General features: G+C 48.8%; 8 protein-coding genes across 11 annotated transcripts in view; 6 read left to right on the top strand and 2 right to left on the bottom strand.

Annotated features, from left to right (window-relative positions):
- The window catches only part of LOC144738333 (uncharacterized), an 8,432-nt gene extending 1,748 nt beyond the window's left edge, over positions 1-6,684 (top strand). The window contains exons 2-3 of the mRNA XM_078621377.1: positions 2,448-2,563; positions 4,341-6,684. Coding sequence (XP_078477503.1) covers positions 4,415-5,494 — 1,080 coding nt within the window. The 5' untranslated portion in view covers positions 2,448-2,563; positions 4,341-4,414 and the 3' untranslated portion in view covers positions 5,495-6,684. The remainder of the gene's footprint in view (positions 1-2,447; positions 2,564-4,340) is intronic.
- Positions 6,685-16,880: 10,196 nt separating this feature from the next.
- On the top strand, positions 16,881-23,342 carry LOC144738315 (interferon-induced very large GTPase 1-like). The gene is made up of 2 exons (XM_078621325.1): positions 16,881-16,977; positions 18,462-23,342. The coding sequence occupies exon 2, from the start codon at positions 18,465-18,467 to the stop codon at positions 22,110-22,112; it is 3,648 nt and encodes a 1,215-aa protein (XP_078477451.1). The 5' UTR covers positions 16,881-16,977; positions 18,462-18,464; the 3' UTR covers positions 22,113-23,342.
- Positions 23,343-82,718: 59,376 nt separating this feature from the next.
- LOC144738297 (uncharacterized) lies at positions 82,719-95,876 on the top strand. Its single transcript, XM_078621303.1, has 5 exons — positions 82,719-85,228; positions 88,289-88,339; positions 90,523-90,612; positions 92,206-92,303; positions 92,670-95,876. Exons 1-5 carry the CDS (start codon positions 83,747-83,749, stop codon positions 93,856-93,858), a joined length of 2,910 nt encoding a protein of 969 aa, XP_078477429.1. The 5' UTR covers positions 82,719-83,746; the 3' UTR covers positions 93,859-95,876.
- A 10,555-nt stretch (positions 95,877-106,431) lies between these two features.
- LOC144738336 (calcium homeostasis modulator protein 6-like) lies at positions 106,432-118,324 on the top strand. Of its 2 annotated transcripts, XM_078621380.1 has the most exons (3): positions 106,432-107,244; positions 114,234-114,353; positions 115,795-118,324. In XM_078621380.1, the coding sequence occupies exons 1-3, from the start codon at positions 106,660-106,662 to the stop codon at positions 116,020-116,022; spliced, it is 933 nt and encodes a 310-aa protein (XP_078477506.1). In that variant the 5' UTR covers positions 106,432-106,659; the 3' UTR covers positions 116,023-118,324. The 2 variants fall into 2 exon arrangements, with proteins under 2 accessions (XP_078477506.1, XP_078477507.1); XM_078621381.1 differs by lacking the exon at positions 114,234-114,353.
- A 12,134-nt stretch (positions 118,325-130,458) lies between these two features.
- Positions 130,459-257,799, bottom strand: LOC144738312 (interferon-induced very large GTPase 1-like). 3 transcript variants are annotated; one of them, XM_078621319.1, is made up of 3 exons: positions 257,552-257,794; positions 257,166-257,207; positions 130,459-137,993 (listed from the first exon to the last, which is right to left on the bottom strand). In XM_078621319.1, the coding sequence occupies exon 3, from the start codon at positions 137,988-137,990 to the stop codon at positions 132,372-132,374; it is 5,619 nt and encodes a 1,872-aa protein (XP_078477445.1). In that variant the 5' UTR covers positions 137,991-137,993; positions 257,166-257,207; positions 257,552-257,794; the 3' UTR covers positions 130,459-132,371. The 3 variants fall into 3 exon arrangements, 2 of the variants coding, with proteins under 2 accessions (XP_078477445.1, XP_078477446.1); XM_078621320.1 differs by lacking the exons at positions 257,166-257,207; positions 257,552-257,794 and adding exons at positions 148,834-148,875; positions 149,590-149,844; XR_013589217.1 differs by lacking the exon at positions 130,459-137,993 and adding an exon at positions 251,291-255,084 and having other exon boundaries at positions 257,552-257,799.
- On the top strand, positions 198,914-204,133 carry LOC144738316 (interferon-induced very large GTPase 1-like). The gene is made up of 3 exons (XM_078621326.1): positions 198,914-199,255; positions 199,594-199,635; positions 200,797-204,133. The coding sequence occupies exon 3, from the start codon at positions 200,800-200,802 to the stop codon at positions 203,416-203,418; it is 2,619 nt and encodes an 872-aa protein (XP_078477452.1). The 5' UTR covers positions 198,914-199,255; positions 199,594-199,635; positions 200,797-200,799; the 3' UTR covers positions 203,419-204,133.
- LOC144738317 (interferon-induced very large GTPase 1-like) lies at positions 210,658-213,675 on the top strand (the record flags this gene model as incomplete). Its single annotated transcript, XM_078621327.1, is given in 2 exon segments — positions 210,658-213,435; positions 213,437-213,675. Coding segments are annotated over 2 exon segments (2,880 nt in total), but the record flags the coding sequence as incomplete, so codon positions are not given.
- Positions 221,245-226,993, bottom strand: LOC144738326 (uncharacterized). Its single transcript, XM_078621353.1, has 2 exons — positions 225,176-226,993; positions 221,245-221,358 (listed from the first exon to the last, which is right to left on the bottom strand). The coding sequence occupies exons 1-2, from the start codon at positions 226,472-226,474 to the stop codon at positions 221,344-221,346; spliced, it is 1,314 nt and encodes a 437-aa protein (XP_078477479.1). The 5' UTR covers positions 226,475-226,993; the 3' UTR covers positions 221,245-221,343.
- Positions 257,800-288,358: the final 30,559 nt, after the last annotated feature.

Below are 288,358 nucleotides of genomic sequence, written 5' to 3'. Positions count from 1 at the left end.
GGGGGGGGTTATTGTAATTATATACTTGATTAGTAATAAGGCTATTGTTACATGCGAGTTGTAGATTAGTAATCATTTGGAATGTGTTCTATTGTGGTTATGCTACATTAATAATCAGTTAGTGCTTGTTTCCCTTATAAGGAATTGTAATGCATCTTATTTAATAATACGCTTCCAGGCCGCACTAAGCCTGTAGCTGTCTGAGCGATTAAAGTTATTTCTGTTTCTCTCAATCTCAATGGATTCTCTAATTAGTCTTTGCCAGTAGTAACTAGTTTTACACAACACTTCAACGTTGTCAAAATCAATTGAGTGTCCCTGTTGGCAAGCATATTCTGCCACTGCCGACAGTTGTGTTTGCGATAGTTCCTTTATCTCCTGCTATAGCAAATTTGTACATGGAAAACTTTGAAACCAGAGCACTTGCCTCGAGCACATTAAAACCATCCTTTTGGTTTAGATATGTGGATGACACTTTGGTTGTCTGGCCACATGGTAAAGATACACTTAACGATTTTCTAAATCATCTCAATGCACAAAACCCGGCCATTCAGTTCACCATGGAAATGGAGGTGAATAACACACTCCCGTTCCTGGATATTTTACTTGGGCATGGCCTAAATGGTAAAATAACACAGCGTTTACAGAAAGCAAACGCACACTGATGCCTATCTGAATGCGAAATCGCATCATCACCCAGCTCAGAAATCCTCTCTAATCAAGACGCTCATACATCGGGCTAAAACAGTGTCAGATGATGAAAGTCTAGTGAGAGAGATTAAACATGTTAAAGAAGCACTAAGACAGAATGGCTACAATAATGCTCAAATTAACAGAGCACTAAATGCCAAATCACGATCGCAAAGCAACACTGCTGAAAGCGATCAGATTATTAAAACAATAAAAATACCATTTATCTCAGGAGTAACTGACAAATTAGCCCGTGTTTTGCAAAAGCAAAACATTACAGTAAGATTTGGTACAGTACACACAATTCAACAACTAGTAACGTGCACTAAAGACGAATTACCTAAATTATCAACAGAAGGTGTATATCGGATTAATTGTGTATGTGGCAGATGCTATATTGGACAGACAGGGCGTAACGTTAGTGTAAGACTAAAAGAACACCAGAGAAATATTAAACTATCGCAAACACAACTGTCGGCAGTGGCAGAACATGCTTGCCAACAGGGACACTCAATTGATTTTGACAACGTTGAAGTGTTGTGTAAAACTAGTTACTACTGGCAAAGACTAATTAGAGAATCCATTGAGATTGAGAGAAACAGAAATAACTTTAATCGCTCAGACAGCTACAGGCTTAGTGCGGCCTGGAAGCGTATTATTAAATAAGATGCATTACAATTCCTTATAAGGGAAACAAGCACTAACTGATTATTAATGTAGCATAACCACAATAGAACACATTCCAAATGATTACTAATCTACAACTCGCATCGTAACAATAGCCTTATTACTAATCAAGTATATAATTACAATAACCCCCCCCTCAAATCTTTGCACCTGATGAGTTAATGAGTTAATGATGACGTCACCCTGCTGCTGCTCTATATAAGAACGGGAGACACAGCAGAGCCTCACCATTCTGGCGAATTGCCCGATGATGCTGGATGCAATTACCAGCGAAACGTCGTACTCAAATTGTAAATGTTGTGGTTTCACGCTTCAACACACCGGTGGGCTAAAGCAGTGAACTATTTGTCTTTTGTCAACGTGACACTTTTTTTACTGATTGGCCGTGTCGGGTGGTGGAGGGTTACGACACATTTATAAATAACGCGATCTAAACCCAAAAATCGTTGATTATGCTTAAAATCACTTTAAACTATTGTCACTGTAGTGCGTATTTAATGTGGCGCTGCACTCTGATGTTGTAGGAGAAAACACGTATTAAATTGGAGCTGTTGGAAAGCTGATATTTAGCATAAATTCACTTGAAAATATTCAACGCTTAACTAAAACTGCAAATGTTCAGAATATTATATTGAAATTCTATTATTATTTAAAATATTAAAAGTAATTATAAGTATAAAAAAATACTTGAAACTTTGTAGTAGAACGAAGCAAAATGAAGAGTACAATTATAACAATCACATATTCATTCCACAGAATGAAAAGCCCTGGTAGAATCATTACAAATATTTTTTTTAATAACAATCATTCAAAAATTTTACAAAATGTATGCTTTTCCATTCTACCATGGAGAAGCAAAATGCTCCTTCATGGAATAAATAAAAGGTGACCTTAGTAAATTTAAATAATCAAATAATTAATGAAAAATTTTCAAAATTAGTGTTATAACAATTCTTATGTTTATATTTATTTAAAGTTGTGCATTTTGATGTGACGTCACATTTCTCAACCCCCCCCTCCCCCTCTCGTCACACATCGTCACAAATTTCTGACCCCCCTCCCCCCCCTAGGTGTGTGACGTCATTTATGGACGGCCCCTTATGTTTGCTGATGATCTGGTGATTGCTGCTCACTCAGAGGAGGAGTTGGAGGCGCTGCTGCTGATCCTGGAGTGTGTCACAAAGAGGTGGGGTCTTACCATCAGCCCTACCAAAACTAAGCACCTGCCTGGGTATTTTGTGTCATCAAAGACTCCACCCCCTCAGCTCCCCATTGGTGGTGTAGCAGTTGATGAGAGGTTGGAGAGTTTCCCATACCTGGGCAGTGTGCTTATGTCCAGCACCGGTTTGACGACAGAGGTCTCACTCTGAATCAGTCGGACAGCATTTTCATTTAATCGACTGCATAATTCTGCGTGGCAGCTACCTCGCCTGTCGCTCCACACGAAGCTTCAGGTCTTCTCGGATACAGTCATGCCTTCCCTTGCAAAATGTGGAGCCCCCTCTAACTGAACATCTGCACCAGCTTGTGATATTCAGGCTAGCCTGTCTACGATCCATCCTGGGTTTAACCATACTGGTTTGTGTAAGTTGTTCAGGGATCATTGCAAGATCTGGACAAAGTCCCATCAGTGGTGCCACAATGGTGAGATGTTAACTACATCGCCTGGTATACAGGAGGTCATAGGTTCAATCCGGACCCTGACATTTAGAAACATACTTTTAGAATATTTGGCTGCTAAAAATGTCCACGTGATGATAAGCCACTTCGTTGAGCTATCATTTGTGGCCAGGTCATTTCTGCAAAAGAGATATATTGCTCAGTGCGCTTTACCTGGTGTGATAAAAATATTTAATCGTTTAAAAAAAAATCTGTGAGCTCTCCTGGCAAGTGAGTCTGCATTGGCTGGGTTATGTCGCCCGCATTCCCAGCCACCGCATGCCTAAGTGTCTGTTCGGCTGGGTGTTTCATTCAGTTTAGTTTCGTTTATTAGGTATAACTCTGTGAGCCATGGGTGCAACCGCAACAAAACAAAAACATCAACAAGAAACATCTTAAAGTGACTACATGCAACAGAAAAATCCTGGAAAAAACAGCAAAGTCTTCAAGAAAAAACACCGTATTTCAACGCTGTGTGCAAAAATCCCAGTGGGATGCAAGTCAAACAATGACCATATAAAGTTATCAGCCTAACTCTGTGCTACAACAAACAAACATGGCTAAACCAAAACGTTTTCAAAAGCACCAAAATAAAGCTACAAAAACAATCATAGGAACTGATTCAATTTTAACAATAAACGATATAGATAACATGTACGACCAAACTTTGCAACCATAGTTGGCTGCATGAGTCATTCCATAACAGCAGGAGTATCAGTAGCAGAATCAAAAATGTTCAATACACCTTTAAAGATCAGCACACTATAATCAAAACTCAAGATCATACTTTGTAGCGGTTATCCGGAATGATACATTTGATTTCAGGCCATTTTGAATAGCAGTGGCAGCTAGGGGTGTACAACTCCTCTAGAGCAGTTTTGAGTGAAGATCTCACAGGTAGTGATCCAAGTTGCAGTTTATTGGCAATAGCATTCCAGACCCTGGGGGCATCAATAGCGAAGGTCCTTCCTTCAGTATTTGTACGGCAATAAGGAATGTGAAGCTGGTAAATGAGCAAAGACTTTAGGTCACATTTGTTCTTCGAAACAGTGTGGAGATCCAGCAGGTAGTCTGCTGATTTTTTTGTAAGTACATCGTGAATAATACTACGTGTGCGTGTATAATCTGTGTATATTGTGTGTAATGTGTGCATCTCATGTCCCCTGGGTACTGTGTCAGTATGTAACGCGTTTGTATATTGTGTAAGGTGTAGATGTGTAAAATGTGGAGGTGTTGTATAATGTGTATGTATTGTGTATATTGTGTGTAATTGTGTGTGTATATATTTTGTGTGTAATGTGTAGGTTGAATGACATGAAGCAGAGACTCAAGACAGCCCAGTGGTAGAAAGAATCAATGCGAGCAGTGTCCATACCACATGAGCCACACTGGACACATTCATTTCAACCACAAATTACACATGGCCAAGAAGGCCTTCAAGTGTACTGTATGCGATAAGGTATTTCGACGTTCATCACAACTTAGAACTCACCAGAGACAACACACAGGAGAGAAGCCCTTTAAGTGCACTCTCTGTGGTAAAGCGTATACACGTTCAGCATCTCTTAACGCTCACCAGAAAACACACACGGGCGAAAAACCTTTCAAATGCACTGTGTGTGGAAAGGCATTTGCAGGTTCAGGAAATTTTTTGCAACATCAGAGAACACACACAAGCGATAAGCCCTTCAAGTGCACTTTGTGTGAGAAGACATTTAGACAGTCATCCCATCTCCAAATTCACCAGATAACACACACTGGTGCCAAACCCTTCAAGTGCACTGTTTGTGGTAAATCGTTTACACGGTCAGGATCTCTTAACATTCACCAGAGAACACACACAGGTGAGAAGCCCTTCAAGTGCATTGTTTGTGGTAAAGCGTTTACACGGTCAGGATATCTTAACATTCACCAGAGAACACACACAGGCGAGAAGCCCTTCAAGTGCACTGTATGTGGTAAAGCATTTACTAAGTCAAGATATCTTAAGAATCATCACCAGAGAAAACACACAGGCAAGAAGCCCTTCAAGTGCACTGTGTGTGGGAAGTTATTCACACGGTTAGATGACCGAAATAGGCATGAGAAGATCCATGTGGAGAAGGAGGTGGAATCGAGCCCATCTCGCATGCAACAAGACCCAAAAGACAACCCGAGTTTAGCAACGTGGCCAACAGTGAAGGTTGAACAGGAAGAAGTGAAGGGGGAATGTGAAAAGGTGAAGATGGAATGTGAAGAGGTGAAGGTGGAATGTGACAAGGTGAAGATGGAATGTGAAGAAGTGAAGGTAGAATGTGAAGATGAAGACTCAACTCCAGGCCCCGACCTCCAGGTGAATGGAGGCAGTGTCAAGCAGGAGGAGCATTCGGACTCTGAGGCAGGGCAAGGTGACCCCCAGAAGGTTGTGGATGTTGAGGTGTGGGTGGAGTTTTTGGCGGAGGGATCGTGCAGTGGTTAGTGTGCTGTCTTACGAGCGCGGGAAGCCGAGTTTGATTCCCGTTCACGGTCGACATCGGTGACAATTATCTGAATTGGTCCTGGGCCTCCCCTAGGTCAGCTCAGCCTCAATTGAGTACCTGGTGTACCTAAACACCACTGAGAAGACAAAGGCGGACGGGCATGGTCCTGGCCACCCACCCCCTCGTGTACCGTGCCGGCCTTCATCGGTGCTCGCTGCCACACTTGTCTTAAAAGTCTGTTCAGGCTCTCAAGGGGCAAATTTAGCTTAGAAGTTTTTGGACAAAGCAGAGTAAGAGGGCCCAGCACGTTTGAAGTGGGGTCTGGAAAGATCTGAAAGAATTCCCAATGAGGTCACCTTATTTACAGGCATCTCTCATTACAACAATACGTGCAGCTCTCCGCGTCATCCACTCAGAGATTACCTTTCATTTGTAGTGCCTGAAATACGCGGCACACGCAGGAGTGGGTGTACGTGTGCACAGAGTACAGTGGGAGAAAACTAGGTCGAGGTTGTTATTGTCTTTAGGCGTGAGGAGGAGGCCAGAGACGGGTAGGACACAGGGCGCTGATTGGCTGAGAGGTTGTTATTGTCAAACGGGGTACCACACTGTCTGGAGAAGGTAACAGGTGGTAGGGGGCGATTAAGGATACAGGGCGCTGATTGGCCGGGAGGTTGTTATTGTCGCCAAGTGGCACCTTGTTGTCTGGAACACGTTGCAGGTGCCAGCGGGGACTGGGGGCGACGGGCGTCGCGGGGGATGCCACCTGATTAATTCGATTTTAATTGGCTTGGGGATAAAGAGAGGGGGTTTTGAAGCAGACGGGAGTTCGCGCCTGGGAGGAGGAGAAGAATGTTGGAGCTGAAGCAGCGGAGCCAGAAGCATTGGAGAAGTATAGGGTAGCAGCGGAGAAGTATAGGGTAGCAGCGAAGTATAAGGTAGGAGCGGGGAAGTATAAGGCAGCAGTGGAGAAGCCAGCAGAAGCGGCTGGGGTGTGGTGGCGAAGCCAGCAGAAAGCGGCTGGAGTGTGACGGAGAAGCCGATAAAGAGCGGCTGAACTGTGACGAGGAGAGAGCGAGGCTGGGGGAACGCGGCGAGCGAACGGAGAGCGCGCTGGAGGAATGTTGATTGGTGTTAGCTGAAGGAATGTTGATCGGTATTAGCGAAATAAAGTGAGAGAGAAAAGCAAGAAGCTGTCGTGTCAAGTTCAGCACTACACATTTAACGTAGCTACCCCAAAGCCTTGGGAACCACCTAAGAAGTTGCGTCTCTTGGAATCTCCATCCGGCCATCTTCTGTCCTCATTCAAACTGACTCTTATTAAAATCACCAACGTTTAGGTGTGAATGCTATTTTACATCATAATTACTATTATTACATTTCTTTGTTTTATCTGTAATTGGGTGGAATGCTTTGATGTTACTTACTGGCCTTAAAACAGATCTCTGCTCAATGGGGTTTGCTCGGAAAATATACTTCTGGTTCTTCGGATTCTGTAAATCTGATGGCATTGAAAACATTCTTTAGCATTATGAACGAATGATTACGCATCAACCGATTGTGAGTCTCGATGTAACAAGTTGCGTGTATCGGGGTCACGTATAGAATATGGGATGTCTGAACAGATCGATTGTGTGGTATGAATATGAGCAATGTCCTTGTATTCATGTGACTGCAGATGTTTGTGCGACACGAACTGTCAGCTTAGAAGTGTAGGTACCATCTTCCTCTCGAGAACAATTCGTAGTTGTCTTTAAAATAAGGAACCTAATGGGACCTGACTCGGCCTCGCTGTGCATTTCTTTGCACCACTTCGTCTAATAACACACAGAGCAAAGATAAACGTCAAAACTCCGATGCGTTTAATTGAAAACGAAAGAAAAATGGTGGATAAAAAACAGATACAACTTTTTTTTTAAACACGCTTTTATGAAATATACTAAAAAGTAAAATGTTTATATTTTCTGTTCAAGTACTTTGCATTATATATGTTTCATATACTCTTGTTGTAACTGACTAAATAAAAGCGTGGGGCACGCGTACTATTTTTGAGCAAATATGTCTATTCACAATGGGAAGTAAGTGTTCATATCTTGTTAATATGTTGTAATTTGAACGTAAAGGTTTTAAGCCGTTTATTTTTGGGAATGTCTGCATTGAGAATGTAAAGTAACTGTTGATATGTAGTGAATATCTTATTATTGTAACGTACAGCTTTTCACGTGTTGATGATTGAATATGTCTCGATTGACAATCGCAAGTAACTGGTGATATGTTGGTCATATGTTGTCATGTAAACGTGTAAGTTTTTAAGCCGTTTATGTTTGTGAATATGTCTGCATTGACAATGGAAAGTAACTGCTCATATGTTCTTAATATGTTGTCATTGAAACGTAAAGTTTTGATGCCGTTTATTTGTGTAAAATGTGTGCATTGACAATGGAAAGTAACTAGTCATATGTTGTTTGTATATGTTCTAATGTAAAGGTAACGTTTTGAAGCCCTTTATTTTAGTGCATATATCTATTTTCAATAGAAAGTTACTGCTCATGTTGGTTATATGTTTTAATTTAAACCTCAAATTTGTATAGCGTTGATTTATGTGAATACATTGGCATTGGAAAGTAACTGTCATATGTTAATGTGTTATCATTTGAAAGTTTAGTATTTCAGCCGTTTATTTTAGTGAATGTCTGCATTGCAAATGGAAAGTAACCGCTCATATTTTGGTAATATGTTCAAATGTAAACGTTAAGTATTTATGCCGTTTATTTGTGTTAATATGTCTGCATTGGCAATGCAAAGTAACTGTCCATGTTGTTAATATGTTTTAATTACAAGGTTAAGTTTTTAATGCGGTTTGATTAGTAAATATGCGTGGATTAACAATGGGAAGAAACTGCCGTATAATTGTTACCGAAAGTTTTAAAGGTGTTAATATGAGCGCCCCACGCTTTTATTTAGTCAGTTACAACAAAAGTATATGAAACATATAATGCAAAGTACTTGAATAGAAAATATTTATTTGTAACTTTTTAGTACATTTCATAAAAGCGTGTTTAAAAAAATATTTTTTAAATATATTTTATTTAGTACTTTTTGGCGGGAACAAGTATTGTTCCTAATTATATTTGATGAATTATGTACAAAAGTTAAAACATTTAGAAGTATTAACGCATTTTGATGAAGGTTAATTGTTCTCTTGATCGGTGTTGTACTTTCTCATTCGTCCCATTTCTTCTAGGGCAGCAGTGTTTCAGGTCTTCTTACGCGTGAGCAACACAATGATACCGTACATATACATTGTAGAACAACAACTACAAGATGCATGTGCATATGACATCAGTACAGACACACACCCCAGTGTTGATCAATTTAAAGACACACCACTGTTGATACATGTTTATCAATATTATCAGCTATGATCGAATGCAACGCTGGATGAAGGCCACATTCGAGCCCTGTGTGCTAACCATTGCACCGTGGCAGAATGCCACGTCGCAGGTAATCGGTATGGAATTCATGATACGTTGGAACCGGTGAGACTGCTTAACCAATGGAAAGTTTCACATGTCTATCCGGGTGGGTCCCACGTGACCTCTACCCAGCAGTTTAAGTCGCTACAACACTGTTAGACGATAGGCAGATCCGGTGTGGTGTGGTAACGTGCGGGTAACCCCCACCCCTTCTAAGACATCTGACCAGCGTGAAAGAGTAGACCAAGTACCCTCCCTCTCGAGATGGGCTCTCTGGAGCGCCCTCTGGTGGAGGTCTCTTTCACTAGAGGGAGGTCTGCATCCTTTTCTTCAGGAGAGGAGAGTTAGGTAAAGGCACTACCACCACTACCACCATCATCACCCATACTGCCACGATCATAATTATTTCCAACACCATGATCCTCGAGTTCGGAGGGTTCAGGGTTAATCGCCGAGGTTCATGGAAACAGATGAATGTTCCCATAGGGTTCTGTGCGAATCACTGAGGCTCGTAGAGCCAGACTAAGGCTCCCATAGGGTTCAGAGTGAATCACGGGGTAAGGCTTGACTAAAATTCCCAGGTTATCGACAAGACAAAGACTACCTCGAAAGTTTGTCTCATGTTGACTACGTGAACACTGCTGACAAGTAATCCATGTGTAGTGGTGGAATTGACGTGCGCCGACTGTGACAGTGATGGATCACGGGGCGGCGCGGGGTGCGGGGTTGGGCACGCGTTGTGGGCGTGGTGTGGACGCGCGCGCCGGGAGTGACAGATGACGGGGCGGCGCGGCGTGGGTGGTGAGGCACGATGAGATGTGGGAAAAGAGGATCGTAGCCAGCGCCCAGCGATTGGTCGAATAAGTGGGTGCTCGCAGCGACGTCCGCAGGTGGGGTATAAAGGGGGACGCGCGAGAGCACTCGGGGAGAGTTACCCAGTTGAAGACCCGAAGACGGAGCTGAAGACCTAGTGCCCCGAGACCCCTAGTCCCGCCGTCCTTGTGGGGACCGGGGCCCTGTGTGGCTCGGAGGCGAGGCTGTGGGACCCGGGGTCCGACGCCCCCGTGGGTCGGGCTGGGGACCCACAGTCGAGACGGATACCCCGGGCAGGGAGTGTCCCGAGTAGCTCAGTGGCGTTAGTCGCCGAGTAGCTAAGTGGATGTTGGTCATCCGAGTAGCTCAGTGGCGTTAGTCGCCGAGTAGCTAAGTGGGTGTTTGTCACCCGAGATACTAAGTGGATGTTGGTCATCCGAGTAGCTCAGTGGGCGTTAGTCGCCAAGTAGCTAAGTGGGTGTTTGTCACCCGAGATACTAAGTGGGTGTTTGTCACCCGAGATACTAAGTGGGTGTTTGTCACCCGAGATACAAAGTAGGTGTTAGTCACCTGTGAACGAGTTTGATAAAATAAAGAGTGTGTTACCCGTGAAGTCGTCTCCCGCCGAGTTACTACATTACAACTGGCGTCAGAAGTAAACCTGTCTTCAAGAAGTATGGACACAAGGAAGACTACCCGTACCCACGAGCGAGGTCGGGACGACGACGGCGTACCGGGGACACCAACCTCGGGAGTAGAGGACGAGGAGTTGCCGCCGATGCAGCACTTCGCGGTGATGGCCGACGCTCCGCTTGCCTCCGACACCAGCCTCCAGGACGCGCACTCCCAGTTGGCGGAGTTGCTACTCGCCGCCGCCGCTGTCTTGGCCGACATCTCCGTTCCGGCGAGCGGAAAAACGGCTGCGGGGTTGGTGGAGGAAGCGACGTTGGAGGATTCCCGCCAAAAGGCGCTTCGCGCCAAAAGTCTGGAAGTTGCCGCCGTTTTTGGGGGGCCGCCACCGATTGGCGGGAAAGACGGACGCCACGTGGCCGGACACCTCCGCGCAGCGCAGCCCACGTCATCAGCGCGCGCCGGAGCTCTCCATTTTGCGCCTGACAACCGAGCCGACATTTTACACAACTACAGCGGAGCGCGGGAAAATCTCTCCGACGTCGACGACGATCGGGTCCTCCAGCAAAGATTGCCCGCGCTGTCGGCGTTCAAGGCGGATGGGGGCGACTGGGGAGCCTTCCAACGAAGGTTCCTCGCTCATCAGGAGATGTCGGGGTGGTCCGACACCACTGCCCTGCGTGCGTTGCCAGCGATGCTTGACGACGACGCGCTTGCAGCCTTCACATCTGCTGCAAGGTCGTCCCGCTCTACGCTCCAGGCCGCACTACACCTGATGGCGAAGGTGTTCGGGCCGCCCTCCACGTGTCGCCACCAGTTCTACGATCGGCGGAAGGTGGCTGGAGAAACGACGCTCGCCTATCGCACGGCACTACTCGCCTTGGCGGACGCAGCTTTTCCCCGCATGGATAAGGAGGGGAAGGACGCCATGGTGACGGAGCAGCTGCTGGTGTTGGCCCACGAGTTGGGGGTCCCCATCAACGTGGCGGACGAGATGGATATCTGCTCCCTGGCGATCGTCACGAGCATTCACGCGTACGAGGTCCTCAAACGCAAGCCGGGGGTCGTCTGCAAATGGCCGGGGAACGCGGCACTGGCCGCCACGATCGCCGAACCTCAGCCAGCTGCGGAGCAGGAGCAGGCCTTCGCTGCATCGCGTCCGGGGGAGTGGAGAACGGGAGGTCGTTCGCCCACACGTTCACCCCGCAAGCTGGAGCAACCGAAACCTACGACGTCCGTCGTCTGCTACAACTGCGGCCTTCGGGGTCACGTCGCAGCCGGGTGCCGGGCCCCGCGTCAGCGCGCCACAGGACCACGTCGGGACGACGACCAGGGCCACAAGTCATCCCAACAAAACCCGGCAAGTCGCGGCACCTCACACGTTCGGTCCACAAACGCGGCACAGTCGGGTCGCCGCTTCGCGGTGGGGGGTTCGCGGCTGGGTGCCGGGGGTTCATTTCGGCGAGGGGGGTCCGTACGCGGCCCGCAAGCAGTCGAGTGGTCCGAATTGGCCCACAGGATCGTGGCTGCATCGGCCGGGTCGTCCGTGGTAACGGGGTTCATTGACGGGGTTGAGGTCCGGGTGCTTGTTGACACGGGTGCGTCGGCCACCATCATCTCGGACCTTATTTATAACATTCTTCCCGTCCAAAGTAGACCCCTTCTGCCAGTAGACGTGCCATTTTATGCGGCGAATGGGGGATCCCTGGGGATCATCGGCCAGATTCGGGCGACTATTTGCATTGGTGACATTAAATTGGCGGGCCCTATTTTTGTATCATCATCGCTGGCCGTTCCCTGTTTGCTAGGTACGGACTTTTTGTCCAAAATGCCCATCAAAATTCTTATAGATCAGGCCTGCATAGAGCTTCCATCAGGTCGGCGGGTTGCGTTCTTGTCGAGCCCTACCAAAATGCGCACGGTTTGTGCGACGGTGCAGGCGCTGGCAACTCACACTGTACGGGTGCCCCCGGGATCGCAAATGTTAGTACCCCTTCGGTTCAGGAAGCCACTCGAGGTGGGTGCGGAGGCACAGGGGGTGCTGTTGGGGCCGTCTAACAGAGCCAGTAGGGGCCTCGACTTAGCGGTTGCTCAAACCATGGTGAGAGGGGACAGTGAGCCGTTCGTAATGGTCCTGAATACGGGGTCGCGGCCGGCCGTAATTGCGCAGGGAACGGTGCTGGCTCACGCCGTGCCGCTACCCGTTGAGGAACGGCTCGTGGCTCAAGCGGATTTCACTGTCGAGTCGCATCCTCCAAGTGATGAGGGGACTGAGTGGTTGGACTCGTTGTGTGCCGGTTCTGCTAACTTGTCCGAGGTGCAATTGGGAGCATTGAGGGGTTTGCTAATCGAGTTTGCTGACGTGTTCAGCAAACATAAGTACGATATCGGCTGCACTGACCTGTTGCGCCACCACATAGCTACAGGGGACGCGGCCCCTATTCGTCAGAATCCCTTCCGGCTCAGCCCAGCCGAGAAGGAACATGTGCAATCGGCGGTTAGTGATATGTTGGCGGCCGATATCATTTCGCCCTCTTCTAGTCCGTGGGGTGCTCCTATTGTCCTAGTAAAGAAACAGGACGGGTCCTTGCGGTTTTGTGTCGATTTCCGCCGCTTAAACAAAATCTCGATGGCGGATGCGTATCCGCTCCCCAGGATGGATGAGTCGCTGGATGCCTTGGCGGGAGCGCAGTTTTTTTCCACACTCGATCTGCTTTCTGGATTTTGGCAATTGCCACTCGATAACGAGTCTAAACCTAAAACTGCTTTCCGGACACCTGGGGGCCTATTTGAATTCAACCGTTTGCCCATGGGCTTACATTCCGCTCCCGCCACGTTCCAGAGACTCATGGAATTGGTTTTGTCGGGCCTCCAATGGGATACCTGTTTGATTTATCTCGACGATATCATCGTCTTTAGTCGGACTTTCGAGGAGCACCTCCAGCGACTGAGAGCGGTGTTCCTCAGGATGCGTTCCGCTAAGCTTAAATTTAAACCGGCTAAATGTTTTCTGCTTCGGGAATCGGTCAGGTATTTGGGCCATATCGTGAGTCGTTCAGGGATCTCGACGGACCCTGCTAAGACGCATTGCGTCAGCTCATGGCCAACGCCAACCTCGGTCACGGAGGTTCGTAGTTTCATTGGTTTCGCCTCCTATTACCGTCGTTTTGTCAAGCAATTTGCCACCATAGCCAGGCCCCTGCACGCTTTGACGGCTAAGGGTGTGAGGTTTCACTGGGGGGCGGAAGAGGAGGCTGCGTTCTGCTCCCTCCGTGACGCCTTGGTGCAGGCTCCCCCCTTGTGTTACCCCGATTTCACACAACCGTTTTTGCTTGACACGGACGCCAGCAATACGGGTATCGGGGGGGTGCTCTCACAGGTGGTCGGGGGGGTTGAACGGGTGGTCGCCTACGGTAGTAGAGTTCTTTCACCCGCCGAACAACGCTATTGCGTAACTCGTCGTGAATTGTTAGCCATTGTGTTTTTTACACAGCAATTCAGGCCGTATCTTTACGGCCGTCATTTTACGGTCCGTACGGACCATGCGGCTCTACAATACGCTATGCGCGTGGCACAGCCGTCGGGCCAATTGTCCCGATGGTTGGAGGTCCTTCAAGACTACCAATTCACGACGATTTACCGCAAGGGGTTGCGACACTCAAATGCGGACGCCTTGTCGCGGTTGCCTCCGTGCACGGACTGCACATGTTTGTTGGGATCGGCGCGGTGCAAACCCCCGGTCGCCGGCACCCCGGGAGTTGCGCTCGCCGCCACTGACACCCCGGGAGAGGACGCCCCCACGGGGAGGGATTCGCTGTTGTCGTTGCCCCTCATTGAGTGGGGCCGTCTCCAGATGTCCGACAGCTCCCTACTTACGCTACGTCGGAAAGTTGGCGCTCCCGAGGTAGGGGAGGCGCGGGTCGGTTCCTGGGTGTGCAGACAGGGCCTTTTGATGAAGTGGGACAACATGTCCCGGCGTCACGTGCTCGTTGTGCCTGTTGCTATGCGGGGTAGGGTTGTTCTGGCAGCTCATGAACGGCTCATGCATCTGGGTTTTCACAAAACGCTGGCCCTAATCCAGCGAGACTATTATTGGCCGGGGATGGGTAACGACGTGGCGAATATTCTTAAGGGATGCGTAGGGTGCGCCAAAAGGAAACCGCCACCATTGGCAGCTAATCCACCGCTGCAATCCATTCAGGTTTCGCGTATAAACGAATTGGTAGCGTTGGACATCTTGGGGCCCTTTCCGGCTACACCAAGGGGAAATAGGTTCCTGCTGGTTGGCGTGGAATACTTCACCCGATGGCCTATGGCATGGCCGCTCGCCAACCAGTCGGCTGCGGCGGTGGCGGACGCCTTTGTCCAGGGTTATGTTTTGGACAAGGGCGCCCCCGAACGCTTGCTGACGGATCAAGGAAAGAATTTTTCGAGCGTTTTGTTGCGCGAGGTGTGCGACCTGTTGGGTACAAAGAAAGTGCGTACTTCCCCCTACCACCCGCAGACTGACGGGATGGTTGAGCGTCTGAACAGGACGATTACGTCTATGTTGTGCCAACAGGTCTGCGACGATCAGGTTGATTGGGACTTACAGGTGCCGGGGGTACTCGCGGCCTATCGAATGGCCCCTCATGCGGCGACGGGGTTTTCCCCATTTTTTCTTATGTATGGGCGGGAGGCCGATCCGGCCATGGACGTCCAACTGGGGATTTCCCAGCCACGTGCAAAATCTAAATTGGCAGACCACATCAAATTTAATATCGCCAAATTGACTGAAGCGCGGGAGGCGGCGAGGTTGAATTCGCGGTCGCGGCAAATTGCGAACGAGAAATTGCATGAGCGGAGGGTGCATACGCATGATTGGAAACCAGGCGATAAGGCCTGGCTGCATTGTCCACATGCACCGTTGGCTACGTCCCCCAAGTTGTTGAGACCTTGGAGGGGACCGGTGGAAATTGTGCGGGTTGCACGACCCCAGAGTATACAGATTAAATGGGGGAAACGCCGTTGGTACGTGCACCCCTCCCGACTGAAGCCCTATGCGGCACCGTGTGACCCCGTTCTGTGCCGTGACGACCGGGCGTGTGATGTGACCGTCGACTCGGGGAGGGAGGTGTCGCAGGCTGATCCTCACGTGTCTCCACCTGACCCACCCCCAGGTGCCTCGGGCTTGACGGCTGCTGACCGTCGGGAACCTGAACCCCGGGGCACGCACGGGTCCTCGATGCCTGGCCGATGTCTTCCTGAACCGCCGGCACCACCGGACGTTCAACCGCGTCTGGTGCCGTACGACGGACCGGCAAGGCGGACTCGGGCTAGGGCTCAACAATTTTCATGAAGACGTTTTTTTCTCTACACCGAGCTCGCCCGGTGTTCCCCTCTGCCGGGGTATTGTCCCGTTGTAGGGACGCTCGGAAAGGAGGGGACACCGCACGAGTCGAAAGAAAAAAAAAAAATTTTTGTCCATTTATTTTCCTTTCTGCATACACATTGCTATTGTCACTCGCCGGTTTGTATATATTGTTCTATTGTCGCGGTGGCATTGGTTGATGGTTGCGGATGGTAGTGTTCGCGTCGTGTTGTGTTGTTACGTTAGTTGTTGTTGTGTTGTGTTACGGGGCACACAGGGCGGTTTGTATATTTTTATAGCAGCCGGGTCGGCTGCGAGCTATGTGGTAGGGGGTGATGTAGTGGTGGTATTGACGTGCGCCGACTGTGACAGTGATGGATCACGGGGCGGCGCGGGGTGCGGGGTTGGGCACGCGTTGTGGGCGTGGTGTGGACGCGCGCGCCGGGAGTGACAGATGACGGGGCGGCGCGGCGTGGGTGGTGAGGCACGATGAGATGTGGGAAAAGAGGATCGTAGCCAGCGCCCAGCGATTGGTCGAATAAGTGGGTGCTCGCAGCGACGTCCGCAGGTGGGGTATAAAGGGGGACGCGCGAGAGCACTCGGGGAGAGTTACCCAGTTGAAGACCCGAAGACGGAGCTGAAGACCTAGTGCCCCGAGACCCCTAGTCCCGCCGTCCTTGTGGGGACCGGGGCCCTGTGTGGCTCGGAGGCGAGGCTGTGGGACCCGGGGTCCGACGCCCCCGTGGGTCGGGCTGGGGACCCACAGTCGAGACGGATACCCCGGGCAGGGAGTGTCCCGAGTAGCTCAGTGGCGTTAGTCGCCGAGTAGCTAAGTGGATGTTGGTCATCCGAGTAGCTCAGTGGCGTTAGTCGCCGAGTAGCTAAGTGGGTGTTTGTCACCCGAGATACTAAGTGGATGTTGGTCATCCGAGTAGCTCAGTGGGCGTTAGTCGCCAAGTAGCTAAGTGGGTGTTTGTCACCCGAGATACTAAGTGGGTGTTTGTCACCCGAGATACTAAGTGGGTGTTTGTCACCCGAGATACAAAGTAGGTGTTAGTCACCTGTGAACGAGTTTGATAAAATAAAGAGTGTGTTACCCGTGAAGTCGTCTCCCGCCGAGTTACTACATTACACATGCAGTGCATAACGCGTTGTGTTCACCTCCTTACAGGCGCTGCAAAGAGCTGCTGACATCGCCCAGTCTCCACTCCCAGTGAGTAACGACGCTGCGTGTCTATCCACTGCTGGATCACTCTCCTCACATTCAGAATTAAACACAAAGCTCGAGAGAGGTAGGCGCTTGTAGGAGTCTGTCATCCAGCAGCGAATTAACCATGGCTCTAGATGATGATGGGTGCACAATTACCCGACCCCACCTCCCACAATACGATCAGTCAGCCACTGCAATCTCAGTAAATCTCTTCATGTCTAACGTAACGAACGCAAAAATAAATGTCAAACAGTGTATGGGTGAAAGGGCTCCTCTGTTACACCTCAACGTGAACATGAAATCGTGAAGGTACTTAACGATTGTAATCAGAGGTGTTGTGACAAAATTACGAGGTTGAAATTATGATGAGGACGATGATGATAATTGGCATGTGGACAGAAGGGAGATATGGCTCTGTGTAAGAAGGCGTGCTTGTTCACCACTGCCATCGCAGTTCAACTAAAATATTTGTTTATAAGAAGATGCCAGTTTCTTATGCACAAGTGGAGAATACAACCCTTTCTTGTCTGGGACTTCGATATGGGAGCGTGATGGGGGATGGGTGGTGGGGGAGTAGAGGTCTTACTCGGAATCATTCGGGCAGAATTATGTTGTTTCTTGTTATCAGCCTCGTAACGCTGTGCGGAAGCTACGTTGATCTTCTCGGCCAGAGTCATGCGCTCAGTCAATCCATGACACCTGGGTCAGTCACGGTATCTGCCAGCGAGCTCTCGACACTTCACTTCGCCTAATAGTGCACCTAGCCTGGCACAAGCACCGTCGTGATGTCACCAACACTGTGGCAAATTAAGGTTGCATTAAGCACTACACTTATATTTACGTGGTAGGTGATGTTTTTTAGTAATTCTAATTTAAATTGTGGCTCCGAGACCTTTCAGTGAGTTGGCCCAGGGCTCCCTTATTAGTCCAGCTAGCAAAGGTTATCAATATACACGTACTTTGTTTTTTTAATTCAATATTCGAGCGGGAGTGGTGGCATAGGGGTTATCACACCGTGCTTTAAACCCATGAGCACATCATATATGAGGCTAGCGTTTGTAGGCTTGTCTTCCCTGCCCTCTGCTGGTAATGATGAAGGACATTCATGATGGGGGGGTAGGCCAGGGTAGAGCTGTGGCCAACATGCAGAGCCATCCCTCTGTTCACCGCAGGGTGCAACCAGGATATCCTCTGGCCTCTGCATTATGTAACATATTCTATGACCACGAAGTATGTGCAGGTGTCCATGGCTGTAGCCGAGGAACTTCCATCTGGTACACATTCTGACTGATGTCTGGGTCTGGTCATGCACACACTTTATGCGTTTGTGGGCAAAGGGGAGCACAGCATCGCCTTGCCTTGATGTGCCTGCACTGGCAGCTGTGCTCGTAGAACACACTTCTCTCTCTCTGACGAGTTTTTTTTATTTGATAAAGGAAGTGGTATTGTTGTAAACATGATAATTATAATAACGCGCCTTTCCCTAGGCAATGTCTGGAGAGGAAGAAGAGGAACGCTCAAGCCAGGCTTACGATGAACTTGCACGAAAGCTCAGAGACGTGGGTCTTGACGAGGTTTACTGGAAACAGAAACTGGGCGAGGTTCTGCTAATTTCTAGTGCACAGGCGCTGCTTCACCTCGACCGGCAGGAATGCAAAGAACTGGACTCGCATTTCCGTAAATCGTGGGAAAAGAAGGCGTTTTATAAAATTATTGGAATTGATGCTGATGATGTTGTCCGTGATAAAGAGGAGATGAGCTTGGCTCGTATACAAAATAATCCGTTACCTCCTGTCGTGTCTGAGAGAAGGAATGAACCAACCCAAATGAGCAATTCTGTTTCAAGACATTGTAGGTCAGATGAGGAGATTTTACGGAATGCATCTGGGGGCCTTGCTCTAGAGGGAGTGTACATGAGTGGGAAGTTGGAGGATAAATTAGAGAAGAGAGGGAAACTTTTGACAATCCCACAAACAATCCAGTTCGTGGATCCGGTCCACACGCCCATGACACAACAACACGAGTTTATTTCTTTCAGTGAAGAATCTGTGTTCGAGAAGGGAATGAAAGTCATGGGCTTTAGCAGCACTGTCTCAGAGCAAGGTTGCGTCTCTACCTTGAGTAGAGAACCAATCTCAATGCCAAACAAGTCATTGAATCTTAAGAAAATGCAAAATGTTCAGACTGATCATTCCCATATTTCCAGGACAGAGTACACGTACCTGCCATTAGCCTCGGCGCATCTTCAAATGGCACAAATCAGGTTGTCTGATGCAGCCCTGAAGGAACTACAAAATATTGAGAACACCTTGGAAAACACGAAAGCAGATTTCAAAAGCGCCGTGTTAACCAGCATGATCAGAAACTTCTTCCACTTATTCGGCTCTCACGCAAATGAGGGACCTCTCGAATTTGGAGGAATATTTTGGAGGAAGGCGTCGGCTCAAGGTTTCGGTTCAGATCAGCAAGATGAAATGAAACGGCTCTTGTCCGAGTTATTGGGATCCACCATTGGTGCTGACTGTGACAGTCGTACGACTACTGATGCGGGCGCTGCAATGATCACTGAGCCAGCTTCAAGTAGTTCTGGCCAGCACGGCCCGGTGCTCACTGATATGGTGAAGATGACTGTGACCACAATAGGCGGTGACCCTGGCGTTCATGATCTTCCTCAGTGGAAAGCTGCTGTTGTTTCCAACAATAGGACATGGTCTCTCATTGAAAGAGGCAGCAGGTTTATACCAGTATGGGACATCGTTCTGTCCAATCATAAATGTGATTTTAAAGATGTCCTGAAGGTAGCCAGTGATCTCATAACAGCTTACGCCATCTTAACAAACAAACATGCAAATAATTATCAAGATGATGCATTGGCTGCCACTATTGTCGAAGCCCAATCCATCATGCAAGATGTAAGGCAATGGATGATATCAGACGATATAACTCATCTGGATAAACTGGGGAATCTAAAACAGAAATTCTATGAATGCACACAAACTAACAGGAGTTGGATCGACGCCTGTCTCTCCCATCCATCCCTTAATGAATACTTGAATCTGACTGTATTGACATGCAAGCATTCATCTCGTGACGAACCAAAACAATTAAAAATGAAAATACAGCGCCTTTTAGAGCCGAATATCTATGCAGTGGAGAACTTCCCCCAGCGCTCCTCGATAACGCAGTGGGTGTATGGGACTGATACAGTCAAGATTCGTGATGCTGAGCTAAAGGCCCTCGCCAACACATTTACAGAAACAAAGAAACGATTAAAGCAAGTCATGGATTCACCGACTTCTGAAACTGCGATGAATGTCGCAAAAGTGAAGGGAACCAATGACGTCACATTTTCCCTCAATTCCCTGTTCCGATGCCTCCGAGAAATGCAACAGTTGCAGGAGGAGGAGCTGTTCATTGCAGCTGCTGCTGCTTCAGGGTTCAGTGCAACGGAGCGATTGTTCCACCGCGTCCTGGACTATGAGGACGTTGACTGCATTCAGCACGAAGTGGGCAGGGCATACAGCAAATACTCGGCTCTCGGATCTCAAAGCGATCACGTGTTTGCTATTTTGCAGACTGAAAGGTTTATGAATCTGCTTGAAAGGCTGGACCTACACAAATACTACCCAAAGAAAATGCGCACAGGGGATGTGTGTGTTGTTAAGTCAGCAATGTGTACAAAACACCCAAACACAGAACAAGAACTTGCCTCTTATTATTTGCAGAAACTGATCATGGGTGACTATGAAGCACGGTATGTTCGTGTTCAGAGTGAAAATAAAAGCAATGAGACCATGATTAATAATGCAAACTCTAATTACGAAGACTTTTTTAAGCATGATGATACATTGGTTCGTAGAGAGGGGCTTGCAACAAACACTAACACCCACATTCACCCCATGGATTTGCAAATGACAATTTACCATTGTGGAGACAATTTCGTGAGGCAGTACCTTTACACCAAACTCTCACTTTGCCAGTTTGCACTGCCGCTTTTAGTTCCAAATCCTTGTAGCTCAGAAATAGAATTCCCTCTTTGGGCATTCCGACAGATTAACAAGAACTGGAAATGCCGTGACACATCTACTAACACCCTGCAAACCAAAAGCTGTGCAATTGTTAACGCAGATACTCCTCTAGTGTCCTTCATCAGATTTGGTGAATCGCCCACATCGAAATCTCAGATGTTGAACTCTCTGCTCGGTAAGCAAAGACATGGCGTTTTCTTTCATCGGCACTGCAAAGGCAGCAGCAGGAATGGGCTCCTAATGGAAGGAGTCACAGAGGTCGCCTGGTACTTTCCAGGTGGGAGGGATGACGACGTCTTCAATGACTGCATCGCGTTCACAAATCTGCACGGAGATGCGAGACGGCACAGAAAACAGGTGCAGTTTTTGCACGAGATATCCTCTATCAATGTGATACTGATGTCAGATCGTGATCACAATGATGAAGCTAAACTCATTTTGCAAGAATGTCTGACTTCTCCAAAGCCTCTTGTTTCCCTTTGTGCTGACCAAGAGAGAATCGAGGGTGGACATTCAAGTTCAAAAGTGAAAATTGCTGTTAAGAACAGAAATGAGGCAGATTTAATGGATGAATTGGAGGCAACTCTAAACTCTCTGTTGGCAAATTCAACACAAACGATCAACCTCGATGATTGCTCAAACATCGCTAGGTGGCACAGCTTCACAGTTGATGAAGACGATGAGAATTGTAAAGAAGGCAAGTCTAAGGCAGGCGTCTTACTGAGTCTTTTCAAGGACAAGCCACTGTCTTCCTTGAAGGAGACTTTTCTGCCTCTTCAAGGTGAATTGTGGCACGAGTGGTGCAAGAAAGACAAAGAATTCAGTCGCTTGAGATTAAAAGGGGACCAAAGCATTGAGCAATACAGGGACACAATTTTAATCGCAAAACGATCCATAAGGAGAAAACAGCTTCTCAGAGCATTTCCTCTCAAGGATGTAATGAAAAGCGTGATTGAAGTTCAGCAGCATCAGCCAGACACAATAAAAAAATACTTCCTGCATTGGATAAAAACATATTTAGATAGGCTGTCTGCAGAGTGCTTACCACAACTTCATCAGGAGTATCACAAGGCTCGGAGAGAAATTGTAAAGTCCAAGAAAAAAAGGTGAAAGTAATTTACTGGTTATAAAACAAGCAAAGCTGCAAAAAATATCACGAAAACGTGATGCCTCTTCCTTTGGAATCGATCACCTTTTCAGGGAAGTTGGCCAGATCTACGAAGCGTCAAAGACACTAGATGGCGCTGACAACCCCTCAGCTGCTTTGCCAGGCATCGTAGCTGATTTGATGCTCTCTGGGTTCCCTCTTGAACTCATGGACAGTGATGCCTCGCATGTCCCTCTCTCTTGGATCAGCTCAGTTTTGGACAAAGTGATTGAGAAAATTGGGAACAAAACTCTGTTTGTCCTCTCCATCCTGGGCTTACAGGGCAGTGGCAAGTCCACGCTGCTGAATGCCATGTTCGGTCTCCAGTTCCCTGTGGCTCCAGGGAGATGCACCCGAGGCGTCTACATGCAGTTGGTGAGGGTGGAGGAAGAGTTAACCACAGAGCTGGGATTTGACTTTGTGTTGATAGTCGACACAGAAGGGCTCCGAGCGCCAGAGCTATCAAATGCGACACCCACTCATGACAATGAGCTGGCTACGTTTGTGATCGGCCTTGGCAACGCGACTGTGATCAACATTTTTGGAGAGAATCCATCAGAGATGCAAGACATTCTACAGATCGCTGTGCAGGCGTTTCTGCGAATGAAGCGGGTGAAGTTGTCACCGAGCTGTGTGTTTGTCCATCAAAACGTAGGAGATGTGACCGCTCAAGACAATAACGAAGATGGCAGGAGACGCCTTCAGGAGAAACTCGATGAGATGACGCGCTTGGCCGCGCAGCAGGAGCAGTGCGATGTTGATTCTTTTGACGAGGTGATCAGGTTTGACGTGGACTCCCACATCCATTACTTCGCTCATCTTTGGGAGGGAAATCCTCCAATGGCTCTGACGAATCCAAGCTACTGCCAAAATGTTCAAGATATTAAAAAAATGTTACTCAACATTGCTAAACGAGAACGCAACGTCGTAAAGATATCAGCGTTCAAAGCACGAATTCAGGATCTATGGACGGCTTTGCTCTCAGAAAACTTCGTGTTTAGCTTCAAGAACACTCTAGAGTTCGCAACTTATAGCAAACTGGAAGAAATGTATGGGAAATGGACTTGGAGTCTGAGGAGTTATCTTATTCAAGAGGAGAATAATATGTATAAAAGAATTAACAACCGTCCAGACGTAACTTCTAATTTTAATTGCTCATATATTGAGCAAAGCATTTTGCCACAATACAACGAGATCAGGAAAGAAATTGAAACATATTTCAATGGAGATGATGCTGAATTGCTGAGTCAATGGAAAGCTAACTTCGTAAAAAGATTTGAAGCAATTAAGATGAGCTTGTGACTGATACTTACAAAAAATGTACTGATCTGATGAAGCAAAAGAGTGCTCTGAACAAACTAGATCAAAATAGATCACGCTATGATGATCAGCTGATGAAGAAGAGTAAGGATTTGGCTTCAGAACTGAAAACTACTGCACATAAAGATATCCAATTGGAGAAAGAGTTCGATAAAATGTGGGAAGAATGGACCAATGAAGTAAGAAAAAGCATTATCCCACCTGGAAAAGTAGATTTTAGAATTCAAGTACAAAAATCACTGCAGGAGAAGTTTAAAAGTGAAACTGTATCCATGTTTACAACAAGTTATGAAGATACATCATTCGTGTTTTCTCATGAAGAGCATGTCGTGATTAAACGAAAACAATATTGGAAACCGGTAACCCTAGTAACTCAATATTTACAAACCAGTTATCCACAGGAGAAGAATATGGTCAAAAGAATAACAGAAAATGCAGAACATGCTGGCAGGAAAATGATTGAATTTCTTGAAAATCGGCAGCTTGGTTACAATGAAACCAATATACATGAAGTAATACAAGCTGTGCTGACAGCTGTAGATGCTGGTGTAAATGATACAGCTTCTAGTTACAATGTAACATTGAAGCTCACAAATAGGTATAAGCTAGATTTAGTAATGCACATTTTGGCAAAGGCTGAAGGGAGGTTTCATAAATTACAGAATGATTTCCACAAGGCAAATGATCCTCTAATATACATCAGCAGCAAGAAAGAAGATTACTTTAACAGCTTTAAAATTCGATACGAAGGAGCAACAAACACCACAATCTTTGCTGACACTTTGTGCAGCAAACTTAAAACAGCCATGCACCAGGCAGTCTGTGACAAAGCCAGAATTAACATTGCAAGCAAAATTAAGTCTGAATGTCCGGAATTCAATGGCAATCGATCAAATTTAGAAAAGTACATCATGATACATTTAGCAGAGAAGGAACAATTTCGGGAATATAATTTATACATTGATACACCAAACATATATTTTGAAAAATACATTTCAGAATATGTTGAAGAATATTGCTCAGCAGATCAAAATAAGATAATTGGTACAATATTACGATCATGTCTTGAGTTTTACGAAAACAATGTTTATTATGCAATTATTTACGCAACAACAGCTGTCCAAAGAACCAACGGCGATGCATCATCGTGGCTGGAAGAATTTCATAAACAGCTTGACAACAGAATCCATTTACCAAGGCAGAGTCTGGTTAGAGCTCACTACAAAGACATTGATGACATCGCCTACTTTGGAGATGAACTTACCAAAGCATTGAGAACCATGGTGGCACAGTTGAACGACCAATATTCTAAAGCATCCTTACAAGATTTAGAAGACGGAAGGAACACACCTCATGACATGCTATGTGAACAAATGAGTGGGTGCTGGGTGCAGTGCCCATTCTGTAAAGCCATCTGCACAAACATGATACCAAATCATAAAGACCACAGCGTTCAGATTCATCGGCCACAGGGAGTGAATGGTATACATTGGTGTAACACAAGTTATTTTGTCATTGATAGTTGTACTAGTTTAGTTGACAGTAACTCCCTGTTAACGCTTTCAGAAGACAAACAAATACCCTATAAGGAGTATCGTGCAGCAGGGCCAAAATATGAAAGTTGGAGCATCACGCCAGTTTTATCTGAGCAGCCATATTGGAAATGGTTTGTCTGCAAATTTAAGTCGGACCTGGAGAAGCTTCACAGTTTGCAATTCGAAGGCAGTGGCGCCATTCCAGAGGGCTGGAAAAAAATTACAAAGGAAGAGGCGATTGCAGACTTGCGGAAAATGTAATTTTGAACACTACTGATACGTTAACAAATGGGAACAATTGCTGAATTTAAACTCAGTTTGTCCTTTCCCTTTTTTGTATTTTACATAAACTTTTACGTACAGTAGCCCATTGAATCTCTATCATTAGACAAAAGTTCCTTTAAGTTTATATTCACAATTAATGGGAATGGTATATCTGTTGTAGTTCTCTCATAGTAAATATCATAATTAACAATGGCATAAGACTGAATTGCAGTAACTTTATCATTGGGTAGCACCATTCAGCCAATACATTGTCATAGATAATATCAGTTAGTCGATAGAGATGATGTTGATGAATGTTTAGATTAGTCAACATAGGGATGGGACTTTAGATCTTGGATTGCTTCGTGCTTCGAAAGGAAACCACCTCCTCGTTTGCCAAATTGGAAGAAAACGCTCGGGAATTTCACTGAGTTGCTTGGACTTGTCGTGTTTCACATCCATTCATAATTCTCGTAAATGGCACCCCTTGCATTCACAAATAACCTAACTTACTTAGTTATCTTAATATACACTATGGGAACCTCATTTGCCAGTAAAAAATATGATAATTGATTCTTTACCCTTCTATCTGGCAACAAAACTGACACCTTTTTACAAGGAGTCATGTTTGCATAGACCGCAATACCTGCAGTCATAATACAAACAAAGAACATAACTCTGATAATGTGCACTGTCCTTAAAGTTGATTGATCCACACCCGAGACAGCTTTCGTTAGAGCCTAGTCTCATTTGGGTTGGACCAGATGACGCCAAAAGGCGCACAACTCAAAGACAATGCACCATCAGAGTATGAGAGCTCGGGGCAAGCATCTACACTATGGGAACCTCATTTGCCAGTAAAAAATATGATAATTGATTCTTTACCCTTCTATCTGGCAACAAAACTGACACCTTTTTACAAGGAGTCATGTTTGCATAGACCGCAATACCTGCAGTCATAATACAAACAAAGAACATAACTCTGATAATGTGCACTGTCCTTAAAGTTGATTGATCCACACCCGAGACAGCTTTCCTTAGAGCCTAGTCTCATTTGGGTTGGACCAGATGACGCCAAAAGGCGCACAACTCAAAGACAATGCACCATCAGAGTATGAGAGCTCGGGGCAAGCATCTACACTATGGGAACCTCATTTGCCAGTAAAAATATGATAATTGATTCTTTACCCTTCTATCTGGCAACAATACTCTGATGGTGCATTGTCTTTGAGTTGTGCGCCTTTTGGCGCCTTTTGGCGTCATCTGGTCCAACCCAAATGAGACTAGGCTCTAAGGAAAGCTGTCTCGGGTGTGGATCAATCAACTTTAAGGACAGTGCACATTATCAGAGTTATGTTCTTTGTTTGTATTATGACTGCAGGTATTGCGGTCTATGCAAACATTACTCCTTGTAAAAAGGTGTCAGTTTTGTTGCCAGATAGAAGGGTAAAGAATCAATTATCATATTTTTACTGGCAAATGAGGTTCCCATAGTGTAGATGCTTGCCCCGAGCTCTCATACTCTGATGGTGCATTGTCTTTGAGTTGTGCGCCTTTTGGCGTCATCTGGTCCAACCCAAATGAGACTAGGCTCTAAGGAAAGCTGTCTCGGGTGTGGATCAATCAACTTTAAGGACAGTGCACATTATCAGAGTTATGTTCTTTGTTTGTATTATGACTGCAGGTATTGCGGTCTATGCAAACATGACTCCTTGTAAAAAGGTGTCAGTTTTGTTGCCAGATAGAAGGGTAAAGAATCAATTATCATATTTTTTACTGGCAAATGAGGTTCCCATAGTGTAGATGCTTGCCCCGAGCTCTCATACTCTGATGGTGCATTGTCTTTGAGTTGTGCGCCTTTTGGCGTCATCTGGTCCAACCCAAATGAGACTAGGCTCTAAGGAAAGCTGTCTCGGGTGTGGATCAATCAACTTTAAGGACAGTGCACATTATCAGAGTTATGTTCTTTGTTTGTATTATGACTGCAGGTATTGCGGTCTATGCAAGCATGACTCCTTGTAAAAAGGTGTCAGTTTTGTTGCCAGATAGAAGGGTAAAGAATCAATTATCACATTTTTTACTGGCAAATGAGGTTCCCATAGTGTAGATGCTTGCCCCGAGCTCTCATACTCTGATGGTGCATTGTCTTTGAGTTGTGCGCCTTTTGGCGTCATCTGGTCCAACCCAAATGAGACTAGGCTCTAAGGAAAGCTGTCTCGGGTGTGGATCAATCAACTTTAAGGACAGTGCACATTATCAGAGTTATGTTCTTTGTTTGTATTATGACTGCAGGTATTGCGGTCTATGCAAACATGACTCCTTGTAAAAAGGTGTCAGTTTTGTTGCCAGATAGAAGGGTAAAGAATCAATTATCATATTTTTTACTGGCAAATGAGGTTCCCATAGTGTAGATGCTTGCCCCGAGCTCTCATACTCTGATGGTGCATTGTCTTTGAGTTGTGCGCCTTTTGGCGTCATCTGGTCCAACCCAAATGAGACTAGGCTCTAAGGAAAGCTGTCTCGGGTGTGGATCAATCAACTTTAAGGACAGTGCACATTATCAGAGTTATGTTCTTTGTTTGTATTATGACTGCAGGTATTGCGGTCTATGCAAACATGACTCCTTGTAAAAAGGTGTCAGTTTTGTTGCCAGATAGAAGGGTAAAGAATCAATTATCTTATCTTAATATGTTATGTGAACACACTGCTCTCGGCTGACCACAATATACCGACAGACCTCAAACATTGTGATTGATCATTTAAGCGCTATCCAGGCTCAACCTACTCATTGTCTTAGATATGTTCTAAATATATAAACGTAGTTTCACAAGATGCGAAGTGAAAACACAGGAGCCTGCATTGTAAAGATAACTTTACTGTAGGGCATTACGTAGTTTAGCAATTATGCAAACGTGCCATTGTAAAAAAAAATTCACTTCTTCTTGGTTCTTTCTTTCGGTGAAGTAACTTGACTTTACCAAAAGAACCAAGAAGATGAATCCCTACAGTCACGAAAGCTTTAAATCGAAATTTAATTTGTAACTTGTTTATATAAAAATCGTAAGGTTCCCATTGTTGACTGTCCCGTTCATAATGACACAAACAAGGCGAGTAAATACTCACACCTTCCTTTCCCCCCATGATGCACATGTACCATTGTGTTGTACTACGTCTTGAGATGCAGTGGCATTTAGACGCTGTATAAATACAAACTCCATTGTTATAAAATAAAAACATTTCAAAATGAGGAATTACGGTTACAGTCAAGGACTTTGAACTTTGAACCCGACCAATCTCCTTAATTTTCCACATTGCATAAAATTCGCACTTTGCCACATTCAGTTACAAGCTTCTGCCATTGGAATGTAAGAGGTTACACTGCTGGCTTAAGGTTGTAAAATAGATATGAGGCGATGATTAGATGTTATTATCACCCTGCTCTTGTTTGAAAGAGAAAACTTTGCCACTGTTTTTGAAAACAATCTAAATGAGTTTCCATGAACGTGGCCCTGTCACCGTGCGAGATTACGATAATTATCGACAAATCTTAAACCGTTTCAAATTGCATCGTGAAAAAAACATCATGGCAAACCGATTCGTATTTGTCAGTGTTGGGCCTCGAAAGCCAATCACTTGTAATTAAGTTAGTCCTCGCGGTGAATACAAACATTATGTAAGCGTGGTGAATTGTAATTGTGCATAATCACATGACTCTCAAGACTAGTTTGATTGACTTCGAATGTTTTTGATGATTTAACGTAATGTTTAGATATTTGTCTTAACATTAATTAACGATAACATGCATCTAATTGTGTTTCTCATGATGCTAATGATTAAATGTATCTTGAAATGTAGTTAATGTCGTCTGTGGGGTATTGCTGATGCATGTAACTTGGGTAATTGTAATCATGGAGTTGTTTGTTCAATCGCAATGAACTTTGAAATATATCTGAAATATGTCTTGTATGTGTAGTGTAGTAACTCGGCGGGAGACGACTTCACGGGTAACACACTCTTTATTTTATCAAACTCGTTCACAGGTGACTAACACCTACTTTGTATCTCGGGTGACAAACACCCACTTAGTATCTCGGGTGACAAACACCCACTTAGTATCTCGGGTGACAACCACCCACTTAGCTACTTGGCGACTAACGCCCACTGAGCTACTCGGATGACCAACATCCACTTAGTACTTCGGGTGACAAACACCCACTTAGCTACTCGGCGACTAACGCCACTGAGCTACTCGGATGACCAACATCCACTTAGCTACTCGGCGACTAACGCCACTGAGCTACTCGGGACACTCCCTGCCCGGGGTATCCGTCTCGACTGTGGGTCCCCAGCCCGACCCACGGGGCGTCGGACCCCGGGTCCCACAGCCTCGCCTCCGAGCCACACAGGGCCCCGGTCCCCACAAGGACGGCGGGACTAGGGGTCTCGGGGCACTAGGTCTTCAGCTCCGTCTTCGGGTCTTCAACTGGGTAACTCTCCCCGAGTGCTCCCGCGCGTCCCCCTTTATACCCCACCTGCGGACGTCGCTGCGAGCACCCACTTATTCGACCAATCGCCGGGCGCTGGCTACGATCCTCTTTTCCCACATCTCATCGTGCCTCACCACCCACGCCGCGCCGCCCCGTCATCTGTCACTCCCGGCGCGCGCGTCCACACCACGCCCACAACGCGTGCCCAACCCCGCACCCCGCGCCGCCCCGTGATCCATCACTGTCACAGTCGGCGCACGTCAATACCACCACTACATCACCCCCTACCACATAGCTCGCAGCCGACCCGGCTGCTATAAAAATATACCAACCGCCCTGTGTGCCCCGTAACACAACACAACAACAAGAACAACAACTAACTTAACAACACAACACGACGCGAACACTACCATCCGCAACCCTCAACCAATGCCACCGCGACAATAGAACAATATATACAAACCGGCGAGTGACAATAGCAATGTATATGCAAAAAGGAAAATAAATGGAATTTTTTTTTTTTTCTTTCGACTCGTGCAGTGTCCCCTTCTTCTTCCGAGCGTCCCTACAACGGGACAGTACCCCGGCAGAGGGGAACACCGGGCGAGCTCGGTGTAGAGAAAAAACGTCTTCATGAAAATTGTTGAGACCTAGCCCGAGTCCGCCTTGCCGGTCCGTCGTACGGCACCAGACGCGGTTGAACGTCCGGTGGTGCCGGCGGTTCAGGAAGACATCGGCCAGGCAACGAGGACCCGTGCGTGCCCCGGGGTTCAGGCTCTCGACGGTCAGCAGCCGTCAAGCCCGAGGCACCTGGGGGTGGGTCAGGTGGAGACACGTGAGGATCAGCCTGCGACACCTCCCTCCCCGAGTCGACGGTCACATCACACGCCCGGTCGTCACGGCACAGAACGGGGTCACACGGTGCCGCATAGGGCTTCAGTCGGGAGGGGTGCACGTACCAACGGCGTTTCCCCCATTTAATCTGTATACTCTGGGGTCGTGCAACCCGCACAATTTCCACCGGTCCCCTCCAAGGTCTCAACAACTTGGGGGACGTAGCCAACGGTGCATGTGGACAATGCAGCCAGGCCTTATCGCCTGGTTTCCAATCATGCGTATGCACCCTCCGCTCATGCAATTTCTCGTTTGCAATTTGCCGCGACCGCGAATTCAACCTTGCCGCCTCCCGCGCTTCAGTCAATTTGGCGATATTAAATTTGATGTGGTCTGCCAATTTAGATTTTGCACGTGGCTGGGAAATCCCCAGTTGGACGTCCATGGCCGGATCGGCCTCCCGCCCATACATAAGAAAAAATGGGGAAAACCCCGTCGCCGCATGAGGGGCCATTCGATAGGCCGCGAGTACCCCCGGCACCTGTAAGTCCCAATCAACCTGATCGTCGCAGACCTGTTGGCACAACATAGACGTAATCGTCCTGTTCAGACGCTCAACCATCCCGTCAGTCTGCGGGTGGTAGGGGGAAGTACGCACTTTCTTTGTACCCAACAGGTCGCACACCTCGCGCAACAAAACGCTCGAAAAATTCTTTCCTTGATCCGTCAGCAAGCGTTCGGGGGCGCCCTTGTCCAACACATAACCCTGGACAAAGGCATCCGCCACCGCCGCAGCCGACTGGTTGGCGAGCGGCCATGCCATAGGCCATCGGGTTAAGTATTCCACGCCAACCAGCAGGAACCTATTTCCCCTTGGTGTAGCCGGAAAGGGCCCCAAGATGTCCAACGCTACCAATTCGTTTATACGCGAAACCTGAATGGATTGCAGCGGTGGATTAGCTGCCAATGGTGGCGGTTTCCTTTTGGCGCACCCTACGCATCCCTTAAGAATATTCGCCACGTCGTTACCCATCCCCGGCCAATAATAGTCTCGCTGGATTAGGGCGAGCGTTTTGTGAAAACCCAGATGCATGAGCCGTTCATGAGCTGCCAGAACAACCCTACCCCGCATAGCAACAGGCACAACGAGCACGTGACGCCGGGACATGTTGTCCCACTTCATCAAAAGGCCCTGTCTGCACACCCAGGAACCGACCCGCGCCTCCCCTTCTTCGGGAGCGCCGACTTTCCGACGTAGCGTAAGTAGGGAGCTGTCGGACATCTGGAGGCGGCCCCACTCAATGAGGGGCAACGACAACAGCGAATCCCTCCCCGTGGGGGCGTCCTCTCCCGGGGTGTCAGTGGCGGCGAGCGCAACTCCCGGGGTGCCGGCGACCGGGGGTTTGCACCGCGCCGATCCCAACAAACATGTGCAGTCCGTGCACGGCGGCAACCGCGACAAGGCGTCCGCATTTGAGTGTCGCAACCCCTTGCGGTAAATCGTCGTGAATTGGTAGTCTTGAAGGACCTCCAACCATCGGGACAATTGGCCCGATGGCTGTGCCACGCGCATAGCGTATTGTAGAGCCGCATGGTCCGTCCGGACCGTAAAATGACGGCCGTAAAGATACGGCCTGAATTGCTGTGTAAAAAACACAATGGCTAACAATTCACGACGAGTTACGCAATAGCGTTGTTCGGCGGGGGAAAGAACCCTACTACCGTAGGCGACCACCCGTTCAACCCCCCCGACCACCTGTGAGAGCACCCCCCCGATACCCGTATTGCTGGCGTCCGTGTCAAGCAAAAACGGTTGTGTGAAATCGGGGTAACACAAGGGGGGAGCCTGCACCAAGGCGTCACGGAGGGAGCAGAACGCAGCCTCCTCTTCCGCCCCCCAGTGAAACCTCACACCCTTAGCCGTCAAAGCGTGCAGGGGCCTGGCTATGGTGGCAAATTGCTTGACAAAACGACGGTAATAGGAGGCGAAACCAATGAAACTACGAACCTCTGTGACCGAGGTTGGCGTTGGCCATGAGCTGACGCAATGCGTCTTAGCAGGGTCCGTCGAGATCCCTGAACGACTCACGATATGGCCCAAATACCTGACCGATTCCCGAAGCAGAAAACATTTAGCCGGTTTAAATTTAAGCTTAGCGGAACGCATCCTGAGGAACACCGCTCTCAGTCGCTGGAGGTGCTCCTCGAAAGTCCGACTAAAGACGATGATATCGTCGAGATAAATCAAACAGGTATCCCATTGGAGGCCTGACAAAACCAATTCCATGAGTCTCTGGAACGTGGCGGGAGCGGAATGTAAGCCCATGGGCAAACGGTTGAATTCAAATAGGCCCCCAGGTGTCCGGAAAGCAGTTTTAGGTTTTGACTCGTTATCGAGTGGCAATTGCCAAAATCCAGAAAGCAGATCGAGTGTGGAAAAAAACTGCGCTCCCGCCAAGGCATCCAGCGACTCATCCATCCTGGGGAGCGGATACGCATCCGCCATCGAGATTTTGTTTAAGCGGCGGAAATCGACACAAAACCGCAAGGACCCGTCCTGTTTCTTTACTAGGACAATAGGAGCACCCCACGGACTAGAAGAGGGCGAAATGATATCGGCCGCCAACATATCATTAACCGCCGATTGCACATGTTCCTTCTCGGCTGGGCTGAGCCGGAAGGGATTCTGACGAATAGGGGCCGCGTCCCCTGTAGCTATGTGGTGGCGCAACAGGTCAGTGCAGCCGATATCGTACTTATGTTTGCTGAACACGTCAGCAAACTCGATTAGCAAACCCCTCAATGCTCCCAATTGCACCCCGGACAAGTTAGCAGAACCGGCACACAGCGAGTCCAACCACTCAGTCCCCTCATCACTTTGAGGATGCGACTTAACAGTGAAATCTGCTTGAGCCACGAGCCGTTCCTCAACGGGTAGCGGCGCGGCGTGAGCCAGCACCGTTCCCTGCGCAATTACGGCCGGCCGCGACCCCGTATTCAGGACCATTACGAACGGCTCACTGTCCCCTCTCACCATGGTTTGAGCAACCGCTAAGTCGAGGCCCTTACTGGCTCTGTTTGACGGCCCCAACAGCACCCCCTGTGCCTCCGCACCCACCTCGAGTGGCTTCCTGAACCGAAGGGGTACTAACATTTGCGATCCCGGGGGCACCCGTACAGTGTGAGTCGCCAGCGCCTGCACCGTCGCACAAACCGTGCGCACTTTGGTAGGGCTCGACAAGAACGCAACCCTCCGACCTGACGGAAGCTCTATGCAGGCCTGATCTATGAGAATTTTGATGGGCATTTTGGACAAAAAGTCCGTACCTAGCAAACAGGGAACGGCCAGCGATGATGATACAAAAATAGGGCCCGCCAATTTAATGTCACCAATGCAAATAGTCGCCCGAATCTGGCCGATGATCCCCAGGGATCCCCCATTCGCCGCATAAAATGGCACGTCTACTGGCAGAAGGGGTCTACTTTGGACGGGAAGAATGTTATAAATAAGGTCCGAGATGATGGTGGCCGACGCACCCGTGTCAACAAGCACCCGGACCTCAACCCCGTCAATGAACCCCGTTACCACGGACGACCCGGCCGACGCAGCCACGATCCTGTGGGCCAATTCGGACCACTCGACTGCTTGCGGGCCGCGTACGGACCCCCCTCGCCGAATTGAACCCCCGGCACCCAGCCGCGAACCCCCCACCGCGAAGCGGCGACCCGAATGTGCCGTGTTTGTGGACCGAACGTGTGAGGTGCCGCGACTTGCCGGGTTTTGTTGGGATGACTTGTGGCCCTGGTCGTCGTCCCGACGTGGTCCTGTGGCGCGCTGACGCGGGGCCCGGCACCCGGCTGCGACGTGACCCCGAAGGCCGCAGTTGTAGCAGACGACGGACGTCGTAGGTTTCGGTTGCTCCAGCTTGCGGGGCGAACGTGTGGGCGAACGACCTCCCGTTCTCCACTCCCCCGGACGCGATGCAGCGAAGGCCTGCTCCTGCACCGCAGCTGGCTGAGGTTCGGCGATCGTGGCGGCCAGTGCCGCGTTCCCCGCCCATTTGCAGACGACCCCCGGCTTGCGTTTGAGGACCTCGTACGCGTGAATGCTCGTGGCGATCGCCAGGGAGCAGATATCCATCTCGTCCGCCACGTTGATGGGGACCCCCAACTCGTGGGCCAACACCAGCAGCTGCTCCGTCACCATGGCGTCCTTCCCCTCCTTATCCATGCGGGGAAAAGCTGCGTCCGCCAAGGCGAGTAGTGCCGTGCGGTAGGCGAGCGTCGTTTCTCCAGCCACCTTCCGCCGATCGTAGAACTGGTGGCGACACGTGGAGGGCGGCCCGAACACCTTCGCCATCAGGTGTAGTGCGGCCTGGAGCGTAGAGCGGGACGACCTTGCAGCAGATGTGAAGGCTGCAAGCGCGTCGTCGTCAAGCATCGCTGGCAACGCACGCAGGGCAGTGGTGTCGGACCACCCCGACATCTCCTGATGAGCGAGGAACCTTCGTTGGAAGGCTCCCCAGTCGCCCCCATCCGCCTTGAACGCCGACAGCGCGGGCAATCTTTGCTGGAGGACCCGATCGTCGTCGACGTCGGAGAGATTTTCCCGCGCTCCGCTGTAGTTGTGTAAAATGTCGGCTCGGTTGTCAGGCGCAAAATGGAGGGCTCCGGCGCGCGCTGATGACGTGGGCTGCGCTGCGCGGAGGTGTCCGGCCACGTGGCGTCCGTCTTTCCCGCCAATCGGTGGCGGCCCCCCAAAAACGGCGGCAACTTCCAGACTTTTGGCGCGAAGCGCCTTTTGGCGGGAATCCTCCACCGTCGCTTCCTCCACGACCCCCGCAGCCGTTTTTCCGCTCGCCGGAACGGAGATGTCGGCCAAGACAGCGGCGGCGGCGAGTAGCAACTCCGCCAACCGGGCGTGCGCGTCCTGGAGGCTGGTGTCGGAGGCAAGCGGAGCGTCGGCCATCACCGCGAAGTGCTGCATCGGCGGCAACTCCTCGTCCTCTACTCCCGAGGTCGGTGTCCCCGGTACGCCGTCGTCGTCCCGACCTCGCTCGTGGGTACGGGTAGTCTTCCTCGTGTCCATACTCCTTGAAGACAGGTTTACTTCTGACGCCAGTTGTAGTGTAGTAACTCGGCGGGAGACGACTTCACGGGTAACACACTCTTTATTTTATCAAACTCGTTCACAGGTGACTAACACCTACTTTGTATCTCGGGTGACAAACACCCACTTAGTATCTCGGGTGACAAACACCCACTTAGTATCTCGGGTGACAACCACCCACTTAGCTACTTGGCGACTAACGCCCACTGAGCTACTCGGATGACCAACATCCACTTAGTACTTCGGGTGACAAACACCCACTTAGCTACTCGGCGACTAACGCCACTGAGCTACTCGGATGACCAACATCCACTTAGCTACTCGGCGACTAACGCCACTGAGCTACTCGGGACACTCCCTGCCCGGGGTATCCGTCTCGACTGTGGGTCCCCAGCCCGACCCACGGGGCGTCGGACCCCGGGTCCCACAGCCTCGCCTCCGAGCCACACAGGGCCCCGGTCCCCACAAGGACGGCGGGACTAGGGGTCTCGGGGCACTAGGTCTTCAGCTCCGTCTTCGGGTCTTCAACTGGGTAACTCTCCCCGAGTGCTCCCGCGCGTCCCCCTTTATACCCCACCTGCGGACGTCGCTGCGAGCACCCACTTATTCGACCAATCGCCGGGCGCTGGCTACGATCCTCTTTTCCCACATCTCATCGTGCCTCACCACCCACGCCGCGCCGCCCCGTCATCTGTCACTCCCGGCGCGCGCGTCCACACCACGCCCACAACGCGTGCCCAACCCCGCACCCCGCGCCGCCCCGTGATCCATCACTGTCACAGTCGGCGCACGTCAATACCACCACTACATATGAATAAACGCAAATCCTATGATATTAAACATGACTCATTTGAGTGAGCGTGTGTGAGTCTGTGTATGTGGAGGAGATCGGTGGCGCCATGGTCTGTACAGCGCGACTCGAGTTTGCCTCCCTGTCACAGCCAACGTGAGTGGCGAGTGCTGTGGGGGCTGGCGCCCCCCTCCTCCTCTCCCCCCTCCTCCTCGGCCACTTCTCGCCGGGCCGCCGCCGATCGGGTGATCGCCCCCCCCCCCGCACCAGCGCCCTCTCTGAGGGACGTGGCTAAGCGGCTGGCTCACTACCGCCCGGAGTTATCCCACACACTCCCCACGTACACCACCACTAATGCGGAGGTGGCTGCGTGCACGCGCGTGCCCGCGTAGGCGCACCTTCGCTCACCATGGCTCGCGCTAAAAATATCCGTATAAATATTCACGCGCATATCCCCCTCCTGTTGGGTCGGCCTTAATCCGCTGTGCAAACACGCATGCTAGCGCAAACACGCGGGCACAACGACGGCCGTATTGATGGTAATCTACGTGCGCTCCACCGCTAAATGCTATCGTCGCTACCTGAACACATTGTGTTAAACGCGCTGTGTAAACACGCACGCGAACGGATTTAAATTCACCCCTCCCTCGCCCTATTAATCGTGCGGCGCCGCTACACTGACGCGGGAGCCGTTAATGAATTACTGCCCGCGTGCCTCCCACACACCCGCTCGAATTACGCACCACGCTGACACTCTCCCACACACACAGACATCACGCGGCGTCGGTGCTCTGTGCTAAAGTTGATTAACGGCGCGTCTATAGCAAGCCTTGTTGCAGCCCAGGGTAAATACTCAACGAGCAGCACCGAGCCTATCCCTATTCAATCCCTGCGTGTACTCTCCCTCTACTTCTCCCCTCGCAGACAGACTCACGGGGTCATATGGACGCGGTGGGAGTCGGAGGGACGAGGGTACGAGAGGGGTCGAGTCGTAGCGGCACTCGCCAGCGTCGCTCGGACGCTGCGAGCGGCTGGGAGTCGGACCGGGCAGCTCAACGGCTAGAGGAAAACTGCTCCCTCTCCCTCCTTTTATGCCCTCGGAATCCAAAGATTCAGGGTCACGTGGTGTTATCCTGCGCGGCCAATCGGGTGCCTACCTTTTGATTTTAAACCGATGCCCCGCCCCCTACCTGGAGCGTTGCTTCCCATTATGCCTCAATCCATTGTCTACTCCCCCGTCCTCCCACCCCATCCTGCAGCTTTCGCAGCTGCAGTCAGTCCAGGAATTTCCCTTCCACCTCCTCTCATGCGCTGCTCGCTGAGGGCTTGCCCTAGAAGCCCTATCCCTCTGTGCTGTGAGTGTTCTCATTGCGGTTCGCTCGGTGAGCTTCGTCGTGCCCATTCAATTCTAAGCTAATTCACGGGGGCCGCAATGCAATTCGGCCTGAGGGGTTCGGCCAATCTCCTGGCACTGGGAAACCCTCGGGTAAAAACCCATGGTACCAGGTGACCCCCCCACGAGACCCTATATGGGTGCGTGTGTGTATTTAGTGGGGGTGTGCGTGTGTTCATGTGGAGGGGTTGCTACCTGGGCCTCCTGTAGGGTGCTATTCAGCCGTAATTTGATACCTGCTATGGTGGAAAAACTTCAACTCAAATAAAACCAAGGTGGCCAGGCATAGTTCTGGTCACAGCACCCATCCCGTATTGTAACGGCTTTAATAGAGTCTCACTAAAAGCATTGCAAAACGGGGGACAATTATGAATTGGTGTGTGGAGGGTGGGGGTATTAGGGGATCGGTAGTGCTGCGGTTAACGCGCTCTGCTACGAATCCAGCCACTCGAGTTCGATTTACATTCACAGCCAACACCAGTGACGATTATCTGAATCGGTCCTGGGCCTCCCCTAGGTCGACTCTGCCTCAAATGAGTGCCTGGTGCGATGTGGAAACATTGCCGTTGGGGAGACCGGGCGGCCGGGCGTGGTGCCGGCTACCCACCCCCTCGTGTGTGGAGAGGAGTTGTGGAGCTCTAAGAGATGTTCCCACCGAGCTACATGATAATAATTATTTATACTCGTAAGGAATCGCACAGTTATACTCCATTTCACCAAGTGAAAGAACGGCTCAGAGGCTCGAGGAGGAACCACAGACGAGCGGGAAGGCAGCAGCCAAGCAGAGAAGCAGCACCAAATTTACCCCCCAGAAATTCCTTGGCAAAAGCACACTTTCTGGATTCAACGTGAATGTTGAGGTAACAAACATTTTAATACTCTCAGGTTTTTTCGGTAAAGTCACGTAGGTAAAACATTAAAATTAATAAAAGTAAAATAAAATAAAAATCACGACGTTTCGGAGGCAACACAAGCCTCCGTCTTCAAGTGGAACCGTCACAGCCATGACAGCTGTATCAAGTAAATGAGAGATTACAAGAGCTACCACTCCGTTTATATAATGGTTGGAGAGGGGAAAAGGGGCAAGTGCAGCACACTTTTTATTCATATGGTAAGGTGAGGCTTAAGAGGGTGAGCCTTTGTTATGGAGAGGTACGGTTTGTGACTCAACCTGGCCTAACTAACAATAGTGTGCAAAGGAGAAACATGGTAAACCTGTAATAGTTGTCTGTCAAATAAGATTGGCCAAATAAGTGTAGTTCAATCTTTTTTGCATGGTTGATCACATCTTTCCAATGATTACTCAGTTTGTAACCATCACCACGGTTGAAATTATGTCTGTGTTTGTATATTTGTATGGCTTCGTGTACAAACCTTTGATGATAGCCAGGAGGTTTGCAGAGAACCTTGGTCTCAGAAAAGACAATTTCATGAGAGCCCACCGAGTTGTAGCAATGATCGGCAACGGCCGAAGAATCAGTTCTGCCGTGTTTCAGATCTGACTTGTGCTCGCGGACACGATCAGAAACATGACGTGTCGTTTCTCCAATGTAGCAATCACCACAAATACAACTCAATTTGTAGACTCCAGGATACTGTAAGTCAAGAACGACATCCTTCACAGATGAGGAGGCCTGACGGATCCTTGGGACATTCTGCTGCAAATAATGAAGTTACTGCATTAACCACACGTAATTGTGGCGAATATGCAAACAAAACACGCTCTGATAATGTGCGGCATTGTATTTGTAACTGATTTGGCCGACACCAAAGACAGCTTTCCGTAGGGTCTAGTCTCACCAGTGGCAGACCAGAGAACGCCAAAAGGCGAACGGTATAAAGACAGACTTGATTATTATTTGTTTCTTTCGGTTAAGTCACGTCTAAAGATAAAATAATAAATTAAATTAAATAATAGAATACGACGTTTCGATTGCAACACAAGCAATCATCATCAGGTATAATGAAATAGCGACATAAAATCTAACCAGAAAACTATAGACAGACATATTAGCAGACAGATATCACCAAGATACATAGCGAGAGCAACACAGGTAACAGAGAGGGGTGATCGTCTCTGTGTGGTGGCCTTAAATAGACAGAGGGGGGGCGGAGGCAGAGAGAGGGAGGAGGGTTAGAGAAAAAATTAGCATATCAATGAGTGGTCAACAGACGTGGTGCTGCGAATGCGATGGCACGGCAAGCAAGCCTGAAAATCAGGAGAAGGACACACTAAAATTAAATAACCTAGTAAAATATCGAAATGTAATGTAATACAACACAGAGGGTCGGTCAACACACAATTAACGCATAGCCTGGTTGATTACGTATTTCAAAGATTGCTAAGTTAGAATTTAAGTGTGAACAATCTAAAGAGAGGACACAGGCAGAGAAAACAAGTCGCCAGAGAGAGAGAAAAAAGATAAGCTTAAAACTTCCCCGTAGAAGTGGTTCAATCTTAATTTTAGAACTTTCGTGACTGCAGGAATTATTATTTGTTTCTTTCGGTTAAGTCACGTCTAAAGATAAAATAATAAATTAAATTAAATAATAGAATACGACGTTTCGATTGCAACACAAGCAATCATCATCAGGTATAATGAAATAGCGACATAAAATCTAACCAGAAAACTATAGACAGACATATTAGCAGACAGATATCACCAAGATACATAGCGAGAGCAACACAGGTAACAGAGAGGGGTGATCGTCTCTGTGTGGTGGCCTTAAATAGACAGAGGGGGGGGCGGAGGCAGAGAGAAGGAGGAGGGTTAGAGAAAAAATTAGCATATCAATGAGTGGTCAACAGACGTGGTGCTGCGAATGCGATGGCACGGCAAGCAAGCCTGAAAATCAGGAGAAGGACACACTAAAATTAAATAACCTAGTAAAATATCGAAATGTAATGTAATACAACACAGAGGGTCGGTCAACACACAATTAACGCATAGCCTGGTTGATTACGTATTTCAAAGATTGCTAAGTTAGAATTTAAGTGTGAACAATCTAAAGAGAGGACACAGGCAGAGAAAACAAGTCGCCAGAGAGAGACAAAAAAGATAAGCTAAAAACTTCCCTGTAGAAGTGGTTCAATCTTAATTTTAGAACTTTCGTGACTGCAGGAATTATTATTTGTTTCTTTCGGTTAAGTCACGTCTAAAGATAAAATAATAAATTAAATTAAATAATAGAATACGACGTTTCGATTGCAACACAAGCAATCATCATCAGGTATAATGAAATAGCGACATAAAATCTAACCAGAAAACTATAGACAGACATATTAGCAGACAGATATCACCAAGATACATAGCGAGAGCAACACAGGTAACAGAGAGGGGTGATCGTCTCTGTGTGGTGGCCTTAAAGGCCACCACACGAAACGTCGTATTCTATTATTTAATTTAATTTATTATTTTATCTTTAGACGTGACTTAACCGAAAGAAACAAATAATAATTCCTGCAGTCACGAAAGTTCTAAAATTAAGATTGAATCACTTCTACGGGGAAGTTTTAAGCTTATCTTTTTTCTCTCTCTCTGGCGACTTGTTTTCTCTGCCTGTGTCCTCTCTTTAGATTGTTCACACTTAAATTCTAACTTAGCAATCTTTGAAATACGTAATCAACCAGGCTATGCGTTAATTGTGTGTTGACCGACCCTCTGTGTTGTATTACATTACATTTCGATATTTTACTAGGTTATTTAATTTTAGTGTGTCCTTCTCCTGATTTTCAGGCTTGCTTGCCGTGCCATCGCATTCGCAGCACCACGTCTGTTGACCACTCATTGATATGCTAATTTTTTCTCTAACCCTCCTCCCTCTCTCTGCCTCCGCCCCCCCCTCTGTCTATTTAAGGCCACCACACAGAGACGATCACCCCTCTCTGTTACCTGTGTTGCTCTCGCTATGTATCTTGGTGATATCTGTCTGCTAATATGTCTGTCTATAGTTTTCTGGTTAGATTTTATGTCGCTATTTCATTATACCTGATGATGATTGCTTGTGTTGCAATCGAAACGTCGTATTCTATTATTTAATTTAATTTATTATTTTATCTTTAGACGTGACTTAACCGAAAGAAACAAATAATAATTCCTGCAGTCACGAAAGTTCTAAAATTAAGATTGAACCACTTCTACGGGGAAGTTTTAAGCTTATCTTTTTTCTCTCTCTCTGGCGACTTGTTTTCTCTGCCTGTGTCCTCTCTTTAGATTGTTCACACTTAAATTCTAACTTAGCAATCTTTGAAATACGTAATCAACCAGGCTATGCGTTAATTGTGTGTTGACCGACCCTCTGTGTTGTATTACATTACATTTCGATATTTTACTAGGTTATTTAATTTTAGTGTGTCCTTCTCCTGATTTTCAGGCTTGCTTGCCGTGCCATCGCATTCGCAGCACCACGTCTGTTGACCACTCATTGATATGCTAATTTTTTCTCTAACCCTCCTCCCTCTCTCTGCCTCCGCCCCCCCCTCTGTCTATTTAAGGCCACCACACAGAGACGATCACCCCTCTCTGTTACCTGTGTTGCTCTCGCTATGTATCTTGGTGATATCTGTCTGCTAATATGTCTGTCTATAGTTTTCTGGTTAGATTTTATGTCGCTATTTCATTATACCTGATGATGATTGCTTGTGTTGCAATCGAAACGTCGTATTCTATTATTTAATTTAATTTATTATTTTATCTTTAGACGTGACTTAACCGAAAGAAACAAATAATAATTCCTGCAGTCACGAAAGTTCTAAAATTAAGATTGAACCACTTCTACGGGGAAGTTTTAAGCTTATCTTTTTTTCTCTCTCTCTGGCGACTTGTTTTCTCTGCCTGTGTCCTCTCTTTAGATTGTTCACACTTAAATTCTAACTTAGCAATCTTTGAAATACGTAATCAACCAGGCTATGCGTTAATTGTGTGTTGACCGACCCTCTGTGTTGTATTACATTACATTTCGATATTTTACTAGGTTATTTAATTTTAGTGTGTCCTTCTCCTGATTTTCAGGCTTGCTTGCCGTGCCATCGCATTCGCAGCACCACGTCTGTTGACCACTCATTGATATGCTAATTTTTTCTCTAACCCTCCTCCCTCTCTCTGCCTCCGCCCCCCCCCCTCTGTCTATTTAAGGCCACCACACAGAGACGATCACCCCTCTCTGTTACCTGTGTTGCTCTCGCTATGTATCTTGGTGATATCTGTCTGCTAATATGTCTGTCTATAGTTTTCTGGTTAGATTTTATGTCGCTATTTCATTATACCTGATGATGATTGCTTGTGTTGCAATCGAAACGTCGTATTCTATTATTTAATTTAATTTATTATTTTATCTTTAGACGTGACTTAACCGAAAGAAACAAATAATAATTCATGCAGTCACGAAAGTTCTAAAATTAAGATTGAACCACTTCTACGGGGAAGTTTTAAGCTTATCTTTTTTCTCTCTCTCTGGCGACTTGTTTTCTCTGCCTGTGTCCTCTCTTTAGATTGTTCACACTTAAATTCTAACTTAGCAATCTTTGAAATACGTAATCAACCAGGCTATGCGTTAATTGTGTGTTGACCGACCCTCTGTGTTGTATTACATTACATTTCGATATTTTACTAGGTTATTTAATTTTAGTGTGTCCTTCTCCTGATTTTCAGGCTTGCTTGCCGTGCCATCGCATTCGCAGCACCACGTCTGTTGACCACTCATTGATATGCTAATTTTTTCTCTAACCCTCCTCCCTCTCTCTGCCTCCGCCCCCCCTCTGTCTATTTAAGGCCACCACACAGAGACGATCACCCCTCTCTGTTACCTGTGTTGCTCTCGCTATGTATCTTGGTGATATCTGTCTGCTAATATGTCTGTCTATAGTTTTCTGGTTAGATTTTATGTCGCTATTTCATTATACCTGATGATGATTGCTTGTGTTGCAATCGAAACGTCGTATTCTATTATTTAATGTAATTTATTATTTTATCTTTAGACGTGACTTAACCGAAAGAAACAAATAATAATTCCTGCAGTCACGAAAGTTCCAAAATTAAGATTGAACCACTTCTACGGGGAAGTTTTAAGCTTATCTTTTTTCTCTCTCTCTGGCGACTTGTTTTCTCTGCCTGTGTCCTCTCTTTAGATTGTTCACACTTAAATTCTAACTTAGCAATCTTTGAAATACATAATCAACCAGGCTATGCGTTAATTGTGTGTTGACCGACCCTCTGTGTTGTATTACATTACATTTCGATATTTTACTAGGTTATTTAATTTTAGTGTGTCCTTCTCCTGATTTTCAGGCTTGCTTGCCGTGCCATCGCATTCGCAGCACCACGTCTGTTGACCACTCATTGATATGCTAATTTTTTCTCTAACCCTCCTCCCTCTCTCTGCCTCCGCCCCCCCCCCTCTGTCTATTTAAGGCCACCACACAGAGACGATCACCCCTCTCTGTTACCTGTGTTGCTCTCGCTATGTATCTTGGTGATATCTGTCTGCTAATATGTCTGTCTATAGTTTTCTGGTTAGATTTTATGTCGCTATTTCATTATACCTGATGATGATTGCTTGTGTTGCAATCGAAACGTCGTATTCTATTATTTAATTTAATTTATTATTTTATCTTTAGACGTGACTTAACCGAAAGAAACAAATAATAATTCCTGCAGTCACGAAAGTTCTAAAATTAAGACAGACTTGATTCCTTGCAATAGGTTTCTATTTGATGTTTGAACATCTTAACATCTTCTTAAAGATGAATCCCTGCAGTCACGAAAGCTTTAAATCAAAATATTAACATCTGTTTTATTGCCAGAAAGGGTAAAACCTATTTTTTTACGTTTTCATACTTTAATACTGAAAAAAAAAGTCCAACGATATCACGAGTGGGTTTGGAGGTGTCAATTTTCAAAGTAAGCAATCAACCTTTTAAATGAGAGGTTTGTAGCAAAGTTGTGGTGAACTCGCGATAACGAATCACCAGCCCTGCCAGAAGAATGGGGCATTGTCAACAAAACCAAAACCTGAAGCAGCTACCTGGTTCAGGAAGAAACACTCACCCTGACAGTGCCCCATCTCAGTCAAGCAACGGAGCTAATTTCTCTGTGTGATGCCGCCGCCACGAAGCCGCTCGACGGGCGCCCCATCCCCGACCTCGCCACCACCAAGTGACGGAGCCGACCCCCGCTTCCCCCCACCTCACCTCACATGAACACACCCGCACGCATTTCCCCCCCCCCATAGAGCTCTGAGGGGAAGTCACCTGGCCGACCGGTTTTAATCCGAGAAGCCCTTATCGGGATGACTTTCACGGTTTCCGGTGACCAGGGAATTGGACAACCTCCCACGATGCTACTTCACGGCGCTGCGACCGGCATTAAGATTGCAAGGTCGCGGCGAGGGGCCACTCAGCCACCGCGGGTGAAACGCACCCCACGCATGCACGTATCGACGGAGCAGGCAGAGGGGCATGAGTATAGGACTAATTTGAATACACGCCGCGCATAAGCATTGCTCGTCGCAGAGTAGCAAGGGGTCGGCAAAACGGCGGAGCCCCAGCCATCGGCACGCAGCAGGGAGGGACCTGAGGGACCAGCGGCCCCAACATCTGCACGTCTCAAGTGTTGGGCCACGCTGGCCAGCATTGGACAAAGACATTGACCGCTTTTCATCCAGCAACTTGAGAACACGGACGTAGGCATTTGTTTTTACTTATGTAGTGTTCAGACCGACACGGCAGCTTCTTGTCTTTCCTCGGTTCTTTATTTAATTATATAGTTCCACATCTCTCCCGTCAACACCGCTCAATGCTCCTTCGTACACTCCAACCCACAACTCTCCGTCAACATCACTCCATGTTCCTCCGCTCGCTCGCTGCGCCCTGCTGGCCTCGCTCGCTCCCTTCTGCTCCTCCGTCGATTCTCCTCTCCGCTTTCTCTCGCTCTCTCTCCAGCTCGGCTGCTCTTTATTAACTCCGTCGTCCCACTCCGTCGTCTCTCTCTCCACTGATGCTTCCGTTACTCCGCTGCTACCCTACGCCGTACTCACTCTATCCACTGCTACCCTACGCTGTACTCACTCTATCCACTGCTACCCTACGCTGTACTTGCTCTATCCACTGCTACCCTACGCTGTACTTACTCTATCCGTTCGTCTCTTGTCCCAGGCACCAACTTCCATTTCACTCCACCATCTCACCCTTTATCCCCGAACCAATTACCCTTAATTAATTAGGTCATCCCCCGCGACGCCACTTGCCCCCAGCCCCCGGTGCCACGTGGCGTTGTTGTTCCACACACGCCGGCGCCAATGTCAGACAACCGTCCCTCTCATCCAATCAGCGCCCTGCATCCTCAATTACCCCCGGCCACCTGCGGACCCCTTAACTATCACGCCACCTTAATTTGTGCAACAACAACAACGGCTAGCCAATCAGCGCCCTGTGTCCTCGTTCGCCCTCACTGTCCGCCACGTGCCGCGCATATCGACCCAGCGCATGACGCTTGTCTCAAGCACTACACATATGTTTAAGAACGCCCATGTTTAAAAACAAATATACTCTACAAAAGAACAATTATGAGGGCACGTTTTTTCATGTTAAAATCTTTTCAATGATTTCCATGTCTGGGACACTGTCTCGGTATCGAACAAAGCTATTATTTAAAAAAAAACTCATGACAAGCAACTGATCTCCGAGAGGAAAATTATTGCAACTTAAAAGCAGCGCTTGAGCTCCCTAAAACCTGCGGCTGCTAGACCACCCAGATTTTATGACCTTCCAAAAATCCACAAAGTAGGTACACCGCTCCGTCCTATCGTCTCCACGATTAACTCACCCACCTACAAACTGGCCCGATTTCTGTCCGAGACCCTGCTTCCTTTCACGGGCAAGTCCACCTCAGCTGTACTTAACTCAGCTCACTTGGTTTCTCTAATCAAGGACATCTCATTGTCTCCGGATGATTTGCTTGTCAGTTTCGATGTAGTCTCTCTGTTCACCAATGTACCTGCACTTGACACCATTACAATCATTGAAGACTTGGTCCAACATGGACTGAATCCAGATGTACCAACTTTGGTAAGGCACTGTCTTACCAACACATACTTCACCTGGAATGGTACATTCTACAAACATAATGAAGGTACCCCCATGGGTTCCCCCTTATCACCAGTGGTAGTGAATGTTTTTATGGAGAAATTTGAAACAGATGCCATCCAGACATCCACCATACGTCCTTCCCTGTGGAAGAGATACGTGACACGTTCGTCATCTGGCCACATGGCCTGCCAGCATTGAAACAATTTCTCAACCACATCAATTCCATACACCCATACATCAAATTCACCATGGAAGTGGAGAAGGATAGTAAGCTACCATTCCTGGATGTTTTGTTTCAGAAGAGACCTGACGGCTCGTTGGGACATTCTGTCTACAGGAAAGCCACCCACACAGATTCCTATCTAAAACCTGATTCCCACCACCATCTGGCCCATAAGACTTCCCTCATCAAAACACTACATCATCGGGCTCGCTGCATTTCCGACCAACACCACCTATCCAGTGAACTGGAACACCTACACTAAGCCCTAAAGATGAATGGTTACTCGGACCGCATTATTCGCAAAGCTGTTTCTCCAACCTTGGAGAAACAATCCCCTGAGAAGCCAATCAAAACCATCATGTTACCATACATAGCAGGCGTTACCAAACATAGCAGGCGTTACCAAAATATTTGCCAAATCTTAAACAAACACAAGATCCAGGTCCGATTCAATGCAGTACAAAAAAATCAGTGATCTAATCCCATCTGTGAAGGATGTCATTCCTGACATGCAATATCCTGGAGTCCACAAACTGAGTTGTACCTGTGGTAGCAGTTACATTGGGAAAACGAAACGACATGTCTCGGACAGTGTTCGCGAACACAAGGCAGATCTGAAACACGGCAGAACCAATACCCCTGCCGTGACTGACCATTGTTATAACGCGGTGATCTCGCATAATATTGCTTAGTTGCTGCGGCGCCATATTATTAACATTCCTTCCCTTTATTAATTCTGACCTTACTCCCTCCCTTTGATGCTGCTAATCCTGCATAATGCATGGGCATAATGACTTTAAACCCCTCGCCAAACCTCCTACGCATTTCACAAGTATTGCTAATCGCATATCTGCATTTTCCATAAATATGCTAAATTCCTCTTGATATGCAAATTATTTTGTCAAGACGCTCATCGCCCCTCCATCCCAGCATAAATAGTCGTTCCAAGCCTGGAGCGTGCCATTCAGACTCTGTCTACTTGACGGACCTGTTCTCCACCTGAGGACGGCTGCTTGCGTTGTGGCCGAAACGTCGTCAGAATTATTTTATTATGTTTTATTTTTATTTTTGTATTACTTCCCTTCTACGTGACTTTACCGAAAAAACCAAGAAGATGAATCCCTGCAGTCACGAAAGCTTTAAATTGAAGTATAGTAAGGGGTTATAACGTAAACAGAACATGCCAATTCGTCACTAGTATAGCACTAGTGTGAAGTGTAGTGTGTTGTAGTTTATAGTGTAGTATATAGTAGTGTGTATAGTAGTGTAGTGTATAGTGTAGTGTATAGTATAGTGTATAGTAGTGTATAGTGTAGTGTATAGTAGTGTAGCATATAGTGTAGTGTATAGTAGTGTAGTTTAAAGTACAGTGCATAGTAGTGTAGTGTATAGTGTAGTATACTAGTACGGCACACCGGTGTTTTGGAGAGCCAAGCCACAACATTTACAATCTGAGTATGACGTTTCGCCAGTAATTACAACGAGCTTCATCAGGCGACAGCCAGATTTGTTCCTCATATAGATGTGGTCACCACGCTTCTGTGTATTAAAATAGCCGTACCTTACAGCAATCCCTATTGAAGTATGGTGGCCTGTATAGGCATGCATTTAAACAATGTATTATTTGATTATTCGCTTCCATGCAGCACTACCAACGGTTAAAGTTATCTTAACTTCTTTAAATTTAGATAGATTATCTAATTAGTCTTGGCCAGTAGTAGGTAGTTTTGCACAGAACTGCAACATTATCATGATGAAGCTCGTTGTAATTACCGACAAAACGTCGTACTCAGATTGTAAATGTTGTGGCTTGGCTCTCCAACACACCGGTGTGCCTTACTAGTGTAATGCGAGCGTAAGCGAGGGTTCACCGCTCAGCTCTGGGCCAATCTGACGGCCCGGAGTATTGGGGGTGGGGCCCAGTAAGGTGGGCGTATGGGGAGGTCCGCCGCCAACCTCCGGTCCAATCGGATGCCCGGAAGATCAGGGGCGGAGTCTAGGGGCGGAGCCGGGGGGGCGCTAAGTGAAGGGCGTGATCTGGAAGGTTCGGAAAGGGCGTGGTGGAAGGTGGAGACGGGATGACGTGAGAGGGGAATATAAGGGGAATCCGGAAGAGGCTCGGGGCAGTTGGCATAGACTCGAAGTGGGACCACGTTGAGCTGTGGGAGGTCTCCGGCGCCATCGGCCACGTGGCTGGAGACGACTCCAAGCACACCATCAGCCAATGGTGTGCAGGAGGAGAGGGGAGTGCAACTGACGGAAAGAGCGCGTGGGGCGCGCCAGTGGAACAGTCGGTCCACGGTCGGGACCGATGGAGTGTGAGCGGCATAACAAGACTAAAGACAGACTGAGACCAAGCTGTGTGTCGTCAACGTCCGTTATTACATTGGAGTCAGAAGCGGTTCTAGATGTCTAAGCATCTCAAAAAGAAGAATCAACCCACACCTTCTTCTGATGATGACGATGATCTTACTCGTGATGTGGCAGTCCCGGGCGCGAAAGGCACAGACGGGACGGCGATGGGCGACTCTGCTGGGGTGCAAGATGTCATTGATGGAGCCGGGCCGTCTCCGTCTTCAGGCGCCGAGGAAGGCTGGCGGCACGTGGCGGAGCAGATTGAGTCGCTGCGGGCTGTTTTGCTGAACTTGGTGACCCTGGTCGCGACGGGGCCGGGACAACCACATGGGGAGTCTTCGGGAGGGCCCGAGCCTTCCGCCATTGCAGCCTCTGCGAGGCTTCCCACCATCGCCGACATGTGGCAGGACGCCGCCATCTTGGGCGCGGCCGTGACTGAATCGGTGGAGGCCGCCATTTTGTCCCTGCCGCGTGGTGCAGCTGCGTCTGGGGGTGGCGGCGGTGTGAGTCGCAGCCACCGCCTGCCGACTATTAAAGAATTCTCCACTGGCGGGGACTGGAGCGCGTTCGCTTGGCGCTTCGAATCGGCTGTCTGCTCCGCCAGGTGGACGGAGGAGGAGGCGTTGGAGGCCCTGCCGACGCTCCTTGATGATTGATCCTTGAAGTTCTTCCGCTCCATTCCGGCTGAGAAAAAGGCGACGCTGCGGGGGGCTTTCGACGAGATGGTGGAGGCGTACGAGCCTCAATCCGACGCTCACCATAGGTTCGTCCAATGCAATCGTGCGCCGGAGGAATCACCCCTAGCCTACCGTGGCGCTCTGATTGCGCTGGCCATGGCCGCGTACCCTGACACTAAGCCCAATTTGCTGGAGCCGTTGATACTCGGCAATATGTTGGAGCTGTCCAAAGACCTGGACATCCCACTGCCCGTGTGTGGCCACGAGCCGCTAACCTCCCGGTTGGCGGCCAAGTGCCTCTACGCACAATTTAACTTGCGCCACTGGGTGCAGATGGCCGCCTGGACGGGCGATCCGGCCATTGATGGGCAACCCGTAGGATGAGCACCGTTGTGGGTTGTCCTCATTCCGGACGACGTGGGGCCTGGCGACCTCACTGCTGTGGCAGACCATTGAGTTCCATGGAGGGGAGTGATGACACGCTCGGCGCTCTCGTCAGCGCCTCGCAAGGACGTCGGGGGGGCCAGCCGGCGGGCCGACATGGCGTGCTATCGATGTGGCCGACTCGGCCACTTCGCGTGCGACTGTCGGGGTCGACCTCGTCCACCTCCTCGTCCTGAGTTCCCGCCGGAGGACACGCCGTCGACGTCGGGCGGTGATCCTTGTCAGGCAAGTCAGTATGCATCGGACACCCGGCAAGGCCTGTCACTTCATTCATCGTTGCCTGTGTGTGATTTTGGGGCCCGTACTGCTGGGGGGTCCGTCGTTGGGTCGCCTCGTACGGTAACGCAGTGGCGGAAATTGGCTCGTCTAGTGGTCGTGGCCGCGACGGGGTCCTCTACCGTGCCGGGCTCTATTGAAGGGGTGGACATACGAATTTTGGTAGATTCAGGCGCGTTGGCCACTATAATCTCGGATGTCATTTTCCATCTTCTGTCCATTCCTGCGTCACGGGTACGTCCGGCGTTCGATGCATGTATTGCTGCTGACGGGGGTAGTATGGGCATTGTGGACAGGTTGATGCGCACATTTCCATTGGGGACGTATCGACTTCGGGGATGGTGTTGATTTCCAGGTCCCTCGTTGTGCCTTACCTACTGGGTACCGATTTCCTTGCTAAAATGCCGATAAAAATTCTGGTGGTTCAGGGTTGCATTGAGTTGCCGGCGGGACGAAGGGTGTCCATTTTTCCGTCACCATGGGGCCATTCAGGACCGGTCCTTCCAGTGCAGGCGCTGGCTGATGTCTCTGTTGATATTCCTCCGGGATTGCAAATGCTCGTTCCCCTGCGCTATCGTAAGCCTGTGCCTGGTGTTGACGGGGCAACGGGCGTGCTGCTGTCGCCGTCCAACACTGCAACCAGCGGCCTAGCGCTGGTTGCAGCTCAGACGATTGTTCGGCCGGGTCAACCCCCGTTTTTACAAGTTCTGAACGGGGGTGCAGAAACTGTCGTGGTGGTGGCTGGCACGGTTTTGGCCCACGCTACTACCGCGTTCACGGCCCATGTTGAGGCTGGTTGTCAGGGTCTTGCGGCGGGGGTTACAACTTCAGGATCGTCGGACGATCGATGGATCGCCGAGTTGTGTCAGGAGAACACATCCCTGACTACACACCAGAAGTCCGCGCTCCGTGCGCTGTTGTTAAAATACTCTGATGTGTTTAGCAAAAATGATTTCGACCTGGGGCGCACTTCGCTGCTTTCCCATCACATTGATACCGGGGAAGCTACCCCCATACGTATGATTCCGCACCAGTTGAGCCCCTCGGAGAGGGATCATGTTCGCGGTGCCGTGGACAACATGCTGGCCGCTGACATGATCTCTCCGTCCAATAGCCCATGGGGTGCTTTGGTTGTTCTTGTGAAAAAGATGGATGGTAGCCTTCGTTTTTGTGTTGATTTCCAGAGACTGAATAAGGTATCTGTGGTGGACGCATACCCCCTGCCGCATATGGACGATTCCCTTGATGCCTTGTCTGGGGCGAGATTTGGCAGCTCCCCCTTGACAAGTCAGAGGGAAAAGACGGCATTCCGTACGCCTCAGGGGCTTTTTCAGTTTAATTGTCTCCCCATGGGATTGAACGCCACTCCCGCTACGTTCCAATGGTTGATGGAATTGGTGTTGACCGGGCTCCAGTGGGACACCTGCCTGATATATTTGGACAACGTCATTGTGTTCAGGAACACCTTCAGCGATTGGAGGCCGTTTTTGCTAGGATGCGTTCCGTTGATTTGAAACTCAAGCCCAAAAAGTGCCACCTCTTGCAACATTCCGTGCGCTATTTGGGTCACAATGTCAGCCCGGGCGGAGTGGCCACGGATCCAAACAAAACGGCGTGCGTTCGGGATTGGGCTACTCCTACCTCGGTGGGGGATGTATGCCGATTCGTTGGGTTCGCATCCTATTACCGTAGATTTATACCAAATTTTGCTTCGATCGCTAGGCCGCTGCACCTCCTCATGGCGAAAAATCAGCGGTTCAAATGGAGGCCGGAGGAGGAGAAGGAATTTCGCGGCCTACGCGATCGATTGGCGTCTGCACCGATGCTGGATTACCCTGATTTTTCATTTCCTTTTATTTTGTATACGGACACTAGTGACACGGGTATTGGCGCCGTCCTATCTCAGTGTAAGGGCGGCGTCGAACGCGTTGTGGCATACAGGAGCCGCATTCTCTCTCCGGCGGAGACCCGCTATTGCGTCACCCATCGGGAATTGTTGGCTATCGTTCATTTTGTTTGCCAATATTGACCTTACCTATACGGCAGAAAGTTCATTGTGCGCACGGACCATGCGGCCTTGCAATACTCTTTGAAAGTCGACCAGCTCTCTGGACAGCTGTCGCGATGGTTGGAGACTTTACAGGAGTTCTCGTTTGATGTTCAGTACCGTAAGGGTTCTCGTCACGGTAACGCGGACGCGCTCTCTCGGCTGCCGCATGTTTCCGCCTGCGCGTGTGCCTCGGGCACAAATCGGTGAACGCGGCCCCCTCAGCCACTTCGGCCTGTCATGTCCGCGGTGGATAAGTCCACGGCCTCGACCTGTCCTGAGCCGGCTGATTTGGTTTTGAACTTGCTGCGTTCCGTTTGGGTCCATGAACAATTGTTGGATGATTCGCTTGCAGCTTTGCGGGGTCAGGCGGGCAAGTCTAATGGGTGCCCGTCGTCGGATGGGGTGCCTGGGGCGGCTTTCCGGGACGGATTGCTGGTGTGGAGGGAGGATTTGCGAGGCCGTTGGCGCTTGGTCGTTCCGTTGCCGCTGCGGTATGAATTGGTTTGGGTCCTACACGCTGAACAGTTGTTGCATCTTGGTGTGCAGAAGACCTTGTTGACGTTGCGACGCGATTATTTTTGGCACGAAATGACGACTGACGTCGTCGAACACATTCGATCGTGCTCCGAATGTGCTCGTCAGAAACTGCCTAAACAGCTTTATGTTCCTCCGTTGCAATCGATCAAAGTGACGCGGGTTAACGAGTTGGTGGCATTGGATATTCTTGGGCCATTTCCTCCATCCGCTCAGGGGAACAAGTTTTTGTTGGTCGGGGTGGAATATTTTTTGCGATGGGCAATGGCTTGGCCCTTGCCCGACCAGACAGCGGCGTCCATCACGGATGCATTCTTATACGGATACGTGATGGACAAGGGGGCGCCAGAACGATTGCTCACAGATCAGGGGCGCAACTTTTAATCAAAACTGTTGCAGGACATGTGCGACGCTTTGGGCACCAAGAAGGTCTGGACTTCGCCGTACCATCCGCAGACGGATGGGATGGTTGAGCGGTTGAACCGGATCCTGTCGGCCATGCTTTGCCATACGGTTAGCGAAAAGCAGGCCGATTGAGATTTGCATATTCCTGGAGTACTCTATGCTTACCAGATGGTGCCGCATGCGTCCACGGGGTATTCACCCTTCTTTTTAATGTACGGCCACGAGAATGTGCCACCTATTGACATACGGTTCGATACGCGTACGAAGGGTCCTGCGAAAACCCTCCCCGACTATATTCGCGACTCCGTTCGTCGTGTTTCGGAAGTGCGGGATGCGGCCCGATTGGCTACGGCCAAGACCCAGGCACGGAACGAACAGTGCGCCCGGCGCTCCCATCGCGCATCGCCGTGGTGTGTGGGGGACCTGGCTTGGCTCCACTGCCCACAGGTGCCGGTGGGGACCTTCCCTAAATTACACCTGGCAAGGTCCGGTGGTATTGATTGAGGTTCCTAGTCCCCAGTCCGCACGCGTTCGGGTGGGGTCGCGCCGTTGGTATGTCCACACGTCCTGATTGAAGCCCTACGTTGCCCCTCGAGTCGATGCATCATCTCCTAAAGTTGCCTTGCCGGTGTCTGATGCATCCGACGCGCCACCACTCTTGCTTGTTCAACCTTCGAGTGTGCCTGTCATGCCTCCTGTAGGCGCGCCACCAGTGATCCTACTGGAGGATTTTGCACCGGGCGGGCCTCCACCAGCGATGCAAGATCTTGATTCTGACGCTCTTCAAACCTCGCCGAGGTTGCAGTTGGAAGGTGCTCCGGTTCCCGCTCTCCCTAATGCACGGGATTCTGGGCTGGACGAGACTCCACCTGGGGCGGAGTGTGATGATCCCGCTGCTCCTCTGATTCCTGATGCACAGGGTCCTGCATCAAACGGGCCTCCACCAGCGGCAGATGATTCTGGTTCCACCACTCTTCCAACCCCGTCCAGATTGCAGTCGGCGAGGGCGCCGGCTCATGGGACGGACGGGCCGGCGTTCCGTACTAGATCCAAATCCCTTCCCTTTCGTTGATCATTGCTGTTGTTATTGTACTGTCCCGTTCCGTCTGTTCATGTCCGTGCGGTATCTCTGTCGCTCGCATTATGTCTGGTTCTGATTCAGCTGGGACGGCTGGTCTTTTACACCGGGGGGAGGGCGTTTTCGCCCGGCGTTGCCAGGGCGAAAAAGACAGACACACATGTAGTTACACACGCAAATCCATTGATACACACACACATACAGTTACACGCATAAATGGACTCACACATACATACATAGACTGAACAACAACAACCGCCATTCGCCACTAAGTGGCGGTGATGTCACAACAACGCTTGTGCCAGGCTATGTGCACCTTGAGGCCACGTGAAGTGTCGAACGCCCGCTGGCAAGAGGTCACGGGGCAAACCCAGATGGCACAGGTCGACTGACTGAGACGACTGGCTGATGCACCACCTGTGGCCCCTACTGTGGCAACTTTCTGTGCTTTAGCCACCCGGCGCTCCGCTCGTTGTTGTGAGCGTCGCTCCTCCGCCCTCCATTGCTGTTGGAGGGTGACTGCCTCCCACTGGCCAGTAGCGTCCTTCAGGAGCCTCCTCCACAGTGGCTGATCTTGACACGGCTGGTACCAGTAATCTGCAAGTGGACTCAGCTCCAAGTCCTCCTGTAGCACATCACTCCATGTCTTCTCCAGCCCGTGCCACGCCCGTTTAGCCCCCTCGATCCGGTGGAACAAAAGCTGTTTAGGCATGCGGTGGCTGGCCATGCGGGCTACATGACTCAGGCAATGCAGCCTTGCCTGCCGGAGGTCACCGATGGGACTTTGTCCACATCTTTCAAGGATTTGTGAGCTCCTCACACAATGCAGCCTGGTAAAACCCAGGATGGATCGTAGGCAGGCCAGCCTAAATGTTTCTAACCATTAGGGGGGTCCACGTTTCGCAAGTGTAGAGAAGGGAGAGAATGACCATGGCCGAGAAGACCTGAAGCTTCGTACGGAGTGATAGACCAGGTAGCTTCCACACAGCGCTACGCAGCCATTGAAAAGATACTGCAGCTCGACTGATTTGGAGTGAGACCTCTGCTGTTAAACTGGAGCCGGTCATTAGCGCACTGCCCAGGTATGGTAAACTCTCCACTGTCTCTACAACTGCCCCATCACCAATTGGGAGTTGTGGGGGTGGAGTGTCCGATGGTACAAAATAGCCAGGCAGGTGCTTAGTTTTGGTTGTGCTGATGGTAAGGCCCTACCTGTTGGTGGCAAGCTCCAGGTTCAGCAGCAGCACCTCGAACTCCTCCTCCGAGTGAGCAGCCATTAGCAGATCATCGGCATACATAACGTGGTTGAGCAATAGGGAGCCATCCCTTGACCGCACCCGGGCATCGATAAGCCTCTCATTGTATCTGTAGCAGATGGGAATTCTTCCGGTACAGGCATTGAAGGCTCGACGAACTACGTGGTCCAATGTGGAAGCCAGAGGACATCCCTGTTGCACCCCAAGGTGTAAAGAAAATGTCTCTGACTCACGGCCCCGTAGTTAAGACGCGGGGCCGCTCACCATCATGAAGGTCCTTAAGGATGATGATGAGTGGGTTCGGGACTCGGAAAGCACGAAGAGCAACCCAGAGGCCAGGCCTACTGATGGTATCATAGGCCTTGAGCAGGTCAATAAAGCACACGCATGGACTAACATGCACACATGGACCTACAGACACGCAAAGAAATGGAGTTACACTGACTAACATGGAGGCATGCACACACAGCGACTAACACACACGCACATGGACTGAGACACACACAGACACATATGGACTGACACACACAAACACATCGACTTACAGACACACACACATATGGACTCACACACACATAGACATGCACTTGAGATACGCACACATGGAGTTACACACACATATCGACGTACACACATACAGCGACACACACATACATAGAGTGACACACACATTGCCGTACACACATACACATGTGGACTGTCACACAGACATCCACTTGAGATATACACACATGGAGTTGCACACACATATATGGACGTACACACATACAGCGACTCACACACACACACCGACTCACACACAGCAATACGTGGACTAAAACACACATTGACGTAAACACACATGTGTACTTACACACACACATGGACTAAGACACACACACATGAACTTACACATACATAGACTGACACACACATAGCCCTACACACACACATACACATATGGACTGTGACAAACAGATATCTACTTTAGATACACAGACATGGATTAACACACATATGGACTCACACACAGACGCATTGACTTACACACACACATCGAGTGACACACACATGTATAGACTTACACACACATGTGGACTAACACACACTAATATGGACTGACATACACATCGACGTACATGCACACAGATCGACTGACACACACACATGAACTAACACACACATAGAAACACTTTGACGTTGTCCGTTCGAAAAAGACACCCACATGGAGTTAAAGACACGCATGGCTCTACACGCACACACATATGGACTCAAAGACACACACATGGACTCACACACACACATCGACGGGCACAGCAATCCCCGATGATGGCACGGCTATCAGTATCGCAGTACTACGTATGGGTAAATAGCGTGACGTGAGCGATGGAAACAATAGAAATGCATTTAAGAAATAAGCAGAAATCACAGACTGGCAGTAGACCGTGGCATTATAAAAGCGCAGCAAAAAAAGGGGAAATTGAGCAACCCAAAAATCCAAAAAGAGTTTTGTGTACACAAACATAATTATTGTAACATGTCAACTCGTATCATAATGGTAAACAATGAACCTGAGTTATCTTCACGCAAACATAATTATTGTAACATATGTGAACTTGTTTCATAATGATAAACAATGAAGCAGAGTTTTTATCTGCACACAAACATTATTATTGTAATGTTTGTCAACTAATGTGTTTAACAATAATAAACAATGGACGTGAGTTGTTAGCGTAAGAAGCAAGGAAATGTGTACTTAGCATAGGCGTGTTGAGGCCTTGTGCGATACGTAGCCCCCGTCCTGGCCTACATTGGCGAGGCGCGGAGTTGGCACGTTGCCAGGCTAGAGGCTGGGCCGCTACCCCCTCTCCAACATCCGCCGCCCGTGCAAGAATAATGGTATGTAAGCAGTAAAATATTATTATCTACAGAGTCTGTAGTATAAACTGAACGCATCGGTTTTGGGGGGGCGAAGAGGATATGACACTGTGAATAGATATCAGCAGCGTAATGTGTGTACGTGTTGACTGTAAAACGCGTAAAAGAAAATGTCTGCCGTGAGCTGGAGCAAACGCGCATGACTTGGCAGGGTCCGGCCCCCCCACGCAATTGGCGTCACTTGGTACGGTCGATGTCGTGCAATAAGTAAATAATGAATAATCGAAACGGCACAAATGTGTTAATTAAACTACTTAAAAGTTTACGGACGGGAAAACGGAATAACATATTCCCACCACGGGGCTTAGGGCATGCCGCCTGGCAAATTATTTCGATCTTAAACCCCACCATCCGAGAGCCAAATCCCCTGCAAGCGCGAGCGCACGGAGACTTTTACATATAAAAATAAGATTACTATACAACCACCTTAGAATAATACATAGTGTAATATTACACTATGTATTATTCTATCCACCCTACTGTATATCACACTGTTGTGTATTCACTATACAATTACGATACTATATATTACATTATACATTATATTAAATATTACAATTTTAAAGTACGGGGTAGACCCGTGTGATGTAAAGAAAAAAAAGTTTAGCTGGAAGCATATTATATTTTTTGCGACGTAGAATTGTAATGTTAGTAGCTCAGCTTATTGGAGAGTATATTTAGTATACTGATGATACTATGTAGTTTATACTTTAGTGTTTTACTTGGTTGTTTAGTTACTGCTGCTACATACTATTAACATTCCTTCCCTTTATTAATGCTATCCCTATCACCTCCCTTTGATGCTACTAATCCTGCATAATGCACTGGCATAATATGACTTTGAAACTCTCCGCCCACCTCCTACGCATTTCACAAATAGTACTAATCACATACCTGCATTTACCATAAATATGCTAAATTCCACATACACTCGAGTTTAACGTCGGATTTCGGGACCAATATCATCCATAATAGAGGTTTTGGGATTAGATTGCGGAAGTATATGAATGTGTCGTTAAAATTATACATTAAATAAATGCATACATACAAAGGGCAGCGTACTTCAACAGGGATTACCATTGGTAGGGCTATTTTAATAAACACAATAGACAGGAAGGACAAGTTCAAAGGGATCGCATAATGCACACGCATAATGTACGTTGCCTCAATAATCCCCTCCCCCACATTGTGCAAGAGCGCAGCTGCGTGGTCAACACATCTACGCTTCTGTATAAGGAACAAAACAGTAAGACTTCACAAATCTGGCTGTCGCATGATGAAGCTAGTTGTAATTACTGGCGAAACGTCGTACTCAGATTGTAAATGTTGTGACTTGGCTCTCCAACACACCGGTTACATCAGGCCCTCAGGATGAACGGATACTTTGACCGCACTATCCGCCAAGCTGTTTCTCCCACCACACAGAAACAGCCACATGAAACTCCGACTAAAACTATCACGTTACCATACATAGCAGGCGTGATCAAAAGGATCTCCAAAATTCTAAACAAACATAAGATCCAAGTCCGATTCAGTATAGTGCATAAAATCCGTGATCTGATTCCATCTGTGAAAGATGTCGTTCCTGGCTTACAGTATCCTGGAGTCTACAAATTGAGTTGCATTTGTGGTGATTGCTACATTGGAGAAACGAAACGTCATGTTTCTGATCGTGTCCGCGAGCACAAGTCAGATCTGAAACACGGCAGAACTGATTCTTCGGCCGTGGCCGATCATTGCTACAACTCGGTGGGCTCTCATGAAATTGTCTTTTCCGAGACCAAGATTCTCTGCAAACCTCCTGGCTACCATCAAAGGTTTGTACACGAAGCCATACAAATGTAATAAATGGACTCGACCACGGTATCTGGCTTGGTGTCCTTTATTTGGTTCGTCTCCTCTTCCCACACGGCTGTCTCCCTCTGAGACCCTCCGCTCGGCGCCGACGCTGCTGTCACTCCCGTCGCCGCTAACAGCCTCGCTGCTGGTCTCCCCGTGTCGCTCCCGTAGCCTCTAGCAGCCTCGCTGCTGGTCTCCCCGTGTCGCTCCCGTAGCCTCTAGCAGCCTCGCTGCTGTCTCCACTCGCAGCCTCTCCGGCTGCACTCGCCGCAGCTCCACCACTGCTCTCCCCCTCCGAGCAGTTCCACCACTGCCTTTCCGTGCAGCTTCGCCGGCTGCTCCCTGGGTTGGTCACTGCTGGCCGGCGGTGCCAATCCACTCTCCTAGGGTGTGTGGCGACCTCGCCACTCCTCCCAGCCTTCGCCCTGCGTGGCCTCACCCTTGTTCAGTCTCCAACAACCTCCCCTCCTCTTCCGGTTTCTCCCCTTAAAGACCCGAACCTTTCTCCCACGTGACGTAACTCCTCCCCCCCGTGACGTCACATCCGGAAGGTCGTTTACGCCCGCATTACACAAATATACAAACACAGACATAATTTCAACCGTGATGATGGTTACAAACTGAGTAATCATTGGAAAGATGTGATTAACCATGCAAAAAAGATTTAACTACACTTATTTGGCCAATCTTATTTGACAGACAACTATTACAGTTGTTTTCTTTTCTCTTTGTCACAGGTTGAGTCACAAACCGTACCTCTCCATAACAAAGGCTCACCCTCTTTAGTACAGTGTGCTGCACTTGGCCCTTCCCCCCTCTCCAACCATTATATAAACGGAGTGGTAGCTCCTGCAATCTCTCATTTACTTGATACAGCTGTCGTGGCTGTGGCGGTTCCACCTGAAGACGGAAGCTTGTATTGCCTCAGAAACGTCGTGATTTTTATTTTATTTTACTTTTATTAATTTTAATGTTTTACCTACGTGACTTTACCGAAAAAACCTAAGAATATAGACATACACACACAAGTGTGCTTATAAACACGACTGTCTATACAGCGGTGTGCTTTCACACACGAGTGTGCATGTGTTTCTACGAGTTTCAACGTTAACATACTTGCAGAACAATAAAGACCTGACATGTTAAAGATGTCTAATCGTTCCTTATTGCTACAATGTTCATAGCGAACACGTGTGGAGGCGAGTTTCAGGTGAAGCATCTCCAGCACACAAGTTTACCCTCACCTGGCAGCATCGTGGCTGTCCGCTGATCACACTCATGACGTCACACGCACGAGCTGTAGGGGCGGGGCTCTGTCCACTCAGTGGCGCTGTTTTCATTAATTTAGCACCACGAGCGGGGAGTCTCATCCCTGTAGTTCCCTGTTGTGGTGCCGCATTCATCACCACGTTGCCCCTCAATTCTTTGTATGACACGATATGAAAATAAGTTGTGTGTTCCAATACACATACTTACACGAGTACACTCCCTTGTACACACACCCACACACACCCACACACGAGTGTACATACACAGCGGTCGAGAAAACTGCACGAATGTGCATCCACCCCGCTTTGTACACACAAAGATAAAGATCCCCCGTATAGCCTTAACAGACTGTAGGGGCAAGTGCTGCTAGCGAGCACCTATGAAGGCCGCAACGGTACACGAGGGGGTGGGTGGCCAGCACCACGCCAGACCGCCTTTGTCTCCCCTGTGGCAATGTTTACACACCGCACCAGGTACTCATTTGAGGCTGAATAGACCTAGGGGAGGCCCGGGACCAGTTCAGATAATCGTCACTGGTGTTGGCCGTGAGCGAGAATCGAACCCGTGTCGCCGGGTTCATAGCGCAGCGCGCTAACCGCTACACTACCGCTCCCCACATATACACTCCCTTGTACACACGCCCACACACGAGTGGACATACACAGTGCTGTAGGAAAATGCACGAATGTGCATACACACCGCTTTGTACATATGTAGTAATTACTCAGGAGGCTTGACGACGGGATCGGAGGCACACTTATTTATTAACACAACTTGTATACAGTTAGCGAGTATACACAGGACCTAAGGGGTAACGTCCCCTTACTCGGCTAACAGGGAGACACAACATCTAAGCCCCGCTAACCTAAGCCCAAGTCCTCCACTAGGGAGCTAGGGGAGGCTACCTGTCCCAGCCCTGGTCAAGCTGGGATCCGACCCCCTGAGTTCCCAGACCTGCTCGTCAGTCTGGGCTCTCGGGGCCACGCCACCGGCTTGCCCTGGTCGGCCCTGATAAGGACAGCGAGCCAGGGGAGCTCCGGGGCCTATTCTAGCTGGTCTTCCGTCTTCGCTGGTTAAAGCTGATACCTCCACCTCGAGCCCTCCGGCTCACCCCCTCTTATAGTCCGCGGCCCCCCCGGGAGGGGCCCGTGGGGGATGCAGGTGCGGACGTCGGTGTGGCCACCTCCTATGTGTACGGCCCTAACCACGCCCCTTGTGTTTGTTTGCCATCCGCTCCCATACACAATTACACCTCTACATCACCCCCCCCTGTACAGCTCGCAGCCGTCCCCGGCTGCAACAAAACCAGAATAAAGGTGCATGCCTCCCCAAAACCGTGTGTGCCTCGCGTAAATTTAACAAGAACGATAACAGTCATAACAACAACAACAACAAAACAACAACAGGAACAGGTAGAAGAAGAAAGAGAAAAAAAATAACCCGGCGCACCCTCCCGAATAAATACCCCATTCCGCAAACCCAACATATATACACGCGCTCCGGATGCCCCTCCCCCACTGTCCGCAAGGGCCCCCCAACGGCCGACCTCACAATAGTCTGCGCGTTTTGGCGCGCGTTCTCGCGGCGGGCCCGTCACAAGGGCTCGACCCGGCACGCTCAGTGGTGGTTGGTGACGGTCCGGGTGCAAGAGAGTCTGGCGTCGCTGCCGAGTGACCCCCGACCCCTCCGGGAGGGGTTGGCGGGCGTGGACCCGTCACTCCTGTTGCACCTGGAGATGGAACAGCTGATGTCATGTTAGGCGAGAGCAGCGACGTCGGGGAGTCGGCGGACCCCTCACACGTTTGGCCATGCGTGTGTGTGTGTGAACCACGGGCCGGCGCAATGAACGGTTTCAACCTTGAGGGGTGCACGTACCACCGACGCCTCCCCCATTTGACGCGAACACATTGCGGCCGTAAGACCTGTACGACCTCCACTGGCCCCCGCCACGGCCGTACCAACTTTGACGAGGTTGCCAGTGGCACCTGGGGACAGTGCAACCATGCCCTGTCCCCTGGTTTCCATTTGAACACATGTACCCGCCCCAGCCGAAGCCTCTCGTTCGCCTTCTGGCGGAGTTCAGAATTTTGCACGGCCGCTTCCCGTGCCTCAGACAATTTGCTGATGTTAAATTTAACGTGTTCGGACAAGGTAGACTTCGCCTGAGGCGCCGAGAGCTTCAGCTGGGTCGTCACAGGGGGGTTAGCCTCGCGGCCATACATTAAAAAGAAAGGGGAAAATCCGGTGGCCGCATGGGGAGCCATCCTGTAGGCCTGCAACACACCGGCTATGCGAAGGTCCCAATCTGTCTGGGATTCGGACACCTGTTGGGACAGCATAGACGTGATGGTCCGATGTAGCCGTTCCACCATCCCGTCAGTTTGAGGGTGATACGGGGAGGTCCGAATTTTCTCCGTACCCAAGAGGTCGCACACCTCGCGGAGGAGTTTTCCCGAAAAATTCTTACCCTGGTCAGTAAGCAGCCGTTCCGGAGCACCTTTGTCGAGGACATAGCCCTGGACAAAGGCCTCCGCGATGGCTGCTGCCGACTGGTTGGCCAGGGGCCAGGCCATAGGCCATCTCGTGAAGTATTCGACCCCTGTCAATAAATACCTATTCCCCCTGGGTGTAGCGGGAAATGGCCCGAGTATGTCTAGCGCAACGAGCTCGTTAACCCGGGAAACCTTTATGGACTGCAGCGGAGGGTTGGACCCCCTAGCTGGTGGCTTTCGCTGCGCGCATTGCGTGCACGACCCCAGGAGATCCCCCACGTCCTTTGCCATGCCCGGCCAGAAGAAATCGAGCTGGAGCGTGGCAAAGGTCTTGTGAACCCCCAAGTGCAGAAGCCGCTCATGAACAGCCCATAACACCTTACCCCTCAATGCTGCAGGCACCACGAGCTGCTGGCGGCGGGTTTTTCCGTCCCAGTGCATTAAAAGACCCTGGAACAACCCCCACGAGTCAATGTTCGCCACCCCCTGCCCAACCCCCCCTGCGCGACGGCGCAGAGCGAGGAGGGAGGTGTCCTCCATTTGGAGGCGTCCCCATTCCGCGACCGACAACCCCAGCAACGAATCCCTCCCTTCTTGCTCGATAGGACCCGAAGCCAAAGGCGCATCGGCGGCGGCCACGAGGACCGAATCGGTGGTGACGTTCGGGGGCCTACAACGCCCCGAACCCAGGAGGCAAGCGCACTCCGAAGTGGGTGGCAACCGTGACAGGGCGTCAGCGTTCGTGTGGCGGACGCCCTTACGATATGTGGTGACAAAGTCGTAGTCCTGGAGAATCTCCAACCATCGAGACAGCTGGCCCGATGGTTGTTGAACCCGCAGAGCGTACTGTAGGGCCGCATGATCTGTACGGACGGTGAAACGCCGACCGTACAGATATGGGCGGTACTGCTGAATGAAATAAACAATTGCCAATAATTCCCGACGGGTAACGCAGTACCGTTGTTCCGCTGGAGACAGTACCCGACTACCGTAAGCCACCACATGCTCTACGCCCCCAATGAGTTGGGACAGCACGCCCCCGATGCCCGTGTTACTTGCATCTGTATCGAGCAAGAAGGGTTGTGAGAAGTCGGGGTAATTCAACGGCGGAGCCCCCACCAGGGCATTCCGGAGGGCGTGAAAAGCAGCCTCCTCCTCCAGCCCCCAATGAAACCTGACTCCCTTGGACGTCAAGGCATGCAATGGTTTCGCGATCGTAGCGAAGTCAGCCACAAACCGTCGATAGTACGACGCGAACCCAATGAAACTCCTGACCTCTCCCACCGAGGTGGGAGTTGGCCAGGAGCTGACGCATTCCGTTTTGGCGGGATCAGTGGATATCCCCGAGCGCCCAACAATGTGACCCAAATACCGCACCGATTCGCGGAGCAAATGGCACTTCTGCGGTTTAAATTTTAAATTGGCAGCCCGCATTTTGAGAAAAACAGCACGCAGCCTCTGGAGGTGTTCCTCGAAGGATTTGCTAAAGACGATGACATCGTCCAAGTAAATTAAACACGAATCCCATTGTAAGCCTGCCAAGACCAGTTCCATTAACCGCTGAAAAGTTGCCGGCGCAGAATGTAAGCCCATCGGCAAGCGGTTAAATTGGAAGAGACCTTGCGGTGTCCGAAAAGCAGTTTTAGGTTTTGATTCGTCATCCAGAGGAAGCTGCCAGAATCCAGATAGTAAATCGAGGGTGGAAAAGAATTGCGCCCCCGCCAAGGCATCGAGTGACTCATCCATTCGAGGAAGCGGGTATGCATCTGCCACAGAAATTTTGTTCAATCGCCGAAAGTCGACACAAAACCGCAGTGAGCCGTCGTGTTTTTTCACCAAAACGATCGGTGCGCCCCACGGGCTGTTGGAAGGGGAAATGATATCGGCGGCTAGCATGTCATCAACAGCCGATTTGACATGATCCTTTTCGGCGGGACTGAGCCGAAAGGGATTTTGGCGGATTGGCGCGCTGTCACCCGTGTCAATATGGTGTCGCAGCAATTTAGTACAACCAATATCAAATTTGTGTTTACTAAAAACGTCGGCAAATTCTTTCAGGAGAACTCGCAGCTGCGCACGCTGCGTGTCGGACAGATCCACAGATCCCGCGCAAAGTGCATCCAGCCATCCGTCATCACAGTCCGAATGCGGTCGCGACGGAGGATCGGTGGTTACCTGACCCACGAGTGGTTCCTCATAGGGCGCCGGCGTTGCGTGTGCAAGCACGGTCCCTTGAGGAACCACGGCCGTTCGCGATCCTACATTAAGGACTGCAATGAAGGGGTCCCCATCCCCTTTCACCATGGTCTGAGCCGCTAGCAAATCGGGTCCATTGACCCCGGCCCGAGATGGTCCCAACAAGACCCCCCGATCCGCAACCCCTTTAGCAAACGGCCGACGCAACCTAAGAGGGACGAGCATCTGAGCCCCCGGGGGTACGCGCACAGTTTTTGTCACGAGCGCCTGCACGGTGGCAAACGCCCGACGCTCCGTGGTGGGGGAAGACAAAAATGTAACACGTCGGCCCGATGGGAGCTCGATGCACCCCTGGTCAATCAAGATACGGATGGGCATTTTGGCCAAGAAATCCGTCCCCAACAGGCACGGAACCGCGAGTGAGGAGGAAACCAAAACAGGCCCGGATAATTTAATGTCTCCAATGCAAATTTTGGCGCGGATTTGCCCAATAATGCCCAGCAAGCCCCCGTTAGCAGCATAGCATGGCACGTCAACAGGGAGCAAGGGACGACTTTGAACGGGAAGGATGTTATAAATCAAATCAGATATAATGGTCGCCGATGCCCCTGTGTCAATTAAAATCCGCACCTCTACCCCATCAATATGACCGACCACAACCGATGATCCCGCCGACGCAGCAACGACACGATGGGCGAGCTCCGACCACTGACCCGGTTGGAGCGCTCGCCGCATTTCAGAACAATCGCGCGCGATGTGCGGCGATTTTCGAACCCTGTTCAGTTGAGCGTGTGAGTGTGTGTCGGATGTGTGCATGGGCCAAACGTGTGAGGTGCCACGACTCGCCGTATTTCTCTGCTGGAGCTTGGGTGGAGACGGCGTGGCGTCCTGACGAGGTGTCGCTCCGCGCTGACGGGGAGCCCGGCATCCTGACGCAACGTGGCCTTGCAGGCCACAGTTGTAGCAGCGTGTGAGCGCCCCAGATGGCCTGGGCTGCTCCTGGCGGCTCGGTCCATTCCGAGCCTGCGGTGCCGCCGATCTCCATTCCCCCCGCCGCTCCACCCCGCAGACCTCCTCTGATGGGAGGGCGGTGGCCGCCATGGCATGGCCGGCCACCCCCTTGGCAGCCTTGCGACGCAGGGACCTCAAGCCCCCGTGGATGTGGCGCGCGACCAGCAGGGACGACATCTCTCCGTCGTCTTGAGCCAAGACGGCGATGTCCAGCTCATCGGCGAGTAGCAGCAGCTTTTCAGCCACCATGGCGTCCACTCCCTCCTCGTCCATCCGCGGGAAAGCTGCCTTTGCCAGGGCCAGGAGAGCCGTTCGGAAGGCCAGGGGCGATTCGTTGGCGCCCCGATGCCGATCGTGGAACAGCTGCCTGCAGTCCGAAGGCGGCCCATAGACGGCTGACAGCAGCTGCAGCGCCAGGTGCAGCGTGGCGCGCTTTTCCTTAGGCGCCGAGGTGAGGGTAGCCAGGGCGTCGTCGTCCAGCATCGCCGGCAGCGCGCATAGTGCCTCGGCGTCCGTCCAGTTCGCCATCTCTTGATGAGCGATGAACCGCCTTTTGAAGCCGCCCCAATCTCCAGCCGCTCCCACGAACTCCTTGAGAGGCGGCAGTCGCTGTTGTAAGGCGACGTCCGTGGCTGCGGATCTCGCTCCCTCGTTCCCAGCCGACGTTACAGTGTGGGCGGGCTGTGAGCATGGCATCGCCGGTCGCTCCGTTGTTGACGCGCTGGCCGGCGTTGATGATGTCACGGCTCGTGCTTGGCCCTCAGCAGTCACCTGACGCAGGCCGGCCCCGCCCTCTGCTCGCACTGTAGTGATGGCGGGAAATTTAACCGCGAGCCGCGTCGGGGTGGCGGGAAATGCCGGCGTGCGTCGGCTGCTGCCGTCTTCCCGCGCAGCCCCTCCAGCTCCCAGCCGCGTGATCTCCTCCAACATGGCGGCCGCGGCGTAGAGCAGCTCCGCCAGGCGGGAGTGAGCCAGCCGAAGTCCCTCGGCCGACGCATCCCCCCCCTCCTGTCGTAGCGGCGCGGGTGTACTCGGCCCCGGCTGCTCCGATCCGACCTCGGCCATCTCTGGTGGTGATTCGGCCGCGGTGTCCTCCCTCTCCGACTCCCTGGTACGTGTCGTCCCTCGTGTGTCCATCTTTGGACGTTTTACTTCTGACACCAGATGTAGTAATTACTCAGGAGGCTTGACAACGGGATCGGAGGCACACTTATTTATTAACACAACTTGTATACAGTTAGCGAGTATACACAGGACCTAAGGGGTAACGTCCCCTTACTCGGCTAACAGGGAGACACAACATCTAAGCCCCGCTAACCTAAGCCCAAGTCCTCCACTAGGGAGCTAGGGGAGGCTACCTGTCCCAGCCCTGGTCAAGCTGGGATCCGACCCCCTGAGTTCCCAGACCTGCTCGTCAGTCTGGGCTCTCGGGGCCACGCCACCGGCTTGCCCTGGTCGGCCCTGATAAGGACAGCGAGCCAGGGGAGCTCCGGGGCCTATTCTAGCTGGTCTTCCGTCTTCGCTGGTTAAAGCTGATACCTCCACCTCGAGCCCTCCGGCTCACCCCCTCTTATAGTCCGCGGCCCCCCCGGGAGGGGCCCGTGGGGGATGCAGGTGCGGACGTCGGTGTGGCCACCTCCTATGTGTACGGCCCTAACCACGCCCCTTGTGTTTGTTTGCCATCCGCTCCCATACACAATTACACCTCTACACATACACACACGGGTGCACATGCATACACGAGTGCATAAACTCATTTGTGCATCTATACATACAACACATATGTATAGATGCACAAATGAGTGTAAATACATCGGGGTGTAGATACATGCACAGTGTAATTACACACAGCAATATACATAAACACATGTGCACGTATACAGCAGTGTGCATGCTCAGGGATTGCGTTCCAATACACACACAAATGTGCGAACACGCACGATTGTACATACATACACACGTGTACAGACCGACACGTGTCCATGAACGAGTGTAAATACACACACGAGTGCACATGCACACGAATGTACACACACCCATGTACATACACATGGCTATAGTTCCCTGTTGTGGTGCCGCATTCATTACCACGTTGTCCCTCAATTCTTTATACGACACTAGTATAACATGAAAACACGAGTACACGTATACACTCCCTTGTACACACACCCACACACGAGTGGACATACACAGCGGTGTAGATACATACACGAATGTGCATTCACACCGCTTTGTATATACACACACGGGTGCACATGCATACACGAGTGCGCATACAAGCACGAGTATACATACACAGCAGTGTACGTACACAGGGATTGCGTTTGACATCACAAATAAATGGGCGAACAAATGATTGTACATACCTATACACACACATACACGCATGCACATATCCACATAAACAAGTGTAAATATACACACGAGTGGACATACACAGCAGTACAGATTCATGTACATACACACAGTAGCAGACTAGGATAGCGGGGTTTTGTGATTATTTTCATAGGTTAAACTGACGATATAAATCTTAGATGCCCCACAACACTGAAGTACGTTATACTTTTGAAAAAATACGCATTCGATTCTAATTCCCTCTGTTTCCACTCCAAACGATTAGAATTATTAATAATATTTAAAATAGTGGCCCCATGTTTAATGAGTGTAGTGAAGACATTAGTTTAGTTTATTTCATTCTATTTCTATTTAAAGCTTTCGTGACTGCAGGAATTCATCTTCTTGGTTCTTTGGGTAAAGTCACGAAGAAGGAAAGTGATAAAATAATAAAAAATAAAACATAATAAAACAATTCTCACGTTTCGGCCACAACGCACCCCAATGGGTTTCCCCCTATCTCCGGTTGTAGCCAACGTGTTCATGGAGAAATTTGAGACTGACGCCATCCAGACTGCCACTCTACGCCCGACCTCATAAAAGAGGTACGTAGATGACACTTTTGTCATCTGGCCACATGGCCGGCCTGCTCTAAACCAATTTCTCGACCACATCAATTCCATACACCCAGCCATCAAATCCACCATGGAAGTCGAAAAAGATGGCAAGCTACCCTTTTTGGATGTCCTTAAATATATATAAAACAAAGTCAGAACGGTATAAAGTTGCACCTCAAAGTCCAAATCACAATTTTAATACTGCATTTCCCTGGTAACGCTTTTGAACTGGCAGCAGTTTGCAGCACATTGCAGGGTGAATATTAGCAAATTAACGCGAATTATGCGGTGAGATGAATATACGTATTCAGGATTAAGCTCAATAGCCAGATTCCACAAGTCATGACTAATCCCATATCCGCATTTCCCATAAATATGCTAAATTCCTCTTGATATGCAAACTCTTGGAACCTCCGAGTTCAACCAGTATACACAACAGAGGCTCATTCCTAACAGCGTGTTTCAGCCACACCGAACCTCACAATAATAATATCCTCCCACCCTCAACCAGTATATATACTGGAATTTCTCTTACTTGATACAGCAATCGTGCTGTGACGGTTCCACCTGAAGACGGAAGCTTGTGTTGCCTCCGAAACGTCGTGAGAATTATTTTATTATGTTTTATTTTTCATGATTCTATTATTTCCCTTCTTCGTGACTTTACCGAAAGAACCAAGAAGATAGAGAAGCTCTGTTGCTAGATATGCAGATTGTAATTTCCTAAAATAACAATTGAATGTAAAGTTCATGAAATGCAACGTCGGAGAACTTAATATGTCATCAATGCAACATCATTCCAAACGACCCCACCATTCGTGTGCTGGTGTCATTGACCCAATTCGATTGATACCTGTGACCTAAAGCTTTCCACACCTTACGCCACGCTCCCACGCCCCCTTCATTCGTTTTTTGTTTATCAGAAGGAGGCATTCCCTGTTTTTTGCCAATCCCCTGCCACGAGTAAAGTTTTGCAAAAACAACCCCCTTCTTTCATTGACGGTGTTGGACGGTAACGCTGTGGTGAATGTGAGCAATGTCCCGGAGAGAAGGCTCGTAGCCACCACAGTGGCCCACGAGGTCTTTGGACGGGTGCGAGGGGCTGGTAACCCCTCAATACTCAATGCAATTAGCAAAAAAACTCGTCGCAAATTTTAAACACGTGCAAAATATTGAACACATACACACCGGTGTATATACAGACAGAAGGTCGTATGTTACAGACTAGAAGATGACGATTGTTTTTTTTTGCTTAACGTTATTATGAATCACGCTTATAAGCTAAACCATTTAGATGATTATTCAAAGTTTTTGACACAAATTATAACATAACAACCTCGTTTTCTAGAAACACCCCGCTCAACACGAGTGTCCTTAAATGTATTTATAAAACAAAGTCAGTACCTCTTAGACAAAATCAAACTGGACAACATCATTTTGATTCTTCAGACTGTATGTCGTTGTTAAATCCTCTAAACCTGCAGCAGTTTAGATGACATTGTCGGGTGAATATTAGCAAATTCACAGGAAGCACGGAATTATGCATGGAGATGTATGTAATTATTCAAACAGAAGTGTACAATTACGCAGTATAATGTACATACGTATTAAGGTTAAATTACAATGGCCAGATTCGCTAAGCTATGTTGCTACATATGCGGATTGTTAATGTAAAAATTAACAATTGAATGCAAAGTCCATGATAGGCCAGGACGAGAACAAAGGATTTGTATGCGAGAGGGGAGTTATAAGGGGCTTAAATTCAGACCTCAAGACCATTTCGAGAGGGATTTCACTGACTCCTCTCTCTGCAGATTACCCTTCTCTTGCGAGACCCAGCCTGGCGAGCCCGATTGCCTGGCGACTGGGAGAGTTCGTGGCGATCTCTTCAGACGGGTTACAGGGACATCGACACGCCGTGCATCAACAAGTAAGTGTCTTCGTTAGTGGATAAAACTGGTAGTCGCGTGTAGCCCGACTTACGAGACGTTACTGTGTGTCAGTTAGACGTTAGTGAGAGTTTGATTTTTGGCGATTTGAGGCAGACATCCACGCAGGTTAAAGGGTGCCTTTAACTCTCAACAACACCCGCGACTGTTACTCTGCCCCAAAGAATCAGTCACATGGAGCAGACAAACTCTCCACAGCACCAGACACACACGGGCGAGAAGTCGTTCAATTGCTCTGTGTGTGGGAAGGCATTTGCACGGAAATCAAATCTTAACACTCACCAGAAAACACACGGGTGAGAAGCCATTCAATTGCTCTGTGTGTGGGAAGGCATTTTCACGTTAATCAAATCTTCACAGTCACCAGAAAACACACTCGGGCGAGAAGCAATTCAATTGCTCTGTGTGTGGGAAGGCATTTTCACAGAAATCAAATCTTCACAGTCACCAGAAAACACACTCGGGCGAGAAGCAATTCAATTGCTCTGTGTGTGGGAAGGCATTTTCACGGAAAACAATTCTATCCAATCACCAGAAAACACACTTGGGCGAGAAGCCATTCAAGTGCTCTGTGTGTGGGAAGGCATTTTCACGGAAATCAAATCTTCACAGTCACCAGAAAACACACTTGGGCGAGAAGCAATTCAAGTGCTCTCTTTGTGGGAAGTCATTTGCATGGAAGTCAGCTCTTCACAGGCACCAGAAAACACACTGGGGTGAAAGCCATTAAATTGCTCTACGAGGGAGAGGACATGTTCACAGTCATCACCCCGAAACAAGCATCAGAAGATCCGCAATGATAGGGAAGTGAAATCAAAAAGTGAAATGCAAAGTGCTGCAATGAGTCCTGAAAAAATGCATCTTTAGAACCTATGCAGGTCAATCGTGAGAGATGGCTGAATGTAGTGGAAGTAATGATTCCTGACGACAATGCATATTTCGACCCCATGCAGTTGGATCCTGAGAGATGGCTGGATGTAGTGGAGTGGCTGAAGACTCAAACGTATTGAGTACATCTGTTAACTGTTGCCCTGTGTATATTCGTGTCTCTTAGATATATTTTTTCAGCCATTTCCAGTACACCGAGCTATAATGATGTTGTGAATACTCTATAATGTGTTCAGATGAAAGCATTTCTTTAAGTTCCAGAAGTGTTCACTTATTTCAGGATGGCAACAATTTTATACTCCGATTGATACATTGCTTCGTCTGATAGTTGGATCATCGGGGCTGTTAAATGGCTGGTGCTTATGCTAGAAGGTGGCATGTGTTGTAATTTTCTCACAGCAAATGATGTGAGCGTGCTGTCTTGTTTATTCCAGACTTTGTCACGTTAAGGTAGTCCTATCGGATTACTTGTTGATGTGGTGTGATGCGCAGTGGTTTTGAGGTGGTTCAATTACTGATTTTACTCTCGTTGTTAAGTGATTTTGTTGAGCTAAAGTTTAAGAAAGACTGTGATGATAACTTTGCTCAATATAAAAAAGAATCATTTTCCTCATTGTTTAATAAAAACTACTGCAGATTATCGGTTTCAGGATGTACATGGATTTCAGGTTCGTTGTTCCTGTATTTGATCGCTTTGACTTCAGGATGAATAGCTTCAATCTATTCGGACGTCAATGGGGAATGATAAATCGACGTTTGCGTGTTTGATTTTTAGAAGATTTGAAACTATTAAATTCCTGAAAGTAAAATAATTTGTCTCGTTCCTTAACTGTTTGAACAAACGAATATTAATAAAGATTTCGATACGAGTTTTAACGTCAATATTCTTGCAGATTAATAAAAACCTGATTTGTTTTTAAATGACTGATCGTATGTTATTGCTACCATATCCTTTCTTAAAAAAACACGGACGAGTAGACATGCACAAACGAGTGTGCATCCAAGCACCACTATATATATACAGCGATGTGCATACACACACGAGTGTGCATATACAGGGGTGTACATACAGACATACAATGCAGTGTACATACACACGCGAGTGTGCATGCACAGCATTATTAACGTTCATATATTTTTTCAGATGAATAAAAATCTGATTTTTTAAAGGATACTAAGGCTAAGCACATCCGAGGATTGCACTTTTGTTAAAAAATTAAGCTGTAAAAATGTGTCTATTATTGGCCAAAAACGGCATATGTTAGTATGCCGATTTTCTATACTGGGACGTGAACATTTCATCATAAAATGTTACACTTGTAATCTAATACATGGCACACTAAGGGTAAATACAATTGATTAATGTACTTTTTGTTGAAAAATGAAGCTATGAAAATTTGGCTTATTTGGTTAAAACTGGCATAAGTATCCCCGATTTTCTTTTTGGGACGTGACAATTTAATGGTGAAATTTCCCACTTTTAACGTAATATATAGGCTACTCAGGCAAAACACAACCGAGGAATGCACTTTTCGTTGAAAAATAAAGCTAGGAAAATTGGACCAATTTTGCCAAAAAACGGCCTAGGTTAGTATGGCGATCTTAATTTTAGAACTTTCGTGACTGCAGGAATTATTATTTGTTTCTTTCGGTTAAGTCACGTCTAAAGATAAAATAATAAATTAAATTAAATAATAGAATACGACGTTTCGATTGCAACACAAGCAATCATCATCAGGTATAATGAAATAGCGACATAAAATCTAACCAGAAAACTATAGACAGACATATTAGCAGACAGATATCACCAAGATACATAGCGAGAGCAACACAGGTAACAGAGAGGGGTGATCGTCTCTGTGTGGTGGCCTTAAATAGACAGAGGGGGGGGGGGGCGGAGGCAGAGAGAGGGAGGAGGGTTAGAGAAAAAATTAGCATATCAATGAGTGGTCAACAGACGTGGTGCTGCGAATGCGATGGCACGGCAAGCAAGCCTGAAAATCAGGAGAAGGACACACTAAAATTAAATAACCTAGTAAAATATCGAAATGTAATGTAATACAACACAGAGGGTCGGTCAACACACAATTAACGCATAGCCTGGTTGATTACGTATTTCAAAGATTGCTAAGTTAGAATTTAAGTGTGAACAATCTAAAGAGAGGACACAGGCAGAGAAAACAAGTCGCCAGAGAAAGAGAAAAAAGATAAGCTTAAAACTTCCCCGTAGAAGTGGTTCAATCTTAATTTTAGAACTTTCGTGACTGCAGGAATTATTATTTGTTTCTTTCGGTTAAGTCACGTCTAAAGATAAAATAATAAATTAAATTAAATAATAGAATACGACGTTTCGATTGCAACAAAAGCAATCATCATCAGGTATAATGAAATAGCGACATAAAATCTAACCAGAAAACTATAGACAGACATATTAGCAGACAGATATCACCAAGATACATAGCGAGAGCAACACAGGTAACAGAGAGGGGTGATCGTCTCTGTGTGGTGGCCTTAAATAGACAGAGGGGGGGGCGGAGGCAGAGAGAGGGAGGAGGGTTAGAGAAAAAATTAGCATATCAATGAGTGGTCAACAGACGTGGTGCTGCGAATGCGATGGCACGGCAAGCAAGCCTGAAAATCAGGAGAAGGACACACTAAAATTAAATAACCTAGTAAAATATCGAAATGTAATGTAATACAACACAGAGGGTCGGTCAACACACAATTAACGCATAGCCTGGTTGATTACGTATTTCAAAGATTGCTAAGTTAGAATTTAAGTGTGAACAATCTAAAGAGAGGACACAGGCAGAGAAAACAAGTCGCCAGAGAGAGAGAAAAAAGATAAGCTTAAAACTTCCCCGTAGAAGTGGTTCAATCTTAATTTTAGAACTTTCGTGACTGCAGGAATTATTATTTGTTTCTTTCGGTTAAGTCACGTCTAAAGATAAAATAATAAATTAAATTAAATAATAGAATACGACGTTTCGATTGCAACAAAAGCAATCATCATCAGGTATAATGAAATAGCGACATAAAATCTAACCAGAAAACTATAGACAGACATATTAGCAGACAGATATCACCAAGATACATAGCGAGAGCAACACAGGTAACAGAGAGGGGTGATCGTCTCTGTGTGGTGGCCTTAAATAGACAGAGGGGGGGGGGCGGAGGCAGAGAGAGGGAGGAGGGTTAGAGAAAAAATTAGCATATCAATGAATGGTCAACAGACGTGGTGCTGCGAATGCGATGGCACGGCAAGCAAGCCTGAAAATCAGGAGAAGGACACACTAAAATGAAATAACCTAGTAAAATATCGAAATGTAATGTAATACAACACAGAGGGTCGGTCAACACACAATTAACGCATAGCCTGGTTGATTACGTATTTCAAAGATTGCTAAGTTAGAATTTAAGTGTGAACAATCTAAAGAGAGGACACAGGCAGAGAAAACAAGTCGCCAGAGAGAGAGAAAAAAGATAAGCTTAAAACTTCCCCGTAGAAGTGGTTCAATCTTAATTTTAGAACTTTCGTGACTGCAGGAATTATTATTTGTATCTTTCGGTTAAGTCACGTCTAAAGATAAAATAATAAATTAAATTAAATAATAGAATACGACGTTTCGATTGCAACACAAGCAATCATCATCAGGTATAATGAAATAGCGACATAAAATCTAACCAGAAAACTATAGACAGACATATTAGCAGACAGATATCACCAAGATACATAGCGAGAGCAACACAGGTAACAGAGAGGGGTGATCGTCTCTGTGTGGTGGCCTTAAATAGACAGAGGGGGGGGGCGGAGGCAGAGAGAGGGAGGAGGGTTAGAGAAAAAATTAGCATATCAATGAGTGGTCAACAGACGTGGTGCTGCGAATGCGATGGCACGGCAAGCAAGCCTGAAAATCAGGAGAAGGACACACTAAAATTAAATAACCTAGTAAAATATCGAAATGTAATGTAATACAACACAGAGGGTCGGTCAACACACAATTAACGCATAGCCTGGTTGATTACGTATTTCAAAGATTGCTAAGTTAGAATTTAAGTGTGAACAATCTAAAGAGAGGACACAGGCAGAGAAAACAAGTCGCCAGAGAGAGAGAAAAAAGATAAGCTTAAAACTTCCCCGTAAAAGTGGTTCAATCTTAATTTTAGAACTTTCGTGACTGCAGGAATTATTATTTGTTTCTTTCGGTTAAGTCACGTCTAAAGATAAAATAATAAATTAAATTAAATAATAGAATACGACGTTTCGATTGCAACACAAGCAATCATCATCAGGTATAATGAAATAGCGACATAAAATCTAACCAGAAAACTATAGACAGACATATTAGCAGACAGATATCACCAAGATACATAGCGAGAGCAACACAGGTAACAGAGAGGGGTGATCGTCTCTGTGTGGTGGCCTTAAATAGACAGAGGGGGGGCGGAGGCAGAGAGAGGGAGGAGGGTTAGAGAAAAAATTAGCATATCAATGAGTGGTCAACAGACGTGGTGCTGCGAATGCGATGGCACGGCAAGCAAGCCTGAAAATCAGGAGAAGGACACACTAAAATTAAATAACCTAGTAAAATATCGAAATGTAATGTAATACAACACAGAGGGTCGGTCAACACACAATTAACGCATAGCCTGGTTGATTACGTATTTCAAAGATTGCTAAGTTAGAATTTAAGTGTGAACAATCTAAAGAGAGGACACAGGCAGAGAAAACAAGTCGACAGAGAGAGAGAAAAAAGATAAGCTTAAAACTTCCCCGTAGAAGTGGTTCAATCTTAATTTTAGAACTTTCGTGACTGCAGGAATTATTATTTTAGTTTTCTGGTTATATTTTATGTCGCTATTTCATTATACCTGATGATGATTGCTTGTGTTGCAATCGAAACGTCGTATTCTATTATTTAATTTAATTTATTATTTTATCTTTAGACGTGACTTAACCGAAAGAAACAAATAATAATTCCTGCAGTCACGAAAGTTCTAAAATTAAGATTGAACCACTTCTACGGGGAAGTTTTAAGCTTATCTTTTTTCTCTCTCTCTGGCGACTTGTTTTCTCTGCCTGTGTCCTCTCTTTAAATTGTTCACACTTAAATTCTAACTTAGCAATCTTTGAAATACGTAATCAACCAGGCTATGCGTTAATTGTGTGTTGACCGACCCTCTGTGTTGTATTACATTACATTTCGATATTTTACTAGGTTATTTAATTTTAGTGTGTCCTTCTCCTGATTTTCAGGCTTGCTTGCCGTGCCATCGCATTCGCAGCACCACGTCTGTTGACCACTCATTGATATGCTAATTTTTTCTCTAACCCTCCTCCCTCTCTCTGCCTCCGCCCCCCCCCCTCTGTCTATTTAAGGCCACCACACAGAGACGATCACCCCTCTCTGTTACCTGTGTTGCTCTCGCTATGTATCTTGGTGATATCTGTCTGCTAATATGTCTGTCTATAGTTTTCTGGTTAGATTTTATGTCGCTATTTCATTATACCTGATGATGATTGCTTGTGTTGCAATCGAAACGTCGTATTCTATTATTTAATTTAATTTATTATTTTATCTTTAGACGTGACTTAACCGAAAGAAACAAATAATAATTCCTGCAGTCACGAAAGTTCTAAAATTAAGATTGAACCACTTCTACGGGGAAGTTTTAAGCTTATCTTTTTTCTCTCTCTCTGGCGACTTGTTTTCTCTGCCTGTGTCCTCTCTTTAGATTGTTCACACTTAAATTCTAACTTAGCAATCTTTGAAATACGTAATCAACCAGGCTATGCGTTAATTGTGTGTTGACCGACCCTCTGTGTTGTATTACATTACATTTCGATATTTTACTAGGTTATTTAATTTTAGTGTGTCCTTCTCCTGATTTTCAGGCTTGCTTGCCGTGCCATCGCATTCGCAGCACCACGTCTGTTGACCACTCATTGATATGCTAATTTTTTCTCTAACCCTCCTCCCTCTCTCTGCCTCCGCCCCCCCCCCTCTGTCTATTTAAGGCCACCACACAGAGACGATCACCCCTCTCTGTTACCTGTGTTGCTCTCGCTATGTATCTTGGTGATATCTGTCTGCTAATATGTCTGTCTATAGTTTTCTGGTTAGATTTTATGTCGCTATTTCATTATACCTGATGATGATTGCTTGTGTTGCAATCGAAACGTCGTATTCTATTATTTAATTTAATTTATTATTTTATCTTTAGACGTGACTTAACCGAAAGAAACAAATAATAATTCCTGCAGTCACGAAAGTTCTAAAATTAAGATTGAACCACTTCTACGGGGAAGTTTTAAGCTTATCTTTTTTCTCTCTCTCTCTGGCGACTTGTTTTCTCTGCCTGTGTCCTCTCTTTAGATTGTTCACACTTAAATTCTAACTTAGCAATCTTTGAAATACGTAATCAACCAGGCTATGCGTTAATTGTGTGTTGACCGACCCTCTGTGTTGTATTACATTACATTTCGATATTTTACTAGGTTATTTAATTTTAGTGTGTCCTTCTCCTGATTTTCAGGCTTGCTTGCCGTGCCATCGCATTCGCAGCACCACGTCTGTTGACCACTCATTGATATGCTAATTTTTTCTCTAACCCTCCTCCCTCTCTCTGCCTCCGCCCCCCCCCCCCCTCTGTCTATTTAAGGCCACCACACAGAGACGATCACCCCTCTCTGTTACCTGTGTTGCTCTCGCTATGTATCTTGGTGATATCTGTCTGCTAATATGTCTGTCTATAGTTTTCTGGTTAGATTTTATGTCGCTATTTCATTATACCTGATGATGATTGCTTGTGTTGCAATCGAAACGTCGTATTCTATTATTTAATTTAATTTATTATTTTATCTTTAGACGTGACTTAACCGAAAGAAACAAATAATAATTCCTGCAGTCACGAAAGTTCTAAAATTAAGATTGAACCACTTCTACGGGGAAGTTTTAAGCTTATCTTTTTTCTCTCTCTCTGGCGACTTGTTTTCTCTGCCTGTGTCCTCTCTTTAGATTGTTCACACTTAAATTCTAACTTAGCAATCTTTGAAATACGTAATCAACCAGGCTATGCGTTAATTGTGTGTTGACCGACCCTCTGTGTTGTATTACATTACATTTCGATATTTTACTAGGTTATTTAATTTTAGTGTGTCCTTCTCCTGATTTTCAGGCTTGCTTGCCGTGCCATCGCATTCGCAGCACCACGTCTGTTGACCACTCATTGATATGCTAATTTTTTCTCTAACCCTCCTCCCTCTCTCTGCCTCCGCCCCCCCTCTGTCTATTTAAGGCCACCACACAGAGACGATCACCCCTCTCTGTTACCTGTGTTGCTCTCGCTATGTATCTTGGTGATATCTGTCTGCTAATATGTCTGTCTATAGTTTTCTGGTTAGATTTTATGTCGCTATTTCATTATACCTGATAATGATTGCTTGTGTTGCAATCGAAACGTCGTATTCTATTATTTAATTTAATTTATTATTTTATCTTTAGACGTGACTTAACCGAAAGAAACAAATAATAATTCCTGCAGTCACGAAAGTTCTAAAATTAAGATTGAACCACTTCTACGGGGAAGTTTTAAGCTTATCTTTTTTCTCTCTCTCTGGCGACTTGTTTTCTCTGCCTGTGTCCTCTCTTTAGATTGTTCACACTTAAATTCTAACTTAGCAATCTTTGAAATACGTAATCAACCAGGCTATGCGTTAATTGTGTGTTGACCGACCCTCTGTGTTGTATTACATTACATTTCGATATTTTACTAGGTTATTTAATTTTAGTGTGTCCTTCTCCTGATTTTCAGGCTTGCTTGCCGTGCCATCGCATTCGCAGCACCACGTCTGTTGACCACTCATTGATATGCTAATTTTTTCTCTAACCCTCCTCCCTCTCTCTGCCTCCGCCCCCCCCTCTGTCTATTTAAGGCCACCACACAGAGACGATCACCCCTCTCTGTTACCTGTGTTGCTCTCGCTATGTATCTTGGTGATATCTGTCTGCTAATATGTCTGTCTATAGTTTTCTGGTTAGATTTTATGTCGCTATTTCATTATACCTGATGATGATTGCTTGTGTTGCAATCGAAACGTCGTATTCTATTATTTAATTTAATTTATTATTTTATCTTTAGACGTGACTTAACCGAAAGAAACAAATAATAATTCCTGCAGTCACGAAAGTTCTAAAATTAAGATTGAACCACTTCTACGGGGAAGTTTTAAGCTTATCTTTTTTCTCTCTCTCTGGCGACTTGTTTTCTCTGCCTGTGTCCTCTCTTTAGATTGTTCACACTTAAATTCTAACTTAGCAATCTTTGAAATACGTAATCAACCAGGCTATGCGTTAATTGTGTGTTGACCGACCCTCTGTGTTGTATTACATTACATTTCGATATTTTACTAGGTTATTTAATTTTAGTGTGTCCTTCTCCTGATTTTCAGGCTTGCTTGCCGTGCCATCGCATTCGCAGCACCACGTCTGTTGACCACTCATTGATATGCTAATTTTTTCTCTAACCCTCCTCCCTCTCTCTGCCTCCGCCCCCCCCCTCTGTCTATTTAAGGCCACCACACAGAGACGATCACCCCTCTCTGTTACCTGTGTTGCTCTCGCTATGTATCTTGGTGATATCTGTCTGCTAATATGTCTGTCTATAGTTTTCTGGTTAGATTTTATGTCGCTATTTCATTATACCTGATGATGATTGCTTGTGTTGCAATCGAAACGTCGTATTCTATTATTTAATTTAATATTTTATCTTTAGACGTGACTTAACCGAAAGAAACAAATAATAGTATGGCGATTTTCTTTTTATGGACGTGAAAATATCATCGTGAAATGTCGAGAGCCAAGCCACAACATCTACAAAGTGCTGCTCACAGCGAGTCGCAGCACCGATGGAGGTCGTCACGGCACACGAGGGGGTGGGTGGCCAGCACCACGCCCGGCCGCCTTTGTCTCCCCAGTGCGAGCGATGTTGACACCGCACCGGGTACTCGTTTGAGGCCGATTCGACACTTCCGCTCCCTTTCTGTCAACAAACTTGAACTCTGACCCCGCTCTCTGACCTCACCGCTCAGCGTGACCTCATCGGCATCAAACGCCAGGGGGAGGTGTACCCCGCAAGTGACGTCATGTCACCTGCTGCCGCGTGACGTCGCGAGGGACCAGGAAGTTGCCGCTCCTCCCGTGAACTGAAATCCGAGGTGAGAAATTATCATCGCGGTTGTGGTGGTGGTTGTGGTGGAGGTGGTGCTTGTGGTGGTGCTTGTGGTGGTGGTGGTGCTTGTGGTGGTGGTGCTTGTGGTGGTGGTGCTTGTGGTGGTGGTGGTGCTTGTGGTGGTGCTTGTGGTGCTTTGTGGTGGTGGTGCTGGTGGTGGTGCTTGTGGTGGTGCTTGTGGTGGTGCTTTGGTGCTTGTGGTGGTGGTGCTTGTGGTGGTGGTGGTGCTTGTTGTGGTGGTGGTGCTTGTGGTGGTTGTTGTTGTGGTTGGTGTGTACCGAGGTAGAGCCTCGCTCTTTCTCTCGTCGGGATGTCAATTCAGTAGCAGCGAGCATGGAAGCGATGTTCAGGTTGGAACTTTACAACGCGGGGCCTTGCCTCCTGCCCTCGCCTGATCGCGTTTGCTTCAATTCTGTCGCTTAGAGTTGTGTTTTTTGTTTGCGTTCCGACTGCAGGTATTGTGGTCTATGCAAACATGACTCCTCCTAAAAAAGGTGTCAGTTTTCTTGCCAGATAGAAGAATAAAAAAACAATTATATCTCGCTTAAGTTGAATTTATCTTCACCCGGCTCCCCACTTTGTAACTTTTACTTTAAATATTAACACAGTTTTTATTTTTACCAGGCCAAGCCCGCTTGAGCTGCTGTACCACTCTTGTTTTCAGAAGCGACCTGCCCACAAGGTGAGGCTCGTCAACAGCGTGGCGGTGTTCACTCTAGACGCGTGGCGGTGTTCACTCTGGACGCGTGGCGGTGTTCACTCTGGACGCGTGGCGGTGTTCACTCTGGACGCGTGGCGGTGTTTACTCTGGACGCGTGGCGGTGTTCACTCTCTGCATGTGGAGTGGGGACAACCGGGGGATCCGGAGGGAAATCCACGCGACCACGGGAAGAGAGAAAGACACACAAACTAAATATACAGCAGGCGTCAGGGTTTGGATGAACCCACGACTTCCTGTATGCCAGGAGAGGTAGTTAACATCTCACCACGGGGAGCGAGAGAGACACGCAGCCTCGGCGGTGTTGATTAATCCTCATTGAATTACTTTGTGGAGTCAGGAAGCATTAATAGTGAGTGGATGAAGGTGGTTAGGCATGGGTCTGGACACACCTCTTAACCATGCCAGGGTGTGACAGTGTAAAGTTTGTGTTTGCAGTAAAGTCTATTAACTCTATTGAACACGGAGGTTATATCACAACAATAGTTTGTTTTTGTTTTCCTCTGGAACTTTATAAGAATGGAAACAGTCAATAAGTTAACACAGCACACACATGCAGCTGAAGTCAGATCTGTTCATTTCAGCGTGCAAGAACATCGTGAGCCTGGCTGGCTTCACACCTCTAAGTTGCGATTGAACATTAATATTATGCATTTTTGCATAACACAAATAGTATCATTTTCAACACCTTTTGCTATGTCAGCTAAATTTAGCTTTCATAAATATTCCTTTTGTAGCTAGACAGCCAAAATTGTGTGCTCGGAGTTTTGGGTTAACATTCATTTTGAAGATTCGAGGGCTTCCAGGCATGTTTATGACCATTCGCCCTCTCATTGTGTGCCAGAACAGCCTGTGTGATGAATTTGGGAAACTTTTTCACTATATCATGAATATATAAATAAGTGTCGACTTATAAGTCATGTGCTACTGTGTAAATATGCATTCCTCTGTGCATTGATACTGACGTGGATATAACTTTTTTCTGTCTGCAGCTGTCGCTTCCTCTGTCGAATTTGTCTGATGGAGCAAAGGCACTCGGCGCAGCTCGGTACGACAAGGCAACAATGCGACCGGTGTGCATACAGCACGGATCGTCCTGAACATTTGACACGACACAAGAGAACTCACACAGCAGAGAAACCCTTCAAGTGCAGTGTGTGCGGCAACACACGTTTAGATTCATATACTGTTGTAAAACACCAGAGAACACACACGGGAGAGAAACCCTTCAGGTGTAGTGTGTGTGGGAAGGCGTTTGCACGTTTATCTACTCTTGTAGCACACCAGAGAACACACACGGGAGAGAAACCCTTCAAGTGCAGTGTGTGTGGGAAGGCGTTTGCATGTTTATCTACTCTTGTAACACACCAGAGAACTCACACGGGAGAGAAACCCTTCAAGTGCAGTGTGTGTGGGAAGGCGTTTGCACAGTCATCTGTTTTTAAAAAACACCAGAGAACACACACAGGAGATAAACCCTTCAAGTGCAGTGTGTGCGGGAAGGCGTTTGCACAGTCATCTGCTCTTGTAGCACACCAGAGAACACACACGGGAGAGAAACCCTTCAAGTGCAGTGTGTGTGCGAAGGCGTTTGCACATTCATCTGCTTTTGTAAAACACCAGAGAACACACACGGGAGAGAAACCTTTCAAGTGCAGTGTGTGTGGGAAGGCGTTTGCACGTTCATCTGTTCTTCATGCACACCAGAGAACACACATGGGAGAGAAACCCTTCAAGTGCAGTGTGTGCGGGAAGGCGTTTGCACAGTCATCAAATCTTCAAAGACACCAGAGAACACACACGGGAGAGAAACCCTTCAAGTGCAGTGTGTGTGGGAAGGCGTTTGCATGTTTATCTACTCTTGTAACACACCAGAGAACTCACACGGGAGAGAAACCCTTCAAGTGCAGTGTGTGTGGGAAGGCGTTTGCACATTCATCTGCTCTTGTATTACACCAGGGAACACACACTGGAGAGAAACCCTTCAAGTGCAGTGTGTGTGGGAAGGCGTTTACACGTTCATCTGCTCTTCATGCACACCAGAGAATACACACGGGAGAGAAACCCTTCAAGTGCAGTGTGTGTGGGAAAGCGTTTGCACGGTCATCACATCTTGAAAAACACCAGAGAACACACAAGCATCAGAAGATCCACAAGGAGTGGAGTCTGAAATCAGCTTGTGAAAGTCAAAGTGCCGCAATGATCTCATCCCTCATCAAACAAGAACCGGAAGAAAATCCCAGCTTGGACACTTTTAAGGGTATCGAAGTGAAATATGAAGAGGTGAAGGTGAAATCTGAAGAAGTGATGGTGAAGAGCGAAGAAGTGAAGGTAAAATGTGAAGATGAAGATTCAACTCCAAAATCGGACCTTCACATCGATGGAGGCAACGTGAAGCAGGAGGAGAATTCTGACTGTGAGGCAGAGCGAGGAAACTCCCAGCAGTTTGTGGAAGTGGAGGTGTGGGTGGACTTCCTCCGAGACAATACAAAGTCAAATGGAGACCCGGTAGATGCGTAAGCTTGAGACGATGTCGCTCCAATCGATGCACCTTTGTCACATGCCTTTAATGACAAGAATGTGAAGTTGAACACTCAGTTCCTAGGTTCAACCTGCAGGGTAAGAGCAGCCAGTTCTTGTAGACCTGTGTGTTGGGTAGATCTCTAACCAGGAGCGAGAGCCAATAAGCTCCCAAGCATTCACTATGTTATCAATTGTATTTATATGGTGCTTGCTTAATCGCCCCGGCAATTCGGAGTTTTGTATCGTATCTCGTCTCAACCACTCGAAGAGCATCCCCAAGTAGCAGCTGCCCGTGTGGCAATTTTGACCCAGACGCCAGCATGCAATGGCCGACTCGTTTTGAATGACACAATAGTATGTTGTATATACACTGTTAAGCAGACGGTGGTATCATTTAAAATAGCTACTTGTTAATATGATGTAACCTGATGCAGCATATTTCAGTGCGTACATGTAACATTTTGTCTATAAGGGTCAAACATTGAATAAGTCATGTTAGGACACAGTGTGTGTTTTGAAGTAACCTGTACAGGATCACTCAGGTGAGACTCCTTCGTGTGATACAGGTCAAAGGGTATTTTTGTGTTTTGAGGAAGCGTCTGCCTCTGGAGCAACTCATTGTCTTTGAAATAGGGAGCACACTCGGATCATTCATCAGTTACAAGGAATGCCACTCAAAAGTTACACGTAGAGGAGATACATTCTCTACAACACGAATTATAATTTTGTATTACGTGTTGACGTAGATTTTGTCGAATTATGACGAGAAATGGTCCTTGCCGATTAAACGTCTGGATGTTCACAACCATGGGTTGAAGCAAGCCTGACTGCCTGCGGCGTCCCTCACAACCATTTACGGCCTTGGGCCAGGAAAGTCACGAAAAAAATTCACACGAACGACGCATCCACGCAAGCACCCGTTGCTCCGTTTAGAAGTTTTAAAATGAAACAACTTTGAATTGTATTATTTTTGAATTAGATAGTTGTATTTCTTCATTAAAGCTTATGTCATTTTACATCTGGAAGACTTCATTGAAAACAACATTTCGTGTGAAATTTCTCTAGTCGTGAGGTAAGTGGCCTTACCCGGGTTCGGTTCGATGCGGACTTTCACCTGGTTGGGATCGCGGGGTGGAGATAAGGCGACAGAGCTGGCCGTGCCAGAAGACCGCTGTCTGCAGATCGATTCCAACGCGATTGAACGTTTGTTCCTGCTCCTCCGTCGTTCATGTAGGGGGCGAGTAGGTTTGCAGCGCCTCCTGCATGAAAACGAAGGAAAGTGCAGCGTTCATCACAGATAGATGAAGTTGTGTGCTTCTCGCGGTAAGTACCCGGCGTGAAATTTCCCACTTTTTATCGTAATATATAGGATACTAATGCTAAGCACACCTGAGGATTGCACTTTTGTTGAAAAATTAAGTTGCAAATATTTGGCCATTATTGGTCAAAAACGGCATAGGTTAGTATGCCGATTTTCTATATTGGGATGTGAACATTTCATCATAAAATGTTCCACTTTTAATTTAATACATAGCATACTAAGAGAAAATATGAAATTGATTAATTAACTTTTTGTTGAAAAAAAAAGCTATGAAAATTTGGCTCATTTTGGTTAAATCTGGCATAAGTATCCCCGATTTTATTTTTGGAACGTGAAAATTTAATCGTGAAATTTCCCACTTTTAAAGTAATATAGAGCATACTAACAAAATGGAGGAATTCACTTTTTCTTGGAAAATCTAGCTATGAAAATGTAGCAAATTTTGGCCAAGAACGGCATTGGTAAAGTATGCCGATTTGATCTTTTTACTTCAAATTTCATGGTTAAATTTCTCACTTTAATTGTAATATATAGGCTAAGTCAGTCTAAACACAACCGAGGAATGCACTTTTTGTTAAAAAATACAGCTGTAAAAATTCGTTCAATTTTAGCCAAAAACGGCAGAGGTTCGTATGCCGATTTCCTGTTTGGGACGTGAACATTTCATAGTGAAATTTTCCACTTTTAATCTAATACGTAGCATACTAAGGCTAAATACAATGGAGGAATTAACTTTCGTCCTAAAATAAAGCTAAGTTGGGCTTATTGAGCCTAAAAACGGCACAGTATGCCGATTAACTTTTTTATATTCGAAAATTTCATGCATGAAATTCCCCACTTTTTAACGTAATATATGGGCTACTCAGGCTAAACGCAACCAAGGAATGCACTTTTCGTTGAAAAATAAAGAAAGAAAATTTTGATCGATTTTGCCAAAAAACGGCCTAGGTTAGTATGGCGATTATCTTTTCATGGACGTGAAAATGTCATCGTGAAATGTCGCCAGCGGTGTGCTGGAGAGCCAAGCCACGACATCTACAAAGTGCTGCTCATAGCGAGTAGCAGCACCGATGGAGGTCGTCACGGCACACGAGGGGGTGGTGGCCAGCACCACGCCCGGCCGCCTTTGTCTCCCCAGTGGTGATGTTGACACCGTACCGGGTACTCGTTTGAGGCTGAGTCGACGTAGGGGAGGCTCAGGACCGGTTTAGAAAGTCGTCACTGGCGGTGTTGGCCACGAGCGGGAATGGAACTCGGCTGGTCGGTGCGGAGCACAGCGCTCACCACGACACTGCCGCTCCACTGTTGTCAACAAACTTGAACTCTGACCCCGCTCTCTGACGTCACCGCTCAGTGTGACCTCATCGGCGTCAAACGCCAGGGGGATGTGTACCTCTAGTGACGTTATGTCACCCACCCCCCGACCACTGCGCTCTTGAGCGTGACGTCACCCTCGCTCGGCCGTTTCCGATATCTGTTCCAGTGCCAATCCTTATTTGGGCAAAGCTACGCCTGGTGACTGGCGGCTCATTAACATACTTTATTCGTGAAAGCCGTCGCGAGTTTTTTTGCGACGGGTTCGGCACCCGCACCCCAATCCCTCCACGTATGGACTGGGCTCATTAACATAATTTATTCAAGTTAAGACCCGTTCGTCGTGGGAGGGGAGTGTCTTGTACCCCGCAAGTGACGTCATGTGACCGCCTGCTGCCGCGTGACGTCACGAGGTAACAGGAATCTGCCGCTCCGCGCGTGAACTGAAATCCGAGGTGAGAAATTCTCATCGCGGTTGTGGTGGTTGTGGTGGTGGTTGTGGTTGTTTTTGTTGTAGTGGTTGTTTGTGGTTGTTGTTTACCGAGGTAGAGCCTCGCTCTCTCTCTTGTAGGGATGTCAATTGAGTAGCAGCGAGCATGGAAGCGATGACCAGATTGAAACTTTACAACGCGGGGCCTTGCCTCCTGCCCTCGCCTGATCGCGTTTGCTTCAATTCTCTCGCTTAGTTTTAGCGACCTGTGGAAGAACGCGATCAGCAGGCGATGCGTTAGTTGTGTGTTGACCGACTCGCTGTGTTGCCTTGCATTACTTTTTCAAATATTAAGTTTGTTTGATTAAGTGTCTTTCTCTGTGCTGTCACCAAAGCTCCAAATCTCTCATTGACACAAAGCCGTAATTATAATATATTTTAATAATTATAATATAAAATAATTATATGTCTGTGTCTCTCTGTGTTATCTCTCTCTGCTTGTGTGTCTGTGTGTGTCTCTGTGTCATCTCTCTGTGTGTCTATGTGTCATCTCTGTCTGTGTGTCTCTGTGTCATCTCTCTCTGTCTGTGTGTCTCTGTGTCATCTCTATCTGTCTGTGTGTCTCTGTGTCATCTCTATATGTCTGTGTGTCTCCGTGTCTGTGTTTTGTCTCTCTCTCAAATAGAGCAACCTGTGGAAGAACGTTATCAGCCAGGCGATGCGTTAGTTGTGTGTTGACCGACTCTGTGTTGCATTGCATTTCTAAATTTGACTAAGTTTGTTTGATTAAGTGTCTCTCTCTGTGTGCATTCACCAAACCTTCAAATCTCTCATTGACACAAGGCCGTCATATGTTATAATAATTATAATATTTATAATAGTTATAATAATATATTAATTATAATGTTCTAATAAGTGTAATATGTTATAATAATTATAATAATCAAATATGCCCCTCCAATATGTTGCTGTAAAATATTTGTAAATAATAATTGCGATGCTCTGTTAATAAAAACAACAATTTGCTAAACCTTTGCCACAAAATCTGGACTTGTCTTCATATAACAATGCATAGATTTCTGTTTACATGATTGTGTTGTACTTTATGAATCCCTAATTTCTGCAATTACATACTATGAAACAAGAAAAGGTAAAAAAGAAAACACAGCAATGTAATACAATACACTATTACACATTATTGTATAAAATAAAAAAAATTCTATCCCATGTGTTAGTGAAATTTACAAATATTTTAGGGAGGAAATGGCAGGAAATTCGTTTTCAAATTTAGACATTTTTCTTGGGGGGGACCCCAGACCCCCCGGAAGATTTGGTCCCCCCCAATGTTGACTTCGACACAGGCGTTGTTTCTCTGTGTGTCTATGTGTGTGTGTCTCTGTGTGTCTGTGTCATGTGTCTATGTGTGTGTTTCTCTCTGTGTGTCTCTCTGTCATCTCTCTGTGTGTGTGTGTCTCTCTCTCTCTGTGTGTCTTTGTGTCATCTCTCTCTGCTTATGTGTCTGTCTATGTATCTCCGTGTCTGTGTTTTGTCTCTCTCTCAAATTGAGCCATCTTTGGAAGAACGTGATCAACCAGGTGGGATGTTGACTGTTATGTTAGCCGACTCTCTGTGTTGTATTGCATTACATTTCTAAGTTTCATATTCTTAGGTTTTTTGGTAAAGTCACGTAGGTAAAAATTTTCATTAATAAAAGTTAAATAAAAAATAAAATAAAAATCACGACGTTTCGGAGGCAACACAAGCTTCTGTCTTCAGGTGGAACCGTCACAGCACGATTGCTGCATCTTACTTGATTGCTGCATCTTACTTGATGCAGCAATCGTGCTGTGACGGTTCCACCTGAAGACGGAGGCTTGTGTTGCCTCCAAAACGTCGTGATTTTTATCTTTCTTTTATTAATTTAAATTTTTTACCGACGTGACTTTACCGAAAAAACCTAAGAAATTGAATCCTTGCAGTCACGAAAGCTTCGAATCTAGAATTTCTAAGTTGACTAGGTTTGTTTTCTCTTTCATTTGTACCTGATGATGATTGCTTGTGTTGCAATCGAAACGTCGCATGCTATTATTAAATGTATTCATTCTACGTGACTTTCCCGAAAGAACCAAACAGTATCTTGCTTGAGTTTTAATTTCTCTTCACCTGGCTCGCTACTTTCTAACTTTGTTTTGTTTTAAATATTCACAGTTTTTTTTATTTTTTACCAGGCCACGCCCACTTGAGCTGCTGTACCGCTCTTGTTTTCAGAAGAGACCTGCCCACAACAACAACAACAAGGTGAGGCTTGTCAATAGCATGGCTGTGTTCACTCTAGACGCGTGGTTATGTTCACTCTAGACTTGTGGCAGTGTTCACTCTGGACGCGTGGCGGTGTTCACTCTAGACGCGTGGCTGTGTTCACTCTAGACGCGTGGCGGTGTTCACTCTAGACGCGTGGCGGTGTTCACTCTAGACGCGTGGTGGTGTTCACTCTAAACGAGTGACGGTGTTCACTCTATACGCGTGGTTGTGTTCACTCTAGACGCGTGGCGGTGTTCACTCTAAATGCGTGGCGGTGTTCACTCTAGACGCGTGGCGGTGTTCACTCTAGACGCGTGGCGGTGTTCACTCTAGACGCGTGGCGGTGTTCACTCTAGACGCGTGGCGGTGTTCACTCTAGACGCGTGGCGGTGTTCACTCTAGACGCGTGGCGGTGTTCACTCTAGACGCGTGGCGGTGTTCACTCTAGACGCGTGGCGGTGTTCACTCTAGACGCGTGGCGGTGTTCACTCTAGACGCGTGGCGGTGTTCACTCTAGACGCGTGGCGGTGTTCACTCTGGACGCGACCACTGGGAGAGAGAGAGAGAGACACGCAGCCTCGGCTGTGTTGGTTGATCCTCAATTAATTACTTGGTGGAGTGAGGAAGCATTAATACTGAGCAGGTGAAGGTGGCCAGGCGTGGGTCTGGACACACCACCACCTGTGAACCATGCCAGTGCGTGAAAGTGGTGGAGCCAGTGGGGGTGGGGTGGCACGTGCCCCCCCAATGATCCGATCGAAATCCCTAATTTCGATAGGGTCATTGGGGTTTATTAGTAACTAGCTTCACTACCCGGCTTTGCCCGGGACTTGGATTCTTGTCTTGGATTAAAACACGTCCTACGTGGAGTGTTTGGGGGGGGGTGACGTCAGCAAGCACACTGTGTAATGCTTCCGCATGCGGGTGTGACATCACAGATATGACATCACCGCTCACTTGCGTGCAAAATAAATGCATTATTGTGCACCCCCCCCCCCCCCCAAAATACTAAAGTCTATTTTTATACTTTTCGCATTGTGTACAGTCTGGAAGCTACCCACATGCCTAATTTCAAGTTTGTTGCATGTTTTCGAACAGACATTCACAAATTTCCCTTTTATATATATAGATAAATCAGCATTTTGCGACCCCCACCGCCACCGTGTGGCATATTATTACGTGCCAGGGACTCTGAGAGGACAACAGTCCAAGTCCATAATTGGCAATAAGAAACGGCAAAGCAGTTACAAGCGACTCCCAGAATTGTGCGCAGTTGCGTCTACAGTACACGACTTCCCTGAAGGCATCAACACCTTCAGCGAGCACGATGCCGATCACACGCGTCAAATAAAAAGCAAGGGACAAGTTTTTACTAACAACTCCTTACTAACAGCTTCTTACTTAATAACAACTCCTATCATTTTTCATTGTTGGAGGGGTTTCCCCCCCTACCTGAAAATCCTGGCTCCGCCTCTTGAGTGTGTGACAGTGTCAAGTTTGTATTTGCAGTAAAGTCTATTAACTCTATTGAGCACTGAGGTTTTTCCAAAACAGTAGTTGTTTTTTTTTTCCTCTGGAACTCTTTGTAAGAATGGAGTCAGGAAGTTAACACAGCACACGGTGCAGCTGAAGTCGGAACTGTTCATCCCAGCATTCAAGGACATCTGTGCCTGGCTTCACACCTCTAAGTTGCGATTGAACTTTAATTTATGCATTTCTGCAGAACAAAAATTGTATTATTTTCAACACCCTTTGCTATGTCAGCTGAATTTAGCTTTCATAAATATTCCTTTTGAAGCCAGACAGCCGAAATTGTGTACTCTGAGTTTTGGGTTAACATTCATTTTGAAGATACGATGGCTTCCAGGCACGGTTATAACCATTTGCTCACTCATTGTGTGCCATAACAGCCCGTGTGATGAATTTGGGAATCTTTTTCACTATATCATGAATATATGAATAAGTGTCGACTTATAAGTCATGTGTTACTGTGTAAATATGCATTCCTCTGTGCATCGATACTAACGTGGATATAACTTTTTTTCTGTCTGCAGCTGTCGCTTCCTCTGTCGAATTTGTCTGATGGAGCAAAGGCACTCGGCGAAGCTCGGTACGACAAGGCAACAATGCGACCGGTGTGCATACAGCACGGACTATACTGGAAATTTGACACGGCACCAGAGAACTCACACAGGAGAGAAACCCTTCAAGTGCAGTGTGTGTGGGAAGGCGTTTGCACATTCATCTACTCTTGTAAGACACCAGAGAATGCACACGGGAGAGAAACCCTTCAAGTGCCGAGTGTGTGGGAAGGCGTTTGCACAGTCATCTACTCTTGTAGCACACCAGAGAACACACACGGGAAAGAAACCCTTCAAGTGCAGTGTGTGTGGGAAGGCGTTTGCACAGTCATCTACTCTTGTAATACACAAGAGAACACACACGGGAAAGAAACCCTTCAAGTGCAGTGTGTGTGGGAAGGCGTATGCACATTCATCTGCTCTTGTACTACACCAGAGAACACACACAGGAGAGAACCCCTTCAAGTGTACTTTGTGCGGGACGGTGTTTGCACTTAAACAAAATCTTCAAGTACACCAGAGAACACACACGGGAGAGAAACCCTTCAAGTGCAGTGTGTGTGGGAAGGCGTTTTCAGATTCATCTACTCTTGTAGAACACCAGAAAACACACACGGGAGAGAAACCCTTCAAGTGCAGTGTGTGTGGGAAGGCGTTTTCAGATTCATCTACTCTTGTAGCACACCAGAGAACACACACGGGAGAGAAACCCTTCAAGTGCAGTGTGTGTGTGAAGGCGTTTGCACAGTCATCTGCTCTTCAAAGACACCAGAGAACACACAAGCATCAGACGATCCACAAGGAGTGGAGTCTGAAATCAGCTTGTGAAAGTCAAAGTGCCGCAATGATCCCATCCCTCATCAAACAAGAACCGGAAGAAAATCCCAGCTTGGACACTTTTAAAGGTATCGAGGTGAAATATGAAGAGGTGAAGGTGAAATGTGAAGAAGTGATGGTGAAGAGCGAAGAAGTGAAGGTGAAATGTGAAGAAGTGATGGTGAAGAGCGAAGAAGTGAAGGTAAAATGTGAAGATTCATTTCCAAAATCAGACCTTCACATCGATGGAGGCAACGTGAAGCAGGAGGAGAATTCTGACTCTGAGGCAGAGCAAGGCAACTCCCAGCAGTTTGTGGAAGTGGAGGTGTGGGTGGACTTCCTCTGAGACAGTACAAAGTCAAATGGAGACCCGGTAGATGTATAAGCTTGAGACGATGTCGCTCTAAGTTATGCACTTTTGTCACAGGCCTTTAATGACAAGAATGTGAAGTTGAACACTCAATTCCTAGGTTGAACCTGCAGAGTAAGAGCGGCCAGTCTTTGTGGACCTGTGGGATTGGTAGATCTCTAACCAGGAGCGGGAGCCAATAAGCTCCCAAGCATTCGCTATGTTATTAATTGCATTTATATGGTGCTTGCTTAATCGCCTCGGCAATTCGGATTTTTGTATCGTATCTCGTCTCAAACACTCGAAGAGCATCCCCAAGTAGCAGCTGCCTCTGTGTGGCACAAGGTGGTGGCCCTGCACCGGCCTGCATGTGGACAAGAGCTTGTCAGTAGAGGGCGATGGTTGATGTGGCATCTCAGTTGTGGAGTTTGTAATGTTTGGAATTTGCTCAATTTTGACCCAGACACCAGCATGCAAAGGCCTACTCGTTTTGAATGGCGCAAAAGTATGTTGTACATACACTGTTAAGCAGACGGTGAATATTTTTTGAAATAGCTTGTTAATACAATGTAACCTGGTGCAGCATATTTCAGTGCAGTAATTCAATTTTGTTAAAATGACTCAATAATTTTGAATGAATACCTGTCTTATTGTGTGCGTACATGTGTAATAGAGTTCACGACTCTTGGACGCCGGAGTTGGAGGCACACGGGTTTATTCACACAGCACAGTTGTGGCATACAACACTAGAGGGGGTGTCGGCCCCCTCACCCGGCTAGCTGGGGATACACGCGCTAGCTACTTCCTAGCCTGCCTCCTAGTCCTCCTCTAACGGGCTAGGGGAGGCTATCTGGCCCGACACTGGTAAGTCGGGCCCGGTACCCTGAGTCCCAGACCAGCGCTGACAAGAGCACCGGCTCTGGATCTCGGGACCACGCCGCTGGCTCGGTCCTGTTCGGCCCTGATAAGGACGGCGAACCAGGGGAGTCCAGGGCTCTAGCTAAGACGTCTTCAGTCTTCACTGGTTAGCTTAACAAGAACCCCGAGCCCTCCGATACATCCCCTTTTATACCCAACCCCCCGCTGAGGGGTGGGGCCCCCCCGGGGTGCCTGGCGCGGACGTCGTAGAGAGCACCTCCCCGTGCACTCACGTAGCCCCGCCCACTGTGTTTGTTTGCCATAAGCTGCCATGCATAACGGGCTCTCTAACACCCCTACACATGTAACAATTTGTTTATGTTCTGCCTCATGGCAGGGGCTTTGCCTCACGGCAGATTGGGGGGGGGGCGTATGTACACAGGAATTTCCTGTTTTTGATGCTAATTTTGGTCACGTGACCAGGAAGTTGCGATTTAAGATTCCCACTCAACCACACGGGCGTCGGCCATTACACACATAATTCAAGATGGCGGCAAACATCGCGTCCCAGTGAAGCCAGCCGCAATTATCCATTGTGGGAGCTTTAGAATCATTGTCTGTAAGTTCGTTTATGTTCTTATAATATTGCCAATGCTGTTATAATGTTAGAATGGCCGTTATAATTACGTAAATGCCTTTAATGCTGTTAAATTGTTATGGTAAATACGAGGCCTAGTTAACAATGGAGCCTGCAACTTTCCTTATTGTGAATGTTACTTGTAATTAAATAAGTCGAGTCAAACTTGTACCCAAGTAACTACATTGTGATCCTGAGAGCAAGGATGACGAAATATCTCATCCACAATTTAGTGTTATGTGTAATACTGTACATTTAGGGTGCAGTGTGATGAATACACGATGTGCCTTTATGTAACAGCAGCTTATGCTCTTGTATAGTTATTCAGTGGTAATGTAGGGGCCTGGTCCATCCAGGGCCTATTGTTGAGAAACATGTTATCTAAGACAATGTTGTGATGCTGTGGTGTTCATTCATTGTGTTGGTGTTTCCGGGTTATAACAGATGCTGTATCTGTGCTGTTTTCTCACCAGTTTTACCTCGTTAAAATCAATAAATGACGTTTGGAGTCGGATGTTCACCCTGGCTCTGAGGGTTTATTGGACGCGAGGTTATCTACTCAGCTAGCGGTGCAACGCAGCGCACAGCGAGGCCGAGACAGTTTATAAGGGTTAAACATTTAATAAATAATGTTAGGACAAAGTGTGTTATTGGATTAACGTGTACAGATAACTCGGGTGAGACCCGTTGTTCTTGTGATACAGGTCAAAGGATATTTTTGTGTTTTCAGGAAGCGTCTGCCACTGGAGTAACTCATTGTCTTTGAAATAGGGAGCACACTCGGATCATTCATCAGTTACAAGGCATACCACTTAAAAGTTACACGTAGAGGAGATACATTTCGATTTAAAGCTTTCGTGACTGCAGGGATTCATCTTCTTGGTTCTTTCGGTAAAGTCACGTAGAATGGAAATAATAAAATAAAACATAAAATAATTGTCACGACGTTTCAGCCACAACGCAAGCAGCCGTCGTCAGGTGAAGACCAATGTATAAATAATATATAGTATCGTAATTGTATTGTGAATATACATCAGTGTGATATACATTAGGGTGGGTAGAATAATACATAGTGTAATATTACAATGTATAAGGTCTTGGTGTATAGCAATAAAGTATATAATTTAATGTTGGGTTTGTCTATTGCAGTATATAGTACGGTGTAGACTCGTGTGATGTAAGAGAATAAAGTTTAGATGGAAGCATATATTTTTTGCGACGTAGAATTGTAATGTATTACTTATTGTTAGTAACTCAGCTTATTGTAGAGTATATTTAGTATACTGATGATACTATGTAGTTTATACTTTAGTTGTTTACGTGGTGGTTTTAGTTACTGCAGCTACATACTATTAACACTCCTTCCCTTTATTAATGCTACCCCTATCCCCTCCCTTTGATGCTGCTAATCCTGCATAATAAACGGGCATAAGTAGTACTAATCACATACCTGCATTTCCCATATTCCCTCCTTTTGATGCTGCTAATCCTGCATAATGCACGGGCATAAGTTGTACTAATCACATACCTGCATTTCTCATAAATATGCTAAATTCCTCTTGATATGCAACTTATTTTGTCAAGGCCCCCTTCCAAACTAGCTTAAATATACGCTCCAAGCATGGTGCTGTTTCATACAGACGCTGTCTCCCCGACAGACCTGGTCTTCACCTGAGGCCGGCTGCTTGTGGCCGAAATGTGAGAATTATGTTATTATGTTTTGTTTTATTATTTCTATTCTACGTGACTTTACCGAAAGAACCAAGAAGAGGAGATACATTCTCTACAACACGAATTATAATTTTATCTTACGTGTTGACGTAGATTTTGTCTAACTAGGACGAGAATTGCCCCTTGCTGATTAACTTCTGGATGTTAACAACCATCGGTTGAAACAAGCCCAGCTGCTCTTGAGACACTGTGCACCAATAAGGGTCCACAGGTGGCTTGCACTGAATCAATGACGCACTCCCAGAAGGCTGTGCGAGTTATAGTTTGTGTAACACATTCCTTTGTTTCGTGGAGAGATCGATAAATGAAAGATGTGTCTGCTGATCTGCTTCATAGCAAGGAGGTAATTTAAGAGCACATTTGAAATGCATTTTTGGTACAGATTTGTATTCGGTTAAAAGACAGAGCACATCTCGTAGATACATTCTCCACAACAACACTCAGAATTTTGCATGACGTCTTATATGTTGGCGAACTAGGACAAGAAATGGTCCTTGCCGATTAACGTCTGGATGTTCACTACCATGGGTTGAAGCAAGCCTGACCGCCTGCAGCCCCCTCACAATCATTTATGGCCTTGGGCCAGGAAAGTCACGAAAAAAATTGCCCACAAACGACGCAAACTCCTGATGCTCCGTTTTGAAGTTTTAAAATGAAACAACTTTGAATTGTATTCTTTTTGAATTAGATAATTTTATTTATTCATTAAAAGCTTATATAATTTTACATCTGGAAGACTTCATTGAAAACGACATTTAGTCGTTAAGTAGATGGCCTTGCCGGGGGTTCGGTTCGATGCTGACTTTCACCTGGTTGGGATCGTGGGGTGGAGATAAGGCGACATAGAGCTGGCCGTGCCAGAAGACCGCCGTCTGCAGATCGATTCCAACGCGATCGAACGTCTGTCCCTGCACCTCCGTAGTTCATGCAGGGGGCGCGTAGGTTTGCAGCGCCCCCTGCATGAAAACGACGGAAAGTGCAGCATTCATCACAGATAGATGAAGTTGTGCGCTTTTATAAAAGTATCGCCAGTGGGTTTTCAAAGTACCTTCGTCTTACAGAAATCAATTTCGTGTGAGCCCACTGCATTTAAACAATGCTCAGCTGACCGAGGCGAGCCACGTGACTTCTGCCACGACAATGTCTGGATGTTTTCGCCTGAGGACGACTGCCCGTGTTGCGATCGAAAAGTCGTGATTTCTTTTTTTACTTTCTTTTTTCTACCTACGTGACTTTACCACGGCTTTACCGAAAGAACCAAAGAGTATGAAATACGTCTTGTCTGCTGATCTTGTTCATATCTGTGTATATCGATATCCCACATTGCTTGCACGTACACACCACACACAATGAAATAAATATAAACTAGAACGACTTCCGGGGATGGGAAAAGATCGAGGAATCTCTTTCAATGGAGCGAGTTCAGTGAGTTCGATTCAACATCTCTCTGTTCGCCTCTGTGTGTCTCTCTGCCTATGTCTCTCTGTCTCTGTGTATCTTTCTCCGTCTCTGTTCCTCTTGTCTGTGTCTGTCCACCTGTCTTGTCTGTCTGTGTGTGTCTGTCTATCAGCGACTGTCAGTAGCAGCACGCGCCCGTTCAACTCCCACGGTTACACGCCACTCAAACTTGCTCCCAACACAAAGATAAAGATCGCCCATATAGCCTGGACAGAATGTTGGGGCAGGTGCTTTTAGCGAGCACCTAACACAAAGACAAATATCCCGCGTATAGCCTTAACATACTGTAGGGGCAAGTGCTGTTAGCGAGCACCTATTACGGGTGGGACGGCACACGCGTGGGTGGGTGGCCAGCCTCACACCCGGCCGCCTTTGTCTCCCTAGTGGCGATGTTCACTACACACCGCACCGGGTACTCGTTTGAGGCCGAGTCAAGTTCAAGTTAATTTATTAGGTATAGCCCTGTGAGCCATTCGACTCTTGAATCGGGTGCAACCGCAACAAACAAAAAACTTGAACAAGAAAACATCTTAAAGTGAATATGTGACTAAATACAAACAGAAAATCCAAGAAAAGACAGCAAAATATTGCAGAAAAAACACCGTACACCAACGCTGTGTGCAAACATCCCAGTGGGATGCAAGTCAACAACAACCACAAGACAACTTAGATTAAGGCCATCAGTCTTACTCCGTACTACAACAAACAAACATGGCCAAACCAAAAAACTTTTCGAAATCACCAAAATAAAGCAATGAAACAGTGATCATATTCATTAAAAGCTTATATGGAATTTTCACAATAAACGACATAAACAACATGTACTACCAAAATCCTGCAGCCATAGCTGGCTGCATGAGTCACTCCACAACAGCAGGAGCATCAGTCTGAGTTTCATAATTTTTTAAGATCAGCACACTAAATCAAAACACAGGTCATACTTTGTAGCGATCATTCGGAGCGAAACATTTTATTTTAGGCCTCTGAATTGCACTGGCAGCTAGGGGTGTTCAACTCCTCTAGAGAAGTTTAGAGTGAAGATCTCATAGGTAGTGACTCAAGTTGCAGTTTATTGGCAAAAGCATTCCAGACCCTGGGGGCATCAATAGCAAAGGCCCTTCCTCCAGTATACAGTATGTACTGCAATAGGGAATATGAAGCTGTTAAATGAGCGTAGACCTTAGGTCAAATTTGTTCTATGAAACAGAGGAGATCCAGCAGGTAATCTGCGGATTTTTTGTAAGTAAATCATGAATAAATAAGATCTGGTGCACAAGCCGTCGAACATTAATATATGTTAAGTTTGACCCAATGTAGAGATCACAGTGGTGAGTCCAATATGGGCAGTTCAATGCAAATCTTAAGGCCGAGTGATACATTGAGTGAAGCTTCTTCAGTACAGTACTTGGGGCTGATTTATACACGATGTCACAGTAATCAAGTAGAGGCAGTATGGTAGCTTTTATCAATTCCAAACGGAACATAGGGGGGGAAGCAGTGCTTGTGTCGATATAGAAAACCAATTTTAATTGTCTTTTTCCCAATATAATCAATGTGATCTTCAAAATTCATTTTGAATCCAGGATGACCCCAAGATACTTATAGATCTTGACTTGCTCTATTTAATCATTATTTAAGGAATGTAATTGGGGGAAAATAACTTCCCACTTTAGTCCTGGTGAGAAGCATATAACCTTGGTTTTGGCAGGATTTAGGACTAGTTTAAGAGCAACTAGCTGATGGTGTAGTTTGTTGAAATCACCCTGGAGCTTAGCAAACACTTCATCCGGAGAGCGGCCAGCAGTAATCAATCAGTACCGTGTCATCTGCAAAAATATTTACCCTGGAATAATCCAGTTCAGTGCTCAAGTCATTTATATAAAGAGAGAACAAGAGGGGACCGAGAATGGAATCCTGTGGAACCCCTTTTGTTATCTTAACACTGTTTGACCTCCAACCATCTGTGAATACAGTTTGGGTGCGAAAAAAGAGGTAATTTTAAAACCATTTTACTGTGTTTTCGGAAAAACCGAGGCAACTTATTTTACTAAGCAGGATGTTGTGGTCTACTATATCAAAAGCTTTGGACAAGTCAAGAAAAAGACAGGCGCAGTACTGCTTATTATCAAAGCTACTGTAAATGTGATTCAGAGAGTCTAATGCAGCAGATGTGGTGTTGAGGCCAAGTGAAGTGTTTCAGTTTCATTTATTAGGTATAGCCCTGTGAGCCATTTGACTCTTGTATCGAGTGCAACCGCAACAAAAACATGAACAAAAAACATCTTAAAGTGACTATGTGACTGTGCAAACAGAAAATCCAGCAAAAAACAGCTAAAATATTCCAGAAAAAGCACCGTACACCAGCGCTGTGTGCAAAAATCCCAGTGGGATGCAAGTCAAACAACAACAACAACAAGACAACTTAGATTTAGGCCATCAGTCTTACTCCATACTACAACAAACAAACATGACCAAACCAAAAAACGTTTTCGAAATCACCAAAATAACGCCCGATGGCAGAAGGTCACGGGGCAGACCCAGCAGGTACCACAGGTCGACTGGCTGAGACGACTGGCTGAAACCGCACACACACAAACACACACCCACACACCCGCCAGCACACAAAGACAAAGATTCCCCGCATACCCTGTAACAGACTGTCAGGGCAAGTGCTGTTAGCGAGCACCTATGAAAGCCGGCACTGCGGCACACGAGGGGGTGGGTGGCCAGCACGACGCCCGGCCGCCTTTGTCTTCCCAGTGGCGATGTTTACACACCGCACTGGTTACTCGTTTGAGGCTGAGTCGACCTAGGGGAGGCCCGCGACCGGTTCAGATAATCGTCACCGGTGTTGGCCGTGAACGGGAATCGAACTCGGGTCGCCAGGTTCTTAGCGCAGCGTAGCGCTGACCACTACTACAGTACACTATACACTACCACTACTACACTACTACTAATACACTACCACTATACACTACTACACTACACTATACACTGCACTACTACTACTACCACTATACACTACCACTACTACACTACCACTATACACTACCACTATACACTACAATATACGCTACTACTACCACTACTACACTACCACTATGACACTACTACTATACACTACACTATACACTACCACTACTACACTATACACTACTACAAGCACTACTACACTATATTATACACTACTACTACCACTACTACACTATCACTACTACACTACCAATAAACACTACTACACTACACTATACACTAATGCTACCACTACACACTACCAAGACTACACTACACTATACACTACCACTACTACACTATACACTACTACAAGCACTACTACACTACATTATACACTACTACACTACCACTATACACTACTACACTACACTTTACACTACTACTACCACTACACACTACCAAGACTACACTACACTATACACTACCACTACTACACTATACACTACTACAAGCACTACTACACTACATTATACACTACTACACTACCACTACTACACTACCACTATACACTACTACACTACACTATACACTATTACTACCACTACACACTACCAAGACTACACTACACTTTACACTACCACTACTACACTATACACTACTACAAGCACTACTACACTACATTATACACTACTACTACCACTACTACACTATCACTACTACACTACCAATATACACTACCACTACTACACTACCACTATACACTACCACTATACACTACAATATACGCTACTACTACCACTACTACACTACCACTATGACACTACTACTATACACTACACTATACACTACCACTACTACACTATACACTACTACAAGCACTACTACACTATATTATACACTACTACTACCACTACTACACTATCACTACTACACTACCAATAAACACTACTACACTACACTATACACTAATGCTACCACTACACACTACCAAGACTACACTACACTATACACTACCACTACTACACTATACACTACTACAAGCACTACTACACTACATTATACACTACTACACTACCACTATACACTACTACACTACACTTTACACTACTACTACCACTACACACTACCAAGACTACACTACACTATACACTACCACTACTACACTATACACTACTACAAGCACTACTACACTACATTATACACTACTACACTACCACTACTACACTACCACTATACACTACTACACTACACTATACACTATTACTACCACTACACACTACCAAGACTACACTACACTTTACACTACCACTACTACACTATACACTACTACAAGCACTACTACACTACATTATACACTACTACTACCACTACTACACTATCACTACTACACTACCAATATACACTACAACTACTACACTATACACTACTACAAGCACTACTACACTACATTATACACTACTACTACCACTACTACACTACCACTATACACTATCACTACTACACTATACACGACACTACTACTACCACTACTGCTAGCACTACTACACTACATTATACACTACTACTACCACTACTACATTACCACTACTACACTACCACTATACACTACCACTACTACACTACACTATACACTACTACTACCACTACACACTACCAAGACTACACTACACTATACACTACCACTACTACACTATACACTACACAAGCACTACTACACTACATTATACACTACTACACTACCACTACTACACTACCACTACTACACTACCACTATACACTACCACTACTACACTACACTATACACTACTACTACCACTACACACTACCAAGACTACACTACGCTATACACTACCACTACTACACTATACACTACACAAGCACTACTACACTACATTATACACTACTACTACCACTACTACACTACCACTACTACACTACCACTATACGCTACCACTACTACACTATACACGACACTACTACTACCACTACTACTAGAACTACTACACTACACTATACACTACTACTACCACTACTACACTACACTATACACTACTACTACCACTACTACAAGCACTACTACACTACACTATACACTACTACTACCACTACTACAAGCACTACTACACTACACTATACACTACTACTACCACTACTACACCAACGCTCCCCACCCACATTACACACACAGGAACACATATAGTGACATCGCTGGATGTCACCAGGCTGTAAGAGCAGTGCTGGCCCTATAGGGCACGCTGTGTGTAAGTGCCGACCTACGAGGAAGGTCGTGGGATGCCATGGCACTCTGGATGACCCGGGAGGACACGTGACCTGGTTGAATGACAGGGGGGCCCTGAAGAGAGGGCTAGGAGGGTCACGTGGGTAGAACCCAGGTTCCCCCTGACGGTTCTGGAAGGGGGGCGTGGCCAAGGGCGGAGCCAACCACGCCGCAGAGAATAATAGCCGGGTCCCGAGAGGGACCAGGGTGGTTGTGGTTCATGCCGGGAAAGAAACCCTTCGACTACGATCTCTTTCTGCGAGTCTTCCAGCACGTGGACCCAGGCACATGCTGTTGGTCCCGGGTCCGTAGTTACCAGTTGCGTGGTAACGAGCGTAGTTAGCCGGTTGGTCACTACCCGGGGTTGTTATCGTGTCAAGGGGAAAGTTTACCCCGTGTGTTGGAGCTAAATAAATGTGCTGCCTCCAAGTCTAAGTGTGAGACTCAGTTGAACCCACTATGTAATTGTAGGAGTGTTAATCGGCACTCCCCACACTGTTAGCTGGTAGCTCCCCCTTCTCGTCAACAGGGAGTGGAAGCGCGACTGTGCCAGTGTTAGTGACCATGCCCCAAAAGGAGCCAACGACAATTCCTGGGAAACGGACTCCAGGAGGGGGAGACCGGGGGGCAGAGGTCGCAATCGGGTACCCGATACCCGTACCCGGCCGGGTACGGGTAGCCGTTTGCGACCCTGGTGCGGCCGGGTACGGGAAGCCGCACGTGACTCACCCAACTGATGAGAAGGCCGTGAGTCACTGGTGAGTCACCGTTTGTCACTCATTTCCCAACGTCTTGTCTCTTCTCACAATTCAAGTTCCTAGAATCAACCCACCCGCGCCTGCAACATGGCTTCATCCCAGAGGTCGCAATCAGGTACCCGATACCCGGCTACCCGTACCCGGCCGGGTACCGGGACAGGTACCCGTTTGCGACCCTGATGCAGCCGGGTACGGGTAAGGAATCAAACCCCGTTTGCGAGCTCTGCCGGGGGGTGATGTCACCTTCCAGAAAGTTCTGGAAGGGAGGCGTGGCAAGGGTGGAACAAGCCAGACCTCTCCAGGGTCTGGCTCAGTCGTCTCCAAGCCAAAGACTGAAGACCTGGGCTGAAGATAGAACCCTGGACCCCAAGATCCACCGTCCTTCGAAGGGCCAGAGCTTAGTGAGGCCAGTGGTCAGGACCCGATGACCCGGTACAGTCTGGTCAGATAGCCTCCCCTCGGGCCCCCAACCGGAGGACGAAAGGGTAATGGGGTTCCCAGTGATAGGGCCGGTGTAGTCCGGAGGCCGTACCTTTCCAAGTATCGGGTAAAGGGGCCATTATACCCTTTGTGTAAGGGATCTTGTAGACGAGCCAAACAAATATCGTGTTGCCTTACAAGAAGTTATCCGTCAAATTTATACCCACTACAACAACAACCGCCATTCGCCACTAAGTGGCGGTGACGTCACCACGACGCTTGTGCCAGCCATGTGCACCTTGACGCTACCACGTGAAGTGTCGAACGCCCGCTGGCAGGAGGTCACGGGGCAGACCGAGGTGGCACAGGTCGACTGACTGAGATGACTGAGACGACTGGCTGATGCACCACATGTGCCCCCTTCTGTGCCAACTTGCTGTGCTTTAGCCACCCGGCGCTCCGCTCGTTGTTGTGAGCGTCGCTCCTCCGCCCTCTGTTGTTGTTGGAGGGCGACTGCCTCCAACTGTCCAGTAGCGTCCTTCACGAGCCTACTCCACTGAGGCCGATCTTGACACCACTGGTACCAGTCATCGGCAAGTCCACTTAGTTTCACGTCCTCCTGTACCACATCAATCCATCTCTTCTCTTGCCCGTGCCACGCCCGTTTAGCCCCCTCGATCCGGCCGAACAAAAGTTGTTTGGGCATGCCGGCTACATGGCCCAGCCAATGCAGCCTTGCCTGCCGGAGGAGCTCACCAATGGGACTTTGTCCAGGTCTTTCGAGGATTTGTGAGCTCCTCACACAATCCAGCCTGGTTAAACCCAGAATTGATCGTAGGCAGGCCAGCCTAAATGTTTCCAACCGGCGAAGATGCTCCATTAGGGGGGTCCACGTTTCGTAAGCGTAGAGAAGGGAGGGAATGACTGTGACCGGGAAGACCTGACGCTTCGTGCAGAGCGACAGACCAGTTAGCTTCCACACAGCGTTATGCAACTGATGAAAAATAATGCCGCTCTACTGATTCGGAGTGAGACCTCTGCAAATCATGAGGACACTGCCTAGGTATCGGAAACTCTCCACTCTCTCCATAACTGTTCCATCACCGATTGGGAGTTGTGGGGGTGGAGTTTCCCGATGGTACAAAATACCCAGGCAGGTGCTTCGTTTTGGTGGGGCTGATGGTAAGGCCCCACCTCTTATTGGCACACTTCAGTTTCAGCAACAGCGTCTCCAACTCTTCCTCTGAGTGAGCCGCAATTACCAGGTCGTCGGGATACATAATGTGGTTGACCAATGGGGAGCCATCCCTTGACTGCACCCGGGCATCGATCAGCCTCCCATTGTATCTGTATCAGATGCTCAGACTGTGAAATGAGAAGTGAAAAAACCTCTGCCCGCATGGCCGCGTTCACCTTGCAAGTTTCCTCATTCCTGAGAACCGGACTCCGTTACCACCTTGTCAGAGAGCCAGCGGGAGAGTGCCAGAGTCAGAGACAGAGAGAGATCAAGAGACCAGGAGACTGAGACAGAGAGACCAGGAGACTGAGAGAGACAGAGAGACAGAGACAGAGCCAAAGATAGACAGAGCCAGACACAGATAAACAGAGACAGACAGAGCCAGACAGAGATAGACAGAGCCAGACAGTGACAGACAAGGACAGACAGAGAAAGACCCTGCAGCTCCAGCGAGGCCAGTGACGCCATGCCCATGGCTGAGTCTATGCACGCTGCTTTCACCCTGCTGAAGGTGTGGAAGCTCGCGGTGTGGAACGGCCTCGCCGCGGCCCTCGTGGTGGTGGGCCAGGAGGTGTTCACCAACTATGCGTTCCGGTGCCCCTGCGTCCACGACCTCAACGTCGCCATCGTCGTCGTGGTCTTCGTGGTCCCGGCTGCCGTTCTCCTCTGCTTGGGGTTCCTGCTGCAAACCGATACCTGGAGGGCGGTGACCGGCTGCCGGCCCAGAGGAGCAGCCCCCCCCACTAGTACAGAAAGAGCAGCTGGCAGTAGCAGCTGCTGCTCCTGCCGCTGCTTCTGGTCGATGTTGGCCAAGGCGCTGATCGCCCCCATAGTGTGGGTGAGCGCCGCGCTGCTCACGGGAGACTACGTGGTATGCGCCCACAGCGGGAGCACCGGGGCCGGCAAGGACCTCCTGAGCGAGGAGCTGAACGTGCCGGAGGTGTTGGCTCGCATCCCCTGCCCGAACATTTCTCTGCACGCGAACATCAGCGACGACATCGCCAGACAGATACGCGAAGAGACCAACAACTGGCTCTACACCGTCTCTCAGGTGAGGTGCATGGTACCCCACAGACTCAGCACTGCCACCCATAGACTCAACACTGCCACCCATAGACTCAGCACTGTCACCCATAGACTCAGCACTGCCACCCACAGACTCAGCACTGCCACCCACAGACTCAGCACTGCCACCCATAGACTCAACACTGCCACCCATAGACTCAGCACTGTCACCCATAGACTCAGCACTGTTACCCATAGACTCAGCACTGCTACCCACAGACTCAGCACTGTCACCCATAGACTCAGCACTGGAACAGCGTGTTGGTAATTACAAGCCCATGGGCTGCACAAAAATTTAGCAGCCTCCTACCGTTGTTATTGAGCTGATCTGGCCCATGCCTTCCAATCACTCCCGAGGGGCCACTTTAGCTAGCACCTGTGATAGGAGGTCATAGAAGCCATCTGACTCATCGGCCTTGCCTGCATCCCTCCACGGATGTTCGTCTTCGGTTGGGGCATAAGTAACCACGACCACCACTCCTCGCCTCCGGTTGATGGGAAGGCGAGCCAAAAGTAGCCTGGGGCTTACAGCTTCCCACACCTCACCACCATGCTCCCACGTCCCCTTCATTATTTTTTTCAGAAGAAGAGCCACACCCTGTTGTTTTGGCAGTCTCCTGCCCCGGGTAGAGGACTGTCCACCCCTCATGGTGGCAGGAGCCACAGCCAGTCCACCGGAATACCACATAGATCCAGGTGGTACCAGTCCAGCTCCCGACAGAGGAGTGGCAGCCTCTCCTCCGTAGTGAGCATTCGAACATCCCAGGTGCCCACACGTAGTGGTTTGTTGTTGTTTTTGGAGGAGCCCCGAGGGTAAAGATTCAGTCTCCTGGCTCTGCCAGATGTGGTTTGGCCAGGAGACGTCATAGACGCCTGTCCCCCCGGGGCCTCTGGCACAAGTTTAATTATATTTTTTTATTTACAAACACACATACACACATAAACACACATACACACACACATACACGTGCACATACACGTGCACACACACGTACACACAACAACCGCCATTCGCCACTAAGTGGCGGTGACGTCACCACGATGCTTGTGCTAGGCTATGTGCAACTAGTCCTCGGCAAGGTAAGGTAAAAGTTAACAGGTAAAAAGCAACGAGCCTACCTTTTACCCTACCTTTTACCCTTACCCCATACAAATTCCCCGATTACATGGTAATTACTGGGGTACTACGACATGAAAAAGGTTTATAACGGTAAATGCGAGGTAGAGCGCTTTAATCATATCGAATACTCTCGATTATTCCAATTTTACACGCTTTCTTTTAACTCACTCTGTATTTCGTTGTTATCGTTATTGTTGTTGTCGTTGTTGTCATTGTTGTCATTGTTGTCGTCGTCGTCGCTGTCGTATCCTCAAATCTTGTAACTAAATTTTAACCCACTTCCTAATGTGGTATCGACTGCAAACTTGGTATACGTATGTCATAATGGTGACAATACTATATTATATAACTAAAGAAATACATATTTTTAAACAATCTTTTGTATACGTTATGTTTCGGCTTGGCTCTAATTGTCCACGCTCAACTAACGTTGGCTGTAAATCACCACGGTCCCTTACGTTGTGGCAAGCCTCGGGGTCACTTCCTGGAGTTGTGGAGTTCTGCCATTACTAGTAACATTTCATAAAAGCGTGTTTTTAATAAAGTTGTTTTAATATTACTTGTTAAATGGAGGCCACGGACTGCGCCACGGAGATTCTAGCGGTAAACAATGTACCGTATTTACCGGGTAATACTTCGCGCTATCTTTACCCTGTACCCTTTACCTTACCCCTTGGCATGTCGACACCTTTACCCTTTTACCCGGTAAAAAGGGTAATTTACATTACCTTGCCGAGGCCTATGTGCAACTTGAGGCCAGTGAAGTGTCGAACGCCCGCAGGCAGGAGGTCATGTGGCAGACCCAGATGCCACAGGTCGACTGACTGAGACGACTGGCTGATGCACCACCTGTGCTCCCTACTGTGCCAACTTGCTGTGCTTTGGCCAACCGGTGCTCCACTCGTTGTTGTGAGCGTCGCTCCTCCACCCTCCTTTGTTGTTGGAGGGCGATTGCCTCCAACTACCCAATAGCAGCGTCCTTCATGAGCCTCCACCTCCACAGAGGTCGATCTAGACACCGCTGGTACCAGTCATCGGCAAGTCCACTCAGCTCCACGTCCTCCTGTGCCACATCACTCCATCTCTTCTCTAGCCCGTGCCGCGCCATTTAGCCCCCTCTATCCGGCCGAACAAAAGCTGTTTATGCATGCGGTGGCTGAGCGTGCGGGCTACATGGCCCAGCCAACGCAGCCTTGACTGCCGGAGGAGCTCACCGATGGGACTGTTCAGATCTTTCAAGGATTTGTGAGCTCCTCACACAATCAAGCCTGTAGGTTAAACCCAGGATGGATCGTAGGCAGGCCAGCCTAAATTTTTTTAACCGGTGAAGATGTTCCATTGGGGGGGTCCACGTTTCGCAAGCGTAGAGAAGGGAGGGAATGACCGTGGCCGAGAAGACCTCAAGCTTCGTGCGGAGTGACAGACCAGGTAGCTTCCACACAGCGTTACGCAACTGATGAAAAGATAATGCCGCTCGACTGATTCGGAGTGAGATATCTGCTAATCATGAGCACACTGCCTAGGTATGGGAAACTCTCCACTCTCTCCACAACTGCCCTATCACTAATTGGGAGTTGGGGGGATGGAGTGTCCGATGGTTCAAAATACCCAGGCAGGTGCTTAGTTTTGGTGGGGCTGATGGTAAGGCCCCACCTCTTATTCGCAAGCTCCAGGTTCAGTAGCAGCACCTCCAACTCCTCCTCTGAGTGAGCAGCAATTACCAGGTCATTAGCACCCGGGCATCGATCAGCCTCCCATTGTATCTGTACCAGATGGATATTCCTCCGGTACGGCTATTGAAGGTTTCACGAATTACGTGGTCGAAATATATGTTAAACTAGCTTTACTACCCGGCTTCGCCCGGGACTTGGATTCACGACGCCCGGCCGCCTTTGTCTCCCCCAGTGGCGATGTTCACACACCATACCAGTTACTCGTTTGAGGCTGAGTCGACCTAGGGAGGCCCAGGACCGGTTCAAATAATTGTCACTGGTGTTGGACGTGAGCGGGAATCGAACTCGGGTTGCCGGGTTCGTAGCGCAGCATAGCACTAATCACTACACCACCGCTCCCCCACACATGGCAAATTTCAAGTTAGTTGCATGTCAGGAAGTACGCAAAACATTTTGAACAGACACACACATTCACAAATTTCCCATTTATATATACAGTGAGGGAAACAAGTATTTGATCCTCTGCTGATTTTGTACGTTTGCCCACTGACAAAGAAATGATCAGTCTATAATTTTAATGGTGAGTTTATTTGAACAGTGAGAGACAGAATAACAACAACAAAATCCAGAAAAACGCATGTCAAAAATGTTATAAATTGATTTGCATTTTAATGAGGGAAATAAGTATTTGACCCCTCTGCAAAACATGACTTAGTACTTGGTGGCAAAACCCTTGTTGGCAATCATAGAGGTCAGACGTTTCTTGTTGTTGGCCACCAGGTTTGCACACGTCTCAGGAGGGATTTTGTCCCACTCCTCTTTGCAGATCTTCTCCAAGTCATTAAGGTTTCGAGGCTGACGTTTGGCAACTCGAACCTTCAGCTCCCTCCACAGATTTTCTATGGGATTAAGGTCTGGAGACTGGCTAGGCCACTCAAGGACCTTAATGTGCTTCTTCTTGAGCCACTCCTTTTTTGCCTTGGCCGTGTGTTTTGGGTCATTGTCATGCTGGAATACCCATCCACAACCCATTTTCAATGCCCTGGCTGAGGGAAGGATGGTGTTCTTGGGGTCATAGGCAGCATTCCTCCTCCTCCAAACACGGCGAGTTGAGTTGATGCCAAAGAGCTCCATTTTGGTCTCATCTGACCACAACACTTTCACCCAGTTGTCCTCTGAATCATTAGATCCTCAAAATGGGTTGCTGGTGAACAGCGAGTCGACTCTGGTTTCCGCCTCCCTCCACTCAGAGCCTACATGGACGACATTACAACATTGACCACCACTGTCCCATGCACCAGGAGACTGCTCAGAAATCTCGAGGAGAACATCAGCTGGGCCCGTATGAAGATAAAACCATCCAAGTCACGGAGCATCTCGATTGTGAAGGGAGTACTCTCTGACCTGAAATTCTTAATCGGAGATGCCCAAATCCCAACAGTGTCTGAGCAGCCGGTAAAAAGCCTTGGAAGGTGGTATGATGCAAGCCTGAAGGACAAGGACCAGATGCAACAGCTGCGTAAAGACATCAGTAGTAGCCTACAGTCCATCGACAACACCCAGCTACCTGCAAAGTTAAAGGCCTGGTGTCTGCAGTTTGGTCTCCTACCCCGGGTGTTGTGGCCCCTAGCAGTGTATGAGGTTCCAATCTCAACAGTGGAGAAGATGGAAAGAGGAGTCACAGGCTACTTAAAGAAGTGGCTCGGAGTTCCACGATGCCTTACCACCATAGGCCTCTATGGAGATGGTGTCCTCAAGCTGCCCCTCACCAGTCTAACAGAGGAATTCAAGTGTGCAAAAACCAGGCTCCAGATGACACTGAATGAATCTCGACACCCAGTGGTGAGCAACAACGCGCCGACCTTAGCAACTGGGCGCAAATGGAGGCCAGGAAAAGCAGTCCAGGAGGCAACAGCAGCCCTCAGACATGCTGACATTGTGGGTCATGTTCAGCAAGGGAGAGGAGGCCTTGGGCTAACTATCCGTGCTGCTTGGAGTAAGGCCACTGCACCAGAGCAGCGGAAGATGGTAGTGCAGGAAGTACGCCATCAGGAGGAGGCTGCAAGGTGGGCCAAGGCAGTCTCTCTTGCCAAACAGGGACAGTGGACTCGATGGGACAGTGTGGAGAAGAGGAAGATCAGCTGGAAGGATCTGTGGGCCATGGAAGCGAGGCAGTTGAGCTTTTCCATCAGAGCAACATATGACGTCCTTCCAACACCAGTTAATCTTCACCAATGGTATGGTGAAGATCCGGACTGTGCCCTCTGTTCCATGCCAGCCAACCTCAGGCACATTCTCACAGGGTGTAAAACAAGCCTCACCCAAGGACGCTACACTTGGCGTCACAACCAAGTCCTTAAAAACCTTGCGTCCGCCCTGGAGGACAAGCGAGCTGCCACCAACTCCCTACCACCCCCAGCAGCATCACACCCCTTACGGACGACCTTTGTCCGTGAAGGGGCTAAACCACCGAAGAGCGGCTCTACACCATTAAAGCAAGACCAGCTGCGCTTGGCCCGCGACTGGAAAATGCTAGCTGACATTGGCCGGCAACTTGTGTTTCCTCCAGAGATCGCAACCACCACCATAAGACCTGACATGGTGCTCTGGTCCCGTTCGCTCAAGAAGGTCGTCATCATTGAGCTCACAGTACCCTGGGAGGACTCACTAGATGAGGCTTATGAGCGAAAACATCTGCGCTATGCCGATCTAGCTGCCGAAGCACGGCATCATGGCTGGAACACAGAAGTCCGACCAGTGGAGGTGGGCTGCAGAGGTTTTGTGGCAACATCTACAACCAGACTGCTTAGAGACCTGGGAATTAAGGGCCAGAGCCAGCGTTCGGCAATCAGAGCCGTATCGGAGGCGGCAGAAGGCAGCAGTCAGTGGCTCTGGATGAAGAGGAAAGACCCCAGCTGGGCCCCGAAGTGAGAGGGCCAGGAGGTATGCGGTCAACAATGCTTGACTCAGTGAGGAGGACGCCCCTGCCATACATAGTCCCATGGGATGTTGGCTATCAACAACAAGGCAACTGCTATGTCTAATTGGGAATGGGACGCAAGCGTAGGATTGATCACCCTGTCGCTGGCCGCCTTTGGGGAGGGTGTATAGTGTGAAAGGCCGAAACACCCTAGGAACCAAAGGTACACTACTGACGATGCGCTCCCCAAATTTCACCAGGCTCACTGTTCAGGAACTCTTGGAAGTGCTTGCACAAAGGATAGTAACATCTCATCCTGTGTTCTTGGAATCAGATGTTCATTGGCAAACTTCAGACGGGCATGTATATGTGCTTTCTTGAGCAGGGGGACCTTGCGGGCGCTGCTGGATTTCAGTCCTTCACGGCGTAGTGTGTTACCAACTGTTTTCTTGGTGACTATGGTCCCAGCTGCCTTGAGATCATTGACAAAATTATCCTGTGTATTTCTGGGCTGATTTCTCACCGTTCTCATGATCATTGCAACTCCACGAGGTGAGATCTTGCATGGAGCCCCAGGCCGAGGGAGATTGACAGTTCTTTTGTGTTTCTTCCATTTGCGAATAATCGCACCAACTATTGTCACCTTCTCACCAAGCTGCTTGGCGATGGTCTTGTAGCCCATTCCAACCTTGTGTATGTCTACAATCTTGTCCCTGACATCCTTGGAGAGCTCTTTGGTCTTGGCCATGGTGGAGAGTTTGGAATCATGCTTCTGTGAACAGCTGTCTTTTATACAGGTAACAAGCTGAGATTAGGAGCACTCCCTTTAAGAGTGTGCTCCGAATCTCAGCTCGTTACCTGTATAAAATACACCTGGGAGCCAGAAATCTTTCTGATTGAGAGGGGGTCAAATACTTATTTCCCTCATTAAAATGCCAATCAATTTATAACATTTTGACATGCGTTTTTCTGAATTTTGTTGTTGTTATTCTGTCTCTCACTGTTCAAATAAACCTACCATTAAAATTATAGACTGATCATTTCTTTGTCAGTGGGCAAACGTACAAAATCAGCAGGGGATCAAATTATTTTTCCCTCACTGTAGATGTGGGAGCCAGAGGACATCCCTGTCACACCCCAAGGTGTACAGGGAATGGCTCTGAGTCCCGATCACGTAGTACACATCACGTACGTACAATGCGCCCGGAAAGTGACAAAATAACACAATCCACGACCCTTTTTTCCTTTCTTTCTCTTTCCAGTTGTCTGGCTTCAGTCTCATCGCTGTGTCCATTTTGGTGGGGACAGCGTTTATGTGCTTATGCAGATGCCGCTCAAACAGGAGCCTGAAGGAGCAGCAGTTCCGAGATCAGTACCGGCAGGTACTCCCCTCTCTGTTGTTGCTGCTGTAACTTCTTGGGTAGAAGATGTTGACGACCTCGCCTGGTACGCAGGAAGTCGTGGGTTCGATCCTGACCCTGACGATGCCCGCCGCTGCGCTGCTGCTGCTGCGGTTATAATCGGAGTCTGCGTCTCTCTTTCTCTCCCGTGGCCGCGTGGATTTGTCTCCAGGTCCTCTGGGGTTTCCCCTCCACATTCAGTCAACAACACCACGCGTTTAGAGCAATGTGGCTGCAGCTATAAATTCGCACGCGATGATGATACCGGCCACTTGGTGGAGCTGCTGTCATTTGTGATAACCACGATCGCTTCTGAACAAAGAGCTACGCAGTAGCTAAGTGGGCCTCACCTGGTAACAATAAAATATATTGTTTAGGTTTATGTTGGCTCTCCATGAGTATGGGACTCTGTGGGTCAAGTGAGTCTTTGTGGGTCTCTATGAGTCTATATGAGTCTCTGTATCTCTGTGGGTTTATATGTGTCTTCATGAGTTTCTGGATCTTTGTGGGTCTCTATAGGTCTATATGAGTCTCTGGATCTCTGTGGGTCTCTATGGGTCTATTTGAGTCTCTGGATTTCTGTGGGTCTCTATGGGTTTATATGAGTCTCTGGATCTCTGTAGGTCTCTATGGGTCTATATGAGTCTCTGTATCTCTATGGGTTTCTATGTGTCTTCATGAGTTTCTGGATCTTTGTGGGTCTCTATGGGTTAATATGAGTCTCTGGATCTCTGTGGGTCTCTATTGGTCTATTTGAGTCTCTGGATCTCTGTGGGTCTCTATGGGTCTATATGAGTTTCTGTATCTTTGTGGGTCTCTATGGGTTTATATTAGTCTCTGGATCTATGTGGGTCTCTGTGGTTCTATATGAGTCTATGGATCTCTGTGGGTCACTATGGGTCTGTATGAGTCTCTGGATCTCTGTGGGTCTCTATGGGTCTTTATGAGTTTCTGTATCTTTGTGGGTCTCTATGGGTTTATATGAGTCTCTGGATCTCTGTGGGTCTCTGTGGGTCTATATGAGTCTATGAATCTCTGAGGGTCACTATGGGTCTGTATGAGTCTCTGGATCTCTGTGGGTCTCTGTGGGTCTATTTGAGTCTCTGGATCTCTGTGGGTCTATATGGGTCTATATGAGTCTATTGATCTCTGTGGGTCACTATGGGTCTGTATGAGTCTCTGGATCTCTGTGGGTCTCTATGGGTCTATATTAGTCTTTAGATCTCTGTGGGTCTCTGTGGGTCTGTATGAGTCTCTGGATCTCTTTGGGTCATTGTGGGTCTATATTCGTCTCTGTGGGTCTCTATGAGTCTTTATGGGTCTACATGAGTCTCTGTGGGTATCTGTGGGTCTTCATGGGTCTCTGTGGTTCTCTGAGAACTTTTCATTAAAAGGCAGCGATTTCTGATTCTCACGCCCTCAGGTGGAGCGCACAGTGTTCAAGGAAAAAGCGGAGGAGTTCATAAAGAAACACGCTGAGCGAGACGCCCAGAAATTCTTCAGGAAGATTGAAGAGCAGTGTTCGGCTGACGGATTGATAACCAACTTGAAGGCTTTCCACGAAACCTGGGCCGACATCTCAAAGCCGGAAAAGTCCAGTGATGATACCCACTTCAGCAGGCTTCAAGTCTACACCAAATCCATGACATGACAAAAACAACAACCATCACCACACAACCATTATCACCACAACTATCACCACAACAATCATAATTACCACAACTACCACTAAGCACCACAACAATACCAACAACAACCACAACAACTATAATCACAACGACCGTCAATATCATCACGATCATCTCCATCACCACCACTACCACCCCCACCATCATCACCACCATCATCTCCATTATCACCACCACCATCATCTCCATCACAACCACCACCACCAACATCTCCATCATCATCACAACCACCAACATCATCACCACCACCACCACCACCGCCTAGATCTCCGACTCCCGACCACGTAGTTTTACCCGGGCCTGATAACCATCATGAAGGTCCTTAATGATCATGAGCAGAGGGTCAGGGACTCTGAACGCATTAAGAACAACCCAGAGCCCTGGCCTAGTTGATGGTGTCATAGGCCTTGACCAGGTCAATAAAGCAGAGATGTAGGTCTTGTTGGAATTCCCTATACCTCTGCTGTAGCAGACGGACAGAAAATATAACATCGGTGCAGGACCGACCTTTCCTCAAACCGCATTGGGGCTCTGCAAGCTTCTCCTCAGCGTGTCTAGCAAGGCGATGTTGAATAATTATTGCCAGGACCTTTCCCGGCACACTGAGAAGTGAGATGCCCCTGTAGTTGTTACAGTCTGTGTGGACCCCCTCCATATAGAGGGGAACCACCAGGGCATCCTTCCAATCCTGCGAAACCCGTCCAGTGGTCCAGACTGTTGTTATTATGTCATGTAGGGCAGTCTGTGCACAAACGCCACCCTCCCTTAGCATTTCGCTTGGGAGATCATCTCTGCCCGGTGCCTTTCCTGGTATCAGGCTCTGCATCGCCTTCAGTAGTTCCTCAACAGATGGCACCTCAGCCAGCCACTCACAGGGGCTGACTACTTCTTCCAATATTTGAGCCTCAGCAGGGTAATTCCCACTTTGCCCCCTGATGTTTTCCAGGCGAAGGGAATTCCCCTCCCCCAAGACCTCACAGAAATGCTCAGCAAATCTGCGAACCTGTTCTTGGGGGTCGAAGATTGGATCACTATTATTTCCCCTAATGATGGTGATAGGTGTGGCGCTGCAGGTTACTTTTTTGATGGAGTGAAAGATGATTTGTGAACGCGGGCGACTGAGACAGACTCCATCTCATCAACCCGCGACCACCACCCATCATTGCAGCGCCTCACGGCTCTCCGAACCTCCGAGTAAAGGCTGTGGTAAGCCTCCTCATTCTCTGATGTGGGATACTGCAGGTGGTGGGAGTGGGCCTGTCGCTTTTTATCAGCCAGCCGGAATACCTCCTCTGTCAGCCAGGGCTTCTGGGCAGGTTTGGACCGTGTACCCAAAGTAGCTATTTTAGCTGCATGAGCCACAGTCGACCTAGGGGAGGCCAGGACCGGCTCAGATAATCGTCACTGCTGTTGTCCATGAGCGGGAATCGCGCCTACACTGCACTACCGCTCCCCACACCCACACAGACACACACACACATAGACACACACACACACATAGACAAAAAACAAAGATCACCCGTATAGCCTTTACAGACTGTAGGGGCAAGTGCTGTTAGCGAGCACCTATGAAGGCCGGAACGGTACACGAGGGGGTGGGTGGCCAGCACCACGCCCGACCGCCTTTGTCTCCCCAGTGGCGATGTTTACACACCACACCAGGTACTCATTTCAGGCTGAGTCGACCTAGGGGAGGCCCAGGACCGGTTCAGATAATCGTCACTGGTGTTGGCCGTGAGCGGGAATCGAACCCGGGTCGCTAGGTTCATAGCGCAGCGCGCTAACCGCTACACTATCGCTCCCCACACATAGACACACACACAGACACACACACTCAGACACACACACAGACACGCACACACACAGACACACACACACATAGACACACACACAGACACACTCAGACACGCACACAGACACACGCCGCGTCATGATCTTGTGATTCGATCATTGATGCTTTTCTCATAATTTCACGCGGCAATAATCAAGGTAGATTTTTCTCTTGGGTTCGATCGCGTCGAGGTCTCCGTGGGCTCCACGAGGCCTGCTCCATACTTGGAGTTGTGGCGCGTCGCTCTCTCCCCGCGCTCACCTGGATTATTATCCAGGTGGGGGGGGGGGGGGGCGTCCCTCCATTTTATAATCGCGCTTTGGCAGCCGCATGGCCGCTACTGGGCCCACGCGCTTCCACGTGCAAAGCCCCCAGCTGTGTCCGCTGTCTCCGCTAGTGAACGAGCGCTGCCGCACGGTCACCACCAGACACAGCCGATGGCTAAGGGGGGGAGGGGGAGGCTTGTCACGCGGAAAAGACTTGCCAATGTGTCGCTGTAACAATGTTTTTTTATATCTTTTTCTGTCAATAAAAGAGGGGTTGTGGTGTTAAGATGTTGAAACACCAAACGGAAACCTTACGCAAGGCATCACGTTACTCGTAGTCACCGCACATATTCACCTGTGGTGAACTTGCAAACAAAAAGCCGTGCTCTGGTAGTCGATGATGCGGTGCCACAGCAACGGAGCAACTCCTCCGGCACCGCCATCTCGCACCACCTTCACTAAACACACACACGCACACCCCCACTAAACACACACACGCACACCCCCACTAAACACACACACCCCCACTAAACACACACACGCACACCCCCACTAAACACACACACGCACACCCCCACTAAACACACACACGCACCCACGTAGCGTCTCGATGGTGGGGGGGGGGGGGGTGCCTGGCACCACGAGTTTTCATCCGAAGGGCCCCTAGCAGGGATGTCCCCCGGTTTCCCGTTACCAGGAGATTGGCTGACCCCCCCCCCCCCCAGGCCGGATTACATGGCGGCCCCCCTAAAATCAACTTTAAAAGTCGTTGGAGCACATAGAGCTGCACAGGTTGGCCGTGATGAAGCATAAACAACACAGGAGGTGAGGCCTCGAGGTCAAACACTCTACTATGGGCAGTGCAAACTGTGCGGTGGGGGAAACCCCCTGGGCACCCTAGGAGGAGCGATTTAAGAGACCCAGGGAATTAGCGGTGACCCAGAGATGAGGAACGCGGATATGGGGACAATGGAAAGGGGGGGAAGAGGGGGGGAGGATGACGTGATGCCCCCCCCCGTCACGGTCAGGGCGTTCAAAACTCGGCAGGTTAAGCGCTCGATTGGCCGCGCAGGATGACGTCATGTCACGCGGGGATTAACGGGTTCTGAGATGATAAGTTTTCATTCATTTAATTTCAAGTTTCATTTATTAGGTGTAGCCCTGTGAGCCATTCGGCTCTTGAATCGGGTGCAACCGCAACAAACAAAAAAACCAAAACATGAACAAGAAAACATCTTAAAGTGACTATGTGACTGAGTGCAAACAGAAAATCCAAGAAAAGACAGCAAAATATTGCAGAAAAAACACCGTTACACCAACGCTGTGTGCAAAAAGAGTGGAGGGAGAGAGCGAATTTGGATCAAAGTTCTCCTGCGATCCGTGGTGAATCCCAGCCGCCCTCAGTGTCCGCTTGACGCCTGCCGGGTGTGGCTGCGAACCGTCGGCCAGGCAGAGTCTTCGCTGTCCAGCGTCCTCCCCAACTCCCACCGTGTCCGTGCAACGCCGCCGTGAGTTTGTCTGCGAGGTGAGTGAACGTTCAGTTGGTCGATTCAGCCCAGTTCGCCCGTTTAGACTTAGCCCGAGATATACTAATAGGGTTTTCCCCTTTTGGCGTCATCTGGTCGAACACCATATGAGACTAGGCTCTAAAGAAAGCTGTCTCTGGTGTGGACCAATCAGTTTCAAGGATAATGCATACATTATCAGAGTATTGTTTTTTTTTGCATTTGACTGCAAGTATTGTGGTTAATGTAAACATGATTCCTTGCAAAAGGTGTCAGTTTTGTTGCCAGACAAAAGGGGAAAACCCCTATTAGTATATTTTGGTACTGGCAAAGGAGGTCCCATGATGTAGCCCGAAATAGTCGCACGTCCCGAAGGGTGGTAAGTAAGAGACGAGGTGCTACCCGTGGGGCGTTCGCTGGGGGCCATAAACAGGGGTCCACTATTCGCGCCGGGAATAAAATCTCAGCACGGATTAATGGTTGACGCGTTGTGCGTGTGAAGAGTGGTGGAGCAGCGATTGGCGCACTGCGGTGTGTGGGTGACACAAATCAGTGGGTTTCTATCGCCGCGAGCGCAGATTAATTAGTTAATATCAAACAGCTGCAGAGCCTCCGAGGGCTGCTAGCGGGTTAAGCAGTAACCACTCGTGGCCGTTCGCCGGGTTGACACGACGGCTTCGTCTCCAGCCCGCGGGGAGAGCGCGGACACACACACGCGTGTATTGCGCAATCAGCGCGGGCAGGTGAAACGCAGCGAGTGGGCGCGCGCGTGTTGTGGGGTGAAGGGTGCCCGTAGGGGCGCACGCGGAGTCATAAGCCCAGGGCGGTGGTGAGCAGCCGTGAGATGTCTCTCCAGGAGGGGGCGGGGGGGGGGCTGGCAGGGGGGGGGGGTCACCCGATCGGCGGTGGCCCGGCGAGACGATCCCGCGGGGAGGGGGGAGGTGGGGGTCAGCCCCCACAGTAGCGCTAACCACTACACTACCGCTCCCTGCACACCCACACACAGGTACACACACAGACACACACACAGGTGCACACATAGACAACAACAACAACAACAACCGCCATTCGCCACTAAGTGGCGGTGACGTCACCACGACGCTTGTGCCAGGCCATGTGCACCTTGAGGCCACGTGAAGTGTCGAACGCCCGCTGGCAGGAGGTCACGGGGCAGACCCAGGTGCCACGGGTCGACTGACCGAGATGACCGAGATGACTGACTGATGCACCACCTGTGCCCCCTACTGTGCCAACTTGCTGTGCTTTAGCCACCCGGCGCTCTGCTCGTTGTTGTGAGCGTCGCTCCTCCGCCCTCCGTTGTTGTTGGAGGGCGACTGCCTCCAACTGCCCAGTAGCGTCCTTCACGAGCCTCCTCCACTGAGGCCGATCTTGACACCGCTGGTACCAGTCATCGGCAAGTCCACTCAGCTCCACGTCCTCCTGTACCACATCACTCCATCTCTTCTCTAGCCCGTGCCGCGCCCGTTTAGCCCCCTCGATCCGGCCGAACAAAAGCTGCTTAGGCATGCGGTGGCTGGGCATGCGGGCTACATGACCCAGCCAACGCAGCCTTGCCTGCCGGAGGAGCTCACTGATGGGACTTTGCCCAGATCTTTCAAGGACTTGTGAGCTCCTCACACAATCCAGCCTGGTTAAACCCAGGATGGATCGTAGGCAGGCCAGCCTAAATGTTTCCAACCGGCGAAGATGCTCCACTAGGGGGGTCCACGTTTCGCAAGCGTAGAGAAGGGAGGGAATGACCGTGGCCGAAAAGACCTGAAGCTTCGTGCGGAGCGACAGACCAGGTAGCTTCCACACAGCGTTACGCAACCGATGAAAAGATATTGCCGCTCGACTGATTCGGAGTGAGACCTCTGCTGATAAACTGGAGCCGGTCATAAGCACACTGCCCAGGTATGGGAAACTCTCCACTCTCTCCACAACTGCCCCATCACCAATTGGGAGTTGTGGGGGTGGAGTGTCCGATGGTACAAAATACCCAGGCAGGTGCTTAGTTTTGGTGGGGCTGATGGTAAGGCCCCACCTCTTAGTGGCACGCTCCAGTCTCAGCAGCAGCGTCTCCAACTCCTCTTCTGAATGAGCAGCTATTACCAAATCATCGGCATACATAACGTGGTTGACCAATAGGGAGCCATCCCTTGATCGCACCCGGGCGTCGATCAGCCTCCCATTATATCTGTACCAAATGGAAATTCCCCCGGTACAGCTATTGAAGGCTTCACGAACTACGCAGTCGAAATAGATGTTAAATAATGTGGGAGCCAGAGGACATCCCTGTCGCACCCCAAGGTGTACAGGGAAAGGCTCCGACTCCCGGCCACGTAGTTTTACCCGGGCCCGCTCACCATCATGAAGGTCCTTAATAATCGTGAGCAGAGGGTCAGGGACTCCGAAAGCACGAAGAACAACCCAGAGCCCAGTCCTACTGATGGTATCATAGGCCTTGACCAGGTCAATAAAGCAGAGATGTAGGTCTTTTTGGAATTCACTACACCTCTGCTGTAGCAGACGGACAGAAAATATGGCATCTGTGCAGGACCGCCCTTTCCTGAAACCGCATTGGGGCTCCGCAAGCCTCTCCTCAGCGTGCCTAGCAAGGCGATGTTGAATAATCCTTGCCAGGACCTTACCCGGCACACTGAGGAGTGAGATGCCCCTGTAGTTGTTACAGTCGGTACGGTCCCCCTTCTTAAAGAGGGGGACCACCAGGGCATCCTTCCAGTCCTGCGGAACCCGTCCAGTGGTCCAGACTGTTGTTATGATGTCATGTAGGGCAGTCTGTGCACAAACGCCACCCTCCCTCAGCATTTCGCTTGGGATATCATCTCTGCCCGGTGCCTTCCCTGGTCTCAGACTCCGGATCGCCCTCAGTACTTCGTCAACAGCTGGCACCTCAGCCAGCCACTCACAGGGGGTAACCTCTTCCAATATTTGAGGCACCGCAGCCTCAGCAGGGTTATCCCCACTTTGTGCCATGATGTTTTCCTGGCTGAGAGATTTTCCCTCCCCCAGGACCTCACAGAAATGCTCAGCAAATCTGCAAACCTGTTCCTGGGGGTCGGAGATTGGATCACCGTTTTTTCCTCTAATGATGGTAATAGGTGTGGCGCTGCAGGTTACTTTTTTGATGGAGTTAAATAGTGATTTGTGATCGCGGGCCACTGAGGCAGACTCCATCTCCTCAGCAACCCGCGACCACCACCCATCCTTACAGCGCCTCACGGCTCTCCGAACCTCCGAGCGAAGGCTGCGGTAAACCTCCTCATTCTCTGACGTGGGATGCTGTAGGCGATGAGAGTGCGCCTGTCGCTTTTTCTCAATTAACCTGAACACCTCCTCCGTCAGCCGTCAGCATAGACACACACACAGACACACGCACACAGTTACACACACACAGACACACACACACAGACACACACACGCACAGACACACACAGTTACACACACGCAGACACACACAGACACACACACACACAACAACCGCCATTCGCCACTAAGTGGCGGTGACGTCACCACGACGCTTGTGCCAGGCCAAGTGCACCTTGAGGCTACGTGAAGTGTCGAACGCCCGCCGGCAGGAGGTCACGGGGCAGACCCAGCAGGTGCCACGGGTCGACTGACCGAGATGACCGAGATGACTGGCTGATGTACCACCTGTGCCCCCTAATGTGCCAACTTGGTGTGCTTTAGTCACCCGGCGCTCCGCTCGTTGTTGCGAGCGTCGCTCCTCCGCCCTCCGTTGTTGTTGGAGGGCGACTGCCTCCAACTTCCCAGTAGCGTCCTTCACGAGACTCCTCCACAAAGGCCGATCTTGACACCGCTGGTACATGTCATCGTCAAGTCCACTCAGCTCCATGTCCTCCTGTACCACATCACTCCATCTCTTCTCCAGCCCGTGTCACACACTCAACCACTAACTCACCCACTCACCCATCACTCCATCTCTTCTCTAGCCCGTGCCGCGCCCGTTTAGCCCCCTCGATCCGGCCAAACAAAAGCTGTTTAGGCATGCGGTGGCTGAGCATGCTGGCTACAGGTCCCAGCCAACACAGCCTTGCCTGCCGGAGGAGCTCACCGATGGGACTTTGCCCAGATCTTTCAAGGATTTGTGAGCTCCTCACACAATCCAGCCTGGTTAAAACCAGGATGGATCGTAGGCAGGCCAGCCTAAATGTTTCCAACCGGCGAAGATGCTCCATTAAGGGGGCCCACGTTTCGCAAGCGTAGAGAAGGGAGGGAATGACCGTGGCCGAGAAGACATGAAGCTTCGTGCGGAGCGACAGACCAGGTAGCTTCTACACAGCGTTATGCAACCGATGAAAATATATTGCCGCTCGACTGATTCGGAGTGAGACCTCTGCTGATAAACTGGAGCCGGTCATAAGCACACTGCCCAGGTATGGGAAACTCTCCACTCTCTCCACAACTGCCCCATCACCGATTGGGAGTTGTGGGGGTGGAGTGTCCGATGGTACAAAATACCCAGGCAGGTGCTTAGTTTTGGTGGGGCTGATGGTAAGGCCCCACCTCTTAGTGGCACGCTCCAGTCTCAGCAGCAGCGTCTCCAACTCCTCTTCTGAATGAGCAGCTATTACCAAATCATCGGCATTCATAACGTGGTTGACCAATAGGGAGCCGTCCCTTGATCGCACCCGGGCATCGATCAGCCTCCCATTATATCTGTACCAAATGGAAATTCCCCCGGTACAGCTATTGAAGGCTTCACGAACTACGCAGTCGAAATAGATGTTAAATAATGTGGGAACCAGAGGACATCCCTTCCGCACCCCAAGGTGTGCAGGGAATGGCTCCGACTCCCGGCCACGTAGTTTTACCCGGGCCTGCTCACCATCATGAAGTTCCTTAATGATCGTGAGCAGAGGGTCAGGGACTCCGAAAGCATGAAGAACAACCCAGAGTCAGGTCTATTGATGTTATCATAGGCCTTGACCAGGTCCATAAAGCACCTCTGCTGTAGCAGATGGACAGAAAATATAGCATCTGTGCAGGACCGCCCTTTCTTCAAACCGCATTGGGGCTCTGCAAGCCTCTCCTCAGCGTGCCTAGCAAGGCGATGTTGAATAAATCTTGCCAGGACCTTTCCCAGCACTATGAGAAGTGAAATGCCCCTGTAGGTGTTACAGTCTGTGCGGTCCCCCTTCTTAAAGAGGGGAACCACCAGGGCATCCTTCCAATCCAGTGGTCCAGACTGTTGTTATGATGTCATGTAGGGCAGTCTGCGCATAAACGCCACCCTTCCATTTTGAATGGGAGATAATCTCTGCCCGGTGCCTTTCCTGGTCTCAGACTCTGGATCGCCTTCAGTACTTCAACAGATGGCACCTCAGCCAGCCACTCACAGGGGGTGACTTCTTCTTCCACAGACACACAACACAGACACACACACTCATACACACAGACAAAGATCCCCCGTGTAGCTTCAAGAGACTGTAGGGGCAAGTGCTGTTAGTGAGCAGCACCCATGAAGGCCGGCACGGCACACGAGGGGGTGGGTGGCCAGCACCACGCCCGGCCGCCTTTGTCTCCCCAGTAGCGATGTTTACTACACAGCGCACCAGGTACTCATTTGAGGCCGAGTCGACCTAGGAGAGGCCTAGGACCGGTTCAGATAATTGTCACTGGTGTTGGCCGTGAGCGGAATCGAACCCGGGCCGCCAGGTTCGTAGCGCAGCATAGCGCTAACCACTACACTACCGCTCACACACACACACAGACACACCCAGGTACAGACACACAGATGTACAGACACACCCAGGTTCACACGTAACAGATTGTGAAATGAGAAGTGGAAAAAACCTCTACCCGCACGGCCACGTCCACCATGCAAGTTTCCTCATTCCTGAGAAGCGAACAGAGAGAGATCGAGAGACCAGGAGACTGAGAGAGAGACAGACAGAGAATGACATACACAGATAGAGACAGATAGACAGAGACAGACAGACAAACAGAGACAGACAAACAGAGACAGACAGAGACAGAGAGAGAGAGACCCCGCAGCTCCAGCGAGGCCGGTGACGCCATGCCCATGGCTCCATCTCTGAAGGCCGCTTTCACCCTGCTGAAGGTGTGGAAGCTCGCGGTGTGGAACGGCCTCGCCGCAGCCCTCGTCGTCGTGGACCAGGAGGTGTTCACGAACTACGCGTTCCGGTGCCCCTGCGTCCACGACCTCAACGTCGCCATCGTCGTCGTGGTCTTCAAGTCCCGGCCGCCGTTCTCCTCTGTTTTGGGTTCCTGCTGCAAATCGATACCTGGAGGGCAGTGACCGGCTGCTGCCCCAGAAGAGTTGCTGCCTCCACACAGAGGGGCCCCTCCCAATAGCGCAGGAGGAGCAGCGGCTCCTATCAGAGCGGGAAAGGCTCCCCCACCTAAATCGTGCAGGAGGAGCCCTCGCATCAGATTGTGCGGAAAATATAAAAACCAATTACATTTTGAAGCAGTGGATGTTATATTGACTGATATCATCTCTCCTCTGTATGGTAAGGACTGTTACCCCCGTGTGTGGATTTTCTCCAGGTGCTATATGAAAACTCAATCTTATTAGTAATTACATGTGTTGGAGGCATTAACAAAGGATGCATTCGAATGACATGCATTTTTGTCCTAAGGATAACTTCATTGTTATGGGGAATCTAATCTTTAAATAGTATGTTTATTCATGGTGGGAAAAAAGTTACTAGTAGGTCTGGGTCACAACTGCTTATACAACTATTGCGACATTTATGTTAATGTTCCAATTGACCTGATAATGAATCGAACATCTACGCAGTCTTTGCATGGTATCGCTAGGTGAGCGAATAATATAATCGGTAATGCCACTTTGCACATCACAAAACTGTGATCTAATTCATAATACAGTATATGGTTTTGGGTTAGATCGCGTATATATGTGTTGTTAAACCCGATCTAACCCAAAAAACTCTATTATACATGTGTAATGATTGTGGTACCATTACTGTGTGCACACGTATGACGTCACTGTGCCGGGAGCGTTACTACCATGTGGGTCTACACACACACATGACGTCATCCCGGCTTGAGGCGGGAATGACGTCAGGGCCGGTGCTGGACATGTGACCGGATCCCAGTGGGGGCCGGGGGTCCAGGGGGACCTCGGGGGGCACGTGGACAGCAGGGGGGCTTCGAGAGGGAGCTCGAAGAGAGGCGTGGCCGGGGTGGGGCCCGGGCACGCCGAGGCCCATATAAGCAGCCGCCTCACGAGGTTCGTGGCTGGTCCTGCGGAGAATGAAGACGCCTCGTGAAGATGCCAAGAAGAGAAGGCCTACAGTGAGCGGACCGCCAGCAGCCACCTGGCTGGGTCACGCTGGAGTAGCTAAGAGATAAGTGTGTGTTAGCTAGGGTAGGTCAGTGGTCACCACCCTATGTGTAGAGTAAGAGTAACTGTTGAGTAAATATTGTGTTCATTAATAAATGAGTGTTGCCTCCCAAGAAGTGTGTGCGCCTAAATTGAACCCATTACATTGGTGTCAGAAGTGGCTAGCGTTAGGTGTTATCCTAGCCAGTATAGAATGCGCACGATTACTACAACTTACCTTGATGCTTTCACACGACGGAGACGGTGGGACACACATCACGTCGCTGCTTCGCTGCCATCGAGAGAGAGAGAGCGCCGGAGCTGGAGGAGAGAGGACGCTGCCGCCGCTGCTGCGGGTGCCTGGGCGGGAAATTCGCGCGGGAAATCCGCGCGCGCACGTTGCGCGCGTGGCCACCATCTTGGTGGCCACGCGGTTCCCGCCATTCTCAACTCCTGCGGAGGGAGATTTTCGGCCGTCTGGGTGGCATCCTGTTGCAAGGGGATGCCGTGCTCGCCATCCAAGATCCTACAAGTGCCATCCTCCATCCCTCACAGTCTCTCAGGCGAGTCGTGACACAATGCACCCGGCCCTAACAACACACCTCATCCATCTTACGCACGCCAGGTTATTTTTGCGTGTTTTTTTTTGCTTGCAGAGCTGGAGAACTGGGTTTTCTGCCTGTGTGAGTGTAGAATGAACGCGGCGTTTGTACTCGTGTGTTGCTATGGAATATTTTTTTGTGTGTAAGGTTACGGCATCAGGATCGTTATCTTGATGGGGCAGTTAATGATGAATTCGGTTGCGTCGAGTGTTCCGAGGCCCTTTAATGTCCCGTGGGTTGCCGTGTTATTAGCTCGCAGTGTGACATCGGTTTATTTTGTTGGTCAGTTCTACATTTTTGTTGTTGTTGTGTGATTGCGATGTGCCACATTTGTTAACGTTGTGTTTATTGTATGTGGCTTTTCTCGCGATCGCAATGTGCGGACTGTATGTACTGCATATAATGTCTCTCTGCACGGATAAGGGTTGTGAGGTGCATTGTTGTGTTCCTTGGTACGGATCGTTAGAGTGTGACGATGACATATGGGGCCAGTGATTGGATTGTGCTGCTGGCTGTGGCTTATCTGGGGATAAGATTCTGCACAGAATGCCCCTGTTATGGTTGCGTGTTAACATGAGTGTGGTCCCGTCATGCTATGTGGCTGACGGTTTGACCTGACAGCCCGGAGTTCAAGACACTCCAAGGCGCGTCTGAAACAGTGAAACAGAGGCTCAGGGAGCTTATGGTGAGTTGCTTTTGAGTTGGGTGCTGAAATCCTGTGGTTGATGTCATAGGGATTTTGGTTGGCAGGACCAGTGGGTTCCTGTCTGTTGTTGCTCCCTCCGCTCGATTGCATGCAGCCAGGGGCTGCATTGCTAGTAGGAGCGTGTGAGCAAGGTGTCTTCTCAGCTCGGTTGAGACAGCTGATTGCTACAACACGAGTCTTGGAGAGATACTGCTTTAAATTTCCCCCGCTACGGCTGATGCGTGCGGCGGGCTGCGGCGACGCGCAGAGACCTCGGAGGGTGTAAACATGGGACATGGATTGTCCGTTGTGATTCCCAAAGAAGTATACTGCGATACAAATGCGGGGAGAACCGCGGGGATATGCGTGTGCGTGAAGATTGCCTTCGAGCATACGGCCGCCATTTGTACGTGCGCGGGAAACCGCGGAGATGTTCGCGCGTTGGGCTGCCATTTTGTACGCGCGCGGGAAACTGCGGAGATGTTCGTGCGTTGAGACGCCATTTTGTACGCGCGCGGGAAACCGCGGAGATGTTCGCGCGTTGGGCCGCCATTTTGTACGCGCGCGGGAAACTGCGGAGATGTTCGTGTGTTGGGACGCCATTTTGTACGCGCGCGGGAAACCGCGGAGATATTCGCGCGTTGGGCCGCCATTTTGTACGCGCGCGGGAAACTGCGGAGATGTTCGTGCGTTGGGACGCCATTTTGTACGCGCGCGGGAAACCGCGGAGATGTTCGCGCGTTGGGCCGCCATTTTGTACGCGCGCGGGAAACTGCGGAGATGTTCGTGCGTTGGGACGCCATTTTGTACGCGCGCGGGAAACCGCGGAGATATTCGCGCGTTGGGCCGCCATTTTGTACGCGCGCGGGAAACCGTGGGGACGCGGGTCGCGCATGCGCCCGCCATTTTGTACATACACGGGGGGCCTCGAAGATGTGGGGGTTGTATGTGTGAACTATTTCTGGGCAAGAGCAGGCATTTTTTTTTGTGCCACGTGGATTTCACATATAAAAAAATAAATGTAGATACTGGGGCAACCTTGAAGTGAGACTTTTTTTGCCCAGTACATGGGTCAACCGAGAAGCATGGCTTCCTTGACCCGTGATGTTGTACGACATCCAACGTTATACCTTGGGTGCAGCATACTGGCTCGACCTTGAAGCATGCCTTCCTTGAGCCAGTACATGGGTCGACCCTGAAGTGCGACTTCTCGACCTGGGACGTAGGGAGACGTCCAGAATGTTAAGTGGTGTGTGTAGGTGGATGTTAGACTTTCAGTTTTCGCCATATTGCCGCCTGTGGGGTGGAACGGTAGCAGAGCAGTGTGAGACCCTGCCATCCATGGGATGGTTGGTTGATTGATTTATTTACCGGTGTTGGTTGTGCATCCAACGCGTCGGAATCTGTGTATTATTGCTTTTCTTCCTTCCGCCGGGCGCAATACGATCATCTTCACTTCCCTGGGCCGGGTGGCTGGTTGTGTCCGACGAGCTGAGGCGCAGGCTTGTGGTGCTGGAGGCGGGAATGACGTCAGGGCCGGTGCTGGACACGTGACCGGATCCCAGTCGGAGCCGGGGGTCCAGGGGGCCCTCGGGGGGCACGTGGACAGCAGGGGGGCTTCGAGAGGGTACTCGAAGGGGGGGGGGGGGTGGCAATTACCACGCCCGGTCTCCCCAGCGGTGATGCTTACACATCGCACCAGGTACTTATTTGAGGCTGAGTCAACCTAGGGAGGCCCAGGACCGATTCAGATAATCGTCACTGGTATTGGCTGTGAATGTAAATCGAACTCAAGTGGCTGGATTCGTAGCAGAGCGCGTTAACCGCAGCACTACCGCTCCCCTACTACCCCCACCCTCCACACACACTGATACATTGTATTGTCACCCGTGTAGCAATGCTTTTAGCGAGACTCTATTAAAGCTGTTACACTCCGTGATGGGTGCTGTGACAGAACTATGCCTGGCCACCTTGGTTTCATTGGAGTTGATGTTTTCACACCGTAGCAGGTGCCAAGTTACGACTGAATACCACCCTACAGGAGGCCCAGGTATCACTCGCCACTGACGTTGGCTGTGACAGCGAATCAAATTCGAGTCGCGCTGTTCAATCCACGGCGCCACCGATCTCCTCCAAATACACAGACTCACACACACTCACTCATATAAGTCGTGTTTATTATCATAGGATTTGAGTTTATTCATACAAGATATATGTCAGATGTATTTCAGTCGTGTTTATTATCATAGGATTTGAGTTTATTAATACAAGATATATGTCAGATATATTTAAAAGTACCGTGCAATTGCACAAACAACTCCAGAATCGCAATTACCCAAGTTACATAGACCAGCAATACCTCACAGAAGAAATTAACTACTGCATATCAAGATAAAAGCAATCATTGGCATCATGAACAACAGAATCAGATGCATGTTACCTTTAAGTCATGTTAAGTCAGACATCTAAACACTACATTAAAGCATCAAAATGATTTACAATTTTAGCAAATTAGTCTTGACAGTCATGTGATTATGCATAATTATAATTCACCACGCTTACATAATGTTTGCAATCACCGCGGGACAAACCTCAAAACAAGTGATTGGCCTTCGATGCCCAGCATTGACAAAAACGAATCGGTTTGCCATGATGTTTTTTGACGATTCAATTCGAAACACGGCTTAAGATTTGTCGTTGATAAACGCAATCTCGCACGGTGACAGTGCCATGTTCATGGAAACTCATTTAGATTATTTTCAATAAAAGTGGCTAAGTTTTTTTCGTTAATCGAGAGCAGGGTGATAATAACATCCAATCATCACCTCATATCTATTTTGCAACCTTAAGCCAGCAGTGTAACCTCTGCATTCCAATGGCAGAAGCTTGTAACTGAATGTGGCAAAGTGGTGATAATTTTATGCAATCTGGAAAAAGGAGATGGGTCGGGTCCTTGACTGGCACCACAATTACTCCTTCTGGAACATGCAATAAGTGTATGAAAATGGAGTTTGTATTTGTACAGCGTCTAAATGCAATCGCATCTCAACACTCTGTACAACACAAAGGTGCACGTGCATCATTGGGAAAAGGAAGGTGTGAGTATTTACTCGTCTTGTTAACACTCTGCAGGACAAAGCACAGTGGGAGTATTGCATCATTTGACTAAACGAAGAGGATTCCAAATATTCTACGTGGCATGCACGGATACGGAATAACTGATTTACAGGGAAACGGCATTGTGTCATTTCTAACGGGACAATCAGCAATGGGAACCTTAAGATTTTGACATAAACAAGTGACAATGGCACGTTTTCATGATTGCTAAACTACGTAATGCCTTGCAGTAGAGTTCTCTTCACAGATCAGGCTCCTGTGTTTTCACTTTGCATCTTGTAGAACTACGCTTATATATTTTGAACGTATCTCAGACAATGAGCAGCTCGATCCTGGATCGCGCTTACATGAACCACCACGATGTTTGAGGTGTGTGGGTTATTGTAGTCAGCAGAGGGCAGTATGCTCACATATCATTTTCAGATAAAGTAAATTTGGTAATTTGCGAATGCAAGGGATGCCATTTATGATAATTATGAATGGCTGTGAAACACGACAAGTCCGATCTACTCCGTGAAATTTCTGAGCGCTTTATTCAAACTTGACAAAAGTGTAAGTGGTTTCTTTTCAAAACACGAAGCAATCCGATATCTACAGTCCCATCCCTATGTTGACTAATCTCAGTATTCATCAACGTGATCCCTCCCGACTAACTGGCATTATCTATGACGATGTATTGGCCAAATGGTGCCACCTAATGATAAAGTTACTGAAATTCATTATTGCGCCATTGTTAAAAATGATATCAATGAGAGAACCCACAAGAGTTATACCATTCCCATTTGAATGTTAGATAGATAGATTTAATTTAGGATATGATTGTCTAATACTAAAGATCTAATGGGATTGCTGTAGATAAAACTTATTTAGAAAACCTAGAAAGAAAAATACAAATTTAGTTTGCATTAAGGTACTGTTCCCATTTGGTAACTCATCAACAGTGTTAAAATTACTACTTCCGCAAATCTGCAATCACCGCATCCTTTGTAATTATTTTCCAACCCTCTGGAATGGTGCCACTGTCTTTGAATTGCAAACTGTGAAGCTCCTCTAGGTCTGACTTAAATCTGCAGATAAACCATTTCCAATATGGCTGCACGCTTAAGTCTGGAGTGATGCTCCACCTTGCATATACTGGCCCTGCTGTACGATAATTCTGATATGGTATTTTATTGTCTTCTGAAAGCACAAACCGGCGATTACTAGCAACTGAACTCGTACAAATATCTGTCACAAAATGGTCTGTTCCATGACGTCTCCACCCTGTAACTGCCTGTGGCCGATGAATCTGAACGCTGTGGTCCTCGTCATGATTGGGCATCGTGTTTGTGCAGATGGCTTTACAGAATGGGCACTGCACCCAGCACCCACTCATCTGTTCACAGAGCATGTCATGAGGTGTGTTCCTTACGTCTTGTAAATCCGTTAAGGATGCTTTTGAATAATCTTTGTTCAACTGTGACACCATGATTTCCATTGCTGTGGTTAGTTCTTCTCTAAAGTAGCCGATGTCATTTACGTCTTTGTAGTCAGCTCTAACCAGACAGTGCCTTGGGACATGTATTTTGTCACCAAGCTGTTTACTAAACTCATCCAGCCACGATGATGCATCGCCTTTGGTTTTCTGGACAGCTGTTGTTGCATCAGTAATCGCTTTAAAAACATCGTTTTTGTAAAGCTCAAGACATGATCGTAATATTTCACGAATTGTTTTATTTTCGTTTGCTGAGCAATATTCTTCAACACGTTCTTTAATGTAGCTTTGAAAATATTGTTTTGGTCTCTGAATATATTCATTGAATTCTTTAAAATCTTCTCTTCCTGCTAAATGTATCATGATGTAGTTTTCTAAATTTGATCGATTGCCATTGAATGCCGGACAATTTGATGTCATTTTGCTTGCAATGTCAAGGCTGGCTTTGTCACAGACTGCCTGGTGCACGAATGTTTTGAGTTTTCTGCAAAAAGTGTCAGCAAAGATGGTGGTGTCTGTTGCTCCTTTGCATCGAATCTTAAAGCTGTTAAAGTAATCTTCTTTCTTGTTGTTGAGGTATATTAGAGGATCGTTTGCCCTCTGAAAATCATTCTGTATTTTTCGAAACCTCCCTTCACCATTGGCCAAAATGTGTATTACTAAATCTAGCTTATACCTATTTGTGAGCTTCACAGTTACATTGCGTTTAGAAGCTGTATCATTTATACCAGCATCTACAACTGTCAGCACAGCTTGTATTATTTCATGTATATTGGTTTCATTGTAACCGAGCTTCCGTTGCTCTAGATCTTTAAAAAAAATCACGGCTGCATTTTCTGCATCCTCTTTTATTTTGTCAACAATTTCAATATCTTGTCGATTAGTGTACCATAAATTCTTGAATGCATTCACAACACCTCGTTTATTCACAACATGTTCTTGAGGATGAAACATGAACAATTTATTTGCATGCATGTTCGTCAATTTTTTTAATAAATCTTTTTCACCTTGAAAATGTTCTTTCAGTGCTTCTTGTGCATGTTGTCTAAAATCCACTTTTCTAGGTGGGGTAATGTTTTTTTTCACTTCATCGGTCCATTCTTCCCACATCTGATCGAACTCTTTCTCCAATCGAATATCTTTCCGTCCGGTAGTTTTCAGTTTTGAAGCCAAATCCTTGCTCTTCTTCATCAGTTGATCCTCATAGCGTGATCTATTTTGATCCAGCTTGATCCGAGCACTCTTTTTCTTCATCAGATCACTACATTTTTTGTAAGTATCAGTCACAAGCTCATCCTTAATTGTTTCAAATCTCTTTACGAAGTTAGCTTTCCATTGACTCAACAATTCAGTATCATCTGCATTGAAATATATTTCAATGTTTTGGCTGATCTCGTTGTATTTTGGAAAAACCGTTTGCTCAACGCTTGACCGAGTCAAATCATACGTTGTGTCTGTACTGTTGTTAATGATAGTATGCTGCGTATTCTCCTCTTGAATAAGATGACTCCTCAGGCTCCAAGTCCATTTTACATACATTTCTTCCAGTTTGCTATAAGCTGCGATCTCTAGGGTGTTCTTGAAGCTAAACACGAAGTTTTCTGCAAGCAAGGCCGTCCATAGATCCTGAATGCGTGCGTTGAACTCGGATATCTTAAAGACGTTGCGTTCTCGTTTAGCAATGTCGAGTAACATTTCTTTAAGATCTTGGACATTTTGGCAGTAGCTTGGATTTGGCGGAGCACTTGGAGGATTTCCCTCCCAAAGATGAGCGAAGTAATAGATATGGGAGTCCACGTCACACCTGATCACCTCGTCAAAGGAATCAACATCGCACTGCTCCTGCTGCGCGGCCAAGCGCGTCATCTCATCGAGTTTCTTCTTAAGGCGTCTCCTGCCCTCCATGTTCTTGTCTTGAGCGGTCACATCTCCTACGTTTTGATGGACAAACACACAGCTCGGTGACAACTTCACCTGCTTCATTCGCAGGAATGCCTGCACAGCGATCTGTAGAATGTCTTGCATCTCTGATGGATTCTCTCCAAAAATGTTGATCACAGTCGCGTTACCTAGCCCGATCACAAACGTAGCCAGCTCATTGTCATGAGTGGGTGTCGCATTTGATAGTTCTGGGGCTCGGAGCCCTTCTGTGTCGACTATCAACACAAAGTCACAGCCCAGCTTTTTGCTGAGCTCTGCCTCCACCTTCACCAACTGCATGTAGACGCCTCGGGTGCATCTCCCTGCACCGACAAGGAACTGGAGACCGAACATGGCATTCAGCAACGTGGACTTGCCACTGCTTTGTATACCCAGGATGGAGAGGACAAACAGCTTTTTGTCTTCGATTTTCTCAATCACTTTCTTCAAAACCGAGCTGATCCAAGACAGAGGGACATGCGAGGCATCACCGTCCATGAGTTCAAGAGGGAACCCAGAGAGCATCAAATCTGCTGCGATGCCTGGCAAAGCGGCTGAGGGGTTGTCAGCGCCATCCAGTGTCTGTGACGCTTCGTAGATCTGGCCAACTTCCCTGAAAATGTGATCGATTCCAAAAGAAGAGGCACCAATTTTAACACATACTTCATCCAGCTCTTTTTGTTTGTTAGCCAATAAACTACTTTCAGTTCCTTTTGACTTAATACTTCGTGTCCAAGCCTGGTGATACTGCAGATTAAGTTTTGATAAGCACTCTGCAGACAGCCTATCTAAATGTATTTTTAGCCAATGCAGAAAGTATTTTTTTACTGTGTCTGGCTGATGCTGTAGGATTTGGATCAATGATCTCATCACATAATTGAGAGGAAATGCTTTGAAAAGCTGGCTTCTCCGTATGGATTGTTTTTCCATTGAAATATTGTCCCTGTATTCCTCAATGCTTTGGTTCACTTGTAATCTAAAGCGAGTTAATTCTTTGTCTTTCTTGCACCACTCGTGCCACAATTTACCTTGAAGAGGCAGAAAAGTTTCTTTCATAGAAGACAGCGGCTTGTCGTTGAGAAGACTCAGTAAGGTGTCTGCCAAAGACATCCCCTCTTTACAATGCGCATTGTCTTCATCAATTGTGAAGCCGTGCCGTCTGGCAGTGTCTGGGCAATCATTGAGGTTAATCATTTGTGTTATATTGGGCAACAGAGAGTTGAGAGTTGACTTCAATTCATCAATTAAATCGGCCTCATTTCTGTTCTTAACAGCAATTTTCACTTTTGCCCCTGAATTTTCATCCTCGATTCTCTCTTGGTCAGCGCAAAGGCAAACAAGAGGCTTTGGAGAAGTCAGGCATTCTTGCAAAATGAGTTTAGCTTCATCATTGTGATCACGATCTGACATCAGTATCACATTGATAGAGGATATCTCGTGCAGAAACTGCACCTGTCTTCTGTGCCGTCTCGCATCTCCGTGCAGATTTGTGAACGCGATGCAGTCATTGAAGACGTCGTCATCCCTCCCACCTGGACAATACCAGGCGACCTCTGTGACTCCTTCCATTAGGAGACCATTCTTGCTGCTGCCTTTGCAATGCCGATGAAAGAAAACGCCATGTCTTTGCTTACTGAGCAGAGAGTTCAGCATCTGAGATTTCGATGTGGGCGATTCACCAAATCTTATGAAGGACACAAGAGGAGTATCTGCATTAACAATCGCACAGGTTTTGGATTGCTGGGTCTCAGTAGATATGTCACGGCATTTCCAGTTTTTGTTAATCTGTCGGAATGCCCAAAGAGGGAATTCTATTTCTGAGCTACAAGGATTTGGAACTAAAAGCGGCAGTGCAAACTGGCAAAATGAGAGTTTGTTGTAAAGGTACTGCCTCACGAAATTGTCTCCACAATGGTAAATTGTCATTTGCAAATCCATGGGGTGAATGTGGGTTTGAGTGTTTGTTGCAAGCCCCTTTCTACGACTCAATGTATCATCATGCTTAAAAAAAGCTTCGTAATTGTAATTTGCATTATTATTCATGGTCTCATTGCATTTATTTTCACTCTGAACACGAACATACCGTGCTTCATAGTCAGTCATTATCAGTCTCTGCAAAAAAAAAGAGGCAAGTTCTTGTTCTGTGCGTGGGTGTTTTGTACGCATTGCTGACTTTACATCACACACATCCCCTATGTGCATATTTTTGGGGTAGTATTTTTGTAGGGCCAGACTTTCAAGCAGATTCATAAACCTTTCAGTCCCATTTGTTTTACTCTCAACTTCCCGTTTTGGCGAAATAGCCAATGCAGTTCCAGCAACAGGAGATTGCAAACTTACTTCTATCCGCCCACAATGAATGGCGCTTCCATCAAGGACCTGCACCACGTTCGATACTTCGGTGCCGATGGTTACATCCAAATTGGATTTCATGCATGTGAGATCTTTCTCTTTTTCCTCGGAGGTTAATGGCAGGCCCGTGTACTCTGTCCTGGAAATATTGGAATTATCAGTCTGCATATTTGGCATTTCCTTAAGATTCAAGGACTTGGTTTGCATTGAGATTGGTTCTCTACTCAAGGTAGAGACGCAACCTTGCTCTGAGACAGTTCTATTCTCGAACGCAGATTTTTCTTTTAAATAAATCAACTCGTGGTCTTTTGTCATGAGCGTGTGGACCGGATCCACGAACCGGAATGTTTGCGGGATTGTCAGAAGTTTTCCTCTCTTCTCTAATTTATCCTCCGACTTCCCAACCTCTAGAGCAAGGCCCCCAGATGCATTTTGTAAAATCTCCTCATCTGACCCACAATGTCCTGAAACAGAATTTCCCATCACCTGGGTGGGCTCATTCATTCTCTCAGACAAGACAGAGGGAAACAAATTATACTTTTGTATACGAGCCAAGCTCATCTCCTCTTTATCACTCACAATATCATCAGCATCAATGCCAAGCATTTTATAAAACGCCTTCTTTTCCCACAATTTACGGAAATGCGAGTCCAGTTCTTTGCATTCCTGCCGGTCGAGGTGAAGCAGCGCCTGTGCATTAGAAATTAGCAAAACATCGCGCAGTTTCTGTTTCCAGTAAACCTCGTCAAGACCCACATCTCTGAGCTTTCGTGCAAGTTCATCGTGGGCCTGGCTTGAGCGTTCCTCATCTTCCTCTCCAGACATTGCCTAGGGAAAGGCGCGTTATAATAATTATAATATTTACAACAATACCACTTTCTCTGTCAGATTAAAAACTCGTCAGAGAGAGAAGTGTATTCAACGAGCACAGCTGCTAGTCATTATCAATGTTTTTGGGTTAGATCGCGTTATTTATAAATGTGTCCTAACCCTCCACCACCCAACACGGCCAATCAGCAAAAAAAGTGTCACGTTGACAAAAGACAAACAGTTCACTGCTTTAGCCCACCGGTGTGTTGAAGCGTAAAACCACAACATTCACATTTTTTGAGTACGATGTTTCGCTGGTAATTGCGATTTAAAGGTTTTTATTAACTTCTCAGCGGGCACAAAGAAAACCAAAGAAAGCACTGGAAACAACACTCCATCCCGGGCGCCCCGATAGGCCCCTTCGAATCTCCGTCACATCCACGGGCTCCACCCACATACAATACAACAAAAGCCCGCCGCCACAACGCCCACCGCCCCGTGCCCCCTTAATCACCGTCATCACCACCATTCACCCGTGCACCGCTCCACCACATCGCCTTCCCCCGACCGATCACGTACATTCCTCGCCCGCACAACTTAGCACGCCGGCAAAATGCGCATGACCATCCCTCACCATCCCTTCCCCATACCCCCCGGTCCCCTCGCTACCCCACCCCGGGCAGGGCCCACTTCCACTTCACACCCGCGGCCTTGTATCCTAGCCCAACCCGATCTACTTCCATCACCCTTTCCAGCAACCTCCTCGCTCAGTAGCACACCCCCAAAGGTGACATAGGGGACCCATCCAACTCTTTTCTGCAGGCTCCCCACAAGGCCTCCTTTGTCGCGCCTATTATGGCCCACGCCCGATCTCTGTCACCCCCCTGCACCTCCCTTAAGACTCCCCACATAATGTCCCGCATTGCCACCTGCGACGGGTAAAACCAGGAGAACAGCGGACCGCTCAGTCTCCACACCTCCTGTGGAGAAGGGACACTTCACCATGACGTGCACCGCGTCCTCATCTGCGCTGTAGCCTCTCGGGCATTTGGGGGAACTTGCTATTCGGCGGGAAAACATGAAGCCCCTCGTCTCCATTCTATCCCGCACCGCCAACCAGGACAGATCCCTCTGTTCTTTTGTGAGCGCCGTTGATGAAGTGTTCCTCCACACTTGACGGTGCACAGTCCTCTTCGCGCCCATCACCCCCTCGCAGGCCTCCCCTTCGTTTACTTCGGCCAACACCTCCCTGGAGTTCCACGGTCCCCCTCTCCAACTCAAACCGTACTCTTTTATGTAGTCACCCACCACCGCGTTCAGCCAACCCTGTGGCCAGACCAAGGGTGTACCAGACGCCAATTGGGTCATCCCAAGCCCCCTCAGGAGCCACGTCAGGCGATACCTCAAATAACAAGCGGCTTCCCCTGGGGCCCTTCGGAAAAAAACAACCTCAGAGTGTTGCACACAAAAATTGAAGACAGGGCACGTGCAACATTTGGGGCGCCCCTCCCCCCGTTCTCGACGCGTTTACACATCACCTCCCTCTTCACTCTATCCATCCCTCCCCCCCAAATGAACCTAAACAACACCGATTCCAAGATCCTTACCTCCCTCCTACCTGGCGGGTACACATATGCGAGGTAGTAAAGTGTTGGTAAAACCTCCACCCTCACCACCAGAATCCTCCCTTCCATCGTAAGCCGTCTCCCGGCCCACCTACCTAACTGTCCCCTCACCTGCCCTATCCTCCCGTCCCAGTTTCGTTCCGCCGACCTCTCTCGGCAAAAAGAAACCCCTAAGACCCTGACCTCCTCCGTCTGTATCCCCAACTCAGGCGGCCGGCCCTCAAACAATCTCGGGTCCCCGAAGACCATCAGTCCGCTCTTCCTCGCGTTCACCTTCAAGCTGGAGGCCAGGCCAAAGCGGTTTGTCTCCTTCATGGCCCCCCACACTGATGCCACGTACCTACAGAGCACGACTACGTCATCCATATACAACGCCACCTTCCCCTGTTCCTTATTTCCAGGGATGGTCACTCCCCTAATCCCCTGGCTGTTTCTCATTGCCTGTGCAAGGGGTTCCATACACATTACAAATAGAACCGCGGACATCGGGCACTCCTGCCTCACCCCCGACTCTACTGGGATTGTCCCCGAGAGCTCCCCATTTATCAGTAGTCTGGTCCTGAGCCCTTGGTAAAGACGCCTCACCCAGTCGACCAAGGGTCCCCTCACTCCTATCCTTTCCAGCACCGCGAACATATACTCGTGCGAGAGGCGGTCAAAAGCCTTCTCACGGTCCAGGCTAAGGAGCCCCAGGGGGCACCCCCTCTCTCCTTCCACCTCTATCGCCTCCCTTAATAAAATCAGGGAGTCCGAAATCCTCCTTCCTGGCACCGCACACGTCTGGTCGGGCTCGACCACCCCCTCCACCACCTTCCCCAAGCGCGTCGCGACTATCTTCGCCATAATCTTGTAGTTCGAGTTCAGGAGCGTAGCTGGACGCCAGTTTCTCAAATCTCTCCGGTCCCCCTTCCTCTTATACATCAGTGTGATGAGCCCCTCGCACATTGCTTCTGGCACCAGTCCGCCCTCCAGCATCTCCCTGCACATCTGCAGCATATCCCCCTTCAACAAATCCCAGAATGTGATGTAGAATTCTGCCAGAATTCCATCCAGTCCCGGCGTCCTATTCCTGTTCTGCCTCCTCACCGCCTCCTCCACTTCCCCCAACTGGATCCTCTCTCCCAGTACCTCTGGGTTCCTAACCTCATGTCTCAGCTCCCCCAGCAGTGCCTCTCGCATCCCCTTATCCGTTCCCTTCCTCCCATACAACTCCCCATAGTAATCCTTCGCTATCTCTATCATACCCTCAGTCGTTGCCTGCCTGCCTCTAGTCGGACTCACCAATTCCCTAACTGTGTTATCTCCTGCCCTGCATTTCTTAAAGAAGAATCTCGTACACTTCTCCCCATTCCGTTGCCCTGACCCTTGCCCTGTATACCAGCTGCTTGGCTCTCCTCTCCAATACCGAGGATAACCTCCCCTTCAACCTCACTATGTCCTCGCCCACCGGGAATCCCAGCTCAAGTAACCTGTACTTCTTCTCGATCCTGGCATTCCACAGCTGCAGCTCCCTATTCACGCTCCTCCCCCTGTTATATGTCTGGAAGAGAGCCTTTATCCGACCCTTCACCATACTCCACCACTCCACCCTCGTGGCGAAGCATTCCTGCAGGGTTGTCCAGTCTTCGTACCTCCTTACGAAGTCTTCCACCACTTTTCTGTCTGCCAACAGGCTCACATTCATCTTCCAGGTCCCCTTCCCTATCTTCAGGCCACCTGGAATACCGAGCTTTGCCTTCACCAAATTGTGGTCTGAAAAGGGGAAAGGTTCCAGGTCTGCCCTATCCACCCTCACATTGGCAGACACAAAAAGGAAATCTATTCGCGATTGCATTCCACCACCCTTATCCGACCACGTATATCCTGGTCTCACCGGGTGCACCTTTCTGAAGGCATCAGTCATTTCAAAGTCCTCCATCAGCTCCTTCAACATCTGAGAGGAAGGGTCAAGCCTCCTCCTCCCAGCCACCGATAGCAGGTCTGCCAGGCACAACGGGCAATTAAAATCACCCCCCATTATGACCTGCCGCCTCGTCACCAGCAGGGTCGCCACGTTATTCCACAGGTCCACCCTTTCTGCGCACGTCGTGGGGGCGTACACATTTATCAGTCTCAGTTCTGCCTCCCCATAAGACACGTCCACATAATGGAGACGGCCCGGGATCACCTCTTGGGACCCCACTATCTGTATACCCCTCCTGCCTAGGAGGGTAACCACCCCCGTGCATCGGTTTTCATTGCTCCCCGACCAAAAGTAGTAGCCGTCCCAGCCCTCCAACAGCTCCTCCCGGCCCAGGGTATATGGTAGGTGACATTCTTGGAGGAAGACCACCTCCCTCTTGGTAGCCTGCAGCAGTTGCATTATCGCTCCTCTCCTCCCCTTTCCCTTCAAACTTCTCACATTCATGGACGCCACGGTAAGTTCCATGTCAGGATGTGTCTCAGTCTGACTCCGCCCTCTCCACTCGCCCTCCGTTACAGTTTTCGTTCGCCAGCTCCCGCAGTTTCATCTTGCCCCTTGCTCTCAAGGGTTTTCCCCTGCGCCGGCTCCCCACCATATCCTCCATCCCCTCCCTCGAGGCCTCTGTGTCCAGCGAGGAGTCCGAGGGTTCAGCGCTGCCTGAAGGGGCGACTCTTTTTGGGGCTCTCTGTAGCTTCCTTTTCCTTCCGATTGGTCCCTCCCATGTCTGGCTGCCGCCTTCCTCCTGCTGTCGTTCCCCTTTTCCTTCATCCTCCTCCACCGCCTCCACTCAGTCTTCCACGGTCTTCTCGGAGATGCTGCCCATATCGTTGCTCCCCTCCCCCGCCAGCCCCCCCTCCTGCTCGCTCGATGTCGATTCCGCTCTTTCCGCGGGCCTCTCCCCTTCTCCCACTCCGCCCGTCGCCGGTGGCCGCTGCTCGGCCACCTCCCCTCGCTCCTCCCTCTCCAATTCCCTATCCAGCCCCAGTCTGGTCCCGCCCCCCTCCTCATCTCCCGCCCCCCCCCCCCATACGCCCTAACCCTGTTGGCATACGATTCCGGACAGTTTCTGTATAGATGTTCTCTGCTACCGCAGAGATTACATTGTGCCGGGACACTGCACTCTTCCACCTCGTGGTCCAGTGCCTTGCATCTATAGCAGACCCTCGCCTTGCACGCTGCGGCCAGGTGTCCGCGTCTCCCACACCTCCTACACAGTTTGGGCTGTCCCGCATATACAACATATCCCCGGTTGTCTCCTATATTCAGGGCACTCGGGATATGTCTCAGGCCCCCCCCCCTCTGTCTTCAGCCGCACCCTCCATTGTCTAGCCCCTGTCCATATCCCCACCGAATCCCTCACCTTCTTACAGCCCGACAGTACCGAGCAATGCTGTCTCAGCCAGACCTCCACGTCATGGTCGTGTAGAGCTTCACTATATAGGAAGACAGTCACCACCTTCGTATCCAGCTCCGATAGCAGCTGCAACTTCATTGATGCCAGTGGCTTCTCCTCCGCCTTCTCCTCGAAGCGGGTCAAGAATCTCTGTAGCAGGGGGCTTGAGTTGAAGCTGATATCAAAAGCCCTCCCTCCCGGCAGGGTTATCAAGCAGTACAGGTCTGTTGGCTCTATTTTTAACAAGCCCATCACTATTGACTGTACAAAGGTCGCCCGGTCGATGGTCACCTCCTCTGCCACCTCGTCCTTCATCGCCACTCTGACGCAGTTATGTCGTCTGACGTGAGGTGGTGTTAGGCTCGCCCCTGCCCCGCCTCGCCATCCCCCCGCTCGTTCCCGGGGCCTCCCAGCCCCCACCGGTCCAGCGTCCACTGCCACCTTCTCCCCCCGGGCCTCCCACTGCCCCAGGGTTGCTGGCATCTCCCTGGCCTCGTCCCCCACCCTCTGCTCGGGGGCACCCGCCCCTCTGCCCCCCGGCACCATACCTCTTCCTCCTCGGCCACCCTCACCCACCCCATCAGCTCCCGCCCTCCCCTCCATTTCTGCCACCCGCTCCCTCTGCCGTGCCTCCGCCACCCTCCTCTCAACCCCTCGTCGTGCCTCCCCCTCACCTCCCCCTGCCGTCGGCAGGTCAGCCTGGTTGCCCCAGTCCCCCCCGGCGCCACAGGTGGTGTCGGTGGCCCTCTGCTCTCTCCGCGTCTCCGTCTTGCCTCCTGCAATCGCCGTCTGGCCGACTCGGTCGTCCCGGGCTCCCTCAGCAGTGCAGGTGGCGTCCATTGCTCTTGGCGCTCGCCCTGCCTCCTTTTCGTCTGCTGCGACCGCAAGCTGGGCAGCTCGGTCGTCCCGGTCTCCCTCAGCAACTCGGGTGGCACCCGTGGCCCTCGACTCTCGCCATTTCCCCTCCTCGACTGCTGCGATTTCCGTCTCGATGCTCCAGCAGTCCCAGCCTCTTGGCAGCGTGGTCATCCCTGGCCTCACGGCCAGGGCCCTCGCAGGCCTCGGAGCTGGTGGCTAAGTCTCGCGGGTGATCGTCGTGGCGATAGCAGCTTGAGGTCTGGATGGGCTGGAAGGATCACCTAGGTGCTCCTGGTGTCTACCCTGGCACGCCAGGATAAAACACGTCCACGTCGTCGACGCCTACGAGCACTTCGTGCCCTCTTTTAGCCCCGCCCCCCCCCCCTCCCGATACGTTCCATTCATTGGCTACCACATTCTGATAAGCCCCCCCCCCCCTCTCCTCCCCCTTAACTTGTATTTAAGAGCTTGCATCTTGAATCCCTGCCTCACTTGATGCAGCAAATCTGGCTGTGACGGTCCCACCTGATGACGGAGACTTGTGTTGCCTCTGAAACGTCGTGATTTTAATTTTATTTTCATTAATTTTAATTAAAAAAAATTTTACCTACGTGACTTTACCGAAAGAACTAAGAGAATGAAGCCAGGATAGTTGTGCCCCTCCTCATCAAGCAATTCGCCAGAATGGTGAGGCTCTGCTCTGGCTCCCGGTCTTAAATAGAGCAGCAGCAGGGTGACGTCATCATTTAACTCATCAGGTGCAACTATTTGAGGCGGAGGAGAGGTTATTGTAATTATATACTAGATTAGTAATCAGGCAATTGTTACGATGTGAGTTGTAGATTAGTAATCAGATGTAATGTGTGTTGTTGTAATTATATACTACGTTAGTAATCAGTCTGGCGAATTTCCCAATGATGCTGGATGCAATTACCAGCGAAACGTCGTACTCAAAAATTGTAAATGTTGTGGTTTCACGCTTCAACACACCGGTGGGCTAAAGCAGTGAACTATTTGTCTTTTGTCAACGTGACAATTTTTTTGCTGATTGGCCGTGTCAGGTTGTGGAGGGTTACAGCACATTTATAAATAACGCGATCTAACCCAAAAACATTGATTATGAATAATATTGGTCGCGAAAGCCTACCTGTATGGGGAGGATACTTTTCTTAAAACCAGAAAATTGGAGAAGCTCCGCATTAAGCGGATGAAATTTATATCTTCATTGGCGTTCCTCAAAAGGTGCAGAGATTCGAAGATAATACCAAACGCAGTTAAAATAACACATCACATCAAGTCTTCTAAAGCTAACCAAATACTACACAAAGCTAGCGAATTATTATTAATAGAGAGAACATAACACAACAGGAGTGAATTATCCGACATTTCAGAATCACTAAAGCAGTTACACTTAGATATAAGCAATAGTGTATCCATGCATGATTGGAATATAATCGATACCATAACACAACAATCGGCTGATAATGTGTTTAATCTAACAAAACTAACCAAATTAATACATTCTTTAGACGTTATAATAAACAAATCCCTACTAAAAACGAACAATTTAAAAACAAAACCGTAATGAACTTGACTAACACCGATTTAACCAGTGACATGATTTCTGTCCTTTCTAAAGGCCTTAACTTTGCCGTTACCCCAAGCACAATTCGAGTGGATGAGATAATTGCTGATGTAGAATCAGCAGTACGACTCCTTCCACATAATGAGGCAGAGATGACTAGACACGAGGTTGCCAAAATAATTGAGAATAGTAAAGTACCAAAAGTAAATATTTGCTCGAACGAGGCAAAAGCCTTAAGAAAGCGCCGTTTAAATAAAGATATTCAAATCCTGACAGCTGATAAGGGCCGCACCACTGTAGTAATGTCACGAGCCGATTATGATAATAAAATTAAAGATTTAGAGAAAAGTACCTACATTAAAATTAAATGAGATCCAACTAATACTTTGGAACGTAAGACTACTGCAATCATTGCAAATTCATTAATCCCGAAGAATGAGCAATTCCAAATTAAGCCAGGGGCTTCAAAACCACCTCGACTGTATGGGCTCCCAAAGATTCATAAAATCGGCATCCCATTAAGACCCATAGTCGGTACAAGTGGCTCTGCCACATATAAATTAGCAACATATGTAACTAAACAAATACAGCCCTACATCGGTAGGAGATCTTCATTCATAAGAAATTCAGAACATCTTGTGAATGTGATGAAAGATATTAAACTTTACCCTAATGATATTTTGGTGAGTTTTGATGTGATTTCGCTATTTACTAAGGTTCCAGTGAGCGAGTTGCTTAAATTACTTGATACACTGGTAGAGAATACAGGTTTACCGAAAGATATTCCGAAACTCGCTGACCATTGTTTAAATAACACTTACTTCTTATGGAGAGGCGATTGCTTTAAACAAATGGAAGGAGCAACAATGGGCTCTCCTTTATCTCCTGCTATCGCAAATTTGTACATGGAAAACTTTGAAACAAGATCACTTGCCTCGAGCACATTAAAACCATCCTTTTGGTTTAGATATGTTGATGACACTTTGGCTGTCTGGCCACATGGTTTAGATACACTTAACGATTTTCTAAATCATCACAATGCACAAAACCCGGCCATCCAGTTCGCCATGGAAATGGAGGTGAATAACACACTCCCGTTCCTGGATATTTTACTTGGACATGGCCTAAATGGTAAAGTAACACACAGCGTTTACAGAATGCAAACGCACACTGATGCTTATCTGAATGCAGATTCGCATCATCACCCAGCTCAAAAATCCTCTCTTATCAAGACGCTCATACATCGGGCTAAAAGAGTGTCAGATGGTGAAAGTCGAGCGAGAAAGATTAAACATGTTATAGAAGCACTAAGACAGAATGGCTACAATAATGCTCAAATTAACAGAGCACTAAATGCCAAATCACGATCGCAAAGCAACACTGCTGAAAGCGATACGATTGTTAAAACAATTAAAATACCATTTATCTCAGGAGTAACTGACAAATTAGCCCGTGTTTTGCAAAAGCAAAACATTACAGTAAGATTTGGTAGAGTACACAAAATTCAAAAACTAGTAACTTGCACTAAAGACGAATTATCTAAATTATCAACAAAAGGGAGTATATCGGATTAATTGTTTATGTGGCAGATGTTATATTGGACAGACGGGGCGTAACATTAGTGTAATACTAAAGGAACACCAGAGAAATATTAAACTCTCAAACACAACTGTCGGCAGTGGCAGAACATGCTTGCCAACAGAGACACTCAATTTATTTTGACAACGTTGAAGTGTTGTGTAAAACTAGTTACTACTGGCAAAGACTAATTAGAGAATCCATTGAAATTGAGAGAAACAGAAATAACTTGAACCGCTCAGACAGCTACAGGCTTGGTGCAGCCTGGAAGCGTATTATTAAATTATACATATTACAATTCTTTATAGCGGAAACAAACACTAATTAACTGATTACTAACGTAGCATATAATTACAATAACACACATTACAACTGATTACTAATCTACAACTCACATCGTAGAAATTGCCTGATTTCTAATCTAGTATATAATTACAATACCCCCCCCCCCCTCTGAATCAAATCGTTGCACCTGATGAGTTAAATGATGACATCACCCTGCTGCTGCTCTATTTAAGACCAGGAGCAAGAGCAGAGCCTCACCATTCTGGCGAATTGCCCGATGATGCTGGATGCAATTACCAGCGAAACGTCGTACGACTCAAAAATTTTAAATGTTGTGGTTTCACGCTTCAACACACCGGTGGGCTAAAGCAGTGAACTGTTTGTCTTTTGTCAACGTGACACTTTTTTTGCTGATTGGCCGTGTCGGGTGGTGGAGGGTTATGACACATTTATAAATAACGCGATCTAACCCAAAAACATTGATTATGAATAATATTGGTCGCGAAAGCCTACGTGTTAAACTGTGAGCTGCTAGTGCAGGCACATCAAGGCAAGGCGCTGCTGTGCTCCCCATTTGCCGCGTGCGTGTGACCAGACCCAGGCATCGGTGAGCCTCCCTTTGAATGTGTACCGGATGGAAGTTCCTCAGCTACAGCCATGGACACCTGCACATACTTCGTGGTCCTAGAAGATGTTACAATGCAGAGGCCAGAGGACACCCTGGTTGCACCCTGCGGTGAACAGGGGATGGCTCTGCCTGTTGGCCACCCCTCTCTACCCGAGCCTACCCCCCCATCATGAACGTCCTTCATCATTACCAGCAGAGGGCAGGGAAGACAAGCCGAAAACGCTGGCCTAATGGGTTTTCGCACAGTGTGCGAACCCCTAGGACACCTGCAAATAAAATATTGAAATAATGGATAGCTGGACTAATAATGGAGCCCTGGGCCAACTCGCTGAAATGTCTAGCTCGACACAATTTAAAATAAAATCAATAAAAACACATCAACAGCTACGTAAACGATAAGTGTAGTGCATAATACAACCTTAATTTGCTACGTAGTGTTGACATCACGACGGTGCTTGTGCCAGGCTAGGTGCACTATTAGGCTAAGTGAAGTGTCAACAACTCGCTGGCAGGTCATGCTACTGACCCAGGTGTCATGGATTGACTGAGCGCATGACTGTGGCCGAAAAGATCAACATAGCCTGGTAGCTTCCACACAGCGTTACGAGGCCGAAAAAAACAATTCCACCGGAATGATTCCGAGTGAGACCTCTGCTCCCTCACCATCATCCCCTATCCCAACAGAGGAGCCCTTTGGCCGCTACACTGTTTTACATTTCTTTAAGCGTTCGTTTCGTTACACATGAAGAGATTTACTGAGATTACAGAGTGGATGACTGATCGTATTGTGGGAGGTGGGGTAGGGTAATTGCGCACCCATCATCATCTAGAGCCATGGATAATCCACTGCTGGATGACACCTACCTCTCTCGAGCTTTGTGTTTAATTCTGAATGTGAGGAGAGTGATCCAGCAGTGGATAGACACGCAGCGTCGTTACTCACTGGGAGTGGAGACTGGGCGATATCCGCAGCTCTTTGAAGCGCCTGTAAAAAGGTGAACACAACGCGTTATGCACTGCATGGATATCATCTTAGAACCTTCAAAGGGGACATTGCCGTCTTAGCCATGATCTGCTACCTAAAAACTTAATCTGGTGATGGAGCCGCTGAGCTGCCCTTCTTGCCCCTCCACATTGTGTATTTGACCTTTCCATTCATGAGGTATCCGTGCCTATACAATGGAACATGGCCTTCGTACTCTAGTTACAGGTGACCCAAATAATCCCTGCTCCATTTCAATCCTCTCATTAACATATATGAACAGACTTAACATTTTATTGTGAAAAAATACTTATTCCATCCCAAATCATCTGGCTGTAGACAAATATGGTGCAGCCTCTGCCATAATCGATACTCTGAACTTTGTCTTAACCAGTTCTGAACTGGTTAAGACAAAGTTCTGAACCAAGCACAGCGTGAGACAAACTTTCGAGGTAGTCTTTGTCTTGTCGACAACAACCTTGGGATTTTAGTCAAGCCTTAGCCCGTGATTCACTCTGAACCCTATGGGAGCCTTAGTCTGGCTCTACGAGCCTCAGTGATTCGCACAGAACCCTATGGGAACATTAATCTGCCTCCATGAACCTAAATGATGAACACTGAACCCTCCGAAGTCGATGATGATGGTGTTGGTAATAATTGTGATCGTAGCAGTATGGGTGATGATGGTGGTAGTGATTGTGGTGGTTGTGACTTCACCTGACTCTCCTGTCCTGAAGAAAAAGATGCGACCTCCCTCTCGTGAAAGAGACCTCCACCAGAGGGCGCTCCAGAGAGCCCCTCTCGAGAGGGAGGGTACTTGGTCTACTCTTCCACGCTGGTCAGATGTCTTGGAAAAAGGGGTGGAAGTTACCCGCACGTTACCACGCTGCCCGGGATCTGCCTATAGACTACCTGTGTTGTGGCGACTTAAACTGCTGGGTAAAGGTCACGTGGGACCCACCCTGAGAGAGATGTGGAACTACCAGTCCCACCTGTTCCTACGTCTCATAAATTCCACACCGATTACCTGCGACGTGGCATTCTTCCATGGTGCCATGGTTAGCACACAGGACTCATGGCTGATAATATAAATACATGTATCAACAGTGGCATTTTTTTGTGGATACAGGGAAGTACGTTTCATGTTGGAGCTGGAAATCAGTTTAATTAGGATGTCCATTCGTTTTTTGGGAATTTGTTTAAAACGAATTTTAGGATGAAGAAGGTCCATTTGAGGTGATATAAAGGTGGTAATATTGCGTTCTATAGGGGACGTCACGGGCAACGCAGAGGACAGAGAGCTGTTTTAGAGGCTAGTTGGTAGATTGTAGCAATAGTCAAAAATGAGAAGGATGGTGGCTTTGGCTGTCACAAGATGGAGCAGAGGTGGGATACGGTGTTTATTTATCTCGAGGAATCCAACTTCAAATATTTTTTTCATATTGGCTATATGATTGATGTGTGGCTTGAAGAACAGTTTAACGTCAAAGATAATAGCTAGACACATACGGATGCGAGTCCAGAGACACAATTTTTTACATGAAGGCAAACTAGGTGTGGAGGAGCCAAATAAAAACATGACATTGCGATTGTCCAAGTAGAGGGAGAACAGGATAGGGCCAAGCACAGAGCCTTGTGGAACTATCTTTACGATGGGGTATTTTTGTTGTAACTGCTCAGACGAAGTAGGTGTGGATCCAGTCGATTGAACACTTTGAAAAATGTAGCTATATTTCTACTTGCAACATAATATTCTGGTCCATAGCATTGAATGCTTTGGACTGTGTGAGGAACAGAATGACGCAATGGTGCAGAACTGGTTACGACAAAGTTAAGAGTATCGATTATGGCAGAGGCTGCACGATATTTGTCTATAGCCAGATGATTTGGGATGGAATAAGTATTTTTTCGCAATAAAATGTTAAGTCATATTTGTTAATGAGAGGATTGAAATTGAGCAGGGATTATTTGGATCACCTGTAACTAGAGTACGAAGGCCATGTTCCATTGTATAGGCACGGATACCTCATGAATGGAAAGGTCAAATACACAATGTGGAGGGGCAAGGAGGGCTGCTCAGCGGCTCCATCACCAGATTAAGTTATTAGGTAGCAGATCATGGCTAAGACGGCAATGTCCACTTTGAAGGTTCTAAGATAGTCCGCCTCTTATTGGATTACATATTTGTCTGCATGATACATTGATTTCTCAGTTATATTGAAATGCAAAGGCCAAAGCGACTTGAAAAAAATGTCATAACTCCTCAGACAAAAATGTCTCCATCAGGTTTATCTGTCCATATAAATATAAACTAGATCAATTGTACGCACCGAATCAGCCAGAGTCCATGCATGTCGCTTAAAAGGAAGGTAAAATTTGAACGCAACAAACCCCACAGCCTGGGTTTAACAACAAAATCATCCTCCGAGGAAGTCTATGAAGCCAATATATAGCAAGCTATTGAAAACGTGTTAGCTAGAAAAAAAATGCTTAATTATTTTTGAAGCCTGCCGAAGCAATTTCACGTTGTTTATGGAATAAAAAAACATAAAACTCCAGTTTCAGCTATCAAGCTTGACATTTATATGGGGATCCTGCTTGGGGCTTGCGACATTGTGTGTAAGTGGCTGGAGGGTGCATACCTCTGTGATGAAATGTTTAGTTTTTCAAGTTAGAATTAACTTGTTTCACCACATTCTTATTCCATCTTCATTGCTGCAAGGCACGTCTATTGTGCCGCACGGTTTCGCCCCACCGTCGCCAACCTGCATTGAACATTGTAGTGAAGTTTTGTCAAATATCTCCCTAAAAAATAACGCGGTTTTACGAAGCCATCATCTAGCAGAGGTTTGACCACATACTCACATATCAACACCATCGATGTGACTCCATGTATTTCCACATGCTTCTGTATGTATGTGTGTGATAATGTGTATCTCTGTGTGAGTCTCTATTTCACTGTGAGTCTCCATGTCCGTGCGTCACTGTGCGAGTCCCATCAGTACATCATTACTCTATGGAGCCATGATAAGGATTACATTTTAAGAAGTAATCCAGATGACCACTTAGGTTGGTAAATGAATAGTTAATGTTGCTGATGTGAGTTCAGCTGTAATTAATCTCAAGTATAATTGTGCATTCTACTAATGGGTAGCAAGGTGCGTGTTTTATTGTTATTTAAGTGAATGCAATGGTGATCAGGGATTGGAGCACGAGTACCACATGGACTGTAGAGTAGAGGACACATCCACAATCCAGAATTGGGCTGAGTCTGGACCAGTGACCGGCATGTTACATACGCTCCAATAATATATAACTGTGATATTGATGTTACTTGAATGTCTATCGACTGACGGGACTCGGTAATGTAATTTGACTTTTGGTTAAGTTGTTGGTAGTAATGAAGATATGCACAATTAAGACTGATATGAAAGTTGATTTAAATATATAAAATACTTCTAATAATTGGGTATAGAATATTAACACTGGCGTCCTATTAAGAGAGGAATTCAGCTGCGGTGTTCTTGACGCTTTTGCAGGCACGAGATGTTCACGTATGTTGGAGTTGTATTCGAATTGTTGCCGTTTATGCGCAGGAAATCTAATAATATAAGATGTATTGGAGCTCGTAGCGAGTTATTTAATTATTTTTAGGAGTATTAATAACTTGTTTATTTTGATCAATCCAAATGGAATCTATAGATATAACGGAGTTGGAAGATGACTAGATCATTTCGGTGTAATTTTTTTTATTTTAATAATAGTTGATAATATTTGGTATATATATGCTGCTTATGCTGTTCAATGGGTAGACATACAATGGCTGACTTAGAGCCTGATTTGAGCATCGAGTTAATGGGGTCAGCAGAAAAGGCGCTTTAGCAGAGGCTACGTTCCTGATTCGGGTATAAGAAGGAAACGATGAATAATATGTTTATTGTCAGCAAAACATATCTCTAATTTACATATTGTAAATATATTATGTTGTAAAATGTTATTGGTTTATTATTTATATAAGTACATATTGTGTAATTTATGTTGTAGTATCAGGAAGTGTAGAAAATATAGGGGGTGCTATAGATGTTTTTGGGAGATGTTTGATAATAGATGTTAAAATGTTTTTGTGCCAATTATTATTTCAGCTCAGCAGTAAGTTAAAGGCCAATTTCCATGACCACATTTTACAATGCCATACGACGTTTCACTCAAACCTGCTTTAAATATCATCAGAATACACATCGAGGAAGCTGATTTGTTATGGAGGGTGATGTAACAAAGACGATTCAAATATTAATTGGTCACTCCCCAGACAGAATGATGAAATTAAAAGTAATCATGCAAGTGATATCCTATGTATTTGGTAGTACAGCTGCTTCGCAGTCCATGCTGGAAGGCACTGTCTACTACATCAAAGGGTTTGTGAGTATGGAAGACGTCCTGAATATCTTTGGCTAAGAAATTAAAATTCACATCGTTACCGCTCACGTGGTAACCCATTTATATACATCCCACTCTACACTGATTTGGTGGAGGGTCGTCCATTTATTGGGATCCATATATAGATACCCCAATCGTGATTCATTTATAGAGGCAATGCGGGTGATCAATTCATAGATATGTAATGGGTTCCGGAGACACTTGTAGAGGTAACTTCTTTATTACAGTCCAACACTCCAACAGTCCTGATACCCTGTTACAGCCTAGGTACACAGCCTCGGTACACAGCCTAGATACACTACTCTGGCTACGCTCTGGAACTCGCCCTCACAAGGACGTAGAGCTGGGAGTTCCAGAGTCCTACCACTCGCTCTCACAGCATCCCAGGGTCCTCAGATGGCTGGTCTTGGGTCTTGAGCTACAACTGGCCCTGATCGTCCAGGGAGCTCCCCTTTTATGCCTAGTCCCCAACGAGGGGTGGGGCCGTGTGCGCCCCCAGATATCCCACAGAGCACACACAGCCCCCCCCCCCCCCGTTGGTGGCGCCAAGGGGCTTAAGCGCCGGGGCCGCCCGGGAACCCAGCGCCTGGCGCAAAGGGGCTTAAGTGTCTGGGCCGCCTGGGAACCCAGCGCCCGGCGCCAAGGGGCCCAAGCGCCTGGGCCGCACAGGCTCCCAGAGCCCCCCAGCAGCCCCTCCCCTCCCATGTCACTACATTACCCCCCTCTACGTAGCCTCCAGCCGACCCGGCTGTCAAAAAAAATACAATTGTACAATAAATTATTTGTTAAACATCAGAATGAGTGTGTGACAGACCAAGAAAAAAAATTAGAAGAAAGCGCCTCTCGCCCTCCTGTGGTCACGCGTATAAAAAAAAACTCCGGGCCACCGATGCAGAACAACACAGTATAAACACATATATGCAGGATGAACGCACGCCCCAACCGCCCACTATACATGATGGCAAGGTGAGTGGCGGCGCGTTGGGACAAGAGTTCGTGGTCGGGGGTCATGAAAATCGTTTGTGTTTGGAACGAGACCGAGTGGCAGGTCCATCGGTCACGACAGAGGCGGGAGGGGACCGACGACCCGCTATTGCGCTTGTGTCCTGGATTGCTGATCCCGCGGGCAAGCTTTTTCCCGCTAGGTCGGCCGTGGCGGGTTTCATTCCCGAGGCACCTGAGGGCGGGACAGCGGGACCTGCCCGAGAGTTAGAAGCAGAATCGTCGCGGCGCGGCTCGTCGGACATGTCGCGCTCTCGGCCCCAGAGAAGTGAAGGAGGTGTGTAGGGTTGAATGTAAGGTTTTAGACGTGACGGGTGCACGAACCAACGGCGCTTGCCATGCTGGATCCTGACACACTGCGGGCGGAGAACGCGAATAATAACAACCGGGCCTCTCCAAGGCTTAAGCAGTTTTGAGGAAGTAGCCAATTGTACCTGCGGGCAGTGGAGCCAGGCGCGGTCCCCTTCTACCCAAACGTGGCGGGACATGCGGAGGTTCCGCAACCACTCGTTGGCAAGCTGACGAGCTTCTGAGTTATTTTTATCAGCCTCCCGGGCATCCACGAGACGACGCACATTAGCACGGATGTGGTCGGCAATCTTAGCCTTAGGTGTGGGCTCTTTAATGCGCAATTGTACGTCCATTGGGGGGCAAACCTCCCTACCATACATAAGATAGAATGGCGAGTACCCCGTGGCAGCATGGGGCGCCATTCTATATGCGGCCAAGACACCAGGTATGTGGAGATCCCAATCAGTCTGTGACTCAGACACCTGGTGGCTTAGCATGGAGGTAAGTGTCCTATGTAATCGCTCGACCATACCGTCAGTCTGGGGGTGATATGGCGAGGTGCGAATTTTGTGTGTCCCTAGCAGGTTGCACACATCCCGCAACACGGTGGAAGAGAAATGTTTCCCTTGGTCGGTCAGCAGGCGTTTGGGAGCACCCTTATCCAGGACGTAGCCCTGGAAAAAGGCCTCCGTAATGGCTGCTGCAGACTGGTTGGGGAGTGGCCAGTCCATGGCCCATCGGGTAAAATATTCCACCCCAACCAAAAGGTACTTATTACCCCGAGGAGTAGTGGGAAACGGACCCAAAATAACCAATGCGACGATCTCATTGACCCGGGAAACCTTGATGGATTGGAGCGGCGGGCAGGACTGCCTAGCAGGTGGTTTCCGCCGTGCACATTCTGTGCAACCTTGCACAAGGTCAGCCACATCGTTTGCCATGCCCGGCCAGAAAAATTCCAATTGGATTTTAGCTAGTGTCTTCTGAACACCCAAGTGCAAGAGGCGACTGTGGGTTTCCCACACAAGTCGCCCTCGCAGGGAGGTGGGCACCACCAACGTGTGGGATTGGGACCTCCCATCCCTGTGACCCTCGGCATCCCTAGCGCGGTGTCTCAATTTGAGGAGGGAGACGTCTTCCATCTGAAGACGTCCCCAGTCGTCCAACCCGAGGCCCAGCAATGCGTCCTGCGGAACTTGCGTGGAGGGAGCCCCGTGGTCCCCGACCCCATCCCCGGCCGCGGCCGCAAGGGATGGGGGCGGTACCCCGTCAGGCTGCCTACAACGCCCCGCACCCAAAAAACAAGCACAGCGCCCATTATTCGGCAGTCGCGACAACCCGTCGGCGTTCCCGTGTTGAATCCCCTTGCGGTAAATGACAGTGAACGCAAAGTCCTGGAGGATCTCCAGCCAACGCGAGAGCTGTCCAGATGGTTGGTCCACTCGCAAGGCATATTGTAGTGCCGTGTGGTCGGAGCGTACTGTGAAATGCCTGCCATACACGTAGGGTCTGTACTGCTTTATGAAAAAAACGATAGCAAGCAATTCGCGGCGCGTCACGCAGTAACGTTGCTCCGCGGGCGACAGCACCCTGCTGCCATAGGCGACGACGCGCTCCACTCCATTGACAATTTGCGGCAGCACCCCTCCAATTCCGGTGTTGCTGGCGTCTGTATCCAGAATGAACGGAGTGGTAAAATCTGGATAAGACAGGGTAGGAGCATCGACCAGTGCTTATCGGACAGCATTGAACGATGCCTGGTCTAACTCTCCCCAATGGAATTTTACCCCTTTGGCCGTTAAGGGGCTTCGCGATGGATGCGAATCCCGCAACAAATCGTCGATAATATGAGGCGAAGCCGATAAAACTCCGCACCTCCCCAACAGAGGTAGGAGTTGGCCATGAGCGCACGCAATTTGTCTTTTTGGGGTCCGTGGCAATTCCCGAGAGGCTGACAATATGGCCCAAGTAACGAACCCCTCATGAGGTGGCACTTTTGCGGTTTGAATTTGAGGTTAGCCACCCGCATTTTAAGGAAAACTGCCTTCAATCGCGTGAGGTGTTCATCAAAAGTTTTGCTGAACACGATTACATCGTCGAGGTAGATTAGGCAAGAGCCCAGCAAGGACCAGCTCCATAACGCGCTGCAACGTCGCCGGGGCCGAGTGAAGACCTATGGGAAGTCTGTTGAATTGGAACAGTCCCTGCGGCGTGCAAAAGGCCGTCTTTGGTTTGGATGCGTCATCAAGGGGTAGCTGCCAAAACCCCGAGAGGAGATCCAAGGTGGAGAAGTAGTGCGCACCTGCTAAGGCATCGAGCGACTCGTCCATCCTGGGAAGCGGGTAGGCATCGGCCACAGAAATCTTATTGAGTTTCCTGAAGTCAACACAAAAGCGGAGGCTCCCGTCGTGCTTCTTAACAAGAACGATCGGTGCCCCCATGGGCTATTTGATGGCGCAATGACATCGGCCGCCAACATATCGTTGACGGCCACCCGTACATGTTCCTTCTCGGCCGGGCTCAACCGGAATGGGTTTTGACGAATTGGAGCGGCATCACCCGTGTCGATGTGGTGGCTTAGCAATTTAGTGCAGCCAATGTCGAATTTGCTTTGACTGAAAACGTCAGCGAAATTGCTCAGCAGTGTGTGTAATTTAGCATGCTGTAATGGTGACAAATCGGCAGAAGTGGAGCAAAGTGCGTCGAGCCATCCTGTGTCAGGACCTGGCTTGGCAACGGAAGAGGAATCGCCCCCTACGTGACCCACGATCACATCTTCTGACGGGGCTGGCGTTGCGTCAGCAAGCACCATTCCCTGACAGATAACGGCCGTTTCCAATCCCGTTAAGGACCTGGATAAAGGGGTCGTGGTCGCTTCACACGAGCGTTTGTGCACACACGAGGTCCGACACCCGCTCAGCTGAATGCGAAGGCCCGATCACAGCACCCCCCATGAACGCGTCGTAGTCAAGGGGTTCACGAAACCGGAGGGGAACTAACATCTGAGAGCCGGGAGGAATGTGAATTGTACAGGCCGCCAACGCCTGCACCGTCGTAGATGCGGAGTGCAACCGAGTGGGTGTGGGCAGGAAGGCCATGCGTCGGCCGGAGGGGAGCTCAATACACCCTTTGTTAAGAAATCTGTTCCGAGGAGGCACGGAACGGCGAGGGTTGATGAGACCAAAATGGGCCCAACTAATTGGACGTCAGCAATGCGGATTTGAGCATTGATCCGTCCGGTGATGCCCAACGAACCCCCATTTGCGGCATAGCATGGCACATCAACTGGCTGCAAGGGACGGCATGTATTGGGCAGAATGTTATAAATATTGTCTGAAATGATGGTGGCAGACGCACCCGTATTGATCAACATACGAACATCAACGCCCTCGATGGAACCCACTACGGCAGAGGACCCTGCCGCCGCGGCAACGATCCTATGGGCCAACTCGGACCATTGACCTGGTCCGAGCGCCCGGTTGCTCAATGATGGGCCCGAATCCCCCTCCTCCGAAGCATGACACCCTGTGTGGTGTGAGGGTACATGCTTGGTGTAAGTGGGGGCCGAGAGTGCGAGGTGTCGCGACTCGCCTGGGTATGCCGAGGATACGGTGGTGAGCGAGGCGCCGGAGGTCCTGAAGTCCGGCGTCGGGGGACCCGGCAGCCGGACGCCACATGGCCCCGAAGGCCACAGTTGTGGCAGATGATGGACGCCCCGTCCTGGCGCGAGGTTGGCCGGTCCCGCTGGTGGTGATCTCGCTGGGATTGCCAGTTGGACGATCCGTGACTTTCTGTTGCCGCGAAGGCCTGATGAGGCCCGGAATGCACGTCATAGGCTTGTGCATCAGGTGGACCTGCGCAGGCGGCGATGGTCATGTCCTCATCGCAATGGAGGTGTGCTTGGATGCACCTGGCAGCACGTAGTGACGTGAAGTCGTCGTCGTCGTCAGCTGTCGGCATGGCAACTCGAAGCTGGCGGGCCAAGCTCATGAGCTTCTGCAGCACGAGTGACTCCACAGCGTCTTCATCCATGCGAGGGTAGGCAACCCGCGCCATGGCCAGCAGCGCGCTGCGGTACCCCATCGTCGACTCGGAGGCCTTCTTCCTCCTCGCATCGAAGCGGTGACGTGCTTCGGACGGGGGTCGATAAATCAGCCGCATCTGATGAAGGGCGTCCGTGAGCGTGGCACGTTTCGCCCGTGGCACCGCAAGGAGTGCTGCGAGGGCGTCGTCGTCGAGCATGTCCGGGAGGCCCTGGAGCACTTCATCCTCCGACCAGCCAGACGTCTCTATAAGAGAGACGAACCGGCGTTCGAACGCTGCCCACTCACCCCCCTGTGAAGAATATGCCTTGAGTTTCGGCAGGCGTTGCTGGACGTGAACCCCGCGCTCGTTGCCTGGCGACCCGGCTGAAGCTGGCTTCGCGTTTGCAGCGCTGTCACCCGGCGGTGAGGGATGCAGCGCTGATGACGCGGCATTGTTTGGTTGGACCGCGCTGGGACCGGAAGTGACGTTGCTCCCAGCGGTCTTTGCTCCCCCGGTGGAAGTGATGTCACTCCCAGCGGCCACTGCTCCCCCGGTAGAAGTGACGACACACCCGGATGTATTTGTGGCGGGAATGGCTGCCATCTTTGTGTTGGAGCCGGCGGGATGGCGCGGCCGCTGCGCCGCCTCTCTCCCTCCTCTCTCCGCTTGTGAGCGACGCATGTCATCCAGGATAGAGACAGTGGCGTGGAGCAGCTCAGTGAGGCGAAGCAACGTTTCCTCCATTGCTGCACCCGACGCTGGAGGAGGATCGGCAGGTGTGGTGGACGGCTGCTCAGCCGGCGGTGCGGCATCGTTGTCGGCCCGAGTTGGCTGCCCCATCGCCGCTTGTTCCTCAACATCGCCGTCAGGACTGAAGGTACGTGGCTTACTTCTTGTCTCCATGGCCACTTCTGACTGCAAATGTAATGGGTTCCGGAGACACTTGTAGAGGTAACTTCTTTATTACAATCCATCACTCCAACAGTCCTGATACCCTGTTACAGCCTAGGTACACAGCCTAGGTACACAGCCTAGATACACTACTCTAGATTTGAAGCTTTCGTGACTGCAAGGAATCATCTTCTTAGGTTCTTTCGGTAAAGTCACGTAGAAAGTAAAATAAAATAAAAACAAAAATCACGACGTTTCGGAGGCAACACAAGTCTCCGTCATCAGGTGGGACCGTCACAGCCAGATTAGCTGTATCAAGTGAGGCAATGATTCAAGATGTAATCTCTTAAAAGCGAGCGATTGTGCGCAATGCTTGCGCACAATCGCTCCATTGTGTTGGCGTGTGCAATAATTGGCCGCTTGCGCACAAGCGCTTCCACGTCCATTAGCCCACCCTTTTGGCCTCGCCCCCCCCTCCCTCCCGATACGTTCCTTTCATTGGCTACCATAGTCTGATGAGCTCCCCCCCTCCCTCTCCCTCCCCCCTCAACTCGCTTTTAAGGGATTACATCTTGAATCATTGCCTCACTTGATACAGCTAATCTGGCTGTGACGGTCCCACCTGATGACGGAGACTTGTGTTGCCTCCGAAACGTCGTGATTTTTGTTTTTATTTTATTTTACTTTCTACGTGACTTTACCGAAAGAACCTAAGAAGATACACTACTCTGGCTACGCTCTGGAACTCGCCCTCACAAAGACGTAGAGCTGGGAGTTCCAGAGTCCTACCACTCGCCCTCACAGCATCCCAGGGTCCTCAGATGGCTGGTCTTGGCTCTTGAGCTACAACTGGCCCTGATCGTCCAGGGAGCTCCCCTTTTATGCCTAGTCCCCAACGAGGGGTGGGGCTGTGTGCGCCCCCAGATATCCCACAGAGCACACACAGCCTTCCCCTTTGGTGGCGCCAAGGGGCTTAAGCACCTGGGCCGCCCGGGAACCCAGCGCCTGGCGCCAAGGGGCTTAAGCGTCTGGGCCACCTGGGAACCCAGCGCCCGGCGCCAAGGGGCCCAAGCGCCTGGGCCGCCCAGGGTCCCAGAGCCCCCCAGCAGCCCCTCCCCTCCCATGTCACTACAGATACTCCACTTTATCAGCCGTGATTATGCACTGGTGGAGCATGCCACGTTGCAAGTAAACAGGGTGACATTCAGTGACAGGTGAGACGGCAAAGTGAAATAGTGATTTGAAGCTTTCATACTCTTTGGTTCTTTAGGTAAAGTCACGTAGGTATAAAATAAAATAAATTACGACGTTTCGGGCGCATCACAAGTGTCCTTCATCAGGTGGGAAATCATGGTCTGCTGCTGAGGCAGACTTTTAAAAGGTTTGAAATGGGTGTAGCTCAAGGGTCAGAAAAAAGTGGCCGGGGCTAGTGATGTTAATGTGAGAAATTAGCATGTAACTGTAAGATAGAAGGAGAGCGGCCTCCTCTTTGAGGAGGCCGTGGGATTGGGGACAACTGTCTTCACAACGTCACTGTCTTCGCATCGTCACCACTTGCGTGCAATCCCTGACCAAGTTGTCTGCATAGGGCGCCCTTAATAAGAATGAAAGAAACCCTCCACATCATGGGACTTCCTTTGCCAGTACCAAAATATGATAATAGGTTTTTCCACTTTTTTCTGGCAACAAACAGGTGTTAAGATGTTAAAACCCAAACTGAAACCTTTTACAAGGAATCATGTCTGCAATAACCACACTACTTGTGGTCAGAATAAAAAGAATACTCTGATAAAATATGCATTGTCCTTGAAACTGATTGTTCCACACCAGAGACAGCTTTCTTTTGAGCCTCGTCTCAAATGGTGTAAGACCAGAAGACACTAAAAGACCAGAGGACCAGGTAAAACCTTAACTGTTTATGGTTGTTCCATCATATCTGCCAGATACTAGTCTATTTTTCCGAGTTAATTTCCCCTCGCATCCCCAGCGATTGGCATTGTTGCTGCATTGGTGTTGTTGCTGCATTGGCATTGTTGCTGCATTGGCACTCGTGCACCGCCCGTGCTTTTGGTGTTGTTGATACACTTGGGCTACGCCCATCCCCAAACCCTTATAAACAGTTTGCCTTTAAAGGCTGACTCTTTTGCCTGATGACAACCGCTTGTATTGCAATGGAAACGTCGTGATTTGTTTCATTTTATTTAATTTCTAACTACGTGACTTTGGCGAAATATCCAAAGAGTATGGATTCCTGCAGTTACGTAAGCTTCAAATCAAGATTAAGGCCTGTACTGTTGAATGAAGTTCCCGGCAAGTAACACAATACCGCTGCTCCGGCAGCAACAGGACGCGGCTTCCATATGCAATAACTCTTTCAACCCCGCCCTTCATTTGATACAGGACAGCGCCTATACCTAGGTCACTGACATCCGTGTCTAAGATGAATGGCAGGGAGAAATCTGGATAATCAAGGGGAGGCACATTGGAGAGGTGATCGCGCAGTGCAACAAACACGGCCTCCTCCTCGACCTATTTAAACTTCTGGTTTTTATCAGTCAGGGAATGCAAGGGTTTTGCAACTGTCGCGAACTGTGGAACGAACCGTCGGTAATAGGAAGCAAACCCAAAATAACTGAGCACATCACCTACAGACGTCAGGGTTGGCCAATCGCGTACGCACGCCGTTTTGTCTGGGTCTGTAGCTATTCCAGAAGCATTTACACTGTGGCCCAAATATTGTACAGAAGTTTGTAATAAATTAAATTGAGCAAGTTTCAATTTGAGATTGGCTGAACGTACCCTAGAGAACACAGCACGCAACCTGTGTAAATGCTCTTCAAATGTGTGACCAAACACAATGATGTCATCAAAATAAATGAGGCATTGCAGTCCTGCTAGGACGAACACCATGCAGCAGGCACCGAATGCAAACCCATGGGCAGATAATTAAATTGGTAAAAGTTTTGGTTAAGATGACACATCCAGGGGTAGTTTATAAAACCCTGACAATCGGTCCAATGTTGAAAAGAACCAAGTGCCTGACAACGCGTCCAAGGAATCATCCATACATGCAAGCAGATATTCCTCCGCCACTCAAACTTTTGTTTAATTTCCGAAAATCGATGCAGAACCTTAAACTTCCATTATATTTTTGACCAACACTGCAAGCGCTCTCCAAGGGCTGGTTGACGGTGAAACCACTTCTGCTGCCAACATTTCCTCTACCGCCTGCTCAACGTGTTCCCTTTCCACAGGGCTCAACCGAGGCGTCGCGAGGTCTCTCCTCACTGTTGAGCCCACCCTTGCAACGCCGCTGGCACCTCCTTCCCCAGCTCTAGATCCTCCCCCGCCAGTGTCGTGATGCTCCTTGCCAATAGGGCGGTTGAGGTGTCACCAACACAGGCTCACCTGACCATGCCACCACCCGAGACCACCGGTTCATATTTTCATGTGCCTGCAGGCACCTGGCAACCCACAGAGAGGTCTGTGCCTCCTCCTGAATGATGGGCAGCACGACCCCCATCTCCTACGCCAAAACCATCATCTTTTCCATAGCCAAAGAGTCCAGTGCCATTTGGGTCCGCCGCCTGCCCCAGCACCATCAATGGACTGCGGCAAACAAGGGGCATCTCGGCCTACCCCAGCTTCACTGCAGGAATTTATTGTGTGCATTGGATGGAAGGTCAAAGACAGCCTCCATTTCCTTGTATGCATTCTGAAGGATGACCCTCATCCCCTCAGGAACGGCTCAGAACTGCCGCAAGGGCGTTGTCATCGAGGGCAATTGGAAGGGCCCTCAGCTTCTAATTATGTCCATCCAATGGACTGGTATGACACCTCGATCTGCAGGTTAAGCGGCCCAGTCATCCCCCACTGACACGAATTCAATGAGAGGAGGCACAGCCGGTCCGCTGATCTCTCCTGCGCTGCCAGAGCTGGAGCTGGCTCCACCACTCCCGGGGCCACTCGTGGAATGGCGGCTGTCAATCGTGCGGGCTCCTCCGCAGGAGCAATGGCGGCCGGCGATCATGCGGACTCCGCCGCGAGAAAGGCGCGGCCGCTGATCGCTCCTTCCCCTCCACTGGGGCTTGTAGCGCACCCTCGGTGGCGTCCCTTCTCGCCACAGCCGCGCTCAGATGCGGGGAGAGCGGCATGATGGCCGTCAGCAGCTGGTTGAGCCATCCCAGAAATTCTCACCACCCCTCTGTGACCTGCGGTCATTGACGACCGGCTCCCTCCTCCGTATCCACCACCACTTATCCTGCACCCGCGGGGTCTCTTCTTCGTACTCCCCCTCGTCTGAAGTCGTTTCAGGTGGGTTCTTTCTTCTATGATATCTTGACAACCTGATGTAGGCACTTCTGACACCAGTTGTAATTACTCTCGGACAACACGAGCTATATAGGATTTATTTATTTTGGAAGATGCTTCACAGCAATGACTTGAAGGCACAGCAACTACTCGAAGACATAACGACGACTCAAAGACACAGCGACGACCCCAGCTCCCACGGCAGCCCAGAACCTCGCTTCTCACCCCAATATATCCCCCAGCATGGCCCATGCCTCTACCCCTGGCCATGCCCATCCTCTCAAACTCTTTCACAGTTCCCTGAACATGCCAGATCGTTTCCCTCTCTCTTTCCTAGTCTGGTTATCACCACTTGTACCGCTAGGCGCGTATACTGTCCCCTATACTGCTTCCACACCTATAGTTACTCCTCGTGGCCGCTAGTCCACGTACTGCCTCTACACATGTACACAGAGACTCACAAACTTCGTCAACGACGTGACGTTACGACTTTCCACATCCTTCTGTATGTATGTTTGTGATCATGTGCATCTCTCTGTGAGTCTATATGTCAGTGTGAGTCTCCATGCCCGTGCGTCGCTGTGCGAGCATGTATGAGTCTCATCATTGCATCATTACACTCGGGAGCCATGAAGTCAGGTCGTTGGCGAAGTGTGCGAGCTTCTGTATACATGTAAATAAATGAGTATGTGGTCAAACCTCTGCTAGATGGCTTCGTCAAACCGTGTGATTTCAGGGAGATATTTGACAAAGCTCCACTACGATGGTCAGTGCAGGTTGGCGATGGTGGGGAGAAACTATGCGGTACCATAGAAGTGCTGTGCAGCAATGAAGATGGAGAAAGAATGTGGTGAAACAAGTTTAATTTTGCCTTGAAATACAAAACATCTCATCAGAGGTATGCACCCTACAGCAACTTGCACACAATGTAGCAAGCCCCAAGCAGGATCTCCATAGAAATGTCAAGCGTGACGTCTGAAACTAGATTTTTTTGTTAATTCCGCGAACAATGTAGAATTGTATCGATAGGCTTCAAAAAGAGTTCAGCATTATTTTAGAGTCAGCATTTTGGAAAATGGCTAACATTTTTTCACTAGCATGCAATACCTTGGCTTCCAGACGTCCTCGGAGGCTGTTTTTTTTGTTAAACCCAGGTTGTAGGGTACGTTGCGTTCAAATGCTACCTTTGTTGTAAGCTACATGCATGGACTCTGGCTGATGCGGTGTGTACAAAGTATCTAGTTTCTACGTATATGGATATATACATGACGGAGACATATTTGTCTGAAGAGTTATAAAAAAAAAGATTAAAGTCGCTTTGGCATTTGCTGTCCAATCTTAATGAGAAATCAATGCATCATGCAGACAAATGTGTATTCCAAAAGGAAGCAGACTATGAACCTTCAAAGTGGACCTTGCAGTCTTAGCCATGATCTGCTTCCTACAAACATAATCTGGTGATATTGTGTATTTGAACTTTCCATGTATAAGGTAGCCATGTCATTACAATGGAACGTGGCCTCATACTTTAGTTACAGATGATGAAATTAATTCCTGCTCCAAATCAATTCTCTGATTAAGATATATGAAAAGACTTTACATTTCATTGATTGATTCATAAAAGGAAGCTTGGACTGGGGAGATACTGTCTGGTGCCAATCAGGATGGCTTCAGATCTGGAAGCATTGATTGAAGGATTGTGGACCCAGCATCACTTCCGCAAGTCAGCGGTACACTCTGGCTAATTATAATATACTCATTATCTTTGAAACTGATTGACCTACACCAGAAGCAACAGCTTATTTATGGCCTAGTCTCACTGCCAGTTTCAGGCCAGAGAACGCCAAAAGGCGAACAGTACAACGACAATGCCACCTATCAGAGCATTTATAGTTCGGTGTGGGAAGCTATTTCAAGGGATAACTTTTGTCAGTATCAAAGTGTGATACTGGCATTAAAGGTACCATGATATGTCGATGTGTCGTTAACAATTCTGGCAAAAAAACGCCCAATGATGCCGGATGTAATTACCAGCAAATCGTCACGGGTTACTCAAATTGTAAATTTTGCAGTATTGGGTTCAGCGCTCCAAAACACCGGTGGTGCTGAAGTTAGTAACGAATTGTACACGTTTTGTTTACGAGAACTCCTGCACACCAGGCGAGGTAGTTAACGTCTCCTTTACTATGTGATGTCAGGGTCGGGATCGGACCAACAACCTCCTGCACAGCAGGCGAGCTAGATCGCCGCGGCGCCCAGGAACGCAACAGCAACATCAGCAGCACGCCGGTTTCATTATTGCAGATTCTTACAGTCACTCTGTTAAACATCACAACCAGAATCTTTATTTATACTACACTAGCTACGGAGTTATATTTGTAGCAGATATCCAGTAAGGGGCACGGGGGCGAAGACAAGTTATAACGACAAACGATACACAAACACACACATGCGAGATGGGAGTGAAACGTATAACAAATACAACAAATCACAAGAAACGTACCTATACAACGTATATATTATTATTTTGATTATCTCAACAAGTAAAGCCCATTGAGCTGTATAGCAATTTTCTCACAAGTGACCTGGCCACAAATAATGTCTCAACCAGTTGGCTTATCATCACGTGGAAATGTAGAGCAGCCAAATAATCTAAATAATCTGGACAAACGATGATGATGATGATGATGATAAAAATTCACACGACCAAACAGCCTTACAGATTGTTGGGGCAAGAGCTGTCCGCGAGTACCCGAGGGGACAGGTTGCCGGCCGTCTTTGTCTCCCCAGTGGCGATGTTTAAAGGTATCTACGTGTATCTATGGCTCTCTATTTGAAGCTGAGTTAACCTAGGGGAGGCACATGACCGGTTCAGTTACTCGTTCCTCGTGTTGGTGATGGCCGTGAGCCGGGAATCGAACGCGGGTGTCCAGGAATTCCGAGCGCAGCGCGGTAACCACTGCACCACCACTCCCTCAGATATACCTGTAATGCGAGCGTAAATGGGCGGGTCGGATGTGACGATCCGAGAGGGAGGAGTCAGGGTCACGTGGGGGGAGAAGTTATAGCGGGGAGACAGGAAGACATCGGGGGCAGTCGGGGGAGTGAAGAGTGGAGACCACGTTGGGTGGTCGCCGTGCCTCAGCCTGGTGGCTGAGGGGCTCATGACGGCGCCAGCCAGCGGGGTGGAAGAGAGTGTTGGAGATAGAGATAGAGTGAGGCCACGCAGGGCAGAGGTTGGAGAGTGGCGAGATCACCACACACACACAGTAAGACTCGGCACCGTCGGCCAGCGGTGACCGAGCACGGAGGAACGAGGAGCAGCAGTGGAGCTGCAGTGAAAGCAGTCGGAGGACTGCACAGGGGACCTGCAGCGGAGCTGCAGGAGCGAGAAAGGCTACGGGAGCGAAGGCAGCTGTGGAGCTGCCAAGCGGGGAGGCTCTGAGCGAGGGCCGTGTGGGACAAGTGTAAATAACCCAAATAAAGGACAACGGAGACAGACCCAGTGATCGAGTCCTTTATTACATACCCACAAAAAATACAAAGACAAAGATCCCCCGTGTAGCCTTAATAAACTGTTGAGGAAAGTTCTGTTAGCGAGCATCTATGAAGGCCGACACGTAACACGAGGTTAGGAGGCCAGCACTACGCCCGACCGCCTTTGTCTCCCCAGTGGCGATGTTTACACACCACACCAGGTACTCATTTGAGGCTGAGTCGACCTCGGTGAGGCCCAGGACCGTGTCTGATAATCGTCACTGGTGTTGGCCGTGAGCGGGAATTGAACTAGGGTCACCAGCTTCATGTCGGAGTGTGTCAAGTTGCAGCGGTGTTGCGTAGTGGCTATCGTTAGTGACGGGCCCCTGCAGCCTGTGACAGGCTGCAGGGGGATCTTTGCCTTTACTCTTCGGTTCTTTCGGTGAAGTCACGTAGGTGACTACACCCATTTCAAACCTTTTAAAAGTCTGCCTCAGCAGCAGACTGTGCTTTCCCACCTGATGACGAACGCTTGTGTTGTGCCCAAAACGTCGTGATTTATTTCATTTTCTACCTACGTGACTTTACCGAAAGAACCAGTCACTAAAGCTTCAAATCTAGATATTTGTCTTTGTTAACGTGTGCGTCGGTGCCAAGGGCATCTTAAGAGCGCCACGTTGCTCAGCTTCGGAATGTGAATCCCTTCCTCTTCTTGAAAGGTATTTCGTACGATCGTGATGCGCGAAAAAAGACCGCACACAAAGACGCAAAAAAACCAAACAATAGACCAATATCCCCCGTGTAGCCTTTTAACAGACTTTAGGGGCAAGTGCTGCGTGGGGGCCGGCGTCCACCCCACCGCCCTCTCTGGGCAGGTGGGGCGCGAAGTCCCCCTCCCCCCCTCCACCCCCCCTCCACTCCTCCCCCTCTCCACTCCCACTCCCCCTCCTCCACTCCCCCCTCCTCCACTCCCCCCTCCTCCCTCCTCCACTCCCCCCTCCTCCCTCCTCCTCTCCCCCCCTCCACTCCCCCCTCCTCCACTCCCCCCTCCTCTACTCCCCCCTCATCCACTCCCCCCTCCTCCACTCCCCCCTCCTCCCTCCTCCACTCCCCCCTCCCTCCTCCTCTCCCCCCCTCCACTCCCCCCTCCTCCACTCCCCCCTCCTCCACTCCCCCCTCCTCCACTCCCCCCTCATCCACTCCCCCCTCCTCCACTCCCCCCTCCTCCCTCCTCCACTCCCCCCTCCTCCACTCCCCCCTCCTCCACTCCCCCCTCCTCCACTCCCCCCTCCTCCACTCCCTCCCCTCCACTCCCCCTCCTCCACTCTCCTCTCCTCCACTCCCCCCTCCTCCACTCTCCCCTCCTCCACTCTCCACTCCCCCCTCCTCCACTCTCCCCTCCTTCACTCCCCCTCCTCCACTCCCTCCCCCTCCACTCCCCCCTCCTCCACTACCCCCCTCCTCCACTCCCCCCTCCTCCACTCCCCCCTCCTCCACTACCCCCTCCTCCACTCCCTCCCCCTCCACTCTCCCCTCCTCCACTCCCCCCTCCTCCACTCTCCCCTCTTCCACTCCCCCCTCCACTCTCCACCCCCCCCTCCACTCCCTCCTCCTCCACTCTCCCCCCCTCCACTCCCCCCCTCCTCCTCCACTCTCCACTCCTCCTCCACTCTCCCCTCCTCCACTCTCCCCCCCTCCACTCCCCCCCTCCTCCTCCACTCTCCCCTCCTCCTCCACTCTCCCCTCCTCCACTGCCTTCCCCTCCACTCCCTCCTCCTGTGTGTGGGTGTGTGTACATGGGAGTGTTTATGTGTACTCGTGTAAGTATGTTTATTGGAACATACAACTTATTGTGTCGTACAAATAATTGAGGGGCAACGTGGTAATGAATGCGGCACCACAACAGGGAAGAGACATTGTAGCAATACGGGACGATCAGTAATCTTTAAAATATCAGGTCTTTATTGTTCTGCAAGTATATTAACGTTAAAACTCGTATGTTAAATTATCATCCCCCATTGACTTGCTTGTCGATTGAAGTCATATGCCCTGAAGGCTAAGCCATTAAACACAGGAACAACGAACGTGCATTCCACATACATTCTGAAACTCATTATCTGAAGTATTTTTTGTATTAAACAATAACAAAATAATAGAAACAAGTTTAAAAGTTCGAGCAGAGCTCTGGTCACGAACTTTAGCTCAACAGGACCACTTAATCACGACAGCAAAACCAATTCGCATCACTCCAATTCAACAAGTATCCAATAGGACTACAAAGCACCTTAACGTGAAGAAGTCGATAATAAACTACACTCAAGAGATAGAATTTAACACAAACCACCACGACAATGGACAAATCCTACAACAAGACAGCACACCCACATCAGTAGCTGTGAGAAGATGACAACACATGGCACCTTCTACAAAAAACAGCACATTTAACAGCCCCGATGATCCAATGACAAGACAAAGCAATGTGTCTATGAGTATAAAATTGTTGTCATTCTGAAATCAATGGACACTTCTAAAACTTAAAACGAAGACATTCATCTGAACACATTATGGAGCATTGACAACATCACTCTAGCTTGAAGTCCTGTAAATCACTGAAAAAAGACATAAAAGAGACACGAATATGACTCTCCAGCCACTCCACTACATCCAACCATCTCTCAGGATCCAACTGCATGGGTCGAAAGAGAAATTTCGTTTAGGACCCATTACAACACTTTCGCTTTTACCATTTGTTTTCTGATGCCTGTGAAGTGTTGCTGACCGTGAAAATGCTTCCAACACACAGATCAATCAAACGGCTTTGTTCAAATAATCACACTAGCTTAACATAGTGTTGGAAATAACTGATATAATTAATTGTACCTACTAAATTGATCTAACAGAGACACAAACATGTACATTCCAGGACTTTAACAGTTAACAGAAGTACTCAATACTTTGATTATCAAGCCACTCCAGCAGCCATTTCTCAGCATCAAACTGCATGGGGTCGAAAGAGGAATTGTCGTCAGGGCTCATTACATCCAGCCATCTCGCAGGATCCACCTGTATAGGGTCGAAAGATGCATTTGTTTCAGGATTCATTGCAGCACTTTGTATTTCACCTTTTGATTTCCCTTCCCTATCATTGCTGATCTTCTCATGCTTGTGTAGGGGTGTTAGAGAGAGAGCCCGTTATGCATGGCAGCTTATGGGAAAGAAACACAGTGGGCGTGGCTATGTCGGTGCACGGGCAGGTGCTCCCAGCGACGTCCGCATCGGGCAGCCTGGGGGGCTGACTCGGAGCTGGGATCCCCCGGGGCCCCACCCCTCAGCGGGGGGTTTGGTATAAAAGGGGATGAGCCGGAGGGCTCGGGGAGAATGTTAAGCTAACCAGTGAAGACTGAAGACGTCTTAGCTAGAGCCCTGGACTCCCCTGGTTCGCCGTCCTTATCAGGGCCGAACAGGACCGAGCCAGCGGCGTGGTCCCGAGATCCAGAGCCAGTGCTCCTGTCAGAGCTGGTCTGGGACTCAGGGTACCGGGCCCGACTTACCAGTGTCGGGCCAGTTAGCCTCCCCTAGCCCGTTAGTGGAGGACTAGGAGGCAGGCTAGGAGTAGCTAGCGCGTGTATCCCCAGCTAACCGGGTGAGGGGGCCGAAACCCCCTCTAGTGTTGTATGCCAACTGTGCTGTGTTAAATAAACCCGTGTGCCTCCAACTCCGGCGTCCAAGAGTCGTGAACTCTACTACATCTGGTGTCAGAAGTAAAGATCTACGAACATGGACACGCGCCAGACAGCTCGAGGGGGAGGACACCGTTGCAGTCGGGGAGCCCGGGACGGCTGAAGAAAGCACAGAGCAGTCGGTGTCGGATGCGTCCACACCGCAGCAACAGGAGAATGGGGAGCCGTCGACAGAGTGGCTGAGGCAGGCGCACGCTAAGCTGGCGGAACTGCTGTACGCCGCTGCCACCATGCTGGACCACATCACACAGCTGGGGGCTGCTGGATCACCACGGGCCGAGGGCAGCCGACGACCACAGCGCCTTCCCGCCATTTCGACGGAGCACCACTTTGAAAATCCCGCCATCGCCGCAGCTGCTGTTGAGGGCGTGGCCGGGTTGAGCATCACGTCCAACGGCGGCCGTACAGTACCTGCCGCATTATCACCAACGGACGGCACGTCACCACGGGTGCGACCGGCGATGCCATCGGTTGTTCGCGCCGAGGCAGAGCCGGATGAGGGGGACGGGGGAGTGCGACCTTCCGCGGCAGTCGCTGCCTTACGTCAGCGACTGCCTCCACTCAAAGAATTTGTGGGCGAGGAAGGCGACTGGGGCGGCTTCCAGCGGCGCTTCCTCGCTCACCAGGAAATGGCGCAGTGGACGGACGCCGAGGCTCTCCGCGCGCTGCCGGCACTCCTCGACAGCGACGCCCTCGCCACTCTAACATTGGCCCCGAAGGAGAGGCGCTCCACGCTGCAGACGGCAATGCAGCTGCTGGCTGCAGTCTACGGTCCGCCGTCGGACTGTCGGCAACTCTTTTACGATTGCCAGCGGGGGGCAAAGGAGTCGCCTCTGGCGTACCGCACAAGCCTCCTGGCACTGGCGACGGCGGCCTTTCCACGGATGGACAATGAAGGTGTCGACGCCATAGTTACGGAAAAGATACTCCTGCTGGCAGACGACTTGGATATCGTCATCGTCGCACAAGACGACGCGGAGATGTGCTCCCTCCAAGCGGCACGACTCCTCCACGCAAACCTGCTCGCGCAACGATGGAAGGCCAGCAAGGCGGCGAGCGGGCGTGCCGTGGCTGCAGCCACCCTCCCGGCGGAAGAGATTTGCGCCATCGACCATCAACGGCAGCAGGGAGCTGGAGTACGGGCGGACCGGGGCGGTTCAAGCCGTCTCGACCATCCATCGTCGTCGCCAGCGCTCCCGCGCTGTTACAACTGCGGCATCCGGGGCCATGTCGCCTCGGGGTGCCGCTCTCCTCGGCAGCGCGGGACGACACCTCGATGGGACGCCGGCCCTCTTCCCAAGCTCCATCATCATAACCCGGCGAGTCGCGGCACCCCTCATGTTTGGCCCACCCACACGCCCGTCACACACTCAAACACCGCAGCGAATGGGGGGTCGATATCGCGCACCATCGCACCAACACGCACCACTCTGGGTACTCATATCGAACCCAGCCAGTGGTCCGTGTTGGCCCATCGTGTTGTAGCCGCATCGTCGGGGTCGTCTGCCGTTGTGGGGCACATCGACGGGGTTGAGGTGCGCGTCCTGGTCGATACGGGAGCATCGGCGACCATTATTTCGGAATTGATTTACAATATTCTCCCTGTCCAGAGCTGTCCTTTGATGCCCGTTAACGTGCCATTCTATGCTGCTAATGGGTGCTCACTTGGCATCATTGGACAAATTGGAGCCAAAATTTGTGTCGGGGATATTAAATTGTCTGGGCTGATTTTTGTTTCCTCCTCGCTGGCGGTTCCGTGCCTGCTGGGGACGGACTTCCTGGCCAAAATGCCGATTAGGATATTAATCGACCAGGGATGCATTGAGCTCCCGTCGGGCCGACGCATGGCGTTTCTGCCATCCCCCGTTACGAGTCGGACGGCGTTCGCGATGGTGCCGGCGTTCGTAGATAGACGGTGCGCGTTCCTGCGGGGGCACAAATGTTGATTCCCTTGAAACTTCGGCGGCCCTTCGCTAAGGGCATTGGGGCCCAGGGGGTTCTGCTCGGGCCGTCTAGGACCGGGGTTAGTGGACCTCATTTACTTCCGGCCCAGACCATAGTAAGAGGGGACGGAGACCCCTTCATCGCGGTCCTCAATGTGGGCTCGCAGACGGTGGTGGTCCCACAGGGGACCGTGCTTGCTCACGCAACGCCGGTGCCCTGTGAGGAACCCGTCGCGAATCACGTGAGCGCTGTCCCTGCGCCGCGACCACATTCGGACAGCGATGAAGGGTGGCTCGAGGCGCTTTGTGCGGGATCGACGGACCTGTCAAATTCAGAGCGTCAACAACTTAAAACACTACTGCGGGAATTTTCCGACGTTTTCAGTCGGGACAAATACGATTTGGGCTGCACTCATCTGCTGCGTCACCATATTGATACGGGTGACAGCGCGCCAATACGCTAGAATCCTTTTCGGTTAAGTCCCGCCGAAAAGGACCATGTCAAATCGGCTGTTGATGACATGTTAGCCGCCGACATCATTTCTCCTTCCACCAGCCCTTGGGGAGCGCCGATCGTCCTAGTTAAGAAACAGGACGGCTCGTTGCGGTTTTGCGTTGATTTTCGGCGCCTTAACAAAATTTCGGTGGCCGACGCATACCCGCTCCCACGGATGGACGAATCGCTTGACGCCTTGGCGGGAGCGCGATTCTTCTCCACATTGGATTTACTTTCGGGATTCTGGCAGCTTCCTCTGGATGATGATTCAAAGCCTAAAACTGCTTTCCGTACACCGCACGGCCTGTTCCAATTCAACCGGTTGCCGATGGGACTCCACTCAGCGCCGGCAACTTTCCAGCGTTTGATGGAATTAGTTTTGGCTGGATTGCAATGGGACTCGTGCTTGATTTATTTGGATGACGTTATCGTCTTTAGTAAAACATTTGACGAACATCTCCAGAGGTTGCGAGCGGTTTTCCAAAAGATGCGGGCTGCTAATTTGAAATTCAAACCCCAAAAATGTCATCTATTACGCGAATCGGTGCGTTATTTGGGACACATCGTGGGACGCTCAGGTATTGCTACCGATCCTGCCAAAACGCAGTGCGTCAGCTTCTGGCCGACTCCCACCTCGGTGGGAGAGGTCAGGAGTTTCATTGGCTTCGCGTCCTATTACCGACGGTTTCTCGCAGATTTTGCGACGATTGCGAAACCCCTACACGCTTTAACGTCAAAAGGGGTTCGGTTCTACTGGGGACAGGAGGAGGAGGCTGCTTTCCGCTCCCTTCGGGACGCTCTGGTGAAAGCTCCTCCCTTGGTTTACCCCGATTTTTCTAAGCCCTTTTTGCTTGACACCGATGCGAGCAACACGGGTATTGGGGGCGTGCTTTCCCAGGTGGTTGACGGCGTGGAACGGGTGGTCGCGTACGGTAGTCGGGTGTTGTCTCCTGCGGAGCAAAGATATTGTGTCACCCGTCGGGAACTGTTGGCAATTGTCTATTTCATCCAACAGTATCGCCCATATCTGTACGGTCGGCATTTCACCGTCCGCACAGATCATGCAGCACTACAGTACGCCCTGCGAGTTCAACAACCATCGGGACAATTGTCTCGATGGTTGGAGATTCTCCATGACTTTGATTTTGAAACCACCTACCGTAAGGGCGTTCGCCACACCAATGCGGACGCTCTGTCGCGCATGCCAACCACCTCCGAATGTGCATGCCTCCTGGGGTCTGGACGTTGCAGGCCTCCGGGGGACGTATCGGTTCCGGTCTTGGCGGCCGCCGACGGCGACGAAACATTGGTTACTAATTCGATCGCACAACAGGGAAAGATTCCCTGTTGTGGTTGCCGGTCACTGAATGGGGGCGCCTCCAGATGGAGGATACCTCCCTCCTCGGGTGGCGTCGTCGCGTCGGCAGTGCTGCGCGGGGGAGGGGTGATGCCGACGCATGGGAGATGGTGCAGGGTTTGCTGATGCATTGGGACGGGAAATCCCATCGACACCAGCTGGTAGTTCCTTCTGGGTTGCGGGGCAAGGTGGTGTGGGCCGCTCACGAGCGCCTCCTACACCTGGGGACCCAAAAGACCCTCGCCTTGCTCCAACTTGATTTTTTTTGGCCAGGCATGACGAGGGATGTCGGGGATTCATTGGGGTCATGCCCTCGGTGCGCGCAACGAAAACCGCCAGCACGGGAGTCTAACCCACCCTTGCAATCAATCAAAGTGTCCAGAATAAACGAGCTTGTCGCGCTGGATATTTTGGGCCCATTCCCCGCCACCCCCAGGGGCAATAGATATTTGATGACTGGTGTGGAGTATTTTACGCGCTGGCCTATGGCCTGGCCCCTTGCCAACCAGTCGGCAGCAGCCATCGTGGAAGCCTTTGTTCAGGGATACGTCCTGGACAAAGGTGCTCCGGAGCGGCTGTTGACCGACCAGGGCAAACATTTTTCCGGCAAACTACTCAAACAAGTCTGTGAGCTCCTGGGCACGAAAAAAATTCGTACCTCCCCGTATCACCCGCAAACTGACGGGATGGTCGAGCGTCTGCATCGCACCATCACGTCAATGTTGTCACAGCAGGTTTCGGACTCACAGACAGATTGGGACCTGCAAATTCAAGGGGTCTTGGCGGCATACCGGATGGCCCCCCATGCAGCTACGGGATTTTCCCCCTTTTACCTCATGTACGGCCGCGAACCTGACCCGCCTGTTCGTGCCCAACTGCAGATCCCCGCGCCGCAGGGTAAAACTAAATTGGCTGACCATGTAAAATTTAATCTGGCCAAATTAACAGAGGCACGGGATGCTGCCATGCAAAACTCTGACCTCCGTCAGAAAGCGAATGAGCGGCTCAGACTGGGTCGGGCGCACATGCTGCAGTGGAAGCCGGGGGACAAGGCATGGCTGCACTGTCCCCAGGTGCCACTTGCAACCTCCTCTAACCTGGTGCGGCCGTGGCGGGGCCCTGTGGAGGTGTTCGAGGTTTTGCGACCGCAGTGCGTGCGCATCAAATGAGGGAAGCGGCGGTGGTTCGTGCACCCCTCTAGATTAAAACCCTTCGTTGCGGTACACATCCCCACTTCACACACGCGTGGCCAAACATGTGGGGGGGTCGCCGACTCACTGGGTCCGTCTCCGTCGCTCTCACCTAATGCCTTGCCGGCTGTGCCACCTCCAGGTGCATCAGGAGTGACGGGCTCACGCCCGATCACCCCTCCTGGGGATGCCAAGGGTCACGCGGCGTCGGATGAGGACTCACTCCGAGACGGACAGTTGCCACCTGACGGTCCGCCACCCGGGGTTACCCCGTGTGAGGGGCCCGCTGCAAGGACGCGCGCTAAAATGCGCAGACTGTTGTGAGGCCGGAAGATGTGTACATAGGTTGTGTTCATTGTGTGTTGTGTGGGTGGTGTGTTCCCTGCTCATTGGATGTACATATGTTGGGTTCGCCATGTGTTGTGTGTGTGGTGGGTTCCCTGCAAATTGTATATAGGCTGTTTTTACGGAATTCGTATTTATTCGGGGGGGGGGGGGGTGCGTCGGGTTGTTTCTCTTTTCGCTGTTGCGTTCTTGTTGTGTTCTCGTTGTTGTTCTTGTTATTGTTGAAAAATAGTGAGGCACACGCGCGGTCAGGGGGTAAATGCGCTTTTATTGTCATTTTTTTTGTATGTTGGCAGCCGGGACGGCTGCAAGCTATACGGGGGGGGGGGGGGGGGGGGTGATGTAGGGGTGTTAGAGAGAGAGCCCGTTATGCATGGCAGCTTATGGGAAAGAAACACAGTGGGCGTGGCTATGTCGGTGCACGGGCAGGTGCTCCCAGCGATGTCCGCATCGGGCAGCCTGGGGGCTGACTCGGAGCTGGGATCCCCCGGGGACCCACCCCTCAGCGGGGGGTTTGGTATAAAAGGGGATGAGCCGGAGGGCTCGGGGAGAATGTTAAGCTAACCAGTGAAGACTGAAGACGTCTTAGCTAGAGCCCTGGACTCCCCTGGTTCGCCGTCCTTATCAGGGCCGAACAGGACCGAGCCAGCGGCGTGGTCCTGAGATCCAGAGCCAGTGCTCCTGTCAGAGCTGGTCTGGGACTCAGGGTACCGGGCCCGACTTACCAGTGTCGGGCCAGTTAGCCTCCCCTAGCCCGTTAGTGGAGGACTAGGAGGCAGGCTAGGAGTAGCTAGCGCGTGTATCCCCAGCTAGCCGGGTGAGGGGGCCGATACCCCCTCTAGTGTTGTATGCCAACTGTGCTGTGTTAAATAAACCCGTGTGCCTCCAACTCCGGCGTCCAAGAGTCGTGAACTCTACTACACTTGTTTCGGAGTGCTGATCGTGTCCTCTCCAATGGAGAACAATTGAATGGCTTCTCGCCCGTGTGTAATTTTTGGTGACCGTGAAGATGTGATGTCCGTGCAAATGCCTTCCCACACACAGAACAATTGAATGGCTTCTCGCCCGTGTGTGTTTTCTGGTGAGTGTTAAGATTTGATTTCTCTGCAAATGCCTTCCTACAAACAGAGCACTTGAATGGCTTCTCACCCGTGTGTGCGTGGTGCTGTGGAAAGTTTATCTGCTCCATGAGACTGATTCTTCAGAGCAGAGTAACCGTCGCGGGTGTTGTTGAGCGTTAAAGGCGCCCTCTCAGCTGCGTCGATGTCTGGATCAAATTGCCAAAAAGTAAACTCTCACTAACGTCCAACCGAGACACAGTAACGTCTCGTAAGTCGGTCTAGACGTGATTACCAGTTTATCCGCTAACAAAGACACTTACTTGTTGATGCACGGCATATCGATGTCCCTGTAACCTGTCTGAAAAGATCGCCACGAACTCTCTCAAAGCAAAGCCAACCAGTCGCCACGCAGTCGTGCTCGCCAGGCTGGGTCTCGCAGGAGAAGGGTAATCTGCAGAGCGAGGAGTCGAGCGTCTATCCTTATAACTCCCCTCCAGCATTCAAATCCTTTGTTCTCGACTTGGCCTATCATGGACTTTGTATTCAATTGTTAAGTTTTAACATTTACAATCCGCATATCAATCAACATAGCTTAGCTAATCTGGCCATTGTAATTAAACCTTAATACGTATGTACATCCCACTGCATAATTGTACACTTCCGTTTGAATAAAGATGTAAATCTCCAAGTAAAATTCCGTGCTTTGTGTTATTTTGCAAATATTCACCCGGCAATGTCCTTTTAACTTCTGCAATTTTAAAGGAATGTCATTAGCTGTAGGTGCAGCCATTGCAGCACGTGTACCATGCTGTGTTGCTTCTTGCTGTTGATGAATTTAATAACGGCTGGCTGCAGCCATTGCTGATCAGTTAGTCTCCCATCTTGTTTGTTTTTGTTCAGGAGATTCATTTGGTTGTGCTGCAGCCATAGCCACACTATTAGTCTGCCGTCTTGCTTGTTGCTGTTCTGAAGTAGACTTAGCTCTGCCTGCAGCCATAGCTGGGGATGGTTTAGGTTTATTTGTATGCGTTGGGTGATTTATTTATCTTTTACTTAACTTTGCACTGCTATTATGTTTTTGTATTTTTTGTTGTAACATTCTCACCCAGATTCCGATACCCTGAATATATAAAGCTTCTCATATTAGGAGGGGAACTTACTGGCCCATCTACCTCCATCTCAAGCACTGCGAGCGGATTCATCGCATGATGATGACGATGAGCCACTTCGTTGGGCTATCATTTGTGATAGCCAGGCCGCTTCTGAATAATATCTACATAGCACAGTGGGCTTTACCTGCTAAATCAAAATAGTTATTTTGTTTGTCAATTATATTTTTATCTTTCCTATACTTTGCACTCCTATCATTTGTTTGCATTGTGTCTGTTGTTGTAACATTCTGACCCCGTGCCCCTTCTGGACTATCTGTGAAAAAGTGCTTTACCTGAAGAAATAAAAGTTTAGTTTTAGTATATTGTATGGGGGTTTTGTAGTGTATCTCAATTGTGTATTTAATGTCCACGTGATAAGTCACTTCGTTAAGCTATCTTTTGTAGTAAGATTACTTATAGAAAATAAGTTAATACCTCAGTGGGCTTGTACTGGTAGGATACAAATTCTACAGTTTCATCCATAATCTAGTTTTTTTGGGATAGGTCGCGTAAAATATTTAAACGTGTCGTTAACACCGGACACAGCCAACTAGTAAGGGTTGTCGCGTAAACAGAACATGCCAATTCGTCACTAGTACAGCACACCAGTGTGTTGGAGAGCCAAGCCACAACATTTACAATCTGAGTACGACGTTTCGCCAGTAATTACAACTAGCTTCATCAGGCGAAAGCCTGATTCTTTTAAGTAGATTTGTTTACCGTTCCTATACTTTGACGCTTCTATCACGTGTTGTTATTGTCTGGTTGTGTGTGACCGGCTGACCCCCGCGTGCCACTTTACTGGACATCTGTGAGAGAAAAAAAAGAGGTGCAGAGCTCATCGAAATTATCCAGGATAAGTACATAATAAAGGTCACCGTGACAGGAGAATATCGGGATAAACAAACAGCCTCAGGCAAACTATCGTCATCGTGCAAATACCTGGATCGCTGTCAGTGTTAACATCTGAGTCGGCGCCGCGGTGACTAGGAAATGTGAACTACCTCCCCTGATATACAGGTTGTGGGGCTCGATCCCAACCATGACGCATGCTGTATTTTTGGAGTTTGCGTATTTCTCTCTCGCCCTAGTCGCATGGATTTTTCTCCGGGTCCTCCAGTTATTCCCCCCACAAACCCCCCACACATTTAGAATCAAAATCACGCATTTTGCGTATTTGGCTGCAATACGTTTACTTGACGATGATGATGATGATGATGATAAGCCACTTCGTTGAGCTTTAATTTGTGATAGCAAGGTCGCTTCTGAAAAACAGTTATAGGGCTCAGGGGGCCTCACCTGGTATAATAAAAAGTTAAAATCGTTAAAAAATATGTTTTAATGTTTTTTCTGGCATTCTTTTATAGCCATTTCAATAGAAGCAGTGACTCATTTATTATAACACTCTCTTGAGTATTTAATGTTCGTGAGTGGGACATCATTTTAGCCGAACACAACTCCCTCCGATACTTTCAACTCAGCAAATTACTGAACTCATTAATGCTTCGTATATGCTGTATGCACTATTTAGCAGAGGTGTGGACTCGAGTCATGTGACTTGGACTCGAGTCAGACTCGAGTCATGAATTTGATGACTTGCGACTCGACTTGGACTTGCATAACAATGACTTTGTCCCACCTATGAGATGTGGACTCGAGTCATGTGACTTGGACTCGAGTCAGACTCGAGTCATGAATTTGATGACTTGCGACTCGACTTGGACTTGCATAACAATGACTTTGTCCCACCTCTGCTATTTAGTGTATTTGGCTGCTGTTATACAATTCCACGTGATAATAAACCACTCCGCTGAGATATAATTTGTAATAACCAGGTTTCTTTTGGAAAAAAAAGATATACAGCTCAGTGGGAACTTACCGGGCAAAATAAAAAAATGCTTCGTAAAAAAAAGTTGAATTAGTTTAGTTCTCTTGACATACTGTGTAGACAATCGACCATGTTTGTTTTTCCTCGGTTGACTTCAGTCTTTGATAACCTTATATAGATCGCTGAGTCTGTGTCGCTTTTCTTGTTCGTTTCTTCCTCCTCTCGCTCTGTTCGAGTTCAAATCGTCTGGAGTGTTGTATGAAGGCTCTATATTTTAATACGTTTGCTCCAACCCACAGTGGGTGATCTGTCGAATGAAAATTCCCTGCGTGGGTGACGAATGTTCGATTGTCACTGTGGAACACGGCACGCAGTTTGCGGCCTTTGCCGTCACCGTTCAACTCGTCAGAACCATTGACTCTGTCGGTGTCTGTCTGTAGCAATGCGGGGAGGGTGGTGTCACGGTCCGCATCCACACTCAGCAATGGGGGTTGACAGAAGGGCTGCCCGCGCGTGTAATGTGTGGAGTGGATTCATAAAAAAATGCGTGCACGGTGCGGTGGAAAGTCCACATTCCGCTGGCAGGGGGGCTCATGTATACATCGGCCTCCTTTGTGCTGATTTTCCCAACAATCTGGTGTTACAAGTTTTATCCATCCGGAGAGATGATTGGTGACAGGGAGGGAGGGAGGGCTGGGAGGGAGGAATGTGGACGGCTATAGCAGCCAAATAATCTAAAACCAATGACGATGATGGTGGTTGTGATGGTGGTTGTTTTATTAACATTACATTGCTTCTGACATCTCGTGGGATCTTAGCAGCTAAACAGGATAGGCGAGCATCTTTGGTGCTTGCCAGGTATTGTAGGTGTGTGTGTCTGTGTGTGTCTATGTGTATATCTGCGTGTGTGTATATCTGTGTGTGTGTCACAGGGGAGCGGTGGAGGGGGGGGGACTTCGCGCCCCACCTGCCCGGAGAGGGCAGTGGGGTGGACGCTGCCCCCCACACAGCACTTGCCACTAAAGTCTGTTAAAAGGCTACACGGGGGATCTTTGTCTATTGTTTGTGTTTTTGCGTCTTTGTGTGCGGTCTTTTGTCGCGCATCACGATCGTTAGAAATACGACAAAGTGTTTCGTCATACCTTTCAAGGAATTCACATTCCGAAGCCGCTGGACTGAGCAACGTGGCGCTCTTGAGATGCCCTTGGCACCGACGCGCACGTTAACAAAGACAAATATCTAGATTTGAAGCTTTCGTGACTGAAGGAATCCATACTTTTGGTTCTTTCGGTAAAGTCACGTAGGTAGAAAATGAAATAAATGACGACGTTTCGGGCACAACACAAGCGTCCGTCATCAGGTGGGAAAGCACAGTCTGCTGCTGAGGCAGACTTTTAAAAGGTTTGAAATGGGTGTAGTCACCTACGTGACTTCACCGAAAGAACCGAAGAGTAAAGACAAAGATCCCCCTGCAGCCTGTCACAGGCTGCAGGGGCCCGTCACTAACGATAGCCACTACGCAACACCGCTGCAACTTGACACACTCCGACATGAAGCTGGTGACCCTAGTTCAATTCCCGCTCACGGCCAACACCAGTGACGATTATCAGACACGGTCCTGGGCCTCACCGAGGTCGACTCAGCCTCAAATGAGTACCTGGTGTGGTGTGTAAACATCGCCACTGGGGAGACAAAGGCGGTCGGGCGTAGTGCTGGCCTCCTAACCTCGTGTTACGTGTCGGCCTTCATAGATGCTCGCTAACAGAACTTTCCTCAACAGTTTATTAAGGCTACACGGGGGATCTTTGTATTTTTTGTGGGTATGTAATAAAGGACTCGATCACTGGGTCTGTCTCCGTTGTCCTTTATTTGGGTTCTTTACACTTGTCCCACACGGCCCTCGCTCAGAGCCTCCCCGCTTGGCAGCTCCACAGCTGCCTTCGCTCCCGTAGCCTTTCTCGCTCCTGCAGCTCCGCTGCAGGTCCCCTGTGCAGTCCTCCGGCTGCTTTCACTGCAGCTCCACCGCTGCTCCTCGTTCCTCCGTGCTCGGTCACCGCTGGCCGACGGTGCCGAGTCTTACTGTGTGTGTGTGGTGATCTCGCCACTCTCCAACCTCTGCCCTGCGTGGCCTCACTCTATCTCTATCTCCAATACTCTCTTCCACCCCGCTGGCTGGCGCCGTCATGAGCCCCTCAGCCACCAGGCTGAGGCACGGCGACCACCCAACGTGGTCTCCACTCTTCACTCCCCCGACTGCCCCCGATGTCTTCCTGTCTCCCCGCTATAACTTCTCCCCCCACGTGACCCTGACTCCTCCCTCTCGGATCGTCACATCCGACCCGCCCATTTACGCTCGCATTACACCACCCTCCCCCGTAGAGAAAATTCCAGCCGTCCTCGGCTGAAACAGAACAAAATAATGCGAGCGAAGGCATCACAATCAGGAGTCCCCCAGACACAATGGAGATTATAACAACAACAACACAAGTAACGAAAGGGGAGGGATCAGGAACTGGAACAGAACACCGGCCTGTCCTCCGCGCAACAACAACAAGAATAAGAATGGCACAATGCACAACAACGGCAACCGACACGCAAGAATGGCACACGCGCACAACCGTCCATGTTGCTGTTCCATCCGCTCGGCTCAAGTCCAACATCAAAGAGCAAGTGGTAGAGCAGGAATGACGAACGGGCGCTCAATTTCTCCTTTAAGTCCTCATCCAGTTAGCACACCAGGTAACACCCAGTGTGGCAGGCGCCAAAGATCTGTGACGAGAAGGAGAATCCAATCCCCTGAGGCACAGCACAACAACGCACATCCGCATGTCGTACACGACAGCCACCCGGCCCCAGGGTAGTGGAGATGATGTAAATCCGGCCCGCTTAAGAAAACCCCCATAATTACCCAAATAGACGCGATGGATGCCCCAGTATTTACATTTTAACAACAATATTATTTACACGTGACAACAACAACAACAACAACAAAAATTTCCTGCTCTTGCCCACCAGAAGTCCTCCCTTGAGGACCAGCACAGACATCGCACGTACACAGCATGTACCCACGGTCACTCTCAGCAAAGCCCCCAGTCGCACACCCTCGCGTGGAGAGAGCCACGCTCCCCAGCGGTAACATTTAACTCGCCCTAACCCTCACCGTGGTCGTCAAACCACAGCAACATCCACTGATCATACTCTCGGCTAGTGCAATTTCGGGGATGAGCAGCAACTCGGCCATGCTCCTCCCTTACTATCCCATCAGTGATGGACACACACCAGCATCTTATAGTCTGATGCTTTATAGCCAAGGGAAGATTAATCCCTCGGCAAGGCCAGACACCAAAGACCCCCCCCCCCCCCCCCCCCACGGGGCAATGTTCTCTTATAGATTCAATAACGCCCTAACCCAGAGCGGACAAGTCCGCGGCCCTTCCCGCTGGAGGACCCGCATAGAGAATCCCTGCTCCATGCTAGCCAGGTCACCCCGTTCGCTGGCACGTAACAAAACCTCTACTTCAAATCCCGTGAGCCCCCGGCACACCAGGTTCAGTCTGCCACCGCACAACTGAACCATGACTCCCCGAGCCATATGAGCACACGGCCCATTAGTTTGAGACATACCACGGAGGTTTCGCCTCCGGGCTGTCAGGTCAGCCATCAGCCATAGGCCGATGTGACCACAACTCGTGCATCACCCAATCAACAATGGCAGGCATAAACAGATGGAATATTTGCCCCACAGAGGTTTTCCCCACGCGCTCAAAATGGCGGCACCCTTCTCCAAGCGCGTTCTCGCAATATCTCGCGCGCACTCAAAATGGCGGCCCCTTGCGCAAAGCGCATTGTCGCAATACCCCGCGTGCGCGCAAAATGGCGGCCCAACGTGCGAACACGTCGCCAGTTTTCCCCGTGCGTGCACCCCAGCTGCCCTTTGCTGGGGGTCACAAGACGCATCCCCCGTCACGTTGTAACAACCCCACCAATGATAGACGCACAGCCCCAGCTTGCTACGCACAGCAGTCATATCGAGGAAATTTTAACCAATATTTTACCAAAACACATTGGTTACACACACCAACTCGCAAAGCAACCCCTGGCTGCATGCAATCAACCGAATGAACGACGCCACTTGGCGCCAATTTACGGCCCCATCACCCTTAACATCTGAGCCACCCACAACGGCGTCATCGCGTACCCTCATCGCACGCTCTCTCTCTCAAAAAGCGCAATTACCTATAATATACACGCAATCTCGTGTGCATAAACACCCATACAACCAAATTTTTGGGTCCCCCTCGAATTTGTTACCAATTTCCAAACAGGTACGCACAATTAATAACAATCCCAACCCCAATAGTCAACCAATGCATCACCCCGTAACCTTACAGAACAGTGTAAACAGCACATGCAGTCAGCATATCCCGATCACACGCGTACATTTAAGCACAATAGCAAGCAGATCTGCAGGCAACCAACACACCATTAATCCTGTCGTAACTTTGCAGCAACAACACAAATATTCTCTCTCTTGCAAACAACCACATCGCACACGGCACCCCGCAGCACAATACACCAAAAAAACATATTTTGTCAATTAAGCCCGTCGCACACGATAGATGGGTGAGGTGTGTGTTAAGGCCGGGTGCGTATCGTTACGACTCGCCCGGGGCTGCAGCAAGCAGAGGACGGCAGGGTGGTAACTTGAGACGCCTCGCAGAACTCGTTCGGTGACTTGACTGCTCCGTTGTCTCGCACCCGAGCCAGGAGCTCCCGCCCCAGCAGCTGCAGCGTCGGCGTCCTCTCCTCGCAGCTCCTCCTCGCAAAACAGCAGCTCACAGCAGGCTGCTCACCCCGCGGCACCTCCAGATGGCAGCGCAAGGCCGTCTCTCCGCCGCGATGTTGAAGATGGTGGCGTCTTCCCGCCGCGGTGAAGACAAGATGGCGGCTTCCCGCCGTTTCTCCCCTGCCACGCCCAAGATGGCGTCTTCGTGCCGCGTGGCAGATGGCGCTGGCAGCGCAGGCAAGGCGGAGGCCTGCGGATCACCACCGGGCCTCCCCGACGCCGTCCTCGGCGTGACGAGCTCACACAGTTGCGCCAGCACGATTTTCAAGGTCTCCAGCTGCGCCGCCATCTGTCTCCCTCGTAAGTCGGCGTCCATCGGCGCAGACGGGTCCACCGACGCGGCGACATCTTGCACACCCGGACCCGTACTCGTTCCAGCACGGATCTCCTCTTCCATCACAGGCAGGTCCACCGCCTGAGGAAGGTCGTCGTCGTCGGATGATGTAGCAGATGATGGCGCAGGAATATTCTTTCTTCTGAGCTGTTTTGACATGCCGTTTCACTTCTGACACCAGTGTAATAAAGGACTCGATCACTGGGTCTGTCTCCGTTGTCCTTTATTTGGGTTCTTTACACTTGTCCCACACGGCCCTCGCTCAGAGCCTCCCCGCTTGGCAGCTCCACAGCTGCCTTCGCTCCCGTAGCCTTTCTCGCTCCTGCAACCCCGCTGCAGGTCCCCTGTGCAGTCCTCCGGCTGCTCTCACTGCAGCTCCACCGCTGCTCCTCGTTCCTCCGTGCTCGGTCACCGCTGGCCGACGGTGCCGAGTCTTACTGTGTGTGTGTGGCGATCTCGCCACTCTCCAACCTCTGCCCTGCGTGGCCTCACTCTATCTCTATCTCCAACACTCTCTTCCACCCCGCTGGCTGGCGCCGTCATGAGCCCCTCAGCCACCAGGCTGAGGCACGGCGACCACCCAACGTGGTCTCCACTCCTCACTCCCCCGACTGCCCCCGATGTCTTCCTGTCTCCCCGCTATAACTTCTCCCCCCACGTGACCCTGACTCCTCCCTCTCGGATCGTCACATCCGACCCGCCCATTTACGCTCGCATTACAGGTATATCTGAGGGAGTGGTGGTGCAGTGGTTACCGCGCTGCGCTCGGAATTCCTGGACACCCGCGTTCGATTCCCGGCTCACGGCCATCACCAACACGAGGAACGAGTAACTGAACCGGTCATGTGCCTCCCCTAGGTTAACTCAGCTTCAAATAGAGAGCCATAGATACACGTAGATACCTTTAAACATCGCCACTGGGGAGACAAAGACGGCCGGCAACCTGTCCCCTCGGGTACTCGCGGACAGCTCTTGCCCCAACAATCTGTAAGGCTGTTTGGTCGTGTGAATTTTTATCATCATCATCATCGTTTGTCCAGATTATATAGATTATTTGGCTGCTCTACATTTCCACGTGATGATAAGCCAACTGGTTGAGACATTATTTGTGGCCAGGTCACTTGTGAGAAAATTGCAATACAGCTCAATGGGCTTTACTTGTTGAGATAATCAAAATAATAAAAGATACGTTGTATAGGTACCTTTCTTGTGATTTGTTGTATTTGTTATACGTTTCACTCCCATCTCGCATGTGTGTGTTTGTGTATCGTTTGTCGTTATAACTTGTCTTAGCCCCCGTGCCCCTTACTGGATATCTGCTACAAATATAACTCCGTAGCTAGTGTAGTATAAATAAAGATTCTGGTTGTGATGTTTAACAGAGTGACTGTAAGAATCTGCAATAATGAAACCGGCGTGCTGCTGATGTTGCTGCTGCATTCCTGGGCGCCGCGGCGATCTAGCTCGCCTGCTGTGCAGGAGGTTGTTGGTCCGATCCCGATCCTGACATCACATAGCAAAGGAGACGTTTACTACCTCGCCTGGGGTGCAGGAGTTCGTGGGTTTGATCCCGACCCTGACGCCACGGTGGCTATGAGATGTTAACTACCTCGCCTCGTATGCAGGAGGTCTCGTAAACAAAACGTGTACAATTCGTTACTAACTTCAGCACCACCGGTGTTTTGGAGCGCTGAACCCAATACTGCAAAATTTACAATTTGAGTAACCCGTGACGTTTTGCTGGTAATTACATCCGGCATCATTGGGCGTTTTTTTGCCAGAATTGTTAACGACACATCGACATATCATGGTACCTTTTCTGCCAGTATCACACTTTGATACTGACAAAAGTTATCCCTTGAAATAGCTTCCCACACCGAACTATAAATGCTCTGATAGTGGCATTGTCGTTGTACTGTTCGCCTTTTGGCGTTCTCTGGCCTGAAACTGTTAGTGAGACTAGGCCATAAATAAGCTGTTGCTTCTGGTGTAGGTAAATCAGTTTCAAAGATAATGAGTATATTATAATTAGCCAGAGTGTACCGCTGACTTGCGGAAGTGATGCTGGGTCCACAATCCTTCAATCAATGCTTCCAGATCTGAAGCCATCCTGATTGGCACCAGACAGTATCTCCCCAGTCCAAGCTTCCTTTTATGAATCAATCAATGAAATGTAAAGTCTTTTCATATATCTTAATCAGAGAATTGATTTGAAGCAGGAATTAATTTCATCATCTGTAACTAAAGTATGAGGCCACGTTCCATTGTAATGACATGGATACCTTATACATGGAAAGTTCAAATACACAATATCACCAGATTATGTTTATAGGAAGCAGATCATGGCTAAGACTGCAAGGTCCACTTTGAAGGTTCATAGTCTGCTTCCTTTTGGAATACACATTTGTCTGCATGATGCATTGATTTCTCATTAAGATTGGACAGCAAATGCCAAAGCGACTTTAATCTTTTTTTTTATAACTCTTCAGACAAATATGTCTCCGTCATGTATATATCCATATACATAGAAACTAGATACTTTGTACACACCGCATCAGCCAGAGTCCATGCATGTAGCTTACAACAAAGGTAACATTTGAACGCAACGTACCCTACAACCTGGGTTTAACAAAAAAAACAGCCTCCGAGGACGTCTGGAAGCCAAGGTATTGCATGCTAGTGAAAAAATGTTAGCCATTTTCCAAAATGCTGACTCTAAAATAATGCTGAACTCGTTTTGAAGCCTATCGATACAATTCTACATTGTTCGCGGAATTAACAAAAAAATCTAGTTTCAGACGTCACGCTTGACATTTCTATGGAGATCCTGCTTGGGGCTTGCTACATTGTGTGCAAGTTGCTGTAGGGTGCATACCTCTGATGAGATGTTTTGTATTTCAAGGCAAAATTAAACTTGTTTCACCACATTCTTTCTCCATCTTCATTGCTGCACAGCACTTCTATGGTACCGCATAGTTTCTCCCCACCATCGCCAACCTGCACTGACCATCGTAGTGGAGCTTTGTCAAATATCTCCCTGAAATCACACGGTTTGACGAAGCCATCTAGCAGAGGTTTGATCACATACTCATTTATTTACATGTATACAGAAGCTCGCACACTTCGCCAACGACCTGACTTCATGGCTCCCGAGTGTAATGATGCAATGATGAGACTCAAACATGCTCGCACAGCGACGCACGGGCATGGAGACTCACACAGAGATGCACATGATCACAAACATACATACAGAAGGATGTGGAAAGTCGTAACGTCACGTCGTTGACGAAGTTTGTGAGTTTCTGTGTACATGTGTAGAGACAGTACGTGGACTAGCGGCCACGAGGGTAACTATAGGTGTGGAGACAGTATAGGGGACAGTATACACGTCTTACGGTACAAGTGGTGATAACCAGACTAGGAAAGAGAGAGGGAAACGATCTGGCATGTTCAGGGACCTGTGAAAAAGTTTTAGAAGATGGTCGTGGCCAGGGGTAGAGGCATGGGCCATGCTGGGGGATATATTGGGGATTGAAGCGAGGTTCTGGGCTGCCGTGGGAGCTGGGGTCGTCGCTGTGTCTTTGAGTCGTCGTTGTGTCTTTGAGTAGTTGCTGTGCCTTCAAGTCATTGCTGTGAAGCATCTTCCAAAATAAATAAATCCTATATAGCTCGTGTTGCCCGAGAGTAATTACAACTGGTGCCAGAAGTGCCTACATCAGGTTGTCAAGATATCATAGAAGAAAGAACCCACCTGAAACGACTTCAGATGAGGGGGAGTACGAAGAAGAGACCCCGCGGGTGCAGGATAAGTGGTGGTGGATACGGAGGAGGGAGCCGGTCGTCAATGACCGCAGGTCACAGAGGGGTGGTGAGAATTGCTGGGATGGCTCAACCAGCTGCTGACGGCCATCATGCCGCTCTCCCTGCATCTGGGCGCGGCTGTGGTGAGAAGGGAAGCCACCGAGGGTGCGCTACAAGCCCCAGTGGAGGGGACGGAGCTATCAGTGGCCGCCGCCTTTCTCGCGGCGGAGTCCGCATGATCGCCAGCCGCCATTGCTCCTGCGGAGGAGCTCGCACGATTGACAGCCGCCATTCCACAAGTGGCCCCGGGAGTGGTGGAGCCAGCTCCAGCTCTGGCAGCGCAGGGGAGATCAGCGGACCGGCTGTGCCTCCTGTCATTGAATTCGTGTCAGTGGGGGATGACTGGGCCGCTTAACCTGCAGATCGAGGTGGCATACCAGTCCATTGGATGGACATAATTAGAAGCTCTGAGGGCCCTTCCAATTGCCCTCGATGACAACGCCCTTGCGGCAGTTCTGAGCCGTTCCTGAGGGGATGAGGGTCATCCTTCAGAAAGCATACAAGGAGATGGAGGCTGTCTTTGACCTTCCATCCAATGCACATAATAAATTCCTGCAGTGAAGCTGGGGTAGGCCGAGATGCCCCTTGTTTGCCGCAGTCCATTGATGGTGCTGGGGCAGGCGGCGGACCCAAATGGCACTGGACTCTTTGGCTATGGAAAAGATGATGGTTTTGGCGTAGGAGATGGGGGTCGTGCTGCACATCATTCAGGAGGAGGCACAGACCTCTCTATGGGTTGCCAGGTGCCTGCAGGCACATGAAAATATGAACCGGTGGTCTCGGGTGGTGGCATGGTCAGGTGAGCCTGTGTTGTTGACACCTCAACCGCCCTATTGGCAAGGAGCATCACGACGCTGGCGGGGGAGGATCTAGAGCTGGGGAAGGAGGTGCCAGCGGCGTTGCAAGGGTGGGCTCAACAGTGAGGAGAGACCTCGCGATGGCCTCGGTTGAGCCCTGTGGAAAGGGAACACGTTGAGCAGGCGGTAGAGGAAATGTTGGCAGCAGAAGTGGTTTCACCGTCAACCAGCCCTTGGAGAGCGCTTGCAGTGTTGGTCAAAAATATAATGGAAGTTTAAGGTTCTGCATCGATTTTCGGAAATTAAACAAAAGTTTGAGTGGCGGAGGATTATCTGCTTGCATGTATGGATGATTCCTTGGACGCGTTGTCAGGCACTTGGTTCTTTTCAACATTGGACCGATTATCAGGGTTTTATAAACTACCCCTGGATGTGTCATCTTAACCAAAACTTTTACCAATTTAATTATCTGCCCATGGGTTTGCATTCGGTGCCTGCTGCATGGTGTTCGTCCTAGCAGGACTACAATGGGACTCGTGCCTCATTTATTTTGATGACATCATTGTGTTTGGTCACACATTTGAAGAGCATTTACACAGGTTGCGTGCTGTGTTCTCTAGGGTACGTTCGGCCAATCTCAAATTGAAACTTGCTCAATTTAATTTATTACAAACCTCGGTACAATATTTGGGCCACATTGTAAATGCTTCTGGAATAGCTACAGACCCAGACAAAACAGCGTGCGTATGCGATTGGCCAACCCTGAAGTCTGTAGGTGAAGTGCTCAGTTTTTTTTGTTTGCTTCCTATTACCGACGGTTCGTTCCACAGTTCGCGACAGTTGCAAAACCCTTACATTCCCTGACTGCTAAAAACCAGAAGTTTAAATTGGGCGAGGAGGAGGCCGTGTTTGTTGCACTGCGCGATCACCTCTCCAATGTGCCTCCCCTTTATTATCCAGATTTCTCCCTGCCATTCATCTTAGACACGGATGCCAGTGACCTAGGTATAGGGGCTGTCCTGTATCAAATGAAGGGCGGGGTTGAAAGAGTTATTGCATATGGAAGCCGTGTCCTGTTGCTGCCGGAGCAGCGGTATTGTGTTACTTGCCGGGAACTTTTGGCCATAGTCTACTCCATTCAACAGTACAGGCCTTAATCTTGATTTGAAGCTTACGTGACTGCAGGAATCCATACTCTTTGGATATTTCGCTAAAGTCACGTAGTTAGAAATTAAATAAAATAAAACAAATCACGACGTTTCCATCGCAATACAAGCGGTTGTCATCAGGCAAAAGAGTCAGCCTTTTTAAGGCAAACTGTTTATAAGGGTTTGGGGATGGGCGTAGCCCAAGTGTATCAACAACACCAGAAGCACGGGCGGTGCACGAGTGCCAATGCAGCAACAATGCCAATCGCTGGGGATGCGGGGGGAAATTAACTCGGAAAAATAGACTAGTATCCAGCAGATATGATGGAACAACCATAAACAGTTAAGGTTTTACCTGGTCCTCTGGTCTTTTGGTGTCTTCTGATATTACACCATTTGAGACGAGGCTCAAAAGAAAGCTGTCTCTGGTGTGGACCAATCAGTTTCAAGGACAATGCATATAATATCAGAGTATTTTTTTTTAATGACCAGAAGCATTGTGGTTATTGCAGACATGATTCCTTGTAAAAGGTTTCAGTTTGGGTTTTAACATCTTAACACCTGATTGTTGCCATAAAAAGGGGAAAAACCTATCATCATATTTTGGTACTGGCAAAGGAAGTCCCATGATGTGGAGGGTTTCTTTCATTCTTATTAAGGGCGCCCTATGCAGACAACTTGGTCAGGGATTGCACGCAAGTGGTGACGATGCGAAGACAGCGACGTTGTGAAGACAGTCGATCCCAATCCCACGGCCTCCTCACCGAGGAGGCCGCTCTCCTTCTATCTTACAGTTACATGCTAATTTCTCACATTAACATCACTAGCCTCGGCCACTTCTTTATGACCCTTGAGCTACACCCATTTCAAACCTTTTAAAAGTCTGCCTCAGCAGCAGACCATGCTTTCCCACGTGATGAAGGACACTTGTGTTGCGCCCGAAACGTCGTAATTTATTTTATTTTATACCTACGTGACTTTACCGAAAGAACCAAAGAGTATGGATTCCTGCAGTCATGAAAGCTTCAAATCACTATTTCACTTGCCGTCTCACCTGTCACTGAATCTCACCCTGTTTACTTGCAACGTGGCATGCTCCTGTGGTGCACTGGTAGCACATATGTCTCTACTGTTGCCTTCATCCACCAGTGCATGATCACGGCTGATAAAGTGGTGTATCTATGAATTGATCACCCGCATTGCCTCTATAAATGGATCACGATTGGGGTATCTATATATGGATCACAATAAATGGACGACCCTCCACCAAATCAGTGTAGAGTGGGATGTCTATAAATGGGTTACCACGTGAGCAGTAACGATGTGAATTTCAATTTCTTAGCCAAAGATATTCAGGACGTCTTCCATACTCACAAACCCTTTGATGTAGTAGACAGTGCCTTCCAGCGTTGATTGCGAAGCAGCTGTACTACCAAATACATAGGATATAACTTGCATGATTACTTTTAATTTCATCATTGCGTCTGGGGAGTGACCAATTAATATTTGAATCGTCTTTGTCACATCACCTTCTATAACAAATCAGCTTCCTCGATGTGTATTCTGATGATATTTAAAGCAGGTTTGAGTGAAACGTCGTATGGCATTGTTAAATGTGGTCATGGAAATTGGCCTTTAACTTACTGCTGAGCTGAAATAATAATTGGCACAAAAACATTTTAACATCTATTATCAAACATCTCCCAAAAACATCTATAGCACCCCCTATATTTTCTACACTTCCTGATACTACAACATAAATGACACAATATGTACTTATATAAATAATAAACCAATAACATTTTACAACATAATATATTTACAATATGTAAATTAGAGATATGTTTTGCTGACAATAAACATATTATTCATCGTTTCCTTCTTATACCCGAATCAGGAACGTAGCCTCTGCCAAAGCGCCTTTTCTGCTGACCCCATTAACTCGATGCTCAAATAAGGCTCTAAGTCAGCCATTGTATGTCTACCCATTGAACAGCATAAGCAGCATATTTATACTAAATATTATCAACTATTATTTAAATAAAAAAAATTACACCGAAATGATCTAGTCATCTTCCAACTCCGTATGGCATTGTTAAATGTGGTCATGGAAATTGGCCTTTAACTTACTGCTGAGCTGAAATAATAATTGGCACAAAAACATTTTAACATCTATTATCAAACATCTCCCGAAAACATCTGCGTTATGTGCCAAAGATAAACCCTATGGATGTAAAGTGTGACTGAAACGCGTTTTTAATTGTAGGCAACTACCACTTAGCAAGAGCCTTGATGGTACTCCACAGACAATCGTTTTACCTTCAAGAACCTTCATGGCTTTCCCATATTGTGACGGTTCGTACATTGGACCTGGATGTGGCCTTCACCTATAATCATGTAGCAATTATATGAATGTATCACCTGTATTTGATGTTTACATTTCAGAAGTGGGTTATCTGCGTTACGTAAAATGTTATGCGCCTAGACCATACATGAATAAATAGTGAACTATCTATGAATATATCAGCAATTGTGGTGTAGCAGCGATGCAGATTTGAATAACAAACCAGCAAGGTCCACTGAGCTATATAGATATTTTTCCGAAGTGAACTGGCCACAATTAATAGTAAAACAAAGTGGCTTATCATGTGAAAATGTATAGCAGGCAAATACTCTAAATGCATGTTTCTCCTCTCCTGGGCTAAAGAAATAAATCACACGACGTACCATCACGACAGTCACAAGTCGAGTACCGAGCGCACCAAATTCCCTGCAGCACAGATAGGCCAAGCGATGTAGCGTGATCACTTGCAGCCAATGATGGCCAAGCCGGACGTGTCATCACGAATCATATGAGTCGGGTGTGTGTCTTAACCTCCGCCGAACCCCTGAGACTGACTCACCGAACCCCTGGGGTTCGATCGAACCCAGGTTAAGAACCACTGCCCTAGAGCCACTTACAAACCATAGTACATTCCCCAGGCAAGATCCCCATATAAATCTCAATCTTGGCAGCTATACCCAGAATTTGTTTTAAATTTCCCGATAAAAGTAAAATGACTTGGGTAGACATCAGATAGAGTTCAGCATTTTGTCTAGTCAGTATTTGGGAAAATGGCCAACATTGTTGGAACAGGTTGCAAAAATCTTGGGTTCAAGACTTTGTATGAGGCTGGTTTAGCTGTTAGAAAGGTATTTGGGGGTGTTACATTCAAATACACTATTACCTCAATTGTATGCTACAGGTATGGACTAACTTCTATTGCCTATTCGCTATTTTTTCTTACAATTTGGTAACAAAGATCACAAGACAACATTTTCATGAAGATATTTTCTGGTGAAAAGTTCGAGAAAATGTGTAAGTTATTTATTATAACCAATGGGTATGGATTAGATGCATTTATGTGCATAACCAGATAAATATGCAGAAAACACAAAGCAACGAAATTTGTTTTTAGCAAAATTGGACATCAAGTGTTCATTTAATTTATCAAACAGTGGGCGACTTTGCAACAGCTGAGCAGCAAGAGTTTGTGCAACGGAAAAACTTTATTTTAATGTCTTCTTCAGAAGGGCAATCGCGTATCTGCAGGTGACCCGAATCACCCTGCACATCACAACACTGAAGCTGAATTCCTCAATATAGAGTAAGCCTAAATTCAATTTTTTACAACAGCTGCATGTATCTAACAATATTTTACATACTTATTATTGAACAAACATTTAACAAGAAACATTTTAATATCTATTATCAAACATCTCCCCAAAACATCTATAGCACCCTCTATATTTCCTACACTTCCTGATACTACAGCATACATGACACAATATGTACTTATATAAATAATAAACCAATAACATTTTACATCATAATATATTTACAATATGTAAATTTGAGATGTTTTGCTGAGAATAAACATATTAATAATCGATTATGTTTTATACCCGTGAAGTATTTGGAATGACGGCAGGAAACCACTTGACGGGTAGTACACTTTTTATTAAACCTTAACTTGTCACGATACAACGTGTGGTCACTATTCCTCACACTACACACACTTCTCTTGACACGTGTGGTTACTACCTCTCCAACTACACACACTTCACTTGACACGTGTGGTCACTACCTCTCCAACTACACACTCCACCTGACACGTGTAGTTACTATGGCTCACACTGCATGCTCACACTGCCTGCTCACACTGCATGCTCACACTGCACTCCCGCCCCGTAACGTCCGTGGAGCCTACAGGCCCACCCCAGCTTGGGCGTGGGTCACAACCTCTGAGTCCCGAGGGCCGGTCCTCACACGGACGTTCGGCCCCGGGTCCCAGGGTTCCGCCTCTGGGTCACACAGAGCCCCGGTCCCTACAAGAACAGCGGGACTAGGTGCCGCAGGGCCCTATCTCTTCCTCCTCCGTCTTCAGTCTTCGCTGGTCACTCACCACCCCGTGCGCCTGTGCGCACCACCTTATATAGCCCCCGCTCCCGGGAGACGGAGCGTATGCGGACCTCGACGTGAGCATCCCCCTTAGTTGACCAATCCCCGCGCGCTTTCCCCAGGATCCCTTCGCTGTCAGCGCGCGTCACCGATACCCAGCCAATCACTGCCTCATAACCCCCGACCCCGCGCTGCCTCTGATCCTTCACCGTCAGCGCGCGTCACCAACACACACAGCCAATCACTACGCGCTGGCACACGATCCCTACCCCAGCGCGTATCACCACTACACCCGAATCAGGAACGTAGCCTCTGCTAAAGCGCCTTTTCTGCTGACCCCATTAACTCGATGCTCAAATCAGGCTCTCAGTCGGCCATTGTCTGCCTACCCATTGAACAACATAAGCAGCACATTTATACCAAATGTTATCAACTATTATGAAAAAAAATTACACCGAAACAATCTAGTCGTCTTCCAAGTCCATTATATCTATAGATTCAATTTGGATTGATGAATATAAACAATTTATTAATACTCCAATAAATATTTAAATAACTCGCCACGAGGTCGATTCCAAGAACACTGCAAAAGTGTCAAGAACACCGCAGCTGAATTCCTCTCTTAATAGGATTGAACGCCAGTGTTAATATTCTAGACCCAATTATTAGGAGTATTTTATATATTTAAATCAACTTTAATATCAGTCTTAATTGTGCATATCTTCATTACTACCAACAACTTAACCAAAAGTCAAATAACATTACCGAGTCCCGTCAGTCGATAGACATTCAAGTAACATCAATATCACAGTTATATATTATTGGAGCGTATGTAACATGCTGGTCACTGGTCCAGACTCAGCCCAATTATGGATTGTGGATGTGTCCTCTACTCTACAGTCCATGTGGTACTCGTGGTCCAATCCCTGATCACCATTGCATTCACTAAAATAACAATAAAACACGCACCTTGTTACCCATAGCTATTAGTAGAATGCACAATTATACTTGAGATTAATTACAGCTGAACTCACATCAGCAACATTAACTATTCATTTAACAACCTAAGTGGGCATCTGGATTACTTCTTAAAATGTAATCCTTATCATGGCTCCATAGAGTAATGATGTACTGCTGGGACTCGCACAGTGACGCACGGACATGGAGACTCACAGTTAAATAGAGACTTACACAGAGATACACATTATCACACACATACATACAGAAGCATGTGGAAATACATGAAGTCACATCGATGGCGAACTTTGCGAGTCTCTATGTACATGTATGTGTTAATAAGTGAGTATGTGGTCAAACATCTGCTCGATGATGGCTTTGTCAAACCGTGTCATTTTTAGGGAGATATTTGACAAAACATCACTGCGATGGTCAATGCAGATTGGCGATGGTGGAGAGAAACCGTGCGAATGTGGTGAAACAAGTTTAATTCTAACTTGAAAAACTAAACATTTCATCACAGAGGTATGCATCCTCCAGCCACTTACACACAATGTAGCAAGCCCTAAGCAGGATCCCCATATAAATGTCAAGCTTGATAGCGGAAACTGGATTATTATTTTTTTATTCCATGAACAACTTGAAATTGCTTCGATAGGCTTCAAAAATAGTTCAGCATTTTTGTTTCTAGTCAACACTTTTTTCAATAGCTTGCAATATATTGGCTTCTAGACTTCCTCGGAGGATGGTTTTGTTGTTAAACCCAGGTTGTTGGGTTTGTTGCGTTCAAATGTTACCTTCATTTTAAGCGACACGCATGGACTCTGGCTAATGCGGTGTGTACAATTGATCTAGTTTATTTGTGTATGGACAGATAAACCTGATGGAGACATTTTTGTCTGAGGAGTTATGACATTTTTTATCAAGTCGCTTTGGCCTTTGCTGTTCAATCTAACTGAGAAATCAATGTATCATGCAGACAAATGTGTATTCCAATAGGAGGCGGACTATCTATGAACCTTCAAAGTGGACATTGCCGACTTAGCCATGATCTGCTACCTAAAAACTTAATCTGGTGAAAGAGCCGCTGAGCAGCCCTCCTTGCCCCTCCACATTGTGTATTTGACCTTTCCATTCATCTGGTATCCGTGCCTATACAATGGAACATGGCCTTCGTACTATAGTTACAGGTGACCCAAATAATCCCTCCTCCATTTCAATCCTCTCATTAACAAATATGACTTAACATTTTATTGTGAAAAATACTTATTCCATCCCAAATCATCTGGCTGTAGACAAATATGGTGCAGCCTCTGCCATAATCGATACTCTGAACTTTGTCTTAACCAGTTCTGAACCATTGCGTTATTCTGTTGCTCACACAGTCCAAAGCATTCAATACTTTGGACCAGAATATGATGTTGCAAGTAGAAATATAGCTAAAATTTTCAAAGTGTTCATTAGACTGGATCCACAGCTACTTGTCTGAGCAGTTACAACAAAAAATACCCCATTACTAAGGGAGTTCCACAAGGCTCTGTGATTGGCCCTATCCTGTTCTCCCTCTACTCGGACAATCTCAATGTCATGTTTTTATTTGGCTTTATTTGGCTCCTCTATTCATTTAGCAAATTGTGTCTCTGGACTCGCATCCCATTGAACAGGTCGATAACCTTAAGTGTATTTCTATTATCTTGGACTTTAAACTGTTCTTCAAGCCCCACATCAATCATATAGCTAATATGAAAACAATATTTGAAGTTGGATTCCTCGAGATAAATAAACACCGTATCCCACCTCTGCTCCATCTTGTGACAGCCAAAGCCACCATCCTTCTCATCTTTGACTATTGCAACAATCTACCAACTAGCCTCTAAAACAGCTCTCTGTCCTCTGCGTTGCCCATGACGTCCCCTATAGAACGCATTATTACCACCTTTATATCACCTCAAATTGACCTTCTTCATCCTAAAATTATTCAAAACAAATTCCCAAAGAACGAATGGACATCCTAATTAAACTGATTTCCAGCTCCAACATGAAACGTACTTCCCTGTATTCACAAAAAAATGCCATTGTTGATACATCAGCAATGAGTCATGTGTGCTAACCATGGCACCATGGAAGAATGCCACGTCGCAGGTAATCGGTGTGGAATTTATGAGACGTAGGAACAGGTGGGACTGGTAGTTCCACATCTCTATCAGGGTGGGTCCCACGTGACCTTTAACCAGCAGTTTAAGTCGCCACAACACAGGTAGTCTATAGGCAGATCCCGGGCGGCGTGGTAACGTGCGGGTAACTTCCACCCCTTTTTCCAAGACATCTGACCAGCGTGGAAGAGTAGACCAAGTACCCTCCCTCTCGAGAGGGGCTCTCTGGAGCGCCCTCTGGTGGAGGTCTTTTTCACGAGAAGGAGGTCTGCATCTTTTTTTTCAGGACAGGAGAGTCAGGTGAAGTCACAACCACCATCATCACCCATAGTGCCACGATCACAATTATTACCAACACCATCATCATCGCGTTCGGAGGGTTCAGTGTTAATCGTTTAGGTTCATGGAGGCAGATTAATGTTCCCATAGAGTTATGTGCGAATCGCTGAGGCTCGTAGAGCCAGACTAAGGCTTCCATAGGGTTCAGAGTGAATCACCGGCTAAGGCTTGACTAAAATTCCCAGGTTGTTGTCGCCAAGACAAAGACTACCTCGAAAGTTTATCTCATGCTGACTACGTGAACACTGCTGACATGATATCAATGCAGTGCATAACGCGTTTTTGTCACCTTCTTACAGGCGCTACAAAGAGCTGCTGACATCGCCCAGTCTCCACTCCCAGTGAGTAACGACGCTGCGTGTCTATCCACTGCTGGATCACTCTCCTCACATTCAGAATTAAACACAAAGCTCGAGAGAGGTAGGTGCTTGTAGGAGTCTGTCATCCAGCAGTGGATTAACCATGGCTCTAGATGATGATGGGTGCGCAATTACCCGACCCCACCTCCCACAATACGATCAGTCAGCCACTCTGTAATCTCAGTAAATATCTTCATGTCTAACGAAACGAACGCTTTAAGAAAGGTAAAACAGTGTAGCGGCCAAAGGGCTCCTCTGTTGGGATGGGGGATGATGGTGAGGGAGCAGAGGTCTCACTCGGAATCATTCCGGCGGAATTTTTTTTTTATCGGTCTCGTAACGCTGTGTGAAGCTACCAGTCTATGTTGATCTTTTCGGCCACAGTCATGTGATCAGTCAATCCATGACACCTGGGTCAGTAGTGTGACCTGCCAGCGAGTTGTTGACACTTCACTTAGCCTAATAGTGCACCTAGCCTGGCACAAGCACCGTCGCAAATTAAGGTTGTATTATGCACTACACTTATCGTTTACATAGCAGTTGATGTTTTTTTAATTTATTTTATTAGAAATTGTGGCGAGCTATACCTTTAAACGAGTTGGCCCTAGGCTCCATTATTAGTCCAGCGAGACAGGTTTTCAATATATTTTATTTGTAGGTGTCCTAGGGGTTCGCACACTGTGCGAAACCCCCATTAGGCCAGCGTTTTCGGCTTGTCTTCCCTGCCCTCTGCTGGTAATGATGAAGGACATCCATGATGGGGGGTAGGCCCGGGTAGAGCGGTGGCCAACAGGCAGAGCCATCCCCTGTTCACCGCAGGGTGCAACCAGGATATCCTCTGGCCTCTTCATTATGTAACATCTTCTATGACCACGAAGTATGTGCAGGTGTCCATGGCTGTAGCCGAGGAACTTCCATCTGGTACACATTTAAAGGAGGCTGACCGATGTCTGGGTCTGGTCACACACAAACACTAAATGCTTTTCTGGGCAATTAGGAGCACAGCAGCCCCTTGCCTTGATGGGTCTGCACTGGCAGCTGTGCTCGTAGAACACACTTCTCTCTCTCTGACGAAGTTTAAATCTAACAGAGGAAGTGGTATTGTTGTAATTATTATAATTATTATAACGCGCCTTTCCCTAGGCAATGTCTGGAGAGGAAGATGAGGAACGCTCAAGCCAGGCTCACGATGAACTTGCACGAAAGCTCAGAGACGTGGGTCTTGACGAGGTTTACTGGAAACAGAAACTGCGCGATGTTCTGCTAATTTCTAGTGCACAGGCGCTGCTTCACCTCGACCGTCAGGAATGCAAAGAACTGGACTCGCATTTCCGTAAATCGTGGGAAAAGAAGGCGTTTTATAAAATGATTGGCATCGATGCTGATGATACTGTGAGTGATAAAGAGGAGATGAGCTTAGCTCGTACACAAAATGATAATCCGTTACCTCCTGTTGTGTCTGAGAGAATGAATGAACCAACCCAAATGAGCAATTCTGTTTCAAGACATTGTAGGTCAGATGAGGAGATTTTACGGCATGCATCTGGGGGCCTTGCTCTAGAGGGAGTGTACATGAGTGGGAAGTTGGAGGATAAATTAGAGAAGAGAGGGAAACTTTTGACAATCCCACAAACAATCCGGTTCGTGGATCCGGTCCACACGCTCATGACAAAACATCTCGAGTTTATTCCTTTCAGTGAAGAATCTGTGTTCGAGAAGGGAATGGAAGTCATGGGCTTCAGCAGCACTGTCTCAGAGCAAGGTTGCGTCTCTACCGTGAGTAGAGAACCAATCTCAATGCCAAGCAAGTCATTGCATCTTAAGGAAATGCAAAATATTCAGACTGATCATCCCCATATTTCCAGGACAGAGTACACGTACCTGCCATTAGCCTCAGCGCATCTTCAAATGGCACAAATCAGGTTGTCTGATGCAGCCCTGAAGGAACTACAACATATTGAGAACACCTTGGCAATGACGAAAGCAGATTTCAAAAGCACCGTGTTAATCAGCATGATCAGAAACTTCTTCCACATATTCGGCTCCCACGCAAACGAGGGACCCCTCGAATTTGGAGGAATATTTTGGAGGAAGTTGTCGGCTCAAGGTTTCAGTTTAGAGCAGCAAGATGAAATGAAACGGCTCTTGTCCAAGTTATTGGGATCCGCCATTGGTGCTGACTGTGACAGTCGTACGACTACTGATGCGGGCGCTGCAATGACCACTGAGCCAGCTGCAAGTAGCTCTGGCCAGCACGGCCCGGTGCTCACTGATATGGTGAAGATGACTGTGACCACAATAGGCGGTGACCCTGGCGTTCATGATCTTCCTCAGTGGAAAGCTGTTGTTGTTTCCAACAATAGGACATGGTCTCTCATCGACCGAGGCAGCAGGTTTATACCAGTCTGGGACATCGTCCTGTCCAATCATAAATGTGATTTTAAAGATGTCCTGAAGGTAGCCAGTGATCTCATAACAGCTTACGCTATCTTAACAAACAAACATGCAAATAATCATCAAGATGATGCATTGGCTGCCACTATTGTCGAAGCCCAATCGATCATGCAAGATGTAATTCCATGGATGATATCAGACGATATAACTCATCTGGATAAACTGGGGAATCTAAAACAGAAATTCTATGAATGCACACAAACTAACAGGAGCTGGATCGACGCCTGTCTCTCCCATCCAGCCCTTCAGGAATACTTGAATCTGGCTGTATCGACATGCAAGCATTCATCTCGTGACGAAACGAAACAATTTAAAATGAAAATACAGCGCCTTTTAGAGCCGAACATCTATGCAGTGGAGAACTTCCCCCAGCGCTCCTCGATAACGCAGTGGGTGTATGGGACTGATACAGTCAAGATTCGTGATGCTGAGCTAAAGGCCCTCGCCGACACATTTACAGAAACAAAGAAACGATTAAAGCAAGTCATGGATTCACCGACTTATTCTGAAACTGCGCTGAATGTCGCAAAAGTGAAGGGAACCAATGACGTCACATTTTCCCTCAATTCCCTGTTCCGATGCCTCCGAGAAATGCAACAGTTGCAGGAGGAGGAGCTGTTCATTGCAGCTGCTGCTGCTTCAGGGTTCAGTGCAACGGAGCGATTGTTCCACCGCCTCCTGGACTATGAGGACGTTGACTGCCTTCAGCACGAGGTGGACAGGGCACACAGCGAGTACTCAGCTCTCGGATCTCAAAGCGATCCAGTGTTTTCTGTTTCGCCGACACGGGAAGTTGAGAGTAAAACAAATGAGAACGAAAGGTTTATGAATCTGCTTGAAAGGCTGGACCTTCAAAAATACTACCCCAAAAATATACACATAGGGGATGTGTGTGATGTAAAGTCAGCAATGTTTACACAAAACCCATACACAGAACAAGAACTTGCCTCTTATTTTTTGCAGAGACTGATAATGGGTGACTATAAAGCACGTTATGTTGGTGTTCAGAGTGAAAATAAAAGCAATGAGACCATGAATAATAATGCTAACTCTAATTACGATGATTTTTTTGAGCATGATGATACATTGAGTCGTAGAGAGGGGCTTGCAAGAAACACTCAAACCCACATTCACCCCATGGATTTGCAAATGACAATTTACCATTGTGGAGACAATTTCGTGAGGCAGTACATTTATGTAGTGGTGGTATTGACGTGCGCCGACTGTGACAGTGATGGATCACGGGGCGGCGCGGGGTGCGGGGTTGGGCACGCGTTGTGGGCGTGGTGTGGACGCGCGCGCCGGGAGTGACAGATGACGAGGCGGCGCGGAGTGAGTGGTGAGGCACGATGAGATGTGGGAAAAGAGGATCGTAGCCAGCACCCGGCGATTGGTCGAATAAGTGGGTGCTCGCAGCGACGTCCGCAGGTGGGGTATAAAGGGGGACGCGCGAGAGCACTCGGGGAGAGTTACCCAGTTGAAGACCCGAAGACGGAGCTGAAGACCTAGTGAAGCCGAGTAGCTCAGTGGCGTTAGTCGCCGAGTAGCTAAGTGGATGTTGGTCATCCGAGTAGCTCAGTGGCGTTAGTCGCCGAGTAGCTAAGTGGATGTTGGTCATCCGAGTAGCTCAGTGGGCATTAGTCGCCAAGTAGCTAAGTGGGTGTTTGTCACCCGAGTACTAAGTGGATGTTGGTCATCCGAGTAGCTCAGTGGCGTTAGTCGCCAAGTAGCTAAGAGGATGTTGGTCATCCGAGTAGCTCAGTGGGCGTTAGTCGCCAAGTAGCTAAGTGGGTGTTTGTCACCCGAGTACTAAGTGGATGTTGGTCATCCGAGTAGCTCAGTGGGCGTTAGTCGCCAAGTAGCTAAGTGGGTGTTTGTCACCCGAGTACTAAGTGGATGTTGGTCATCCGAGTAGCTCAGTGGGCGTTAGTCGCCAAGTAGCTAAGTGGGTGTTTGTCACCCGAGATACAAAGTAGGTGTTAGTCACCTGTAACCAAGTTTGATAAAATAAAGAGTGTGTTACCCGTGAAGTCGTCTCCCGTGGAGTTACTACATTACAACTGGCGTCAGAAGTAAACCTGTCTTCAAGAAGTATGGACACAAGGAAGACTACCCGTACCCACGAGCGAGGTCGGGATGACGACGGCGTACCGGGGACACCGACCTCGGGAGTAGAGGACGAGGAGTTGCCGCCGATGCAGCACTTCGCGGTGATGGCCGACGCTCCGCTTGCCTCCGACACCAGCCTCCAAGACGCACACTCCCGGTTGGCGGAGTTGCTGCTCGCCGCCGCTGCAATCTTGGCCGAGATCTCCGTTCCAGCGGGCGAGAAAACGGCTGCGGGGTTGGAGGAAGGAGCGAGGCTGGCGGGATCCCGCCAAAAGGCGCTTCGCGCCAAAAGTCTGGAAGTTCCCGCCGTTTTTGAGGGGCCGCCATTGATTGGCGGGAAAGACGGACGCCACGTGGCCGGACACCTCCGCGCAGCGCAGCCCACGTCATCAGCGCGCGCCGGAGCCCTCCATTTTGCGCCTGACAACCGAGCCGACATTTTACACAACTCCAGCGGAGCGCGGGAAAATCTCTCCGACGTCGACGACGATCGGGTCCTCCAGCAAAGATTGCCCGCGCTGTCGGCGTTCAAGGCGGATGGGGGCGACTGGGGAGCCTTCCAACGAAGGTTCCTCGCTCATCAGGAGATGTCGGGGTGGTCCGACACCACTGCCCTGCGTGCGTTGCCAGCGATGCTTGACGACGACGCGCTTGCAGCCTTCACATCTGCTGCAAGGTCGTCCCGCTCTACGCTCCAGGCCGCACTACACCTGATGGCGAAGGTGTTCGGGCCGCCCTCCACGTGTCGCCACCAGTTCTACGATCGGCGGAAGGTGGCTGGGGAAACGACGCTAGCCTACCGCACGGCACTACTCGCCTTGGCGGACGCAGCTTTTCCCCGCATGGATAAGGAGGGGAAGGACGCCATGGTGACGGAGCAGCTGCTGGTGTTGGCCCACGAGTTGGGGGTCCCCATCAACGTGGCAGACGAGATGGAGATCTGCTCCCTGGCGATCGCCACGAGCATTCATGCGTACGAGGTCCTCAAACGCAGGCCGGGGGTCGTCTGCAAATGGCCGGGGAACGCGGCACTGGCCGCCACGATTGCCGAACCTCAGCCAGCTGCGGTGCAGGAGCAGGCCTTCGCTGCATCGCGTCCGGGGGAGTGGAGAACGGGAGGTCGTTCGCCCACACGTTCGCCCCGCAAGCTGGAGCAACCGAAACCTACGACGTCCGTCGTCTGCTACAACTGCGGCCTTCGGGGTCACGTCGCAGCCGGGTGCCGGGCCCCGCGTCAGCGCGCCACAGGACCACGTCGGGACGACGACCAGGGCCACAAGTCATCCCAACAAAACCCGGCAAGTCGCGGCACCTCACACGTTCGGTCCACAAACACGGCACATTCGGGTCGCCGCTTCGCGGTGGGGGGTTCGCGGCTGGGTGCCGGGGGTTCAATTCGGCGAGGGGGGTCCGTACGCGGCCCGCAAGCAGTCGAGTGGTCCGAATTGGCCCACAGGATCGTGGCTGCGTCAGCCGGGTCGTCCGTGGTAACGGGGTTCATTGACGGGGTTGAGGTCCGGGTGCTTGTTGACACGGGTGCGTCGGCCACCATCATCTCGGACCTTATTTATAACATTCTTCCCGTCCAAAGTAGACCCCTTCTGCCGGTAGACGTGCCATTTTATGCGGCGAATGGGGGATCCCTGGGGATCATCGGCCAGATTCGGGCGACTATTTGCATTGGTGACATTAAATTAGCGGGCCCTATTTTTGTATCATCATCGCTGGCCGTTCCCTGTTTGCTAGGTACGGACTTTTTGTCAAAAATGCCCATCAAAATTCTTATAGATCAGGCCTGCATAGAGCTTCCGTCAGGTCGGCGGGTTGCCTTCTTGTCGAGCCCTACCAAAGTGCGCACGGTTTGTGCGACGGTGCAGGCGCTGGCGACTCACACTGTACGGGTACCCCCGGGATCGCAAATGTTAGTACCCCTTCGGTTCAGGAAGCCACTCGAGGTGGGTGCGGAGGCACAGGGGGTGCTGTTGGGGCCGTCAAACAGAGCCAGTAAGGGCCTCGACTTAGCGGTTGCTCAAACCGTGGTGAGAGGGGACAGTGAGCCGTTCGTAATGGTCCTGAATACGGGGTCGCGGCCGGCCGTAATTGCGCAGGGAACGGTGCTGGCTCACGCCGCGCCGCTGCCCGTTGAGGAACGGCTCGTGGCTCAAGCAGATTTTACTGTCGAGTCGCATCCTCAAAGTGATGAGGGGACTGAGTGGTTGGACTCGCTGTGTGCGGGTTCTGCTAACTTGTCCGGGGTGCAATTGGGAGCATTGAGGGGTTTGCTCATCGAGTTTGCTGACGTGTTCAGCAAACATAAGTACGATATCGGCTGCACTGACCTGTTGCGCCACCACATAGCTACAGGGGACGCGGCCCCTATTCGTCAGAATCCCTTCCGGCTCAGCCCGGCCGAGAAGGAACATGTGCAATCGGCGGTTAATGATATGTTGGCGGCCGATATCATTTCGCCCTCTTCTAGTCCGTGGGGTGCTCCTATTGTCCTAGTAAAGAAACAGGACGGGTCCTTGCGGTTTTGTGTCGATTTCCGCCGCTTAAACAAAATCTCGATGGCGGATGCGTATCCGCTCCCCAGGATGGATGAGTCGCTGGATGCCTTGGCGGGAGCGCAGTTTTTTTCCACACTCGATCTGCTTTCTGGATTTTGGCAATTGCCACTCGATAACGAGTCTAAACCTAAAACTGCTTTCCGGACACCTGGGGGCCTTTTTGAATTCAACCGTTTGCCCATGGGCTTACATTCCGCTCCCGCCACGTTCCAGAGACTCATGGAATTGGTTTTGTCGGGCCTCCAATGGGATACCTGTTTGATTTATCTTGACGATATTATCGTCTTTAGTCGGACTTTCGAGGAGCACCTCCAGCGACTGAGAGCGGTGTTCCTCAGGATGCGTTCCGCTAAGCTAAAATTTAAACCGGCTAAATGTTTTCTGCTTCGGGAATCGGTCAGGTATTTGGGCCATATCGTGAGTCGTTCAGGGATCTCGACGGACCCTGCTAAGACGCATTGCGTCAGCTCATGGCCAACGCCAACCTCGGTCACGGAGGTTCGTAGTTTCATTGGTTTTGCCTCCTATTACCGTCGTTTTGTCAAGCAATTTGCCACCATAGCCAAGCCCCTGCACGCTTTGACGGCTAAGGGTGTGAGGTTTCACTGGGGGGCAGAGGAGGAGGATGCGTTCTGCTCCCTCCGTGACGCTTTGGTGCGGGCTCCCCCCTTGTGTTACCCCGATTTCACACAACCGTTTTTGCTTGACACGGACGCCAGCAATACGGGTATCGGGGGGGTGCTCTCACAGTTGGTCGGGGGGGTTGAACGGGTGGTCGCCTACGGTAGTAGGGTTCTTTCCCCCGCAGAACAACGCTATTGCGTAACTCGTCGTGAATTGTTAGCCATTGTGTTTTTTACACAGCAATTCAGGCCGTATCTTTACGGCCGTCATTTTACGGTCCGGACGGACCATGCGGCTCTACAATACGCTATGCGCGTGGCGCAGCCATCGGGCCAATTGTCCCGATGGTTGGAGGTCCTTCAAGACTACCAATTCACGACGATTTACCGCAAGGGGTTGCGGCACTCAAACGCGGACGCCTTGTCGCGGTTGCCGCCGTGCACGGACTGCACATGTTTGTTGGGATCAGCGCGGTGCAAACCCCCGGTCGCCGGCACCCCGGGAGTTGCGCTCGCCGCCACTGACACCCCGGGAGAGGACGCCCCCACGGGGAGGGATTCGCTGTTGTCGTTGCCCCTCATTGAGTGGGGCCGCCTCCAGATGTCCGACAGCTCCCTACTTACGCTGCGTCGGAAAGTTGGCGCTCCCGAACAAGGGGAGGCGCGGGTCGGTTCCTGGGTGTGCAGACAGGGCCTGTTGATGAGGTGGGACAACATGTCCCGGCGTCACGTGCTCGTGGTGCCTGTTGCTATGCGGGGTAGGGTTGTTCTGGCAGCTCATGAACGGCTCATGCATCTGGGTTTTCACAAAACGCTCGCCCTAATCCAGCGAGACTATTATTGGCCGGGGATGGGTAACGACGTGGCGAATATTCTTAAGGGATGCGTAGGGTGCGCCAAAAGGAAACCGCCACCATTGGCAGCTAATCCACCGCTGCAATCCATTCAGGTTTCGCGTATAAAAGAATTGGTAGCGTTGGACATCTTGGGGCCCTTTCCGGTTACACCAAGGGGAAATAGGTTCCTGCTGGTTGGCGTGGAATACTTCACCCGATGGCCTATGGCATGGCCGCTCGCCAACCAGTCGGCTGCGGCGGTGGCGGACGCCTTTGTCCAGGGTTATGTGTTGGACAAGGGCGCCCCCGAACGCTTGCTGACGGATCAAGGGAAGAATTTTTCGAGCGTTTTGTTGCGCGAGGTGTGCGACCTGTTGGGTACAAAGAAAGTGCGTACTTCCCCCTACCACCCGCAGACTGACGGGATGGTTGAGCGTCTGAACAGGACGATTACGTCTATGTTGTGCCAACAGGTCTGCGACGATCAGGTTGATTGGGACTTACAGGTGCCGGGGGTACTCGCGGCCTATCGAATGGCCCCTCATGCGGCGACGGGGTTTTCCCCATTTTTTCTTATGTATGGGCGGGAGGCCGATCCGGCCATGGACGTCCAACTGGGGATTTCCCAGCCACGTGCAAAATCTAAATTGGCAGACCACATCAAATTTAATATCGCCAAATTGACTGAAGCGCGGGAGGCGGCAAGGTTGAATTCGCGGTCGCGGCAAATTGCAAACGAGAAATTGCATGAGCGGAGGGTGCATACGCATGATTGGAAACCAGGCGATAAGGCCTGGCTGCATTGTCCACATGCACCGTTGGCTACGTCCCCCAAGTTGTTGAGACCTTGGAGGGGACCGGTGGAAATTGTGCGGGTTGCACGACCCCAGAGTATACAGATTAAATGGGGGAAACGCCGTTGGTATGTGCACCCCTCCCGACTGAAGCCCTATGCGGCACCGTGTGACCCCGTTCTGTGCCGTGACGACCGGGCGTGTGATGTGACCGTCGACTCGGGGAGGGAGGTGTCGCAGGCTGCTCCTCACGTGTCTCCACCTGACCCACCCCCAGGTGCCTCGGGCTTGACGGCTGCTGACCGTCGAGAGCCTGAACCCCGGGGCACGCACGAGTCCTCGATGCCTGGCCGATGTCTTCCTGAACCGCCGGCACCACCGGACGTTCAACCGCGTCTGGTGCCGTACGACGGACCGGCAAGGCGGACTCGGGCTAGGTCTCAACAATTTTCATGAAGACGTTTTTTTGCTCTACACCGAGCTCGCCCGGTGTTCCCCTCTGCCGGGGTAATGTCCCGTTGTAGGGACGCTCGGAAGAAAAGGGGACACTGCACGAGTCGAAAGAAAAAAAAAAATTTTCCATTTATTTTTTTTTTGTATACACATTGCTATTGTCACTCGCCGGTTTGTATATATTGTTCTGTTGTCGCGGTGGCATTGGTTGAGGGTTGCGGATGGTGGTGTTCGCGTCGTGTTGTGTTGTTAGCTTAGTTGTTGTTCTTGTTGTTGTGTTGTGTTACGGGGCACACAGGGAGGGTTTGTAATTTTTGTAGCAGCCGGGGCGGCTGCGAGCTATGTGGTAGGGGGTGATGTAGTGGTGGTATTGACGTGCGCCGACTGTGACAGTGATGGATCACGGGGCGGCGCGGGGTGCGGGGTTGGGCACGCGTTGTGGGCGTGGTGTGGACGCGCGCGCCGGGAGTGACAGATGACGAGGCGGCGCGGAGTGAGTGGTGAGGCACGATGAGATGTGGGAAAAGAGGATCGTAGCCAGCACCCGGTGATTGGTCGAATAAGTGGGTGCTCGCAGCGACGTCCGCAGGTGGGGTATAAAGGGGGACGCGTGAGAGCACTCGGGGAGAGTTACCCAGTTGAAGACCCGAAGACGGAGCTGAAGACCTAGTGAAGCCGAGTAGCTCAGTGGCGTTAGTCGCCGAGTAGCTAAGTGGATGTTGGTCATCCGAGTAGCTCAGTGGCGTTAGTCGCCGAGTAGCTAAGTGGATGTTGGTCATCCGAGTAGCTCAGTGGGCGTTAGTCGCCAAGTAGCTAAGTGGGTGTTTGTCACCCGAGTACTAAGTGGATGTTGGTCATCCGAGTAGCTCAGTGGCGTTAGTCGCCAAGTAGCTAAGAGGATGTTGGTCATCCGAGTAGCTCAGTGGGCGTTAGTCGCCAAGTAGCTAAGTGGGTGTTTGTCACCCGAGTACTAAGTGGATGTTGGTCATCCGAGTAGCTCAGTGGGCGTTAGTCGCCAAGTAGCTAAGTGGGTGTTTGTCACCCGAGTACTAAGTGGATGTTGGTCATCCGAGTAGCTCAGTGGGCGTTAGTCGCCAAGTAGCTAAGTGGGTGTTTGTCACCCGAGATACAAAGTAGGTGTTAGTCACCTGTAACCAAGTTTGATAAAATAAAGAGTGTGTTACCCGTGAAGTCGTCTCCCGTGGAGTTACTACATTACATTTACACCAAACTCTCACTTTGCCAGTTTGCACTGCCGCTTTTAGTTCCAAATCCTTGTGGCTCAGAAATAGAATTCCCTCTTTGGGCATTCCGACAGATTAACAAGAGCTGGAGACGCCGTGACACATCTACTAACACCCTGCAAACCAAAAGCTGTGAGATTGTTAACGCAGACACTCCTCTAGTGTCCTTCATAAGATTTGGTGAATCGCCCACATCGAAATCTCAGATGTTGAACTCTCTGCTCAGTAAGCAAAGACATGACGTTTTCTTTCATCGGCACTGCAAAGGCAGCAGCAGGAATGGTCTCCTAATGAAAGGAGTCACAGAGGTCGCCTGGTACTTTCCAGGTGGGAGGGATGACGACGTCTTCAATGACTGCATCGCGTTCACAAATCTGCACGGAGATGCGAGACGGCACAGAAAACAGGTGCAATTTCTGCACGAGATATCCTCTATAAATGTGATACTGATGTCAGATCGTGATCACAATGATGAAGCGAAAATCATTTTGCAAGAATGTCTGACTTCTCCAAAGCCTCTTGTTTGCCTTTGCGCTGACCAAGAGAGAATCGAGGGTGGAAATTCAGGGGCAAAAGTGAAAATTGCTGTTAAGAACAGAAATGATGCACATTTAATTGATGAATTGAAGTTAACTCTCAATTCTCTGTTGCCCAATATAACACAAATTATCAACCTCGATGATTGCTCAAACACTGCCAGACGGCACGGCTTCACAGTTGATGAAGACGATGAGGATTGTGAAGAAGGAAAGTTTATGGCAGACATTTTACAGAGTCTTCTCAAGGAAAAGCCACTGTCTTCAATGAAGGAGACTTTTCTGCCTCTTCAAGGTAAATTGTGGCATGAATGGTGCAAGAAAGACAAAGAATTAACTCGCTTGAGATGTAAAGTTGACCAAAGCATTGAGGAATATAGGGACAACATTTCAATGGAAAAACAATCACTACTTAGAGCCCAGTATGTCAAAGCATTTCCTCTCAATCATGTAATGAGAACATTGATTGAAATTCTGCAGCATCAGCCAGACACAGTAAAAAAATACTTCCTGCATTGGCTAAAACTATATTTAGATAGGCTGTCTGCAGAGTCCTTATCAAAACTTAATCTGCAGTATGACAAGGCTCGGAGAGAAATGGTCAAGTCCAAGAGAGAAAAAAATTATAGTAGTTTACTGGTTATAAAACAAGCAGAGCTGCAAAAAATATCACAAAAACGTGATGCCTCTTATTTTGGAATCGATCACCTTTTCAGGGAAGTTGGCCAGATCTACAAAGCGTCACAGACACCGCACGGCACTGACAAACGCTCAGCTGCTTTCCCAGGCATCGCAGCAGATTTGATGCTCTCTGGGTTCCCTCTTGAACTCATCGACGGTGATGCCTCGCATGTCCCTCTCTCTTGGATCAGCTCAGTTTTGGACAAAGTGATTGAGAAAATCGGAGACAAAACTCTGTTTGTCCTCTCCATCCTGGGTATACAAAGCAGTGGCAAGTCCACGCTGCTGAATGCCATGTTCGGTCTCCAGTTAACTGTGGGTGCTGGGAGATGCACCCGAGGCGTCTACATGCAGTTGGTGAAGGTGGAGGAAGAGTTAACCACAGAGCTGGGATTTGACTTTGTGTTGATAGTCGACACAGAAGGGCTCCGAGCCCCAGAGCTATCAAATACGTCACCCACTCATGACAATGAGCTGGCTACGTTTGTGATCGGCCTTGGCAACGCGACTGTGATCAACATTTTTGGAGAGAATCCATCAGAGATGCAAGACATTCTACAGATCGCTGTGCAGGCGTTTCTGCGAATGAAGCGGGTGAAGTTGTCACCGAGCTGCGTGTTTGTCCATCAAAACGCAGGAGATGTGATCGCTCAAGACAATAACGAAGATGGCAGGATACGCCTTAAGATGAAACTCGATGGGATGACGAGCTTGGCCGCGGAGCAGGAGCAGTGCGATGTTGATTCCTTTGACGAGGTGATCAGGTGTGACGAGGACTCCCATATCCATTACTTCGCTCATCTTTGGGAGGGAAATCCTCCAATGGCTCCGCCAAATCCAAGCTACTGCCAAAATGTTCAAGATCTTAAAGAAATATTACTCAACATTTCTAAACGAGAACGCAACGTCTTGAAGATATCTGAGTTCAAAACACGCATTCAGGATCTATGGACGGCCTTGCTCGCAGAAAACTTTGTGTTTAGCTTCAAGAACACCCTAGAGATCGCAGAATATAGCAAACTGGAAGAAATGTATGGGAAATGGACCTGGAGCCTGAGGCGTCATTTTATTCAAGAGGAGAATAAGCAGCATACTATCATTAACAACAGTACAGACACAACGTATGCTTTGACTCGGTCAAGCGTTGAGCAAACGGTTTTGCCAAAATACAACGAGATCAGCAAACAAATTGAAACACATTTCAATGCAGATGATACTGAATTGTTGAGTCAATGGAAAGCTAACTTCGTAAAGAGATTTGAAACAATTAAGGATGAGCTTGTGACTGATACTTACAAAAAATGCACCGATCTGATGAAGCAAAAGAGTGCTCGGATCAAGCTAGATCAAAATAGATCACGCTATGAGGATCAACTGATGGAGAAGAGCAAGGATTTGGCTTCAAAACTGAAAACTACCGAACGGAAAGATATCCGATTGGAGAAAGAGTTCGATCAGATGTGGGAAGAATGGACAGATGAAGTGAAAAAAAGCATTACCCCACCTAGAAAAGTGGAATTTAGACGACATGCACAAAAAGCACTGCAAGAACATTTTAAAGGTGAAAAAGATTTATTCACTAAATTGACGAACATGCATGCAAATGAAGTGTTCATGTTTCATCCTCAAGAACATGTTGTGAATAATAAACGAGGTGTATTGAATAAGTTAAAGAATTTATGGTACACTAATCGACAAGATATTGAAATTGTTGACAAAATAAAAGAGGATGCAGAAAATGCAGCCGTGATTTTTTTTAAAGATCTTGAGCAACGGAAGCTTGGTTACAATGAAACCAATATACATGAAGTAATACAATCTGTGCTGACAGTTGTAGATGCTGGTATACATGATACAGCTTCTAAACGCAATGTAACAGTGAAGCTCACAAATAGGTATAAGCTAGATTTAGTAATACACATTTTGGCCAATGCTGAAAGGAGGTTTCAGAAAATACAGAATGATTTCCAGAGGGCAAGCGATCCTCTAATATACCTCAACAGCAAGAAAGAAGATTACTTTAACAGCTTTAAGATTCGATGTAAAGGAGCAACAGACACCACCATCTTTGCTGACACTTTGTGCAGAAAACACTAAACATTCGTGCACCAGGCAGTCTGTGACAAAGCCAGCCTTGACATTGCAAGCAAAATGACGTCAAATTGTCCGGCATTCAATGGCAATCGATCAAATTTAGAAAAGTACATCATGATACATTTAGCAGGAAGAGAAGATTTTCAAGAATTCATTGAATATATTCAGAAACCAAAGCAATATTTTCAAAGCTACATTAAAGAACGTGTTGAAGAATATTGCTCAGCAAACGAAAATAAAACAATTCGTGAAATATTACGATCATGCCTTGAGCTTTTCAAAAACTATGTTTTTAAAGCGATTACTGATGCAACAACAGCTGTCCAGAAAACCAAAGGCGATGCATCATCGTGGCTGGATGAGTTTAGTAAACAGCTTGGTGACAAAATATGTGGCCCAAGGCACAGTCTGGTTAGAGCTGACTACAAAGATGTAAATGACATCGGCTACTTTAGAGAAGAACTAACCACAGCAATGACAACCATGGTGGCACAGTTGAACAAACAATATTCTAAAGCATCCTTAAATGATTTAGAAGACGTAAGGAACACACCGCATGACATGCTCTGTGACCAGATGGGTGGGTGCTGGGTGCAGTGCCCATTCTGTAAAGCCATCTGCACAAACACGATGCCCAATCATGACGAGGACCACAGCGTTCAGATTCATCGGCCACAGGCAGTTACAGGGTGGCATCAACGTGGAACAGATAATTTAGCGATTGATATTTGTACGAGTTCAGTTGCTAGTGATGGCCGGTTTGGGCTTTCAAAAAACGGTAAAACAATACCATATAAGGATTATCGTACAGCAGTACCAAAATATGCAAGTTGGAGTATCACGCCAGACTTAACCGTACAGCCATATTGGAAATGGTTTATCTGCAGATTTAAGTCCGACCTGGAGAAGCTTTACAAAATGAAGTTTATAGGCGATGGTACCATTCCAGAGGGCTGGACAACAATTACAAAGGAAGAGGCAATTGCAGACTTGCAGAAAAAGTAATTTTGAACACTATTGATACGTTAACAAATGGGAACAATTGCTCAATTTGAACTCAGTTTGTCTTTTACCTTTGTGTTTTATAAATACTTTTTTCTACAGTAGCCCACTGAATCTCTATAATTAGACAACGGTACCTTAAGTGTATATTCACATTTCGATTTAAAGCTTTCGTGACTGCAGGGATTCATCTTCTTGGTTCTTTCGGTAAAGTCACGTAGAAGGGAAGTAATAAAATAATAAAAATAAAACATAATAAAACAATTCTCACGACGTTTCGGCCACAACGCAAGCAGCCGTCCTCCGGCGAAGAATGAGAACATTATCAAGCTAGGAGCTTATATAGGTGTTGCGAGGAGGAGCGCCTTAACAAAAGAATGTGCATATGAAGAGGAATTTAGCATACCAATGGACAATGCGTAGGAGGTGGGCGGAGGGGTTTCAAAGTCCCATTATGCCCATGCATTATGCAGGATCAACAGCACCACGGGGGGGCGCAAGGAACAGCGTTAATAAAGGAAAGGAATGTTAGTGATATGTAGCTGCATTTACCAAACAACCACGTAGAAAACCAAAGTAAAAACTACATAAAAAACTACAATATAAACTGAAACTTACTATACTCTACAATAAGCTGAGTTACTAACAACAAATAATAAATTACAATTCTACGTCGTAAGAAGTATATAATATACTTCCATCTAAACTTTATTCTCTTAGCATATACAGTACTATATACTGCCATAGATAAACCCAACATTAAATTATATACTGTATTGCTGTAAACCACCCTATACTTTATACATTTTAATATAACACTATGTATTATTCAACTCACCCTAATGTGTATCGAAATGGTTTATTACGTCCTTCCAATGATTGCTAAGCCTGAATCCATCTTCTCGGTTAAAATTGTCTCTGTGTTTGTATATGTGAATCGCCTCATGAACGAATCTCTCATGATAGCCAGATGGCTTGCAGAGAACCTCCGTCTTGGAGAAGTCAATGTCATGTGAGCCCACTGAGTTGTAACAGTGGTCTGCCACGGCTGAGGTGTTTGTCCTACCGTGTTTTAGATCAGCTTTATGTTCACGAATGCGGTCTGAGACGTGTCGTTTGGTTTCCCCAATGTAACTGCTACCACAGAGGCAACTTAGTTTGTAGACGCCAGAGTACTGTATGTCTGGAATCACATCTTTTACAGATGGTACCAGATCACGGATTTTATGTACTGTGTTGAATCGGACCTGGATCTTGTGTTTAATCAGGATTTTGGAGATCTTTTTTGTGACCCCAGCAATGTAGGGTAAGGTGATGGTCTTGAAAGGCTCCTCAACAGGATCTTTCTTGATGGTTGGAGTGATGGCTTTGCGGATTGTGTAGTCGGAGTAACCATTAGCCTTAAGAGCTTGGCGTACGTGTTTGAGTTCCCTGGAAATGTGTTCATGGTCGGAGATGCATTGGGCTCTATGATATAGAGTCTTGATGAGGGAATTCTTCTGGGATGGATGGTGGTGGGAATCCGGTTTTAGATAAGCATCCGTGTGGGTGGCTTTCCTGTAGACAGAGTGGCTCATTGAACCATCAGGTCTCCTTTTGATTAGGACATCCAAAAAGGGTAGCTTGCCATCATTTTCGACTTCCATGGTGAATCTGATGGCTGGGTGTATGGAATTGATGTGGTCGAGAAATTGGTCTAGAGCAGGCCGGCCATGTGGCCAGATGACAAAAGTGTCGTCTACGTACCTCTTCCATAAGGTCGGGCGTAGAGTGGCAGTCTGGATGGCGTCCGTCTCAAATTTCTCCATGAAGATGTTGGCTACAACCGGAGATAGGGGGGAGCCCATTGGGGTGCCCTCAATTTGCTTGTAGAAGGTTCCATTCCAGGTGAAGTATGTATTGGTTAAGCAGTGTCTCACCAGGGGGGGTACCCCAGCATTTAGTCCTTGATGAACCAAGTCTTCAATGATTGCGATGGTGTCAGGCACAGGCACCTTTGTGAACAAGGAAACCACATCAAAACTGACAAGCAGGTCGTCTGGGGACAGGGCAATCCCCTTGATTGTCGATACCAGGTCAGTAGAGTTTAGTACTGCAGAGGTGGTTTTTCCAGTGAAAGGCCGTAGGATTTCGGACAAAAAACGAGCCAGTTTGTAAGTGGGGGAGTTGATAGTAGAGACAATGGGACGAAGAGGTGTATCTTCTTTATGTATCTTTGGCAAGCCGTACAATCTTGGTGGCCTGGCTGCAGAAGGTTTCAACGAGAACTGTTTGGTCTGATCAATTAATGCGGTTGAAGCAGCAATGATGTTGTTGGTTTTGGAGACGAGGCTGTTGGTGGGGTCTCTTTTAATTTTTGTATAGCTGCCATCGTTGAGTAGTTCTTGAATTTTGTTGTTGTATTCTATTTTGTCCATGATGACAGTGGCATTGCCTTTGTCGGCTGAGAGGATGACAATGTCATCCCTCTTTTTTAATTGAGCTAATTCAAAACGCTCATCTTTGCTGATGTTGCTAGCTGGCATCTTAGCGTTTTTGAGGGTTACAGAGATTTCAGATCTTGCTACGTCTGCAGCGATGTGACTCAAGCCCTTGAGAGCTACATCTACTCCAGTAATTATATCATTAACTGGTATGTGTCTAGGTGTGACTGCAAAGTTTAGTCCTTTAGCTAAAACGGATTTCAAACCTTCAGAAATAGGACTGTTACTGCGATTAATTACGATGTGGACATTGTTGCACTCAAAGATAAGTGTGATTTGTAGAGTGTCTTGTCTAACTGATCTAGTTCGGTGCGCGTAAGTCTGATTTTCTCTGAGATAAGAGCTAAGCTAGTTCTAGACAGAATTCGTTTCGCATTAGAAGAAGTTACAGCAGCAGATGTTAGTGTAAATGCGTTTGGTATTACCTTAGAGTCGCGGCATCTCTTCAGAAAGGTGAGAGACTCGATTAGCTGAGCCTTCTTATCCCGGAGCTTGTTGAAGGATCTCAAAGTTATGTGGAAACCCTCCCCGTAGAGGCGGTTAAATTTCGATTTAAAGCTTTCGTGACTGCAGGGATTCATCTTCTTGGTTCTTTCGGTAAAGTCACGTAGAAGGGAAGTAATAAAATAATAAAACATAATAAAACAATTCTCACGACGTTTCGGCCACAACGCAAGCAGCCGTCCTCAGGCGAAGAATGAGAACATTATCAAGCTAGGAGCTTATATAGGTGTTGCGAGGAGGAGCGCCTTAACAAAAGAATGTGCATATGAAGAGGAATTTAGCATACCAATGGACAATGCGTAGGAGGTGGGCGGAGGGGTTTCAAAGTCCCATTATGCCCATGCATTATGCAGGATCAACAGCACCACGGGGGGGCGCAAGGAACAGCGTTAATAAAGGAAAGGAATGTTAGTGATATGTAGCTGCATTTACCAAACAACCACGTAGAAAACCAAAGTAAAAACTACATAAAAAACTACAATATAAACTGAAACTTACTATACTCTACAATAAGCTGAGTTACTAACAACAAATAATAAATTACAATTCTACGTCGTAAGAAGTATATAATATACTTCCATCTAAACTTTATTCTCTTAGCATATACAGTACTATATACTGCCATAGATAAACCCAACATTAAATTATATACTGTATTGCTGTAAACCACCCTATACTTTATACATTTTAATATAACACTATGTATTATTCAACTCACCCTAATGTGTATCGAAATGGTTTATTACGTCCTTCCAATGATTGCTAAGCCTGAATCCAATGATTGCTAAGCCTGAATAATTTAATGTTGGGTTTATCTATGGCAGTATATAGTACTGTATATGCTAAGAGAATAAAGTTTAGATGGAAGTATATTATATACTTCTTACGACGTAGAATTGTAATTTATTATTTGTTGTTAGTAACTCAGCTTATTGTAGAGTATAGTAAGTTTCAGTTTATATTGTAGTTTTTTATGTAGTTTTTACTTTGGTTTTCTACGTGGTTGTTTGGTAAATGCAGCTACATATCACTAACATTCCTTTCCTTTATTAACGCTGTTCCTTGCGCCCCCCCCGTGGTGCTGTTGATCCTGCATAATGCATGGGCATAATGGGACTTTGAAACCCCTCCGCCCACCTCCTACGCATTGTCCATTGGTATGCTAAATTCCTCTTCATATGCACATTCTTTTGTTAAGGCGCTCCTCCTCGCAACACCTATATAAGCTCCTAGCTTGATAATGTTCTCATTCTTCGCCTGAGGACGGCTGCTTGCGTTGTGGCCGAAACGTCGTGAGAATTGTTTTATTATGTTTTATTTTTATTATTTTATTACTTCCCTTCTACGTGACTTTACCGAAAGAACCAAGAAGATGTATATTCACAATTAATGGAAATGGTATATCTGTTGTGTTTTCTCTCATCGTAAATATCATAATAAACAATGGCGTAAGACTGAATTGCAGTAACTTGATCATTGTGTGGCACTATTTGGCCAATACATTGTCATAGATAATGTCAGTTAGTCGATAGAGATAATGTTGATGAATGTTGAGATTAGTTAACATAGGGATGGGACTTTAGATCTCGGATTGCTTCGTGAGGAAACCACTTCCACGTTGCCAAATTGGAACAAAGCGCTCAGAAATGTTACTGAGTAGCTCAGACTTCTCGTGTTTCAGCATCCCAGGCATGAGCAAATTGCAAAAATTACTTCGTTATCTGAATGTTACGTGAACATACTTGCTCTCTGATGACCACACTACAGCCACAAACCTCAAACATCGTGATTGATCATTTAAGCGCTATCCAGGCTTAACCTGCTCATTTTCTGAGATATGATCAAAATATATGAACGTAGTCCTACAAGATGCGAAGTGAAAACATAGGAGCCTGCATTGTAATTATAACTTTACTGCAGGGCATTGCATAGCTTAGCAATTATGAAAACGTGCCATTGTAACATTTGTAATGTGTAGCCAGTTTATGTCAAAATCTGAAGGTTCCCATTCCTGATTGTCCCGTTCATAATGACACAAACAAGACGAGTAAATACTCACACCTTCCTTTCACCCCATGATGCACGTGTAGTATTGTGTTGTACTACGTCTTGAGATGCGGTTGCATTTAGGCTCTGTACAAATATAAACTCCATTGTCATACACTTATTACATATTTCAAAAGGAGTAATTGTGGTGTCTTTTTTCCAGATTGCATAAAATTTTCACCACTTTGCCACATTCAGTTACAAGCTTCTGCCATTGGAATAGAGGTTACACTGCTGGCTTAAGGTTGCAAAATTGATACGAGGTGCTGATTGGATATTATTATCATCGTCATCTCGTTTGAGAGAAAAAAACTTTGCCACTTTTATTGAAAACAATCTAAATAAGTGTAACAGGTTCCGGAGACACTTGTAGAGGTAACTTCTTTATTACAATACAACACTCCAACAGTCCAACAGTCCTGATACTCTGTTACAGCCTAGGTACACAGCCTAGCTACACAGCCTAGATACTCTACTCTGGCTACGCTCCGGAACTCGCCCTCACAAGGTCGTAGAGTCGGGAGTTCCAGAGTCCCAGCGCTGGCTCTCACAGCATCCCCGGGTCTTCAGATGGCTGGTCGTGGGTCTTGGGTCTTGAGTTACAACTGGGCCCCGATCGTCCAGGGAGCTCTCCTTTTATGCCTGGTACAACGAGGGGTGGGGCCGTGTGCGCCCCCAGATATCCCACAGAGCACACACAGCCCCCCCCTTTGGCGGCGCCAAGGGGATTAAGCGTCTGGACCCCCTGGGAACTCAACGCCTGGCGCCCAGAGGCTTAAGCGTCTGGACCCACCTGGGAACCCAGAGCCCCCAGCAGCCCCTCCCTTCTTATGTCACTACATTACCCCCCTCTACGTAGCCTCCAGCCGACCCGGCTGTCAAAAAAAAATACAATTGTACAAGAAATTATTTGTTAACCATCAGAATGAGTGTGTGACAAATCAAGAAAAAAAATGAGAAGAAAGCGCCTCTCCCCCTCCTGTGGTCACCGATGCAGAACAACACTGTATAAACACATATATGCAGGATGAACGCACGCCCCAATCGCCCACTATACATGATGGAAAAGTGAGTGGCGTCGCGTTGGGACGAGAGTTCGTGGGCGGGGGTCATGAAAATCGTTTGAGTTTTGAGCGAGTCCGAGTGGCAGGTCCATCGGTCGCGACGGAGGCAGGAGGGGACCGACGACCCGCTGTTGCGCTTGTGTCCTGGGTCGCTGATCCCGCGGGCAAGCTTGTTCCCGCTGGGTCGGCCGTGGCGGATTTCATTCCCAAGGCACCTGAGGGCGGGGCAGCGGGACCTGCCCGAGAGTTAGAAGCAGCATCATCGCGGCGCGACTCGTCAGACATGTCGCGCTCTCGGCCCCGGAGATGTGAAGGAGGTGTGTAGGGTTGAATGTAAGGTTTTAGACGTGACGGGTGCACGAACCAACGTCGCTTGCCATGCTGGATCCTGACACACTGCGGGCGGAGAACGCGAATAATAACAACCGGCCCTCTCCAAGGCTTAAGCAGTTTTGAGGAAGTAGCCAATGGTACCTGCGGGCAGTGGAGCCAGGCGCGGTCCCCTTCTACCCAAACGTGGCGGGATGTGCGGAGATTCCGCAACCGCTCGTTGGCAAGCTGACGGGCTTCTGAGTTATTTTGAGCAGCCTCCCGGGCATCTACGAGACGACGCACATTAGCACGGATGTGGTCGGCAATCTTAGCCTTAGGTGCGGGCTGTTTAATGTGCAATTGTACGTCGATTGGGGGGCAAACCTCCCTACCATACATTAGATAGAATGGCGAGTACCCCGTGGCAGCATGGGGCGCCATTCTATAGGCGGCCAAGACACCAGGTATGTGGAGATCCCAATCAGTCTGTGACTCAGACACCTGGTGGCTTAGCATGGAGGTAAGTGTCCTATGTAATCGCTCGACCATACCGTCAGTCTGGGGGTGATATGGCGAGGTGCGAATTTTGTGTGTCCCTAGCAGGTTGCACACATCCCGCAACAGGGTGGAAGAGAAATTTTTCCCTTGGTCGGTCAGCAGGCGTTCGGGAGCACCCTTGTCCAGGACGTAGCCCTGGAAAAAGGCCTCTGTAATGGCTGCTGCAGACTGGTTGGGGAGTGGCCAGGCCATGGCCCATCGGGTAAAATATTCGACCCCAACCAAAAGGTACTTATTACCCCGAGGAGTAGCGGGAAACGGACCCAAAATATCCAATGCGACGATCTCATTGACCCGGGAAACTTTAATGGATTGGAGCGGCGGGCAGGACGGCCTAGCAGGTGGTTTCCGCCGTGCACATTCTGTGCAACCTTGCACAAGGTCAGCCACATCGTTTGCCATGCCCGGCCAGAAAAATTCCAATTGGATTTTAGCTAGTGTTTTCTGAACACCCAAGTGCAAGAGGCGACTGTGGGTTTCCCACACAAGTCGCCCCCGCAGGGAGGTGGGCACCACCAATGTGTGGGATTGGGACCCCCCATCCCAATGCATGAGGACGCCTTCCCGGATGACATATGATACGGGGCCCCCCTGCCCCCTGTGACCCTCGGCATCCCTAGCGCGGCGTCTCAATTTGAGGAGGGAGACGTCTTCCATCTGAAGACGTCCCCAGTCGTCCAACCCGAGGCCCAGCAATGCGTCCTGCGGAACTTGCGTGGAGGGAGCCCCGTGGTCCCCGACCCCATCCCCGGCCGCGGCCGCAAGGGATGGGGGCGGTACCCCGTCAGGCTGCCTACAACGCCCCGCACCCAAAAAACAAGCACAGCGCCCATTGTTCGGCAGTCGCGACAACCCGTCGGCGTTCCCGTGTTGAATCCCCTTGCGGTAAATGACAGTGAACGCAAAGTCCTGGAGGATCTCGAGCCAACGCGAGAGCTGTCCAGATGGTTGGTCCACTCGCAAGGCGTATTGTAGCGCCGCGTGGTCGGAGCGTACTGTGAAATGCCTGCCATACACGTATGGCCTGTACTGCTTTATGAAAAAAACGATAGCAAGCAATTCGCGGCGCGTCACGCAGTAACGTTGCTCCGCGGGCGACAGCACCCTGCTGCCATAGGCGACGACGCGCTCCACTCCATTGACAATTTGCGACAGCACCCCTCCAATTCCGGTGTTGCTGGCGTCTGTATCCAGAATGAACGGAGTGGTAAAATCTGGATAAGACAGGGTAGGAGCATCGACCAGTGCTTTTCGGACGGCATTGAATGATGCCTGTTCTAACTCTCCCCATCGGAATTTGACCCCTTTGGCCGTTAATGCGTGGAGGGGCTTCGCAATAGATGCGAATCCCGCAACAAATCGTCGATAATATGAGGCGAAGCCGATAAAACTCCGCACCTCCCCAACAGAGGTAGGAGTTGGCCATGAGCGCACGCAATTTGTCTTTTCGGGGTCCGTGGCAATTCCCGAGCGGCTGACAATATGGCCCAAATAACGAACCGAATCCCTCATGAGGTGGCATTTTTGCGGTTTGAATTTGAGGTTAGCCGCTCGCATTTTAAGGAAAACTGCCTTCAATCGCGTGAGGTGTTCATCAAAAGTTTTGCTGAACACGATTACATCGTCGAGGTAGATTAGGCAAGAATCCCACTGGAGCCCAGCGAGGACCAGCTCCATCAGGCGCTGGAACGTCGCCGGGGCCGAGTGAAGACCCATGGGAAGTCTGTTGAATTGGAACAGTCCCTGCGGCGTGCGAAAGGCCGTCTTTGGTTTGGATGCGTCATCAAGGGGTAGCTGCCAAAACCCCGAGAGGAGATCCAAGGTGGAGAAGTAATGCGCACCTGCTAAGGCATCGAGCGACTCGTCCATCCTGGGAAGCGGGTAGGCGTCGGCCACCGAAATCTTATTAAGTTTCCTGAAGTCAACACAAAAGCGGAGGCTCCCGTCGTGCTTCTTAACAAGAACGATCGGCGCCCCCCATGGGCTATTTGATGGCGCAATGACATCGGCCGCCAACATATCGTTGACGGCCACCCGTACATGTTCCTTTTCGGCCGGGCTCAACCGGAATGGGTTTTGACGAATTGGAGCGGCATCACCCGTGTCGATGTGGTGGCTTAGCAATTTAGTGCAGCCAATGTCGAATTTGCTTTGACTGAAAACGTCGGCGAAATCGCTCAGCAGCGTGCGTAATTTAGCATGTTGTAATGGTGACAAATCGGCAGAAGTGGAGCAAAGCGCGTCGAGCCATCCTGTGTCAGGACCTGGCTTGGCAACGGAAGAGAACTCGCCCCCTACGTGACCCACGATCACATCTTCTGGCGGGGCTGGCGTCGCGTGAGCAAGCACCATTCCCTGACAGATAACGGCCGTTTCCAATCCCGCGTTAAGGACCTGGATAAAGGGGTCGTGGTCGCTTCGCACGAGCGTTTGTGCACACACGAGGTCCGACACCCGCTCAGCTGAACGCGAAGGCCCGATCACAGCACCCCCCATGAACGCGTCGTAATCAAGGGGTTTACGAAACCGGAGGGGAACTAACATCTGAGAGCCAGGAGGAATGTGAATTGTGCACGCCGCCAACGCCTGCACCGTCGTAGATGCGGAGTGCAACCGAGTGGGTGTGGGTAGGAAGGCCATGCGTCGGCCGGAGGGGAGCTCAATACACCCTTTGTTAATGAGAATTTTAATGGGCATCTTCCCCAAGAAATCTGTTCCGAGGAGGCACGGAACGGCGAGGGTTGATGAGACCAAAATGGGCCCAACTAATTGGACGTCAGCAATGCGGATCTGAGCATTGATCCGTCCGGTGATGCCCAACGAACCCCCATTTGCGGCATAGCATGGCACATCAACTGGCTGCAAGGGACGGCATATATCGGGCAAAATGTTATAAATTATGTCTGAAATGATGGTCGCCGACGCACCCGTATCGATCAACATACGAACATCAACGCCCTCGATGGAACCCACTACGGCAGAGGACCCTGCCGCAGCGGCAACGACCCTATGGGCCAACTCGGACCATTGACCCGGTCCGAGCGCCCGGTTGTTCAATGATGGGCCCGAATCCCCCTCCTCAGAAGCATGACCCCCCTGTGTGGTGTGAGGGTGCGTGCTTGTTGTAAGTGGGGGCCGAGAGTGCGAGGTGTCGTGACTCGCCTGGGTATGCCGAGGATACGGTGGTGGCCGAGGCGCCGGAGGTCCTGAAGTCCGGCGTCGGGGGACCCGGCAGCCGGACGCCACATGGCCCCGAAGGCCACAGTTGTGGCAGACGATGGACGCTCCGTCCTGGCGCGAGGTTGGCCGGTCCCGCTGGTGGTGATCTCGCTGGGATCGCCAGTTGGACGATCCGCGATTTTCTGTTGCTGCGAAGGCCTGATGAGGCCCCGAATGCACGTCATAGGCTTGTGCATCAGGTGGGCCTGCGCAGGCGGCGATGGTCGTGTCCTCATCGCAATGTAGGTGTGCTTGGATGCACCTGGCAGCACGTAGCGACGTGAAGTCGTCGTCGTCGTCGGCTGTCGGCATGGCAACTCGAAGCTGGCGGGCCAAGCTCATGAGCTTCTGCAGCACGAGTGACTCCACAGCGTCTTCATCCATGCGAGGGTAGGCAACCTTCGCCATGGCCAGCAGCGCGCTGCGGTACCCCATCGCCGACTCGGAGGCCTTCTTCCTCCTCGCATCGAAGCGGTGACGTGCTTCGGATGGGGGTCCATAAATCAGCCGCATCTGATGAAGGGCATCCGTGAGCGTGGCACGTTTTGCGCGTGGCACAGTAAGGAGTGCTGCGAGGGAGTCGTCGTCGAGCATGGCCGGGAGGCCTTGGAGCGCTTCATACTCCGACCAGCCGGACGTCTCTATAAGAGAGACGAACCGGCGTTCGAACGCTGCCCACTCACCCCCCTCTGAAGAAAATGCCTTGAGTGCCGGCAGGCGTTGCTGGACGTGAGCCAAGCTTTCGTTGCCTGGCAACCCGGCTGAAGCTGGCTTCGCGTTCGCAGCGCTGTCACCCGGCGGTGAGGGACGCAGCGCTGATGACGCGGCGTCATCGGGTTGGCCCACGCTGGGCCCGGAAGTGACGTCGCTCCCAGCGGCCACTGCTCCCCCCGCAGAAGTGACGACACACCCGGATGTATTTGCGGCGGGAACGGCCGCCATCTTTGTGTGGGAGCCGGCGGGATGGTGCGGCCGCTGCGCCTCCTCTCTCCCTGCTGTCTCCGCCTGTGAGCGACGCATGTCGTCCAGGATGGAGACGGTGGCGTGGAGCAGCTCGGTGAGGCGAAGCAGCGTTTCCTCCATTGCTGCTCCCGACGCTGGAGGAAGATCGGCAGGTATGGTGGACGACTGCTGAGCCGGCGGTGCAGCGTCGCTGTCGGCCCGAGTTGGCTGCCCCGTCGCCGCTTGCTCCTCAACATCGCCGTCAGGACTGAAGGTACGTGGCTTACTTCTTGTCTCCATTGCCACTTCTGACGCCAAATGTAACAGGTTCCGGAGACACTTGTAGAGGTAACTTCTTTATTACAATACAACACTCCAACAGTCCAACAGTCCTGATACTCTGTTACAGCCTAGGTACACAGCCTAGCTACACAGCCTAGATACTCTACTCTGGCTACGCTCCGGAACTCGCCCTCACAAGGTCGTAGAGTCGGGAGTTCCAGAGTCCCAGCGCTGGCTCTCACAGCATCCCCGGGTCTTCAGATGGCTGGTCGTGGGTCTTGGGTCTTGAGTTACAACTGGGCCCCGATCGTCCAGGGAGCTCTCCTTTTATGCCTGGTACAACGAGGGGTGGGGCCGTGTGCGCCCCCAGATATCCCACAGAGCACACACAGCCCCCCCCTTTGGCGGCGCCAAGGGGATTAAGCGTCTGGACCCCCTGGGAACTCAACGCCTGGCGCCCAGAGGCTTAAGCGTCTGGACCCACCTGGGAACCCAGAGCCCCCAGCAGCCCCTCCCTTCTTATGTCACTACATAAGTTTCCATGAACATGGCCCTGTCACCATGCAAGATTGTGATTGTGATCGACAAATCTCAAGCAGTGTTTCGAATCGCATCGTGACAACTGACATCACTTGTAATGAGGTTAGTCCCGTGATGATTACTAACATTATGTAAGCGTGGTGAATTGTAATTGTGTATAATCACGTGACTGTCTATGCTAGTTTTCTTAAATTGCAATACATTTTGATGCTTTAACGTAGTGTTTAGATGTCTGACTTAACATGACTTAATGGTGTCATGCATCTGATTTTGTTGTTCATGATGCCAATGATTTAATTTATCTTGATATGCAGTAGTTAATTTCGTCTGTGGGGTATTACTGGTCTATGTAACTTGGGTAATTGCGATTCTGGAGTTATTTGTTCAATCGCACGGTACTTTGAAATATATCTGACATATATCTTGTATGAATAAACTCCAATATGATGATAATAAACACGATTTATATGAGTGTGTGTGAGTCTGTGTATTTGGAGGAGAATGGTGGCGCTGTGGTTTGAACAGCGCGACTCGAGTTTGATTCGCATGTGCACAAACAGGTCCACGTACACCTCGTCCTCTCTTTTCGCCCCCCCCATTCCAATACGTACCATTCATTGGCTACCACATTCTAATAAGCCCCTCCCCCCCTTAACTGGTACTTAAGAGCTTGCATCTTGGAATCCCTGCCTCACTTGATACAGCAAATCTGGCTGTGACGGTCCCACCTGATGACGGAGACTTGTGTTGCCTCCGAAACGTCGTGATTTTAATTATTTTATTTTTATTAATTTTAATTACATTTTTTACCTTTCGTGACTTTACCGAAAAAACTAAGAGTGTGAATCCTTGCAGTCACGAAAGCTTCAAATCTAGAATTGATTCGCTGTCACAGCCAACGTCAGTGGCGAGTGATACCTGGGCCTCCTGTAGGGTGGTATTCAGTCGTAACTTGGCACCTGCCGCGGTGTGAAAACTTCAACTCCAATGAAACCAAGGTGGCCAGGCATAGTTCTGGTCACAGCACCCAGCACGTAGTGTAACAGCTTTAATAGAGTCTCGCTAAAAGCATTGCTATACGGGTGACTCATTTTCAGTGTGTGTGTGGAGGATGGGGGTAGCAGGGGAGCGGTAGTGTAGCGGTTAACGCTCTTTGCTACAAATCTAGCCACTCGAATTCGATTTACATTCATGGCCAACACCAGGTGACGATTATCTGAATCGATCCTGGGCCTCCCCTAGGTCGACTCAGCCTCAAAGGAGTACCTGGTGGAATGTGTAAACATCGTTGCTGGGGAGACTGCGCAGTCGGGCGTAATGCCGGCTACCAACCCCCTCGTGTGTGGAGAAGAGGAGTTGTGGAGCTGTAAAAGATGTTCCCACTGAGCTACATGATAATAATTATTTCTACACACAGTTGTACTCAATTTCACCGAGTGGAAGAACGGCTCAGAGGCTTGAGGAGGAACCACAGACAAAAGGGTAAAACCTATTCTCATATTCTTTGGGTCTTTCGGTAAAGTCACGTAGATAGGTTCAAAGAAAATAACCTATCTACGTGACTTTACCGAAATAACCAAGAATATGAATTCCTGCAGTCACGAAAGCTTTATGTTTTTACTAGCGGTTAGTACCCGGCGTTGCCCGGGCGAAAAAGGCAGACACATGTAGTTACACACGCAAATCCATTGATACACACACATAGAGTTACACGCACAAATGGACTCACACATACATACATAGACTGAACAACAACCGCCATTCGCCACTAAGTGGCGGTGATGTCACAACAACGCTTGTGCCAGGCTATGTGCACCTTGAGGCCACGTGAAGTGTCGAACGCCCGCTGGAAAGAGGTCACGGGGCAAACCCAGATGGCACAGGTCGACTGACTGAGACGACTGGCTGATGCACCACCTGTGGCCTCTACTGTGGCAACTTTCTGTGCTTTAGCCACCCGGCGCTCCGCTCGTTGTTGTGAGTGCTCCTCCGCCCTTCGTTGTTGTTGGAGGGTGACTGCCTCCAACTGGCCAGTAGCGTCTTTCAGGAGCCTCCTCCACAGTGGCCGATCTTGACACGGCTGGTACCAGTCATCCGCAAGTGGACTCAGCTCCAAGTCCTCCTGTAGCACAACACTCCATGTCTTCCCCAGCCCGTGCGCAACCCGTTTAGCCCCCTCGATCCGGCGGAACAAAAGCTGTTTAGGCATGCGGTGGCTGGCCATGCGGGCTACATGACTCAGGCAACGCAGCCTTGCCTGCCGGAGGTCACCGATGGGACTTTGTCCACATCTTTCGAGGATTTGTGAGCTCCTCACACAATGCAGCCTGGTTAAACCCAGGATGGATCGTAGGCAGGCCAGCCTAAATGTTTCTAACCGGCAAAGATGTTCCATTAGGGGGGTCCAAGTTTCGCAAGCGTAGAGAAGAGAGGGAATGATCGTGGCCGAGAAGACCTGAAGCTTCGTACGGAGTGATAGAGCAAGTAGCTTCCACACAGCGTTACGCAGCCAATGAAAAGATACTGCAGCTCGACTGATTCGGAGTGAGACCTCTGCTGTTAAACCGGAGCCGGTCATTAGCACACTGGTCAGGTATAGGAAACTCTCCCCTGTCTCCACAACTGCCCCATCACAAATTGCCTCCATGTTAGTCAGTGTAACTTCATTTATTTGCGTGTCTGTAGGTCTATGTGTGCATCTTAGTCCATGCGTGTGCTTTATTGACCTGCTCAAGGCCTATGATACCATCAGTAGGCCTGGCCTCTGGGTTGCTCTTCGTGCTTTCCGAGTCCAGAACCCACTCATCACCATCCTTAAGGACCTTCATGATGGTGAGCGGCCCTGCGTCTTAACTACGTGGCCGTGAGTCAGAGCAATTCCCTTTACACCTTGGGGTGCAACAGGGATGTCCTCTGGCTCCCACATTGGACCACGTAGTTCGTCGAGCCTTCAATGACTGTACCGGAAGAATTCCCATCTGCTACACATACAATGGGAGGCTGATCGATGCCCGGGTGTGGTCAAGGGATGGCTCCCTATTGCTCAACCACGTTATGTATGCCGATGATCTGCTAATAGCTGCTCACTCGGAGGACGAGTTCCAGGTGCTGCTGTTGAACCTGGAGCTTGCCACCAACAGGTGGCGCCTTACCATCAGCCCAACCAAAGCTAAGCACCTGCCTGGCTATTTTGTACCATCGGACAATCCACCCCCACAACTCCCAATTGGTGATGGGCCAGTTGTGGAGACAGTGGAGAGTTTCCCTGGGCAGTGTGCTAATGACCGGCTCCGGTTTAACAGCAGAGGTCTCACTCCAAATCATTCGAGCTGCAGTATCTTTTCATTGGCTGCGTAACGCTGTGTGGAAGCTACCTGGTCTATCACTCCGTACGAAGCTTCAGGTGTTCTCGGCCACGGTCATTCCCTCCCTTCTCTACGCTTGCGAAACTTGGACCCCCCTAATGGAACATCTTCGCCAGTTAGAAACATTTAGGCTGGCCTGCCTACGATCCATCCTGGCTTTAACCAGGCTGCATTGTGTGAGGAGCTCACAAATCTATGAAAGATGTGGACAAAGTCCCATCGGTGACCTCCGGCAGGCAAGGCTGCATTGCCTGAGTCATGTAGCCCGCATGGCCAGCCACCACATGCCTAAACAGCTTTTGTTCCGCCGGATCGAGGGGGCTAAACGGGTGCGGCACGGGCTGGAGAAGACATGGGAGTTATGTGCTACAGGAAGACTTGGAGCTGAGTCCACTTGCGGATGACTGGTACCAGCCGTGTCAAGATCGGCCACTGTGGAGGAGGCTCCTGAAAGACGCTACTGGCCAGTTGGAGGCAGTCACCCTCCAACAACAACGGAGGGCGGAGGAGCGACGCTCACAACAACGAGCGGAACGCCGGGTGGCTAAAGCACAGAAAGTTGCCACAGTAGAGGCCACAGGTGCTGCATCAGCCAGTCGTCTCAGTCAGTCGACCTGTGCCATCTGGGTTTGCCCCGTGACCTCTTGCCAGCGGGCGTTCGACACTTCACATGGCCTCAATGTGCACATTGCCTGGCACAAGCGTTGTTGTGACGTCACCGCCACTTAGTGGCGAATGGCGGTTGTTGTTCAGTCTATGTATGTATGTGAGAGTCCATTTGTGCGTGTAACTCTATTTTTGTGTATCAAAGGATTTGCGTGTGTAACTACATGTGTCTGCCTTTTTCGCCCGGGCAACGCCGGGTACTCACCGCTAGTCTTATATATAAAAGTCTCCATGCGCTCGCGCTTGCGGGGGATTTGGCTCTCGGACGGTGGTGTTTAACACTGAAATAATTTGCCAGGCGCACGCCCTAAGCCCCGTGGTGGGTATAGGCTATTCCGTTTTCCCATCCGTAAATTTTAAAGTAGTTTAATTAACACATTTGTGCCGTTTCTATTATTCATTATTTACTTATTGCACGACATCCACTGTACCAAGTGACGCCAATTGCGTGGGGGGGGGGCGGACCCTGCCAAGTCATGCGCGTTCGCTCCAGCTCACGGGAGACATTTTCTTTTACGCGTTTTACAGTCAACACCTACACACATGACGCTGTGGATATTTCTTCACAGTGTCATTTCCTCTTCGCCCCCCCCCCCAACACGATGCGTTCAGTTTATACTACAGACTCCGTAGATAATAATATTTTACTGCTTACATAGCATTATTCTTGCACGGGCGGCGGATGTTGGAGAGGGGGTAGCGGCCTAGCCCCTAGCCTGGCAACGTGCCAACTCCGCGCCTCGCCAATGTAGGCCAGGACGGGGGCTACACATCGCATAAGGCCTCAACACGCCTATGCTAAGTACAAATTTCCTTGCTTCTTACGCTAACAACTCAAGTCCATTGTTTATTATTGTTAAACACATTAGTTGACAAACATTACAATAAGAATGTTTGTGTGCAGATAAAAACTCAGCTTCATTGTTTACCATTATGAAACAAGTTCACAGATGTTACAATAATTCTGTTTTTGTGAAGATAACTACTCAGGTTCATTGTTTACCATTATGAAACGAGTTGACATGTTACAATAATTATGTTTGTGTACACAAAACTCTTTTTGGATTTTTGGGTTGCTCAATTTCCCCTTTTTTTGATGCGCTTTTATAACGCTGCCACGGTCTACTGCCAGTTTGTGATTTCTGCCTATTTCTTCAATGCATTTCTATTATTTTCATCGCTCACGTCACGCTATTTACTCATACGTAGTACTGTGATACTGATAGCTGTGCCATCATCGGGGATTGCTGTGCCCGTCGATGTGTGTGTGTGAGTCCATGTGTGTGTCTTTGAGTCCATATGTGTGTGCGTGTAGAGCCATGCGTGTCTTTCACTCCATGTGGGTGTCTTTTTCGAACGGACAACGTCAAAAGTGTTTGTGTGTGTGTGTTAGTCCATGTGTGTGTGTCAGTCGATCTGTGTGCGTGTACGTCGATGTGTATGTCAGTCCATATGTGTGTGTTAGTCCACATGTGTGTTAATCCATGTCTGTATCTAAAGTAGATATCTGTGTGTCACAGTCCATATGTGTATGTGTGTGTCAGTCTGTGTATGTGTAAGTTCATGTGTGTGTGTCTTAGTCCATATGTGTGTTTACGTCAATGTGTATTTTAGTCCACGTATTGCTGTGTGCGTGTCGGTGTGTGTGTGTGAGTCGCTGTATGTGTGTACGTCCATATATGTGAGTGCAACTCCATGTGTCTATATCTCAAGTGGATGTCTGTGTGACAGTCGACATGTGTATGTGTGTGTACGGCAATGTGTGTGGCACTCTATGTATGTGTGTGTGTCGCTGTATGTGTGTACGTTGATATGTGTGTGTAACTCCATGTGTGCGTATCTCAAGTACATGTCTATGTATGTGTGAGTCCATATGTGTGTGTGTCTGTAAGTCGATGTGTTTGTGTGTCTCAGTCCATGTGCGTGTGTGTTAGTCGCTGTGTGTGCATGCCTCCATGTTAGTCAGTATAACTTCATTTATTTGCGTGTCTGTAGGTCCATGTGTGCATCTTAGTCCATGTGTAGTGGTGGTGTTGACGCGCGCCGACAGTGAGAGATCACGGGGCGGCGCGGGGTGCGTGGTTGTGCGCGCTGACACAAGGGGGGGAAATAGGATCGTGGGCAGCGCGCAGTGATTGGTCAACTGGGGTGGGTGCTCTCAGCGACGCCCGCATGAAGGACTATAAAGGGGGACGCGCGGGAGCACTCGGGGAGTTGTTAACCAGTCGAAGACCGAAGACGGAGTTCAAGAGGTAGGCCCTGAGACCCCTAGTCCCGCTGTCCTTGTGAGGGCCGGGGCCCTGTGTGGCTCGGAGGCGAGACTGTGGGACCCGTGGTCTGATGTCCATGTGGACCGAGACTGTGGGACCCAGAGTCGAGACGGACACCCCGGCTGGGTGTGTTCCGAGAGGCTACGGGGCGTAAGAGCCCGTGTGGGTGTAGCCAGGGGATCCCCGTCGGTTAAGGCTGGAGTTAGCCACCCGTGTAATATAGGTTGGTGTTAATAAAAGAGTGTGCTACCCGTAAGGTCGTCTCCCGCCAAGTTCTTACATTACAACTGGCGTCAGAAGTAAACCTGTCTTCAAAAGGATGGATACTAGGAAGACTACCCGTACCCACGAGCGAGATCGGGAAGACGACGGCGTACCGGAGCCACAAACCTCGGAAGGCGAGGACGAGGAGTTGCCGCCGATGCAGCACTTCGCGGCGATGGCCGACGCTCCGCTCGCCTCCGACACCGGCCTACAGGATGCACACTCCCGCCTGGCGGCGTTGCTGCTCGCCGCCGCTTCAATTTTGGCAGAAATCATCGTTTTAGCAGGCGGGAGGACGACTACGAGGTTGGAGGAGGGAGCGTGGCCGGAGGGATCCCGCCAGAATGCGCTTCGCACTGAAAGTTTTGAAATTGGCGCCATTTTTGAGGGTCCACCATCGGTTGGCGGGAAGCGTGGACACCACGTGGTCGGAGACCTCCACTCTGCACAGCCCGCGTCATCGGCACGTGCCAGAGCTCTCCACCATGCGCCTGCCGACGGAGCCGACATTTTCGTCAACCACAGCGGCGCACGGGGGCGACTGGGGGGCCTTCCAACGAAGGTTCCTCGCACATCAAGAAATGTCGGGGTGGTCCGACACCACTGCCCTACGCACGCTGCCAGCGACGCTCGACGACGACGCGCTTGCAGCCTTCACATCCGCCCCAAGGTCGTCCCGCTCAACGCTCCAGGCCGCGCTACATCTAATGGCTAAGGTGTTCGGACCGCCCTCGACCTGTCGCCACCAGTTCTACGAACGGCGCAAGATGGTTGGAGAAACTACGCTCGCCTATCGCACGGCGCTGCTCGCCCTGGCGGATGCCGCTTTTCCCCGCATGGACAAAGAGGGGAAGGACGCCATGGTGACAGAGCAGCTGCTGGCGTTGGCTCACGACCTGGGAGTCCCCATCAATACGGCGGACGAAATGGACATCTGCTCCTTGGGGATTGCTACAAGTATTCACGCACACGAGGTCCTCAAGCGCAAGCGGACAGTCGTCTGTGCATCGGCGGAGATCGCGGCACCTGCCGCGGCGGTCGCCGAGCCTCAGACTGCTACGGCTCGGGAGGAGGCCTTCACTGTGTCGAGACCGGGGGAGTGGAGATCGGGAGGTCGTTCGCCCACACGTTCATCCCGCAAGCTGGAGCAACCGAAACCTACGACGTCCCTCGTCATGTGTTACAACTGCGGCCTTCGGGGTCACGTCGCGTCCGGGTGCCGGGCTCCGCGTCAGCGCGCCACAGGACCACGTCCGGACGACGACCAAGGCCCCAAGTCGTCCCAGCTAACCCCGGCAAGTCGCGGCACCCCACACGCTCGGTCCACATATACGGCACACTCGGGTCGCCGCTTCGCGGTGGGGGGACCGCGTATGGGTACCGGGGATTCGGTTCGGCGAGGGGGGTTCGTACACGGCCCGAAAGCAGTCGAATGGTCTGAATTGGCCCACAGGATAGTGGCTGCGTCGGCCGGGTCGTCCGTGGTAACGGGTTTTATTGACGGGGTTGAGGTCCGGGTGCTGGTGGACATGGGTGCGTCAGCCACTATCATTTCGGACCTTATTTATAACATCCTCCCCGTCCAATGTCGACCCCTTTTGCCGGTGGACGTACCATTTTACGCGGCGAACGGGGGATCTTTGGGAATCATCGGACAGATTTGGGCGACTATTTGTATTGGCGATATCAAATTGGTGGGTCCTATTTTTGTATCATCATCTCTGGCAGTTCCTTGTTTACTGGGTACGGACTTTCTGACTAAAATGCCCATTAAAATTCTCGTCGATCAGGCCTGCATTGAGCTTCCATCGGGACGGCGGGTTGCATTTTTGACGAGTCCTACAAAAATACGCACGGTTTGTGCAACGGTTCAGGCGCTGGCAACTCAGACTGTACGGGTGCCCCCGGGATCGCAAATGTTGGTACTCCTTCGATTGAGAAAACCCCTCGGGGTGGATGCAGCGGAACAGGGTGTTCTGTTGGGGCCGTCAAACAGAGCTGTTGGGGGCCTCGACTTAGCGGTAGCTCAGACCATGGTGCCGGCGGACAGGGAGCCGTTCGTTATGGTTCTGAATACGGGGTCGCAGCCAGCCGTAATTACACAGGGCACGGTGCTGGCTCACGCGGCGCTGCTACCCGTCGATGAACAGCTCGTTGCACACGCGGATTCTGGCCTCGATACGCATCCTCCATTTGAGGAGGGGACAGAGTGGTTGGACTCGTTGTGTGCTGGGTCTAGTAACTTGTCTAGTGTGCAGTTGGGAGCGTTGAGGGGCCTGCTACTCGAATTCGCTGACGTGTTTAGCAGACACAAGTACGATATTGGCTGCACAGACCTGTTGCGCCACCACATAGCGACGGGTGACGCGGCCCCTATTCGGCAGAATCCCTTCCGGCTCAGCCCAGCCGAGAAGGAGCATGTGCAGTCGGCTGTTAATGACATGTTGGCAGCCGACATCATTTCGCCCTCTTCCAGTCCGTGGGGTGCTCCCATCGTCCTTGTTAAAAAACAGGACGGGTCCTTGCGGTTCTGTGTGGATTTCCGCCGCCTAAACAAAATCTCAATGGCCGACGCGTATCCACTCCCCAGGATGGATGAGTCGCTGGATGCCTTGGCGGGAGCACAGTTCTTTTCGACGCTTGACCTGCTTTCGGGATTTTGGCAATTGCCCCTCGATGACGAATCGAAACCAAAGACCGCTTTCCGGACACCAGGAGGCCTATTTGAATTCAATCGATTGCCCATGGGCTTACATTCTGCTCCCGCCACGTTCCAGAGGCTCATGGAATTGGTTTTGTCAGGACTCCAATGGGACACCTGTTTGATTTACCTCGATGATATCATCGTTTTCAGCCGGACTTTCGAGGAGCACCTCCAGCGACTGAGAGCGGTGTTCCTCAGGATGCGTTCCGCTAAATTAAAATTTAAACCGGCAAAATGTTACCTACTTCGGGAATCGGTCAGGTACTTGGGGCATATCGTTGGCCGTTCAGGGATCTCTACAGACCCTGCTAAGACGCACTGCGTCAGCTCATGGCCAACGCCAACCTCAGTCACTGAAGTCCGCAGCTTCATAGGATTCGCCTCCTACTACCGCCGTTTTGTCGAACATTTTGCCACCATAGCCAGGCCCCTACACGCTTTGACGGCTAAAGGAGTAAGGTTTCACTGGGGGCCGGAAGAGGAGGCTGCGTTCTGCTCCCTTCGAGACGCCTTGGTGCGGGCTCCCCCCTTGTGTTACCCCGATTTCACGCAACCGTTCCTGCTTGACACGGATGCCAGTAACACGGGTATCGGGGGAGTGCTCTCACAGGTGGTCGGGGGGGTCGAACGGGTGGTCGCCTATGGTAGAAGAGTTTTGTCACCTGCGGAACAACGCTACTGTGTAATACGTCATGAATTGCTAGCGATCGTTTTTTTTATACAGCAATTCAGGCCGTATCTCTACGGCCGTCATTTTACTGTTCGTACGGACCACGCGGCTCTCCAATACGCTATGCGGGTGGCGCAACCCTCCGGCCAATTGTCCCGATGGCTGGAGGTCCTCCAAGACTACCAATTCACGACGATTTACCGTAAGGGATTGCGGCACTCGAATGCGGATGCCCTGTCGCGATTGCCGCCTCGCTCGGAATGCGCATGTCTTCTGGGATCGGCGCGGTGTAAACCCCCTGTCACCGTCCCCGCGGAAGTTTTGCTCGCCGCCACTGACGCTCCGGGGGTCGACGCGCCCGCCGCTCCCACGGGGAGGGACTCGTTACTCGCGTTGCCTCTTATCGAGTGAGGCCGTCTCCAAATGGCCGACAGCTCCCTACTCACCCTGCGTCGGAAGGCTGACGCTCCCGGGGGGGGGGGGGAGACGCGGGTCGGTTCCTGGGTGGTCAGACAGGGCCTCCTGATGAAGTGGGACAATATGTCTCGGCGTCATGCGCTCGTTGTGCCATTTGCTATGCGGGGTAGGGTCGTTCTGGCGGCACCGCAGGGTCTCCCTTTGTGCCGTAACGACCGAGCATGTGATGTGGCCGTCGACTCGGGGAGGGATGTGTCGCAGTCTGATCCTCACGTGTCTCCACCTGACCCACTCCCAGGTGTCTCGGACCTGACGGCGGTTGACCGTCGTGAACCGGAACCCCGAGGCACGCGCGGATCTCCGATGCCTGGCCCGTGCCTTCCTGGACTGCCGGCACCACCGGACGGTCAACCGCGTCTGGTGCCGTACGACGGACCGGCCAGGCGGACTCGTGCTAAGACACAACACTTTTCATGAAGAAAAAAAAAAAAAAACGAGATTGCAGCTCACCGCCGCGTCCCCCTTCTGCCCGGTGTAATGTCCCGTTCAAGGGGCGCTCGGAAATGAAGGGACGCTGCACGAGTCATTTTTTTTTTTTTTGCATACACATTTATTGTTGTCGCTCGCCGCGTTGTACATATTGTTCTTGTTGTGTTGTTGTTGTTGTTGCTTGTGTTACGGGGCACACATGGGGGGGGGGGTAATAAAATTTTTTATAGCAGCCGGGTCGGCTGCGAGCTATGTGGTAGGGGGTGATGTAGTGGTGGTGTTGACATGCGCCGACAGTGAGAGATCATGGGGCGGCGCGGGGTGCGTGGTTGTGCGCGCTGACACAAGGGGGGAAATAGGATCGTGGGCAGCGCGCAGTGATTGGTCAACTGGGGTGGGTGCTCTCAGCGACGTCCGCATGCAGGACTATAAAGGGGGACGCGCGGGAGCACTCGGGGAGTTGTTAACCAGTCGAAGACCGAATACGGAGTTCAAGAGGTAGGCCCTGAGACCCCTAGTCCCGCTGTCCTTGTGAGGGCCGGGGCCCTGTGTGGCTCGGAGGCGAGACTGTGGGACCCGTGGTCTGACGTCCATGTGGGCCGAGACTGTGGGACCCAGAGTCGAGACGGACACCCCGGCTGGGTGTGTTCCGAGAGGCTACGGGGCGTAAGAGCCCGTGTGGGTGTAGCCAGGGGAACCCCGTGGGTTAAGGCTGGAGTTAGCCACCCGTGTAATATAAGTTGGTGTTAATAAAAGAGTGTGCTACCCGTAAGGTCGTCTCCCGCCAAGTTCTTACATTACACATGCGTGTGCTTTATTGACCTGCTCAAGGCCTATGATACCATCAGTAGGCCTGGCCTCTGGGTTGCTCTTCGTGCTTTCCGAGTCCAGAACCCACTCATCACCATCCTTAAGGACCTTCATGATGGTGAGCGGCCCCGCGTCTTAACTATGTGGCCGTGAGTCAGAGCAATTCCCTTTACACCTTGGGGTGCAACAGGGATGTCCTCTGGCTCCCACATTGAACCACGTAGTTCGCCGAGCCTTCAATGACTGTACCGGAAGAATTCCCATCTGCTACAGATACATTGGGAGGCTGATCGATGCCCGGGTGTGGTCAAGGGATGGCTCCCTATTGCTTAACCACGTTATGTATGCCGATGATCTGCTAATAGCTGCTCACTCGGAGGACGAGTTCCAGGTGCTGCTGTTGAACCTGGAGCTTGCCACCAACAGGTGGCGCCTTACCATCAGCCCAACCAAAGCTAAGCACCTGCCTGGCTATTTTGTACCATCGGACACTCCACCCCCACAACTCCCAATTGGTGATGGGCCAGTTGTGGAGACAGTAGAGAGTTTCCCTGGGCAGTGTGCTAATGACCGGCTCCGGTTTAACAGCAGAGGTCTCACTCCGAATCAGTCGAGCTGCAGTATCTTTTCATTGGCTGTGTAACGCTGTGTGGAAGCTACCTGGTCTATCACTCCGTACGAAGCTTCAGGTGTTCTCGGCCATGGTCATTCCCTCCCTTCTCTACGCTTGCGAAACTTGGACCCCCCTAATGGAACATCTTCGCCAGTTAGAAACATTTAGGCTGGCCTGCCTACGATCCATCCTGGCTTTAACCAGGCTGCATTGTGTGAGGAGCTCACAAATCCTTGAAAGATGTGGACAAAGTCCCATCGGTGACCTCCGGCAGGCAAGGCTGCATTGCCTGAGTCATGAAGCCCGCATGGCCAGCCACCATATGCCTAAACAGCTTTTGTTCCGCCGGATCGAGGGGGCAAAACGGGTGCGGCACGGGCTGGAGAAGACATGGGAGTTATGTGCTACAGGAAGACGTGGAGCTGAGTCCACTTGCGGATGACTGGTACCAGCCGTGTCAAGATCGGCCACTGTGGAGAAGGCTCCTGAAAGACGCTACTGGCCAGTTGGAGGCAGTCACCCTCCAACAACAACGGAGGGCGGAGGAGCGACGCTCACAACAACGAGCGGAACGCCGGGTGGCTAAAGCACAGAAAGTTGCCACAGTAGGGGCCACAGGTGCTGCATCAGCCAGTCGTCTCAGTCATTCGACCTGTGCCATCTAGGTTTGCCCCGTGACCTCTTGCCAGCGGGCGTTCGACACTACACATGGCCTCAAGGTGCACATTGCCTGGCACAAGCGTTGTTGTGATGTCACCGCCACTTAGTGGCGAATGGCGGTTGTTGTTCAGTCTATGTATGTATGTGAGAGTCCATTTGTGCGTGTAACTCTATTTTTGTGTATCAATGGATTTGCGTGTGTAACTACATGTGTCTGCCTTTTTCGCCCGGGCAACGCCGGGTACTCACCGCTAGTCTTCTTATATATGTAATGCGGGCGTAAATGGGCGGGCCGGATGTGACGGTCCGAGAGGGAGGAGTCAGGGTCACGTGGGGGGAGATGGTATAGCGGGGAGACAGGAAGACATCTGGGTCAGTCAGGGGAGTGAAGAGTGGAGACCACGTTGGGTGGTCGCCGTGCCTCAGCCTGGTGGCTGAGGGGCTCATGACGGCGCCAGCCAGCAGAGTGTGGGAGATAGAGTTACAGTGAGGCCACGCAGAGCGGAGGTCGAGGAGTGGCGAAATCGCCACACATACGGAGAGTAAGACTTGGCACCGTCGGCCAGCGGTGACCAAGCACGGAGGAACGACGGGCAGCGTTGGAGCTGCAGTGAGGGCAGCGGTGGAGCTGCAGTGAGTGCAGCCGGAGGACTGTACAGGAGTCTGCAGCGGAGCTGCAGATGTGTGGAGGCTACGGGAGCGAGGGCAGCTATGGAGCTGCCAAGGGGAGAGCTCTGAGCGAGGGCCGTGTGGGAAAAGTGTAAGAACCCGAATAAAGGACAACGGAGACAGACCCAGGATCGAGTCCTTTATTACACTGGTGTCAGAAGTGAAACGGCATGTCGAAACAGCTCAGAAGAAAGAATATTCCTGCGCCATCATCTGCTACATCATCCGACTTACGACGGAGACAGATGGCGGCGCAGCTGGAGACCTTGAAAATCGTGCTGGCGCAACTGTGTGAGCTCACCACGCCGAGGACGGCGTTGGGGGGAGCCGATGGTGGTCTGCAGGCCGACGCCTTGCCTGCGCTGCCAGCGCCATTTGCCACGCGGCACGAAGACGCCATCTTGGGCGTGGCAGGGGAGAAACGGCGGGAAGCCACCATCTTGTCTTCACCGCGGAGGGAAGACGCCGCCATCTTCAACATCGCAGCGGAGAGGCGGCCTTGCGCTGCCATCTGGAGGTGCCGGGGGGTGAGCAGCCTGCTGTGAGCTGCTGTTTGCGAGGAGAGGACGCCGACGCTGCAGCTGCTGGGGTGGGAGCTCTCCTGTCCTGGCTCGGGTGCGAGACAACGGAGCAGTCAAGTCATCGTTCGAGTTCTGCGAGGCGTCTCAAGTTACCACCCTGATGTCCTCTGCTTGCTGCAGCCCCGGGCGAGTCGTAACGATACGCACCCGGCCTTAACACACACCTCACCCATCTTTCGTGTGCCGGGGGACGATTTTTGTCATGTCTCGAGCGTGCGGAGCGCGGTTCGGGCTGTGTGTGTGTGTGTTCTGGATGAACGCGCTATTTGCTTGTTGCTCGGTGTCAATTAGTGTGTATGTGAGTGTTTTGAGGATGGATGGAGAGTCTGCTGTGCTTGCTGAGTGTCAAATAGTGTGTGTGCGCTGCGGTGTGGAGTTGTTATCTTGATGGCGAAGTTAATTATTAACTCGGGAGCGTCGGGTATCCTGCGCTGTACCATCTCGTGGGTTACCGTGTGCGACGGGCTTAATTGAAAAATTTTTTTTTTTGGTGTATTGTGCTGCGAGGTGCTATGTGCGATGTGGTTGTTTACAAGAGAGAGAATATTTGTGTTGTTGCTGCAAAGTTACGACAGGATTAATGGTGTGTTGGTTGCCTGCAGATCTGCTTGCTATTGTGCTTAAATGTACGCGTGTGATCGCGATATGCTGACTGCATGTGCTGGTTACACTGTTCTGTACGGTTACGGGGTGCAATGCATTGGTTGACTATTGGGTTTGGGAGTGTTATTAATTGTGCGTACCTGTTGGAAATTGGTAACAAATTCGAGGGGGACCCAAAAATTTGGTTGTATGGATGTTTATGCACACGATATTGCGTGTATATTATAGGTAATTGCGCTTTTTGAGAGAGAGAGCGCGCGATGAGGGTGCGCGATGACGCCGTTGTGGGTGGCTCAGATGTTAATGGTGATGGGGCCGTAAATTGGCGCCAAGTGGCGTCGCTCATTCGGTTGATTGCATGCAGCCAGGAGTTGCTTTGTGGGTTGGTGTGTGTAACCAATGTGTTTTGGTAAAATATTGGTTAAAAATTCCCCGATATGACTGCTGTGCGCAGCAAGCTGGGGCTGTGCGTCTATCGTTGGTGGGGTTGTTACAACGTGACGGGGGATGCGTCTTGTGACCCCCAGAAAAGGGCAGCTGGGGTGCACGCACGGAGAAAACTGCCCACGTGTTCGCACGTTGGGCCGCCATTTTGCGCGCACGCGGAGTATGGCGACGATGTGCTTTGCGCAAAGGGCCGCCATTTTGAGTGCGCGCGAGATATTGCGAGAACGCGCTTGGCGAAGGGGGCCGCCATTTTGAGCGCGCGGGAAACACCTCGGTGGGGCAAATATTCCATCTGTTATGCCTGCCATTGTTGATTGGGTGATGCACGAGTTGTGGTCACATCGGCCTATGGCTGATGGCTGACCTGACAGCCCGGAGGCGACACCTCCGTGGTATGTCTCAAACTAATGGGCCGTGTGCTCATATGGCTCGGGGAGTCATGGTTCAGTTGTGCGGTGGCAGACTGAACCTGGTGTGCCGGGGGCTCACGGGATCTGGGTTAGGGCGTTATTGTCTCTATAAGAGAACATTACCCCGTAGGGGGGTCGTTGGTGTCTGGCCTTGCCGAGGGATTAATCTTCCCTTGGCTATAAAGCGCTAGACTATAAGAGGCTGGTGTGTGTCCATCGCTGATGGGATAGTAAGGGAGGAGCATGGCCGAGTTGCTGCTCATCCCCGAAATTGCACTAGCCGAGAGTATGATCAGTGGATGTTGCTGTGGTTTGACGACCACGGTGAGGGTTAGGGCGAGTTAAATGTTACCGCTGGGGAGCGTGGCTTTCTTCACGCGAGGGTGTGCGACTGGGGGCTTTGCTGAGAGTGACCGTGGGTACATGCTGTGTACGTGCGATGTCTGTGCTGGTCCTCAAGGGAGGACTGCTGGTGGGCAAGAGCAGGACATTTTTGTTGTTGTTGTTGTTGTTGTTGTCACGTGTAAATAATATTGTTGTTAAAATGTAAATACTGGGGCATCCATAGCGTTTATTTTGGGTAATTATTGTGGTTTTCTTAAGCGGGCCGGAATTACATCATCTCCACTACCCTGGGGCCGGGTGGCTGTCGTGTACGACATGCGGATGTGCGTTGTTGTGCTGTGCCTCAGGGGATTGGATTCTTCTTCTCGTCACAGATCTTCGGCGCCTGCCACACTGGGTGTTACCTGGTGTGCTAACTGGATGAGGACTTAAAGGAGAAATTGTGCGCCCGTTCGTCATTCTGCTCTACCACTTGCTCTTTGATGTTGGACTTGAGCCGAGCGGATGGAACAACAACATAGACACGCTCTAAGACACCACATTTCTGGGTTGTGCGTGTGTGCCATTCTTGCGTGTCGGTTGCCGTTGTTGTGCTTTGTGCTATTATTATTCTTGTTGTTCTGTTCCGGTTCCTGATCCCTCTCCTTTCGTTACTTGTGTTGTTGTTATAATCTCCGTTGTGTCTGGGGGACTCCAGATTGTGATGCCTTCGCCCGCATTATTTTGTTCTGTTTCAGCCGAGGACGGCTGGAATTTTCTCTACGGGGGACGGTGGTGTAATGTGGGCGTAAATGGGCGGGCTGGATGTGACAATCCGAGAGGGAGGAGTCAGGGTCACGTGGGGGGAGATGGTATAGCGGGGAGACTGGAAGACATCTGGGTCAGTCGGGGGAGTGAAGAGTGGAGACCACGTTGGGTGCTCGCCGTGCCTCAGCCTGGTGGCTGAGGTGCTCATGACGGCGCCAGCCAGCAGAGTGTGGGAGATAGAGTTACAGTGAGGCCACGCAGGGCGGAGGTCGAGGAGTGGCGAGATCGCCACACATACGGAGAGTAAGACTTGGCACCGTCGGCCAGCGGTGACCAAGCACGGAGGAACGACGGGCAGCGTTGGAGCTGCAGTGAGGGCAGCGGTGGAGCTGCAGTGAGTGCAGCCGGAGGACTGTACAGGAGTCTGCAGCGGAGCTGCAGAGGTGTGGAGGCTACGGGAGCGAGGGCAGCTATGGAGCTGCCAAGGGGAGAGCTCTGAGCGAGGGCCGTGTGGGAAAAGTGTAAGAACCCGAATAAAGGACAATGGAGACAGACCCAGGATCGAGTCCTTTATCTAACCTATATAATTCATTTTTTGTCTGTCTGTCTATCTGTCTGTCTATCTGTCTGTCCGTCCGTCTGCGTACGCTCCCTTGCGGGGGATGTAGCTCTCGGACCGTGGGGTTCGCCGAGATTAAATTTTGCAGGTGGGCACGCCCCCGGCCCCGCGGTAGACTTACTCATTTCCGATTTTTCGTCTCTAAACTTTAAATCGGCCCGATTATCGATTTAGTGAGATTTCTCTTTATTTATTTATATAAATCTTTATTTTTTTATTTCATATCGCCGACCAGCGCGGACCACGGCGGTTGCCCCTGGCAATGGGTAGCAACAACTTCGCTGAGGGGTGGACGCCATTTTTAATTCCCGTTAAAAATATGCGCATGCATTAACACGCGACTCTGAGGTAAATTCATCAAAGTTTCACGTCCTCTTCACTCCCCCCCCACCCCAATGTGTGCAATTACTATTATAGGGTCGGTAGATAATAAAATTATAGCGATTATACAGTATTTTTGTAGCGCGGGGGGGGGGGGGATTAACGGCCCCAGTACCCAGCCTCAGCCGGGTGGGCAATCTAGGCGAGGCCGGAGGCTCTGCACGGTACTAGGCCTCGACACGCAACTCTGTCAGGCGACGACTTTGTGGTATAAACTCGAAACACCCAGCGTTGCCCGGGGGAAAAATACATTTAAAATCTTCTGAAAACTTTAAAACATAACATCCCAATGAAAATACAACTGTGTAATTAAAACTCTAAACCCGACCGTGCCAAGAATCGATTCTCTGAATCGCGAAAAGGAATCGAAGGTTGTAGATTCATTTAGAATCGCCTTATTTCCATTTAATATAAGTTGGTTATAGAGTTGATATAAACTGATACGAATGGGAAATATCCGGCGTTGACCGGGGCTAAAATATAATTAAAAACTCCTGAAAACTTTAAAACATAACATAACAATGAAAATAAAAATCTGTAATTAAAAATGGAAACCTCCTATGCGCCAGGAATCGATTCTTTGAATCACGCAAAGGAATCATCGAAGGTTGTAGATTCCTTTAGGATCGCCCTTAACATTTCCGACACACACATTCACACATTTAGCTTTTACATTTAACATACAAAACGTCAGCATGTACTGCTGTCATCATAGGCAAAAATGTATACACCCTCAACACTCTCCCTCACCACTCTCCCTCACTCATCATCACCACTCACCCTCTCCACTCACTATCATTCGCCACTCACTATCACTGACCACTCACCACTCACCCTCACCACTTACCCTCACAACTCACCCTCACCACTATTCCTCACTACTTACCCTCACCACTCTCCCTCACCAATCACCAATCACCCTCAACCATACTTGGCGACACGTAAGTAAGTTTTTAAAACGGGAATAGGGTGAGTGGTGGTGGTGAGGGTGAGTGTTGAGGGTGAGTGGTGAGTGGTTAGGGTGAGTAGTGAGGGTGAGTGGTGAGCGTGAGTGGTGAGTGGTGAGCGTGACTGGTGAGAGAGAGTGGTGAGGGAGAGTGGTGAGGGAGAGTGGTGAGGGAGAGTGGTGAGGGAGAGTGGTGAGGGAGAGTGGTGAGTGGTGAGGGTGAGTGGTGAGGGTGAGTGGTGATTGGTGAGGGTGAGTGGTGATTGGTGAGGGTGAGTGGTGATTGGTGAGGCTGAGTGGTGATTGGTGAGTGGTGAGGGTAAGTGGGAAGGGTGAGTGGCGGTTGTTAGTGGTGATTAGTGAGGGGTGAGTGGTGAGGGTGAGCGTGAGTGGTTAGGGTGAGTGGTGAGGGTGAGCGGTGAGGGTGTGCAGTGAGGGTGAGTGGTGATTGGTGAGGGTGTGATTGGTGAGGGAGAGTGGTGAGGGAGAGTGGTGAGGGAGAGTGGTGAGGGAGAGTGGTGAGGGAGAGTAGTATGTGGTGAGGGTGAGTGGTAAGTGGTGAGGGTGAGTGGTAAGTGGTGAGGGTGAGTGGTGATTGGTGAGGGTGAGTGGTAAGTGGTGAGGGTGAGTGGTGATTGGTGAGGGTGAGTGGTGAGGGTGAGTGGGGAGGGAGAGTGGTGAGGGAGAGTGGTGAGGGTGAGTAGTGAGTGGTGAGGGTGAGTGGTGAGGGTGAGTGGGGAGGGTGAGTGGCGGTTGTTAGTGGTGATTAGTGAGGGGTGAGTGGTGAGGGTGAGCGTGAGTGGTGAGGTTGAGTGGTGAGCAGTGAGGGTGAGTGGTGATTGGTGAGGGTGTGATTGGTGAGGATGAGTGGTGAGGGTGAGTAGTGAGGGTGAGTGGTTGTTGTGAGGGTGAGTGGTTGTGAGGGTGAGTGGTGAGGGTGAGTGGTAAGAGTGAGTGGTGAGGGTGAGTGACGGTTGTGAGAGGTGATTAGTGAGTGGTGAGGGTGAGTGGTGAGGGTTAGTGGTGATTAGTGAGGGGTGAGTGGTGAGGGTGAGTGGCGGTTGTGAGTGGTGATTAGTGAGGGGTGAGTGGTGAGGGTGAGCGTGAGTGGTGAGGGTGAGTGGTGAGGGTGAGCGGTGAGGGTGAGTGGTGATTGGTGAGGGTGAGCGGTGAGGGTGAGCAGTGAGGGTGAGTGGTGATTGGTGAGGGTGTGATTGGTGAGGATGAGTGGTGAGTGGTCAGGGTGAGTGGTGAGCGGTGAGGGTGAGTGTTGAGGGTGAGTGGTGAGCGGTGAGGGTGAGTGTTGAGGGTGAGTGGTGAGCGGTGAGGGTGAGTGTTGAGGGTGAGTGGTGAGCGGTGAGGGTGAGTGTAACGGGTGAGTGGTGAGCGTGACTGGTGAGTGGTGAGGGAGAGTGGTGAGGGAAAGTGGTGAGGGTGAATGGTGAGGGTGAGTGGTGAGGGTGCATGGTGAGGGTGAGTGGTGAGGGTGAGTGGTGATTGGTGAGGGTGAGTGGTGAGGGTGAGTGGGGAGGGTGAGTGGCAGTTGTGAGTGGTAATTAGTGAGTGGTGAGGGTGAGCGTGAGTGGTGAGGGTGAGGTTGAGTGGTGAGCGGTGAGGGTGAGCAGTGAGGGTGAGTGGTGATTGGTGAGGGTGCGATTGGTGAGGATGAGTAGTAAGGGTGAGTGGTTGTTGTGAGGGTGAGTGGTGAGGGTGAGTGATGAGGGTGAGTGGTAAGAGTGAGTGGTGAGGGTGAGTGACGGTTGTGAGAGGTGATTAGTGAGTGGTGAGGGTGAGTGGTGAGGGTTAGTGGTGAGCATGAGTGGTGAGGGTGAGTGTTGAGCGTGAGTGGTGAGGGTGAGTGGTGATTGGTGAGGGTGTGATTGGTGAGGATGAGGGGTGAGTGGTGAGGGTGAGTGGCGGTTGTTAGTGGTGATTAGTGAGGGGTGTGTGGTGAGGGTGAGCGTGAGTGGTGAGTGGTGAGGGTGAGTGGTGAGGGTGAGCAGTGAGGGTGAGCAGTGAGGGTGAGTGGTGATTGGTGAGGGTGTGATTGGTGAGGATGAGTGGTGAGTGGTCAGGGAGAGTGGTGAGGGTGAGTGGTGAGGGTGAGTGGTGAGGGTGAGTGTTGAGGGTGAGTGGTGAGTAGTGAGGGTGAGTGCTGAGCGTGACTGGTGAGTGGTGAGGGAGAGTGGTGAGGGAGAGTGGTGAGGGAGAGTGGTGAGGGTGAATGGTGAGGGTGAGTGGTGAGGGTGAGTGGCAAGTGGTGAGGGTGAGTGGTGATTGGTGAGGGTGTGATTGGTGAGGATGAGTGGTGAGTAGTGAGGGTGAGTGGTGACGGTGAGTGGTGAGGGTGAGTGTTGAGGGTGAGTGGTGAGGGTGAGTGGCGGTTATGAGTGGTGATTAGTGAGGGGTGAGTGGTGAGGGTGAGCGTGAGTGGTGAGGGTGAGCAGTGCGGGTGAGTGGTGATTGGTGATTGGTGAGGGTGTGATTGGTGAGGATGAGTGGTGAGTGGTCAGGGTGAGTGGTGAGGGTGAGTGGTTGTTGTGAGGGTGAGTGGTGAGGATGAGTGGTGAGGGTGAGTGGCGGTTGTGAGTGGTGATGGGTGAGTGGTGAGCGGTGAGGGGTGAGTGGTGAGCGTGAGTGGTGAGGGTGAGTGGTGAGGTTGAGTGGTGAGGGTTAGTGGAGAGTGGTGATTGGTCAGTGGTGATTGGTGAGGATGAATGGTGAGTATTGAGGGTGAAGTTGAGTGGTGAGGGTGAGTGGTGGTTGTGACGGTGAGTGGTGAGGGTGAGTGGTGAGGCTCAATGGTGAGGGTGAATGGTGAGAGTGAGTGGTGAGTGGTGAGGGAGAGTGGTGAGTGAGAGTGGTGAGGGTTAGTGGTGAGGGTTAGTGGTGAGAGTGAGTGGTGAGGGTGAGTGGTGATTGGTGAGTGGTGAGGGTGAGTGGTGAAGGTGAGTGGTGAGGGTGAGTGGTGAGGGAGGTTGGTGAGTGGTGAGTTGTGAGGGTGAATGGTGAATAGTGAGTGGGAGTGGTGAGTGGTGAGGATGAGTGGTAAGGGTGAGTTGTGAGTGGTGAATGGTGAGGGTGAATGATGAGTACAGTCAATATGCGCTGCTGTTATCATACCAGGTATCACCACCACAATATGTACTCCTCTCATCATAGCAGATACCACCACAGCAGTATGCACTGCTGTAATCATAGCAGGTACCAACACAGCAGTATGCACTGCTGTAGTGATAGCAGGTACGACCTCAGTCGGTATACACTGCTGTAGTGATAGTAGATACTGCTATCGAGTTGGTAGATACCGCTATAGTAAATACTAAAACAGTCAGTATATACCACTACAGTCAGTCAATACTGCTACAGTCAGGATATACTACTATACAGTCAGTACATACTGCCACGGTGAGTAGCTACTAGAGTCAGTAGATACTATTATAGAGTGAGTAGATACTGCTATAGATTTTGTAGTTACTACTATAGTCAGTGGATACAACTATAGAGTCAGCAGATACTATACAGTTAGTCGTTACGAGTATATAGTCGGTAGATACTACTGTAGGCCCAGTAAATACTACTATGGTCAGTAGTTATTACAGTCACTAAATACTACTACACAGTCAGTAGCTGCTACTGGCTCAGTAGATACTACGGTACAGTCAGTAGATACTACTACAGAGTCAATAGATACCACTTCCTCTGTTGTATGTAAGGTGTTGTTAATATATATACCTACGAGGGGTAAAGATATTTTTTGAGGGGGGGGGGGGAGACCACAATTTTCGGAAACATTTTGACATCAACTATTTACCACACACTTTCTACAACTTTTTGGACTTGTGAAAGCCTCTTATATATTTGTTGGTGGAGAAATGTACTAACAGCCCACCGGGCTTTGACAATACCTTAGTATATGTGTATATATATGTAAGGTTTTTAAGAAAGATATTTTTCACCCGGGCAAAGCCGGGTACTTCCGCTAGTAGCCTATAAACTTCTTATTGTGAAGCTTCTCTAGGTCTGACTTAATTCTGCAGACAAACCATTTCCAATATGGCTGCACGCTAAAGTCTGGCGTGATGCTCCACCTTGCATATTCTGGCCCTGCTGTACGATAATTCTTATATGGTATTTCATTGCCTTCTGAAAGCACAAACAGGCCATCACTAGCAACTGAACTCGTACAAACATCCGTCGAAAAATTATCTGTTCCAAGATAACTCCACCCTGTAACTGCCTCTGACCGATGAATCTGAACGCTGTGGTCCTCGTCATGATTGGGCATCGTGTTTGTGCAGATGGCTTTACAGAATGGGCGCTGCACCCAGCACCCACTCATCTGCTCACAGAGCATGTCATGAGGTGTGTTCCTTACGTCTTGTAAATCCGTTAAGGATGCTTTCGAATAATCGTTGTTCAACTGTGCCACCATGGTTGTCATCGCTGTGGTTAGTTCTTCTCTAAAGTAGCCGACGTCATCTACGTCTTTGTAGTCAGCTCTAACCAGACTGTGCCTTGGGACAAGTATTTTGTCAGCAAGCTGTTTACTAAACTCATCCAGCCACGATGATGCATCGCCTTTGGTTTTCTGGACAGCTGTTGTTGCATCGGTAATTGCTTTAAAAACATAGTTTTTGTAAAGCTCAAGACATGATCGTAATATTACACGAATTGTTTTATCTTCGTTTGCTGAGCAATATTCTTCAACACATTCTTTAATGTAGCTTTGAAAATATTGTTTTGGTCTCTGAATATATTCATTGAATTCTTTAAAATCTTCTCTTCCTGCTAAATGTATCATGATGTACTTTTCTAAATTTGATCGATTGCCATTGAATGCCCGACAATTTGACGTCATTTTGCTTGCAATGTCAAGGCTGGCTTTGTCACAGACTGCCTGATGCACGAATGTTTTGAGTTTTCTGCACAAAGTGTCAGTAAAGATGGTGGTGTCTGTTGCTCCTTTACATCGAATCTTAAAGCTGTTAAAGTAATCTTCTTCTTGCTGTTGAGGTATATTAGAGGATTGTTTGCCGTCTGGAAATCATTCTGTATTTTCTGAAACCTCTTTTCAGCATTGGCCAAAATATGTATTGCTAAATCTAGCTTATACCTATTTGTGAGCTTCACTGTTACATTGCGTTTAGAAGCTGTATCATTTATACCAGTGTAATAAGAGCCATGTATGGCTCACGTGGCGATCGGCTTGCCGGTCCCGCTTTGTAGCCAATAAGGGGAGAGCCAGCGAGCATAGCCTCGGCGTGATCACGGCATGTTAGCTAGGGTCATTGGCTTGGCCAATTTGGGCCTCAGCTAATGGGAAGCCGGATCAGAGGCGTGGTCCCGGGATTGACGGGGAATGATCTGGTACGGGCTGGGCTGACAACGGAGGATTGGCTTAGGGGTACCACGTGACCGAGGGATGAAGAGGGGGAGAGACGAGGGAGTCGGGAGCAGACCTGGGAACGAAGAGAGCAGGAGCCACGCTCGTACGGGGCTCTGGCTGCCACGTGCGCGAGTGACTTAGCTGGTTGTCTGCCCGCTTCCCGTTGCCTGTCAGCAACGGGGAGTGTGTGTAACTGTGGAAGTGGAAAATAAAGAACTGATTCCAAGAGCCGTCTCGAGAAGGTTTATTACACCAGCATCTACAGCTATCAGCACAGATTGTATTACTTTATGTATATTGGTTTCATTGTAACCAAGCTTCCGTTTCTCAAGATCTTTAAAAACCTTCCTTGCTGCATTTTCTGCATCCTCTGATATTTTGTTGACAATATAATTTTATCGTCGATTAATGTAAGAAAATTCATTTTTTAACATATACCAAATATCTTCTCGTTTAATCACAACATATTATTGAGGATTAAACATGAAAGATTCATTTTCATGCATGTTCATCAATTTAGTGATTAAATCTGTTTCACCTTTAAAATGATCGTTAAGTGCATCTTGTGCATGTCGTCTAAAATCAACTTTTTCAAGTTCAAGTTCATTTATTAGGTATAGCCCTGTGAGCCATTCGGCTCTTGAATCGGGTGCAACCGCAACAAACAATAAACAAAAACATGAACAAAAAACATCTTAAAGTGAATATGTGACTAAGTGCAAACAGAAATCCAAGAAAAGACAGGTGGGGTAAGGCTTTTTGTCACTTCATCGGTCCATTCTTTCCACATCTGATCGAACTCTTTCTCCAATTTGATACCTTTACGTCCAGTAGTTTTCAGTTGAGGCCAAATCCTTGCTCTTCTTCATCAGCTGATCCTCATAGCGTGACCTATTTTGATCTAGCTTGATCCGAGCACTCTTTTGCTTCATAAGATCAGTACATTTTTTGTGAGTATCAGTCACAAGCTCATCCTTAATTGTTTCAAATCTCTTTACGAAGTTAGCTTTCCATTGACTTAACAATTCAGCATCGTCTGCATTGAAATATGTTTCAATTTTTTTGCTGATCTCGTTGTATTTTGGAAAAACCGTTGGCTCAACGCTTGACCAACTCAAATCAAACGTTGTGTCTGTCCTGTTGTTAATGATAGTATGCTGCTTATTCTCCTCTTGAATAAGATGACCCCTCAGGCTCCACGTCCATTTCCCACACATTTCTTCCAGTTTTCTATAATCAACGTTTTTGGGTTTAGATCGCGTTATTTATAAATGTGTCGTAACCCTCCACCACCCGACACGGCCAATCAGCAAAAAAAGTGTCACGTTGACAAAAGACAAAGTTCACCCAGTGTGTTGAAGCGTGAAACCACAACATTTACAATTTGAGTCGTACGACGTATCGCTGGTAATTGCATCCAGCATCAACATGCAATTCGCCAGAATGGTGAGGCTCTGCTCTGTCTCCCAGTCTTAAATAGAGCAGCAGCAGGGTGACGTCATCATCCTTCAAGCGTACGTTGAATTCTGATATTTTTAGAACGTGACTTTTTTTAATGATGCTGTATTTAAGCTATTTAACATTTTGGCAGTAGCTGGGATTTGGCGGGGCCATTGGATGATCTCCTTCCCAACGATGAGCAAAGTACTGGATGTCAGAGTCCATGTCACAACTTATCACCTCGTCAAATGATTCAACATCGCACTGCTCCTCATTGTTTTTATTTTCACTCTGAACACCAACATACCGTGCTTCATAGTCAGCCATTATCAGTCTCTGCAAAAAATAAGGGCCAAGTTCTTGTTCTGTAGGTGGGTGTTTTGTGTACGCATTGCTGACTTAACAACACACACATCTCCTGTGTTCATTTTCCTGGGGTTAGTATTTTTTAAGGTCCAGCTTTTCAAGCAGATTCATAAACTTTCCAGTCTCATTTGTTTTACTCTCAAATTCCTGTGTCTGTGTCCTCTCCACTTCGTGCTGAAGGCAGTCAACGTCCTCATAGTCCAGGAGGCGGTGGAACAATCGCTCCGTTGCACTGAACCCTGAAGCAGCAGCAGCTGCAATGAACAGCTCCTCCTCCTGCACTTGCGTCATTTCTCGGAGGCATCGGCACAGGGAATTGAGGGAAAATGTGACGTCATTGGTTCCCTTCACTTTTGCAACATTCAGCGCAGTTTCAGAATAAGTCGGTGAATCCATGACTCGCTTTAATCGTTTCTTTGTTTCTGTAAATGTGTCAGCGAGGGCCTTTAGCTCGGCATCACGAATCTTGACTGTATCAGTCCCATACACCCACTGCGTTATCGAGGAGCGCTGGGGGAAGTTGTCCACTGCATAGATGTTCGGCTCTAAAAGGCGCTGTATTTTCATTTTTAATTGTTTTGGTTCGTCACGAGATGAATACTTGCATGTCGATACAGCCAGATTCAAGTATTCCTGAAGGGCTGGATGGGAGAGACAGGCGTCGATCCAACTCCTGTTAGTTTGTGTGCATTCATATAATTTCTGTTTTAGATTCCCCAGTTTATCCAAATGAGTTATATCGTCTGATATCATCCATTCTTGTAGGTGTGATATCAACCATTGCCTTACATCTTGCATGATCGATTGGGCTTCGACAATAGTGGCAGCCAATGCATCATCTTGATAATTATTTGCATGTTTGTTTGTTAAGATGGCGTAAGCTGTTATGAGATCACTGGCTACCTTCAGGACATCTTTAAAATCACATCTATGATTGGATAAGACGATGTCCCATACTGGTAAAAACCTGCTGCCTCGGTCGATGAGAGACCATGTCCTATTGTTGGAAACAACAGCAGCTTTCCACTGAGGAAGATCATGAACGTCAGGATCACCGCCTATTGTGGTCACAGTCATCTTCACCATATCAGTGAGCACCGGGCCGTGCTGGCCAGAGCCACTTGCAGCTGGCTCAGTGGTCATTGCAGCGCCCGCAACAGTAGTCGTCCGACTGTCACAGTCAGCACCAATGGTGGATCCCAATAACTCGGACAAGAGACGTTTCATTTCATCTTGCTGATCTGAACCGAAACCTTGAGCCGACGCCTTCCTCCAAAATATTCCTCCAAATTCGAGGGGTCCCTCGTTTGCGTGGGAGCCGAATATGTGGAAGAAGTTTCTGATCATGCTGATTAACACGGTGCTTTTGAAATCTGCTTTCGTGTTTTCCACGGTGTTCTCAATATTTTGTAGCTCCTTCAGGGCTGCATCAGACAACCTGATTTGTGCCATTTGAAGATGCGCCGAGGCTAATGGCAGGTACGTGTACTCTGTCCTGGAAACATGGGGATGATCAGTCTGAATATTTTGCATTTCCTTAAGATTCAATGACTTGCTTGGCATTGAGATTGGTTCTCTACTCAAGGTAGAGACGCAACCTTGCTCTGAGACAGTGCTGCTGAAGCCCATGACTTCCATTCCCTTCTCGAACACAGATTCTTCACTGAAAGAAATAAACTCGTGATGTTTTGTCATGGACGTGTGCACCGGATCCACCAACCGGATTGTTTGTGGGATTGTCAAAAGTTTCCCTCTCTTCTCTAATTTATCCTCCAACTTCCCACTCATGTACACTCCCTCTAGAGCAAGGCCCCCAGAGGCATTCCGTAAAATCTCCTCATCTGACCCACAATGTCCTGAAACAGAATTGCTCATTTGGGTTGGCTCATTCCTTCTCTCAGACACGACAGAGGGCAACAGATTATCATTTTGTATACGAGCTAAGCTCATCTTCTCTTTATTACTCACAATATCATTAGCATCAATGGCAATCATTTTATAAAACGCCTTCTTTTCCCACGATTTACGGAAATGCGAGTCCAGTTCTTTGCATTCCTGACGGTCGAGGTGAAGCAGCGCCTGTGCACTAGAAATTAGCAGAACATCGCGCAGCTTATGTTTCCAGTAAACCTCGTCAAGACCCACGTCTCTGAGCTTTCGTGCAAGTTCATCGTGAGCCTGGCTTGAGCGTTCCTCTTCTTCCTCTCCAGACATTGCCTAGGGAAAGGCGCGTTATTATAATTATTATGTTTACAACAATACCACTTCCTCTTTCAAATAAAAAAAACTCGTCAGAGAGAGAGAAGTGTTTTCTGCAATCACAGCTGCCAAGTGCAGGCACATCAAGGCAAGGCCATGCTGTGCTCCCCACTTGGCGTGTGTGTGTGACCAGACCCAGACATCGGTCAGCCTCCGTTTGAATGTGTACCAGATGGAAGTTCCTCGGCTACAGCCATGGACACCTGCACATACTTCGTGGTGATAGAAGATATTACATAATGCAGAGGCCAGAGGACATCCTGGTTGCACCCTGCGGTGAACAGGGGATGGCTCTGCCGGTTGGCCACCGCTCTACCCGGGCCTACCCCCCATCATGGATGTCCTTCATCGTTACCAGCAGAGGGCAGGGAAGACAAGCCTACAACGCTAGCCTCATACATGATGTGCTCATGGGTTTAAAGCACGGTGTGATAACCCCTAGGCCACCACTCCCGCTCGAATATTGAATAAAAAAAACAAAGTACGTGTATATTGAAAACCTTTGCTAGCTGGACTAATAAGGGAGCCCTGGGCCAACTCACTGAAAGGTCTCGGAGCCACAATTTAAATTAGAATCACTAAAAAACACATCACCTAGCACGTAAATATAAGTGTAGTGCTTAATGCAACCTTAATTTGCCACAGTGTTGGTGACATCACGACGGTGCTTGTGCCAGGCTAGGTGCACTATTAGGCGAAGTGAAGTGTCGAGAGCTCGCTGGCAGATACCGTGACTGACCCAGGTGTCATGGATTGACTGAGCGCATGAATCTGGCCGAGAAGTTCAACAGAGCCAGGTAGCTTCCACACAGCGTTACGAGGCTGATAACAAGAAACAACATCATTCTGCCCGAATGATTCCGAGAGAGACCTCTGCTCCACCACCTCCACTCCCCCACTCCCCATGCCTTACCACCCTCCAATATCGCAGTCCCAGACAAGAAAGTGTTGCATTCTCCAATTGTGCACAAGGAACCGGGATCTTCTTATAAACATATATTTTAGTTGAACTGATGGCAGTGGTGAACCAGCACGCCTTCTTACACAGAGCCATCTCTCCCTTCTGTGCACATGCCAATAATCATCATAATTTCATCATAATTTCAACCTCGTAATTGTTTCTAGATTTGAAGCTTTCGTGACTGCAAGGATTCATACTCTTAGTTCTTTCGGTAAAGTCACGTGGGTGAAAAATGAAATTAAAATTAATAAAAAATATAATAAAAATCACGACGTTTCGGAGGCAACACAAGTCTCCGTCATCAGGTGGGACCGTCACTGCCAGATTTGCTGCATCAAGTGAGGCAGGGATTCAAGATGCAAGCTCTTAAATACAAGTTAAGGGGGAGGAGAGGGGGGGGGGAGCTTATCAGAATGTGGTAAGGCCAGGGTCTCGAGAAGCTGTGACTTATCGTAATTGTGTCACAACACCTCTGATTACAATCGTTCAATACCTTCACGATGGTGGGTAAGCCCAGGTAAGCTACGTGGCCAGTAGTTCACGTTGAGGTGTAACAGAGGAGCCCTTTGGCCTATACACTGTTTGACATTTCTTTAAGCATAATATAGGTTTTGGGTCAGATCGCGTTATTTATAAATGTGTCGTAACCCTCCACTACCCGACACGGCCAAACAGTAAAAAAATGTGTCACGTTTTCAAAGGACAAATTAATTGACTTCTTTAGCCCACCGGTTTTTTTTCTGATTGGCCGTGTCGGGTGGTGGAGGGTTACGACACATTTATAAATAATCTGACCCAAAAACCTATATTATGAATAATATTGGCCGCGAAAGCCTACGTGTTAAATTCATTTAAGCGTTCGTTACGTTACACATGAAGAGATTTACTGACATTACAGAGTGGCTGACTGATCGTATTGTGGGAGGTGAGGTAGTGTAATTGCGCACCCATCAACATCTAGAGCCATGGTTAATCTACTGCTGGATGACAGACACCTACCTCTCTCGAGCTTTGTGTTTAATTCTGAATGTGAGGAGAGTGATCCAGCAGTGTATAGACACGCAGCGTCGTTACTCACTGGGAGTGGAGACTGGGCGATGTCCGCAGCTCTTTGCAGCGCCTGTAAGAAGGTGAACACAACGCGTTATGCACTGCATGAATATCATGTCAGCAGTGTTCACGTTGTCAGCGTGAGATACACTTTGGAGGTCGTCTATGTCTTGTCAACAACAACCTTGGGATTTTAGTCTAGCCTTAGCCGGTGAATCCCTCTGAACCCTATGGGAGCCTTTGTCTGGCTCTACAAGCCTCAGTGATCCACACTGAACCCTATGGGAACATTAATCTGCCTCCACGAACCTCGGTGATTAACACTGAACCCTCCGAACTCGATGATGATCATAATTATGATCGTGGCAGTTTGGGTGATGATGGTGGTAGTGGTTGTGGTGGTAGTGCCTTTACCTGACTCTCCTCTCCTGTAGAAAAAGATGCAGACCTCCCTCTAGTGAAAGAGACCTCCACCAGAGAGCCCCTCTCGAGAGGGAGGGTACTTGGTCTACTCTTCCACGCTGGTCAGATGTCTTAGAAGAAGGAGTGGGGGTTACCCGCACGTCACCACACCGCACCGGATCTGCCTATCGTCTCCCTGTGTTGTAGCGACTTAAACTGCTGGGTAGAGGTCACGTGGGACCCACCCAGATAGAGATGTGAAACTTCTATTAACCAGTCTCACCGGTTACTGTGTCTCATGAATTCCACACACAATTTGCAAAAGGAAGGCAAACAAGGTGTGGTGGAGTCAAATAAACATGACATTGAGATTGTTCAAGTAGAGGGAGAATATGATAGGGCCAAGCACAGAGCCATGTGGAACTCCCATGATAATGGGGTCTTTTAAGTTGGAACTGCACAGACAAGTAGCTGTGGATCCAGTGTTTTGAACACGTTGTTAAATGTAGACATATTACTACTTATTCTTTGGTTCTTTCGGTAAAAGAACTTAGATACAAAATAAATGAAGTGAGTAAAAATAAAAATCATCAAATAATAATAATAAGCAATTAAAATAACACTAATGTAGACTGTATCCTGGTTCTTAATCGAAATTAGTGTACTGACAGTCTATAATGTAGACTGTAGCCTGGTTATTAAGCTGGGAGAGCGTACTGGCAGTCCATAATGTAGACTGTAGCCTGGTTATTAAGCTGGGTGAGTGTGCTGACAGTCTATACTGTAGACTGTAGCCTGGTTATTAAGCTGGGTGAGCGTACTGGCAGTCTATAATGTAGACTGTAGCCTGGTTATTAAGCTGGGTGAGTGTGCTGACAGTCTATACTGTAGACTGTAGCCTGGTCATTAAGTTGGGTGAGTGTACTGGCAGTCTATAATGTAGACTGTAGCCTGGTTATTAAGCTGGGTGAGTGTACTGACAGTCTATAATGTAGACTGTAGCCTGGTTATTAAGCTGGGAGAGCGTACTGGCAGTCTATAATGTAGACTGCAGCCTGGTTATTAAGCTGGGTGAGTGTGCTGACAGTCTATACTGTAGACTGTAGCCTGGTTATTAAGCTGGGTGAGCGTACTGGCAGTCTATAATGTAGACTTATTCTTGGTTCATTATAATTTAAATATAATAAAAATATGATAAAAATATAAATAAAAACAAAAACCGCGATGTTTCGATCCCAACACAAGCGGTCATCAGGAAAAGGGGGCTTAGCCTCTATAGGCAAACTGTTTATAAAGTTTTAGAGATGGGCACAGCCCAAGTGTGTCAGCAGAGTGAGCGGGCAGCTGATGTTAATGTAGCCCACGTGTGTCAGCAGAGTGGGCGGGGCAGCTGATGTTAATGTAGCCCACGTGCGTCAGCAGAGTGAGCGGGCAGCTGATGTTAATGTAGCCCACGTGCGTCAGCAGAGTGAGCGGGCAGCTGATGTTAATGTAGCCCAAGTGCGTCAGCAGAGTGAGCGGGCAGCTGATGTTAATGTAGCTCATGTGTGTCAGCAGAGTGGGCGGGGCAGCTGATGTTAATGTAGCCCACGTGTGTCAGCAGAGTGAGCGGGCAGCTGATGTTAATGTAGCCCACGTGCGTCAGCAGAGTGAGCGGGCAGCTGATGTTAATGTAGCCCACGTGCGTCAGCAGAGTGAGCGGGCAGCTGATGTTAATGTAGCCCAAGTGCGTCAGCAGAGTGAGCGGGCAGCTGATGTTAATGTAGCACACGTGCGTCAGCAGAGTGAGCGGGCAGCTGATGTTAATGTAGCCCACGTGCGTCAGCAGAGTGAGCGGGCAGCTGATGTTAATGTAGCCCAAGTGCGTCAGCAGAGTGAGCGGGCAGCTGATGTTAATGTAGCACACGTGTGTCAGCAGAGTGGGCGGGCAGCTGATGTTAATGTAGCCCACGTGTGTCAGCAGAGTGGGCGGGCAGCTGATGTTAATGTAGCTCACGTGTGTCAGCAGAGTGGGCGGGGCAGCTGATGTTAATGTAGCCCACGTGCGTCAGCAGAGTGGGCGGGGCAGCTGATGTTAATGTAGCCCACGTGTGTCAGCAGAGTGGGCGGGGCAGCTGATGTTAATGTAGCTCACGTGCGTCAGCAGAGTGAGCGGGGCAGCTGATGTTAATGTAGCTCACGTGTGTCAGCAGAGTGGGCGGGGCAGCTAATGTTAATGTAGCTCACGTGTGTCAGCAGAGTGAGCGGGGCAGCTGATGTTAATGTAGCCCACGTGTGTCAGCAGAGTGGGCGGGGCAGCTAATGTTAATGTAGCTCACGTGCGTCAGCAGAGTGAGCGGGGCAGCTGATGTTAATGTAGCCCAACTGCGTCAGCAGAGTGGGCGGGGCAGCTAATGTTAATGTAGCTCACGTGCGTCAGCAGAGTGAGCGGGGCAGCTGATGTTAATGTAGCCCACGTGCGTCAGCAGAGTGGGCGGGGCAGCTGATGTTAATGTAGCCCACGTGTGTCAGCAGAGTGGGCGGGCAGCTGATGTTAATGTAGCCCACGTGTGTCAGCAGAGTGAGCGGGCAGCTGATGTTAATGTAGCCCACGTGTGTCAGCAGAGTGAGCGGGCAGCTAATGTTAATGTAGCTCACGTGCGTCAGCAGAGTGGGCGGGACAGCTGATGTTAATGTAGCCCACGTGTGTCAGCAGAGTGAGCGGGCAGCTGATGTTAATGTAGCCCACGTGTGTCAGCAGAGTGAGCGGGCAGCTGATGTTAATGTAGCCCACGTGTGTCAGCAGAGTGAGCGGGCAGCTGATGTTAATGTAGCCCACGTGTGTCAGCAGAGTGGGTGGGGCAGCTGATGTTAATGTAGCCCACGTGTGTCAGCAGAGTGAGCGGGCAGCTGATGTTAATGTAGCCCACGTGTGTCAGCAGAGTGAGCGGGCAGCTGATGTTAATGTAGCCCACGTGTGTCAGCAGAGTGAGCGGGCAGCTGATATTAATGTAGCTCACGTGTGTCAGCAGAGTGGGCGGGACAGCTGATGTTAATGTAGCTCACGTGTGTCAGCAGAGTGAGCGGGCAGCTGATGTTAATGTAGCCCACGTGTGTCAGCAGAGTGGGCGGGACAGCTGATGTTAATGTAGCCCACGTGTGTCAGCAGAGTGAGCGGGGCAGCTGATGTTAATGTAGCCCACGTGTGTCAGCAGAGTGGGCGGGACAGCTGATGTTAATGTAGCCCACGTGTGTCAGCAGAGTGAGCGGGGCAGCTGATGTTAATGTAGCTCACGTGCGTCAGCAGAGTGGGCGGGCAGCTGATGTTAATGTAGCCCACGTGTGTCAGCAGAGTGGGCGGGACAGCTGATGTTAATGTAGCCCACGTGTGTCAGCAGAGTGAGCGGGGCAGCTGATGTTAATGTAGCTCACATGCGTCAGCAGAGTGAGCGGGCAGCTGATGTTAATGTAGCCCACGTGTGTCAGCAGAGTGAGCGGGCAGCTGATGTTAATGTAGCCCACGTGTGTCAGCAGAGTGGGCGGGCAGCTAATGTTAATGTAGCCCACGTGTGTCAGCAGAGTGAGCGGGCAGCTGATGTTAATGTAGGTCACGTGTGTCAGCAGAGTGAGCGGGGCAGCTGATGTTAATGTAGCTCACGTGTGTCAGCAGAGTTAGCGGGCAGCTGATGTTAATGTAGCCCACGTGTGTCAGCAGAGTGAGCGGGCAGCTAATGTTAATGTAGCCCACGTGTGTCAGCAGAGTGAGCGGGCAGCTGATGTTAATGTAGCCCACGTGTGTCAGCAGAGTGAGCGGGCAGCTGATGTTAATGTAGCCCACGTGTGTCAGCAGAGTGGGCGGGGCAGCTGTTGTTAATGGAGCCCACGTGTGTCAGCAGAGTGAGCGGGCAGCTAATGTTAATGTAGCCCACGTGTGTCAGCAGAGTGGGCGGGGCAGCTGATGTTAATGTAGCTCACGTGCGTCAGCAGAGTGAGCGGGCAGCTAATGTTAATGTAGCCCACGTGCGTCAGCAGAGTGGGCGGGGCAGCTGATGTTAATGTAGCCCACGTGTGTCAGCAGAGTGGGCGGGCAGCTGATGTTAATGTAGCCCACGTGCGTCAGCAGAGTGAGCGGGCAGCTAATGTTAATGTAGCCCACGTGTGTCAGCAGAGTGAGTGGGCAGCTAATGTAAATGTAGCCCACGTGTGTCAGCAGAGTGAGCGGGCAGCTAATGTTAATGTAGCCCACGTGTGTCAGCAGAGTGGGCGGGGCAGCTGATGTTAATGTAGCCCACGTGTGTCAGCAGAGTGAGCGGGGCAGCTGATGTTAATGTAGCTCACGTGTGTCAGCAGAGTGAGCGGGGCAGCTGATGTTAATGTAGCCCACGTGTGTCAGCAGAGTGAGCGGGGCAGCTAATGTTAATGTAGCCCACGTGTGTCAGCAGAGTGAGCGGGCAGCTAATGTTAATGTAGCCCACGTGTGTCAGCAGAGTGAGCGGGGCAGCTGATGTTAATGTAGCCCACGTGTGTCAGCAGAGTGAGCGGGGCAGCTGATGTTAATGTAGCCCACGTGTGTCAGCAGAGTGAGCGGGGCAGCTGATGTTAATGTAGCTCACGTGTGTCAGCAGAGTGAGCGGGGCAGCTGATGTTAATGTAGCCCACGTGTGTCAGCAGAGTGAGCGGGCAGCTGATGTTAATGTAGCTCACGTGTGTCAGCAGAGTGGGCGGGGCAGCTGATGTTAATGTAGCTCACGTGTGTCAGCAGAGTGGGTGGGGCAGCTGATGTTAATGTAGCCCAAGTGTGTCAGCAGAGTGAGCGGGCAGCTGATGTTAATGTAGCCCACGTGTGTCAGCAGAGTGAGCGGGCAGCTGATGTTAATGTAGCCCACGTGTGTCAGCAGAGTGAGCGGGCAGCTGATGTTAATGTAGCCCACGTGTGTCAGCAGAGTGAGCAGGCAGCTGATGTTAATGTAGCTCACGTGCGTCAGCAGAGTGGGCGGGCAGCTGATGTTAATGTAGCCCACGTGTGTCAGCAGAGTGAGCGGGCAGCTGATGTTAATGTAGCCCACGTGTGTCAGCAGAGTGAGCGGGCAGCTGATGTTAATGTAGCCCAAGTGTGTCAGCAGAGTGAGCGGGCAGCTGATGTTAATGTAGCCCACGTGTGTCAGCAGAGTGAGCGGGCAGCTAATGTTAATGTAGCCCACGTGCGTCAGCAGAGTGAGCGGGCAGCTAATGTTAATGTAGCCCACGTGTGTCAGCAGAGTGAGCAGGCAGCTGATGTTAATGTAGCCCACGTGTGTCAGCAGAGTGAGCGGGCAGCTGATGTTAATGTAGCTCACTAGTGTCAGCAGAGTGAGCGGGCAGCTGATGTTAATGTAGCCCAAGTGTGTCAGCAGAGTGAGCGGGCAGCTGATGTTAATGTAGCCCACGTGTGTCAGCAGAGTGAGCGGGCAGCTGATGTTAATGTAGCCCAAGTGTGTCAGCAGAGTGGGCGGGCAGCTGATGTTAATGTAGCCCAAGTGTGTCAGCAGAGTGGGCGGGCAGCTGATGTTAATGTAGCTCACGTGCGTCAACAGAGTGAGCGGGCAGCTGATGTTAATGTAGCTCACGTGTGTCAGCAGAGTGAGCGGGGCAGCTGATGTTAATGTAGCCCACGTGTGTCAGCAGAGTGAGCGGGGCAGCTGATGTTAATGTAGCCCACGTGTGTCAGCAGAGTGAGCGGGCAGCTGATGTTAATGTAGCTCACGTGCGTCAACAGAGTGAGCGGGGCAGCTAATGTTAATGTAGCTCACGTGTGTCAGCAGAGTGAGCGGGCAGCTGATGTTAATGTAGCCCACGTGTGTCAGCAGAGTGGGTGGCGCAGTTAATGTTAATGTAGCCCACGTGTGTCAGCAGAGTGGGCGGGCAGCTAATGTTAATGTAGCCCACGTGTGTCAGCAGAGTGAGCGGGGCAGCTGATGTTAATGTAGCCCACGTGTGTCAGCAGAGTGAGCGGGCAGCTGATGTTAATGTAGCTCACGTGTGTCAGCAGAGTGGGCGGGGCAGCTGATGTTAATGTAGCTCACGTGTGTCAGCAGAGTGGGTGGGGCAGCTGATGTTAATGTAGCCCAAGTGTGTCAGCAGAGTGAGCGGGCAGCTGATGTTAATGTAGCCCACGTGTGTCAGCAGAGTGAGCGGGCAGCTGATGTTAATGTAGCCCACGTGTGTCAGCAGAGTGAGCGGGCAGCTGATGTTAATGTAGCCCACGTGTGTCAGCAGAGTGAGCAGGCAGCTGATGTTAATGTAGCTCACGTGCGTCAGCAGAGTGGGCGGGCAGCTGATGTTAATGTAGCCCACGTGTGTCAGCAGAGTGAGCGGGCAGCTGATGTTAATGTAGCCCACGTGTGTCAGCAGAGTGAGCGGGCAGCTGATGTTAATGTAGCCCAAGTGTGTCAGCAGAGTGAGCGGGCAGCTGATGTTAATGTAGCCCACGTGTGTCAGCAGAGTGAGCGGGCAGCTAATGTTAATGTAGCCCACGTGCGTCAGCAGAGTGAGCGGGCAGCTAATGTTAATGTAGCCCACGTGTGTCAGCAGAGTGAGCAGGCAGCTGATGTTAATGTAGCCCACGTGTGTCAGCAGAGTGAGCGGGCAGCTGATGTTAATGTAGCTCACGTGTGTCAGCAGAGTGAGCGGGCAGCTGATGTTAATGTAGCCCAAGTGTGTCAGCAGAGTGAGCGGGCAGCTGATGTTAATGTAGCCCACGTGTGTCAGCAGAGTGAGCGGGCAGCTGATGTTAATGTAGCCCAAGTGTGTCAGCAGAGTGGGCGGGCAGCTGATGTTAATGTAGCCCAAGTGTGTCAGCAGAGTGGGCGGGCAGCTGATGTTAATGTAGCTCACGTGCGTCAACAGAGTGAGCGGGCAGCTGATGTTAATGTAGCTCACGTGTGTCAGCAGAGTGAGCGGGGCAGCTGATGTTAATGTAGCCCACGTGTGTCAGCAGAGTGAGCGGGGCAGCTGATGTTAATGTAGCCCACGTGTGTCAGCAGAGTGAGCGGGCAGCTGATGTTAATGTAGCTCACGTGCGTCAACAGAGTGAGCGGGGCAGCTAATGTTAATGTAGCTCACGTGTGTCAGCAGAGTGAGCGGGCAGCTGATGTTAATGTAGCCCACGTGTGTCAGCAGAGTGGGTGGGGCAGTTAATGTTAATGTAGCCCACGTGTGTCAGCAGAGTGGGCGGGCAGCTAATGTTAATGTAGCCCACGTGTGTCAGCAGAGTGAGCGGGGCAGCTGATGTTAATGTAGCCCACGTGTGTCAGCAGAGTGAGCGGGGCAGCTAATGTTAATGTAGCTCACGTGTGTCAGCAGAGTGAGCGGGCAGCTGATGTTAATGTAGCTCACGTGTGTCAGCAGAGTGAGCGGGGCAGCTAATGTTAATGTAGCTCACGTGTGTCAGCAGAGTGGGCGGGGCAGCTGATGTTAATGTAGCCCACGTGTGTCAGCAGAGTGGGCGGGGCAGCTGATGTTAATGTAGCCCACGTGTGTCAGCAGAGTGGGCGGGCAGCTGATGTTAATGTAGCCCACGTGTGTCAGCAGAGTGAGCGGGCAGCTGATGTTAATGTAGCCCACGTGTGTCAGCAGAGTGAGCGGGCAGCTGATGTTAATGTAGCCCACGTGTGTCAGCAGAGTGGGCAGGGCAGCTGATGTTAATGTAGCCCACGTGCGTCAGCAGAGTGAGCGGGGCAGCTGATGTTAATGTAGCCCACGTGCGTCAGCAGAGTGAGCGGGCAGCTGATGTTAATGTAGCCCACGTGTGTCAGCAGAGTGAGCGGGCAGCTGATGTTAATGTGGGAGAAAGCAACGCCAACGCTGTGGATCTACACCAATCAAAATGGCTGCCAGGCAATCATTTGCACTTCGCTCCACACATCCACACTGCTGATGGTGGAGGTTGACAAGAAAACACCAATCAAGTCGTGACCCAAAGTGGTTGATGACATCTTTCCAATGATTGCTGAGTTTGTAACCATCCTCTCGGTTGAAATTGTGTCTGTGTCTGTATATATGAATGGCTTCATGAACGAATCTTTGTTAATATCGAGTAGGCTTGCAAAGTACCATCGTCTTAGATTAATCAATTTCGTGTGAACCAGCCGCACTAAAATAATGATCAGCCACGGCAGGAGTATTGGTTTAACACGTGTGAGGCTTTCCTAACCAATATTATTCATAATCAACGTTTTTGGATTTAGATCGCGTTATTTATAAATGTGTCGTAACCCTCTACCACCTGACACGGCCAATCAGTAAAAAAGTGTCACGTTGACAAAAGACAAATAGTTCACTGCTTTAGCCCACCGGTGTCTTGAAGCGTGAAACGACAACATTTACAATTTGAGTACGATGTTTCGCTGGTTATTGCATCCAGCATCATTCGGCAATTCGCCAGAATGGTGATTATGAAGGAGTATTGGTCCTACCGTGTTTCAAATCTACCTTATGTTCACGAACACGGTCTGAGACATGTCGCTTAGTTTCCCCAATGTAACTGGTGCCGTATATACAGCCTAGATTGTAGACGCTGGGATATTGCATGTGTAATGACATGATGACACCTGCTGGTTGGAAATAGGAAGCACGGGTACGGGCACCACTTCAACATCATCTGATCCCAAAGGGAGAGGTATCAGGGCCAAAGGTAAGGGGCGGCGCTGGCCGAGATACTCTGAGAACCTGCGGGAAGGTTCCACGAGAGGGCGTGGCCGGAGACGGAGCCTAGCCGCGCCTGCGGCTATATAACAATAATAATAAATCAATTTGTGTACGTGCGCAAATTTGCAGACGTAGTGGCCGCAACTCAGAGGCGCGGAGCCAAGCTCAGAGTCGCTCGAAAGCATGATTGTAGAGGTGAGTTTTTAAGTGTCTCTTGAAGAAGGCGATTGAGCTGATGCTGCGAATGTGCAGAGGGATATCGTTACAGACTGTTGGGGCTGCCACCGAGAAGCGGCGCATAGACACGATGACCATCCTGGATCTTGGTATCAAGAGGAGGTCGTGAGTCGCGCTGCGCAGGCATCTGCCGTAAGCGGGGGGTGGAGGAGGACTCGTGGTCGGTGTGTGGAGCCTTGGGTCCGGACTGCGTCGCCGCTCGCCGTCATCTCTCTCCATCGTCCGGCCACGTGGCAGATCTCCTGCCGAGTTCCACCGCCATTACCGGCACGCCGTCAACCAGCGGCGAGGCCGGGAGTGGACGGGTGGAACCACGCCGGATGATCGGCCGTGTGCGTAGCCTGTGGGGACGCCAACATCTAAGTGTTGTTCTCGGACAAGGAAGAAGATAGAGTTGGCCTGTGTTGTGCCCGTATGTGAAATGAAGAAGAGTCCCCTCTAAACGACGTGTCACGGATGTCGCTCGTTACACATGTCAGGAATCTTGTCCTTCACAGATGGGATCAGATCACGAATTTTATGTGCTGTGTTAAATCGGACCTGGATCTTGTGTTTCTTCATGATTTGGGAAATATTTTTGGTTACCCCTGCTATGTATGAAAAGGTGATGGTTTTTATTTGATCATCAGATGGCTCCTTCCTCACGGTTGGGGTGATGGCTTTGCAGATTGTGTAGTCAGAATATCCATTCACTTTGAGAGCTTGGTGTACGTGCTTGAGTTCACTGGTTAGGTGTTCATGGTCGAAGATACATTGAGCTCTATGGTGTAGCGTTTTGATTAAGGAATTCATCTGGGATGGATGGTGGTGGTAATCAGGTTTTCGGTAGGTGTCAGTTTGGGTTACTTGCCTGTAGACAGAATAGCTCATTGAAAAATCTGGTCTCTTTTTGATTAGGACATCCAAGAATTCTAGCATGCCATCCTTTTCTACCTCCATGGTGAATATGATAGCTGGTATATAGAATTGATGTGGTTGAGGAATTGGTTCAAAGCCGGTCGGCCATGTGGGCAGATGTTAAACGTGTCATCCACGAACCTCTTCCACAAGGACGGGCGTAAAGTGGATGCCGAGATGGCATCCCCTCTACAAACATTGGCAACAACCGGAGATAAGGAGAACCCATTGGGATGCCTTGACTTTGTTTATAGAATGTTCAATTCCAGGTGAAGTATGTATTGGTAAGGCAGTGTCTCACCAGGGCTGGTACATCAGCATTCAATCTTTGTTGGACAAAATCTTCACTGATTGCAATGGTATCGGGCACATGAACTTTGGTAAACAAAGAAATTACGTTGAAACTAACGAACAAATCACCTGACCATACTAGGTGAGCTGAGTTAAGTACAGAAGAGGTGGTCTTACCAGTGAATGGCTGCAAGGTCTCAGACAGATATTGGGCCAGTTTGTAGGTGGGTGAGCCAATGGTGGAGACGATGGGACTAAGAGGTGTCCCTTTTTTTGTGGGGATTTTGGTAAGCCATATAATCTGGGTGGTCTAGCATCAGAAGGTTTTAAGGAAAACCGTTTGGTCTGTTCAATTAATGAAGCTGAGTCAGTGATGATACTGTTCGTTTTTGTAACGAGGCTGTTGGTGGGATCTCTTTTATATATTATTACTAAGTATTATTACTACTTTAATTACTACTTGCAACGTTACATTCTGGTCCACAGTATTGCACGCTTTGAACTGATTGAGGAACAGAAGGACACAATGGTTCAGAACTGCACCATATTTGTCTATAGCCAAGATGACTTGGGATGGAAGAAGTCTTTTTTTGCAATGAAATGTAAAGCCTGTTCATATATCCTAATAAATGGATTGATATGGAGCAGGAGTTAATTGGGTCACCTGTAATTATAGTACGAAGGACATGTTCCATTTTAAAGGCATGGACACCTCATGCATGTGTCATGTGAGGATATATCCGGGTTGCTGATGGATCACACCTCGTTACGATGATTGGCTCTACCGGTCCTGGCCCATAGCCAATGGGGGGAAGTCTAGGGGCGTGGCGCTGACGTCATGGGAAGGTGACATCTGTAAGTAGAGGATTGGATCTGCTGGCTTTAGCCACAGCCAATGGGGGGACGAGTCAGGGGCGCGGTCCTGGGAACGTACGATGGAGTCTAGAAGATTCCATAGAGATTAACCAGGATTGGTGGAAAGGTACCACGTGACCCGGGTATTAAAAGGGGTGGAGACGGACAACACGTGGTCAGAACGGGAACGAACGGAGGGTGAGGCCACGCTGGAGCAGGGTCCAGGCTACCACGTGGCCGCGCGTGTCTCTCTCTCTCTCCCTCTTACGCTGTCTGTCAGCAGCGTGAAGGAGTAAGATAGGAGTGTTGTGAACGAAAGACAAATAAAGACCGGATTCCAGAAGTCGCTTCCACGACCTTTATTACACATGTGGAGTCACATAGAATGGGTCACTATGGCGCGTACCGCTGGTTACTGGTAGAGAGCGGGATTGTGGGTGTAGTAGCCTGGTCTACAAGCAGGGCAGTTGAAGGGTGCCACTGGAGCGCGTAGTGCCGGTTGCTGGCAGAGAAGGGGCATTTGAGGTTATAGCAGCCGGTCTGCCAGTTGGGCACGTGATAGGCTGGGGTAACGGATGGGGGGTAAAGGTAACAGACAGGGCAGAGCCCAGAATCTTCTGGTAGGTTCCAGAAGGCCACACTGGGGAGGATAAAAGGGAGGCCCCGACGCTGGGTCGGGGCTGCTGCGGTTTCGTAATGAAACCTTCATCTGTGAAGTCTCCGTCGTCCTCGTCGGTGTCGGGTCAGCAGTGTGCCGGCTGTCCTGACCCGTATATAGTTACCCCCTGTACTGTGGAAAGTGTAGAATAAACGTGTATGTGTGATGCCGCCGCCACGACGCGGCTCGGCGGGCGCCCCATCTACGACCTCGCCACCACCCAGCGACGGAGCCAACCCCGCTTCCCCCTCACCTCACCTCACATAGACACACCCGCATGCATTTCCCCCCCCATAGAGCTCCGAGGGGAGGTCACCTGGCTGACCGGTTTTCACCCGAGAAGCCCTTACCGGGATAATCTTCACGGTTTCCTGCGGCCAGGGAATTGGACGACCTCCCCCGACGCTAATTCGCACCACGGTGTTGTGACCGGCATTAAGATTGCATGGTCGCGGCGAGGGGCCACTCGGCCACCGGAGGTTGAAACGCACCCCACACACACGCGTATCGATGGGGCAGGCAGAGGAGGAGCGAGACGGCTAATTGGCATGACAAAGGCGCCGTGCACCGGCGCGGTCAAACCGACCACCCATTATTATGGAGGGGCATAATTTGAATAAGCGCCGCGCATAAAGCATTGTTATGGAGGAGCATAATTAGAATAAGCGCCGCGCATAAGGGCCCGGGGGGATGGTGAGATAGGATAAAAAGCGGAGGTAGCGAGGTAGAGGCTCTCTTGCTCCGGAGTCAGGCCACGAGACGCTCTCCAGCCCAGCGACTCAGACGTCCGTGCGACGCATCGAGGTACGCAGCGAGGACGGGATCAGCGGACCGCCGTGGGCACCTAATCGTGAGTAAGTGGAAAGGGGGTATTGGGAAAGAGACGAGAGAGTCCAGAGCCGCCTAGATCATATCCCTCCGATAGATCGGGTACAGACCCAGGGACGATAACGGAGGCCTGCCACGCCGATCGATACTGACCCAACAGTAAAGCGCAGTCGCCGAGAATAAACCATTAATAACCCAGCGCACATTGAGTGGTCTTACGAGTGGGTGAAAGCGCGTGGTGCTGTGTGCAGGTGTGTGCGCTCGTAGCGTGGGGGGGAGTCGGTGTGTCCGCAGGTACCCGCTCCGTCTATCGCCGCAGGGACTCACGCGGTGTGAGGACAGCGTCGTTTGCCCTCCGATCCCTGACTCCGTTCAGAGCATGTGCTTGGCGGAGAGACAACGCAGCGTTTACAGGTGAACGAGAGCGGGCGACGAGCTATGCCTCTCACGCGAGCACGCGGAGGGGCAGACCAGGGAAGGGAGCCGTCGGGCGATGAGCCCAGCGACGGCAGCAGCTGGTCCCAGAACAGCGAGGGGTCGACAAACGATGGAACCCCTGCCATCGGCGAGCAGCAAGGATGGACTGCGGGGGCCAGCGGCCCCAACATATGACTTCTACGACTAGTGTGTCTCTAAAATAACCCAATACATTTCGATTTAAAGCTTTCGTGACTGCAGGGATTCGGTAAAGTCACGTAGAAGGGAAATAATAAAATAATAAAAATTAAACATAATAAAATAATTCTCACGACGTTTCGGCCACAACGAAAGCAGCCATCCTCAGGTGAAGACCAGGTCTGTCGGGGAGACAGCGTCTGAATGAAACACCACCACGCTTGGAGCGTATATTTAAGCTGGGTTGGAAGGGCTAATGGTTACTCCGACTACACAATCCGCAAAGCCATCACTCCAACCATCAAGAAGGATCCTGTTGAGGAGCCTTTCAAAACCATCAACTTACCCTACATTGCTGGGGTCACAAAAAATATCTCCAAAATCCTGATTAAACACAAGATCCAGGTCCGATTCAACACAGTACATAAAATCCGTGATCTGGTCCCGTCTGTAAAAGATGTGGTTCCAGACATACAGTACCCTGGCGTCTACAAACAAAGTTGCCTCTGTGGTAGCAGTTACATTGGAGAAACCAAACGACATGTCTCGGACCGCATCCGTGAACATAAAGCAGACTTGAAACACGGTAGGACAAACACCTCAGCCGTGGCAGATCACTGTTACAATTCAGTGGGCTCACATGACATTGACTTCTCCAAGACAGAGGTTCTCTGCAAGCCATCTGGCTACCATGAGAGATTCGTTTATGAGGCGATCCACATATACAAACACAGAGACAATTTCAACCGAGAAGATGGATTCTGGCTCAGCAATCATTGGAAGGACGTAATAAACCACTTCGGATCTTAACTGATTGTGTTCACGTTTACGGTGACTTTCAGACCGCAATCCACTCACTGGCATTGACTATATATCTTGTATTCTCCGCAGGGAATGGATTCTTTGCTCCGCTGCAAGTCTCCTACTACCACTCTCCCATTGACATTATTCGTTGCTTCCTCTTAGTATCTTTCACGCGACGGTCAATGGTATAGTGTATAGCAGATTGTATAATAATAAATAGTATAAAATTGTAATGTTTAATACAATGTATACGGTAATATATAGTATCGTAATTGCATAGTGAATATACAGCAGTGTGATATACAGTAGGGTGGATAGAATAATACATAGTGTAATATTACACTATGTATTATTCTAAGGTATAGGGTGGTGTATAGTAATACAGTATATAATTTAATGTTGGGTTTGTCTATGGCAGTATATAGTACGGGGTAGACCCGTGTGATGTAAGGGAAAAAGTTTAGCTGGAAGCATATTATATTTTTTGCGACATAGAATTGTAATGTATTACTTACTGTTAGTCGCTCAGCTTATTGGAGAGTATACTTAGTATACTGATAATACTATGTAGTTTATACTTTAGTTTTTTACGTGGTGGTTTGGTTACTGCAGCTACATACCATTAACATTCATTCCCTTCATTAATGCTACCCCTATCCCCTCCCTTTGATACTGCTAATCCTGCATAATGCACGGGCATAATATGACTTTGAAAACACCCCGCCCACCTCCAACGCATTTCATAAGTAGTACTAATCCCATATCTGCATTTCCCATAATATGCCAAATTCCTCTTGATATGCAAATTATTTTGTCAAGGCGCTCTTCCCCCTCTAACCCAAGCGTGGTGCTGTTTCATTCAGACGCTGTCTCCCCGACAGACCTGTTCTTCACCTGAGGACGGCTGCTTGCGTTGTGGCCGAAACGTTGTGAGAATTGTAGTTTATTATGTTTTATTTGTATTATTTTATTATTTTCCTTCTACGTGATGACTTTACCGAAAGAACCAAGAAGATTAACCCACTACACATGTGTAATGCGAGCGTAAGCGGAGTTTCGCTGCTCGGCTCTGGGCCAATCACACGGCCCAGGGTATTGGGGGCGGGGCCCAGAATGGGCATATGTGAAGGTCCGCCGCTCACCTCCGGTCCAATCGGATGCGAGGAGAGCGGGGGCGGAGCCTAGAGGCGGAGACAACGGGGCGCTATGCAGAGGTCGGGATCTGGAAGGTTCAGTGAAGGGTGTGGTGAGAGGGTGGAGACAGGGTCACGTGGTGAGAGGGTGGAGACAGGGTCACGTGGTGAGAGGGTGGAGACAGGGTCACGTGGTGAGAGGGTGGAGACAGGATCACGTGGTGAGGGGGAGGAGACAGGGTCACGTGGTGAGAGGGAGGGTCACGTGGTGAGAGGGTGGAGACAGGGTCACGTGGTGAGAGGGTGGAGACAGGGTCACGTGGTGAGAGGGTGGAGACAGGGTCACGTGGTGAGAGGGTGGAGACAGGGTCACGTGGTGAGAGGGAGGAGACAGGGTCACGTGGTGAGAGGGAGGAGACAGGGTCACGTGGTGAGAGGGAGGAGACAGGGTCACGTGGTGAAGGGAATATAGGTGGGATCCGGAAGGGGCTCCGGGTGAGTTGGTGGAGTCACGGAGCAGGACCACGTTGGGTGGCCGAGGGGACCTGCACCATCAGCCACGTGGCTGGAGACGCGTCCAGCACCGTCGGCCAGTGGTGTGCGGAGCGGGGAGCGGTGCGACTGACGGGAGGGGCGCGCGGGGTGTGGAGGGGCAGCCGGTCCGCTGTCGGGACCAGCGGAGTGCGAGCGTCAAACGAGAATAAAGAGAGACGGAGACCCAGCAGTGTGTCGGCAAAGTCCTTTATTACACTAGTATACTACACTTTACACTACGATACACTACACTATACACTACGATACACTACACTATACACTACTATACACTACACTATACACTACTATACACTACACTATACACTACGATACACTACACTATACACTACGATACACTACACTATACACTACGATACACTACACTATACACTACTATACACTACACTATACACTACGATACACTACACTATACACTACTATACACTACACTATACACTATGATACACTACACTATACACTACTATACACTACACTTTACACTACGATACACTACACTATACACTACTATACACTACACTATACACTACGATACACTACACTATACACTACACTATACACTACTATACACTACAATACACAAAACACTACACTATACACTACTATACACTACACTATACACTACTATACACTACACTATACACTACGATACACTACACTATACACTACTATACACTACACTATACACTACACTATACACTACACTATACACTACGATACACTACACTATACACTACTATACACTACACTATACACTACTATACACTACACTATACACTACTATACACTACACTATACACTACTATACACTACACTATACACTACTATACACTACACTATACACCACTATACACTACACTATACACTAGTATACACTACACTATACACTACGATACACTCCACTATACACTACTATACACTATTATACACTACACTATACACTACTATACACTACACTATACACTACTATACACTACTATACACTACACTATACACTACTATACACTACACTATACACTACTATACACTACACTATACACTACTATACACAACTATACACTACTATACACTACACTATACACTACTATACACTACTATACACTACACTATACACTACTATACACTACACTATACACTACTATACCCTACACTATACACTACTATACACTACACTATACACTACGATACACTCCACTATACACTACTATACACTACACTATACACTATTATACACTACACTATACACTACTATACACTACACTATACACTACTATACACTACTATACACTACACTATACACTACTATACACTACACTATACACTACAATACACTACACTATACACTACTATACACAACTATACACTACTATACACTACACTATACACTGCTATACACTACTATACACTACACTATACACTACTATACACTACACTATACACTACTATACCCTACACTATACACTACACTATACACTACACTATACACTACACTATACACTACGATACACTACACTATACACTACTATGCACTACACTATACACTACTATACACTACACTATACACTACTATACACTACACTATACACTACTATACACTACACTATACACCACTATACACTACACTATACACTACTATACACTACACTATACACTACGATACACTCCACTATACACTACTATACACTACACTATACACTATTATACACTACACTATACACTACTATACACTACACTACTATACACTACTATACACTACACTATACACTACTATACACTACACTATACACTACTATACACTACACTATACACTACTATACACAACTATACACTACTATACACTACACTATACACTACTATACACTACTATACACTACACTATACACTACTATACACTACACTATACACTACTATACCCTACACTATACACTACTATACACTACTATACACTATACACTACTATACACTACACTATACACTACTATACACTACACTATACACTACTATACACAAAACACTACACTATACACTACACTACTTACACTACACTACTTACACTACACTATCCACTATACTACACACTACACTACTATACACTACACTATACACTACTATACACTACAATACACTAAACACTACACTATACACTACACTACTATACACTACATACACTACACTATCCACTATACTACACACTATACTACTATACACTACACTATACACTACAGTACACACTATACTACTATACACTACACTATACCCTACACTACTATACACTACACTATACACTACACTATACACTACACTGCTATACACTACACTATACACTACACTATACACTACACTATACACTACACTACAATACACTACACTATACACTACACTATACACTACACTATACACTACAGTACACACTATACTACTATACACTACACTACACACTACACTATACACTACTATACACTACACTATACACTACTATACACTACACTATACACTACTATACCCTACACTATACACTACACTATACACTACACTATACACTACACTATACACTACACTATACACTACGATACACTACACTATACACTACTATACACTACACTATACACTACTATACACTACACTATACACTACTATACACTACACTATACACTACTATACACTACACTATACACTACTATACACTACACTATACACTACTATACACTACACTATACACCACTATACACTACACTATACACTACTATACACTACACTATACACTACGATACACTCCACTATACACTACTATACACTACACTATACACTACTATACACTACACTATACACTACGATACACTACACTATACACTACGATACACAACACTATACACTACGATACACTACACTATACACTACTATACACTACACTATACACTACGATACACTACACTATACACTACTATACACTACACTATACACTACGATACACTACACTATACACTACTATACACTACACTTTACACTACGATACACTACACTATACACTACTATACACTACACTATACACTACGATACCCTACACTATACACTACACTATACACTACACTATACACTACACTATACACTACGATACACTACACTATACACTACGATACACTACACTATACACTACTATACACTACACTATACACTACTATACACTACACTATACACTACTATACACTACACTATACACTACTATACACTACACTATACACTACTATACACTACACTATACACTACTATACACTACACTATACACTACTATACACTACACTATACACTACTATACACTACACTATACACTACTATACACTACACTATACACTACTATACACTACACTATACACTACTATACACTACACTATACACTACTATACACTACACTATACACCACTATACACTACACTATACACTACTATACACTACACTATACACTACGATACACTCCACTATACACTACTATACACTACACTATACACTACTATACACTACACTATACACTACGATACACTACACTATACACTACGATACACAACACTATACACTACGATACACTACACTATACACTACTATACACTACACTATACACTACTATACACTACACTATACACTACTATATGTAGTGGTGGTGTTGACGTGCGCCGACTGTGACAGTGATGGATCACGGGGCGGCGCGGGGTGCGGGGTTGGGCACGCGTTGTGGGCGTGGTGTGGACGCGCGCGCCGGGAGTGACAGATGACGGGCGGCGCGGCGTGGGTGGTGAGGCACGATGAGATGTGGGAAAATAGGATCGTAGCCAGCGCCCAGCGATTGGTCGAATAAGTGGGTGCTCGCAGCGACGTCCGCAGGTGGGGTATAAAGGGGGACGCGCGAGAGCACTCGGGGAGAGTTAACCAGTTGAAGACCCGAAGACGGAGCTGAAGACCTAGTGCCCCGAGACCCATAGTCCCGCCGTCCTTGTGGGGACCGGGGCCCTGTGTGGCTCGGAGGCGAGGCTGTGGGACCCGGGGTCCGACGCCCCCGTGGGTCGGGCTGGGGACCCACAGTCGAGACGGATACCCCGGGCAGGGAGTGTCCCGAGTAGCTCAGTGGCGTTAGTCGCCGAGTAGCTAAGTGGATGTTGGTCATCCGAGTAGCTCAGTGGCGTTAGTCGCCGAGTAGCTAAGTGGGTGTTTGTCACCCGAGATACTAAGTGGATGTTGGTCATCCGAGTAGCTCAGTGGGCGTTAGTCGCCAAGTAGCTAAGTGGGTGTTTGTCACCCGAGATACTAAGTGGGTGTCTGTCACCCGAGATACTAAGTGGGTGTTTGTCACCCGAGATACAAAGTAGGTGTTAGTCACCTGTGAACGAGTTTGATAAAATAAAGAGTGTGTTACCCGAGAAGTCGTCTCCCGCCGAGTTACTACACTACAACTGGTGTCAGAAGTAAACCTGTCTTCAAGAAGTATGGACACGAGGAAGACTACCCGTACCCACGAGCGAGGTCGGGACGACGACGGCGTACCGGGGACACCAACCTCGGGAGGAGAGGACGAGGAGTTGCCGCCGATGCAGCACTTCGCGGTGATGGCCGACGCTCCGCTTGCCTCCGACACCAGCCTCCAGGACGCGCACTCCCGGTTGGCGGAGTTGCTACTCGCCGCCGCCGCTGTCTTGGCCGACATCTCCGTTCCGGCGAGCGGAAAAACGGCTGCGGGGTTGGTGGAGGAAGCGACGTTGGAGGAATCCCGCCAAAAGGCGCTTCGCGCCAAAAGTCTGGAAGTTGCCGCCGTTTTTGGGGGGCCGCCACCGATTGGCGGGAAAGACGGACGCCGCGTGGCCGGACACCTCCGCTCAGCGCAGCCCACGTCATCAGCGCGCGCCGGAGCTCTCCATTTTGCGCCTGACAACCGAGCCGACATTTTACACAACTACAGCAGAGCGCGGGAAAATCTCTCCGACGTCGACGACGATCGGGTCCTCCAGCAAAGATTGCCCGCGCTGTCGGCGTTCAAGGCGGATGGGGGCGACTGGGGAGCCTTCCAACGAAGGTTCCTCGCTCATCAGGAGATGTCGGGGTGGTCCGACACCACTGCCCTGCGTGCGTTGCCAGCGATGCTCGACGACGACGCGCTTGCAGCCTTCACATCTGCTGCAAGGTCGTCCCGCTCTACGCTCCAGGCCGCACTACACCTGATGGCGAAGGTGTTCGGGCCGCCCTCCACGTGTCGCCACCAGTTCTACGATCGGCGGAAGGTGGCTGGAGAAACGACGCTCGCCTATCGCACGGCACTACTCGCCTTGGCGGACGCAGCTTTTCCCCGCATGGATAAGGAGGGGAAGGACGCCATGGTGACGGAGCAGCTGCTGGCGTTGGCCCACGAGTTGGGGGTCCCCATCAATGTGGCGGACGAGATGGATATCTGCTCCCTGGCGATCGCCACGAGCATTCACGCGTACGAGGTCCTCAAACGCAAGCCGGGGGTCGTCTGCAAATGGGCGGGGAACGCGGCACTGGCCGCCACGATCGCCGAACCTCAGCCAGCTGCGGATCAGGAGCAGGCCTTCGCTGCATCGCGTCCGGGGGAGTGGAGAACGGGAGGTCGTTCGCCCACACGTTCTCCCCGCAAGCTGGAGCAACCGAAACCTACGACGTCCGTCGTCTGCTACAACTGCGGCCTTCGGGGTCACGTCGCAGCCGGGTGCCGGGCCCCGCGTCAGCGCGCCACAGGACCACGTCGGGACGACGACCAGGGCCACAAGTCATCCCAACAAAACCCGGTGCCTCGGGCTTGACGGCTGCTGATCGTCGGGAGCCTGAACCCCGGGGCACGCACGGGTCCTCGATGCCTGGCCGATGTCTTCCTGAACCGCCGGCACCACCGGACGTTCAACCGCGTCTGGTGCCGTACGACGGACCGGCAAGGCGGACTCGGGCTAGGGCTCAACAATTTTCATGAAGACGTTTTTTCTCTACACCGAGCTCGCCCGGTGTTCCCCTCTGCCGGGGTAATGTCCCGTTGTAGGGACGCTCGGGAAAAAAAGGGGACACTGCACGAGTCGAAAAAAAAAAAAATTTCCATTTATTTTCCTTTCTGCATACACATTGCTATTGTCACTCGCCGGTTTGTCTATATTGTTCTATTGTCGCGGTGGCATTGGTTGATGGTTGCGGATGGTAGTGTTCGCGTCGTGTTGTGTTGTTACGTTAGTTGTTGTTCTTGTTGTTGTGTTGTGTTACGGGGCACACAGGGCGGTTTGTATATTTTTATAGCAGCCGGGTCGGCTGCGAGCTATGTGGTAGGGGGTGATGTAGTGGTGGTGTTGACGTGCGCCGACTGTGACAGTGATGGATCACGGGGCGGCGCGGGGTGCGGGGTTGGGCACGCGTTGTGGGCGTGGTGTGGACGCGCGCGCCGGGAGTGACAGATGACGGGGCGGCGCGGCGTGGGTGGTGAGGCACGATGAGATGTGGGAAAATAGGATCGTAGCCAGCGCCCAGCGATTGGTCGAATAAGTGGGTGCTCGCAGCGACGTCCGCAGGTGGGGTATAAAGGGGGACGCGCGAGAGCACTCGGGGAGAGTTACCCAGTTGAAGACCCGAAGACGGAGCTGAAGACCTAGTGCCCCGAGACCCCTAGTCCCGCCGTCCTTGTGGGGACCGGGGCCCTGTGTGGCTCGGAGGCGAGGCTGTGGGACCCGGGGTCCGACGCCCCCGTGGGTCGGGCTGGGGACCCACAGTCGAGACGGATACCCCGGGCAGGGAGTGTCCCGAGTAGCTCAGTGGCGTTAGTCGCCGAGTAGCTAAGTGGATGTTGGTCATCCGAGTAGCTCAGTGGCGTTAGTCGCCGAGTAGCTAAGTGGGTGTTTGTCACCCGAGATACTAAGTGGATGTTGGTCATCCGAGTAGCTCAGTGGGCGTTAGTCGCCAAGTAGCTAAGTGGGTGTTTGTCACCCGAGATACTAAGTGGGTGTCTGTCACCCGAGATACTAAGTGGGTGTTTGTCACCCGAGATACAAAGTAGGTGTTAGTCACCTGTGAACGAGTTTGATAAAATAAAGAGTGTGTTACCCGAGAAGTCGTCTCCCGCCGAGTTACTACACTACATATACACTACTATACACTACACTATACACTACAATACACTACACTATACACTACTATACACAACTATACACTACTATACACTACACTATACACTACTATTCACTACTATACACAACACTATACACTACTATACACTACAATACCCTACACTATACCCTACACTATACACTACACTATACACTACGATACACTACACTATACACTACTATACACTACACTATACACTACTATACACTACACTATACACTACTATACACTACACTATACACTACTATACACTACACTATACACTACTATACACTACACTATACACTACTATACACTACACTATACACTACGATACACTCCACTATACACTACTATACACTACACTATACACTATTATACACTACACTATACACTACTATACACTACACTACTATACACTACTATACACTACACTATACACTACTATACACTACACTATACACTACTATACACTACACTATACACTACTATACACAACTATACACTACTATACACTACACTATACACTACTATACACTACTATACACTACACTATACACTACTATACACTACACTATACACTACTATACCCTACACTATACACTACTATACACTACTATACACTATACACTACTATACACTACACTATACACTACTATACACTACACTATACACTACTATACACAAAACACTACACTATACACTACACTACTTACACTACACTACACTACTTACACTACACTATCCACTATACTACACACTACACTACTATACACTACACTATACACTACTATACACTACAATACACTAAACACTACACTATACACTACACTACTATACACTACATACACTACACTATCCACTATACTACACACTATACTACTATACACTACACTATACACTACAGTACACACTATACTACTATACACTACACTATACCCTACACTACTATACACTACACTATACACTACACTATACACTACACTGCTATACACTACACTATACACTACACTATACACTACACTATACACTACACTACTATACACTACACTATACACTACACTATACACTACACTATACACTACAGTACACACTATACTACTATACACTACACTACACACTACACTACACACTACACTATACACTACTATACACTACACTATACACTACTATACCCTACACTATACACTACACTATACACTACACTATACACTACACTATACACTACGATACACTACACTATACACTACTATACACTACACTATACACTACTATACACTACACTATACACTACTATACACTACACTATACACTACTATACACTACACTATACACCACTATACACTACACTATACACTACTATACACTACACTATACACTACGATACACTCCACTATACACTACTATACACTACACTATACACTATTATACACTCCACTATACACTACTATACACTACACTATACACTACTATACACTACACTATACACTACACTATACACTACTATACACTACTATACACTACACTATACACTACTATACACTACACTATACACTACTATACCCTACACTATACACTACTATACACTACTATACACTATACACTACTATACACTACACTATACACTACTATACACTACACTATACACTACTATACACTACACTATACACTACTATACACTACACTATACACTACTATATACTACACTATACACTACTATACACTACACTATACACTACTATACACTACACTATACACTACTATACACTACACTATACACTACTATACACAAAACACTACACTATACACTACACTACTTACACTACACTACACTACTTACACTACACTATCCACTATACTACACACTACACTACTATACACTACACTATACACTACAATACACTAAACACTACACTATACACTACACTACTATACACTACTTACACTACACTATCCACTATACTACACACTATACTACTATACACTACACTATACACTACAGTACACACTATACTACTATACACTACACTATACCCTACACTACTATACACTACACTATACACTACACTATACACTACACTATACACTACACTATACACTACTATACACTACACTATACACTACAGTACACACTATACTACTATACACTACACTACACACTACACTATACACTACTATACACTACACTACACACTACACTATACACTACACTATACACTACTATATGCTATAATAGGACCCTGCGGGGTGGGCTGGTAGGAACGAATGACCAAAGAATATAAACATCATGTATTATTACACTTGTTTAGCCAGGAAAGCCCCACTGAGTCTAAAGGTTTTTCTAGGGTCCTGCCAAGTGTTTGCAGTAGGGGGCGATGTTACTACACCTAATCGGACGATACGAAGGGAGAGTTTGAGGCCTACTTCTAGGCTTTAGGCCTATCTGTAGGCTTTATGCCGCTGTGAGTTAATTTTTAATTTAAATGTTTTAATTATTTATGTAAAAGCTTTAAATGTAAATGTTTCTATTTAAAAACATCAGGGAATGTACCATTGTTAAAAATTAACTCCCTTTCACACACGCGGGGGTACGATACGAAGGGAGAGTTTGAGGCGTTGTTCGAGGCTTTAGGCCTAGCTGTAGGCTTTAGGCCGCTGTGAGTTAAATTTTAATTTAAAAGTTTTAATTAAAAGCTATCTCAGGGAATTATAAGGGAATGTTACACTTGTTTAGCCAGGAAAGCGTCACTGAGTCTAAAGGTTTTTGTAGGGTCATGCCAAGTCAGTAGGGGGCGATGTTGCTACACGGACGGACGGACGGACGGACGATATAAAATATTGTAGGCTGGTTCACTTCGTTCCTACCAGTATTACTACCCACTACACTACACACTGTACTAGTAACGGAATTGGCCACGTTCTGTTTACGTGACAACCGCGTACTAGTTGGCTGTGTTGGGTGGTGGCGGGTTTTAACGACACAACAACATTGATATATTTACGCGATCTAAGCCAAAACAAAACTCTGTTGTGGATGATATCGGTCGCGAAAGCCCCCTGCTTGCTCCAACGACCACTTCAGTTGATCACCTCCCCGCGTTCGCGGAGACCCCTTTCGCCTCAGCGGCGGGTGGCTTTCTGCGATGATTCACTCCTGCGTGACGGACGGGTGAGCTGAACCGCTGTCTGCAGTAAGACTCCAGGTGGTTGTGCTCTCAGGCCAGCCAATCTGTCGTTACCACCACTCCCGGCACCAAGACGATGGTTGATGGGATGAGACACACAGCGGTGAGCGGAGCCCCCAGTCGATGGTGCTCAGAGGCCAAGCGATCTGTCATCTCCACCGCTCCCGGCTCCAACTTCAGACCGTTCCTCTTCAAGACGGCCGCCTCGCCAATCCGCCCGGGCACCTTCCACGGCCGCGACGCCGTTTGACCTTCTGACCGTCGCCCCGCGACACGTTCCTCTTCGGCCCGACGCCTTTTGCTTCGCCTTCCAAATGTTCCCTCAGTCACCGCGTAGCTCATTCAAGGCCCCCCCCCCCCTTCAAATGGCCCTCACGACAGCAAAACCAAAAGTCAGTTTAACACGTAGGCTTTCGCGACCAATATTGTTCATAATCAACGATTTTTGGGTTTAGATCGCGTTATTTATAAATGTGTCGTAACCCTCCACCACCCGACACGGCCAATCAGTAAAAAAAAAAAAAAAAAAAAAAAAAAAAAAAAAAAAAAAAAAAAGTGTCACGTTGACAAAAGACAAATAGTTCACTGCTTTAGCCCACCGGTGTGTTGAAGCGTGAAACCACAACATTTACAATTTGAGTACGACGTTTCGCTGGTAATTGCATCCAGCATCATCGGGCAATTCGCCAGAATGGTGAGGCTCTGCTGTGTCTCCCGTTCTTATATAGAGCAGCAGCAGGGTGACGTCATCATTAACTCATTAACTCATCAGGTGCAAAGATTTGAGGGGGGGGGTTATTGTAATTATATACTTGATTAGTAATAAGGCTATTGTTACGATGCGAGTTGTAGATTAGTAATCATTTGGAATGTGTTCTATTGTGATTATGCTACATTAATAATCAGTTAGTGCTTGTTTCCCTTATAAGGAATTGTAATGCATCTTATTTAATAATACGCTTCCAGGCCGCACTAAGCCTGTAGCTGTCTGAGCGATTAAAGTTATTTCTGTTTCTCTCAATCTCAATGGATTCTCTAATTAGTCTTTGCCAGTAGTAACTAGTTTTACACAACACTTCAACGTTGTCAAAATCAATTGAGTGTCCCTGTTGACAAGCATGTTCTGCCACTGCCGACAGTTGTGTTTGCGATAGTTTAATATTTCTCTGGTGTTCTTTTAGTCTTACACTAACGTTACGCCCTGTCTGTCCAATATAGCATCTGCCACATACACAATTAATCCGATATACACCTTCTGTTGATAATTTAGGTAATTCGTCTTTAGTGCACGTTACTAATTGTTGAATTTTGTGTACTGTACCAAATCTTACTGTAATGTTTTGCTTTTGCAAAACACGGGCTAATTTGTCAGTTACTCCTGAGATAAATGGTATTTTTATTGTTTTAATAATCTGATCGCTTTCAGCAGTGTTGCTTTGCGATCGTGATTTGGCATTTAGTGCTCTGTTAATTTGAGCATTATTGTAGCCATTCTGTCTTAGTGCTTCTTTAACATGTTTAATCTCTCTCACTAGACTTTCATCATCTGACACTGTTTTAGCCCGATGTATGAGCGTCTTGATTAGAGAGGATTTCTGAGCTGGGTGATGATGCGATTTCGCATTCAGATAGGCATCAGTGTGCGTTTGCTTTCTGTAAACGCTGTGTGTTATTTTACCATTTAGGCCATGCCCAAGTAAAATATCCAGGAACGGGAGTGTGTTATTCACCTCCATTTCCATGGTGAACTGAATGGCCGGGTTTTGTGCATTGAGATGATTTAGAAAATCGTTAAGTGTATCTTTACCATGTGGCCAGACAACCAAAGTGTCATCCACATATCTAAACCAAAAGGATGGTTTTAATGTGCTCGAGGCAAGTGCTCTGGTTTCAAAGTTTTCCATGTACAAATTTGCTATAGCAGGAGATAAAGGAGAGCCCATTGCTGCTCCCTCCCTTTGTTTAAAGAATTCACCTCTCCATAAGAAGTAAGTGTTATTTAAACAATGGTCAGCGAGTTTCGGAATATCTTTTGGTAAATCTGTATTCTTTACCAGTGTATCAAGTAATTTAAGCGACTCGCTCACTGGAACCTTAGTGAATAGCGAAATCACATCAAAACTCACCAAAATATCATTAGGGTTAAGCTTAATATCTTTGATCATATTCACAAGATGTTCTGAATTTCTTATGAATGATGATGTCCTACCGATGTAGGGCTGTATTTGTTTAGTTACATATTTTGCTAATTTATATGTGGCAGAGCCAATTGTACTGACTATGGGTCGTAAAGGGATGCCGATTTTATGGATCTTTGGTAGCCCATACAGTCTAGGTGGTTTTGAAGCCCTTGGCTTAATTAGGAATTGCTCATTTTTTGGGATTAATGAATTTGCAATGATTGCAGTAGTCTTACGTTCCAGAGTATTAGTTGGATCTCGTTTAATTTTAATGTAGGTACTTTCCTCTAATAAATCTTTAATTTTATTATCATAATCGGCTCGTGACATCACTACAGTAGTGCGGCCCTTATCCGCTGCTAGGATTTGAATATCTTTATTTAGACGAAGCTCTCTTAAGGCTTTTGCCTCGTTCGAGCTAATATTTACTTTCGGTATTTTACTATTCTCAATTATTTTGGCAACCTCGTGTCTAGTCATCTCTGCCTCATTATGTGGAAGAAGTCTTACTGCTGATTCTACCTCAGCAATTATCTCATCCACTGGAATTGTGCGTGGGGTAACGGCAAAGTTAAGGCCTTTAGAAAGGACAGAAATCATGTCAGTGGTTAAATTAGTGTTAGTCAAGTTCATTACGGTTTTGTTTTTAAATTGTTCGTTTTTAATAGGGATTTGTTTATTGTAAAGTCTAGAAAATTTGTTAATTTGGTTAGCATTTGTTAGATTAAACACATTATCAGCCGATTGTTGTGTTATAGTATCGATTATATTCCAATCATGCATGGACACACTATTGCTTATATTTAAATGTAAATGCTTTAGCGATTCAGAAATGCTGGATAATTCACTCCTGTTGTGTTGTATTCTCTCTATTAATAATAATTCGCTAGCTTTGTGTAGTATTTTGTTAGCTTTAGAAGACTTTATGTGATGTGTTATTTTAACTGCGTTTGGTATTACCTTCGAATCTCTGCACCTTTTGAGGAACGCCAATGAAGATATCAATTTCATCCGCTTAATGCGGAGCTTCTCCAATTTTCTGGTTTTAAGAAAAGTATCCTCCCCATAGAGGTTAGTCAGTTTAACACGTAGGCTTTCGCGACCAATATTGTTCATAATCAACGATTTTTGGGTTTAGATCGCGTTATTTATAAATGTGTCGTAACCCTCCACCACCCGACACGGCCAATCAGTAAAAAAAAAAAAAAGTGTCACGTTGACAAAAGACAAATAGTTCACTGCTTTAGCCCACCGGTGTGTTGAAGCGTGAAACCACAACATTTACAATTTGAGTACGACGTTTCGCTGGTAATTGCATCCAGCATCATCGGGCAATTCGCCAGAATGGTGAGGCTCTGCTGTGTCTCCCGTTCTTATATAGAGCAGCAGCAGGGTGACGTCATCATTAACTCATTAACTCATCAGGTGCAAAGATTTGAGGGGGGGGGTTATTGTAATTATATACTTGATTAGTAATAAGGCTATTGTTACGATGCGAGTTGTAGATTAGTAATCATTTGGAATGTGTTCTATTGTGATTATGCTACATTAATAATCAGTTAGTGCTTGTTTCCCTTATAAGGAATTGTAATGCATCTTATTTAATAATACGCTTCCAGGCCGCACTAAGCCTGTAGCTGTCTGAGCGATTAAAGTTATTTCTGTTTCTCTCAATCTCAATGGATTCTCTAATTAGTCTTTGCCAGTAGTAACTAGTTTTACACAACACTTCAACGTTGTCAAAATCAATTGAGTGTCCCTGTTGACAAGCATGTTCTGCCACTGCCGACAGTTGTGTTTGCGATAGTTTAATATTTCTCTGGTGTTCTTTTAGTCTTACACTAACGTTACGCCCTGTCTGTCCAATATAGCATCTGCCACATACACAATTAATCCGATATACACCTTCTGTTGATAATTTAGGTAATTCGTCTTTAGTGCACGTTACTAATTGTTGAATTTTGTGTACTGTACCAAATCTTACTGTAATGTTTTGCTTTTGCAAAACACGGGCTAATTTGTCAGTTACTCCTGAGATAAATGGTATTTTTATTGTTTTAATAATCTGATCGCTTTCAGCAGTGTTGCTTTGCGATCGTGATTTGGCATTTAGTGCTCTGTTAATTTGAGCATTATTGTAGCCATTCTGTCTTAGTGCTTCTTTAACATGTTTAATCTCTCTCACTAGACTTTCATCATCTGACACTGTTTTAGCCCGATGTATGAGCGTCTTGATTAGAGAGGATTTCTGAGCTGGGTGATGATGCGATTTCGCATTCAGATAGGCATCAGTGTGCGTTTGCTTTCTGTAAACGCTGTGTGTTATTTTACCATTTAGGCCATGCCCAAGTAAAATATCCAGGAACGGGAGTGTGTTATTCACCTCCATTTCCATGGTGAACTGAATGGCCGGGTTTTGTGCATTGAGATGATTTAGAAAATCGTTAAGTGTATCTTTACCATGTGGCCAGACAACCAAAGTGTCATCCACATATCTAAACCAAAAGGATGGTTTTAATGTGCTCGAGGCAAGTGCTCTGGTTTCAAAGTTTTCCATGTACAAATTTGCTATAGCAGGAGATAAAGGAGAGCCCATTGCTGCTCCCTCCCTTTGTTTAAAGAATTCACCTCTCCATAAGAAGTAAGTGTTATTTAAACAATGGTCAGCGAGTTTCGGAATATCTTTTGGTAAATCTGTATTCTTTACCAGTGTATCAAGTAATTTAAGCGACTCGCTCACTGGAACCTTAGTGAATAGCGAAATCACATCAAAACTCACCAAAATATCATTAGGGTTAAGC

Source organism: Lampetra planeri, chromosome 81 (genome assembly GCF_965212315.1).
Source record: "Lampetra planeri chromosome 81, kcLamPlan1.2.h2, whole genome shotgun sequence".
Classification (NCBI taxonomy): Eukaryota; Metazoa; Chordata; class Hyperoartia; order Petromyzontiformes; family Petromyzontidae; genus Lampetra; species Lampetra planeri.
This window is presented reverse-complemented; position numbering and strand designations above follow the sequence as displayed.

Coding starts and splice junctions, on each gene's coding strand:
- LOC144738315 (XM_078621325.1), top strand. CDS start 18,465: ATGTCTGGAGAGGAAGAAGAGGAACGCTCAAGCCAGGCTTACGATGAA.
- LOC144738297 (XM_078621303.1), top strand. CDS start 83,747: ATGGAGCAAAGGCACTCGGCGCAGCTCGGTACGACAAGGCAACAATGC. Junction 85,229..88,288: donor ACAATACAAAGTCAAATGGA/GACCCGGTAGAT, acceptor GCTGCCGCGTGA/CGTCACGAGGTAACAGGAAT. Junction 92,304..92,669: donor GCCTGGCTTCACACCTCTAA/GTTGCGATTGAA, acceptor TTCTGTCTGCAG/CTGTCGCTTCCTCTGTCGAA.
- LOC144738336 (XM_078621380.1), top strand. CDS start 106,660: ATGCCCATGGCTGAGTCTATGCACGCTGCTTTCACCCTGCTGAAGGTG. Junction 107,245..114,233: donor GGCTCTACACCGTCTCTCAG/GTGAGGTGCATG, acceptor TTCTCTTTCCAG/TTGTCTGGCTTCAGTCTCAT. Junction 114,354..115,794: donor TCCGAGATCAGTACCGGCAG/GTACTCCCCTCT, acceptor TCACGCCCTCAG/GTGGAGCGCACAGTGTTCAA.
- LOC144738312 (XM_078621319.1), bottom strand. CDS start 137,990: ATGTCTGGAGAGGAAGATGAGGAACGCTCAAGCCAGGCCCACGATGAA.
- LOC144738316 (XM_078621326.1), top strand. CDS start 200,800: ATGTCTGGAGAGGAAGATGAGGAACGCTCAAGCCAGGCTCACGATGAA.
- LOC144738326 (XM_078621353.1), bottom strand. CDS start 226,474: ATGGAGACAAGAAGTAAGCCACGTACCTTCAGTCCTGACGGCGATGTT.